Here is a 226,160-nt window from a genome sequence, read left to right as displayed (position 1 = left end):
TTATATTATATTATATATTAATTGAGCTGTTGTTTTCTAAATGAAAACATAAATTTCAGGTCCTGTTCCTTTTTGCTTAGCATTAACTGCTATGTGCCAGCTGAGGTATTTTCTTAATCTGTTCTGAACTGTAGAAATCCTATTGCACTTCAGAACTTGGTCTATATATCACAAGGTATTAAAAGCAATATAAGTATAAATGGCAGTCTTACTTTTCAACTTTGTCTTTTATTTTTGGCAAGATATAGAGGGAACCATAAAATCTAGATTGTGCGTATTGCTCATTGCCAGCATCAGTGTCTCTTCAAATACAACTTTATCATGGAAAGGAGAATAAATACTGTTTTTGACAATAGGAGAACAGAAGCATCACATGTAAGGATTTTATCTGGAACCACACAGCCATTTGAAGAAAAAGAAATCTTCATCCTCATATTCTGAACTACAATAGGAATATTTGACTTCTGTAACTTGATAAGTATCACACAACTTTATATTTCTTTAAAGCAAATATTTCTTGTCAGAATTTTGCCCTGAGCTTTGTACTATCAGAGATCAGGCACTTTTACTAGCTCTGTGCCCATTCAAAGAGTACCATGTGCAAGTTGATGTTTAGTAGCTGCAGAGAGACAATAAGCAATTTTAGCATGCGTTCTAAAAGCTCTTAAAATTGCCTGCATTGATTCACTATATTTGGAAGAGAAGAAATTTGACTGAAAACTGGACGATGTGCTGTGTGATGTGGTTTAGTGCTTGTGGTGGCAATGGTGATGAGGAGACGGTTGGACTAGATGATCTTATAGGTCTTTTCCAACCCTGTGATTCTATAATTCTATGATTCTATGAAATATTTAGGTATAGGATTCTTGAACATAAGTACTGTAAAAAATATATGTTAATGTTGGTATGTGTTTTCTTAAAAATATAAAGTGTTGTGTTTACAGCAATAGAAACTTTACAAGTTTTCATAAAATGTTTTCATAGCAATTAATTTGCATTTTTTCCCTTTCTCTCTTTTGGAGAGGTCTGTGTGTCAGTTCCTTAGAGATCTCAGGATTATTCCTCTTCAGCTACTTTCAGCTGAAAATAATTTTTTTTACATTTACTATTTTAATACATGATGCAAAATCACTGTTATTCTATTGGATTCTTCACTCAATTTATATTGCATTTTCCTTGTCAAGGTTCAAGTAGATTTAATAAAAATATAAAAAGTAATATCACTGGTGTTGGCCCTCTTGATTAAGTCTCCAGGCTTAGTTTACTTAGCACCATCGTTAATTTCAAAGTGTTATTTTTTCACTGCACACCAAATAAAATTTCACGTTATACTAATAATTACTGTAGAACCCTACCTGAAAATTGACTACATAATATGATACCTTTTTTATTAGACAAGGACTCTGTGTACAGACAATATAAAGATATGGGGTGAACTCTGGAAATCTCATAAGTAGTATGGAGATGGGGAAAGAACTAAATTAGACGTAAGGAAAAGCTAGCCTTCACAGTTTTGTTTAAGCAGTGTAGAAGTTCTGGTTCTTTTACTAAAAGAAGAGCCTAGAAATTGCTTCTCCTAAAGATAAAAGAGTTTAAGGCAGAGTCTGAGGTTCTAGCATTTGCTTGCTTCTTTTTCTGCTTCAGGAGGAAGCAAGTGCTTTGGGGCCAGAACAAGTGCAGTTGCCCATTATAGAAGGTAGCCTACCAGGCACTGAATTTCTCCAGTGCTCCCTGGCCTTATTGGCACATGTTTACACTTCCTTTGAAAATATTTTGACAAGGGCAACCAAAGCATGAGTGGTAGCAAGGCAGAGGCTGAGCAGCATTAAGAGCAATAATGAATAAATACAACCAGAGGAAAATGTCTGGAAGCTACTCTAGGGCTGGTCAGTTACATGGTCAGTGTGGGATCAGCTGTATACTAGTTTAGGGAAGGTACTGTTCTTTTAGCATCCTCCACTGCTCAACTAAATCTACCTTGCAGTGTCTAAGATCCAAGATGTACAGAAGTTTTGAATGCATAATATGTCAGCCTGAATATTCTAAGGTATGTTTGTGTGAATAAATCTGTACAGAAGTGTCTGCTACCCAGCAGTCATATTCTAATTTCTAGTTGTTGAAACAATAAAGGGAGAACAAGGGAGCCAGCTCAGAAGTGTCACAGAGCCTCCCCATGAGACTTCTAATAAAGCTGTTCTGACATTTACAAGTGGATCTTCAAATATGAGAAAACTGGAGTTCTTATATCAGTCCAAAGCAAAATAAACATAAAATTGTCAAGCCTTCAGAATGAAACTTCCATAGCATGTACTGCTTTCACCAAGGAAAACAATCCCTAAGGACAAAGGAGCTCTGTCACCAGAAGCATAGAAGAAAAATATTCAATATCTGTTTTATATTGGACAAAATAATACTGCCACAGTATCCAGGATAAGCACCTGTCTGTCAAATATCAGAGTAGGGAACCCATTAAAGATGTAAATTGATAGTGACTGTCAGCCTTGGAAATCTGATATACAGCTTCCATTCTTCTCCTCACCAAGATAAACTAGGAGAAACTGAGTCCTGCTCCTTTCTGTTTGGCAAGAGGCCAGTAGCTGTGACGCTCCAGCTACGTTTGTGTAGCACACCAGACTTCTTTTTTACCCTCGTAGCAGCATTCATGGGAGCAGATGTGAAAAAAAAAGAAAAGCACCAGTTTAGTAAAGTGAAAATAACTAGTGGCAGAGGGTGTATGAGACTTCCAGAAACACAAGGTAGGAAACTTCATTACTCTTGGTGCTGCTAGAAAATCTTTATCCTTTTTTTACCTTTGAAAAGCTAATGTAGGAAGAAACAGTTAGCAACATGACAGTGCATCGTCATGTTTTTCTTGATACGTTAACCAGCCAGAATGTACCTGCAATAGGAGAATATTAATTTAGCATTAATATCTCCTCTTTCACATGAGTAGCAGAATGTCACAAACTGCAGAGAAGATGTGAGATGAAAGAAACAGATGACTTCTTTTTAACGCTAGTTTTTATTATGATGGATTTCATAGAGTCAGAGAATCATTTAGGTTGGAAAATGCTTTCAAAACCAAGTCCAATTGCAGCACTGGTGCTGATTTCAACCAGCCTAGCCAAGTGAAAATAACTAGTCTGCTTCCACACAAAGGCTATGCTTGTGAAATTTCAGTGTACTTTTGCAGATATTGTCTGTGAGCCATATGATCCCAGAAGTAATGTAACTTTTAGAGGCCAAATTTCAGCATTTAAATATATGTAAAGTATTTCCTATTGTTACTCAAAGATATTTGTATTAATTTCCAGTCATTTCAAGATAAAGCTCTGCTTTTGCATTCTCTTTAACGCCATTGGCCTTTTGCAACATTTTTGTGGTCTTGCCTCTTTTACTGTTCCAGTCTTTTTTGTGTTTCTGTATCCCACTTACACAACTTCTGCTTTTGAACTAGACTCACAGCGTACATTTTCCAGTGTCTCTTCTGTTCCTCACATTTTTTTAACCTGTGAGAGTATTTGACAGTGTCCATGTTTATACCTCCTGTTTTTCCCCATAAATAGAATGACAGCCAGTACTGGTAACCTAGTGGGTGGCAATCCTAGCAGGGGGTTCTAAGTAAGTGATTATTAAGATCTCTTGCAACCCAAGCCATCCTATGAGGCTTTAATTAATGTTGCTGAGCTAATGTTGTAACTGGAGTTGGGATAGTTTTAACTTGTCCATCCAATTGACTTCAATCCTACTGAGAGTAATGGGAGTGAGTGGACATTTGACAGAAAAACAAAACAAAACAAAAACATACAAACAACAAAAAAATAATGTTGCCCATGGCATTCTAAAATGAGCATACCAGTGTTTCTCATTAGGGTTTAAACAAACTAACTAGCTAACAAATGGAGGCTAAAATCTAGAATGTAGTAGAAAAAGTGCAGGTGCAAACTTTGTGCATTATAATAATGAAATGACTTTCAATTCAAACCAAGATGGAAATAAGAAAGCATTTAGCTATTTGTCTTTAGAGGATCATATAAATTGCTTGAGGGTTGAGGCTAGTGGTAGCATTTATGTAGGCTTTAAGAATGCAGTGAGACAGTTCAGAACAGAAAAAAAAACAAAGTTTTTTTTTATATATACTAAAAGACCACATAAATTTAAGTTGGAGGAAGCCCTACTACAGCTTATTAGGATTTAAGTGTTTATCTCAGCATCTGATTTATGTCATCCATTATCAGTGATGATGTGTAATGGGAATGGGTCATCAGCTGAGCCAAACTTGTAGCCCAATAGGCTACTTTGCAGCCACTGCCTATTGCTAATCAGCTCAAATGCCAGTAGCTCTCACAAAATGAATCAGACATTTTTGAGTCACTGGAAAAAAACCTGCTATGGTTATTGCTACTGAAGTAGCAGTGGATGCCTGTTCTTTCACAGGAGGCTTCTATTATGCCATATAAAATGCCAAATTATGACCAAAAGAGAGGTAGACAAAGCAAAAGCAGGTAATATTAGGAATATTGTCATTTTAATATCCCTCAAATAAGGATATGATTTGTCTCCCATACATGTTAGTTTCATTTATGAGTTGCTCTTTTTCTTTCTCATACAGTAAAGAAGAGATTGATTGGAACAACTGAAACAGTGAAGAAATGAGAAGAGAGGTAGGAGAAGTCTTAGTATGGCCAACAAAATCTCAGTGTGTCTGAATTAGGTAAACAATAGGGTTCACATGAGTCTTTCCATTTTTCATAGCATGGAAGAGTGGCAGAGGCCTCCGAGGCCAGGAAGAAGGAGGCTCATGAAGCTGTAATTTGCAGCCTGTGTGGTAAGTCTGCACTGGTCCTGACTTCACAGAAGGAGCTGAGAACTTTCCAGGGTTCAACTAAATGCAGTATTTCAGCCTTCTCCTGCTGTTTCCCCTGCAACATGAATTTGATCTTTTTCCGATTACTCCTCCGTTACATTTTAATATTGTGTTTATTGTACCAGGAACCTGTTTGGCCACAGATGTGAAATCAGTAATAAAACAATTAGAAGAGGCATGCTTTCATTTCCTTCACAGTATTAAAGTGAATAGTAGTCTCGTATTTGAGGGTAAAGGCCATGATTTGATATTAAAATGAGGAGAGGCAAAGTAGTTAAATTAAGCACTAGCAGTCACCAGGGAGCCTGACCTCCGCAGTGTTAGATGGAGATCTGTGAGCTAGCTGGCATTACACTCGGTGGGCTCATGTCGCAGAAGAACGTCACAACAAAGCTGTAATCAACCCTACTAAGGCTGAGAAATGTGTATTTTAAAGCACAAGTGTAGTTCAGCATAGTAGAATAATTATTGTGTTTCAAGTGAAAATAAAATCACAGCTGCAGAACTAAGCCTTCAAATCTTTTTGATTGTACAAATTATTATTATTTTTTTTTTGAATGAAAATTGGAAAAATCCTTAGTTAAGACTGATCTAAAAATATTTGGTTTTCCTTCCACATTTAAATAAAGGAATTTATCCTTAAATCCTTTTCTAATGCTCTTTTTTGGCCTGACAGCACTTTTGACTTCCCTCAGGCTTGTTACTTATTTGTAGCAGAGCAAAATCTATCCCTTCCATGTAAAAACATAACATTAGATTGTATTTTTATTGCAGTCAGGAAATACATCTAGTAAGAATGCTTTCATTTTTAAATGTCTGTAATTCTAGAATTATGCTTAAAGAATTTATAATGATCTTCAACTCTAAATGTATAGTATCACACTTATCAGAAGTGTTTATAGCACACTAACTGTTAGCCAACCTTACACAATCATTCACAAACAAGGCTAAATATAGAAAAAAACTTCTGTTGTGAAGCCTGATAAAAGCAGATGTAATAAATTAAGCTTCTATATGAATGCAGTTAACTTTGCCAATTAAAATTGAAACTTAGGGAACCATCACCCTTTGCTCATTCTGCTCATTCTAGCTGCTACAAAATATCTGTTACCAGCAAATCAGGTTGGCCTTGTGTGGAGCCAGATGTTGGACTCCGTAATCCTCGTGGGTTTCTTCCAACCTGGGATGTTCTGTAATTCTATAGTTAGATTTATCCAAATTTTTCAGGTATTACTACGTACTGATTTTGATCTGCTAGTATTTGTAAAACTCTGAAAAAAGGAAGGTGAATAAAACAGAATTTTAAGAGAATACTGCCCTAGTTTCAGATATTTATCATTATCACTCTGAATAATTTAATTTACAAATTTTAAATTGACTTTTTTCAAGACAGCAGTCCTACGAAGGAAACTTGGCTTTTGAACAATGATGAATAAAGAGCTCCACACATTTCCCCATCTGCTTTTGCAATTGTTGAAATAAAAATAACAAAAGAGGAAGAAAATGCTATTTTGTGTAACACTGGCCCTTATAACAAAGGTTTTTGGAGTTACTAAGTTTGATTTCCTTAAACAAAAATCTTCCTCATTGCTGATCACATTCTGCTAGGTCTCTGCTTTTGAGATTGGTCCTAAATAATTGAGAAGATACTTAACATATGCTTAAATAAGGCCTGTGCCTTTATATTATCAGTGTTATAGAATTGGCTGGGCCACGTCCCCCAAAGTCAACTGCTGTCAGCTGGTGTCCTGTGGTGTCAGCCCTAGCATCTTGCTGGCTGAAGAAGAAATGGAGAGACGTGCAGAAAATGTTCTCTGTTTTTGTCCTGCCCCTGTTTGGATTAATAGCTATAAAGATATTAATGTAGGGTTCGTGATTCACAGGGATACATTTAACAAATAGCTACACAACTTCTGAAATAGAAGAGAAATCACATGCTGGCTGTGTAAACTAAATAACCAGCTAAACAAACTGAACATGGTACATCAGTGGCCTCAAAAGTGGCTTTGAGCTGTCATCTTGTCCTTCTGACGCTTTCAGTAATTGCTAGTTGGGTTGAGGTTAGATGATAAGTTTCTTCTCAGAAGTGAGCAACTCTTGGAGTGTACTCCAAAACAAAAATAAAGTTATGTCTTCTGGGCTGAAAGGAACCATCTGTGGTACAGCTAGTAATCTTTGTGATGTTTAGTGAAATTTGTTTTGGCTGGAAACTGCTGAAAGAAGCTGATGCCCCTGGTTCAGAAGGATTCATAAGAAGACGATTCATGATGCCCCTGGTTCATAAGGATTCATAACTCCAAAACTTATTATGATTAAAAGAGATGGCAAAGATGACCAGAAACAGTGTTCATTGGCTGTGATAGAGCTGTTGCTCTGGAGTGTCATTTTTCCTTTTAAAGAAGATAGCTATAAGAAAAATAATAGCAAAGCTATGTAGTTCTCATTGCTTGTGATCTCAGCTGGGTCAGGCCTTGGATAAGTGATGTTGTATTGCTCTTACAGTCATTTATTGGTCTTACAGTCATGCATAGGTACCTTATAAACCCTGTCCTGTGTGGAATGCTGCACGTTAGCATTCAGCAAAACAAATAGGAGTCTTACCATGTTTCCCACGCCTAAGCAGATGAATAACACTCTGAAGTTGGTATGGTCAATCCTGCACCTTTGCAGTCTTCTGAGTGCTGATCTAACTGCTCAAAGCTGCTTTCAAGCACCATCTGTTGTCACATGGTTCTGCATGCCAGATGCTCATAAAAATGTCTTTCTTGGTTGTTTTAGAAACTAAAGAGCGAAAAAGGTATTAGAAGATTTCAAACCAAAAGAACTAAGCATGTAACAAGCACAATGAAATAAAGAAGCATCCTATGCATATTTCTGCTTTTCATAGCCATAGATTGAACACTCCTTTGCATTAAAGTAAGAATTTTTCTCTTTCCATGGAACAATAAAGAAATCTTCAATGACTGATTGATTGGCTTTTAAAATTTGTAATGTGTTGTGTTTTCCAGCAGTGCTTTCCAATGGTTTCTGCACTTGCAGTCATGTAATGACTTGAAAGTTTTGGCTTTTGTTGAAATGATATGTTTTAAAGTTTGATTATGTGAAAGGCTGGAAGGTATAATTCCGCTTTACCTAAAAAAAAAAAGGCACACACAAAAAAAATCTCAAGAATTTGGGCCCCTGAATGTCTGAGAAATTCAGTCGGCCATACAGCATATAATCTATGAAAGATGAATGTATACGTGATAATCAGCCTCCCTGGGCTTTTTGATACATTGGAGAAAAACGTAGAAATTGGGTTGCTGGGAAAGGCATCAGGATATGGATAATGTCAGAAGACAACTTATGTTCTAGTTGCCTACTAAACATTCAGCAGAGCTGATTTTACAATGTTTGTCACTCATAGAGTCTGCTGAAATTGTTCACTTGAATATTAAAGGTTTGGTCTGTGGCCTACAATGTGGGAGAAATAAAGCAGAACTACAGTCACTCAGCCAGAGTCGAATGTTAAGGTGGCAAGTTAGAGAATCTTGAGAGAAGTTTCTTTGAAATACTTATTCAAAACACGAGGAAAAAAGAACAACACAGTAGTCATGACATAGCTCATAGGAAGTAAATTGCAGTTCAGGCATGTGTTGTAAATTCTTCTTGTAGTAATTCTTCAACTTACATGAGTGGTTCTCACATTTATTTATAGCATGTGCACTCTTTCATCATATTCATGAATTTCTTTTCTAAAATAATGAAGACAATAGATTGATCACAGCCTTCTTATATATCCTCTATAACTTCAAGTTGAGAGACAAAGCTTAAGTACTCTTTAGCACATCACTTAAATAGATAATCTGCATATTTATTTCACAAGAACAATGATGAAAGAAAAAAACTGTCAGCCTGATTGTCATCTGCAAAGATGTACTTCAGATATCTCAGCGTGGAAGATGATGGAAATAGACATATTTACATTAGCACCACCTTCAGTCCAAGCGTGAATAATAGGATGCTTTACTGTTGCATACACAATTCTCTGGAGCTAAGTGTATTACTTCAGAATGATACCATTCCTCACAACTGAAAGGAAAAAAAAAAAAAGAAGAAACAAACAGCTTGTGCTGACAAACACTGTCAGTTCTGTGTTCTTTCTTCTTCTCCCTTGAGCACTTTGGTACCATTTAAAAGCCACATTCTTGCATGTTCATGTTTTGTGCAGGAACCATCTGCCAGGGACTCTTAAGAGCTGATTGCCTACAAACACACCTTTCTGCAGACAAACTTCTCTCTCAGCTGTGAAAAAGTCATCTCCACCTACTGACGTTTCTGTCTGTCTGCTCTTCAAAGACCTTTGAAGGAATTACTCAAAAGTGGCATCTTGCTCTATTTCCCAGTGGAAATGTGAATCCTAGAAACACTGAGAAGGTATTTCTAAGCTTAGAACTATAGATCAAATCATCCTGTATTCAGTTTTTGTTTGGGTTGGGGAAGGAGAGAGAGAAATGTATATTTTGCTTTTTAGGATTTCTCAGTCATTCTGTAGATTCACAGTTCCTTAAAACAAGACTTACATCAGAAGGCCTGCCATCAGGAAGTCTACAATCAGAATGTCTACTAAAAATTTTACCTTTAATTACACTTAGAGTGAGTTGTTAATTTGACTCTGGCCTTTCTCAGTTCTAAACTGTTGTGTCTGTTCACTTCTTATCATCGTGTTTTCTATGTTGCAGATACTCAAATATTTTGATATGTCATGTAGAGCGTATATTGTTTTCCAAACCATTTTTCGAGAAATGTCACAGAATTTGTAATGTTACTTCACAACACAACATTAAAGTACTTCATTCTGATTCAATACCTAATGTGTGCTCAACCTCATTCAAGTGGTGCACTTGACTTGGGTAGAATCAGGGTTTGTGAATGATTCTCAAATTCTGAGCAAAACTTGATTTGCAGCCTCACAAAAATTGCTTCTGGTTGCTGTAAAGCAAGTCAATTTTTGAACAGTTTCATAGAGGCAAAGCTGATGTTCAGAATAATTTCAGCATGGGTCAAGTCGAGAAACAAGGGGTTAAGTGCAAGTGGAAGATAGAGCTAGATGATAGGCAGATTTTGCAAAAAGGTAAATTAATAGAGCTATTTTAAAAAAGAAATGTTACTCATCCATATGTAGGATTCATCTGTGTTAAGTCCACTATTACCACTGATCAACAAAATAGGATTTTTGCATATCTTAATGCTTTTCATGAATGTGTACAAAATTCTGTATCTGGCTTCTGATCAAACCAGAAAACTCACCTATGGATCTCTGAAGATTTCTTCTTACGTGAATAAAGCATATAGACCTTAACAAATGCTTTTTGAGCTGCAGTGATTTTGGAAAAATTAGACGTAATTAATGTCCACATAATTCTTTTAGCCTATATATTTTGCAGTTTTTTACCCCATTCCTCTGTTGTTGAATATTACAATCTCCTGTCATCTGAGTGAGAACATTAACAATTCGAATTTTGTTATTTATATTCTGCTATTATTAAATCACAGCATTGAATAAGTTACTGTAGGGACACTGATCCACAGAAGACAGTGCTTCAGAAGAAGATACAACTGCAGAAGGTTCTGCTCCTCTGCAGTGCAGACTGTGGTAAAAATGGACAGCAGTCTATTCTCCACATAAATGTAATTCAGCAGCTTCAGAAAGTTTCAGAAAGCACAGCATTATATCACTAACTGAAGAAGAATTGAAGTTGGGGGGAATTTGGGGAAGAAAAATAATGAAGACTTAAACTCTGAGTACATTTATCTTTTACATGTCAGAAACAGAGTGGGCAAAAATCATTTCTGCATAAGCTTGTACAAATCTTTTCCTGTTCTCTCTTCCTTTCACCCCCCTGCCCCCCCCCCCCAAAAAAAAAAAACAAAAAAAAACCCATACATTTAATTAGTTAAATATTTATTCTGTAATCCTGCTTTGCCACGTCTCTGTTTCTTGAGCATCTTCAAACTACAAACATGAAAATATTTTGAAGTACATGACAAAGAATAACTCTCCAAAGTTTGTATTTAATCATTATTTAAAATCTCATTTGATTTTCGATTTTGTTTCCATGGTTTTTTGTTTTTTTTTTTTTTCCATTTTTTGCACAGAAGATTGTTGGTGGTTGCCATGGAAATTCTAATTGATTCCTTTCTACAGTTTTTCCAGCCTTTGAGAGGGAAACCCTTCTTTGTACCATTTTAATTACAGTTGAGTAAATGATGATACTGCTTTTCAGCACTGTAATGTGGCATCATCTTCAACTCAGTCTTTTTCTTTAAAAGACCAAATTTTTGTTAGGACTAATTCTTACATGTTCCTCCTGACTAACATCTGTGAGGTATGGCCTGTCTTAGCTGTTCACACAGGTAAAGATTGTTTGTTGGTATCTGAGATATCATCATTTTCATCTGTATGTCAACAGTTTCTTCTCCCTGAGCAAAGCAAATATTACTTCTGTTAATCTCTCTTCAGTGTGCTGATGCAAATAAACTTTTACTAACTTGTAGTGTTAATCACCTACCTGTGATGTGCAGCCCTCTGGAAACTCCTGTCTCTCTCAAGACAGCTCTGCAAACTCAAAACTAAACCAGTGCAAGTGTGCAGTGTCACTTCAGATATTTCCCGCCCTGTTCTTGCACCACCACTTGAGGGCCCTTTCCTTCCTTGGTCCCTAAGAAATTGGCATCTGACTCTCCACTGACCAGTTGTCCATGTCTTGACTAAGTTACACATGCTTTGATTGCCTCTAAACTATCAATTCAAATCTATGTTTACTTTTCTTCATCTTCCCATCATCACACTGTGCAGTTCCATTTCACAGAACTGTATGCTCAACTTGCATGTTCTCAATGCTTGAGTCAAATCAGTGTTACTGTTCTAGTGCTACAGCAGCAAAATGGTAGTTTGTAAGCAGACTGTGCAAGGAATTGCATGCATGTTAACTGATGAAGAAAAATTAGGAGTGCATTGTCACTTTCCACGTTGAAAGCAGAAAGCATGAAAAATCTATTATTGTTGCGTACTGAGATTTTGTTGAACTGTCACTCCTTTAGTCTCCTTTTTGTGCTGCTGAAATACATCATGGCCATCAATTTTATGGACTGTTTTATAACAGGGTCTGTTGAAACTTTACCATCATTAGTCACATTATCAATATGTGAAGATAAATCTTTTTAGATTCACAAAAGTTACCAAAGAGCTTTTCCAAATAGAACTTGAACATCTTAAAAATAAATGCTCTGTAATTATCTTGTCTGTTAACTCATCTGCTGTTTTATTTGTAATGTTTTCTCTTGAACTTTTAACAATATGGGGAGGTTGCTGTTTGTTTAAAAACATATTTCTTCAGTGAAATTCTGAGTGGTTTTGAAGGCTTTTTTCCTCTTCTGAATATTCACTTGGAGTACGTTCATTTTGAATAGCCAGAGAGCACTGGCTATTTTAAACTTGAAAGCAGTTCTTAGTTGTGTTATTGCATAACAGTTCACGAATTAAGGAAAAAAGTATTTTTCAGCTTCTCTAAAAAAACAAAATGACAATTGTGTTACTTTTCTGTATTGAAATTGTATGCATAATTTTTTTTTGCCAAGGTATAGCACTGACTCAGAAATTTACCCTTCTGGAAGTGACTTTCTGAAGAGGGAAGTTATGAAGTTGCACTGGATCCTACAAAATTTGGTGCACTGGTCCAGCAGCATAGTCTTAGAGGCAGTGCATCATCCAAGAAATGTTATTTGACTTCACTCTAGGTTTTAGTGCATTTTCCAATAGATCTTATAATCAGCAATCTGTAATCAAGAATCATTTCATCGAGACTTCTTTCCAGGGTGTAAGTGTCTCATTTGTTTGTTTCTAGCTTTTCTTCATGGAGTAAGTCTCATTCTTTGTACTTAATGAGGTGATAGAAGAAGATTCTATTTCTTAATCACACTGAAGGACAAAAATATGAATGAATGTATAGACCGTTTATTCTGCTTGTTCACAGTCTAATAAGAGAAGTGACAGGGTGTAGCAGGCAAATATGGTGAAATCACAGAACCACAGATCTGCTGAGCTTGCTTGTTACTTCTGGAGAGTACCTATCATCACGCCAATCCTTACAGAGTGAGCTACAAAAGCTTCCATGAAGCTGTGTCAAGTTTGAACATATCAAACATATCAGTCAAGTTTGAACATATCCCACTGAGAGGAGTCCAGATCTCTCATTTTTATTCACTCCATCTTTTACTTATAATGCATAGTCTGAAATCTCCCTGAGTCGTGATGGACAGTCCCAGGGTTTTGATATGGAGCAAAGTTTTGTGCTAGTTTGAAAAATAGATTTAGAGATGCACTAACTCTTCCAGTACATGTTTTGATATTTAAGCTTCATGAAAGCAAACTGGAATGATAGCAAATGAGAGATAAAGAAATGAGACTTTTAAAAGTATTTTATATGCATTGGAATATTTATGCAGGCTTGCAGCTGAAGCCAGATCCTTTACTAAATAATAAAATTGTGTCTGAAAAAGTTATCTGCATCTCTAGAATGCTCTTGTTTCAGGAAAAAATCCCTTCAAAATTCAAAGTTGATTTTTGAAAAGAAGTTAGATAATCTGGAATCTTGTCTTAGAATTTTACATGCAACACATAAAAACATTTGTTTGATTATCTCTCTGTGAGGATGTATTGCAATGAGGCAAGAACCAACAAGCAGAGAGAGAACCAGCATGGCTTCACCAGTGGTAAATCCTGGTTGGCCTTTTATGATCAACAGACAAGGGAAGAGCTCCTGACATTATCTATCTGAATTTCAGCAAGGCCTTTTATATGGTATCCCACAACATCTTTTTCTCTAAATTGGAAAGATATGGATTTGGGGGGTGGAATGTTCAGTGGCTGGAGAACTGGCTGCAGGGTCAAGTCCAGGGAGTGGTGGTCAGAGACTCAATGTCTGGATGAAGATTAGTGATGAATGTCAGTGCTGGGACCAATACTCTTCAATGTCTTCAACAGTGATGTTGACAGTGGGGTTGAGTGCACCCTCAGCAAGTTTGCTGATGACACCAAGCTGTGGGATGCGGTCAACACACCAGAGGGGTGGGATGCCATCAAGAGGATCTAGACCAGATTGAGCAGTGGACTCAGGTGAACATCATGAAGTTCAGCGAAATTAAGTGCAAAGTCTTGCACCTTGGTCAAGGCAACATCCACTACCAATACAAGCTGGGGAATTAAAGTATTGAGTTCAACCCTACCAAAAAAGACCTAGGGGAACTGGTGGATCAGAAGATGGATGAATCAGCAATGTGTCGTTGCAGCCCAGAAAGCCACGTGTATCTTGGGCTGCATCAAAATAAGTATACCTAGCTGGTTGAGGGAGTGATCCTGGCCCTCTGTTCTGCACTGGTGAGGCCTCACTTGGAAGTATTGCGTCCAGATACAGAGTCCTCAGTACAGGAGAGACACAGACCTGTTGGAGCACGTCCAGAGGAGGCCACAGTAATGATCCAAGGAATGGAGCATCTCTCCTATGAGGACAGGCTGAAAGAGCTGAAGCTGTTCAATCTGGAGAAGAGTTGACCATAGGAGCTATTCAATATCTAAAGGGGAGCTATAGGAAAGAATGGTACAGACTCTTTATCAGAGTCTGTTCTAATAGAACAAAGCAAAATGGTTTCAAATTTAAAAAGAGTAGGTTTAGATTAGATATAATGAAACAGTCTTTGACTGTGAGAGTGGTGAGGCACTGGAACAGGTTGCCCAGAGAGGTGGTGAATATTCTGTCCCTGGAGACTCTCAAGACAAGGCTGGATTGGGCCCTGGGCAACCTGATTTAGCATTGGCTGTCCTGTTCATTGTAGAGAAGTTGGACTTCTTAAGGTTTCTTTAGCTCTAAGGATTCTATGATTCTGTGGTGTTCCAGACTGTTACAAGACTCTGTATTAGCTGTGTTCAAAGAACATTTTGTGTGAGTAATAGAGTTCCTTCTATAAAAGTAATAGACTTGTAGTCATTACTTTCAACATGAAATGCGTTCCATCACTTTCAAGTGACTTACAGATGACTTCTCATTTTGTCCTGGAACTGCAAGCAAAATGCAGCAGATGACAATAAAAATTAATCATCAATTTATCATAGTACCTCAAAATTGACTAAATTGCCTCAATTGTCTCTCTTGTTAAAAATTTTCATCATTTGAATGGTATGCAAAAATATTCTAAATATATTAGGAGAGACATGGGAAAGAGCTTTAAGAAGAGAAAAAAGGGGAAAGGAAAATGAAGAAGTACTTTGCGTACTACAAGCAGTTACTGAGACACACTGCTAATTCTTGTAGCTCTGCAATGATGATTTTTTATCTTTTTACAATTCTTTTCTTCTCTGTACAATTTCCATACAATCAATGGGTAAAGTTGAAATCAATAAAGAGGGAAAGAAGGTGAAAAAGTAGGATAAAATATCTCGTACTAGTGAAAATGCTCTCTCACTTCATTAGTTAAAAGGCTTTTCAATGACACTTGCAACAAAAATGCATTAAAAGTTGGAGAGGAGGAATTAATCTATACTTAGAGTTTAAGAATGTTTGAAAAACAGTTTGAAAAAGTGGAATATATTGAAAGTAAACATATTCCTGCAGGAGCTCACATGCCACAATATTGTATTACCATATGTGAGACCTCATGTTAAAATGAAAACACAATAAACTGAAGCTGCTTTTCAGCTTTTTTAGTGAAAATTAAAGAAAAAAAAAAAGAGAACTTGTAAAAGTGATGCAATTATAAGGTATTTTGATTATTCAGGTATTAAAAACAACAACAACAACATCAAAAAAGTGCAACAATTTTTAGTCCAACAATGTTCTTTTCAGTTTGTGAAATCAGGCCAAGAAATTCTCACACCTACACATCCTTGTATCAGCATAAATTGCACTGTCCTGAAGAATGGTAAACCAGATAATAAGTAGACTTCCATTTGCATCAGGAATTGTGGTTGTTTTTTTTTCCCCTTTTGATGCTGTAGAACCTTCTGAGAGGGAGATTGCCTATATGACTGAAATACTATGTTTTACTTTTCTTCACTAAGTAGAGCCTACTGTAAAATAATTGAATAAGAACCATTGTTCTTTTCGCAGTGAACTATAAAGACCAAAACTGGAAAAAAAACTGATCTACAAAAGTCATATGAAAGTAATACAAAGAGTTCGCATTTTACCTGTTGGAGTGTGTCCAGAGGGGGGCCACAAAAATGATCCAAGGGATGGAACGCCTCTACTACAAGGACAGGCTGAGAGAGCTGGGGCTGTTCAGCCTGGAAAAGAAGAGGTTCCGTGGTGACCTGGTAGCGGCCTTCCAGTACCTAAAGGGGAGCTACAGGAAAGAGGGGGACAGACTCTTTAGTAGGTTCTGTGGTGATAGTACAAGATAAATGATTTCAAACTTAAAGAGGGTAAATTTGGTTTGGGCGTAAGAAAAATGTCTATTACAGTGAGGGTGATGAGGCACTGGAACAAGTTGCCCAGAGAAATGGTGGATGTCCCATCCCCAGAGACATTCAAATCCAGGCTGTACAGGGCTCTGAGCAATCTGATCTAGCTGTTGATATCTCTGTTCATTGCAGTGGATCTGGCCTTTAAAATCTCTTTCAACTCTGAGGATTCTATGCTTCTATTCTAATTCAGTGTTATGCCTAATTCAACAAATCTATCAAATTAGAATAACAAAAAAAACAAACAAACAAAACAAAACAAAAAAAAAACAAAAAAAAAAAAACAAAAACCCAACCACTTTCTAGCCTAGCATCTATTAGGGAATGGCTGCCTCATATAGCAAAAAGACTGCATTAATTCCTGTTGCTAGAGGCCTCAAATTGTTTCTCAAATTGAAAACATGGAGTGTTTGATAAACATGGAATGTTCATAAACATCAAACAGTGTGTATAATTAAAAAATTATAGTGATTTTAATACATTAAAGAATGTGTGTGGGTAGATAAAATAAAATAAAAAATGTTGTTGAACATTACCCAGTCCTTGGGGCCTTATTTCAAGGGTTCTACCATGATGCTTTGCTACTTTGAGTGTCTCTTTGAGGCCATCAGCTCCTCTGCAGGTGCATTCTGTAGCAGAGCAGGAGAGCATAATGTGCCAGAGAGGAGTCCTGAAATCCAGGAGTGCCCTGGGTGAGGAGCCCTTGTGAAAGCAGGTGAAGAGGTAAGCAGGTGAAGAGGGGCCCTCCCCAAAAGCTCCAGAGAACTCAAGCATCCAGGAAGAGAGTGGGCAAAAAGGACATGATGAGGCAGCTGCCATGGCAGTTGGCACAGGAGAATGGTCAGGGAAAGTGGAAGGTGTCCAGCTTTCACCTCACCTGGGATCAGAAGTGATCAGGCTATGGTGACCACCTACTGAAATGGCCTGGCTGAGGTAGAAACCCAGATTGGTGGAATCACAATGTTTCTAGCCAGGTAAGTGTGCCCAAAGACTTCTTTAGAGGAGAAAAAGAGCCACCAGACCTTTGATTGTGGGTAATTCCAGAATATAGAAGTTCCTCTAGGTTCTGAGGGCAAAGGTGGGTATCACAGGTGCAAATGTGTTATGTTCATTGAACTTTCTGAGCAAGAGGCAAGGTTGTGTGAGGAAATCACCAAGCAGCATACGGTCTGGGAATCTGAGTGAGGAACTGTAGTGTGATATTGTGAACTGACATGAGTTGTCCAACAGCTCTGTCTGAAGTCCTTGTAAGGGGAAGAAGCTAAGCTAGCTTTCAACTCTGAAGAGACGGACTACAAGATAACACCTGTCTCCCTTGCCCCCAAATTGCCCCTAAGCAACTGCAAAGAGGGTCAGGTTGGAAAAGGAGAGGGTGTGAATAACAGTCAAGATCCCAGAAGGGACAACTGCATCCCTTTAGTACTCATACTAAAAGCATTGCCACCAATTAAAGATGGAGAGTGTTAGTAATTGGGGACCTCTCACTGAGAGTCACTGAAGGAGTCATTTTGTGCCCAGGCAGTCTCTCTAGAGGGGTTTGCTACCTACTTGCTACCCACATTTGTGACATCACCAAGTGTCTAGTAAAGCTGGAAGAATACTATCTACATCTGTTCTTTAAAGTCAGATGACAGGAGGCTGCAATGAAGAGACTACAAAATATAAAACAAAATTTTACATCTTGGAAAGATGTTGATGAAACCAAGAACACAGGTAGTGCACTCTACTGTCCTCTTGTTTGGAGACTGAGATCTGGGAAGGAGTGAACAGATCAGGGGAATGAATGGATGATGTCACACAGGATTTAGGTTCTGTAATCTCAGTTGTGCCTTTCAGAAACCATGTATGTTTATGTCACATGAGATGCAATCATCCAGAAGGAGTGAGAGTGCTCTGGGCAGCAAGCAGACTGTACTGAATAGCAGTTTTAAATAAGATTCTGAAGGGGAAAGGTACGTACTTCTGAGTGACAGAGAAGAGATAAGGAACACTTCAGGAAGCAGCAAGGAAAATCCTCAGATGTGTTACAAGGAAATTAGGGAGGGCTACAGCAATAAGGTAATGCAGTTGATAGCCCAGCTGAAGTGCATCTACACCAGTGCATGCACCACTGAATAGAAGCAGAAGCTCGAAACATCACTGCAATTAGAAAACTAAAATCTAATTGCTATCATGGAAACATGGTAGAAAAAATCTTACAACCAGAACACTGCACTAAAGGGTTAGACATTTTTTATAGACAGGATAGGCAGGAAAGGAAGAGTAGGGATGTTGCCTTCTGTGTTAAGAATATGAGAACCTGACCAGATCTCTTTCCTTACTCCATTAAAATATCTCATAGAATCGAAGAATAGCTGGAAAAGATGATAAAGATCATTTCGGTCCAACTGCCTGACATGGGATCAAGAATGAGATCTGCTTCAGATCCCTCTGTTTTCTCTTATTTATATACCTGGCAGCAGTACTTTCCATACTATTCATAGTGTTACCTGGAGCTGCCAGTGAACTCTCCCCTCTCCTATTCCCTGCCTTCCTGATCAGATTAATTAATGCCATAGATTGTTGCTTAGATCTCTTCCAGATTTCTGAAAGACATAGATCTAGGCAGAACCTGAGTCATTTACCCGAGTTGGATACTCAAGATTTTTGACTGGAGTCTAAAAGAAAGAAGATAGGGAGGGGGAATTTAAAACTATATGTAAAATTCACATTGTCTGGAAAGATACTACTGAGACATTAAAAAGCGCCTCAGTTCCTGTACTGATTTTAAAGTTGAATTATGCGACTGGTGAATAGAATCTCTATGACTAAACTCTAGTGATTCAGTGCTCCTCCATTCATTCTGGTGCAAAAATAGTCCTTCACATCAGCTTAAAGTCAGCAGTAAATCTCATGTCTTCAACATATGAGCTACATGGTTGGAAAATTTCTATGACCAGCCTGTATTGTGCATTAGAGAATTGAATTTGGGATTTTTCAGAAGTCAGATATATTGCTTCAATCTAACAAATTAGTAAACTTAGATACAAGGCAGAAATAATTTTGACTTTTATAGGTTGATATAAGTTAAATGCTTTCAATGTTATGTGCATTTAAAAATGTGATAAAATTATGTTTGTGTATGACTAATCTTCACATCTTCTTTCTGAAGAAGAAAGATTCATTGAACTTTTCTTTCATGGTGTAAAAAAAGTCCAGAGGGGTGTGCCTTAGTTTTCCACAGCCAATGCAGAACTGTTTGTGAGTCAAGAACCTCTGTGAAATCACAGCATCATAGAATCACAGAATATTTTAGGTTGGAAGGGATCTTAAAAACTTGTTAGTTGCAACTTACCTGACTTCAGAGGAAAAGACATACAAGTCTGCAGAATTCCATTGGAAGCTAAATCAAGTTTGTGACAAAGAATGGCACCATTATGTCCTCAGTGTTGAATTTCTTGCAGTAACACTTTAAGTAGATAGTGTTTCATGTGATTCATTCCCAGTGAATGGAGATTATCCGCTTCATCCTTCAAAAATAGAAACTCAGGTAGTAGTTGGAGCGTGCTGGCAAGGTGATGAACTCCACATGGCTCAGTTCTTCCAAGGCAATCTGGCAGGTTTGATTATTTATTCTGGTAAACTGGAAAACAAGAAAGTGATAGATTGCCTATATACCTGCAAGGAGGGACTGGATTTGCAAATTGCTGATGGCTTTGGCAAAGGTGTGAATATCCACATGAACCCTAATCAGTCAGCAGTGAGCATAGAAGGGGATGATTTTGACAGAGTTGATAAGTCCATGCAGCACATACCCTATAACTGAATTCTTGCCAATTCCCCACACCTGGAGGCTAAAAATCACCAGTACTGTCAAGTGTTTCAATGAAGAGGCCTGTGTCTCTATTCCTTCTGTGGAGGGATATGTAATGGTCTTGTAACCAGAGGAACCAAAAATCAGCCTGAGTGGCATCAACCATTTTGCCTGGTCTGCTTCAGAGTTTGAGAGTTCTGAGGGCATTTCCCTCTTCCTTGAGCTTTGCATATTAAGCACCATTACACAGGAGGTGGAGCCAGATGGAGAGAGGGATGAAGATCCTGCAGTACAAGAGTCTTTGGTTTCTGAAGAAATCATGCATAACCTGGATACATGTGAGGTGATGGTGGTGGGAGAAGAACTAAATCAAGATCCCTGAATCAGGGACCCCTTCCACTAGATCAGGTAGCCCAAAGCCCCGAAGTATTTGGCCTTGAACACTTCTAGGGATGGAGAAACATTTGTAAGGATGGGGCATCTACACCCTCTTTGAGCAATCAGTTCCAGTCTCTAACCATGCTTGTTGTAAAATAATTATTTCTAGCATCTAACTTCTTTAAGTCTGAAACCTCTTCCCCTTATTCCATCACTACATGCTTTGGAGAACAGCCTTACACCATGTTTTGAATAAATTTTGTTTAAGAACTGAAAGGCTGCAGCAAGGTCTTCCTGTACCCAGCTCTTCTCTTGGCTATGCAAGTCCATCTCTCAGCCTCTTTTCAGTGTTCCACAACTCAGACCATTTTCCTGGCTCTGCCCTGGATACACTCTAGTAAGTCGATGTATTTATTGTACCTGGAGCCCCAGAGCTGCATTAAGTACTTCATATGGGGCCCCATGAAAGTGGAGGACAGGGGAATAACCATCTGCTTTCACTGCTTCTGGAGTTTCTTCTTCTTCATTTCATCATAGAGATAGTTAAAGAATCTTGGTGGTTTCCTGAGTTCATTGACTGGTTTCTTGCTGCTGATGTCCCCCAGAGAACCAGGGTCCATAAGTGTCATGCTTGCTGTAGTTGATGAAGAAAGAGGTACTCATCATCAGCATTCTCATCTTGACCTGTACTACAGGAGGCCTGTAGTGGACACTTACCCATACGTAAGCTCTCAATCTTCCTGTTTTTATTTTTCAGTGACAGCACAATGCAAGGCATATTCACCACTTCTCTTTCCTCACGTATCCTTTCTGAACAGTTTATAGCCATCCATTGCAGTACTCAAGCACTGTGAGCCATCCCACAATTTCTGCATAACAGCAATTATATCACAGTTTTCCAGTTCCACAACAATATTCTGCATGATGCTTTTCTTTTAAAGAAAGATTGTATTCTGTGTTATTTTAGTCACTGGTTTATTTAAGAAGTTGGAAGTAAATAATCAGGTCTATTATTGCATTCCACTTAGATGCAAAGATACCCTTCTGTAGACCACTACACAGTTTTATTTACAGTCATGGAGTCTAGTCAGAGTTTTTGACTAGTGATGACTAGTCAAAAAGGAATAATTTAAGACAAAATGTATACAGAAGAATGTTTACACAAATGGGGAGGGACAGTGGGAGATACAAGAAGCATCTGTATTCACAATGCTCCTTGTGACTGCCATATGATTTAAAGCTTATCATTCTGTGGGCAATAAATAAAACATAGTATTTTCAGTGTAAGATCATACTCTATATGATACGTTGACCCTTTTTTTTTTTTTAAAAAAAGGTACAGAAGTGTAAAAGTTCATTACTGTCAGATCTGCATAAAACAGCCTAAAATCCTGCGCTGCTCTTAGGTTTGGTGATATTCCTCCTGCAGTAAAGCTGTTTTCCTTGTCATTACATAAAAGAGCTTTGTCTTTTTTTCTCCTGCGTTTTGCAGGAATTGCTGTTCTTTTTTAGGTATTTATATTTTATTATGGTGAGAATCGACTGGGCTGTTCTTCCAAGCACATCTTTGGTTACCATTTCAATGCAGTGCTTAGTTTATTCACCAGGGGTCATCAAAGGTCTGGATTTTCTTTGCTCAGTGAGAGGTACTGAATGATGAAATTTCAGTTTTCTTCAGGATGGCATTTGGAAATGTTCCTGTACCCCTCCTACAGCCCTATTACTCAGCTTCAGAATACAAAGCTCTCTAAAGGCTTACTTCAAACATTTAACGCCATTCTGAAATTGTTTCAGCTGTCAGCATAGGAAGAGAATTGCTTTTTTATGCGCTATTCTTTTCCTGAATTTGAACATCCTTTTTATGCTATTTAAAAAAATCTCTCAGCAAATACAGGGGCAGCCAGAGCTATTTGTTTCCTGCAGACTTTTGTAAAAGCACACATGGGGCTAAATAGCAAAACTTGTATGCATTCCAAATCTGGATTTCCTTTGCATTCTGGAGTTTAAAGCAGAAATCAGAATTTTTGGCCCTGTCTACATTGCAGCCTTTGGAAAGGCCAGAACAATGAAGAATAAATCCTTACGAAGCACTTCCAGTACCTATATTTCAGTGCTGGTTAACAATAAAATACAATACAATAAAATACAATACAATAAAATTGCTGCTGCAGATAAAATACAATACAATAAAATTTGAATGAATCTTACTGTCTCTAGACTTAGGTCACAGGTAGTGTGTCAGACATACAGTGTTGACAGACTTGTCAACACTGAAATATCAAATAAATAGTACTCTCCTCTTATCTTCAAAGACTTTTGGATGTGAACTGAAAATCATTTTCTTCTTGATGCTATGCACCTCAGCATCAACCTCCCTAAACCTTGAAACTGCTTGTAGTATAATACAAGTTCATTTAGTGACCACCACTCTTCTATCAGACAGAACACTAAACCTGTGTCACATAGATTAACCTCTTCCCACATAACCTCTAAATTATCTGTAAATTATACCTTCATAACAAGACATCAGCCACTTCCAAGATTGTCTCATTTCTAGAGCATCCAGTTGCATGAGCAGCAAGTAATCATTTTCTGTGGCTATTTATGTTATTACGTATCTAAAGAGGTGCACTTATGTTAAAACTTTTCCTGTAAGGAGAATTTATATATCTTTTGGTGTCCAAAGACAAACTGAGTTCATGATGTGTTGTGTCACTGGCTCATGGGAAAACTGACTGATTCTCCCCCTTGCCCTATTTTCCGACCAAACATTTGTACATATATAATAATCATTTGAAATTGCCCAGTAGAGCTCAAAAATGTCTCAGGGGAGACCTGACCAACACATTTACAGACATCTAAGTCAGAAAAGTAAAATTGTGTTGCCATTACTGGAAGCTTCTAAAACGAGACAACAGGTGCACTTCAAAACTGCATCTAGGAAAAAAAATCCAGTAGTTTCTTACTTGATTTTGTCTTACAACTCTGAGAATATTTACTTGGTAACACTAGGGAGAAAGCTTCTAGTGGTGTTGATACTCCTCTACTTGTGAAGTTATTTACTCTCTGCAAGACTAATAGTCTTGAGATTAGTCTCTGCAAGTATCAATTTTGCAAGCAGGCCTTGCTCTCAGATCAGATAAAAAGCCACTACATACAAATCTTAATTTTTTTTCAATTTTGACTTTTCTGTGAATGGTGCGATCATCTCATGCCACGATGTCTGTGCTTTTCTGTGTTAAAACAAATATATCACAACAAGCCTTGTAGACACAAATTTATTGTGGATGGTGATGGGGTAGGAAAGAAGCAACAAGCTATTGGCTGTTTTACACTAAGCTCAGATCTTAACTTTCCTCTGTATACAAAAAGTTCTTCTAAAGATAGCAAAGAGGTTATAGTTGCCCTACCTGCTGAAGTCTTCAGGGCCAAGTTGAAGAGGTGCTTTGCATAACATTATCTAATGGAAGGTGTTCCTGCCCATCACAGAGGGGTTAGAACTAAATGATCTCTAAGGGCCCTTGCAACCCAAGCCAATCTGTGACTCTATGATTCTAAGTAGACTAAATCAAGATTTGGAGGGTTTTCTTTGGACAAATGTTAAAGAGAGTTTGATTGTAAGGATAAATATAATATTTTTTAAAATAACGAATTCAGTAGACAATTATTCCTGTAAATTGATGGATTATATGGGGAACAGTAGACAACATGGCAAAACAATTGAAGTTTCTCAAAGAACAAGTGAGGTTAAAAAAAAAAAAAGAAGAAAAAAAAAACACCATAGAAAGTAAAATAGTACAGTGCAGTGAGTAGTCAAAACACAACTTCCAATTCACTATCCCTACTGATTCTCATAGAAAAACCCTCTAATGTTTTTATTTCTCTGTTTGTTTTTTAAATTTGTCTGTGTCTTACATGCTTCCTATATGCTTCTCTGTTTCAAATTGTATTTATTTCTAAACAAGTTGAAACGGTGACATCCATTCATATAATTTCTAACTAAGTTGAAAAATTGATGTCTATTCATGTTATGCAATGAGGATCCTTAACTTCAGGTTGAATGTTTCTTCTTGCTTTTTAAAGGAAGAAGAATACTTTTTGTGTACATTTTTCACATCCTTTACTTAACTTGCTATGTATTTCCCCTCAGTAAATACTACACAGTATTGGAATTCTTTCAGCTGGCTGTCAGTACCTTACAAACATGGAACAACATGTTTTCATAGGCATCATATGTCTTCTTCCTTTCCAGGCAACTTTGGATGTAAGATAGTGTTGAATCTTGACAAATCTTGGGTTTTCCTAATGTGTTTAAAAAGCATTTTCTCTGAAAACCAAAAAACATCTAGGCACCTGTCCACTGCTTGAGTTTACTTCCAAGATCTGTCTTGGAATGCATATAGAATTAAAGATCAATTTATTATTATTTTTTTTAATAAGCTGGAATTTAAGATGGCCAATGTAGCTTGTACCTGACTTTGTGCCATTCTCTCCCAAATCTCCTCTGCTATTTATAGTGTACTGCAAAGACATGCAAGTAGTATTTCCTTGCTCCTAAATAGTGCTTCTGTTAGAATCTACTGGAGTTTCCATTAGATAATTTTTTAAATAAATGATTAACTCTGCTGCCTGCAGCATTCCAATGTCTTTTCTTATTTGCATGATAGATGATTGAGTCTAAATTAAAAAAAAAACAAAACTACTCATTGGGAAATTCAAAATATCTTTCCTAATATGCTGATGTTACACTATATACTGTCTGTATTAATTCAGTGAATCCAGCTACAAATCTGAGAAAATAAAATCTGGAAGTTCAATACAAACTCACATGTAAGCTCATTCTGTTTATTTAAAGAGAACCTGTTGGATCTAAATGTGAAGTCTTGACTTTTTTTGAAATGTGATAACATTTCAAAATGCTCTGGGGTAGGACTTTTAGAAATGTGATAGTCTCTCAAATGCTTTCTTCAAATCCAAATGTCAAGGGTGAATGATATTTTGCTTACCACTTCACATTCTGTTATCAATATTGCCAGAATGAAGATCTGGATCAGAAATCAAGATTTCTCTTCATGTCAGCAGCTACCTTTGCTCTGCTGTAAAGAGTTTTCAAGGCCCTACACTCGTGAGAAATTAATGATATTCACGTTCTTCTTGTTGAGCAAGTCTCTTAACTCTTCATTATTCTTAATCTTCACAGTTAGATTTCCTATTTTTTTTAACATTTTATTTCTAAGTTTAATTCCTTGTTAATTCAGATAATGAAATAACATACTCCAGTGTCAAAGTTCTTTTGTGAGGAAACCACTGGTAGATTTTTTTGTTTGTTTATTTGACATTGGACATATGTAGTTTATACATGTTCATTCTTTTCTTGATTAAGGTCTGTCAAGATTTCCCTGCTATGGTTATGAAAGTACGAGCTCACTAATTAAAATTTTCCTGACTTCACAGTCAAAACTTCAGGCTTCCAGAAATATCAGCGATTTGTCACCGATACACAAACATGCTCAGTGTTTGGGTTTGTCTTTGAGTTCTATGATCTCAGTCACACCTTTGAGAAACCAGGCATGTTGATGTCAGCTGAGATGCAACTGACAGGTGGAACAAGAATGTTCTGTGCAGCAAACTGACTGGAGTGAACAGCAGAGCTTTAAGTCAGATTCTACAGGGGGACGTGGTATACTTCTAAGTGAAGAAAACACAGGGAACACCAACACAGAAGCAAGGAAATTTTTCAGAAGTTTCTCAGAGGGATAGGAAGTGCTCTCCCGAGGAGGTAACTCAGTCAATAGCCCAGCTGAATTGCCTCTACATCACTGCATGCACCATGGGATATAAACAGCAGGAGATGAAAACCACAGGGCAATTATAAACCCTTGACCTACAAATTGTACAACTGGAACACTGTACTCAAGGGCATGGGCACTTTTTGCAGCCAAGAAGACCAATGGTATCCTGGGGTGCTCTAAAGAGAGTTTGGCCGGTAGGTTGTAGGTGATGCTGCCCCTCTACTCCGTATTGAAGAGGCCACATTTAGAATACTGAGTCCAGTTCAGGACTCCCCAGTGCAAAAAAGGACAGGGACCTCCCAGAAGGAGTCTAGCAGAGGACCACGAGGATGATAAAGGAACTAGAACTGAGGAAGGGACTAGTATGAGAAAAGGCTGAGCAACTTGGATCTGTTCAGCCTGTGGGAAAGAAAACTGAGAGGGGATCTGATTTAAGTTTATAAACATCCAAAGGGAAGTAAGAGGCCAGTGGATGAGGCCAGGCTCTTCTCAGTGGTGCATAGCAATAGGACAAGGAGTACTGGCCTAAAACTTGAACATAGGAAGTTTCACACAAAAATGCAGAAGAACTTTTTTACAGTAAGAGAGGTAAAGCATGGAAACAAGGTGCCCAAAGAGGCTGTGGAGTTTTCTTCTCTGGAGATATTCAAGGCCCATCTGGAAGCCTACCCATGTGATTGTAGGGTACCTGCTTTAGCAGTGGGGTTGAACTTGATATCTCTTGATGTCTCTTCCAACCACCACAATTCTGTGATTCTATGATTCTGTAAGGGCTATAAGCTTTTTAGAAGGAATAGGAAGGGAATGAGTTGTTGCCCTCTATTTTAAGAAATGTATAGACAGCAAAGAGTTGCCTCTGAGAAACAGACACGATCAAGTTAAGAGATTGTGGATAAAACTTTAGGACCAGAACAATAAAGGACATCTGGTGACTAGAGTCAATTACAAGATACCTGGTCAAGGGGTGGCTATTAACAATGCTGATGATGTCTGGCATGAACTGCAAGAAGTGTCACACTTGCAGGCAATCATCCTAAACTGATGAGGGATTTCAACCATCCAGATGTCTGATGGAAAACAACACATCAGGCTTCAAGCAATCCAGGTGACTCCTGGAGCACACAGAGGAGAACTTCCTGGTCCAGGTATTAGACAAACCAATAAGAGGAGACATGCTACTGGACCGCACCAATGCAGAGAGATCATTAAAAAGGTTAAGACTGTAGTGATGGCCTGGTTGAGTTTGTGATCGTAAGGAATATGGGCCTTGCAAAGACCAAAGTCAGGTCTCAGAACTTCAGAAGAGTGAACTTTAGTCACTTCAGGGAATAAATCTTTGGATGAGAACCGTTTGGAAGTTGTTCTTGGGAACAAAGGAACAGAACAGAGCTGGCAGCTCTTGAAGGACACCTTGCAGGGGCACAAGAGCTTTCAATCTGTCAATACAGGAGATCACGCAGAGGAGCCAGGAAACTAGCATGGATGAGCCTGATGGTCAAGCTGAGGGATAAAAAGTAAATGCACAGGCAGTGGAAGCAAGGATGTGTGGCCTGGTAAGAATACTGGGGTGCTGTCTGGACAGGCAGTGATGGAATCAGGAAAGCCAAGGCACTGATGGAACTCAACATGGCAAGAGATGTAAAAAATAACAAGGAAGGATTCTACAGATTCAGTGGCAGGGGAAGGGTGTACCCACTCTGATAAATGAGATGGGAGAAATGGTTGCAATATACATGGAGTATAATAAGGTACTTAATGAGGCCCCTGCCCATGTCAGAGAGGTTGGAAATCTTTAAAATCTCATCCACTCCCAGCCATTCTATGATTCTATTTTGATGGGATCTGAACAAGATCTGATTTTACATATCAGAAAACCTACCTTCTTCCTAGAGATATAGAGAAACTGCAAAGACATTTTATTTTCACCTCACAATTTAGCTGTCATCTTCAGGTTAGACAATGTCTATCTCTGTAAATGTGGAAAACATCTTGTCAGTGGTGGATTGGTACCTGAATCCACTGACTGAATCAGAGTGCAGTTCTACTGTTTTAACTGTAAAGGTTCTTTCCTAAGGCCCTTATTCTTGCATTTTGATTATGTCAGTGTGTAATGGACCAATAAAAAATATCTTCTAACTTTCCAATTACCCCTTCCCTCCACAGTGCCATAGTTGGTAGGTCAGCACTTTAAGTCACATGATATAACGAGTTAAAGTTCTAGTAATATCATTAAATGTAACAATAATACTTTCCTTTATAACCTGTATAATATTACTTATCTGTTTTCAGAACATGGACAGGAATTTCTTGCAAACTTTTTATCAATATGATTGATCATGTTTATTTATATTCTAAAATGCCAATGCTGGTGTTGAATTATGAGTACATAGTGTCACATATTGTCTTTCAATTGTTCCTCAGAGCTGAACATTCAATGGTTTATCAAAACTGAATAGATTCAGAAGATGAAAGAAGACTTCCTGTGTGCTTCAGGTTGGCTTCATTCTTAGATTTAAGTCACGATTTTCTGAATCTGAAGACCTTTGCAAATAGATGGATACAGAAATAATGTGCTTGAGTGAAGTTTTGAAGGAAATACAAAATATTTTTGTGTTCCCTAGAGTGATGTTCCCTCATCTCCTGACACTCCTCACAGTTCAGCGGATTTGGAAGGGAGTACGCTTTTGAGCTACTGTTTTGTGGACACAGTCCTGGAAGTAAGAAATATTTTCCATGCTATTCATAGTGTTACCTGGAGCTGCCAGTGAACTCTCCCCTTTCCTATTCCCTGCCTTCCTGATCAGATTAATTAATGCCATAGATTGTTGCTTAGATCTCTTCCAGATTTCTGAAAGACGTAGATCTAGGCTGAACCTGAGTCATTTACCTGAGTTGGATACTCAAGATTTTTGACTGGAGTCTAAAAGAAAGAAGATAGGGAGGGGGAATTTAAAACTATATGTAAAATTCACATTGTCTGGAAAGATACTACTGAGACATTAAAAAGCGCCTCAGTTCCTGTACTGATTTTAAAGTTTAATTATGCGACTGGTGAATAGAATCTCTATGACTAAACTCTAGTGATTCAGTGCTCCTCCATTCATTCTGGTGCAAAAATAGTCCTTCACATCAGCTTAAAGTCAGCAGTAAATCTCATGTCTTCAACATATGAGCTACATGGTTGGAAAATCTCTATGACCAGCCTGTATTGTGCATTAGAGAATTGAATTTGGGATTTTTCAGAAGTCAGATATGTCAATCTAACAAATTAGTAAACTTAGATACAAGGCAGATTCCCTCCATGTGTACTGCTCTTCTTAAATCTCTCTTAAGGAGAATTTTGCACAATGAGAAACCCTTATATTTTACAGCTGCGTCTTGAAAACTTTTTATCTTATATTTGGTGAGTGGTAGAAAGATGAAAGATGCCTAGTGCAACTAGCTTTTCTCAGCATTGCTGAAAGACACTTAGCATTACTGTCATACAATGAGCTTAAAAATGGGACTGATTATTAGCTATGAGCTATGTAATTCAGAAAACTTTCTTCTGATGTTTACTTTAGAGGCCTTTTCCAGTGGTCATCATTAGAGAAGAAATAAAAGATAAAGGACATCAATTTAAGAATTTTTTTTTTTTTAATTTATATATGTATATATATACCATATATATATATATAATACATATATATACATATACGTACACATATACATACATACATACATATACATGCATATATATATAGGACCAGTAAAAGGTGACTGCATCTGTGAAGATACTGCTGTTTATCAGAGTTTCTGTGGGGTCCCTCTCTCTCAGTCCAGGCTCTACTGTATTTTCACTGAAGAAACATGAAACTGTGGAATCCTTTTTATCCTCAAGTAATCAACCTTTATAATACAATCATGCAATCAATTCCTCAACTATTCACATTTGAGGTCACCTTATGCTGCCACATGTACTTGCAGCAGGTTTGGTTTCAAAAGTTAAGAATATAGCCTTGGTGTCAGATTTCTAAGCATCTGTAGCATTCTTAGCGTCTCTAGTTGGTTCATTTCCTCTGTGTCGCTCTCCATAGTGTCCTTGAGAAGATTCTCAAAGAAAATTAGTTACATCTTAAGATCTTAAATTTGATCTTAAAGACCAAATTTCATCCAAATATTTTCACGCTAGAATGAGTATTTAAAATCTTGAAATCTGTTCTCCAAAGGAGCAAATCTGTACACACTTTCCAACAGTCACCCTCTGAGTTTGTATGCCTGACTATGACTTGCTAATACTGTTTGACAAGAAAAAAAAAAAAGCTAACTTTAAAAGGTCTTTTAAACCTGAACTATGCTTTTTCTTGCATTGCTCCAATTTATTCCCAAAGAAGAAAACTGATATTTCAGTCAACCAATTCACAACCTTTTGAACGCAAATAAAGAACGTAACACAGTGATGTTAAACACAATAAGTTCATGTCTTTTCCATGTAAGCAGAGAAAAAATTCCAAGAAAAAAAAAAAAAAAAAAAAAAAAAAAAAGAGTAAGCTAGTTCAAAACCAAAGCTATTAAATATTAAGATAGGAAGCCAGCAAACAAAATTAGTATTGTTGAGCAGTGCACGAGACTGAGAAGGTCAGCAAATGCAGAGAAGACCACACCAATTAGATAGACACATAAACAGTTTCAGGAATTGTGGCACTGTTTCTTGCACTCGCATGAGTCAGCAAGGTTATTTGAGCTGGCATAATATTGAATTTTTGAAGAATTTGTATGTTGTCACATCTTGCACAGCTCACATGTTATTATGACTGTTGCTCAGTTATGGCCCTCGTCCACTATTTATTTTTGTTCAAAGCAAAAAAATCCCTTGAATGAGAGAACAAGCAAATGCTTTAAATTCTACTAAAATCATGCTGGTTGCTAATTTCACTTTTCACTTTCAGGATGCTATTGAAGTAACTCAGTGGCCAGTGTTGGTTCAGAGGAACCTTCTGTTCTCATTGTTGTGAGTTTGTAAAGTTGTTTTGTGGAACAAAGATTAACCCTTGAGTTCAAAATGACATGAACAGGCCTTTGCAGGCTTTCCCAAGAATATTTTAAAAGCTCCACAGTAATGGGCAGCTGCTATCCTATTGTAATATAAATGTGATTTATTTTTTTTAGTTTTGGTACCCAATCCTGTGTAATTGCTCAGAAAGACTGTGGAGTCTCCTTCTCTGCAGATACCCAGACCTGTCTGGATGCCTACCTGTGTGACCTGCTACAGGGAACCTGCTTTAGCAGGTGGTTGGAATAGATGATCCCTTTAATCGTGTGATTCTATGATTCCCAAATTTTACTGTCCTATAGGTGTCAATGAGAATTGCTCACACAGTTGTGAATTGCATTGATGTTACTTTGTAGAAGATAAAATATCATGTATACAAATCAAAGGAAGTGACAAAGTATTCAGTACATTCTTGCTACACCCTTTCTCTTATTACTGCAGCACGCCTAACAGTTGCTGCCTTTCTCGTTAGGCTGTAACTTAAAGTCTCTAGAGTGGTTTAACACCATCTGACACCATCTTTGGATGGAACCTCTTTTTCTCCTTGGTTACTTCTATCATTTCTAAAGGGAGGTAACAGCACTGTTTCTCTCTTCGTCCCACAGCTAGGAGGTTGGATGATTAAAATGATCTTTAAAGTCCCTTGCAATTCAAACCTTTCTGTGGTTCCCTGTTCAAAAGCCATCTGGACATGGTCTTAGAATCATAGAATCTTAGAATTGTTCACGTTGGAAAAGAACTTAAAAATCATCAAGTCCAACCACAACCTAACCATACTACCTTAATTCTAGCAACCCACCACTAAATCATGTCCCTGAGCAACACATCCAAGTGGTTTTTAAACACATCCAGGGATGGTGACTCAACCACCTCCCTGGGGAGCCTATTCCAGTGCTTCACAACCCTTTCTGTAAAAAACTTTTTCCTGATATCCAAACTAAACTCACCCTGGTGCAACTTGAGGCCATTTCCTCTCATCCTGTCACCTGTCACCAGTGAGAAGAGACCAACCCCGCTCTCGCTGTGAGCACATTTCAGGTATTTGAAGAGATAAAAAGGTCTTCCCTCAGCCTCCTCTTCCCCAGACTAAACAGCCTCAGTTCCTTCAGTCTCTTCTCATACAGCACATTCTCCAAGCCTTTCACAAGCCTTGTTGACCTTCTTTGGACCTGCTCCAGCACCTCAATGTCCTTTCTGTACTGAGGTGCCCATGTCCAGGACACCACTTCTCTAGAAGTCCTTCTTTGAGCATGAGTTGGAACAAATGACCTCCAGATGTTCCTAAATCATTCTGTGATTCTGTGATTCTGTTTCTTCATGTAAGCTCATTTACTTTCACTGAAGCTTTACTGATATGTTCACCAGCATCACAGTTTCCTTCAGCTTCTAAACTTGTACTAGTGTGAGTTGCTAGTGAAATATGACATCATTATTTTTAGAGCTGCTTGATACTGACTGACCTTGTGTAAAGACAATCTAGAACATAATTGGACAATGTGTCTTGAAAATTTGTCCCAATATACTAAGTGTAGAATCACAAATGGAAATCAACTTTGCTTTTACTCAGACATGGTGCATAACTTGATTCTGCTTCTCAAGCATTTTTCAAGCTACGGTATGAATATATTTTGGGAGGACATAACTTCTAAGCTATGCAGAGAATTCACTTAGAATGTGTCCTCTTGGAGAGGTGTGGTCTGGCATCATTTTTTATCCTGCTGTTTCTGGAATGCCCTTGCACTGTGCTACATTTTGTCATCATACAAAGATGCGCATTTGGAATTCCTAGGTACATTTTCCAGAATTAATTACTGGAGGCTCTAAGGAGATTCACTGAAGCAAAGAACCTCCTGACTCTTGCATTTTAAAATACAATCCTGCAGCAATAGGGCATCACACAGTTATACAGATTAAATGATGTACAAACATTGATACACTTCTAATGCAGTTATTAGCTGCCACTTTTCATCAACTGCTTCATCTCTTTTCCTGAAGTAATAATAGCTTATTATGGGAGATCATGAAATGCAGTTGCAGAGAAATCTTATGTTATCCTAGATGTCTGGGTGGATTATTAACATGGCAACATGTCAGGTTCTCTTTTTCTCTCACTCACTTCAGATAATTAGTTGAAACTCGGCACTCAGTAATACTGCCTTTGTTAAATGCCTGCAGCATGAGGTAAGGCTATAGGATTAAGTCCAACATTTTGTAGAGTAGCAGGGAGCAGCATTCAGAGGGAAAAGACTAGATTACTCACTTTTTCTCTTCTTTTCACCCAAGCACAAGTATATTAAGTTTAGATGAGCTTTTACTGTAACACTTATTAGGATTGACATGATATTCATGCTTGTGCCAGACTCTTTCATACAGATCTTAGCATAATCACTTCTGGCCCATTTCAAGTACAAATGGGCTTGAATTAAGTTTTATGCTATGCTTTTATAGATTTCCATTACCCTGCACTCCAGCAAAAATCTAGAAAAGAGAATGATATTCTTCCTGATTTTGGGGTGAGGTTTTCCCTGTTTCCCATGGAGAGTGAGTTTCACAGAGGATCTCAGTGTATTAAATAACTGTCACAATGCACCAAGGAAGGCTGTGTACCTGGCACTGGCTCTCCAGAAATGTGAGACAAAGAATAAGGAGGAATGAAGGAACTGGGACCACAGAATGCAAAGCTCTCCTTTGTAATAAAATTTGTTAAGTCAGTTCAGTCACAGAAGAGAAGATATACAACCCTGCCTTGACAAAACAATAGTGTCCATGGTAACTTGCTGCAAATGGGTACATATGGTACAGCGCAATTGAGAATCTATTAAGGGCTTAGATCAAGTTGGAACAAGGCTCCCAGGCATTGTGAGCTAATCACTGTGACTAAGACAAAATGAGAAGGAAACAAACAACCACTGGAGGACCATTCAGATTAGAAGCACTTTATATCTTCCAATAAGTACTAATGGTTTGTGTCTTAGACGATGCTTGCAATGGATTGATTGTTGCAAAAACAAAAATATAATTTTCTTAAAGATATTGCAGGGAAGTACAACTCCAAAGTGTAACTTTGCATTCTCCTCTTGTTTTAGGAAAGAACCTTGAGAGTTTTGAAAAGAAAAAGCTTTAATCAACTGCTGTGTGTCCTTCGTGTGTGTCTATACATACATACTACATAGGTATTGTAGGCATACATGTTGGTATATTGTACTAAGAATGTTTATATTCTCAGCCATTTGTCTTGAAGAGGTCATTCTCATGAGACTTCGAATTAACATTTAAAGCTAATTTCAGTTGTTTATAATCAATTACTTTTTCTGCTAGCTTGGAATAATTACAATTCTGCTTCCAACTGAAACCTAGTTATTAGAACTCCTTAGTTCCAGGCTGAATGTTTATCACTCTTTTCAAGTGGTGAACTAGGCTCTAGATCTGTTTCCTCCTTTCTTTCCCTTTGATTTTTTAAAGGAGTGTATGATTACAACACAGTTGTCCTTACAAGAACAGTGATGCCTCCTACATAGTATAGCAAGCCACAGTTTTTACTTTCCACTTACCGTGTTGCAATCTCTCCATGGATTTTAGGAAGAGCAGTCTAACCCTAACCATTATGCTTTGGATTTCAAACAGCACTCCAATGTTAATACTACAATTAGATTAAGCTGGATACAGATTTCATGCTTGCCTTCAGCTGATTCAATTACAGCATCTTTTGAGCAAAGTACATGAAATGTGAGTGATTTTTATTTCTTTTAGGTTAAACACAAACCTCAGTGTAAATTCTGATGCATTATTTTTAGTCTGGGCATACGTACTAGGACATCTTCAGTTATCCTATATATCCCTTCCCTCCCCCGCCCCTTCGGCCTCCCCCCCTTTCATATCCCCCACTCCTCCTTCTCCCCCTCCCTTCCTCCTCCTCCTTTCCTTCCCCTTCCAGCAGAAAGGAGGTAAGTTTACCCTCATTTACAACCAGCAAGCCTAACACTGGCAAGCCCTTTGTCCAAAGAAATATAAAAATCATATTTAGTCATAATTTCAACCAAGGATCTTTTTTTTTCTCAGCTAACAGACTTCACCATGCATATTGACTTGAGCAACAGAACAATAGCCTTGCATGCAGTTATACTTCATTTAGTGAAAGACTTCACAGCTCCATCAGTAAAGCCTGGGAAAGGGATTAGGCCCATCAGTCTTGTCTCAACTTACTCCTGTATGTCCCTTAGTTTAATTGAGGATTTGAAAATAAAATGAAGAATTATGGAATTTAGCTAAAATCATCCAATCTCACCTCCTTCATCCAAGACATGTTTACTCAGGAATATGTATAATATGTATAAGTTGGTTTCTATGAGGAAGTCTTACCAAGCTGTAAAGCCCAACTTCCAGTGCAAATTCTGCATCTAAGAGCTTCTGCAGAGAATCTAAAACCAACTGTAAATTACAGAAGAAGTGTAAACACAATTAAGAGTAACACCAGATTACAGCACTACCCTTTTCCTTCTTGTACCTACTTCAAACAGCATTTACCTTTCTGAGGTAATCTGACTTTATTGCAAGTGGTGGTTCAGGTTTGGTTAGAGTAATTAAAGTCAAAATTACTGATATTTTTCAGATGATATTTCAGCAGCTTCTCTAAAATTAATTTAGTAGTATGGTTTTAATATGGTTTCTATTAAATATGTACCAAGACCAAAAGATCATCATTATATGTAATGCTTTTCTTGACTGCGTTAATGTAGCAACAAAAAAGAAATCTGAAATTCAGGCTTGACATTCTTTCCTTGTCCTCTGGAGAAGGACTGAAAAATATGGGTCTGGCAGAACACAGTTTCAAAAGATCTGAAATTGCTGGGGTAAAAATCCCCACCTGAAAGGATTTTCTTGACTCTTCACTGAGTAAAAATCAAACCAACCATGAGTAAAAGTTTAGTGATATCACAGTACCATCCAACAGTATTCCCTGAAAAATAAGCCATTCCACTGTTACTACTTTAACTAACTTTTGCCAAGGATCATCACTCAGGCAACATTAATTTAATTTGCCTTAAAGTACAAAGTCCCCTCCCTGCAACAGCAGATACCTATGGCAGAACTGTACCTGTGCACTACACAGAGTGGAGGGCTAGCAAGTGAAATAACAATGCTTTCAGTCTTGTCATGATTATAGACATGTCAATCACATTCTAGCAGGTTTTTTTAATGTATTTTTGAGTGTTTGGGTGTTTTGTTTTTGTTTGTTTATTCTTCATTCTTCCTCTTTCTCTTTCTCCTTACTCTTTTCTATTTATTCTTTTTTAAATTATTTTTTATTATTTTTTTTTTCTCCAACAGATTTATGCTGATATTTTCAGAGACTGTTAAGGGAAATGAGAAGGCCAGGTCACCTCTATTTCCCCCAGTTTAATTAATCTCGCTGGTCCCATAGCTGAAATAGCTGAAGTTGGGTGATTTACTTGCATCGTCAAGCCTGCAGGGGCCCACTGATGGGCAGGTTCAAGTACATTTTCTGGAGGAAAGAAAAAATGTATGATACTGAGGAAATAGTTACATTTCCATCTGTCTACAGGTAATGCTTTATTCTGTGTATCTAGTTGCAACCAAGCATGAGGTTTGTATTTTCTAGTTATAACAAAGGTATGTAGGAACTTTTAACTAGACACAGAAAGGCATTCTTTGTTACAGTTCACTGAACTAGTCCATCTCATTTGTGAATCATTAATGATACTGACTGCTGGGTAAATTTACTTTGGCTGTAAATCTATTAACAGCATGGGAAGATGTGGTAGAATGATTTTTCATACCTTCCTTCTAAATGAAAGCATTATATTTTCAGGAAAGAGAGACACAGAGTATAAATTAACCTTTTGGAAGAAGACACACCAATCTTAAAAATCGAGCATTTTTCATTCTATAGGACTATTACCATTCTATTTCCTCTAGCTTTAAATTTCAGTGAGTATATAAAGTCATATATAAACTGCCCACTTTAAGATTGCTGATTATGTGAGAAACTTTTTTATGCTGCTTCTCGAGCAGGCTTATTTACAGTGGTTAACAGATAGGGCTTTAAAATGCTTTTATACAGCAGGTACTTCAAAATGCATTTGATGATATTTTGAGTGATAAAGTGATCGGGGTAGGAAACAGTTAAGATCCTCACGGAGTCAGAATATGAACAAGTATCACAGCATTTTCCTGATTTGCTTGAGGATCATAGTGTAGGAAAACGAATATTGTGTTTTCATATGGAAGTAGTCACTTTAACTTCAGACACAAGACATATTTTAATTAGATGTAATAAGTAAAAAGAAGCTTAGAATATTGTGTTTTTTTGCTTGATTTTTTTCTTAAAATCTAGTTGTATAGCAAATGGAGCTTTATTAAACTACTTTTAATCAGGGTGCTTTAGTTATGAATACAGGAATAGACTCCAGATCTGGCATATGTGCATGGAAGAACTGTAACTAAGTATGAACAATTTCTGTCTCATGACAAATTCTGATGTTTCAAACAGGGTTTTCATTAAAAAGATAGGACTGAAAAAACAAACACCAACACTTCATAGAATAAAAAATACAGCCTACTTGCATTCAGAAATGATGTGCTCTGCAGGAAGTTAGTTGTCATCTAGTTTCTTTACTATTTTGCCATAGGAGAGGCTGCAGGGCATCATGAAAAAATGATCCAGCAAAGGCAATCAATCCGAGAAAAGCACATGGCTTTCAGGTATTTGATGTTACAACACACTGTGTACAGAACTGGTATACCTCTCATTTTATGGGCTGTTTCTACCTAAGAGAAAAACTGAATGGTGAAACACAAATTCAGCGAAACACGGTTCTTCAGGGTAGCTCGCAATATTTTCCAAGCCATGGGACTAGTTTCTTATATTAAACTAAAATGCACCATGAGAATTCCCTGAACAGAGGTCATTTCTGGTAAACTACTCCTAAAATCACACACACACCAGTCAGTGAATGTGGACTTACTAGTTTTGGTTCTGTTCGTAATTGACTCAGAGCCAACCTTGCTAGTAATTCTGTAATAGAATCAACTTTGATCATTACTATCAAAGGGCTTCAAAAACATACTTTTCTCCCCATTCTTAGAAAAGTATTTTCTTTCACTGTCACTGCCACTTCAGTCTTCTTTAAAAATGTAAGTATATTTGCATCACAATAATTTATGAGTTTTTATTTTCTCAGAATTCTAGTCTAATTTAAGGATGTGGTAAGCGAAAATCTCTTCTTCGTAAGCATGCTGGATTTTCAGAATGTGTTTTGGACAGTGTAGACATTAGCATACATTAACTTCAGTCTCTATCTTTTGTCAGCATTTTCTCTACTGCATAGTAAAAAAAAAAAAAAAAAAGAAAGCCTCTCCTCACATCAGATGCTTAGAAACAATTTCTCAATTGTTAGAGTATGTTAGAAACACTGCTGTAGCCAAACAGAAAAGCAGAATTGTGTTTGATAAAGTCAGAAAACTGTGTTAAAAAAGAAAACAATAAAGAAAATATCATTGCACAAAAATGGAATTAAATGTTCCTATTTTATTTGTGCCTCCATAAGGGGTGTAAATGTACAGAGGCATACACTTGTCTCTCTAAATCTCTAGCCCCACTGTAAATACAATTAAATCTAGTCTTAAAACTCTTGTCCAAATATTATTTAAAAAAAATCTCTGAGATACATATATTTTTCCATCTGCTCCTAATTATTCTAATGCACACAAATACTAGTTGTGAAGGACAATGACTAGAGAAGTCTTCTGCATGGCATTTCAAAATAAGTCATTCTAATAATCATGTCATTGAGATATATTTTCAGTTTTATTTTGTACCGTATCCATACATCCTTCTTCTTACCTTTTACATTAAAAAAAAAAAGGGAAAAGGATAAAAATAACTTATGATTACATGGAAAATAACAAATCAGAAATTTTACTGGTACTAACAGAGAAAGAAGCATAATTAATTCTTTTAAAATTTTATTTTTCATGGTATATGACAAATACGACTTTAGAACAAATATCACCTAGATACATAGTATGGCAAATGGACTTCATAGCTGTATATGTAAATATGTATAAATATATAGAAAAATTGATTCCCACTTTCTCTTCTCACCGAAGTGCCTTGTGTAAAAACTATTACACAAGATGCTGCTTTCTGTACAGAAGGACTTTTTTTCTTAAATAAAATCCCATCCAGCTAATTTTAAGTTGTTGACTTTAGCTTTACCTGATCCTAAAAAATGGAAAAACATATAAAAATTTCATACAACAGACAACAGAAAGTGCTATTTGAAAAATTTTGCTATAAAATTACACAAGGAAAAGAGGATAAACAGTTAAAATGTAATTTTTATATTCACATATATTCATAGAAAGTTGAAAATATAATATAATTTGACAGATTGTGTCTGGAATGAAATACTTCAACATTCAGTACTAGTAAACAGCAACACCTATGTGTACGCATGTATAAATAAGTGTATATATATACATTGAGAAGGAGATTCAAATACATGCACTTCCATGCACTCAAACACTCACACAAATACCCGATGTGCTATCTGAATTTTCAGATCCATTATAGACCCATTTCTAATGCAATGAATCTGAAAACAAAGAAATGTATGAAAGAATTATTGTAAATAATTTCATTAGAATATTGTTTAATGTCCACAGTCTAAAATGACTTCATCATTTAGATATGAATCCCTTTTGAAAATTAACACTATCTAGCAACTAGAAAAATAATACAAAAATCACTGAGGCACAAGTATTTGCAGGTAAAGGAACTGGCACTACACTATGTATTTTCACAAGCACCATGTTTTTTTTTTAATAACATGATAAACACAATATCCTACTTCAGTATTCAAAATACGTGAGACAAAATATGGTTTTGTTGTTTTGTTGCTTTTTTTTGTTGTTGTTGATGTTGTTTTCTTTTTTAAAACAGTTGTGCTCTGTAATATACTAATCTTCCAAACTGAGTCCGGCTGGAAAAAGAATAATGAAATGATCATTAAGAATCCCCCTTGTCTATGACACATAAGTAAACATTTTATAGACCAGTAGGCCACAGTTATGTGCTTAATTAGACTGTACAGTTCCTTTTTAAGACTAAGGATCACAGAAAGCTGTACACTTTATGTGCATATATACAAGTTACATATCCATGCGTATGAAAGAATGAATGAATGATTTACAAAACTTTCCTTTTTCATATGTAACTGATTGTATGTGAAAATCACCTTCTTTTTGAATTCTGTTTTCCTGCTTTTCACCCATAACTTGAAAGCCCTCTCTACTGGACAGCTTGTGCAATCAGATACAAAAAGAAATATTTCAGAAGTGTTAATAATCAAGTTGGTGAGTAGCAATGCTTTATGGCACTCAGCCATTGGCAAATTCTGGAAAACCATGTGGTTAGGAGAATCTTGAAGCATTCCTACATATACGAAAGTACGAATTTACATATACATACATCTGTATACACTGGGCCCCAAATATGCTCCTACCGACTTTGAAATAAACAAGTGTAGTCCTACAAGCTTGAAGTGTTCAGCAAGTCTAGTTACTCCTACTGAATCAAATTATGCATATGCAGAGATCACAGAGTAGGCTTTAAGACAGCACACAATTAAAGCTCTACTAAAAAAGTCTGATGATACACTAATGCAAATGAGCTGCCTTTTTTTTTTTCTTTTTTCTTTTTTTTCTATGTATCTTAGAATCATAGAATCATTAAGGTTGGAAAAGATTTCAAAGATCATCTATTCCAGCAGTCAACCCATCACTACTATGCCCACTAAATCTTTAACAGCCTATCCTCACTTTTCTTGAATACCTGCAGGGATCGTAACTCCACCATTTCCTTGGGCCACCTGTTCCAATGCTTTCAGAGAAGAAACGTTACATGATATCCTCCTCTCCTGATGAAACTTCAGGCCATTACCTCTAATTTTATCAGTGGTACTAGGAAGAAGAGATCGGCTCCCACCTCACCACAACCTTCTTTTAAAGAAATGAAAAGAGTAATAAAGTCCCGCTGAGCCTCCTCTTCTTCAGATTGAAGAATTCCAGTTCCCTCAGCTGCTCCTTGTAAAACCTCTGCTCCAAACACTTCACCAGCTTTGTTGCCCAACTTTGTATATGCTCCAGGGCCTCTTGTAGTGAGGGGCCCAAAAGTGAACACAGTATTTGAGCTGTGGCCTCACTGGTCTACTAATACCCCCTGATCCTGTTCTAGTTTTCCGGCCTCTACAACACAATTTTTGTTGTAACAATGATTGTTGTAGCAATCCAGCCTGTCCAGATCCCTTTCTAGGTCATTCTACCCTCAGGCAGATCAATGTTTCCTGTCATCTTGGTGTCATCTGCAATATTAGTGAGGGTACATTCAAATTTGTCCAGATCATCAATAAAGGTATTAGACAGGGTTGGCCACAATACTAACCCCTAGCGAACACTAATAATGACATGTCACCACCTGGATTTACTAAAGTCTAGGAAGATTACATCCACATCTTTTCCCTCATCCAGGAGGCAGGTCACTTGGTCATACAAGTTGATCAGGCTGGTTAAGCAAGATCTGCCTTTCATGAACCCATGCTGGCTGGGCCTCATTCCCTGATTGTCCCACACTTGCTGTGTGATGCACTCAAGATAATCTGCTCCATAACTTTCCTAGTACTGAAATTAGGCTGGGAAGCCTATTGTTCCCCATAATCCTGTACCTGTGTACAGAAGCCTGATGTTATTTAACCCAATGAAAACTACATATGGTAACAAGACGTACTAATGCAAGCTGAAGCAGAGTGACACATCTACTTGTGATATGAGAAACAGAATAAAAAAGGGAAGAATTTAGTAGGGAATTCTCTGTATTTAAGCCACAATTTTACTTGCTGGTTTAAATAATTTATCTATGTGGCTTGTTGATATCTACTTTGCATATATTGAATGAAAATCTCTTACTAAAATATGGAAGCACATACACTTGTATGTAAGAATATAATTTAGGAATACAATCTTCAGAGGATTACCAGTGTTTGTAAATGTCTGACATAAATTCGTCTATGCAATAGAATAGCAAATTAAATAAGGAATTTGACCGAAACTGCATTCAACAACTCTGAAAAGCTTCTCAGGATAAGAAAATTTGTGCATAAATAATTTTTTTTTTTTAAACTGATGAGTTATTTCAGAAGCATAATTACTATCTCGTCAGTGTGTAAGAATCTCTGATTTTTTTTTTCCATCCTATTAAAACAGATTGTAGGAATATTATGATGCACACTTTGCAGAGAGTCCACAAAATAGACGAAATTGGATTAATAATCTTAAAAACTCAGTCTTACATGATATTACAGTTACTCTCAAGCTGTATATCACCACAGTGATGAGATATCTGTACTGCAAAATACTGGTTTTAACACATCTCTTGTGGCTTACACAGGTAATCTGATTTTATAGTACATTGTACAAAATATATGAAACAGAGCCAGCTGTTGAGTGGAAGACACATAACCAACAAGTCCAGTTTTACATTTCTAATAATCAGAGGGAACATAGCAGACTTAAGAGTAGTTCATTTTTTCTTTTTCTTTTTTTTTCTTTTTTTTCCTTTTTTTTTTTTCTGGAAATGCTGTGGATTGCTTTCAAACCTATGAAATTTAAGGAAACGTATTTTGAATTTTCCTATAGAGTACTATAGCACATACAGCAATAAAGCTCTACAACATAGTTAAAATCAAAGTTAGAACATAATATTCTTATCTAGCTGTTGTGCTAATAAAGATTATGTCCATGTGCCTTCTCACGTAGTGCATTTAAATATTCTTAAAACTGCAAAAAAGAACTAGGTCAGAAGAGATGTTGGAGAGATATCAATGGCCACATTGTATGGTTTAAATACAGAGGGATGGGAAAGTCATCTAAACAAGGCCTGTAAGGATCTAGAATCAATGCTCTTTGGCCTCAGAAAGAAGATACACACATGCCTCCAATGGGTAATACCAGGATGTATGTCTAATTCCTCTCCCTTTTTTTGTTGGTGTATTTTTAACTTCAGAAGCACCATATGCAAGCACACTTCCAAAAGTTGTGTATCTTTGAAATGTCTGCATTTCTGGTTTTGCTTTGTTTTTTTTTTTCTTTCTTTCTTTCTTTCCTTTTTTTTTTAAGGAATTTTCTAAAGTGTTCTTCTCAAAGGTTACAGCTATTCAGATTAAGAGGATTATAGCCAACAAACAGTTTTCTTATTCAGTCTTTGAATTCCCTTTGAGAAGTTAAAAAAACCAAAAAAGTAGAGTTGCTGTGCCACAGAAGAAAAGAAAATAAACAATCCTAAGGTTTTGGCAAAATTTTCTTTCTCCAAATGCTTTCCTCAGACGGCTGCCTGATTACAGGATGAATGCTTGGTGATTTTTTTCCTCTCCAGTGTGTATGTTCATCCACCAATATTCATACACAGCATTTTTATGGAGAGAAAAATTTTGTAGAGAAATATCAAAAGGGCAATATGAAATGGGATCAGGTTCTCATTAGAGTTGGATGATTTTAGCCTTCAGTGTAGACAGAAGAAAGCTGAGTGGGACAACGATCCACTGAATTTATTGGTAGGAAACTGCTATCCTCTGGCACGCTGTGGGTCGAATCACCAAAGACACCTGTGGGCCCTGCTGGAAAATCATAAACTGAGAAAATACAGAAATAATTCATTAACTAGGACAACTATATCACAGAGAATACCCTAATACTTAGGCAGAGAACTGGACATTGCTTCTAACCAAATGGACAAACAAAAAAAGCAAGCCAATGTAGGTACAAAATTAATAGTTAGATAATCTACTGCTTACCAAGGGAAGAATTTCAGTTCTATCAAGTCTGAATTAAGCAGACTTTATCGCAACTGACATTCGCCCACTTAATGGATGCTTCAATTGCTACACTTTTTAAAATAAACTTCATGCTTGGTTATTGAGTCTCACCACACTCAGTGAATGATATGTATTGTCAAACTCAATTCTCATAAAGCAGCCCCTTAGTAAAGAAGTTACTAACTTCAGCATATGACAGATGTAAGCAAACGAATAACTGCTTAAAAATTTTCATCTTCTTATACTGTGAGACTCTGCTCTGAAGTGACACGGCTGCATTGGCTGCTCACTGCACTACTTAAGGATAAGATGTAGAAGAGATTTCAAAGCACAGTAACCATTAAGTGAAATCATCCTGTATGGAAAGACAAGAAAAAACAACAGCATCATTCTGATTTTCCACAGAGAGGTAACTTTCTCCTCTCCAGAGCAGCACGTATGCCCATTCAGGCATTTTCAGTTAGGAAGAGACTAAATTATGTGTGAAAAGAAATTTGGAAGGAAATGTGAATAACAGAAAGCAAAATTGAGGGTTTAAGTTATCTCAGGTCCCTGCTGCAACTCTTCTACCAGACCAGAGTGGCTGCACAAATATCACACAAGTCTCAAAGGACTGTATTTCAAAATGAATACACGAGCTAGTGACTCTCTGACTACTAAGGAAGATTATGCCCTTAAGAAACCCTCAGAAGCACAGTTTGCATGCAAGCTAGATGTTGGAGTGATCCATGGCGACTGTCCCAGTGTCCACCACCCCAGAATGGTCTGAAAACCACCTCCTCTTTGCAAAGAGTCAATTCTGTCACGGCTGTTCCCAGACACATTCACGGCTGAAGCAAATCTAAATACAGAAACTGTACACAATCAATTCAGAAAGTCCCCAGCTGACATTTACCTGTAATACCAGAGTGAGCTGAAAAAGTTCGATGAAAGACACCAAGTCCTGCCTGACCCACTGATGCAGGAAATAAACAGTCTTCAAAGGGAGGAACCATACTGCAAGAAACATTGTGTTGTATGTTCTTCTGAGAGTCAGGATAATGTGGAGGGCAGAAAGTTTGAAGCTGTCCATAAAAACCTAGAAGAATGATAAGAAAGTGGTCAGTAAAATACCTGGATAGAGATAATAAATGATAGTACATGTAATGTTGACCATGAAAAATAAATGGAGAAATCCTCACTGCAGTAACACCAGGATTTCAGTTATTTTCCAATGGTAAAGCAGCTTTTATATAATGCTCCCCAAGACTTCCTCCAATTGCTATTAATTCCTAATGCATTTTGTTTCTTAGACTTTCTTGTCTTGTTTTCTGATAGCACTGACTGACTAGATGAGATTTTTCACAAGATTTCTTTAATTCTGCAGTTCTGCTGTCTAAACTGAGAATATCCAGAGCTTGCACTTGGCTACTCCGTGAAGAATTTAAGAAAAGAGTTAATTTAAATTAATAGAAGGTTACTCCAGGAAAGTGTGAACAAAAAAAGAGATTCAGTCTTGATGAAAAATTGAAAAAATGAATCCAATCTTGAGGATCTCCCACTGATGTTCAGACAGCTGGCTGATAGTGGGGATACCTGCGACACTCTGAAAGGCTGCTTGTTAATGATCCATGGGGCCTGCTGTTTGTATGCACAGGATTAGAGTCTCTCTTGCTTTTCAGCAGAATATGACAAAAGGCCTTTGGGTTCTCTGTAAGAGTAGAGAAAGCATCAGGGAGCTATCCCAGAGGATAGATGACTGTAAGTAGAAAGCAGAGAAGATCCTTTTATGGAAGCTTGAATTTGGAATCACAGCCTACTGATGATATTTAAGAGGAATATGTCTAAGTATCTCATGACACCATCAGCCCCTCTGTTCATTACTACTGATGAGAAATGGAGCATCAGCTTTTTAAGAACAAAGACTTAAGAATAAAGTGTACTTTACTTCCACACCCTGACACAAAAAAATCTTCCAACTCATATCCCTTTACAGAGGTATACTATGCTTAGAAACTCACAATGATCACAAAGCAGCTCGCAAACTTCTGCTGGATTGGGGGCCATGACTGCTGTTTGCTAAAGCAGCACTGTGTCTACATACAGATAAGGTAAACCATAGAAAATATGGATGGGAAAGTAAAAAGGTTGCAATATGAAACATGCTGTATCACTTTGTCATCTGAAATCTGGGAAGAAAACCCTCTGGCTCCAATGTGGTGTTAAAAAGAGGCATTCCTTTGCTCTTCACAATGCACACCAGACAACTTGACCAGCAAGCACACACTCTCAGAGTTCAGGTTCTACATTTATACAGTTAAGACATATCTGCATATATATGTACCACATACATATGCAGTACTTTAGCATACATATTCACTCTTTTTCAAGGTCTCATAGATACATGCTAATGTCCCTTTGGGTGTGCTCAGTGGTATTTAGGGTGGTCAAGTGCCCACCTACTTCTTCCCCTTTTTTCACCATCAGCTTCATCACGGAAACCTTTGACAAACTTTCATTCATTTGTCCTGAGTTTGGAATATTTCCATTGCTTATTAGGCCACAGTGAGCCACTTTTAAAAAACAGTGTACAAAGAACCCAAGGAAAATGTCCTTGCATGTTTTGAGGCAAAAGACAAAAGTATTCTACTGTGACTCCAGTACTTCTTGTGGGGCAAAATCATTGAGGCAGAAGGTAGAATATTCTATTATGTTCCCAGGGCAAAATTATTGAGGAAAAACAAGACTAAGTTCACCCACTAAAGCTGAAATGTGAAGTCTTAGAACTATCACTTATGGATTCCTTTTGCTAAACTAATATATTGGTTCTTAAACTAATGTACTAATCCCTGTTGCAAAGCAAACCAACCTATATCAGCTTTATATAATATTACTGATTTTGCCAAATGGGAGGAAGGATGCATGCTTTAGGAATCTTACTACTCAAATTATTTTTCCTTTGAGACTATATTTATGTGGTCTCCTGCAAGGAAGCATAAAAATATTGGCATGTATAACATATGCATGAACTGAGACAAAAAACTCACTATTTCAAGGCATGAGGACAGGACAGGATCATGGACAGGAAAAGACAGCCTGAACGTATGCACAGGAACTCAGAACTTACAGAGAGGTTTAGGTAACAATGTTGAGTGAAATACAGTCCTTGTGTTTTAAGGTGTAGTCTTGAAAGACAGTTCTGGGTACACAATGTGAGAAAAATGTCTAATTTGCACATACATAGCAAGGGTTTAGGCAGAGCAGTTTCATGGAAAAACACAGAAACAATAATACTTCACCTTCACACAAAAGAGGAAAAGAAGAAAAAAAATGAAGAAATAGTAAGAAGAGGGGTTCATCTTCAAAAGCAACCTGCAGATGTGTACAGTAGGCTTGAGGTCACAGGTTCTGCTCGCTTTAGAGAGGCTGAACGCTTGTAGCTTTCATTGTCTTTTGCAGGGGCTGTAGGCACTTGGCAGCGATAGCTCTAAGATGACAGTTTCATTTTTTTTTCTTTTAAAGTTTAACTCGAACAAAACTGAGTCATACTTTGAAGCGTGTTAGGAATTTACAACCTTTTCAATTCTTAAATGTTCAATTCTGACATTTAAGAAGCATTTGAAGCAAAATAAAATAAAATTAAAGAAAAAAAACACAATTGCCATCTAAAAATTGACTTAGAAATTACATAGCTATTAACAGCTTTTGCTTTTAAAATCAATCTTTTTCTCAACCAGCAAAAGGACACACTCTGAAAGTTTACTGTTGAGTCAGACAAGTAACCAGTAACAATTATTTCAATCTGATGGTCTGAGCCAGCTGGCAAGACCCCTCAAGACACATGCTGAAATGTCCTTTCATACTGCTCTGTACTCATTCTCTATTTGTGCCTTTCTCACAGCATCCTGTTCCCGATGCAGAACAATCTGGCAATAACTTTGGCAGAAAAATGACTTACCTTGGGGTTGAGCTATTGTGAGTCACATTCTCTAGGTCTGCACATTCTCTACTCCAGCAAAAGAATATTGTCTAGAAAAGTCTGAGAAGCTTTAACCCATTAGCAATTAACCAACACGGTGCAGAGAGAGCTAGGGAAGTGTATAAAACTCTTTCATTAACTGATAAACCAAGTCCCCATCTATTTTTCTTTAGAATGGGAGAGCACAGAAAAAATCATTTTCTTTTTGGAATTCAGTATCATAAACATCCATCTTACATAATAGACAGTCATAAACAAGAAGAATCAGAAGAGGGAACATCATTTTCCATCAGTCAGTTACTTAGCACTTTTCCAAACGTCTTTCCCCATTTTCTGCAGTGCATCAGGTCACAGTGCAGAGCTCTTTGAACTGCAATCCAGACATGACACAGCAAAATCTAATGATTTTGGGACCTTTTGATTTGGTTCACATGGTACTACGTCCAAATTAATTGCACCACTTGCATGATGCAAGATAACATGAAGCCATGAAAATTTCAGGCCCTAGATCCTAACCATACCTGACCCTTCTTTTGAAGTTACTTGTTAGAGAACTACCTGTAGCAAGAGTTTCCTAAATTTTTACACACTTGTTATAAAACAGAAAAGGGAGATGGACTGGGTGATAAACTTCCAGAAACTGAACATATCTTTTCAAGATTGCAACTCTGAATTGTATTAGTTATGCATTTCTAAATTAATTAAAACATACACATGAACAATGTACACACAAGGTTACATAAGTCACGTTTCTCTGAATGCATACACTATCTCCAGCATCAAAGAAGCCATGACACGGAATACATAATATTTTTTTTACTGGTATGATAACATTATTTCCTGAGGGAAATTAAATACTTCTAAATTTAATGAAATTGCTGAATATTGCAAGAATCTCTTCTAAAAGCAAGAAGCTTTTGTTGTTTATCACATGCAGAGCCTTGTCCTGGATGATGCTGAGCATCTGAAAATCAACAGTATGCAGCCCATCTTAAATTCACTGTTGAAATCCTGGTCCACATAAGTTTGTGATAGAGCACTGATCTCACTGAACTAAGAGGGACAAAGATTTAATTACAGATATGTCACAGGCCATGACTGCCGTGATTATCGTTTTCACACGGTTGGAAGTTTTTGACTGACATCTATTTCTGTCAACAGTCTGCTTGGCATCACAAAGCTCTCTCAGATAATATTTTCTTAAGGAAATAATTACAATTGCCATTGATAAATATACATTGTGAGTGAGTATTCTTTCCAGTTGTCTTTGCCTGAATTGCTTCAAAATGGTATTTCTTTGCAGCTCAATTCTATAGCATTCGCTAGGTTAATTACACAGACATCAAGTAATCATTTGGTAGCATTGGAATGTGAAGAACAAAAGGAAAAAGAATGACAGGGAAGAGCAATACAGACATATCACACATTGTACTGCCAGATGGACATGCAAATTTGGAACGCTAGAAATGTATCTATTTATTTAAATCTGATTATTGTTCATGAAAAAAAATAATTTACTAGTATATCTGCCCCTATAGTTATGCTAGTATAGGTAACTCATATCAGCTAACAATTTTTCAAAGAAATGGCAGCCTCTATTGCATTGAATATTTTGCAATAATTTTTTTTCTTTCTTTCATTATTTTGCCAGCACTGGTCATCCTCTTAATTCACAAACACATGTATGTAGTCTACTACAATAACAATAAAACAAGACTAGCACATTCCTTTTTCCCTTCACTCTCACTCATGAATTCTGCAAAGTACCTTGCGATCCTGCTTCATGGCTACCCCTAGAGAGACTGCTTACATCATGGAAAGCAAATAAATGGAACAAGCCCTTTTTTTTTTCCCCCCAATATATATTTCTTATGATATCTACTGTGATAATTCTCAGGAAGCTTGATCAAAAGGCAGAATCCCAAAGACTATAAAAATGCACCTTGTGTATGTTAAAATTACAAACATATATTTAAACAGTTGAGAGGCAACAGTGTTACTTCTGTCAACATATTTCTGAAATGCGAAGGTTAATTACCATTCAGGCTTTGTACCAGATTAAAAACAAATTGAAAAACAACCTTAATATTGATTTCAGCTGCTGTTAATTTTCTTCATGACTATATAAGTCTGTATTCGACTGATTAAACAGAAAGAAATAAGTTTTGTAGAAAATGTTTACATAGTGCAAGTGGGAACACAACTTTGCGAGACGTGTATGCTAATAAAAGAAATTTACAAAATTGAAAGGGAAAAAAATATTCCACTGCTTGAAAACCTGGTAACACTTCGTGAGAAAAGTCAGGAGTGATAAGAAGCATAACAATATTAAGAAAATTAGAGACAAACACATAATTACTTGCAGTTCTATTTCAATAGCAGCTTTGAAAATTAACCTGAAGCAAAACTCATCACTCCATAGACAGATGCATAAACATTATTTAAAGTATGAATTTCAAGAAATCCTGAAAGCAAGGTCCCAGAAGGCTGTATCTTTCAGATGGAAAGGGCCCTTGAAATGCCAGTGTCAGCACTTGCAACATTTTATTTGAAGCCAAGCAGCACTGACAAGCAACTAACATAAATGATGAAGCTTCTTCCTTACCTTGGATGTGGAGATTATTTGGCTGAAAAGGGTTTGATGCTGACTCATATGTCTTTAGATGCATTCCAACAGGCTGCTGAAGATGAGGAGGCTGTGGAGTCTGTCTCTGCATCACAGAAGGAGGAACTGAAATTCTTTGGGGGCTAATGTGTTGAGGAGAAGAAGTAAGAGCAACAAACCTAGGAATTCAGAAACAGACAAATATATTAAATGCTGTAACTTTAAGGGAAGCATTGAAGATATTTTCTATTTTACTTAGATCACTATAATGCTTAGCAGTTTGCAGATGTAAAATCTTCTAAAAGAACTGTGTACAGCCCAAATATGGAGAAGATATATCCTCAAACCACAGAATCACAGAATAGTTGAGGTTGGAAGGGACATTAGGAGATCCTCTGGTCAATCCCCTCGCTCAAGCTGGGATACATAGAACAAGTTGCCCATGACCATGTCTGTGCCAGTGGTTGGTCTTCAGCACAGTATCAGATCCCTGATATTCAGACAGAACCTCACATATTAAATTTTGTGCCCATTTCCACTTGTCCCAGCACTAGGTACCATTGAAATGAGCCTAGCTCCATCCATCTCTGCTGGAGACCGTTCAGCCTCATCTCCAGGCTGAATGGTCCCAGCTCTCTCAGGCTTGCCTCACAGGAAAGATGCTCTGGTTCCTTCATCATCTTTACACCCATTGTTGGACTTACTCAAGTACATCTATGTCTCTCTTGTATTGAGGAGACCAGAACTGGATGCAAAACTAATGTGGCCTTTCTTGTGCTGAGCAGAGGGAAACAATCACCTCCTTCAAGGCAATGCTTTGCCTAATGAAGCTCAGGATAACATCTGCCTTCTTTGTGGCACAGACATATTGTTAGTTCATGTTCAACTTTGTCTACCAGGTCTCTCAGGTACTTTTCTGTCGAGCTTTCAGGTGATACATCATTAGCTTTGATAACTGTGAAATGAAAACACTGAATTTTTGCTTTGTGTGGAAATCTCATTTTAGCTACTGTAAGTAGGTTTTAAATCATAGTAGTAGAAAAAACCTCATGGGGGAACCTTATTTCTGAGGCACTGCCTGTTGTGCCATAATAAGACTCTGTGCCAGATATCAATAAATAGTTGTCCTTCCTCCCGGGCAGGAATTGGTCTGTTCTGGTGAAGGGACACTGCGAGGAGGTGAACAGCAGGTTCAAGTTTTGAGTTCCAGAAATCCCTGTTCTATGTATGTTGCCTGAAACAATTTGAAAATAATCTGGAGGCAGTATAAAGTCTATGAAGGCAAGTGTTAAAATGCTTCCAGTTGAGATGACATCAAAATGTTGATCTGGACTCAAAGTGCAAACTTACAAGCCTGGCAGTGGAAGAGAAAGGTTCAGTATGAGATTGATGGTGCAGCCACCACACAGGTTCATCATTTCATCTGCTTAGTATACACAGCTCTCTCACTACTGCACTACAAGGAGACACACTACTAAGCATGAGGATTTTATGGACATTGTGTATGTTGTTTTTTTTTTTAAATCTATATGTCCTTTAAATTGCTTATTGAAAAGCATATTACAAATAGGTGACAGTCATTTTTGAAGAGGGAAGGATGTGGTTACAAGAACTGGGGTCTCTACCCCATGTGACCAAACTACCCACTAGACCAATGGGATCAAATCAGTAAACAAAAGCTCAGCAGCCTGGGCTCAGGAATGGCTTGCTGTCACTTTCTGATTCATGAGGTAAAAGCTGGGAAGGCTAATAAAATGTTCATGCAGGACGATGAATGAATACTGACGTGGCATTCCTACTACAGAACAACCACTCTGCTCCCAGAAGTAGGCTGCCAGCTACACTGAGCAAAAGCACTCACCCACTCTTCTCTGTGGCACGTAGGCTCAGTGGTTGCTGATATGAGAGACTGTTGCTTGCAGTTAACACAGCTTGAAAAGATCCTATAGTGTCAGTCTGATCCCTGTTCTTCTAAGACTAGACTTCAGTACACTACATAACATTCTCTTTCTTCTTGTAATAAAGAATATTTCTCCTGTAGAGGTCTAAAGAAGCTGTACATTCATCCTGAGTACAACAGATGACGCAAGTCCAGTAGGAGCGCTATAGAACAGCTTTGGAAAGGGTCATTGTGCAGATAATCACAACTAAATCCAAGACAATTGAAATATTTTAAGCTACAGCTCAGAATCAGTTTGTGTGATTTTGACCTTACCTGAAACCCATTTATTACATTTATTACATTTCTGGTAGATGCATAACTTACATTTGTAGTATAGCAAATGTCAAAATTTTTGTATGATTTACTGCCTATCCAATTTTCTTAGACAACTGAATTTTTAAGTACATTAGTTGCATCTTGGATGGACTTCGTGCTGATTTGCTATTAGCTTTAAAGAATACATAAGCTACTACATAGTTGGAGGAAATGTGTCATCTGAGTCTTTAATGCACCAAATATTTCTTTATTCTACATTACTGATGCAGTGTACACCTAGTATGCACCAGGGAGGAAGAAAACAAAGAATGATGCGTTTCAAAACAATACTAGACAATAATTTTCAGAAAAAGATAACCAAATTTTTGTATTATGCTGAAAGTATCAGGAATGTTTTCAAAGAGTGCCACAGCTAACTGGTCTTCACAAGAAAGGACTGGAGTGAGTATAGCAATCCCACAAAAAGAGTGTTAAATGCTACCACAGATGAAGAACAATGTACAGTAAGTTTTTATTACTGTGGTTATTTGAAAAATCACTGGATGTGATCCTTGGTGTTTTCACAATTTGTTTGCGAAAACTGATTTCTTGAAAATGGTTTTAAGCAGCTGCCAACAACAGGCAAAATGTCCTTTTCAAAACTCAAAGTGATAAAGCACAATTTTAAAATTCTCACATTTGATTTAACACCTAAAAGACCCTCCCAATGACAGTACTCTACTTTGTACAGCAAGACAGGACTCTTTTTCAGTAGACTCTAGTGGTCTTTATAACGATTTATGAATCACTTCATGAATTCCTGGCTTACTCATATGGGTGACTATAGTTATCTACTTCTACTTTCCCTATGCCCAACAAAAGAGAAACTTGGACTTGTCTCAGTCCAGATTTGTTCCCAAACAAACCACAGCGTGTTGCTGAGGGAACTGCAAATTTAATTTTGCTTCTGGAACAATAAGGACTGGTTTGTAACCACTAGGAAATAGACATCAATAATTGTTGCCAAGTGCTGCAGTCCATGTGGTCAAGAACCAGCCAGGTTTGCAGAAGGATACCCTCACTCATGCTTGCTGGATATCAAATCACAGGAGGACTGTTTTGGGAGCTATCAAGTAGCTTCTTCTTTTCCAGTACTTGCTAGGAAAAATGTGTCCTGCCAGGCAATGACCAGATCAGACAGTAAGCAAGATAAATAAAAAAGTTTCTAAATTGTACCTACTTAGATGAGACTAGTTAAAATGATGTATATGTGGGTCACTCCAAAAGTGATGCCTCCTATTTATTTCCATAGAAACTGCAACAGATACAAGAGCACAATAACACTATTTGACAGAGAAAACTTTCAGCTACGAAAGAATTTTTCAGTGCAGTTACCACCGTTACCTATGCATTTTCGGCAGCGATGAACAAAAGCTTGCATGCTGCACTTTTAAAAATCTGCACCAGAGGAGGTGGCCCACACGGAATGTCTTCCCTCACACACTCTGTGTTTTGTCCTCCTATAGAAATCATCCCTTCAGCCCTCTGATGCCCAGTTCAGCAGTGCTAGTTCTTTACTCAGTAAGTATCAAGACACTTGATGTTTCGGGTGAAGAATGCCATGGTAGGATACAAAAGGTATCTCCCTGCCATATTAAACACTGAAAATAAACTTTCCGCTTCCCTTGCCTCTCCACAGCTTCCCCGGATTGTGTATGTAATTTACATTTAGGCCAGCCCTAGTCAGTAAGCGCTAGAGTGAATTTCTTTTTCTGTTTATCCTTGAGCAGTACTGCTAAATAACAAAATCTGTATCTACAATGGCTGCTCCAAAAGTAATGCATCCTATTTTATTATATTAATGTTGGCGGTATGGCAGTAAAGGTTGAACCTTCCCACCAGTATCCTACTCCATTTTGTTGCTGTGTGACAGATAGCAGCAGAAGGCCAGTCTGACAGAATGGTGTGGATGGAGAAAAATTGTGCCACCGAATTCCTCCACATGGTGAAAATTGCACCTACAAACATTCACTGGCACTTGCATGCAGTTTGCATGCAACGATTCCAAACATTCAGTTTCTGAAGACCAAACAGCAGATCTGAGCACAGTGAGGTGGTAAGAGATGCATTTCAGCTGCAGTGGCAGCAACAGCAGGTCACCTCCACTGGTGAAGATTTTTATGAGCGTGGCATGCAGGCTCTTTTTCACTGCTAGTGAAAATGCACAGCTAAAGGTGGCAACTGTTGTAAAAGAGTGTTGTAGCTTTCTCTGTCGAACAGAACTGTGTTCTTTGCATCTGCCATTATTTCCATGGAAATAAGTAGAAGGCATTACTTTCAGAGCAACTTATAGGAACTGAAATACCAAACTATTCTTTGGGCCACAGGAACACAGCATTGTCAGTTTCATATCCCTAATTTGTGTACATTCCTGCTTTTTCTGTGTGTGCTGTTTCAGAGTTATAAAAGAAATGTGAATTTGTCTAAATTTGAGAAAATATTGTTATTCCGTACTACTTTAAATTCTGTATTTCTATTTTCCCACTCAGTAGTTTACAGGGAAAATGGTTAATTTCAATTATCTTGCAGTTTTGAATAAATTCAGCAGGAATTATGACAGCATATGAAACTGCTTAGGCAACAAAAAATTTGCTAAAAATTACACTGAAAAAGAAAAAAGGTAATTGCATTTGTGTATGAATAAGGAAAGAGGAGAAGACAGTTTATCATTAATCTATATTTGACTATTGCACAGGGTCCTAGTAGTGGTATTATTTGAGGTAAGAACTATATAACTATGCTGCACGTTGCTCGATTTTAATTCTCTCTGTTATTTATTTTTCTTTTTTTGCCTGGACTTTACAATGAAAAATAAAGTGTATGATATTTTTGCATATAATCAATTCTTATGATAGCTTTCAATATGCTTCCAAAATGGAAATTAAGTATTACAGCTGAAGACGTTGGTCTTTTATTTCTTCAGATGTCCTTTTTTTTTTTATTATTATTTTTTTTTATTTTTTATTTTTTAATTACACTTAATTGGGTTGCTGCTCTGGAAACTGGTTGATTATATACCTGTTCTTTATTTGTAATTCTCAGTAAACCAACTAACTTGCAGTGACAGTCAAATAAGTATAACACAGGAACGCTTGTAAGGGAACAAGGTGCTCAAGGCCAGGTTGGATGGGGCCCTGGGCAGTGGGAAGGTTGGTGGCCCAGCATGTAGCAGGGGGGTTGGATCTTCCTGATCTGTGAGGTCTCTTTCAATCCAGGCCATTCTATGATTCCATGATTCTATGATTCTATGAAAGCTTTAAAGCACACTGTTAAAAAAACAATAAGTTATGAATGGGTTCTCATAGCTTTGGGGAAATTATTGATTTTTTTAAAATCCTGATTTTTTTTTACCTGCCTATGATAAAACATATTTATCTCCATTGACTTCAAATTGCAACTGATCTTCTCCTTTTCTTTTTTTTTAAAGATAATCTTTTCCTACAACAGAAATAAATGTATTTTGGCCAAAGCAAAGCAAAATTTTTTTTCATATTTTTGTTCAGCATCCTGCATGGCAGCAACTCCAAAGGAAGTTTCTATCCCCAAGGTTACTTAGGGATGTTGACTGCATTTACATCTTTCTTACCAGTCATTAAGTGTCTAAAAATCCTTTTTATGCTGCAAGATCTCTAGCCTTAGGAACACAGAAATTGCTCTATCAGATCAAAGGAGTGGTCCATATAGTCAAAGGAGGGGCAGGAGAAAGAAAGAACTGGCCCCCAAAAAGCATCAGAAGTGTTTTGGTGAGAGGAGTGGAAGAAGATGGAGATAAATAAGAACTTTACCATCTTTCTCATAATTTTCTGTGGCATCATTTTCTGTGGCCAAACTGTATTAGAAAACTGGGTTTCAAAAGGGAAAATAGTGCCTTCAGAAAAGAGAGGAAGCATGGACAGAACGATTCCAAGCTTTGCTAGGTCTGCTCTGGCACAGGATCAGAATTAGACGTGTTGCCACCTCCACTCTTTTATTATCTGCCATTTCTAAGTGTAATTTGCTCACCAGCAAAAAAAGTGATAATGTTTCAGCAGCTAAACCGCTCAAGTGTAGCAAACTTGAAAGAAATTACTGTGCTGATTTCAAAACCACCCTGTTTGCATCACTAACTAAAGACTATCTTCAAGTCAGACCCTTGTATGCCACATACAAAGGGCTTTGTAACATGATGTCCCAACTCCTTGGTTAGAAGCACTCAGAAACTTTTGCTTCTGGCATGGAGCTCCTTACCATATTACAGCAAAGGCATAAAAGGAATATGACCACACACTCAAATAATCAAAAAGAGGCGCTGCCACAGAACTTATAATAGCATTTCAGTAATGCATCACTAAACAGTTAAGCTCAAGTTCTTTTTCCCAGCTTCATGTAGTATCCAGGCATTCAGTCAAGCCAGGTTATGTTGTGCTTCAGGGACATATCACTAGCCCTGGTTTCCAAAAAACATCCGACATGCTCTCACTTCGGCTAATACAAAATATGTATGCAGCTTTTGTGTTTTTCTGTTGTTGTTGTTGTGTGTTTGTTTGTTTTTTTGTGACCATGGAAGTTTACTATTCAAAATTATTAGAAATAATTTCAAGCATTCAGCATCATAAGTTTTGGGGCAATAAGTTGCATATTAAATATTATACATAAAAACAGAATTGGTTTTCTAGCTTTTCAATAGATTATTTTCTTCTTCAGCTTCACTGAATGCCCATGTTTTCTGTTATTACAAAAATCAGTAAAAACCCAAATATATATCTTTCATACATATGACTTAGGGTACTGTAACATTTTGCAGTCTTCATTGAATAGCAGCAATATTTCAAACAAGGGAAGTACTAAAAATCAGAGCTAGCAAACTGCAACAAACAAATGTAAACTTGCATTTTTATTATGCATGTTCTCTTCTTTGGTGAATTAAACAGCTTTTTAGATCCATGCTCTCTAAGTTGCACTCAATACATAGAGCTTTGTACACGGAATAAAAACAGGAAAACAGCAGGACATGTGTCTCTTGTCCTGGTTTGGTTTGGTTTCTCAAATTAGCAAGGCTTAATTCAGTTCACATTCACACTCCCATCACCTTGTGGAGATGGGAAAGAAAAGAAGCCTTCCAATTATTTCTCTATCTTGCAGTCCATGAAGAGTAGAGAAAGTGCTTATTTCTTTCTGACTGTCACTCAAAAGCCCAAGCATGCTGTCCAGAATGGAAGGGGACATATGAATAGCCCCAGAGACACAGGTTATCAAACCAGCTTAGATAGGGTTCAGACTAGTGGATGCAAGCAATTGCAGGTAGTGTGTACATCTCAGTTTATCCTAATTCTGGAATGAGTACAGACACATGCAGCATGTCAGGAACTGCACACCATGAAGGGGGTCAAATCCCTTGTTCAGACACATAAGCCCTGCAGTACTATCAGTGATAAGATGGACCATTAGAGCTCCTTTCTGACTCAAACCATTCTATGATTCCCTGGGGATTCACATGTTTCAAAGCCATTTATGTCATGCATTGTACACTGAAGTTGTTTGTTTGTTCAGCTCACATTTTCACAGCTAGCATTACAACCAGAAAGTAGTGAAAGTGACAGATAACTGCAGGATCTTTATACATGTTAATTGTATTAGATTCAAAATACAGATTCTGTATTAAATTTTATTTTAAACACTCATCTTAATTTACATTATGTGTTCTGTAATGAAATGAAAACTGCTTTAATGAATTTTCCTTAATGAGTTTAGATTGCCATATGTCCTGTTTCTAAAATTGAGATACTGGAATTGTTTTTTAATCCAAAGTAGCTCCACAGAATGAAAAAACTTAAACTGTTTAGAAGAGAGCATGCACAGCTAACCCCTGATAAAGGACTATACAATGCAGGTTTTTTATTATTGTTGTTCTGTAGAGAGCAATAATATTCTGAGATCTGTAACCCATTCAAGACTTTTCTGTGTTAAGTCATGGTGTAAATGTATCCATATCAACTGAAAATGGTGCCAGAAATAAAAATTTATGGTGTTTTTTTTTTTTTTTTTCAATCTTGAAACCTATTCTACCTATTCTCAAACTCCTGTATCAAATCAGAAAGCACAACTGTGTATTTCCTGTTGTTTAACCTATGTATTAAAATGCATACAATTATTTGCCATTGCTTGAGTCAGCACTGCGCAGCACAGTCCTCCCTGAGCCCGGCCTTCAGTTGGCAAAGCATTAATAGTAGCACACTGATGTTCTGGTTACTGCTGAGCAATGCCTGGAGCCACTCTGTGAGTGACAGCTAATGCCTTTATAGTGCAGGGCAGGCAGCATCCAGAATGCAAGCTGTGCCAGCCCACAGTAAGCCTGTGGGCCTTGGGTTAAGACATGCCTGGGCTAATTAGAAGATCACTGTATTTTATCACAGTGTAATGCTAGCTATTGATTAGTCCCTGCCTGTCACCTTGTGCTCTGGTATTTGTCGAAGGAGGATAGCAGACAGAAAACTATATTAAGAAATAAAAGGAGCAAGAGAGCACGAGCACTTCCAGAGTTTGCACACAAAGCTGGATCAAGGGAAAAAGGTCAGTATTGTGTGGCCAGGAGAGAGGAGGAAGGACTGAGTTACTAGCTGATAGTGAAATAGCAATCTCTGACTGATGCATCAACAACTTTCAGTGGCTCCAAAAATAACTAAATTCACTCCTGTCTTCTAAAAATGAGAAGCACTTATGCCTGTTATCAGCTCCCTGAACCATTGTGCTCTTTCATCTTCCTGATATAAAGTGAAGTTACTAATGCTTTCCTCAAAAGAAGTATCAGTAATCAAAATCTAGATAATGCTCTGTGTTTATAATTGGACTCTTTGTGTTCTCCAAATTACTGCAATTTTTATCACACAAGGAAATTAAACACTTTGAAATGTATTTGTAACATACAGTAATTAATCATCTAGAGCACTGAAAAATAGTGAGATTTAAAAAAATGGTTTTAAGTAATCATATAGTATAGGAAGAAGTCATTATTCTATTTGCACTGAAGTGTGATAATGCCACATGCTATACAAATAATTGGAGATACTGATGAAAATAATTTAGAAAATGTCTAAAACATTTTAAGCAATTTTCACATCACTGACATATCTAAAATTATTGAAGCAGCTAAGGGTTTGTACCTAGCCAGCATAAAGTAAGTGCTGACTATAAATCAAGCTCTCAAAACAGTGAATTAAAAATAAAATCTGTTCATTATCTGTTAGTCTTAATAACAGAAAAGATGATAAGTTCCTGCTGGAATAGTCTGTATTAAGAGAATACTGAGAGAAAAGAGAGAAATTTATGACTCTCCTACTGCAAGCAAACTGAAACATGAATCTCAGGATCTCTATTCCAATAGGTGTTACTGGGCTCCTCTGATATTTAAAGTGTTCCAGCCAGTTTGACTTGCTACAAGCAGTGGTGGAAATCAGAAGGAATTTGGAGAAAGACCCTGCAGTGGAGATGGACAGGAATTGCCTTGCATCACTACCAGGCTGGTATAATAATCTCTTTCATCTCTCTTTCCCTGGGTAAACCCATGCCCAGAGCAACTGTTACCCCAGGGGCTACCATCAGCAACTTCCTGAACAGCAACAACTCAATTTCTGGCAGTTCAGAAGGTGGTCCTGACTCAGCCGTAGTGTGGGACAAGCAGAAGGTGGTCTTACCTCTCAGAGTCTGCAACTGAGAGAAGAGATAACTGGGAAGGAGGATGAAGAGAACTACTCTGTACGTTACATCCTGGGGAGGGGTGGCTGCTGGGCAGGGACAAGGACACTGCCCCAGCCGCTGTTCCACTTCCACTTGTCTGCATTCTGGGGAACATGGCCACTGAAACCAAAAGGAGAGAAATAACCTTTATCAGGCAGAGACACAAAAAATAGCTAAATAACCTCTGTTGCTACCAAACAATGCTCTCTCTCATGAAACCAGGAGCAACATAGTTGTATACCTTGTCTTGGGAAATTTGCCTGAATGAGCTGCAATTCTTCTATACTTCAGTAGTGTAGAAGTAGCAAATATATACTAATAAATATTTTTCAGAGCTAGTGAGCAAACCGAAAGCACAGTTTTTAGGTAGTTAAATAATTTTCTATATTTTTCCATCTGTAAATACTCCAGATTTCTTGAAGACCTCAACCCAAACACAGATATTGCTGTTATTGACTATAGATTGCCTAATAAAATATGCAAAAATATGGAACTAACATTAACAATTTCATAATTTTCTATGAGGTTGCTTTTGCATGTATTTGGAATAAGGAAAGTCTCTAACTGATTAAACTAAAAGCATTACAGGACTCCCTCTAAATTCCCTAATGAGTTTACCACAAAAATACTGTAATCTCATTTTCAAAAGTTCTTTAAATTTGGAATTACCAAATCCTTCTGACAATCCAGTTACTCAATTATTTTCACTGACATTTGTGTCAGGCAGTTAATGTCGATATTGAGCAGCAGCCAAATACATGCTCTTTATATATTTTTTAATGAATTCTGAGAAAGGAATCAGATTTAAAAAAAAATTTAGGCTGTTCACAAGAGGAAAATGAGTCACCACTTGTCATATCTTCCAGTCTTTTTATAAAAAGCTTAGTTTACAATACGAAATTATATCTATAAAACTTTCATTATGCTACTGAGCACGTTGGAGTTGATTCAGATCTATTGATAAAATTCTAGAATTTAAACCAGTTCCCAAAGGGTGCTATCACTGCTATCAACGTCTTTCTATAGCTAAAACATTTCTATGGATGCTGCTGTCCTAGCAGAACAAGCATTCTTTTTAAGGACACAATCTTATCTTCAAAAAAAAACCTATTTCTGAGGTCACAATTCTGAATGTTGCTGCCCAAGATCAAGAGTGGAAGGCGACCTCCTTCCCCGACTCTTCAGCTTATTTCTGTAATTCCTCTCTTTCTTACTGAGAGCCAACCGGTGTGATACACTGGGTGCTCACAAAGCTAAAGCAGAGTTAAGGAAAGGTTCAGGAGTATAATTATCCTGCATTTTGATCACAACAAACCTAAGCAACCCAACAGGCTTGGGGAGGAGTGGCTGAAAAGCTGCCTGATGGAAAGGGACCTTGCTGTACTGATGGACAGTCGGCTGAATATGAGGCAGCAGTGTGCCTGGGTGGCCAAGAAGGCCAGTGGCATCCTGGCTTGTATCAGAAATAGTGTGGTAAGCAGGACTAGGGTAGTAATCCTGCCCCTGTACTCTGCACTTGGTGAGGCCTCAGCTTGAGTACTGCCTTCAGTTCTGGGCACCTCAATACAGAAAGGACATTGAGGGGTTGGAGCAGGTCCAAAGAAGGGCAACAAGGCTTGTGAAGGGCTTGGGGAATATGCCGTATGAGGAGTGACTGAAGGAACTGGGGTTGTTTAGTCTGGGGAAGAGGAGGCTGAGGGGAGACCTTTTGCTTTTTTTCAGTATTTGAAATGTGCTTACAGTGAGGGTGGGGCTGGTCTCTTCTCACTGGTGACAGGTGACAGGATGAGGGGAAATGGCCTCAAGTTGCATTAAGGTAAGTTTAGGTTGGATATCAGGAAAAAGTTCTTTACAGAAAGGTTGTTAAGCACTGGAATAGGCTCCCCAGAGAGTTGGTTGAGTCACCATCCCTGAATGTTTAAACTATTTAAAAACAGTTTGGATGTTGGTGCTCAGGGACATGATTTAGTGGAGGGTTGCTAGTGTTAGGGTAGTATGGTTAGGTTGTGGTTGAACTTGGGGATCTTTAAGGTCCTTTCCAACCTGAGCAATGATAAAATTCTATGATTATGCTGTAACCTCCTCGAAGAACAGACCTGAACATGTTTCAGGTGGTGAAGCTGGCAGTCAATGAAAGCCCAGACAGGAAACCACTGTGAATATAAATAACTGACATCGACACCATGGAGCTAATTTAAAGTGTAGAGAAAGTAGGCATGAGTCACATTGGTGGGCTCAGCTGGAGGAATGGAGACTGTTCTACATTGTCTAGAAGATGATTAACAAAACCACCTATGACTGCCCTCTGCTCCATGCCCTACTCTTTGCTAATTCTTACATGGATCACAGCCTCCTAATGCTAACGCAAGTCATAGCTGACATTCGACAGTTGAATATCTCCCAAGCCTTGGAAAGACACAGAGGATGCAGACAACAAGGTGAAGTTTAAAGCAACATGGGATAATTTAATAAGAAAGGGATCTCTCTAAGATAAGAGCAAGGCAGCTTTAGTTGTGTTTTCACTATCCTCATGTACCCCCAAAAATCATTCTGTTCAATCTTCTCACTCAGATTAGTATCAACAGGAATGCAGAGGAGAAAAAACAAATATCCTTTAGAATTTGCCATATTTTGCTCACATGTAGCACAGGAGGAAATACTGAAAAGTAAGCAAGCATTCTGACAGAATAAATAGAGAGAATACTTAATGTAAATCAGTAAATTGCTAAATAAATACTAACTTAGAGTTCCTGTTGTAAACAAAAGCTTTGATAATTTAAATTGCTCCTTGGAAATATAGAAAAACTTGTATTTTTTTAAATGAGAAAATAATTGGCATCTGTAAGAAAATTCAACAGCTTGGTTTTCTAGTACTGTGATATTTTTCTTCAAAACAAATTATTTCAGGGCTGTAATAGAGGAAAAAAGTCTGGAGTGTGAATATTATTCCCTGTCTTAAACAAAGTCCTAAGGTGTGCTTGCACATTTTCAGCCAAGCTTGGCTGCAGTGGTAACATAGGTCCTACAGCTGTACAGGGGATCTGGCAAAAAAATCACCCTGCCAGGCATGGGCAATCATCTGCCATCAGCAAAAGCTGTTTTCTCTGAACTTGAGCAGCCTAAAGCCCAATGCAGTGTTCACCACAGAATCAATAGTACATTTTTGCTGTATTTCCCGGCAATTTCTCTGTATTTGTGTCTGTTTCTGACAGATGGACAGTACATGGCATAAAATAAAAGCTAACTATGGCAGGGGCCAGAGGAGAAGGAACAATGTTTAGGGAAGAAAAAGCATAGATATTGTCTGCAAAAACATACTTTTGCACATGCTATGTTAAATGATCACAGCATGAGAAAGCAGCATTCCTGGGCTCCCACAGAGCCTTGTAATGAAGCCCCGAAGAGCAGCGGCATGAATGATGTTGTGGAAGACTACACAATGCTCACTGACTCTGGCAGGTAGCATACCAGTAACAACATCTCTGTGGGCATGCAGTGAAATGAAATTGCAATGCTGGCAGCTGCTTCCCAGAGGAAATATTACCATGAGACTTTCTAGCAAAGACATGGCATTAGCCCAAGCTACTACCTGAATGTGGTAAATGCCAGCAAAAAGGGAAAGACTGTCAGCCTTTGTCAGTTCACAGACTAATGGCAGTCAATAACCACTGTCAGTGACAGGTCATTTTCCCAGTAGAATAGCTCTTAACACACAGACAGAAAATTCTGGATGCTTTTTAAGAAAGTGCTACTTAACTTGATCACTTTTTGTTGGGAGCTGTGTGTATGGCATGCTTTTCCAGTGCTTCAACTATTAAATGTGTGTTGCTTCTGTGAACACACAGGTTCCCATTAAACATCTGATTTGAATGGTATGAAAATGAAGAAACATTCATGGTCACTACCATTCTCACTGACTCCAATCTTGCTGTAAAAGACACTGAGAGACCTGAACAAGAAAGACACTGAGGCCCTGGAGCGGGTTCAAAGAAGGCCAACAAGGCTGGTGAGGGGTCTGGAGCATAGGCCTTATGAGATGTGGCTGAAGGAGCTGGGATTGTTCAGTCTGGAGAAAAGGAGGCTCTTCTCCAGCAATAAGAGAAACATTACTGCTCTCTGTAACTACCTGAAGTGAGCTGGGGATCAGCCTCTTCTCTCATGTAACTGGTGACAGAAGCACAAGGAATGGCTTCAAGCTGCTCCAGGGGAGATTCAGGCTGGATGTTAGGAAATACTACTTCTCTGGAAGAGTAATCAGGCAGTGGAATGGGCTGCCCAGGGGGGTGGTGAAGTCACTGACCCTGGAAGTATTCAAGGAACATTTGGGTTTTGTGTTGAGGGACATGGTTTATTGAGAACTATTGGTGATCACTGGATGGTTGGACTCTGGATGATCTTGTAGGTCTTCTCCAACCTTGATGTTTCTGTGATTCTGTGATTCTGTAACACCTTACTAGCTAGATCCACATAGAAAAATGTAAAATTAAGTGCACTACTTAACAAAAATGTTTTTTTCTCCTGAGAAATACAAGATAAAATAATCCAGAAAGAGGAAAAGATTCAGATTTAAAAAAAAAATAATAAAAAAAATTGAAGTCTCAATAGAAATATTTTTCTTTAGAATGTAAGAATTTTCCATGAGAATATCTCTGTAGAGACACTGTTTCTATGAGAAGCTAAGTTCACATGCATTAGTGCACAGGAACACAGGAGAGAAAAAGCTAATTGTGAATAAGGTTCCTTAAAAAAACTGACAGAAATGAAGCCTTTAAAAAGATATGGAACCCAAAGCATTTTTTTTTTTTAAATGAAGCCAGAAAACTATGATTTCAGGCAACATTTATAAAAAGAAGAATAATCATCCTATTTCTTTGCAAATTATCAACAATTATATTATTTATTGTGTTGGGTTTATTATTGCAAAAACAGCACTTTGTTTACTTCTACCCCCCAAATATCTTTTCTCTTACCACTACCATGAATTTAGAGAACATACCTATATTGCATTCTATAAAGACAATCTGTTTTACTGTTAGCCATACTTTCATTAACTTTTTGTTCATTTTAAGCAGATCTCATATGTTACCTCACTGTATTAACAGGATTATACTCAGTTCAGATTTCTTCAATGAAGTCACAAAGCCACAAGAGCAGACAAGCATTTCCTCAATCTAAATTTTAAGTAATACATATGTAATCAATAAGACTATTTCATATTTTCATCTAATATATCTGTGTCTTTAGATTCTGTATCTGCACAGAGAAACAGGAATCATTCTAGGCACTGTTGCACTTCAGTAAGTGGAAATAGACTGTTATCTAAATGCCTGTTTTTGTAATCTTATTTCTAATAGTTTGCTAATTTCTAATAGTTTGCTTCTAAACATGTAAATCTCTTAGGAAAGGAGAAAGCCTTCATTTGCTTTAAATATACATGAAGTATGAGAAAAGCAGCCTTAAAGTGAGAGAAGTTTGAAGGCATTGGAAAATGGAAGTTTATTTTGCTTCTATTTGAAAAGTGGCACAAACATATTTCAGCTAATGTGTGCTCTATCAGTTCCTTGTAGAGATGATATGCTTTATTTTTCAGAAAAGTCTCAGTGTTTCTCTTTATGCTTACAAAATAGACCGTTGTTTTCAGAGAAGATGAAAGAGTAACTTCTCTGTGCAAGTACACGTAACCTTCCAGGTGTTTTGCATTTCATGTTTGGGGCATTAATAATGTTGTAATTCCTACTCTATACGCCAGTCCCTTCCTGTTGGACATAACTGACTTTGCTATATAGTATATTATTATGTAGCAACTCTATTGAGTACTTAGTGAAACAATTAATTTCAACTAGATCATGCAGTTGTCACAATGAAGTGACCTGGATTAATTTATATCTGACACAGTGCCCTAAGCCAGTTTAAGTGAAACAATACTAGTATTGCCTCAGTAGTAAGAGTATAAAACTATAAGACATTTGCCAAGTTATAGATAGCTGAGAACACATGTAAGGGAGGTAACAGGTGCCACACAGACTATAATCAGACAAAGGCATTTGAAGTTAACAGATTGCAGATAATATCAACTACTTTATAAATTAGGACTTCATAACTTTAAATCAGAGCTTTAAATTTCCTAATTTTTGTCATATAAGCCTACATAAAAATCAACTAGTAAGTATGTTACGGCAACCTCGACAGAAACGTATGATAGAACTGTTGTGTTTCCAAGGCTGTCAGTAAAATAAACCACTTACTGAGGTAACCACTTCATTTAATGTCATTTTCAGCACTTCATATATCAGTCAGCCAATTCTTTCACATCCTACATCTGGTCCTCAAGTAGTAGTTGGACTGCTAGAAGATGTAATGCATTCTGTCTTAAAGTTAAAACCAGATGTCTTCACAATTACTAGAATACTGCATTAAAATGTTCACATCCTACCCACTGTTTTCTTGAGGTTTGAGGTGTATTTTCCCTCCTTACTTCCCAAATGTTTCAAATACAGCCAAAGCCTGAAAATCTACTGTACATTTAGCCCGTGTGTCAGTTTGATGCATTAATATGCAAATCTCAAATATGTAATCCACACAATAAAAATAGGACTATCACATTTATAGAACAAATACGCTTATTGTTGTACTTATATAATATTAGAGATCATAATGTAGCATTTAAGTTCACTGATGTAGATCTACTAGAAAGTGATGTATGACTCATGAATAATGAAAAGAAAAAAACACTTTTCTTAAATCCAGATGAATTCAGCAGTTCAAGCTGCCTACAAGAAGGCATTTGTAGAAGTGGGCAACCTGATCTTGTGAGTGGAAACTCTGACCACAGCAAAGTGGTTGGAAGTAGATTTCTTTTAGGACCCCTTTAGGACCTATAAAGGAAAAATGTTGTGATAAGTCTTTTCAGGGACAAAACTAGAATTTTTCCCCTTCTCAACAAAAAGAAAGATATGAAAATCTGTTTTATATTGTTTCATATTATGTTGCAGATTCTGTTCCTCTCATAAGATAGACATGAATTTTAGAGTACTCTGTAAAATAATTCTTAATCCCAAGCAAGCAGTAATATAGCTTTTTCTTGTCTTTTCCATACCTGGGTAAATGTCATGAGCAGGACCTGGGGAGTGTCCCAGTACATTATTCACAGCACTGTGTGGTGATGGTGCTGTCTGGAGAGGCTGGATTGTGAGGCAGTCATTCAGGATGTCCTGTCCAAACTCTGAGCTCGATCGCAACTGCAAAACAAGAGATAAGAAACAACAAACCAATATAATACAGATAAATAGTAATGAGGAATAAGGAAATGTTGAGAGGTTAGATAAAGGAATTGAAACTAGGAGAATTCTTTTATTTTAAATTCTGATAAATATCCTTCCATTACAGCACATATTTCTCAAATGGGAGGAAGGGAAATCCGCCTCATGCTTAACAAGACTGTACTCAGGACAAGGGCAACTTGTACAGATTGGACCTTGTACAGATGAACGTATGTGTAGCCTTTTGCAACATGAAAGACAGATGAATGTCCCAGTTCATGGATAATGGAGACTTATCAAATGTCTGTGATCTCTTCTATCAGCAGAATGACACTATTTGAAATACTGACATTTTTCTGCTTGTTTAGCATCCTGTACCAGTTTCAGGAAATGAGGGGCTGAGAGTGAACAGTGAGGCATAAAAGGTGAGTAGGTCTAGAATATAAGCCAGCACATACAGCAAAATCCTAAGAGATGGAAGAGAAATGACAGGAGTTTCTGTCCTATATTCAGATGTGAAGAGACAATGGTAGAAAGGAAGGATTCTAAATGCAGCTGAAAAAGACCCATTACTGTGCTACAAAGTGTTGATACTCATTCAAATGATTCCTGATGACATGCTCCAGTAAAAAACTGTTTCAAGAGAGCAGAGAGTTGGTGTTACACACTCTAAGCACCACGAGTATGGTGACTATAACACAAAGGTTACATTTGCAGACTGTGTATGCTGAAGTTTATCTCTTCTCTTCAAAATCCAGTGATTCATTATTAAACCTGAACATGAATTAACTTTTTGAGATATATTTATTACTCTAGAACATACCTAAATTGTAGAAAAGAAAGAGGAAACAAAAGGAGGTGAGAAAGACTCTGACAAATGCTTTTCATTCATTATCCATATTTACAAGCTGCAATAGGTCCAGATGTTTCTTCCAGAGTAGCATGAATGGTTGTCTGATATTCAGTTACTGTTTATTTTATTTTTAATGCTAATATGAGTAATGTGTTTTTTTTCATGAGAGGAGGTGAATATGAAATAAGTGACAAGTATCTCTAGAATCAAATTCTTATCAATTATATTTTTTTGTATTATATAACTTTAAATTTATATGGAATCTATGATAAAAATAAATACAAAAAAAATCTGAGCTACTAAAAATCAGGATTCTTTCATAAAAAATAAAATTTTATGGATGCTGTCTTAGTAAAGTCGCATGTTTGTGACTTTTTTTTTCTTGATGAGTAAGAAACTAATCAGTTTTGTGTAATTGGATGGCAGTCACTATGGATAAAACAGTGAGCAGAGTAAGGAACTGTGAACAAAATACACACAAGTTACTAACATTACATAACACGAACAGTAAATGAGTGCAAGCCTATTTTGCATTATTAGGAAATTTTTTTTGGACTTGTAAGCTCTTTGACAGTGAGAATGAATCTATCATGTAAGGCTATACAAACATAGATTTTCTGGCTTGCTCAGTAGCCAATATTAATGCTTATGTAAGTCCACTAAAGATAAAGGATCGTCAACAAAAGCACATAAAAACAGTGAAACAAACACTGGAAGACAGCTGTGATCTGACTTTTGAAGATATTTCTAAATCTCTAAAAAGCAGAGATTATTGTTGTTTCATATTTACAACCACAAGAGTTGGAAATACAGATTTTATAAATTTACATGTACAAATATATACACACATGCATGTACTGCACATTAAAATACACAATTTTTAGAAGGAAAATGCATGTACTTAACATACATGTAATGAAATTTCCTGAGCACGAGATGAGTGTTACACTGATTTGTACAAGTACAGAGAAACTGGCACGAAATTACTAAGAAATTACTACTAAGTATCCCCACTGGATAACAATAGTTGCTGGGAATAATTTCACTCTTTTTCACTGCTCAGTATGTATGGGAGTCGCTATTTAGGAGTAACTACTGCTGCATCATCAGAAATGGTAGGCCATCAAAAATGTTCTCAACTTTTCTGCTTAGCAGACTGGCATCAGACATGGGTAAGCTTTGCTGCTTAGCAGGAGTCAGGAAATCACAACTGCTTCCCAAACTACACACAACTTCTGAAAAACTCCATTCCACACACCATGACTGTTTTCTCCAGACACATACAGTAGTCGTGCTGTGCCTGCTGCAAAAGCACATCCACAGGACAGAAGCTACTTGCAAGGTATGACTTGTTTACTAAGCTACAGAATCTGGGAAAACAGCTACAGCCACAGTAAGTTCTCCACTGTTTTCAAGGTCTGTATTTTGCAGTGACCATGCTAAAAAGAATTGGTCATTTGTGGTTTCCAAAGTTTTGCAATAAATTGTGTGGATAAATTCCTTAAACACCACTGCTCATTCCTAATCCCTTTTTTGCCAGCATCCCTTTCAGGAGAAACTGCTGCACTCCACGGTGCTTGATTTATATTTCATTTCGAAAACAGGAAGTAAAGGGATTAAAGTTGAGGATTAAAACACTTACTATTATCTGATTTTTTTTTCTGTCTCATAGTTGCCACGGGCACTGCTCACTGAACCTTAGCCCCTGAATGCACTTCTTTTTGAATTAATGGCATCTTTTAAATTGCCTTTGTCTAAAACAAATAAGGGAAAATACCCTCATGTTTAACTGCTCTAAAAGCAAGAAAATAGATCTACTTCCTCTTCTCTACATTCTTTCCCCTTTGCACTTTTAGCAATGAAATTTGAACTTAGAAATTGAAAAGTTCAATGAAATCTGAAAGATGCAGAAGCTTACTGGACTCATACTGTACGATCTGGACAGAAGCTTTTTGCTTTCCAGAAGGCAGGTGTTCATAGACAGAGCAGTTTCTCCAGATTCATATAGTCACAGAATGAGCAATGTTGTGAGTAACTACATTAGTGCTGTAACAGCCTGCTGAGATTCCAATGATATAACGTTCTAACTCTCGTTCCTTATCAATTATTTAGAAAGAGTAAAGAAAAAAGACTTTATTTCCTGTAAGATTTGCATTAAGCATTGTCTTCCTTGGTTTAGAAAAGTTCAAACATTGAGAAATGATCGGAAATTGAATGAAATGAAATGTATTGCAAAATGAAATAAAAAATATTAGCAAAAGCCAGAAAATACCGATTTTGTTTTCTATTTGCCATTACATTTAAATTCTGTCATAAAATGTTGATCATTCCAAGAACTTACAACAAACTGGTAGCTACTACCAGTTCTAGTAGTACTACTAGTAGTAGTAAAGTGCCGTAAAATCAACACGTACTCACAATGAAAAAAGATGGCTTCTACTCTAAAACAGTGCAAACAATGAACATCATGAAGTAAGCAGAACTGCAAGAATCAAGAACTCTGTATTATTATGCTGGGAGATTGACGTATTTGCTAACTACATTATCTGACCATATGGTGCTATCTCATGAGGTACACCTGGGTCCACTGCTCAAGCCTGTCTAGGTCCCTCTGGATTTAATATTTCCTTTTATAAATATGGGTCCTGCACAATGGCAGGAGAGCAACATCTGCAAGATCATTATTAGCTGTGCAAGGTCACCTCTGTAAAGCACCCCTTTTTTGGATGGCACTACTAGTTAGGCCACTTTGCAAGGCAATTCTGGCAATTGCTTTGGCCAGACGATCCAGGCACTTATTTCCTTACTTCTAATATGTTCCACATAAATGTAGTCTGCTCTACTCCACTAGCCTCTAACATGGACCAAAACTGAAGCAGACACAGCTGAGGTGTAATAGTCTACTTCTTCATCCAAGCAGTACAGCATAGAGTTTTTTCTTTATCGTAATAAGGAAGAGTATTATGAAATTTTCCAGCCATTGCCAGCTGGTCTGTTTTTCAAAGAGTTACAAATGAAAAATGCAAGAAATCATGCATGAAAAGCAGCAGGATTAGAGAAATCCTGTTTGCCTGTTCGCTTCTTCAGTGTGATAACACCTGAAAAGATTTTCTTCCAATCAGATGTCACAGGAGGAAATCTTGTAGAAAGTCTTCTTTGTTGGGAGAGTGCTGTGACAACTCTCCAAAACAAGCTAGCATTACATCACTGACCAATCTGTACAAAAATGGAAGATTATTCGTTAGAAATGGAGTAAGCTTGAAGTGCAAGTCCGCTCTGCATGGATGTCTGTCTCCTGAGTTGTCTTTCAGTGATGTGGTAGCTATACCAAATCCAGGACAATTCATAAAACATCTCCATTGAGGGCAGAAAACTTTCACAAATGTTATTTGGACTACGTTTCTCAAAGTTATTCCTTTGTGCTACTTACTTTCTGGCACAGGCAGCACAAAATTCTAACCTGGAAGAAGTCAGGAAAATATATACAAGAGAAATTGTTGTGTTAGATCAATACTGAGTGAAAAACAAATACATAATTAAAGAGAAAAACTGTATAGTTAGGACTGACAGTGCATGCTTTAGCTGCCGTGCTCTTCTGTAATGGTACTGAAAAACCCAATAGAGACCTAGGATTAATTTACCATACTATGGATCTGCTGAAGTTTTAAGCTATCTGGTCAGCTGGACCCATGCATGCTTTCCCCAGGACCCACTGGAATGAGCTAAGCTGATGCAGGTTAAGCATTCACTATCTCACAGTTTGCCTAACATTATCCAATCTGTAAATAATTTAAGCACACAAACACAGTATGGACATTGTTAAAACTGTCAAATTCTCTAAGGCTGATCAGCTGAAGGGTGACAGCACTTGGTATAAGCTATCTTCAGTTGAAGGTCCAGACTGAGAAGCCCAGAGTGATTGTACATTCCCTTTAGCTGGTCTTGTTTATCTGCACTGCTCAAATTATCTTTTTTTTCTCTTTTCTTCTCCATCCCTCCACTCCCCCACAAAGCTGCAGCTGAACAGTTGTATTCTTACCTATTATCATTTCACTTAATTGAAAAAATCTCTTTTTCTGGAACTACATGCTGATTTAAAGTACTATCACGCATAACAACTGTTGTTCGCTGGTATAATTACAGATAAAACAAAAAATTGTAACTAAAATCATAGACTTTGCACTGTTCAGATGGCAAGACAGATGCTTTCAAACTGATCTTGCTCTTGCCAAACAGGTGTAAGAAATCAAAGCAACTTTTTTTCCATTTTTAAAAATTGTCTGTTTGAAAATGCAGTTATTTGAAGAGAATGGCTTTTAGAAGGCAGCAGACAGTCACAAATGGTCATGATACAATCTACATGAAGTCCACATAGGATCTCCACCTTCAACTGGGACACAAATTAATTATTTGAAAGTGAATTAAACATTTAGTTTTTAAAATAAAGGTTTTTTTTTTTGTTTTTTTTTTTTGTTTTTTTTTTTTTTTTTTTTTTGTAAGATGCTGCAGAATAGCAAAGTGTTTTTCATGGCACACTTGTATGAAAAACATTATGTTAAGAACATTATGTTCCTAACCTTGTGCAAGAACAAGACTTCTGAGAGCCTTCACTCTCAAAATAAACATGCCTTCTTGAAGGGAAGGTATTTGCCTTTCACACTGGTTTTAAGTCACTGCATAGCTAATAGTACGGGTTCTGAATCTTGTTAATGATCATGCTGTATAATTTCACTAGTTTCAGTAAAAATTCTTACTGACTAAAAAAGCTATGGATTCATTTTTTTCAAATACAGCATAGACAATTGACACATTACTTTTTGTTAGCTGAAAACACAAAGTGAGATTTACTGAAAATAAGTTTACTTGTGATGTATTTTTCTAACTACTTAAAGATGTCACTGGATGACTCAAGAAACAAGATCACTCAGAATTTGTTGTGATAGCAAAGCAGAGCTCTACGCTGAGGTGTTACTTAATAAAGCTGTTCCACAAATAAGAACTGCAGCTTGTATCAGAAAAAAAAGATTAATCTTCAATTTAGTGTAGATGCTATTTTTACCAGAAACAGTGATTTTCAGTTATAATCGAAACAAAAAGTATCAATACATGAACAGTTCTCAGATTTTATGAAGTGAGAAAAGAGTTTTTAGCATTTTGTAAGAACAAGAAATAATACAGAGATGAGCTGAAGCAAATACCTGCCTCGCTCATCCTTATATTTTCTTACCCTCTCCTGATTTTATGCATTCAACAAAGCCATCCAAACAACTGTACTATTTTTACTGTATTTTTGAAAGTAGAAATTAATCAGTAATTCCAAAAGATTAATTTTTCTATTAAAAATACTAAATATTTCCACAGGGTCTGAGGAACAAGATATTGCAGCTTTTTCGCTTTTAAGATTCTAATTCAAGAAGAGACTTAGCTGAAAACTATATCTCTCTCCTTTTTGGAAAGAATCTCCTGAAAAGACAAAAATCTTATGTCCTGATAGACCTGAAGATACATGAAAGACACATAAAAGCTGAGCAGCTGTTAGGTAATTATTGATATGAAGGGAAAAGAAAAGGTAAACAGTTAATGAAATCCTTAATTAATATTATCTAGATAAAGATTAGCAAATATATGACGCATTTAAGTGGGCTTTGCTAATTTGTACCAAAATGCTTTCTCAATTAATAATTTAGTTGAACTAAGGAAAAAAAAGAAGGAAAGAAAGATGGTGACAGATGAGAAAATATAGCAGTAGTGGTCTACAAGAAAGTACTCTGATTGGTCTTACCACAGCATATGCACCTCAGCTGTCTATGATGTTTAGCTTGGGATGCATATCCTAAAGAAACAGAGATATAAAGTTGGGAAACAGAATAAGAAAGGAAATTTAAAAAGAAAAGGGTTACAAAAAATAGAATGAGAAACCTAAAAAGGCAGGAAAATACATTAATTGAGGAAGCCTGAAGGTTATTTTAAAAAAGCAATTTAGAAGTATATATTTCTTTCAAATCAAACTTAAGATCCACTCAGACTGCTTTAAGTTATGTACAGTGCTCACTGGTGGGCTAGCATTCTAGAATAACGAAGACTGAATTAGCTGCACAAAATAATCAAGCTTTTCCCTAATTTATTTTGCTTGATGTTGACTTGAAGCATGATATCCCTTGCAAATCTTGTGTTTATTTTTTAAACCTGCCTTTAGAACCAGGGAGAATTTCCATCATTTACATGATACAGTGGGGAACGTGACCACTGAGGATATGGAGAAGGCTAAGGTCCTCAATGCCTTCTTTACATCTGCGTTTAATAGGCAGATCAGTTATTCTCAGGGCACTTTATGCCCTGATCTGGAAGTCTGGGATGGAATGCAGAATACGCCCCCCGTGATTCAGTTGGAGACAAACAGCTCCTCCTCCATCTGGACTGTCACAAGTCCATGGGACCAGATGGGCTTCATCCTAAGCCTCTGAGGGAGCTGGCGGGGGTGGTTGCTGAGCCGCTCGTGCCATCTATCAGCGCTCCTGATTATCTGGAGAGGTCCCAGAGGATTGGAAGCTTGCCGATGTGACTGTCATCTACAAGAAGGGCCACAAAGAGCATCCAGAGAACTACAGGCCTGTCAGCCTGACCTTGGTACCAGGGAAAATTATGAAGCAAATCATCTTGGGTGAGATCACACAGCATGTGCATGGTGTCCAGGAGATCAGGCCCAGCCAGCACAGGTTCATGAAAGGCAGGTCATGCTTGACCAACCTCATCTCCTTCTGTGATTGGTTGACCAGCCTGGTAGATGAGGGAAAGGCTGTTGTTGTAGTCTGTCTAAATTTCAGCAAAGCCTTTGACATGGTCTCTCACAGTATTCTTCTGGGAAAGCTGGCTGCCCACGGCCTGAACTACTCTTCTTTAGGTAAGGAACTGGCTGGAGGGCCGTGCCTTACGAGTAGTGGTTAATGGATCTAAGCCCAGCTGGTGACCTGTTACAAGAGGTGTTCCCCAGGGGTCGATACTGAGGCCCATCTTGTTTAATATCTTTATTGATGACCTAGATGAAGGGATTGAGTGTATCCTCAGTAAGTTTGCAGATGACATCAAGTTGGAAGGTAGTGTCGATCTGCCTGAGGGTAGGGAGGTCCTGCAGAGGGATCTAGATAAGCTGGATCGCTGGGCTGAGGTGAATGGGATGAGATTCAACAAGGCCAAGTGCCAGGTCCTGCACTTTGGCCACAATAATTCCATGCAGTGCTATAGGCTTGGGGATGAGTGGCTGGATGACTGTGAAGAGGAAAGGGACCTGGGGGTGTTGTTCGATGCTTGGCTGAACATGAGCCACAGTGTGCCCAGGTGGTCAAGAGGGCCAACAGCATCCTGGCCTGCATTAGAAATAGTGTGGCCAGCAGGAGCAGGGAGGTGATCATCCCCCTGCACTCAGCACTGGTGAGACTGTACCTTGTGTTGAACTGAACTGCGTTCAGTTTTGGGCCCCTCACTACAAAAAAGACACAGTCCCTGGAATGTGTCCAGAGAAGGGAAATGAAACTGATGAGGGGTCTGGAGCACAAGTCTTATAAGGAGTAGCTGAGGGAGCTGGGATTGTTTAGTCTGGAAAAAAGGAGGCTCAGAGGAGACCTCACTGCACTGTACAACTTCCTGAAGGGAGGCTGTGGTGAGGAGGGGTTTCGCCTCTTCTCCCAGGCAACAAACAGGACCTAAGGAAATGGCCCCAAGTTGTACCAGGGGAAGCTTAGGTTAGACATAAGGAAGAACTTTTTCTCTTAGAGAGTGGTCAGGCACTGGAATGGCTGCCCAGGGAGGTGGTGGAGTCGCCGTCCCTGGCAGTGTTCAAGAGGCGTCTGGATGAGGAACTATGAGATACGGTTTAGAGACTTGTGGTAGCAATGGTAATGGGAGGATGGTAGGACTAGATGATCTTGCAGGTCGTTTCCAACCTTGTGAATCTATGACTGTGATTCTGTGATTCTATGAGCCACAGGTACTCTCAATGAGCCACAGGTACTCTCATTATCTACAGAAATACCTTAATCCTTTTAAAACTCACATGGCCTTTGGCTTCCAGTATATTCTACCGATAACAAGATGTACATGGTAACTATTCAATTAAAAAAAAAAAAAATCTTTTAAGTTTCTTTTTCTTCCAAAGTTGAAAGCAGAAAATTACTAAGAGGACATGTTTTTAAATTGTTTGTAGTCCAGGGCCATGCTGTACATTCACATTCGTAGCAGTATTCCTTTAGCTCTCATTCTGAGTGCTGTCTAGTTTTCTGCCACTGACTGACACTCTTTCACTCTGTTGTAAGAGCTTCTTCGGTCTTCTGCAAGAGAAGATGAACTCCAGACAAAGTCAGCATTTTTTACATTTTTAAAATAAGAAGTACTGCTTTTTAATTCAACAAAATATTTTTAGAGTAGGGACTGAGTATTGTGCACACAGATTACTGGGGTGGGTTGAGAACTGGCTGACAGGTGGAGCTCAGAAGATTGTGATTAGTAGCATAGTCTATTTGAAGGTCTGTAACTAGTGGTGATCCCCAGGGGTTGGTGCTGAGACCGTTCCTGTTCAAATCTTGATCAATGGCCTATATGAAGTGATAGAGTGCACCCTAGCAAGTTTGCTGATTATACAAAGCTGAGAGGAGTGGCTGACACACCAAAAGGCTGTGCTGCCCTTCAACAAGACCTGGATGACTGGAGATAAGGTGGAGACGAATCTGATGAGGTTCTACAAGGGCAAGTGTAGAGTCCTACATCTGGGGAGGAATAACCACGTGCATTAGTACCGGTTAGGAGATGATCTTCTGGAGAAAAGTTCTGTGGAGAAGGACCAGGGTGTCTTGATGGACAATATGCTGGTCATGAGTCAGCAGTGTGCCCTTGGGGCCAAAAAGGCCAGTGGTATCCTGGGGTGTATTAAAAAGGGCATGTCCAGCAGGTCGAGGGAGGTGATCCTCCCACTCTACTCTGCTCTGGTGAGGCCACATCTGGAGTACTGTGTTTAGTTCTGGGCTCCTCAGTTCAAGAAAGCCAGGGGTCTCTTAGAAGGAGTTCAGTGAAGGGCCACAAAGATGATTAGGGGCCTTCAGCATCTTCCTTGCTAGGAAAGGCTGAGAGAACAGTGTTTATTCTGGGGAAGACTGAAAGGGATCTTATCAATGCTTATAAGTATCTAAAGGACGAGTGTCAAGTAGATGGGGCTACAGTCTTTTCAGTGGTGCTGAAAAGAGTGCTGACAAAAGGTAACAAACCCAAACTGGAACAGATGGAAATTTTGTTCCTTTGAGGGTGATAGAGCACTGGGACAAACTGTCCAGAGAGGTTATGAAGTCACCTTCTATGGAAATATCCAAAGCCTACTGGATTGCTTACCTGTTCAACCTACTCTTGGAACCTGTTTCAGCAGGGGGGTAAGGACTTGATCTTGAAAGGTCCATATCAGTGACTACAATTCTGCAATTCTGTGATTATACTTAGAGTGCTTTCCCAGACATTTTAAGCATCTAATCCTGGTATTTATATATATGCATGTCCTCAGGTTTATAAATAATTTTACAAATTACACTCTTTTTTTTCTTAAGTAGAGATGATGTCTCCTTTCATTTAACTTATGTCCTTTAGTAAATGGAAGCTTACTGTACTATCTACTGAAATGCACAAGTTAAATGTATTTGTGCCGGAATCTTCTCAGGGTATATGATTTCATACCACTAGCGGGAGAAACTCACTGATGAATAAACTCAGTGCGTGGCTAGAAATCACAGTTTGGGAAAAGAAGGGAAACAGCAGCTGCCTTACAAGAGTTGCAGAAAAGACATTTTTGCCTTACATGGAAAGTTATAAACATGTCCTGCTTAAAATAATGCAAAGATATATATTGATCTGTATCACACTGCATCATTTGGTCAGGTCTTAAGAGAACAAGGAAAGGGTCGAAGCTTTGAAGACAGATTGAGAAAATCTGGGCTATAAACTACGTAACTGGAGTTTTGTACAGCAAGCAGCTGTCTCTTCTGTTGTGAACATACTTTATCCTGCTATTTTAAGACTATGCAACATCAAAGACACATTTTCACAGAGTCTTGGAGAGCCAACAACGTAAAACACCAAAATAATGTCACCTAGTGTGTTGGGGGAGGTTATAAGCAGGATTAAAAAGCACTCAGGCACAATATATTAAATGAATCCATGACTAACGAGGTGTGACAGCAAAGGGTTTCCTTCTTTTCAACAGAATAGATCCCAGGGTTGGAACTATTATTTCACAGTGCCTTTATCACGTTGGAATTTTTATGGTTATTTTTGATGAATTCACATTTTTTAAAGACTCTTCTGACACTAAGCCAATTTTCACTTTTAATTAAAATCATAAATAATCTTAATTCTGCCTAAAAAGGTTTATTGTTCCTTACTTTTTTTATTATTATTACTGCCAGAAAATATTCTAAATGCCTAAGTATGATATGAGTTAGTAATTATAAGTTCTCAATGGTTCAGTAACTGCACCTTGTAAACATTATACATGGCAAACTTTATTCACACTTCAAGTATCTGGCTTGATTGACGCCATGTAGTTTATTCTTTGGGTTTTTTTGTTTTCTTTTTGTAGGTTTGGCTCATTTGCCTTTCCATATATTAACGTATCTCAGGTGACCAATGGCAGAGATACACACTTATCAAAGAGGGCTGTAAAAATAAGCAATTTTAAGGCTAAAATGTGACCACAGAGATCGAAGCAAGGAGTAGAAAGGTCCAGACTTAATCTGTTTGGCACAAAAAGAGAATGGTAAATTAACAAAAACACATAGCGATTGAAACATTAGAAGGAAAATTCCACAAAATGTTGAAAACAGACACCATCAAAGGCAGGAGATAACATACTATTTTACTTTCAGTTAAAATAACAATATAATGAGGATTTGGGGATCCTGGTGGATGAAAAGCTTGACGTGAACCAGAAGTGTGTGCTTGCAAATCAAAAGGCCAAAGGTATCCTGGGATGCATCAGGAGTGATCAGCAAGGAGGGGGAGGAGATCCTCTCTCTTTATTCTCCCCTTGTAAGACCCTATCTGCAATACTGTGTCCAGGTCTGGGGTCCTCAGCTGTGGACTTGTTGGAAAGGGTCCAGAGAGGGCCACAGAGATAATCAGGGGGCTGGAACATCTCTCCTACAAAGGATGAGGGAGCTGGACTTGCCCAGTCTGAAGAAAAGAAGGCTCCAGAGAGACCTCATTGCAGCCTTCAAGTACTTAAAGAGAGCTCATAGAAAGTTGGAAAGTCCTTTATAAATTGTCTGATAGGACAAAAGGGAATGGTTTTAAACTAAAAGAGGGGAGATTTAGGTTAGATGTTAGGGTAGTTATGTGCTGGAAGAGGTTGCCCAGAGAAGCTGTGTATGTTCCATTCCTGGAATGGAATCAAGGAGGTGATCAAGGCCAGGCTGGATGAGGCCCTGGGCAGCCTGATCTGATGGGTGCCAATCCTATCCACTAAAAAGTGATTGAAAGTAGATGATCTTTATGGTGTCTTCCAACTCAACCCATTCTATGATCATTTGTATTCAGGCCCATTATGACAATTTTATTTCACACAAATTTCTTACAATGCAGTCTTGCTTGTCACTTACTTTATCTGCCTGTGAAATCTGTAACAGCCAGTGGCTGGACAGCTGTGCTGTCCTCCTGGGAACGGCAGGGCAGTGCTCAAAGACCAGCTTCAGCAGTCCTGCCTGTAGTCAGCACACACATGAACAAGTGCATGGTTACCCAGTCTCCAATTTAAGAGTGGGCACTCCTAAGTTCAGAGGCCTCTAATTGTTAATACTACAGGACAGTTCCTCACAAGCTGATATTAAGATCTCTACTGCCAGGTCTTGCTTTTGGTCAGAACAAACAATTTAATCAAAATTTACTACTCAGATTTGCATGCTGCAGCTTTTAAGACTATCCTCTTCCTTTTCCTATGTTGTGCAAAATAACACATTTTGCTACTCACCATGAAAAGCTGTACATTAAGTTTAAAATTTTTAAATGAGAACTCCTTTTATATAGGGTAATATCTCAAAGATTTATCTATTTCTATACCAATTCACACAAGTTACATTGTTATCAGGATGACAGAATTATAGAACCATAGAATTATGGAATTATTAAGGTTGGAAAAGATCCCTAAGATGGGAATCACTGTCACCCTCCTTATGGTAAGGGTGACAGAGTACTGAAAGAGGTTGCACAGAGAGGTTATGGAGTCTCCTCCTACACATACTTTAAAGACCCATCCGGACACCTACCTGTGTGACATATTATAGAGTAAAAGCTTTAGGAGGGAGATTGGACTCGATTTTCTCTTGAGGTCCCTTCCAAACCCTGCAATTTAGTGATTCTGTGATCATCCAGTCCAGCCCAACTGTCCACCTATCACCAATATTGCCCATTAAGCCACGTCTCTAAGTACTTTATCTACCCTCTCCCTGAACACATCCAGGGACAGTGACTTCTAACCACTGTTTCTGAGAAGAAATTCTTCCTAATATCCAATTACTTTCCTTTAAAATGAGAGCTTATATTTCTTTTCCGCCGTGATCTAAACTAGTGAAATAATGCCAGTGATTAATGTAACATTAAAAAAAAAATGCTCAGAAAAAATCCACATCATTCCCTTAGGTCAGAGCTCAGCTCTTCAAAGACACACTTCTGCATACAAATAACTGTTGACTCAGAGCTGACATTCAAAGGGATCTAGTGTTGTGAAATGTCTTGTTATTTGGACATGTCTTTACAGCTTGAATCACACACTGCCCATCCATCCTGAAAATCCATCTTTCCATTTGAGATGGGCTTGGATTTCATAACATTATATAGTAATCAGATGTCACAACAATAACAACAAAAAATTCTCTTCTCAAAAATCACTTTAAATTTTGCTCATTATGTAGGTTTACTAATAAATCATCATATCAGCAAATAAAGAGTACTAAAGAAGACAGCCTCATAAAGTCAAACAAAAAATTACGATCTATATAAGAGTGATAATTTTATTACCTTCCATTAATGGTTTTTCTCATCAACAGTGTGAAATCAGTGAAGGCACTTAATATGAATTACACATCTAATATTAGAATATTGACTTCTCCATATAATATTTGTACCTGCTAACACAATAGAAAATTTACCTTTTTCCTAACTTGCTGGTCTTTGGAAGAATGTGCTTTCACATGTTTTCTCAGGGAGCTTGGATCTGTGTATCGTTTAGTACATCCTGGAATCTGACATGCATAAGGTTTCTAAGTCAAAAAAAAAAAAAAAAAAAAGGTATAAACAAGCAGGCGTTAAATTGCGGATTATTTTAACTCATGATAATCCCTTTTGAGCCTGCAAATCACATTACTACAAAACAAAATGTTGTGCGTTATTAGAAGCTCAAGGCTCAGAAATTTATTAGAAAGGGAAAGGAGGAAAGTAAGTTTAATATGGAAGAAAAACCAAAGGAAAAGCATTCACTATGGCATCTTTCATTATTACCTTTTTTTTTTTTTATTATTTTTTTGAATCAGTACAATGAATATTGTTAGGTATACTCACAATTCTTCCACCCTCAGAGCAATCTTTGACTTAATCAGTAATTACATTCTTTAGTGTATCAGGTAAAGAAATTGCAGTAAAGGCCCAGATAGACTGTTTAGGATTATAGAAGAATCCGCTTCAGAAAAAAAGAACAAGAAAAAGTGTTAGCTTACTATATTACATAGAGAGCAAGAAAAAACCAGTGTTTTTTTGCAGTGCAAACACTGAATAATAAATAAAGTATTAAAAATACATGTTTTATTGTGAAGTATAAGACAAGGACCTTAGGCTCATTTTTTCTAATAACACTAGTTCAGATTGATGCCAGTTCTATAATACCTTCACAGTTTTCTAAAAAGACATAAAGCCCAAATAATCTAAATCACTAGATTAACGAACATCTTAACAACTCCCTCCTTCTGCCTGTTTTAACCTGTCTTCTCTAAAGAATTGCTGGACCCACAAAAAAGAGTACTGGATGAGCAGAATATACTGAATGTTAAAACTAGCTATTTCACAATTCAGCCATTTTGTAAAGCATTTTTGAGAGCACGCTTGTGCAATTGATCAACACATCAACCATACTATCAACTTTCCAAAAACTATCATTTAAGATTTGTGACAGCCTGTTTATTTGAAATGGCATTGTTCTCATTCTTCTGGACTTCTGCCCATTGGAAACTGCTTGTCACTGATGAAACCTGATCTTTTTTTTGTTGTGAAACAAAAGATTTATTAAACAAATCTTGGCTGTGAATCAAATTCACAAGCAACAATTTATGGTATGAAAATTTTAGATTCAGAAAATTCTTCCTCTGTTGTCTTTCTGGTGTGCTCCAGCCTCTAACATTCAATGGAGTTTTTGTCAGAGTTATTTATACCAGTTATTATCACAGATGGTGTCTTTCAATACTGACCTCAGGTTTCCTACATCTCACTTATGAGGGAGGAAGCCATTCCCTCTTCCTTCAATAAAGCCCATGGAGGTTTTTTAATCAACTTGAAAAGCCCTAGCAGGACTTTCTCCTATCTCTATGGCTATTAGCTACCTGCTACCACCAAGCTAGCAGAAAAGAGCACAGAGTCTAATGCACAGGCATCTACAATGCTATTTCCACTTCCTTACAGTGTCCAGGTGTGTCCTCTGGTGCTTGGCACGGTCGCTGGAGTTGCTGAAGGCCTTCTGGCAGCTGGGGTGCTGACAAAGATATGGCTTTTCACCTGTGTGACTCCTTAAGTGAATCTTGAGATTTTCTAGCCTGGAAAAGGCCTTCTTGCAGCCTTCAAACTAGAAAAGACAAAGACAAATGGTTGGAAGGAAAGGCAAACACAACAAACTGTAACAGCAAACACTGAACAGAAAAGGGACTGGACTTGCAAGGATCTCTAGTCTGCTATGGCTGGACACCTCTGTGGAAGGGAGGAAAGCCTGGCATTGCAGCTGAGTTGAAACCACTGAGAACATAAGAGTGTATTTATCTCCCTAGCATATGGTTGAATTAGGAAACAACATTGTACTACTAATTTACAAAGTGCCAATGAGGCCCAAAGTCACCAGTCAGCTCAGATCTCAACACCACCTAGCCTCTCTGGAAGGATCGTCACTGTGCCCAGAGCTAGCCACCATTATCTCAGCTCAGGCATTGGCTGAACAGAGGCATCTGTCAGTATCACCTAACATACACATCAACAACAAAACCCAGAAAGGAAAATGTCAGTCTCCTCTGCCTTATTGATGCTGTTGAGAGAAGTGAAGAAAGAAGTAATAAATCTCTGTGTAATCACCTTACACCTATTTGCTTGAACAGAGATCATCAACCTCAGTGGTATTATAATGACTTCTGAAATATTTCTTTACATTTCTGCTGTAAGTATTTGTATGAGGTATAAAAATAATGAGTTAATCACTAGAGCCCATAAAATTGATATCTAATCCCTATGGGTAACCAATAATCATGTGGCAGTATTTCTACACTTAATCAAGTTCTACATCTGTGGAGAAACCTAAGCTTATGTGACCAAAAAAAACCCAAAACAGTTCTTCAGCTGTCATGCTCCCATAGTAAACTTCATCCTTAAGAATACTAAAAACCATCTGTTCTGTTTGAAATCAGTAATTTTGTATAGACTTCATTTCAATTGGACTTAAATAGTTATGATTGTTACAAATTAAGTTTTTACAATTCTACTAAATAAGATCAATTCCACCAGTTTCAACTGTTGCACATTCTACTGAGCAATGTCTAAGTCTAGTTTGAAGTTTTTGGATGCCTGTAAGAATAGTAATTCATTAACGCAAAATTTCTCCTGTTCCTTTTACTCATACTTGAAAAGAAACAGGCTATTTTTCACTTATTCTTTTCTAGAATAATGTATACATACCTTTTATTATGCTTTATTCAGTGCATGTATGTTTTCAAAAGCATAGGTAGAAAAAGACTGCCATAATTCTGATCACAATTGCCATTACTGTTAATTACTGTTAATAATTTGTAAGACCCTCAAAAAAAGTCAATAAAACCCAAGATATATATTAATACTTTTATTTTGGGAAAAATACTCTTAGAAAATATTCTAAAATCAGTACAAAAGAAACTACATAGCCATACTTTACAACTGCCAGTTAATCCATGGCTCACCCACATCTGCCCATGACTAATTGCACATAACCATATAGATGTATTTTCTTTTAAAAAAATGCAGTTTTGGGTTTTTTTCTTTTTGCACTGATAATTACTCTGGTCCCCTTTCAACTACCTCTGATTAACACTGGATATGAAGTAGAGAATCGGTATTTCAGTAAAGATACTTTTTCCAGTGCTAGACATTCAGGTAAGATCACTTTTCTACATCTAACCCTCATTTTTTTCTCACTTTTCCAGTCATTAGATTTTAGAGAGGGTTTTCATTACAGTTGGTAATATTAAATTCCCAATCAGACACACTGTTAGCCAGGCTGAATTTTATATTGTGTAAATATAAGTTTCATGTTTTGTTCCTGCTTTTATTGCTTTTCATTTGTCTGTTTTACAGTACACCTTTTGTATTGCAATCGTTCCGCAAAGTCCACCATGTCATCATGCTAGTTTTCTGCACTGTCCTTCTTCCATTCCAGACTGCAGAAGCAAAAGCTTGATAATGCTTGCTCCCTCTAAGTGATGCAGGAGAAAAAACAGAAAGTGTCCTTGTAACAGAAATGCAACTCTGTAAATGTGAAGAACTACCGCCTGCTCCTTGTGGTTCACTGAGTCTTTGGGAACAGACTGAGAAAATCTAACGTACCTGAAAGTGCTGAAAGATGCAAATGGTATGAGACTGCCTGCTTGAAGACAGTACAGAATGTTGTCTTGGCCTTGTGCAGATATTCTGGTTTCACTTGGATCCCATTTGCAACAGCAAGTGTTTGAGTCTGGTTTGACTAGCTGCTTGACTTACTTTCTAGAGTAATATTAATGAGCTGACCATATTCATGGCAAACAAAAAATTTAAATCCTAATCTTTGGAGAAAGTGATCTGAATGAAATGAATAAGCCCTTTCTGAATGCTGTCATATGAGGATACGTGCATGCAAATGGAGAGAATTGCATCCCTGAAAACTACAGAGGAACAAGTAATCTGCAACACAAGACCAGAAAACAAATCTTTGAATTGCTCCATAATCTTGCAGAGCTTTAAAATTACTTATCAGCAGAAAAAGGACAAAATGAATTACTAGCGTTTTATGTAAATTTTTCAATTAATTTTGAATATTTTGATAAGCTAACCTGGAAGGTTCTGTGTCAGCACCAAGGCAGATGGTCTGACAAGGACAAAGTATCTTTCCCCAGATTTGTGTTCATTACAAGATCAAATGTAGAAGCTGTTCTTTATATGGCTTCCAAACAAGAACAATGCATTTCGAACATTAATAATAGTCTTTTAAAAAGCATTTCCCTTCCTCAACAGCATTAGCAGGGTGCTACTTTACAAGAGATGTGAGGGCTTTTAAAAAATTGAGAGTAAGACCTCACATAAAAACCTTTTAAATAGCTTTTTATTCACCAAGACTCTCCTGACCGGCAATCTTGTGAATGACACATAATTAGTGTCAGACTTCATTCAAAATGATGACATCAGGTGCTCACCAACAAGGACATTGAAGGCTGCAGCTGAGATTTAAAAAGCTCAGGTTCATTTAATGCTTTCAACCCTTACGGTAGTTAAATGGGGAAGAACACTGCATCCAGAGTAGCACTACATTATAATGCAACCATTTCTATCTGAATGGAGTACATTTTGTGACATGGTGATTACCTAGCTGCATGTCCAAGTCTGTATTTTACTCGAGACATGTGAAGGCTGGGATTAATTTCTACTTTAACAGTTAACACTATGAAATGTTAGTGTCTTGGAAATTTTTGTTCCAGTAAACAATGACAGACTATGTTTATATGTATTGCATAGATTATAAACACTATTATAGCTTATTGCATAGTAAGTTGATGCTTGTTTGCCCAGCTAGTCAATTAGTATTTGGTCCAAAGCTTGCTGAAGTCAGTTGGTTCCACTGCAGGTATTCTCTTTAGGTATTTCAGGCAAATTCCACTACAGTTTTAAGATCTTGCATGTTGTAAGCATAACTGTAAACAAAAATACAATTTCAGACCATGAGTAAGCCTGAAGTGTATTGTTTTTTTTATCTTTGTGCTTACTGTAAGCTAAAAGGCTTACTATACTTAATAGATTACAAGGAAGTGTGTATTCTATATATTGCTCATATGTAAAGAGATTCTGTCCAAGGAACAGATCTTTTTTGAGTGTGTATGTGTGAATAGGCAAGTAATAAACTGTATCTTCATCTGATTTCTGTTTTCTCATACATCTGTCGAGTTAGGTATATTTTAAGGAAGAAAAGCTACATACTGCAGCTGTAAGTGAAAAATGCAATTAAATAAATAGAAAAAAAGAAGTAAACAAAAAGGAGTAACAATAAAAACCAATTTAAATATGCTTTTCAGGGAGGTCACTATTCACGGAGAACACCAGCATGTCAGTTCTGATGGGACAGAACTAGTGGATTAAAGATGTCACCAAACTTCAGTAAAGGTGGAAGAGGCAAACATGTAGCCCAGAGACAATACTCTCTTCTCAGACAGCTCTCATTACAGATTGCTCTTTATGTGTTCTTGATCAATGTAGCATGCCAAATATTTCAGAGATCTTCACTCTTCAACTTAAATGAAGCAATGAACACTGAATATTCTTTATCCTCTGAAATAAAGGCGTCAGAGACTCAATTACCATGGAAATGTGTCTCTTTAGTATTTGCATTAGTTTTAGTGAACATGGACACTCCAGCATTAGAAGCTACTGTTACTGTACTCTACTGTTACTGTAGAGTAGGTAAATATTTTTATATGCCCCTTTAAAATGAACTATTACTGAACACATCAGTTGGTACAGACTCAAAAGCCACATGGAATAGAAAAAATTAGAGAAAGAACAAAAAAATTGGAAACTCTTCCACTGCTTTCTTTTGGAAGACAGCGATCCTGATGTTTTCTGGTCTTTCCACTTTCTTTCTCTTCTTCTCTATTCTTTTCTAAAATATCTTTTTTGATCTTCTAAAAACTGAGGTCACCATCTACACTCGAGGCTTTCTGAACACAAGGTTGATATCATGCGAAAACTGTTCACTATTCAAGTGGCAACTAAATTATACTTGTTCTACTTGCTAAACCTCGTAGAATTCATCTGGAGCTGAATGCTTCTTTCTGCAGGTTAACTCAAAAAAAAAAAAAAAAAAAAACAACCCCAAATATCCCTTCATCAAGCCACTAAAAAAAAAAAAGAAAAAAAAAAAGAACAAAAAAGGAAAAAAAGCCCTGCAAGTATTTTAAGAAACATATGCCAAAATAATAGATTTTCAGACGCAGAGTTGAGTGAATATAAATCACATTCTCATAGGAAAGACTTATCTAGGAGCATTTTGCTGTTGTGAATCTTACAAAGACCAACATTTTGATTTCTGTTTCACTAGAAGTAAAAAAGAAAGGAGTAAAAGATCAGGAATCCTTTGAAACCATACCTAAGTGGAAAAGAAACAAGAGTCTAGGTGATATTTTTTCATCCAGTTCTCTGCCCAATTTCAGATTAGATTCATTCAATTTTAAATTAAAAAAAAAAAAAAAAAAAAGTTAACAGAAACAGCCATGCATAGGAACAGGAATATTCCTTTCAGCTCTATCCTATCCCACTGTATCCCATCCCTTTGCATCCACAAATGCACAAATTGGCAACTAAAGCTTCAAACAAGCAAGCATGCAAACTGTCTTACAAATACCATCAAAGTGTTATTTTTACAGTTGTTTAAAAACATATAGCTCAGTTGCTATTATTTACTGATAGGAAAATGGTAAAGACAGGAAAGCAATAAGATTATCTTTGAGATACATGAAACTACTGGTAAATATGTAAGTGGTAAATATGTGGTACATAACTCACAGCTGACATTGTAAAAGCTCTTAGCACAGCTGTTTACATACCTATGAAAGGGGTTCCTTCTAGCCCAAACTACATGAGTAAAAGGCCAGATGCCAGTTGGTATTTAGTCTATTAGTAAATTCCACTATTTACAGAGCCCAAATGTATTTTCCTATGGATTTTTTTTAAATTTCAAAAAGCCATGTAGATCAGTGACAGAAGCAAAATAAGCACTGAGATGTCCATTTGACCTTTCACAGGTACAGCATTTGGCTAAAGAAAAGACAGTAGAATACAGTAGAACATGTCTATAAACACAAGAAATTATGGACTTAAGAGAAGTTGACCTGGAAAGAAAAATGCTTGAATGACTCAGTTTTGACAAACTGACACTCATGTTAATTGAGGGTCCCGGTCAGAGAGTTTTTATTAAAGCAAAAGTATAAGGCATAATGTAGTTGGTTGCTTGTTTATGTAAGGTGATGTTTCACTTAAAGTGCCTGAGATAGAAAGCATAATGAGACACCTCAAAGAGAAAGAAATACAATTGGCCAAGCCTTGACTTGAATTTAAAGGTTCAAGGGTAGTTTGAAAAATACACTAAATAACATCTTGAAAAAGGCAAAACTCTTAAGTTTAAGCTCTGTCTTATAGAGATGTATGGCAACTTAATTTTTCATTTCAAGAACCAAGAAAAATTATTATGCAAAAACAATATAATTTTTCACGAATTTCATATGTTGGAATTCATTCAACACTCTTCTGTGGGAGGTAATATATTTTGAACTTCTTTTCAGATATTAGAATAGAAGTTCAAGCTGCTTAATCTATGTAGTTTTCATTACAATAAGTTCATAATGGCAAAAGGACAGAAGCAAGAAACATTCATGAAAGCAGGAAAACATTACTGAGTAATAACTGTAAATATTTTTGAAGTTAGTTTTACTTATTTCTTTACATTACAAGTAATTTACAAAAGCACATCTGTGAAACAATTGATCTCAATTGATCTCAAAAACAATTTGGAAAAAAAAAAAGCAAAACAGGAAGGCAAAACTAAGGATTTTTTTTTTATGTTTAACACTGTATTTTGACAAAAAGAGTATGTTTTCATTAATAATTTAAGGAAATGCATTATCATAGCATTGAACCCAAGGAAGAGAATTCCCAATCTTCTTCAGCTCGTTTCTTTAGACCTATGAGAGAAAACCTAACAACATCCTTTACACTGGATGCAAGTCCTCTGTTTTTGTTAGAGGAATTTCTTCTTTTTGTCAGCTGACTTATGTAGGTATTTTATCAGGAAACAGGAAAAGGAACTGAGCTGCAGTCTCAGCCACATAGTATTAAGGCAAAGTATCACTATGCAGTTACAACATTTCATTACATACAAGACAGTACCCTTGCATTACTAAAGCTGGGGTCTTGAGGGAAAAAGTTCTCCTTCAAACTATTTGTTCATACACACACACAGAAAAATAAACAAATTAGATCCAAAAAGATTGATTGCTGAATAAAACGGAAGACATTACACTGATATTCTCAAAACCATTTCCTTTAGATTGAGAATATATCCAAACTACAGCACAGTAATCTCAGGTTTAATCAAATGAAAGGTACAGTTTGCTTTTTTCTTTCAAGACACTTAGCATTTTCCTTTTAATAACATTTTAAATGTCACAGTATCAGTGAAACCCTCCAATATATTTTATTATTTTTCCCATTGCTTTTTTTCTGAATTCGGAAGAGAAAATTCGCTGCCTGTGACAGGAATCTTTTTATTGCTGTCAGAGACCTCTTAACTGCATTTCCTAATACATAAATAAAGTATTCACCAAAAATACAGGCTCATAAACAGCAGCAACATTTCTCACTGACTCCAAAATGGGATATCACAATGTCAGATTTTAAAGCAGATTAATTGATGCTCAATTGAAAGGTGTTTAGATTAATATATGCACGGCTACTGAAAAATTACAAAACAGAAAATTCAGTGTAAGTTGCTATTCAGCAAAAATGCAAGCAACTGATAATAAATTAAACAAAAGGTCTTAACCTTACATACGAGCATATTACTGTCAGCCCACAGTTCAGTCATACTAACCAGGCCTCAGTTCTGCATGCTTCGAATATGCATCATTTTCACTCAAGTCAGTGGGTATTTGGGATATGAAAGGAATGAAGAATTAGTTTTCTAATCCTTAGGCCACAATCCATGATAATTATAGTGCCTCAACAAAGTATTGCTAGCTGAATAGCTTCGCAGCACCTTTCAGGGCATTAACAGTGGGACTGTGCAGATTTACTCTAAGTATCATGTAAAATCATAGCTTTCTCCTTTGCTGAGCAGAGGTGAAAAAGAGCACATACTCAGCTCTCTTTTCATGGCAAAGCAAAGGAGAATATTCACCTCATGTTTTGAGAGAGAGATACAAGAAAAGACTGATGGAATACAAGACAAAACTGCCTGCATTGTAATCAGTGGGAGTCCATCACAATTACAAACAGGCAGAGGATGTTTCTTTTCTACTCAAAAAGTAATCCGTATGCAAATTTCCAACATAAAAAATGCAATCCCTGCTCAGTAAATGTTTTCTATTCTTGGCTGCTTAGCACCCTCAGCTTTTTCCAATTAGGCCCTATTTTTTTTTGTCAAAAAAAAAAAAAAAAAAAAAAAAAAAGGAAGAAAAGGAAGAAAAAAGAAAGACAAAAAAAGAAAGAAGTTCTAAAGAAAGGATTAAGCTCTGTATCTTATAAAGGAGAAAGAACATAAATTAGGAATTCTTTCTGGATCTGGACTGTGCATTCTTTAATCTTCCACCCTGCTGGGAAGTTTAATAAGAATAAGGACAGAAAGAAGCTTTTTTGCTTCCTTTGATTTGTTCAGTTGAAAACATGCTTTTGACTATCTGGAACTAAATCCCAAAATTCATGACAACTCAGACAATACTCCCACATGTTATAAGCCAAAGAGTTAAAAACAGAGCTGGGAAAGCTTACAGAGACCCACCTGGTGAGCAAGCTCTCCAGATTCAGGAGGGCAAGATATAGGGCCATACAGATGTCAGTAAGTCGGCCAAGACTGTGAGAAGATGGTGACAATAATTTAGGTGATGGCAATGCAGTTCAGTACTGTGGTGTGGCCTCAGAAGGGAAATAAGTTTTAAAATGACAAATAGGTCTGATTAATTGGAAAAAATAATTTGGAAAAGAGAGAAGGGAAAGAGAGAGTAAAATCTTCTCTTGCCTGGCACTGAACTCTTTTATTTATTTATGTCTAATAGAGTATAATTAAAGGATGGCAGAAGAATAAACAGTGAAAACTGAAAATATGAATTTAAAAAATATCTACACTAAGAAAGAGAAGGCAAAACTACCTTTGTGGGTATGCTGCAGGTCACTATGTTCAATCACTGAGCAAATCTGAGCTTCTGAGCTTCTCTGCTTATTTTGAGCTCTGAGGCTTTTAGTTTAGAGCTACTGCATCTAAATAAGATGAAACAGTTTCTTTCCTGACTGCTAAGCTGTATAATAGGAATGTGCCTGAGTTACATGAAAGGAGCATTTTCTGGTGTGAGTAATGAGATGGGTTGTTCACTCAGTTTCTCGCAGCACTGACAAATCTGTGTGCCATCTTGCAAATATGTAAATCAATTTTCCTAAGCCGAATACTTATATAATTTTGTTGGATGTTAGGAAATTGTGGTGAGGCACTGGAACAGGTGGCCCAGGAATGTGATGGAGTCACTGTTTCTGCAGGTGTTCAAGAATCGTGGAGATATGTCAGTGAGGGGCATGGTTAATGGGCATGGTGGGGATGGGTTGGGATTGGACTTGATGATCTTAGAGGTCTTTTCCAACTTTAATGATTCTATGAGTTAGCAATCTATGAGGAAACCAATGGAAGAGAATAGATCAGAGGTTAAGTACCACTTACCAAGAATGAGCTGAAGTCTAATGATTATGACTTGAATTGAAAGTGGAAATTAAGAAACTTTCTGAAATAAAAGAAAATAGTAAAAGGAGAAAACTAGAAGCAAAACTAAGCACCTTCCTTTTAGGATAAAGAACCGCCTTGCCTCTAAGTGCAAGTCAGTTTGCAACATATTCTGTAGTTATCCCACATCAGTGAAAAGGAAAATTCTAGAAGTTACTATCCTCTTTTCATGTATGTGCAAAGAACAAACAGATACTAATGGGAAAAAAAAAAAAAAAAAAAAAAAAAAAAAGAGGGATTCAGTTCCTCCTGTCCTTTCTCCACATTAACATCAGAAAAGACATATGAGGGAATCAGCACGGCCTTCCATTCAATGGCAGCAAAGCTCACTTCCTAACTTAAGAACAGTTTGTTACTACATCATCATAAACAACTCAGTTTATGTGCTTGAGACTTATCTCTTACAGTCATTCCTCACAGCTGATGGAAAATTTTGGTGTCACCAGAAATCACACTGCAAAGACAAACAGAGCTCTATTTTAGGCTAGGCCTGTTCAGAGAGGGGCTGTGAGGTCAGGTTAGGCCATGGTGACAACCAGGCCAAATGGTAGTAGTTGCACTCAGGGTGTCACCAGTAAGTTGGGACCAGTGTCTGGGTTAACACCACCATCAAAAATCTGGTAGTATAAATATTACAGCTGGACATTAGATCAGACAAAGGCAGGACCAACCAAATCAACAAATGTGTCTGGATATCAGGAGAAGGATCAAGAGTTAATAGCAAAGGCTGACCATGCAGTACAGAATCCAAAGGACCACGGAAGGCATACATCAGGACAACACCCAGCAAAGCTGCTGGCACACCTGGCCACACCTATGGTTAGGTCACATCCTTTTTTTACTACAGAACTTAGCAGCAAAAGACAATGGCCACCAACGTCTGCTCTGACTCACCACCAGGATTGTTATTCTTCCTGCCACAAGGACTGTGCTAAAAGATTTAAGTTCCCCTTTCAAAAAAGGTAATAGAACATAAAATTCATGTGGATCCTCCTGAAAAGCTGCACTTCTTTAGGTCACAGATAGGAACATTTAATCCCATTTAAGCAAATAATCTTTGTGACAAAAGGGCTACGATAGGACCCTGAGAGATTAATGCCAAAAAGCTCCCTTGTGGTGAGGCAAAAAATCTCTGCAAAAAATTAATAGAGGAAAAGTTGATGACTATGGCAACAGAGATTGTTTAGAGGTGTGCTGAACACTGTTCCTTAGGCTCTAGAGAAGAGGCATGGCAGTGATGCAGAAACAGAATTATTAAGTTGTTTGGGTATAAATATCCATCACTGCGTCATGCAATGCACTTCTTCCACTTGAATATATAAGTAGATAAATCTCTTACACATCTTACATGAGTGGTTCTCACTATGCAAGCAGGGTTTAAACTAGGTTAAATCAAATGATCAATGGTAAGAAAAACTACATAGAGAAATAAAGCAATAGGCACAGAGTGTTAGTGGAGTTGACACAAGCCCTGATGAATATATGAATTTTTAACATATCAAGCATCAAATTGCAATTTTGGAGGAAAGCCTTGAAAGATCTACAGAATTTACAGGAGCAACATACTTTGGGGATGAAGTACAAGACTGCGATGAGAGAAGCCAGTCTGGAGCATATAAGGCAGGGTGGAAGAAAGAGGTGCATAAAGTAGGAACAGGAGATTGCTAGGCAGGGCATATGACTAAAATTAAGGAAGTATGCCCATTCCTCAAGGTAAGCGTATGTTCAGTGAGTGAATTACAAGACATTATTTTTGTGTTGTGTCTGACACTACAATTGGTTGTGAGACACCTACAGAGTATTTTAGATAATAACTGATTGATGATTGTACCAAATTTTTACTGCTCATGGGCGTCACCAGAAAGAACAAATACTCAAGTATCTGCAGTTTCAGATGCTCAAGCAGAGGATGAACTGTGCAAATTTATGATGGAAACAATGAGAAGCTTTGAATTTCACCAAAGCAGAATAAAGGATTACTTGGTAAGTAACTATCTTTAGAACATATCAACAGAACATGAAGGGGTTTCTTCCATTTCTCCTTAGTGGACATTGCACTCTTCCGAGTATGAATTCCCCCTTCGCAACTTAGCATTTACCTAATCCATTTTATATTGTTAAAATATTCAATAGTCCTTGAAATGAACTCTTTCCCAGTGAAATAATTTTGTGAAGAAGATGCAACAGATATTAGAGCTATTTTTGCACTGCTAGCTAAAAACATTGTGCTTTATTTTCTATTGTAATGGCCTATGCCATTGAAACAAAGTCAGATGATATAAATACAGATAATCACATGACACAGATGAACATCAGGTAAAGCTAATATGAGCTAGTAGAAACAGAAGACTAAATCTGATTTTAAATCTGGATTTATGTCCACCTTCTAATCAAGTGCAGTGCTCAAAGTTAATGTAGATGTGCACCACACAAACAGTTGAAAATATAGAAGAATGCTACTCTACCATAATGTACCTATCTGCTTCAAAATAACTGTTTGCACTGTTATCCATAGAATCACAGAATCACAAGGTTGGAAAGGAATTACAAGATCATCTAGTGCAATTGTCCTCCCATCACAGGGAATAGCTATAGCTACCACAAGCTACTAAACCATGCTTCATCCAGACACCTCTTGAACACTGCCAGGGACAGCGACTACAGCACCTCCCTGGGCAGGCCGTTCCAGTGCCTGTCCACCCTCTGAGAGAAAAAGTTATGAAAGAGATGAGCATCTGGTTGCACAGATGTCCCAGTACAAGGTAAGATGTGTATTATACTTCAAGGTATACTGATAAATCCCACATGCATTTATTAGTCATAGGCTTGTAAGCAGGCATAATTATCTTCATGTAATATTATCTTCTCTGTTAAGAGTGAGATGGAAGGGAGTCCTATGGAGGTGGTGGAGTTGCCATCCCTGGAAGTGTTCAAGAAACATTTAGACGTTGTACCGAGGGGCAAGGTTTAGTGGGAAATACTAGTGATAGGTGGACGGTTCAACTGGATGATCTCAGAGGTCTTTTCCAACCTTGGTGATTCTATGATTCTTAAAATGAAGAACAAGCTAGCACTGTTCCATAGAGCTGTACAACTCTAACTAATGTCAAGGGGTGATCTTCTCAGGATAGATCCTGCTGTACTCAACATTACTGACTCTGGCGACATCAGTAGCACCATGAGAAACATCAGTGATGTTTAGTTGTATTTTGTCCTTTGCTTCCTATGAACCAATAAACTATTAAAATAGAGTGGTTTTTCTTTGAAGATCACTTAGGTTTCAGTCTTTAGAGCTGACTGAAGGAGCACTCAGTTGCAGTTCTCAGTGTAGCAGATAAGCAAGTATTATTTCCCATAAAAAACTGACCACTTGCAGAAAAAAGATTTCTTTCTTTCAAAGTTAGTCATAACAGGAATCAGAACCCAGAAAGAATAAGTATGATGTTAATGATAATATTGCTTGTTAAGAAGACTGTGATATAGATTCTATTTTGGCAGTATTTGCTCAGAAGAAAGCCCCACATCTAATCATCTTTGCTGTCTCCGCTAGTAGTGACCTTTTGTTGCTTCTTAACAACACATACGGTGCTTCCCAAACCATCATGTATTACAAGGAACTGAGGATGAGGGTACTTCTATAGTGATTACACTCTTTTATGAACACTACCAGACATTAAACACTCTCCACTAAGTGTATGACAACTGTTACTCTGTTACTCACCTGATCTTTATTACACGCTTTTTCCTGTCATCTGAAAATCTGTGAAAAACCTGAATAAGTCTTCTGCATTTAGCGAATTCAATATACATTCATGCACAGAGTTACCTGAAACATTACAAGCCACCGTTGTCCAGAGAGGTCCAAAGGCCTCTTATGAAGATTCCTCTTTAATTTCTGCTTCAATTTACAGTATGAACATTGCTTGAAAGGCTTAATTATTTTCTTCAGTGTCCTGATGTCCCACCAAACCAAACTGAATTGATGGAAATACAGTTCATACAGTGCTTTTGTATCAATACAGAAGCTGATGGCAACATTCCACCCCTTTTGCTGAATGGTGTAATTGGCCTTCCAGAGAGGATTTGGGATTTTAACACATCCTCTGTTTGGCTGAGCTAACCAATTATTCTGCAGTTGCTATCAAGGCTGCAGACTTCTCCTCATCAGGGTCATTAAGCTTGTCAAAACCAATTTGTCACCACAACTGCTGACCCTCATTGCCTCTGACAGCAGCACAAGTGTCAAACTAAACAGGCCCTTGCATTACAAGAAAGCAAATGAGTGATCAGAACCCACCAAGCGTCTTGACAGTACGCTTCAGTTATGCCTTCTGACCCCATGAAAGGTGAAAGCAATACTAGCTAAACAACATGGGGTCACAAAATGATACTGCTAATCATTTTGCAAAATAAGTTAAAAGAGCTTCAAATAACTAAAGTGAATGAAGACTTGAAGGATGTATGTGGCCTGTGATGATGGGAATACAACTTAGCACTGTTTTCTTTTTTTCTTTTTAATTAAAAAGAGATAATGAAAATCACTTCTTATGATACTAAATTCTACGAAGAAATTATCAGTAGATCTAGACTGCATTTCTTGGAAAGCTGCTCAGAAACAGTAGTCAGCACTGAAGCATTCTGAGCCCAATCCTGTAGATCAAGGCTACACATTCCTCTGCATAGTCTCAGCACCTAAGTGATATGCGAATCAGGCCTGTGTCAGGTTCTTCATCTGACGTGATACCACCCACAAAGTATTTAGTATTCACCTGCAATAGGGTAAAATCTGTCTCTAAAGCACCTATGCAGACATAGAATTTGCATCACTGAAGGTATTAGTGATGCAAGGTGTCTCATAATTCTCTCATAATGCAGTAAATCCCTTCTAATTATATTTAGAACTTAATTATTATGACAACAAATTCTTCACAATCTAATTTTAAATCACCCTTCCACTGTTGCAAGTACATTCAGTTCAATAGGGTAACTTTCAGGTCATACTGATGCAGAGCTAGCGCCATGTCTTGAGTTGGCATAGGGAATTTTAAAGGAAAACAAAGTTGCAAAAATGGAAAGTTTTGCAGAGAACACTTTTTTCTCAGCACCTTCATGAACAATCAAGGCATCATCTGAAGGGCCATGGAAAGGCCTTTGTCTTAAATCATCTGACAGTTCCAACTTGTTTGAATTACCATGACTTGCAGCTCAACATATTAAACAATTTTTGCAGCACACTCACTCTTGAATGCTGCCTTACATTACAAGGAAATTTCTGCAAATAGAGGGAACAAGAGGTACATGGTATCTCTGCCCAAAAGCCTTCAAATGCCATCATTTTTTCTCCTTAATTTCGGTAAAGTGGAATTTTTCTAAGCTTTTGCATAGACACACAGACTCACTGAATCACAGGGGTTGAAAAGGACGTCTGAAAATCACCCTGTCTAAGATCCCTTCTAATGCACATTCCCTAGAGTTTAATCTTTAATCAAATCAGGCAGATGCAATGGACCTCAGCAAAGAGGATCCAATTTGAAGAGAAAATTTATTTATTTATTTATTTATTTATCTATGTGAATTACATGTATTTAAACAAGACTTAATAGTTTATCATCAATACAGTGGCTCGAGCATTAGAGTTAAATTTAAGGCATGTGATCTAAAGAAGGAAAAGAAGCAAAGAAGAAAGAAATAGAAGGTAGTGCTGCATAGAATCTCAGGATTTTGTGGAGTTCTAATGATATTACTCAGTATTCAAAGTCTGGTGATAATGACATTCTTTCACCTCCTTTCAGCGAGATATACTGCTAAAATCCTGGTAAATTCAAAATTAAAGTTAACCCTTTATTTGAAACTAAGACTTGAATGTGAATCTTAAGTTGCTTTCTGGCCTTTATCATTCCTTCTCTGGGCACATAAGGAAGCAGCCACAATTAAGAAGAAAAAAATAAAGTTCAAAAAGCCACATTGTTACTTTGAGCTTGCTTTTAATTTACATTTGGGAAAGGGGCTTACAAAATGGCTATTCCATTCACTGGCAGAAAAAAAAAAATAATTGCAGTGTTGATTGTAGTATGAATAAGTGGGGAACAGCCGACTACTACAAATTACCAAAAACTATGCACATTCTCTGACTAGCATTTTTTGCTAAAAGTTTTTTTGTTAAAAATAGTCATGGTGAATCAACATTGATGGGGTAGATGGAAAGAAAGAGGAGAGAAAGAAATGAATGTGGCAGTCTTCATATTCCCTAATATTAATCAGTTTTACAGGGAGACCGTCACTCATCATTTAGAACAGACTCAACCATTTCTTGTTATTTATCCATTTATTTCCGGGAGCAGAATTGACAGTGAGAGTTGCTATATACAGAGAAAGGGGATGGATTTTTTTTTCTTTTGATTTGTTTAATGGTTAGCATCTGTAGGCAGATAGAAAAACCACTGCTCTTGCAATGTACAACAATATTTGTTAGAACTAATATGTTTGGATGATGCCTGTGAATATCCAAAACCAATATTTCTAATTTATATGAAGCTTGAATTCTGAATTTTTTAGAAGTGCCAACTGGTAACCAAAAGCAGATGAAACAAAAATGCAAAAATGAGCTTCTCTGCAAACGTTGCAAGTCAGGAAAGCAGATACCTTAAGCTTCAGAAAGCATTATTTTTAAGGATTCACACAGAAATAAATACAAAAAGATAGCAATATATGCTGTTCTTATTCTTTACAAAATAAAGACTATTTCCATTTTCCTACCATACTAATCTTGGCTTACTTTACTTCAACAACAGGTGTCAAGGTTTTAAAGCCACAAAAGAGAGAAAAGGATGTATATCATCATGCAAAATAAATAATATATGCATAAATCCCAAAACAAACAAAAAAAATACATTTAGTTTCAATTAAGGTGATTACAGATGCACAATAGGCCATACTTATGCCAACAATCCTCAGAAATCTTAATATCTTAACTCCTCTAATGTGTTCTGTATATCTAACAGTTCCAGGATCCAACAGTAAAGAAACAGAGTCCTTCAGATTACTGTGGCAATTCTACACAGAAGTGGAGGACCCAGAACTCCTGGAGGCAAAGACAGAGAAGGATAGCATCAAGGAAAATACTGTACCTTTTTGCTTTTCAAAATAATTGTTTTTTCCTATAACTAGACTTATAAAGACTCAAGGTCAAGTTATCATTATCTAATTAGCATTCTACAATGTAGAAACACTCCTGTTTTCTATTGGTGTATGGATAAAGATCATTTTGAAGTTCTAGACAGACTCTTGTAAATCCATGCCATTAATTGGTATATTGATCTGGCTACCACAGGAAATTCATGCTTTCTAAGTGTCAAAATGGACAGAAGTTGACTAAAACTCTGGAGTTACAGAAAGCAGTGAAATACAGCTACACATAATGACTAGTAGTTAGGTGTTAAAATATTATTTCTGGTCAACCTGACATCACTTTTATACATTCAGGTAATTCAACATATTTTAGAACTGAAACATATTTATAAAACACTTACTTCAAAGGGACATGACTACCCAGCAAAAACAAACTTTTATCTTGATAGTCCTGAATATTCATGCTGTGCATATGAGAGTATAAATATCACTAAGTGATAAAATAGTTTGTGTACCCAGTGAGAATCATATCAAAAAAATTCAAAGACCCAAAGAAAGCTTAGAATCAGTGTGCTTATATCAACTAGGTTTTGAGTTACTGCTGTTCTCTTTCATGCAAAGAATCTTCCCAGTGGGAAACTAAGATATTAAAATTGACTTATAAAAGAAACATCGTTTTGTAATCATTGCATCAAAGTATAAATATCTACACAACTGCAGAAACAGAGAATAAAACCTTAAAAACATGTAAGACGTACTATGTGGTATTCTATTTTACAAAATACCTCTGAGACTGTAATGGGCTCTGGCATAGTGCTATTCTATGAGCAGAACAAAACAGATACATTTAGAAGCTATGCTGCACCTAGACTAGGTATATTAAAAAAAATGCATCCAGATCTGTGTGTGTTTTCTGAAATTATTAAATGAATTAATAGTGACCTGCACTGAATAAGGGTTTAAGAAATGCCATTAAAAAGACATTTTGCACTTTCAAAAGTACAAGCACAAACAATTCACCTATAACTTGAATCAAACATTTATTCTGACAGCTAAATTTGTCTTGTGATTTTAGTGTTCAAATGTTCTGGTTTGATATGTAGATGAATTCAGCAGCACAAGGCTGCTGATGTGTACTGCTGCCAGACAATGGTATCCCCAACTTTAACTGTTCAGTGCTATCTAATGGCTGGCTAATTGCTCCTCCAACATGGTATGTCCCAGAGTTCGGATTAGCTCAGGGTTCTTTCCTAATTTGTTACTCCTTATACTACGTGCCAAGGAATACAAATTCCTTCTCCGGTATTCTGTAGCAGTATTTTTGTATAATTTGTCAGTTGACAACAATCTCAGTGGAGTTGTTTTAAGCAAACAACTTAGTCAGCGGAGCTATTCAGATGTTCACTGAATGGCTTGGGTTGAAGTGACCTAAAAGTCCATCTAGTTCCAACCTCTACTCTGGTCAGGGCAGAGCCGTTAGATAGTGCTTTACAGCTGCAAATTTTGAAGACTTGACAGCAAATGTTTGAACGCCAATATTGCACATAGCGAAGTGAGCTATTGCAGAGCATACTTATCAGTTGCTATATATAAACATATATATGGTTGCTATATATAAAAAACTTGAAAACTCCCACCCAATTTCTTATAGATACTTAATGCCTGTTTTCCCTTAGACAGAAACATCCAGGAATTTTGGAAAGCAGGTTTTCAGCATTTAAGTTGAACACCAATAAGAGTGATTCTAAACTACAGTTTAGGAGATTGGTCTGCTGACAGGAGATACTAGTTTCAAGTTATACATCTACAAGGCAGTGGAAGAAGTGACATGTTTGCTATCCAGACCATAGTGAAGCAGCATTATCTGTAGTGTTCAGGTTCAGTCTCAGGCCCAGTAACCACAGCCCACTGATCTTTGCTGTTTCAACACTGTTGTACCAATAATTCTACTGTCTTTCCAGTTGTGTCTAAGAGTATCCATATCTCATTATTCCTTTCTGCTTTAACTGCAGGACATCTGAAAGTGTTCTTGATAGTGATTAAGATTTATCAGACCACTACTGCCCATGGAAACTATGTAATTTTTCCCACGTTTTGTTTTTGATAGTTTTAGCCCTACCTTCTCTTGCTGTCTTGTTCAGTGATTGAATTACCTCAATTTTGGTTTTCTTTAATTTTAAACTCAAAGAAAAGGCTGTTAAGGTAACATGAGAACCTTTGTAATTCTGGCTTCCAAAAAAAGGTTAAACACAACCATTGCTTTGGCACTTAATTTCAGAGTGGAAACAAACAAAGAAATATTATCACCAAGTGGTTCATTGTGATAAGGTATGACAGAGAAGCAGATCTGCTACAGCAATTTGAATCAGAGTTAGGGCTTCCTGGTATCTGTTTTATCTACCTGTTACAGAAGACAAAACTATAGCTTTTTAAAGCTTTCAGTACATATATTAGAACAATACATTTTTCTTCTCTTATTCAATTTTTTTTTTAAAATTTAAAATATTATGTAGTGACTTAAAAATTGCAGTGACATTAAATATTAACTGATAATCATGATTTAAATATCAAATCTGAGAACTGAAGCAAAATTTTTGTTTTTGTTGTCATTTATAGCTTAAGACTTGGATGACAGACTAAATCATTTGAGTTAGTACAATGAAAATAAGGTACACACCCCTCCAAATCCCCATTTTTGTCATTTGTTTTCTTACAAGTGGGCTATACTGCAAACTAATAATGAAAAATTACATTTTCATATTTTTGTTATCACCAAGTTGTTCTCCAACAAGCAACTTGAGTTGAAATTGTGATTCTAGGCAGTATGATTAATTCATTCTCTGTAAAGGTTGTTTTCCACATGCAACTTTAAAATATTTTTTCTGTAAAAGAATAAGATGCCTTTTGACAAGATTACAACATTAAAAAAAAAAAATTGAAGATCTTATTTTATAACTGTGGTTGCCATTTCATTTGAAAATACATGCCCTAACCTCCTTGTTAGATTGTTTGAAAGCATAAAAATATTGAGTTTAATTACAAGTTATAAATAGATCTGGAAAAAACAAATATCCCTTGTGAATAAAGTTATTTAGAAATAATCTAAAAAAAAATGGGAACACTAATTTATAGTGTGTTCTTCAACCGATAAATATAACCAATCAAGTAGTAGGATAAATGCTGTGATGTCCTGTTAACCTGTTTGACTGAATGTAACACTACTACTTGCAGCCAAGGGCAAAAGTTCTCCTCTCTTGACCCCATTCAGAAGTCCATTTTAATATGGACAGTGATCTGTGCTGATAATAGTTCATATCAATACAAAATTTGGTTACCTTCCTAAATTTGCTCAGAAGCAACATATTCTCTTTTGTTTTCTTTTTTTTCTTTTTACTTTTTTTTTTTTTTCCCTTCCCCTCCCCTCCCGCTGGCATAGCTTACATTAGGATTTCAACTGAGTTGCTGCTTTTTTCCAAGCAGAGCTGTATTTCTGTTACTATTGCCAATTGTTAAGTGTTGGTGTATTTTTGAGAAAGGTAAAGCAAACATTAAAGAAACTTCTTCTCCAATTAACACCAAAGCAAAGACCTTGTCAAAGAACAAGATAAGTTAGTTCCAAGGCCATCACCCACTGGTTCAGATCACTCTTGATTTTAAAAACTCTCTTGGCTTATTAGATGTATGAACATATGCTTTGTATTCTGATAAGATATACCAATTGTTAATCCTAAACTTGGATATTATAAATGGAACAATCCAAAAGCTTATTTCTGATACTAAAACCTATTTAAAATATTGTTTTAACTTCTTTAGAAAAAAGTTGGAGAAAAATTTGACTTACTACTTATTTTTTGCTTTGCTATCAGCACATCATGTCCTTTCTTATGATAGAAAGAATTGGGATGAACGCTGGGAGCCTTCAAAGGGAAAAAGCAGATGCCTGTGAATAAGAGGGGACAACAGCTCATAAGCTAATAAAGAGGAAGACCGTGACTATAAACTGGAACTGCAGCTGGCTGATAACACGAGCATTTTCCCCACCTTTGCAGACAGAGACCACCATAAGGCAGGAAATCTCCTCCCCAGGCTACTCTGGGTGCTTGCAGCCATATAAACAATATTTTAAGTGGGGAAAAAAAAAGGGAAAAAAAATAAGCTTTATAATTTAGACGCTGCACGTTTTCCACATGAGCGTGTACAGTCTTTATATTGCTGAAAACATTATACAGTGAGTCTCTCACATGACTGTTTACGGCATCCATTAAAGCTAAACCACCCTGGAAACAAATCCATCCACAATTCTCTATAGGTTTTAGGCATCCTTTTTTTGCGTGAGGAGAATGAAGAGCTGGAGGAGTTTCCCAGCATCATTACAAACTTTAACAGGGAAAAATAGAGCACAAGAAGATGCCCATGATTAATCCCTATTTGTTTCACTACATGGTGATGCTGCTAAACATGCACTGGCAGCTGAAGACACACTTGTTACTAGTTCCACTTTTGAAGACACTAACACAAAGAGAATGGAAGTACTAATACTCCTGCTCCTTGCTGTAAGTGCTGTATTCAGTTATTTAGCTGTTTTACTGCTTGGAGATATTTCTTTTCTCACCACGGATGGGCAAAATGTTTTCCAAAACCAGAATCTGTTAAGGACTTAGTACAAGAACATAGGATATAAAGTCAGTGGAAGGGTACAGAAATGCAATGCAGGGCAGCTCAGCATGAGCCAAATCATTACAAGGAGTGAGATTTTTTTTGTTTGTTTGTTTTTTAAGCACATTAAGCATGCCATGAATTACTCTAGCATTACTTAAAATTACATCACTGCTTTTACTTTTTTTTTTTTTTTTCCCCCCCATCTTTGCAGTGACTTACGTCAATAGCATTAGAACCACAGGACATAGAATTCTTGATAAATGCACACTAATAGTTCCTATTTTGAAACTACTGAAATGACAAGATAAAAAGCTAATACTCCAACACAGTATCAGAATAATAGTTAAACACAGTCACAAAGAGAGAAATTCCCAGATAATTATTATTAGTTAGATGTAAAAGATACATGTGAGTAACTGAAGGTTCAAAATTGTAAGTAGCATTATTCATAAAACACAGACTAAGAACCCAGAGTGAAGGTGAAATCCTCAAATATTTTAGAACATTCAAGAATACAGAAAAACTGCAAGCTCATCTGCTGCTAGGGGTTCCTTAAAATGTTTAAGTTTCATGTTCAGCTAAGCTGATTTTTGAATTCATACTAATTTTGTTTCTTCTTTTGCACACAGATCATCTATTATGTGCAGACAAATAACTCACAGCATCAGAAAAAAAATGTCCTCTGTATTTTAAATGTTCAGCAAGCTATATTTCATCAAGTTGCAGTTTACTGCGACCATCTTAGTTTACTTCACATTTTGAACACCAATTACCAGTAAAATAATTTGAATCAAATAGAAATAAAACCAAAAATAGTTAGCATAACAAAACATTTCAGAAATTTATTAAACATACAGATATGCTGAGTGAGAGGCATACATTCCAATCAAATGGAAAAGAAATATTTAAGAAATCTATAGGATGACCCAGACTTCTCTAGACCATCTTTTCTTTTCTGGCATCTCCTAGGAACTTTGTAAATCTAAGACTATGCAAGCAAAACCTCAATGCATGGAGCTGGTATGAAGTGCGGCTATCCTACTCCTCAAGAACACAGAATCATAGAACATTGCATTGGAAGGGACCTCTGAAGGTCATCTAGTCCAACTCCTCTGCAGTGAAAATGGACATTCACAGCTCGACTACATTGCTCAGAGCCGCATCCAGCCTTATCTTAACATCCACCACTTCTCTGGGCAATCTGATCCAATATTTCACAATCCCTATCATTAAAACAAAACAAAACAAAACAAACATTACATCTAAACTAAATCTCCTCTCTTTGGGTTTGAAATAATTTCCCCTTGTTCTATCAAAACCGAAACTGTCCCCATCTTTCTTGTAGAGCCCCCTTTACTGAAAGGCTGCCATCAGGTCACCTTGGAGCCTCCTCTTCTCCAGATGAACAGCCCCAGCTCTTTCAGCTTGTTCTCATAGAATAGGTGTTCCATCCCTTGGATCATCTTTGTTACCTCCTCTGGACACACTCCAAGAGGTCCATGTCTCTCCTGTACTGAGGACTGAACATCTTTATGCAGTACTCCAGATGAGCCCTCACCAGTGCAGAGCACAGGCGGAGAATCACCTCCTCAATGTGCTGGTCACACTTCTTTTGCTTGCAGCCCTATCCCAGGATATGGTTGGCTTTCTAGGCTGTGAGGACACATTGCTGGCTCATGTCCAGCTTCCTATCCACCAGTACCCCAAGTCCTTTTCAGCAAGGCTATGCTCAATCCTTTCATCCCCCAGATTGTAATGGTAATGCAGTTGCCTCGACCCAGGTGCAAGATCTTCCATTTGAATTTGTTGAACTTCACGAGGTTCACCTGGGCCCATGGTTCAAGCCTGTCTAGGTTCCTCTGAACAGTATCCTATCCCTTGAGTATGTCAACTGCACTACACATCTTGGTGTCATACACAAATGTGCAGAGGTTGCAGAAGTCGTAACTTAGCAGTTTAAAACACAATACTTTTTTTACCTCTAGCATACATTGTGCACATATACATTGGGATACATATACAGAAATCTCATTCAAACAGTGGTTTAATTCTCATCTCAGCCATCAGTTAAAATTAGGATCAATTATTTTAAGAGCATGTGATATATGTTTTATTTTGACCAGAGATCATAACGCAATTTGTATTTGATATTAAAAAAAAAAAAAAAAAAAAAATAGAAGAGCTCTGTAAAAGACTTGTGTTTGTATTTCTTAGCTCAAGAAAAAGTATTTCTTAATCCATGTTGTTAATTGAATCTATTGGAAATGGCCTCATGGAAAGTACCATTGACCATATCTCCTAAATCAGCACAGACTGTCTAGTTCTGTTATTCTTCTGTTTCTTGCTTACGTTCCTGAAGAATTTCATTCTCACTTCTTCGTAACCACCTTCCAGCAAATTAGCTAATTAAATACCACAGTGGTGACAGTGAATTTCAATGAGTTTTAAGTGATTACTCTATGGAGTCTTGCCAGTCTTCTAACTCAGACAAAAGACAAGTTCTGTGATGTTCAGCTGAAGCAAGTTCATAGTGTTTCTGCATAAGTTATTTATGACCAGCAAAAAATGAGTAAGTATCATACTTGGTGCTGTACAAACAGGGCAGCTAGCTGCCCCTGCAAGTACTTGCAAAAAGCAAATAAGCAATAAGAGGGAAAGGATGATATACTGAACAAAAAATGCCACTGTTGTAAAAATGTCAGTCTCACCGTTTTCATTTTATGAAAAAGATTCAATGAGGTAATAAGCTGAGAGAAACAAAAATAAAGGAATCAGGTGAAAATTGTAAAGGAACAACAAAGGAGGTAAGGAATAGAAGATAAAAAAATATATATATTTGATTTGTACAGGGCACAGAAAACAGGAAAAATTCCCTGTGAAATTTTTCTCTTTTTAGCGGTTTCTTAAGACAGAAAGGGGGTAGGAGAAGAAAAACTCTCAATTTTTTAGAAAAACTCTCACTCTCAATTTTTTATGCCCCAGGAACAAACACCCCTGTGCATATTCATGAAGCTAAAAGAAAAACAAAACAAAAACAAAGCCAAAACCAAAAACTAACAACTAAGGAAAATTATTTAATTATTCAAGTTTCTAATAAATTGATAATTTTCCAAAGAATCAGTGTTGAAGTTCTATTTATGTTATTATACTATAAAAGCATGACACCTATACATTCTACATAGCATTGGCATTGCAATATGTATGACTAGGGAATAATCATGACTTTTTGGTCAAAAAGTACGCATAAACCTTTCATGACGTCAAATTTTAACATTTTTGACTAAGAACTAGGTACAGGTAATTTTGAGCTGAACAAATGTGACCTTAATTATTAATTTTTTTTTATTTGCAACACAACTAAACAATATGCCTTGCATGTTGTTTTTTCTTTTTTTTCTTGGAAAGGAAATTCAACTTTGAATGGTTATGAGGAATAATACATAAGGAATTACAGGATGAATTTTGTTACATGCTTTGTTCAAGAGCATTTTGTCATTCAGATTTTATTTCACAGCTGCAATTACCATTTAAAGAGAGTTCCCATGCTCCAGAACAGACCAAGTTAGTACTCTTAATAACATTCCTTACATAAAACATCCACTCTTCTTTACTGTGATATTCCTCCTTTTAAAGCCAGCTTGCTAAGTTGCAGTTTTTTTCTTCTATAATTTTGCACATCAAAGAAGTGAGTTTATTAACAGCGTGCTGTCCAAAATATACAAGTGCTAACAAAGGAAAAATCACACATGCTTTCATAATTCACAGTAATGTTTTCTCTGTAAATTTTCCAAAATTGTTTTTCAGGATGTTTTGGATAAACCTGATATAAAGGCAAGTGTTACTGTTATATGTGAGTACTGAGTTCTTTGAGGAAAAAGAGATAGCCTTGCTTCACATTAGTAGGGATAGATAGACTTCTTGAAAGGCTAAATATGTCCAGCTTCTGCAGCATTCTCAACAAAAAAAGGGAGAAACTTACAGTATATTTCCTATGTCATTAGTATGATAATACAAGGTGCTCATTCATCATGGATGCTACTTCATTTAACAATCATCAGAGTGAAATTAAGAGAAAATGAAAGTCAGCATTTTTACCTTTGGCATATTTATAGAACTCTAGCAGAAAAAGAGAGGATCAATATAAATCTAACTTAGGGCGCATACAGCTGAATGGAGGAATGTCTTTCATGGATGGAAAAAAATCAGCAATACAGGTCCAGGTTTCGTACATGGACACTGTGATCTTACAGAATTAGCCCTGGAATACTCACAAGAACAGACTTGGTATCTAATCATTCTCAAAATACCATGTGTGAGAACAGCTTTCCATTTGGTATCCACCAAGGTTCAGCTTTTTAAACATTTCAGGAAGTTTGTTTCAGTGTCCTGCTGTTCTAAATCACTGATAGTGGGCTAATTAAAAAAAACAAAAAACATGAATCTTTATTTTAACTCCAATAGAACTGGCTTACTAAAAAAAACAAAGAAAAGTAAATAAAAGTTATTCTGAATTGTTCTCTGTGCGTTCATACTACTTTACAGAATAACACACTATAATTCCTCTGTTTTGTTGCAGAGCTATTATATTTAGTTGCTAATGCAGAGAAAGAAAAGAACATAACATTCCAAAATGCAATCTTTCCCATAATTTATTCTGACTCTAACAGCATGTGGTAAGATTACCCTGCATTTTAATACAGCTGTGTAAGTAACAAAGTAAAAGTGTCTGCTATTGTATATGGATGGATTTAAAAAAAAAAAAAAAAAAAAGTGAAATGTTTAAACTCTTGCACGTTCACAGGTTCTTCAACACCAATGGGTCAGTTGCATTCTTCTGTTATGTCTCTGTGGACCTTCCACTGATTATATAAAACTGGTTCAGAAAATAATAATCAGCAATCACTGAATTTCAAGAGAGACTGGTAGATACTATAGGTGTAAGTTTGAAGTACTGCATGCATGAGGTTTGGATTTGTAATACCTTTGATAAACCAAGAATCTCTTGAGTTGCCACCTAAAGCAAAGCTAGGAAAGCCTAAATCCAAGTACTAGTGTACCTTAATGTCATTAGTCAAAATGAATGGCTTTTCATTCTCTCCTATACTGAGGATGCCCTTTGTTCCTTTGTTTGTGTTTTTACTATCTATACAGTTTAAAAAGAAAGGCATAATTCAGCTTAATTTTGTTCATTTTACAGATGTACAAACCAGCATTTTGCTCATCATAAAAAAAGACAAGAGAAAAAGTGAGAGAAAAATTCCGAAAGAACACTGGAAAGGCTAGGTTTAAAATATTAAGTTGTTTTGAAATTTTAAGATTTACAAATAAGTCAGATTGTGCTGAAAAGAAGTATTTTAATTAAGAGTAAAGTATATAGTATAAAGGAAGAGAGCAATACAACAAATTTAGATAGTCCATCTTTGTGATAAATATCAGCTACCATTTAGTTACCTAGAATTAGAATTTGTACAATTTTATGAACATAGAATCACAGAATGGCTAGGGCTGGAAGAGATATCAAAGATCATCTACTTCTAGATCCTTGTCATGAGCAGGGTTACCACTCAGGCTGCCAATGGTCCCACCAGGATGGCCTTGGACGCCTCCAGGGATGGGGCATTCACAGCTTCTCTGGGCAGACTGTGCCAGGGCCTCACCACTCTGAGTCAATATTTCTCCATAACATCAAACCTGAATTTCTCCTCTTTGTCTTACCACTATCAGACAGCATAAGAAGTTGGTCTCCCTGCTGTTTATAAGCACCCTTCAAGTATCAGAAGGCTACAATGAGGTCTCCCCACAGAGGTCTCCCCACAGCCTTCTCTTCTCTGAGCTAAACAAATCTTTCTTCACAAGGTGTTTCCTTGATCATCCTCGTGACTCTCCATGAGAAAAAAGCTCAGCATTTTTCCTGCTCTGGAGGCCCCAGGCCTAGACACAGTACTCCAGATGAGGCCTCATAAGTGCAGAGCAAAGGGAGACAATCACCTCTCTTTCTCTGCTGGCCACCCGTCTTTTGATGCAGCACAGGATGTTGCTGGCCTTCCAGACTGCAGCTGCCAACTGTTGGCTCATGCCAAGTTTTTCATCCACCAGGACCCTCAGGTCCTTCTCCACAAGGCTACTTTCAATGAATTTTTCTCCCAGCTTGTACATATATATGAGATTGCCGTGACCTAAGTGCAACACCTTGCACTTGGGCCTTGCTGAACTTCATGAAGAGCATCCGATCCCAAGATGAACCCCTGAGGAACACCTTCATGACCGGTCTCATGACCTGGACATAAAAACATTGACCACAGTCCTCTGTCTGTGACTGTCCGAATAATTTTTTATCCACTGAATAGTCCACCATTAAAATTCTTATCTCTTCAAGGATGTGCTGTGGGACAATGTTAAAGGCCTTGCACCAGTCCAAATCGGTGACACCAGTTCCCTTCCTTTGTCTACCAATACAATTACTCCATCGCAGAAAGTGATCTGACTGGTCAGGCATTATCTATCCTCAGTGAAGCTGGCTGTCTCAGACTACTTCATCTCACATGTGCCTTAACATACCTTTCAGGATAATCTTCACAGGCACAGAGTGGGGTTCACTGGCCTGCAGTTCCCTGGGTCATCCCTGTTCTCTTTCTTAAAAATGTGATGTTTCCCTTCTTCTGTTCATCAGGACTTCTCCTGAGAGCCATGACTTTTCAAATATGATGGAGAGTGCCTTGGCAATCACATCAGCCTGTTCTTTCAAGACATTGGGACATATGTCATCCATCGTCATAAACTTACATGCATTCAGTCTCATGAGGCAGTTTCTGACTTGCTCTTCTCTTACAGTGGGAGACTCTGCTCTCCCAGCCCCCAGCCACAGTTTCATGGACGTGAGAAACATGGGAAACCTTGTTAGCAAAGACTGATACAAAGAATTTGTTGAGCACCACAGCATTTTCCATGTCTGTTGAAGTCTTCCTCCTCCCTCATAGAGAGGGTATACACCCCTTGATCTGTTTATTCTAAAGAAAGTACCTGGAGAATCTCTTAATATTTTTCACATCCTTTGCCATACTCAGTTCCATCTGTGCTGTGGCTTTCCTGATCCCATTACAGCATGCCTGAACAGCATTCATGTACTCTTTCTAGGCCACATGTCCCTGCTTCCTCTGCCTGTAAATGTCCCTCTTTTCCCCTGGTCTGACCTGCCAGTCCTTCCTCATTCAGCCATACTCTTTCCTGCCTCTTCTCCTTGATTTCCCATGCTGGAAGAGAGAGAGTTCTTGTGTCCTTAGAACAGCCTAAAATTCACTCTCCTGAAGTTCTGAGTCCTGCTCTTTGCCAGGCCCATATTCCTCAAGATCACAAACTCAACCAGGACATGGTTACTGCATCCCAGACTGATTCTGATACTGACACTGATGTATCAGTAGAATGCTTTTGTACACAATGGCCCTCATTCACCAATATGTTTCACGCAGATTATTATTTTTTACTTCCTCTTAGCAGCTGAAGCATTGCTTCATTTGTTTATTGTGCCTGTCTCTCCTATATGCCCAGCACTTTCTTTGTCTCCCGCTCCTTTACAGGACCTGTTCCTTTCCAGTGGTGGAGTAAATGTCAACCCATGCTATGACAAGGTTTCAGTGAGGCGGACATACTGGGCGGACAGGGCAGCTCCACTGAATGAGTATCCTAGAAATGCCTTCCCTTCACAGGGCTCCTCTTTTATACAGTCACTAACTTTCACATGAGCTACAGCAACTTTGGTACACTTCTGGACAGAAGCTGTCATCCCTGAATTTTCTGTCTGGGCGGAAATTGCAATAGAGAAGCTTTTCTTCTACTGAAGAGGAAAAACAGAAATAATAAGTTGAGAAACAGTGATGATCAGAAGTTCAATCTACTCTCAGGTTCGTGAAAATTCTCTTTGTAAATATATACCAGACCTATCCTTTCTCCTATGTTTTGACTGTAAATATCTTAAAATTATTTTCTTTGTGTACTGATGGACAGTTGGCTGAATATGAGCCAGCAGTGTGCCCAGGTGGCCAAGGAGGCCAATGGCATCCTGGCTTGTGTCAGGAATGGTGTGGACTAGGGTAGTAATCCTGCCTCTGTTCTCTGCACTTGGTGACGCCTCACCTTGAGTACTGTGTTCAGTTTTGGGCACCTCAATACAGAAGGACATTGAGGTGCTAGAGCAGGTCCAAAGAAGGGCAATAAGGCTTGTGAAAGGCTTGGAGAATGTGCCCTATGAGGAGTGACTAAAGGAAGTGGGGCTGTTTAGTCTGGGAAAGAGGAGGCGGAAGGGAGACCTTATTGCTCTCTTCAAGGTGATTGCAGTGAGAGCGGTGTTGATCTTTTCGAAATCTCTAGTGACAGGTGACAGACAAGAAGAAATAAACTCAAGTTGCGCTAGGAGAGGTTTAGGTTGGATATCAGGAAAAAGTTCTTTACAGAAAGGTTAAGCAATGAAATAGGCTCCCCAGGGAGATGACTGAGTCACCATCCCTTGGTGTGATTAAAAACCAGATCCTCAGGGACATGATTTAGTGGGTTCTTAAGAATTAGGGTTCTTAAGAATTAGGGTAGTATGGCTAGGTTGCGGTTGGACTTGATGTTCTTGAAAGTCTTTTCCAACCTGAGCAATTCTCTTATTCTATGAATTTGGTTATGTTTAGTCTATAGACCTTTACTGGTGTAACAAGCCTGGACAATCGTGAATTGAACTAGTCACTTCCTTTATGGAGCACTCCAATGATGTTTTAAGGTCTATGTATTTGTTGCAATCTACGAGTGTTCATTGGTAAAGTATTTCAAGGCATTTTTATCCTCATACAAACACTGTTGGCTCTTCTAAAGTTTGCTTCCCAAATGTAAATTTTAGCTTATGTAGATGAAGTTTTTACTTTGTCAGCTAAAATTTTGCTTCTTGAGTAATGCCAAATATTTGCTTGAATAAACAATTCCAAAATAGCATCTTGTAACATTTTTAAGTTCTTTCCAGGTCTGTTCTTTCAGTCTCCTTTCTCACTACGAAGAATTATCATGCTCTGACTTACAAAGAATATTTTCTCAAAGGCCTCTGTTGCTATAGCTTGTGCTATATTCATTGCAATACATTTCTTACTGACATTAGATTTTCTTAATAGTCCTCCTCCTGGAAAAGAAGGTTCGGTCTTCAGGAAGAGAAGAAGAATGTATTGACCCTTTTCAATAACATTTGATGTATTCAGAGAATTTGTTTCTGCTTTGCTCTCTTCTCTTCTTCAGTGTGTTCCTTAGCTAAAACCAGCCCAGCTTTTAACATTGTCTAGGTCAAATTTTCTAAATCTGATCTTTTATGCTGATCTTCCTGGACTACAGATGTGAGCTTTTTCAATTAGTCCATATTTACTTGAATAGCAGTGCCAAACTGAAAACATTATCTCTAGTCCAAGAACAAAATAAGTATGGCAACTTCTGTCTTACACACAGTACTTCTACCTGTACATCCCTGAAATTCTCATTTGCATCAGAACAACACTCTTTAACAATATTCAGCTTGAAGATCATTACTGTACTTTAATTTTTTCCCCAAAACATGTTACATGGCCAAATGTCAGCAGCCCCTTATAAGAGGCCTAAATACAACCCCCCCACTATGTCTTACTGTTTAAAAGATATGCAAGATTTGTATTCTGACCCTAGTCCTTCAAGATGCAGATTCACCCACTTTTATCTGCAAACTGAATAACATGTGTCAGACAGCTACACTATCTGCTTGAATAGACATGATCTGTCTGAAACTCTACTCAAGATAGATCCCTCTGTCTGACATGAATCACTTGGGTTTGCTGACATGGTAACTGGCAGGATTACTCAGCTTGTTTGCCAGTCAGCCTTCATTAGTTCTATGATTACATTTCTCCGATGCTGATAGTATGCATCACATGCAGACATCAAAAGCTTTCATAAAGAACAGTCACAGCATCTATGAACTCATACATGCTCAAAAGTGGTAATGAGCTTGGAAAAAAAAACAATTGCTCTTTACAGCGAAGCTGTGCCTTTAATAATAGAGCAGACATATTCAAACAAGGATGATGTCATGCGTATGTCTTTGCTCATTTGAGAAAAAACAATTTCTTCAGTTGTCTGACTGCAGTCCATATTTACACACACTGACTCACAGATTAAGGAATGTGTGGAGGGAGGAATCATTTGAATCATGCAGCTTAACTCGGCACCATACACACAGCTACTACTCCCTGTATTTTCCTGAAGTCTCAGCTCAGTTGTATTTACATGTTTGTAGTGATAACTTCTACTGCCCCCTTGTCTGTCTCGTCTACACACATTATTCATGCCAACAGGATTTTTTCCTACCTTAACATCTAACACCTGAGTAAATAAAGTGTGACCAAGTATGTGAGTCAAGTTGTCTAACCCTATTTCCACCTGGTGTCAAAGTACACATATCCAGTGCCAGATTACTAACATATTTTTGGACCTAAAAAAATTTCTGGGAATGTCTTTTCAGTTTAAGAAAGCAGCTTTTAAATGAAAAACTCAAATGCTGCTTTCAAAAGTTTAAAGATCCTGGAAATATTAACACTATGTACTGAAGTTACTTACTAGAAAACAGCAAAAGGTAACTTGATTGGCCAATTAAGATTTGTATATTAAATATGTCCATATTTATTTTCTCTGACAGTGTCTTACGGTGGTATGCAAAACTGGAATGGATGTTTCTAGCCATGTCTCAAGCATAACAGAATATGATGAGATACAGTTTTAAACCTGCCTTTATGCATGTAGAGTTTCCTTTTTCTGTTTGCATTTTAATTTACACTAAAGCTTCAAAAGCACAGACTGTAAGTGCTCAAATGAAATTTGAACGCTCATCTTTCTCAGTTTTGTTTCTTGCTGGTCAAGTGCAGATGCCACAAGCAATCTCTTCCTTACACAAAGAGTGTCTGCACCTCTGTCCAGCTGTGACACTGCAAGTGTCAGAATTGACTGCAAGGTCTTAATCCCCAATTTATAGACTGCAATCCCTGTGTAAAGTAACATCTTGTCACTAACTACTTTATGATTTTGGTATTAAAAAATTTTGGCATTATACAATTGATCCTGCCACCTTTCACATATTATATTTTGTGAATCAAGCCATGAGAAGCAAAATAACATTAAACCTGTGGTTGATTGCTGAGGAGCTCCTCCTATCATTTATGGCAAACAGATTACCGTTGTAAAGAGCATATAACGATTCAATGAGATAAGGATCCATGTACTCTGCAAACCCAAATAGGACTTTCTGCATCCACATGCATACAATTCAGGAGACAACTCAACTCCTATGTTAGCATGAGAATATATATCTGTGAAGTGCAAATAAATGTTTACTTTTACATAAATAAAGATCGAGAGACACATATATTAAGCAACAGAACCTCAAAAATATTACAAAGTTAATTGATCAAATAACCAGGCAGTAGACTTCTAAAAAAATTAATTAATTAATTAATTACAAAGAACAAAAGCCAGGTTCAAATATAAAATTTCTCAAAAGTGAACGAAAAGGCCCTGTGGAAATTAAAATCATAGTAGACCCCAAATTAAGAAACAGCAGTTGCAGAACTTCAGAAACTACAGAACTTCAAAATGATCTTATCGAGCTAGCCCATGTGTAAATGAATACATGAAATGCTAATCAAATCAGCTTAGAGAATGGATAGGATTTCAAGAAAATTCATTAAAAGATAAATTAATATTTAATAACAGAAATAATGCCGCCCATAGGCCACACCAGCTGTCTTGCTGCTGCCTGTGCCTGAGCAAGTTGGTAGTGGCAGTGTTGCGGTGGACGTGCTGGGCTAAAAGGTCCCCAGGCGCTGCCACATCCTCTGATTACAGTCTTGCCACTTCTGTATGCAGCAGCCCTTCCAGCAACACAGAGCAGCGCTGCCTTCCCTGAAGTAAATCCGCTGCTCAAATTATCCAACTTCTATTTTGTTCCCCTCTCTGTTCCCCTGACTGTTAAGGACAAAGATATGTCCAGTCTTTCTGAAACAGTGGAAAATTTCCAGAGCTACCTCACTAAGTACAGTGCATCCCTCTCATACTCCTCTTCAGACCACACCTTCCAGCAGGAGCCTGCACACAGCCTCCAAATCTAAGAATGGCAAAATTTTGACTGATTAAGTAGCTGGATAAATCTGTTCTTTATGTAGCAGGTTCTAAAATACAGGCTCACTATGTCAGATACATTTGCCTTAAAGCAAACTTTAAACAGGAGAGTGGGGTAGGCTATTTAAGCTGTCCCTTATGTTGTGTTTCAGCCTCGCATGCATGGCATCAGCCTGCACTGCAGGTTTTGGACACTGCTGCTGTAACTTATGTTTCAATCAAGGTGGTCAGGAACATCACAGAAAAAATGTCAGACAATCTGCCAACCAGCAAAACCCGTACTTTTCATTAGAATAGGCAGCTCTGAGTAAATGCTACCATCTTTTTTTTCTTTTTTTTTTTTTCCCCTCATTGTGCGCACACTGTTTTCATATCTTCATGTAGAATTTTTCCATTTTCAGTTTGAAACTGTTTACAATTAAATTAATGAGTATATAAGAGGGAAGTCTAGAAGAAATGCTTAAAGGTTAGTGCAACATACATTTTGATCTACTGAATATGCAAAGTTCTGTCTAAGTTTTAGATGCAGCTATTTGGCATCTAATCCATCCATGCATCTAATCCACCGTGTTCTGATATAGATTATAATGGTTTTTGATCTGAATTGTGTTTATTATATATACTTCTGGTTTTTAAGCAACATTCCTGAATAATACCTCATAATGGTTAAACCGTGTAAACTCTGCCATTTGAACCACAAAATGAGCAGAGTAATCATAGCTGCTGTGCTACTGTAGGCTGTGCCTGTCAGACATGACTAAGAAGCCAGCTGTGGCCTGGAATGTCAATAGGAGGGATCAAATAGTAGACAGCCAGCCCCCATCCTTGAGTTAAGTACAGGCCCTTGCCCCAACATAGGTGTGGACCAAAACACCAGCTTAACCACAGACTATATTTGGCAAAGACATGAATGTCAGAAATACACTCCAGCCAGATCTCTGTGCTCAAATCCAGTTTCCTTGTTCTGCCGCTTTTATGGTGCCCAGACTGGAAGTACTTTTTCTGCTTGTGAAAACTTCTGCTAAGGAAAAGCAAATACAAGATTCTGCTAGCTTGGCAATATTGTAAAGACTTAATGGATTGCAAAACAGAATGAATAACAGATGTTATATAAATCAAAATAACAAACTGAAAATGCAAGCATGCAGCATGTTTGCAAGACACTGCCGTATACTACCTGAAAAGAACACCACCAAAATACACTTAGAAATACACTTATGGACTAATTCCACATAAAAAAGGAATGCACTGCAGCATGTCACCATTGTATCAGAGCTCTTTTCAATCTGTCAAATAAACTTGAACCTACAAATTTCACTGCTGTTTGCCTTTATGTTGATACAGCCAGAATACAACTAAGAAACACAAATAAGAATGTCTGCGCTTCTTTGCTACTGTTTGTAGGTTATGTTCTCAGATGGTAACTACTCTGTGGATCTCTGGATAACTAGCAGCCAGACTTGACCAAACAATTCCCTGATTAGCCTGTCATTTTACCTGTTGATAAAAAATGCATGAAATAAGATCTTTATTAGTACTTCGTTTTCTTTAAGGGGTTAAAATGAGGGAAATAGATTTAGTTGAAGGAGACGAAGTTTTCCAGCTCTAAGCAAAGAGATAACCAAGTTAAGCTTTACGAAAGAAATCAGCACTTAAGTATTCTTCAAAGGAACAGCAAAATACAGTCAGAACATTACAGTGTGAGCTTGCAGCATTATGGTGCAGCCCTCAGTTTAAGCACTGACTCTCTACTTACAATTATGAGGTTCTGTCCATACTTAAAAACTCCCACACAAAGCTGTGTTAAATCACTCTCTCCTCACTAAATGAAACATTGAAGAATACTGCCATTCACAATTTGTCTTGTCTCTTGAGGTTTTTGATGACTACCCTATTGTTCAAAGTCATTACAATCTCATCACCAGATGGCAGATGGTCACATATTAACACCACCACATAGAGACACGGAAACACTGGATGAATTGATTGAGGTCTCAGTGGTGGACGACAAAGCTCGTGAAAATTTGTGATACATCATTTACAGCTAAGATTTGCAGCAAGCAATACTTCTATTGTTGAAGAAATTGCTTTTATGGTCATGTTAGCTAGTCTTGAGTGCTGTTAGGGACATAGATCAGAGCTTTCTCTCTCTTCATGAAATACTGTGCCATTCAAACAATATTTCTTCAAGTATTTCAAAGTCACCTACAATTACTAAGGATATGAATACCTGAAAGAAATTAATTAGTCTCAGCAAAAAAAGAATTATTCACTCTTTGAATAATTTTTATCTTTAATCTATTTTACTTGCAATGACCATATGCCATAAAGATTGTATGATATATTATTGTATTTAATACATTAAAAAATAAAATTTCAAATCTTCTGTAGCACTTCTTTTCCTTAGAAGAAATAGCCATTATCTGAATCTGAACAGTTAGTCAGCAGCAACAAGGTCAAAATCTCTTCAATCCTAAATAAAATATTATTTGATGCCGAACAAATCTCTTAGTATTAAATCCAACCAAGGACATAAATACCTTAACAAAGAATTTCAGCAGTTAGTTTTGGATCTTTCATGCTGCGTACAATGAACAGTGAGAAGAGTGTCAAAGCAGCATCTGCCACTACATTCTCTGTCAGATCCTTCACAGAATCATAGAATCATTGAGGTTGGAAAAGATGCTTATGATCAAGTCCAACCATCAACCCAGCACTATCAAGTCCAGCACCAGACTGTCCCTAAATGACATCTCTTAAATACTGGTAAGGAGAGTGACTCCCACTATTTAGTTCCAGCCTTTCCAGTGTCTAATCACCTTTTCTGTGAAAAAATTCTTCCTTATGTCCAATCTAAATCTCTCTTGGTGCACCTTGAAGCTGTTTCCTCACATCCTATCACTTGCCACCTGAGTAGAGAGACCTACATCATCCTTGCTGCAATCTCTTTTCAGGTAGTTGTAGAGACAAGCAAGTTCTGTCAGCATTCTCTTCTTCAGACTCAACAACCCAGGTTCCATTAGCTACTTCTCCTATGTCTTGTTTTTTTAGTCTTTACACCAGCTTTGTAACTCTTCTCTGAATGCATTCCAGCAAGTCAAGATTCTTCTTGTACTAAAGAACCCTAAACAGAACACAGTTGTCAACAGTTTATGGGCTGGTTTGGCCTGGATCCATGACTGTGGGGGTGGGGGAACCAATGGACCCTGGGAAAGGGAAAAGGGGAAAAAGAGGAAAAGGGTAGAGAGATGGGCCTGAAAACAAAACAGCAGCAATGATCTGAGGATAAACGAACTAATTTACTAAATAAGATATGCAAGATATCACAAGCAAGATATATTGTGCGAGATATCACAATATAATAGTATAACATAATTAGAATTGAAGCTAATGAATCAAATAAAATGAGAGAGTGTCCAAAAACTGAAGGCCTTGCTCTAATGTTGAGACGAGGTGATCTAGCCAGGCCAAGCAGAAAAGAAAGAAGGGAGGGTCAAGTGATCTGCAAATGGTTTTATCTTTCCCTCTGAATGGAAAACAGAAACAGAAATAATGCAAAGTCCTCTGGGGTATGTAGTTTCTATTCTTCCTCTCTTCTGAAATCCAGGTACCCGGAAATACCCATGATCCACAAAACTGAAACATTAACTCACTTCCCTAATGCTGCTGGCTATACTGCTCATGATACAAGCCAGGGTATTATTGGCCTTCACAGCCACCTGAGCCCTGAGATATTACTGTTATTCTCCAAAAATGTGAGGTTGGTTGAGACCTCAAAAAACACAAACAGAAAAAAAATCTGTTTTCTGGACTTGACTAGGGGTTAAGAATGAAAACAGGCCGAGCTACTCAGTTTCTTCAATAACAAATATGTAACTAGAAATGCAGTTTCAAAGTGATGAAATCAAATGCTTATGGACCAGTTCAAAGAAAGATAGTGGTTTACCAAAGGTTTTCAAGATTTTGATCCCAGATGGGGATAGGCTTTCTTTTAATACGCCTGGGCCTATTAAATCTGAAATTCTTCCTGTAAAAGTCAATTATTTGCTTTCTGATAATGCTCTATGTCACTAAATAAATGCTTCATGGCTGCATTGATGGGTGACACATCATTTCTGACCCACAAGGTAAAGCAGATTTCCACCTTTTCCTCCAATTCCAGTGCCTAAAGTAAGGCTTAGGAGTTAACTCCCCAGTTATTTAATACCAATTTAACAGGCTGAAGATAAACCCAATATTGTGAGGGCAGTATTATCACTGCATTATGGTTGAAGCTGAGCTATCAAAAATGTCAGATGACACTAAAAAATATGTGAAGATGGAAGTCTTCTAAAGCTGTTCAAAATTATACTCATCTCCCCAAATGCAGAAAGGAAGCAGTAACTGATTGCAGCACCTATTTAGCTAAAAAGAACCACCTATTTAGCTAAAAAGAACCGTCCTGTATAGGACGGAAAAGCATATTCTTTACTTCAAAATTTTTATCCCAAGCATTCATGTTTCAGTTTGATCACTGTAGGTTTATTTCCCTTTTCAAACAAATGTTTCATCCAATCTCACTTTCAAATTTACATCTACTTTAACTTAATGAGTACTTAAAGACAGATTTTATTTTCCCCTGCATCTCAGACAGGAAAGACAATTTAAGTTGGAAAGGTTCTTGTACAACAAGCCAAAATAAGTCCTTTGTGACTCATTGCAGTTATTGATCCCTTTTGTGTACTAGAAAGGATATGGGACTGTCAAGCTCCTCCTTTGAGGAGATGGTTGTTTACCTAATTCTGTAGAAACTCGTGCCTTTTAATGAGGCAAGCCCCCATTCAGTTGTCACTAGGATGTAAAAAAAAAACTGGTCAGTATGGGTTGCATGTTCCCATTGTGTTCTACTCTACAGTGTGATTCTGAATTAAAGAACCAAGCTCTGTGACAAGCTGTAAAGACTATTATGTTACCGCATTCCCTAGATCAGCCCTTGTTGCAGTGCTCAGAAAAACACAAATGACAGCCCAAGCCTCCCAGTGCTTTAAATCTTTTGATCTAATTAGTATGAAACAACTTTTATGCATTGGCAGCAGCAGCAAATTAACCATGGTTACATCACACTGGATGTAAACAAGAAACAAGAAAAGATACAGAGAAAATCTGTGCCTGCGTATCTTTATTCCAGCTTGGATTGGAACTTTGTTGGAAGACAAAGGGTCTAGAATTCAAAAGCACATGTAAAGGGCTCCTTTCCTTTTAGTTATTCAGGCTCTCTATGCAAACACTGAAACTTCAGTAGCAAGATTAAACAGTCACAAAAGTCTGAATACCTCTATTGGCAGTGTAAAAGCAGCATCTCACAGACTGTTATTTTTGTACTGGGCTCACAGAAAAATACATCAATAGGTGACCTTGAAAAGCTACAAGTTTGTGGCTGCCAGCATCCCTCAACCCACATTTGTCAGAAAATGTTAGCAAGGCATTGCAGGAAGCTTAGAGTGTCTTGACCAATGACTGTTTTAGGATCAGATGAATCGTCCCTTTGAAAATGTCTGTATCTGTCTGAGTATCTCCCTTCAGCAAATTTGGAGAGCCTGGACAACTCACTCGAGACAGATAAATATTACCCTGCAGTGCCAGAATTACAACAGTGCAAGAACAAATGCAAATACCTTTATGACACAGTTCACATCCTCACAGTATCTTCCTTAAGCATTCCTGTAAGACAAGAGCCCTGGGTACTAACAACTACAGATCTCATATTATGCAGTTCTTATTCAGAACACCTTTTGAGGAGGACTATTATTGTAAGTGTATTTGGAGTTTGTCTAATACAATACAAATATATTCAAATTTGAAATGGTCTACAAAATTAAACAAAGTAATAGAAAAGTCTAATGTGGTAGAAGAACCTGTGTATTAATTTCAAATCACAATGAGAAAAAACATTATACTCCACTGAAGTTTAGCACCTGCTGAACCTCTCTCTCACTCTTAAAAATGTAATATGATTTTGGTAATCTAAACTTTAAGAAAAGAAAAAAAACATGACCATGGTGTTTTTTTTTTTTTTTTTTTTTTTTTTTTTTTTTTTTTTTCTCCCCAGTTGGTTTAAATGCATTGTAGGCAGACGAAGATACACAGATAAATATATCTTTTGTAACAGCTGAGTGGCCCCTCTGAGAAACTGAAACTAGTACAGATACAGCTCACTTCCAAGAAAATGGAATAGAAATCAGGCTTCCAGGATTTTACAACCCAACCATTGTTCACAAATGCTGTTATTTCAGTTATTCACAGACTGGTGCATTTCTGCATGCACTTGGGAAAAGAATAAGTTCTGCCCCACTTTACAGTGAAATACTTGTCTTTCTTTTAAGATCATCTCATCAGGAGTTTGATAGAACAACACCAGAGAACTGAGCCTCACAGCTTACTAGTTGACTGTGAAACCTGGTCTGCATTTCAGTGGAGCTGACCATGCTGTGCTGAGCCTGGTGGCGTGGAAGCCTTGCTGATGCTCAGTTCCCTGACTACAGCATCGCAGCAACTGGAGGGCTGTGATACTCAAGAACTTCAAGAAGTGCTCTAGACTTTCTAAATCCAAAAGTGAGGCTTAATAAATTCTGGAGATAAAACCATAGATCTTAATGTAATTATGACAGAGATTGTTTTCTTTTGAGGTGATCAACAGACAGTCATCTTCCAATTTTGACATTCCAAAAATATTATTCCCTGACTGGCTCTCTCGAAGTTCAAAAGGGAATTGCACAGCTCATTACCAAGCAGCAACGACTACTTTCAATGACAGTCATGGAAACCCCTAATTTCGTGAGTCAGTGGAAGTTTGTAACTAAGTAAACAGTTAACAAAACTGGAAAAAAAATGTTACAGAAGAGATAGCCTCTGATGAAAAATGCAATGTCCAGTCATTCACTCATGTCTCATATGAACCATGTATTTACAAAAGAAATAATGACAGAAGGTAAAACCAATGAGACCGTATTAAAATGTGTTTTTGGGTAACTTCATCAGTTAAGAGCCTAGTACTGAATAGTCTTAAAATATATATATATATATATTTTATATTATATATAAATAATATATATATATAATATAAATATATTTATATTATATATAAATATAATATAAAAGCCATAAATTGCATAAAATTAAAGGGCACGTTTTTATTGGAAAGCAAGCCTCCTTTTGTTTGAAATAGTGCATTTTCCTATTCTCTGAGCTAATGCTTTTACTGTTATGATGAACCACTGTTTTTCTGTATCTTCAGTCTTGGCTTTGAGGACCAGATACTGCATTTAACTTCAGAAAGAAAAAAAAAAAAAAAGATTCATTTTAATGGTTGGTATAACTCAGGAAAATTTCCTGACAAGTACTGTTGTCGGTAAGAACTAACCTTTGTATGTGTATCCTTAGATACAGCACAGTAAAAGATACAGCACTTTTTTCTAGGGCGGGATGACCATTCCTGAAACTGCTGAAGTGATTAAGAAGAGGACATCTTAATCACAGTGTGACAATTAAAGTTGTCTGTGAAGATAGGAGCATCTGGAAAAAACATATCATTAATAAAGCATGCCTAGCGAGCCTGCAGGTAGGGATACGAGACCTATCCTTAAATGATCAACTGCAGGCTGGAGACTATATCAGGGTAATGGCCTAGTGGGAAAAAAGTATATGTAAGATGTCATGAAAATCCTAGTGTGTGCTAGTATTGTGGAAGTCCACCTAGCACCCAAACTCACATAAATTAATTAATATAAATTAAATTAAATATAAATAAATTAAATATTAATTAAATTAAATAAATGTAATAAATTAATCTCATCCAGGTGTGTCAGCTTCGCTTACTGCATACTGGGTAACTAATCCATCTTTCAGACAACACTATCTGTTGTTATGTTGTGAAATATTAGGATCTTTTTCCTCACTAAGTGAAGAAATTCACCATTTTTTTAATGAAAAAAAAAAATCCTTATGGAAAACAGAAATCCCACTATACATAGAAAGGCAGAAATTGAGAGTCTAAAATACTATGTTTTTTAGAAGATTGCTTATATTCTGATCACTGGTAGTTTTTATTGTTTTTCTTATACCGACTCCATATGCTCAAATTAGCTTCCTTTAAGAGGAAATGCCAAGAAGGCCATAACTTCCTGACACTTCTATCAGTTTGTGAAACTCCTCCATCTGATCAAGTGAAGACCACATTGGTTTCCCACGAGGGCTTGAAGGAAACTTCAGTTTCTTTCAAAAGGTCCTGCCTTGTCAAGGCAGGATCAAGACACATTCATTTTTTCCTTTCAACTCTGCTTAAAATTTCGTCTAAATTTAGTAGAAAGTTTTAAAATCCCCAATAGAAAACATACTAAAGAACTGAATGCTGCTTATCAGTATTTTCTACAGCCACGCACTACAGCCTAGCTTGACCAGTTGCCATAGTTTTTTTTCCTGGTGATCAGAGGGAAAGAGCTCCAGAGGAGGTCCTAACTAGCCTCAAACGAGATGTGGAATGAGGTGAAGAGCAGAAGTGAACTAAGATCTGTTGAGATAGGCTTCAGCAGAAGACAGAGCATAAAAAACAGAAGTTTAGACAGTTTAGACAAAAGTTTACACAATATGCTAGATGCTACATTACTACAATGATAGTTTTTACTGCCAGAAGAAAGGTACTTTGTGCAGAAATTCATGCATAGCCTCAAAAATCACTGTTGATTTCTGGTGCCCAGCTTGAGCAATCTCAAATGATCCTCATTTCTAGGAATCAAGAGAACAATCCCGTGATACTCAAGCTTCTCAAAGAGCCCCTACTGTAAAGTCAAGAGAGCTCAAGCCACTAGGCGTTGTCTTTCCCACTCCACTGACAGAAGACTAGAACAACAGCTCAGGCTCTGCTCAAGCATACACCAACAAAATGCAGCTCCCCAGTCAGTCAGCCACCTAGATTAGGAGCTACGAAGTGTCCTAAGACACAACCTTTCCAGCCTGAAATCCTGGGAAATAAAGTGCTGGAGAATAGCATGACAGGCTGAGTCCATCAGTCTTAACGTCATACCACTGTTTCTTGGTATGAAGAATGGTATTAACTCTTCAAACTCTGGCATTTGTATGTTTATCATAAGATGATTAATTATCTTTTTTCTTTTTCTTTTTCTTTTTTTTTTTCCCCAGCCAGAAGTGCTGCTATTCAAGCATTCATGGTATTAATGACACTGCAACTGCTTTCATAATCACTGGTGAATATGTTTGGAGAATGCCTTTTGTGAATAATTTTGGAGATAAGTTGTTCCACCCCACACAGACATATATAACAAGTTTGATGATGATTTTTAACACGTTCATCTGGCTTCCACCAGTTTTTTTAAATTTCTATTCTAGCTGTCATTATTTACTTAGCAAAAGAAAATCCTGCAGACTAGATAGCTTTCTTTTTTTTTTTTCTTGTCAGAAAGTTTTTAAAATGGCATGAATAATTACAAGCATTCCTCTCATTATTGATTTCATTGCCCATAGAAGTGCTGAGGAACACATGAACTGTCTTCCCAAAGAACAAGGATTACCTGCTGCTTGCCTCATTTCTGGGCACTGCCAAAGGGATATGACTGAATTAACCACTTGTAACCACTTTAACTCTTAAGGATTTCCCTTCCTGACCTCACTGTGTACATCTCATCTTTTCAAATAAAACCACTCCAGGTTTATGATGACTTTTGGTAATGGCAACGGGATTTTAAGCTTTTGCTGAAAGTTTCAATTTCACAATTAATTATCTTTTTTTCCCTCTCACTTTGGATTGGCTACTACAACAGAATAACAATCGACTCTGTAAGAGGGCAGCCTGGAAGACTCTTCTATACTGTTAGAGATTTCTGTCTGTTTTTACATAGACAGTCCAGGCTTACTCCTATAAGTGAAGAATAGTAGTGTGGGAACGATATCGCCCCAGAATCCCATTTATGTCTTGAAACAAAATTGTTCTGAAGTAAGAATTAGGCAAAAACAGTTATAAAACAGCACAGTAATAACAACTTTTCAAGAATTATTCCATAGCAGCTAAGCAAAATAGCCAGTGGAATGACTGAGAAATCAATCTAACAAAGATGGACACCATGTTGTGTCTGTATTCCTGCACCCTAGCATAGCTGAAGACAGGGTCATTTGAGTCAGAAGCTCCTATAGTAGTTTCCAAGCCAATGAGCATTCAGGGCCTGTACCAAGCGGGGATAGTGGTACAATAGTAGAAAGGTAAGATAAAATGTGGTTGAATGGCTAAATATTTATCAGTAATACTGGTGTCTGCTCCAATAGCTATTTGAAGTAAAACTTTTGGAAGACAAACACAACTGTGCTGAGTGTTGAGGATGAATGCACCAAGATGCAAGGATACAGCTGCACTTGTGGCTTCCAGCCAGAAGACAAGCCAGAACGAGACTAATGTCATCCTATCTCCAGAACAGAAAGGAAAACAAAATAGAGAAAACAACACAGACCAAGTAGAAAAGATGTCATTAGGCTAGAACAGACTGCTCTTCTTGAGCCTGAACAAATTCTTCAATGCCACAGGACTGCAGATGTACAAATAACTTGAAAACAATTGTTTTTCCTTCACAGCTTATTGACACTGACTCAACAAACACTTCAGCATATGCTTAAATCACGTGCCTCATTCAGGGCTGTCTCCCTGAATCTGAAGCACTGAAACATACTTAACTATCTGCATGGGAGTGAGCACGCAATTATTTCCATGGCTTTCTTTCTGATTTTCTGTAGGCCAACAAAAAGCCAACAGTGCAATGGAAACACCTTCATTCCCTTATGGACTCTTCTGATGAGCAGTAGTTATACTTTGTCTCTCTGCTAAACACAGAAAAGATAGTCCTTAGTATTTCCCTAAGATATATGAATGAAATCCAGCAAAAGAGTTTTATTTCCTTAGAGAAGAGAATATCTAGGGTAAATTTGGGTGTTTTGATATGTATAATTATATAGAAAAGTGAAAAGGAGTAATAAGGACCAATTCACCAGAAAACCTAGGATAAAAACATGACACTGCATTAAGTAAGATACATTAACAGTAATTAACTGTCCTTCTAAATAAATAAGTAGTGAGTAATGTAAATGATCAGTGGCAGTGTTTCTTTCAAGTTTAGGCTCCAGTCTGCCCCTTCTCGCATTATATTTATCATCTCTTTTATGCAGCGATAGAGAGGAAGTATCAAGCAAGTGGCTACTCTGCAGTGTAGAATATTAAATAGATCAGTTACAGAGATCATCTTGCTCTTCGTTTTTTTTAAATTATTCTTTTGGGTTCAAGTATATAATTAATTTTAATCTCTGTCTCCTCACAGCTTTTGATGTCTCAAGCAATGAGCCCTCGGAATTTACCCTCTCAAACATGTATCAAGACCTAATAGTTTACAAGAAAGCATTCAGTTATCTTCAAGAATAAGCTTGAAAAGTCTTAAATGTTAAATCACTTGCTCATTAGTAAGAGATTGGGATACTTTAAAGAGAAATGCCTTCATTACCATGAAGAGTTACCTTAATTTCTTCTTTGCAAAATTAAAAAAATATAAAGGATCTATTTTTGTGCTGCACAATATTTATAAAAAAGTAAATTTGGATAGACAAAGTTCTAACAGAGGGCCTGGAGCAACTGAGTCAGGAGATAATCTGCTTGCTCAGCAACTGACATCAACAGCTATGTTTCTGTGCTTACCAATAGCTGAAGTGCACTTGTGCAGCAATGTGCAAATTATGAACATTTTCTTTTTTTAATCAAAATGTTCCCTCTGTAAATAATAGTGAAAGTTACAATTTAAGCCTACACGTAAGTAGAGTATCAATGATTTGTGCAATACTATTAACTGGACTAAACATGAGTTACACAAAAGAAGTAAAAGTAATTTTATTACTAGTGTCTTATATATTATCAGGTAAGTTTGGAAAATATCCAACAGGGAGATAGTTTTCTAATTCTGTGATTGTGTAAACCAAAATATGGTTTGCATATGATACATTGCAAATCATTTTTGTATATATAGAATCATTAAGTCATAGAATTGCTCATGTTGGAAAAGACTTTAAAGATCATCAAGTCCAACTGAAAGCTAACCATACTACCCTAACTCTAATAACCCTCTGCTAAATCGTGTCCCTGAGCTCCACATCCAAATGGTTTTCAAACACATCCAGGGGTGGTGACTCAACCAGTTCCCTGGGGAGACTATTCCAGTGCTTAACAACCTTTCTGTAAAGAACTTTTTCCTGATATCCAATCTAAACTTATCTTAATGAAAGTTGAGGCCATTTCCCCTCATCCTTTCACCTGTCACCAGTGAGAAGAGACCAGCACCACTCTCACTGCAAGCACATTTCAGATATTGAAAGAGAACAATATGGTCTCCCCTTAGCCTCCTTTTCCTTAGACTAAACAGCCCCAGTTCCTTCATTTTCTCCTTGTTGGGCATATTCTCCAAGCCCTTCACAAGCCTTTTTGCTCTTCTTTGGACCTGCTCAATGTCCTTTCTGTATTGAGGTGCCCAAAACTGAACACAGTACTCAAGATGAAGCCTCACCACTGCAGAGTACAGGGGCAGGATTACTACCCTAGTCCTGCTCACCATACCATTCCTGATACAAGCCAGGATGTCACTGGCCTTCTTGGCCACCTGGGCATTTTTCCCCGGTGATATGATATTGGTAAACTATTCAAAGACCATTCTAAAAGTAACTGATGGCCCCACCATAGGGGGATGGAATACTGAACATGTTGCTCACCAATGTAAATGAACTGATTGGTGACATCAGGATTGGAGGCTGTCTAGGCTTTAGTGACCATGCTATGATTGAGCTCATGCTCTGAAGGGATATGAGAGAGGTAACGTGTTAGGAAGCTGCAGCTTAGGAAAGCTAAATTCCAGCTCTCTGGGGAGTTAGTCAACAAAACACACTGGGAAACTGTCCTCATGGGCAAGGCTGCAGAGCAAAGCTGGCAGATCTTTAAAGAGGCTTTCCACATGCTAGAAGGGCTCTCCATTCCCAAGTGTATCAAGTGGAGAAAGGAAGGCAAGAGACCAGTATGGCTGAACTGGGACCTGCTGCTCAAACTGAAGAGCAAGAAGAAAATGGACAGGCAGTGGAAACAGGGGACAGGTACTGTGGAATGAGCATAAGGAAGCTGCTAGGCAGTGTAGGGGTGGGGTCAGGAAAGCTAAGGCCCAGCTTGAACTGAACCTGGCAAGACATGCCAGAAAAAACAAGAAAGGTACAGGAGAACAAGAAAGGTACAAGAACAACAAGGCTTCTACAGGTACCTCAACCAGAAAAGGAAAGCAAGTCAAGGAGGGTGTATCCCCCTAGTGAGTCACAAATGCAGGCTATTAGTAACAGACAATGAGAAGGATGAGCTACTTAACAACTTTTTTGCTTGCTCTTCCCTGATAACTGCTCACCATACAGCCCTCAAACTTTTCATTTGGTAGGAGGGCATCAGGGAGGCAGTATCCCTCCCACTGTAAGTAGAAATCACATTTGTGACCACCTGAGGAACCTGAACATCTACATGTCTATTGGGCCTCATGAGATGCATCCCAGAGCGCCAAGGGAATTGGCTAATGTAGCTACAAAGCCACTCTCTAAGTTATCTGAAAAGTCATGGCAATCAATCACAGTCATAGCTATCAAGTGAAGTCCCTGGTGACTGGAAAAAAGGAAACATCATACCCATTTTTAAAAATGGTAAAAAGGATGCCCCCAGGAACTCCTGACCTGTCACTCTCATCTCTGTGCATAGGAGGAACAGATCCTCCTGGAAGCTATGCTAAGGCACATGGAAGGCAGGGAGGTGATATGGGAGAACCAGCATGGCTTCATCAAGGGCAAATCCTGCTTGACCAACCTTGTGGCTTTTTATGATGGCATCCCTACATCTCTGGACAAGAGAAGAGCCACTGATGTCATCTATCTCAACTTCAGTAAGGCCTTTGACACGGTATCCCACAACACCTTTTTTCCAAATTGGAAAGATACAGACCTGATGGATGGACTGTTTGATGGATGAAGAACCGGCTGTTCTCTGAACAGCCAGAGAACACTCTCTGATTGAGTCCAGAGAGTGGTAGTCAATGGCTCTGTCTGGATGGAGACTGGTGATGAGTGGTGCTCCCCTGGGGTCGGTTCTGGGGCTGATTTATATAATATCTTCATCAATGACACAGATAGTGGGGTTGAGTGCACCCTCATCACGTTTACCAATGGCAACAAGCAGAGGGTGACAAGGGTGACAGAGGGACGGGATGCCATCTAGAGGGACCTAGACAGGCTTGAGTAGTGGGCCCAGGAGAATCCCATGAAGTTCAACAAATTCAAATGAAAGATCTTGCACCTGGGTTGAGGGAACTGCATTACCAATACAAGCTGGGGGATGAAAGGATTGAGCATAGCCCTGCTGGTGGATAGGAAGCTGGATATCAGCCAGCAATGTGTCCTCGCAGCCCAGAAAGTCAACCATATCTTGGGCTAGGGCTGCAGCAAAAGAAGCATGGCCAGCACGTTGAGGGAGGTGATCCTGCCCCTTTGCACTGGAGAGGGCTCACCTGGAGTACTGCATCCAGATATGAAGTCATCAATACAGGGGAGACATGGACTTGTTAGAGAGTGGCTAGAGGAGGTCCACAAAAATGATCCAAGGGTTGGAACAACTCTCCTACAAGGATAGGCTAAGAGAACTGGAGCTGTTCAGCCTGGAGAAGAGAAGGCTGCAATGTGACCTGGTCTTTCAGTATCTAAAATGGAGCTACGGGGAAGAAAGGGATGCACTCTTCAGCAGAGTCTGTAGTGATAGAATGAGGGGAAATGGTTTCAAGCTCAAAGAGAGCAGATTTAGGTTAGATATAAGGAAAAAAATGTTTTACTGTAAGGGTGATGAGGCACTGTATTTTTGTCTAGTGATGTGGTGGATGCCCCATTCCTGGAGATTTTCAAGGTGAGGCTGGATAAGGCCCTGAGCAATTTGATTGAGCTGTGGATGGCCTGTCCATTGAAGGGGAGCTGGATTAGATAGCCTTCAGATGTCCCTTCCAACTCTAAGATTTCTATGATTCCATGACTATGGTTCTTTGGTTCTATGATTCTGTAAATGAAAAGTTAATTTTAAGCATCAGCCGTTACTACTTTCTTGTTCTAGGAAAATATTCTGGGTAAATAAATGAACAGAAGTTGTTTTGAATATATATTTATAGCTCAGAAATGATACAAATTAAGCCTAAATGTCCGCAGATCTAAACAAATAACACCATCTGAATCCTGCTCTCTTCCTGTACCAGCCAGAAGGAACTGGTAACTGTTTTGCAAGCTATAAGCAGCTCTGGATGGGAGATGTAGCTTGGAGGACTTTGAGGGGAGATCCAGCTTTCAGAGCATCCTGTCTTCTTACCAAGTTTTAAAGGAGAAAGGGAATAGAACTGTTGCTCTTACCTTTAAATATTTGTTTTTCATTCACTATGCCTAATTTTTTTTCTGAGATTACAGTTATGCTGGCCCTTTAAACAAAGCAGACACTAAAAGAGGAAAGTTATGCTCTTCCCATACAGAAGCACACCCTACATAGAGGTCAGGGACAAACTAGCCTGAAGACTTATTCACCTTTTTCGGGATGACTGTACTAATAATATTTAATTAAGAAGTATATATATATATACTTCAACTGCAAGCAGACCTTTGACATATTGATTAGTTATTAACATGACTTTCTCATTCAATGATGTAATGCTTTTAGCAGCAAGATACTTTTACACAAACAAAACAGTGACTTCAGTTGAGAAGAGTCTGGAAAAACTGGAAATTTCAGCACAGAGTCCAAAGACTGCAAAGGAAGTTCATCATCCATGCAGGGTTAGCATCACAAAGATTAAAAAAAAAAAAAAAGTCTCTGGAATATATATTGGCATTATCTTTTTGCAGGATTGATGTGGCAGAAATCTGTACTGGTAGTCCAAGCCAGAATCTCACCTCTATGGAATGAATGGTTAAATGCTGATTTGTAAGATTGAGCTGCTCTGCACAATTATCAGCTACCTTCTGATCTTCTGCTGGTATATTGTCAGATAGTTGTATTCTTACTTATATTTAATGAATACTTTAGTATGTAATAATGTTAAGGCTCTCCTTTCTTACGCTGCAAGTACTTGCTATCACACACAAGCAAAGAAACTGAAGATAAGCAATTACAGAACACTTCGGCATTCAGTTTAAATACTTGTAAGTATCCGAAATATTGCTAAGGTTTATATATTATATATGAATCCTTTAATACTGCATACGTCAATAAATTTGTAAATATCAGGTATCTGAACTTTAACTTCTTTCAGGTGTGTTTGAATAGACAGAAGTGAAGACTACAGTAAGACTTACACAGAATAATAGGCAACTCCTAGATTTTAAGGAGTAATGTGATCATCATCTGCCTCTTGTCTGACATCCTGAAAAATGCATTCTACAACCAGTAATTTCTTGGGTGTAGGAAATTAAGACTTCTTTCTATGTAAATTGTGTGTAGTCTGCTAATTTATGATTTAACTAACAAGGTTGTTTGAAAAAGTCATTGTATTTCGTTGTTGATATTGGAAATTAAAGGAGAAAGTTAATATAAATAATCATTTACATAGAACATTTCCAAATTAATTTGTTTTAGAAAATAAATGATAAATTCAACTTAAAATAAACAAACAAAAAAGTAGAATTTCTCATGACATATATTCTGTAATGTATTTGCTATCTAATATTGACTTACAGCATTGGATGTGTGCCACAACAAAGATGTGAAAGTGTCAAAGCTCACTTTCTCACAGCATTGCATGTTGATGTAACTTCTGCCATCAATGAAGGTTGGCACTAAAAAACATAGCTGGCCTTGCATAAGGTACACAAATAAGGTAGTTTGGGGTTCTGCTTTTACAATCAAGGAGAACAAAAAAAGGAAGAGATCTGTATGCCTAGACTCTGCTCAGAGATACCCACTGTACAGAATAAGTTTGAAATGCACCAATACAAGTCAACTTACTGGGACAAATGTATTCCTGGTGCTTGCAGATGTAAACATTATAGAAACTCTGTGAAAATCAGTTGGCAAGAAACAGCATTACAAGATGAATACTTAAACACATTTCAGGAAAGGTGCTTAATATACATTACATACATCCCTGGGAACAGAAGAGGACTGACACAGTGAATAGTGAAACCATAAAGCCAAGTAAAGAGAATTACCAACTGCATTGATTCAACAATTCAACAGTGTAGGCAGGTCACAGTGGCAAGACCTCTACAGAAACTGAATGGATGTGACTTAAGAGGATGATAAGGCAAAGAAAAACATGACTCCCTGTTCCCTTTGAGCTAAATCCCATTTTCTCTTACAGTACAGCACCAGTGCGATACAAGAAGAATGAACATCAAAGTAGAGTTATGACTATGAGAATCATTTTTAGCCCTTCCGTTCAGAAATTTGTAATCATAGATCATAGAATGTCTTTGGTTGCAAGCGACCTTGAAGCTCATGAGTTCCAACTGCCTACCATGGGCTGGTTGCCACTAGATCAGGCTGCCCTTCCAACCTGGCCTTAAACACCTCCTGGGACAGGGTAATTGCTTGCTTCTGAGTTAGTGACGAGTCTTACTATATGTCCCACACACCTGTTTTGCTAAGAATCTTTCTCCAGGAAATACAAAAACAATACATGATCTTCCATTTTCTGCCAACAAGCCAAATAAATAGGCAAAACATCCATCAATGAATTATATTTACTCAATATATGTGACTTTGCAACACAGGCAGTTAAAATGTATAGAAGAACAATACATTATTACAGTATTACAGTTTTAGTTGGAAATAGAATGATTACTTAAAAAAGGTTTGATATTAAAATATTTTGTCCAATTCATCGGTAAATAAGGAAGGCCACTGTGTATACATAAAGATCTATCAAGAGACAACACAGTACACATGAGTTAAAGATTTGTATACCTTTCTGCACTGACATCATACATACTAAACACAAACCATGTGATTAAATGAACTGAGTGTAATCTATTACAAAGTAAGCATGGAAACAACTGGAAAAAGTACCTGATGTTACACTGCACATAATTTGAATTAATTTGCATGGTAAGCACTGAGCCAAATTTTTCCATTGAAATGCTGTTTACCATAAATGATTTAAATAGTGTGGTACCCTTAATGTAAATTTAACTACTCAAGCCAACAACATCATATCAGAGCCATGTACCAATCCAATATTGTCTAGCCATAAAAGAAGTCAATGCGTTTATTGGAAGCTTTTAAAGTCTGGTTCCACAACAGCAAAAAACTGAAGAGTAAATTACATGACCTGAAGAAAAAGTTCCGTGTAGCCCTTAGCAACAGTACCTTGGCTTCTTTGTCACTCACTTAAGCAGGCCTTGGTAGAGGTGAAGAATACTATAACCAAACATTACAGGAAGGTTTTTTTTATGTGTTTGTTTTATTACAGTTGTCAGTTTGACACTGTTCAAGATCCCTCTTAGAGTGGGAAATCTTCAGCTACGGCAACAGGTCGATCTTTTCATGTAGTTCATGAAATGAAAAAGGTGGTTGTGAAGTTAGTTCATCAGTTAGTTGTTTTATTATCATGACAGTAAACATTTTCACATACGAAAGTGAAAAAATAATTTTTAAAAATTGCGTAACCTGGGAAATAGGTTACATGAAATGTCACCAGATGGCACTGTAACATAGTCTTCAATTTTTTCTTTTATGTTTATGATAATGCTTTTAGTCTAAAAGAATATATAACCAATTTTTTTGTTGATCTTTTAATTGTGAGGCTGTGTGCAGAGGAAGGCGTTGCAGACCGTAGCCTCGTTACTGTCTGGGGAACAAAGTCTCCCTCAGAGAATTAAGCAGCAGCAAAGAGACAGACTGTGTGACTCCTGAGTGCAGGCTTTCTTCTGCCTACAGATCATTCAATGTAGCTGTGGTTGTGAGAATTCCCTTAGCCTACTGAGGAACAAAAACCTATTTCCAAGTCTTTCCAGAGGGAATACTACTGTTTTTCAGAGACGCAATCTTGACAAGGTTGAGGAAACACATCAATGCAACTGTAATATCATTGATTCTTATCTATACAAATACTTCAAAATAAGTACACATAGCCTATCCTTCCAGCTGTCTCTCTGGAGAAGCAGTATTCCTTTCATTCTGAATACAAAATTCTAAGTGATAGAGAAGTTATGTGCTGGAAATTAATTTACTTTTACTCAATGTTTGTAGCAGTGTATGAAGGTATACAGTAAACCTTACTATAAGTTTACTATAAGTCATGAAGTGGTGCTGCCATTCAATGCATGAGCAATAATGTACTTGAAATTTTTAAAATGGATTCTGAAAATACTTTATCCAGTTCCTTGCATCACTTGCAGACTTTGTCCTAAATTATTCTGTGTATACGTATGGATAATTACAAACTAAATATGTTCAGTCAGATGGTACAATATTTCTGAAAATTCAGAATTTTTGTTAAGCAACGTTCATTCCTGTTTTAACATCTCATAACCCTGAATCAGAAGCACTGAAGATGAAAATATCAGTGAAATCCTACTCAAGTACAGTCAGCTACTTGTGCCTTGCATTTCAACATCTTTGCTTTGTGGACTTCTCAGATCTGCAGATCACATTTGGAAAACTATTTAAATCCAAGCAACTGTATGCAGCAACGAAGATAATGTCCCTATGTGCAAGAGAAAAGAGGAATACACCTAAACCAGTAATCATATTGGCTGTATTTGTGTTCTTTTGTAGTCCTGCAAAGACTGTATGCTCTCATTTTGTTAGCAAGTATCACAATTGACACCTTGTGAAATTGCAGCAAAGTAATTATTTTCTTGCGTAGTTGGCTGCCAGGTGCAAACTGCAATTTAAAAATTGAATTAGTTGTCAGCACCAAATGATTAACATACTATACAGAGTTTTCAGTGTTTTCCACAACACATTATATAATAAATAAAATTAAGATGCCGCACAGTCTGTTCTTCAAGTAAAAAGAACAAGAAGATTAAAAAATGAAATACTAAATAAGTAGAAAGTTGTAACTTCTGATAAATCTGGCCCCTACAAAGACAAGCCTTCAATCACTAGTCTCCTGAAAAGCATCACATAAAACAGTAGGTTATCCCTCTGATGGAAGGTTATTCTACATGCTCCAGATTTATTACAGAAATTCTAAATCTCCTGACAATCATAGAATCATAGAATCACAAGGTTGGAAACGACCTATAAGATCGTCTAGTCCAACCATCTCCTCATCACCACTGCCACCACTAGTACTAAACCATATCACGCAGCATGTCATCCAGACACCTCTTGAACACTGCCAGGGATGGCGACTCAATCGCCTCCCTGGGCAGCCATTCCAGTGCCTGACCACTCTCTGAGAGAAGAAGTTCTTCCTTATGTCCAACCTAAACCTCTTCTGATACAACTTGTAGCCATTGCCCCGTGTCCTGTTCGTTGCCTGGGAGAAGAGGCCAAATCCCTCTTCAACACAACCTCCCTTCAGGAAGTTGTACAGTGCAATGAGGTCTCCCCTGAGCCTCCTCTTCTCCAGACTGAACAATCCCAGCTCCCTCAGCTGCTCCTCATAAGACTTGTGCTCCAGACCCCTCACCAGCTCTGTTGCCCTTCTCTGGACACGCTCCAGGACCTCAACATCTTTCCTGTAGTGAGGAGCCCAAAACTGAGCACAGTACTCGAGGTGTGGCTTCACCAGTGCTGAGTAGAGAGGGATGATCACCTCCCTGCTCCTGCTGGCCACACTATTTCTAATGCAGGCCAGGATGCCGCTGGCCCTCTTGGCCACCTGAGCACTTGGTCTTGTACCCACAACATGTTGGTGTATACAGCACACTGAGAATGCACAAACCTACACAAACAGTCTGGGGAAATGGATAATGCATACATCCATTGAAGTCCCATCTCTACCCTTTAACTAGGCACATAGGAGATTGCAAACCACTGTAGTAAAGCATGATTCTTAAACATCCCAACAACTTGAGGACAATATAGAAGTTAGACAGAAAACTTAGAATGTATTAAGATCTTTTATCTATCCCAGCCAGGCAATCAATTACAAAATGTCACATGGCAAAGTCCCTTTTTAAATTAAGAACAGACCAGCCTCGATGACATGACCAATATATAGCTGGCCACAGCTGTGCTATGATAAATTAATATTCCAGGATGTGAAAAGGAAGGCTACGTAGCCAAAAGAGTATCCTGGAACAAAAGGATACAGGCCCTAGGATACAGCACTGAGGATACAGCTTCTTGTTACCACTCAGTCCTGATCCTTTTTCAGCCAGCACCAGTATCCATCCTCCCTTGGACAGCAATCAGTAGCTCAGACTGTTCTGCTCAAGTTATTGTTTTTTAAACATTTGCTTATGGCCTGTATGGGTATCCATTCCAGCACAGATCCAAATTTATAGCACAGTTAACTCTGATTGGTGGTCTCAGCCACAGGGCACTGAATGTTCTTGATACAAATTTTGAAACACTGCACTTCTTGGCCTATTTTGATCTTGGCAGTGATTAATTCTGATCATGCCTTTGACTTCTACCTGGAAAGACTTTTCATACTAAACTGTCTGTCTGCTGCCTCTGGGAACTTTCCAGACATTTCAAGTATTTTAATTTTAGAGACAATATTATAATTGAATCTTATTTCTTATTGAAAAAAAAATGCAGTTTTCTATCAGCTCCTCTGAATTTAAGAGCACCTAAGTTAATTCTGCTTAAATCTAAATAATCTGCAAGACTACAAAAAAAAAAAAAAAAAACAATAAAGTTTGCTGATGTATCTACTCAGCAGTGCATGAAAAAATATTGTTTCTTGCTGAATTCTACTTTCCTCTGTATTCTGACATCCTTTATTAGAGCCACCAGATGTTTGTGTAGATAAGTACTCCTGCAAAAAGTCTTTGAAGTGCAAAATAAAGTCAGTTATTATAGTATAGAAGCACACAGCAGTCTGATCTACGAGATACGCAGATGTCACTTTGGTAAAACACAGAGTTTAAAAGGAAGCAGAGATCACTAGAACAGGGAACTGCCTCTCACTGGAAACGGAATTCATATATGGAACACATCATCCAGCTGCAGAAAGATCTAAGACTTTGAAGCAATGATGCATTGAATTATACGTGTCCTGACATAGTTATAGTATGGTTGTTTTCAACCAATGGTACCCTGGAGAGAAGAGCATCACCTGCTTATGCCTTTCATTAAGAAGCAAACTTTAACCTGATGGGTAGACATTGTTACCATTCTCTATAGTGCTTGGAACTATTTCTGATACTTCACTGTTCCTAATGGGCAAGCAACTGTCACTAACAAGTGCTTTTGAGGGTACACATCTTGCTATCCTTACACAACTTTTCAGGAGGGGTAGAAACACAGAATCACGAAGACTAGAAAAAGCATTTGAGATAAAGTCCAGTCATCAACCTGACCTACACATTCCCATCACTCCTTTTCATTTCCAAAGTGTTTAAAATAGCTTAAAATCTCCAAATGCTTAAATTGCCCTGTCTTGCCTGGGCTAAAAACCATCCCTTATGGCCCATCCTTCAAGCTGCTCTATCCTGTTGCATATCACAAGCAGCAGCTGACTGGAGCTGAGGAGGACCATCTTTCCACAGTACCTTGCTGCAAAGAACTGAGCATTTCTCAGTGTGCATCTCTAACTTATCTAACTAGATTCCTGTCATGATTTTATGATTTTTGGTCATCAATATTCCACACCATAACATCATGTAATGCATTGGGGGTGGGGGTTTGATATCTGCCGAATGTTCGTCCATCGGAGAAGAACTACATTTCCCCAGGAGACTTTGCGGTCAGCAAGGGGATATAACTCCAAGCAAGGTCACCTGATCCTTCTTCTTCGCCTGCTCTTCGCTGTCTGCGCTTCGCTATCTGCGCTTCGCCGCCTGCGCTTCGCCATCTGCGCTTCGCCATCTGCACTTCGCCGTCTGTACTTCAGTCACTCAACTGGACTGCACTTCTCACCCCAGCATTGTGGTGAGGTCTATACAATTCAAACAGACTCTCTCTCTCTCATTGTATTTTACTAATACTATATTTAGTAAAATCATTTGTTCCACCTCAGATCAGTGCTGTTGTTTTCAAGTATTTTGGGGTCCCCTGCTTCCCCTTTCCCAGAGGCGCGGATCCACAGATCCCTCCGCCCTGCTGGTCACGGAACTGGGCCGGACCAGCCCATAAACTGTTGACAATTCCTGTTTGTGAGTCAGAGCAGTTCAGTTTGAGAGCTGCCATAATTAAGCTGACATGCCATTCAGTGATCTTATTCACAGACAACAATTACTGCAAAATCAGAAGAATGATTCAAACAAAGGAAAAGGTACAAAAGTTTTCCTTGAGCAAGATGAATGCACTTTACACTTTACATAATGTAATAAATTGCTTCATCGGCTATGTCTCTTTAATCACAAAAAAAAGTAGTTTGTACATGGACAGAACATCTGGCAACAGAATCAAGCAAACAAATTGCCCTCAAAGAGAGCAATTAAGTCAGTTAACTGATTGCAAATACCTCCCTTTACATTTCTTTCCACAGACATAATAAAATACAGACATACCTTTGGAAAACGTCAGCAATCACTACTGCCTCAGCATCAGCTGTGTTTCACAGTTACTATTGGTGAGGAAAAGCCACTTAACTTGTGCTGCATTCATTCCTAGTAATGGTCTCCTGCCCAATGTGAGAAGTCAGTTTTGTTGTCTGTTTGAGAGGTCATCAGTCTTTGATACAGAGATACAGAGGTATCTCTTTCTACTTACAATTCAACACAGAGTGCATTTTAAAAGATTACCATATAATGGATTTGTACAGCAATACTAGGAAAGCTTTCATAGTTAAGAAATGATGTTTTGTATTATTGATAGTATGTTTAAGAAAAAATAAAAAATAAGAGAATTTGGTTTAATTTCTTAATAAATTATTAAGAAGTATTTATTATGAAAAAAGAAAGATTTTGTCAAGCAGAACAATCATTTTTATTATAAAAGTCAAACTAGAGGAAAGCATTTTCTGTTCTGTTATTTTGGCATTATTTAAAATGTACAGCTGCAGTTGCCAACTGGAATTTCAATGCAAGTTTAGCAAGTGAGATTCTTGTTCACAGTTCTAGTACAATCAGCTTTGGTTATTCATACAGGATATGGAGATACTTGAGACTTGGTTTCTGTTCTAATATTTATTAATTATCCAAGTTTCCCAAAAGAAATCTGTTATTTCTGTGAAACAATTAGTGTCTGAAAACTGTATTACTTTTCAGTACACCTCTAGCAATCTAATTAATGTTCTGTCATCCATATGATAGGTGATACAATTATTAAAACTCAGAAAAGTCTGCTTTTCTCCAAATGTGGATATTCTGAAATATCACCACTTAAACCAAACGGCATCCACACTAAGGCTGTTGTATTTTTATTACCACAAACCAAGAAGACCATATACTTGTCCAGTAGCCAAGTCTGAGGAAGAAGATATAACTAGCTTGCTTTACAAAACAGTTATTTCATAGCAAAGAAATTTGAGCTTTCCTAAAAGTTAATTCTCAAATTTCAGTACATCCATCTATACACATCTTGTGAAGCAAATCAAAACAGAACAGATTTTAAACAACTTTTAAACTAAGAATGTGATTTGCAATTTTCTCATGAGTCTAACGCAAGTATTTGTATGGAAAGACAAGGAGAACAAGCTTCATATTTCTTTGGAGGGATCCTCCATGATATAGGTGTTGTGCTATATATTACATACACTTTCATTGTTCTTAGCATGCATCTCATTATTATTTTTTTTTTGGGGGGGAGGGGGGGGTAATAAAATACATCTGACCTCTTGAATACTGTTCATAAGTTGTTCCAAATGCTAGTGACATTTCCTCAGGAAGTCATATTACAAGGATGTCAAGTATTCCACTGTGAACTCAAAATATTCAAAGCAAATATGTAAATAAATACTACATGCTGTGTCTGGTCCTTACCAGGGACAGATGTGCTACAACTTTTCCAAAACCTGTGTGTCTTTTCTACACAGGTTGAAAACTTCATGACTTTAAATGCGCAACTTTAAGTAGCACATTTAAATAATGCGCTTCATACACACTGTTTTTTTAAGTGGAGACTGGGATGAGGGTGTCATGGCTGTGACTCAATGTTTTGTCAGGTCATGACCTTGATAAACTTAATTTACTACACATTTATAAAATAGACAACTAATTTTCTGGGAGTCAACTCAAAACATTGTTCTTTGTAAAGATTTTAATCAACTTAAAAAGCCTGTTAATAAATTAGACCCACAATTCATTAAATGAAATTACATTTGTTTTCAGCTTTTAACTTTAAAAGGAAAGCATCCAATTTCTGGAAAGCCCATTGAAGAGGCAAGCAGAATCCTGAGTGAGTTAATACAAGGAACCACAAGAGTATCTCAAAAGCCGGAAGACATCGAGCTATTTACTTCAATGTACTTTTACCATCCAGAGAGATTTTTAGTAAGTAATTTTTTCTTTTTTTAGAAAAATTTTTTTCAATAATAGTGAAAACTCTTGGAATACATAGTACCATATGTTAAATATATATCCAAACTAGTCAGATTCTAAACCATCAAAAAACATTTATTGTGTCTTTCCCAGTAGTTATTCTACATGTAAAATGGAGTAATTAAATTCATGACTTTTTTTTTGAAAACTTAGTATAGATGACCATGGTTGTTGATCTGGCTCATTCCACTAGTTCATTTAAGCTTGATCACTTACTCTATCTGTATAGTCTTACACAGAAAGAGTTAAGCTGATTCTGCCTAAAATCTGATGTTGCTGATGCAACCTTGAATAGATCCAAATGCCACAAATCCATAGCTGGTGTTGTGGACTGCTCCCACCTCTGCTCCCATCACAGTGAGATATCTTTAGTGTAAGCAAATAATGCTAGTTGACTTAAACCTAATTTTAAAGTTTGAAAATTGAAAACTAATTGGAAAACAATTCCAAATTCGAAGTAAGGTAAGCATACAGCAAAAATTGCCAAAACTGGTATATTATCATAACCAAGAATGACATAATGCCTGCCAGCTTGATTTTCTTCTGTACCCATTTCCTTTCTCCTCTTTCCCAGAAAAACACTGCAGCAGCAAGAAACTCCTCATCCAGGTGCCTAAGACACACCACAGCATCTGTTTCCAGTCTCTGCCACCAGCATTTTCTGTAACAGAAATATTCTCTCTCTGTACTCTGCCAGACACCTTCCCTATACTCACATCTAACCCTTAATTCCCCCACTACATCTAAAAGAGAACATGCATCTGCCTCACCCTACTGCAACCCTGCTCTGTATGCTCTAAGACGTTACAAGTTGCATGTTATCTGTTATATTGAAGAATCTTGAGTGAAGAAGCAGTATATCAAGATCAGGATGGAGAGAAACAGAACCTTGTAGGTCTTCTCATTTTCTGGAAGTATAAACAGAGTGCAGTTTAGCCTCACTCTCCCTCCTTCATAAAGGCATTTTTTCCTGGAGCAACTTCCCATAATCATTCACCCTTGTTAAATCTTGCTTTCATCTTTTGTTGCTCATCAAAAGATCCTAACATCTTGAGCTGAAATTGTGTCAGAACTTTACAATCATAGAAATCTCCAATGGCTGGAAGAACAAGGTTCTTCTTCCTAGAAACAATCAAGGATTCTCTTCATTCAATTTGCTTCAGCCTGTGTCTCCCTCTGCTTCAGAAACTATTGAGGTATTCAGAAACTATTGTTTCCTTGCTGACTGGATACCATTTCAGCCTGAGGTAGTGAAGAATCTGTCACCATACAATGTAAGCAATAACTACAGTAACACTGAGCATTATCTTCTCTGCAAGAACCTATGGTGACAGAGTCGGGTACTCATTTCATCTTAGATCATGCAAAAAAAAGGATCCTGCAAAATCTACCCAGGTGAAGTCTAAGAATCTGTCATGCAATGTCCCTTTCTGCTAGCCTCTAAATCTTGCAAAAACTACCTTCAACATATGACCACTATGTATCTGGCACACATGAGCATGAAACAAATTAAAAAATGAACTCTGAAGTTTTCCATCGGTTCAGGTATGAAGGGTGAAGATGCAGTTTCGAAGAGGTCTTAATCAAGAATCAATTTTTCAAGATGTGTGATGATACAGTCTCAGGACTTGAGATTACTGTTGCATTCATTGGCCTTTCTGTAGATCTTAGCAATCAGAATCAGAAACAGCAGGCTTCTGCCATCAGAGGAAACATTACCTCTCACAAAAACAAAACAGATAAATTTTAAAAACCTAACTACAATTATAACACATTGACAATCTTGCAGATAGTTCACTCTTAATTGGAACCAAGCTCTCTATTGACTCACTGAAATGCCATGTGCTCAGTGCATGCTCCACAAATACTGATCTAACTGAGTTTAACACTCTAAGTTTAAATGATAACATGCTTGTAGATTTTCAATCATTGCTTAGACTGTTATTTCAATTACAATGATTTTTATAGCACTCGCTTAATCTATATGTCTCTTTCTTTGACAAGTTATTCCAAAATGGGCCTGTTCCACTGCTGAAGAAGGAAAACCAGTGCCACAGCTTAGCAGCTTATACCCTTAACAAGTACCATGGATTCAGATCATGTTTGCCCAGACAGTCAAAAGGCAGGTCTTGGCCAGTCAGCCAGAGATCAACAGCCTTGTTTTACAACAGTGGCTTGTTCCAAAAAAGTACTCTTGATAATCTCAGCAGCTTCAACAAAAATATTTCTTAATTCAGTGTATATTCAGTGTGTATATAAGCCCACTTCTCTAAACAAAGCAGACTTCTTCTACCAACTTCTCTAACAGATTACCATCAACTCCTCTAAACAAGGTTCGACAAGTGTGTCTGATCACTTGAAACTGTAAGATCACAGAAGTGAGACTCTGTCATACCAATTATGTAAAGCCATTGGAAAGAAATCCATGCATTTTTGCAAGCAGGCAAAGCAGGCTTTTCACAGAACAAAAGGAGCCTTGTCTTTTTCCATTATGTGATAAAACCTAATTAGAATCAATGATTTTTTACTGTTGGCCCAGATATGCTTGTTCACATAACTGTAACTTCTTAAAACAGAAATCAAAACACTACTAGTAAAATACATCCACCAATATGACAGACCTTGAAGAAAAATACTGTCATTGCATGATGCTTACCTCTGATCGTTCTTGGAGGCAACTCTGCAAATATTGAACAGTAAACAATATAGAAAAGAGTGAAAGCAATTTAGTTTTGTTTGAATATGTTTATAGAAATAAACAAAGAGCACTCATAAAGGCATATTGTCATCTCTTTCTTGAGCTTGTTCGGCTCATGACCAATAGAAAACATTCAAAGAGGGGAAAAAGACCTGGAAAGTAATTATTTATTACCACTCTTCATATCAGGCACTCATAACATTTCAACATTTCTTGCAGAAACAGCTTTTGAAAAGGAATTTTTATTACGGTTACATCTCTTGAAATGATTTACTTGTGATGTTGAACTTTGTAATGATGCTTGTTAGTTCTCCACAGCTGAATGCTCATGGAGTAAAGTCGCTATATATCTTAAAAGAGTGGTAGGAAAGTACCAAATGTAACTCAAAACTGTCTTCAAGAGACAAGAGAAATAAGCATTCGGAGAAGATAAAGATGATATAAAAAACAACTGCCATATGGCTCTTCCAATATTTAGCAATCTCAGATGTACTTAGCAGAGCTGACTGAGTCCCTTGGCAGCTCTAGACAAAATAGTCATGGAACTTCACCAGCTCCTCTTCCCAAATTTCCCTCTGTTAGCTCAGTAACCTGCAGACTCAGTTTATTCCCTTACAATAACTACCTGCAGAAAGACTTTCCAGTTTCAAAGCAGGACTGCTCAGAAAAATATCTTCAGCAACTATTTAAGCACTGTAAACACAAGATCAACAGCAATTACGGAACTGTAAAAAAGGACTCCACTGCACTGGCTGAATTGGTAACGCACTTGTCCAAGAAGCTTCCCTGTATGGAGAGTCCACTATGACTACACTCCAGACAGTGCTTAATCCTTACATCATCCAAGTCCTTTGGAAATCTACCCTGCAATTTATCTGTACCTTCAAAAACACACAAGCTTTCAGTATCTCCACAATGCCACCTCAGCTAATCAAGACAAATGCAATGAAAGAGAATTCAAGCTGATTCTTGTATTCCTTACATTCTTCAGGCTATTCTGGCTGAGGATTTAGATGTACATATAAAAAATGCATTCAAGATTTGTCACTGAAATTAATGGTATCACTGAGGAATCATTCCTGGCTGCTGGGTTCTTCTTGAAAGAACCTCACTGAAGTCTGGAAGACAACTGCTATGCAATTGAAAGGCTGGGTGACCTGGGTCTGTTCAACTTTGAGAAAAAAAGACTAATTAATTAATGTTAATAAATATCTTACATGTGTGAGTCAAAGAGACATGGCCAACCTCTTTTCAGTGGTCTGTGGGAACAGAACAAGGGGAAATGGTCATAAACTAGAGCATAGGAAGTTCCACACCAATATGCGGAGGGTCTTCTTCACAGTGAGTGTGACGGAGCACTGGAACAGGTTACCCGGTAGGTTATGGATTCTCCTTCTCTGGAGATATTCAAGACCCACCTGGATGCCTGCCTATGCAGCCTGCTGTACGAGGCATGCTTTGCAGGGGTTTGGAGTCTCTGGAGGCCCCTTCCAAAACTTACAGTTCTGTGATTCTGTAATTTGGTGTAATGCACTCTATAAAAACGCACAGAACCAAACCTTCTGCTTGATCTCTTTACATATTGTCACTTACATCCTCCTAAGTAGGAGTAAAAACATATTAAACAAAACATGAGTGTTGCTGTAAATCAAGAATACCTTAGTACCTCTAAACACTTCAGCATATATCTGCATTTTTCTCACAAGGTATTTAAAAAGTGCAAACAGATGCACAAACAAGTATTTTACCATCTCCTACTTATTCACTACAAATAATCCAACAACTATTCTATAATGCACGATTCTCAACATTCAAAAGCTCATATTTTCATGTAAGCCATTAGATTTCGATGCCTGGAAAGTTCTCCATAGCATGTTAGAAGTATTAATTAAACCTATAATCCTCAGGAAATCAGTGTCAAGCACCTGAACAAAAACTGTTAGTGTGTTTACCACTGCTTTAAATCCACACTTCCTTTCTAAAGTAGTAATACAGTAATGCACAGCACAATCATTATAACTGGTTGTCTTGTCTGTCCTTCTCACTTCCTTTCCTCTATATACATTTTTTAATAGAATCACGTTTTCCATGAATGGCTTCTGTTTGTTTCTGTTGCGACTATATAACAACTTGTGTTTCCTGTTCTCCCATCAGATACCATTAGGTCTTTCTATCAGCAAATGGAAAACTTCACAATTTATTTACTCTCTTTCTGACAAGTTCAGCCACCAACCAACCAGAGATGTCTGAAAATGTAGAATAGAAGTTATGCAAAAGAATGTTACGGCTTTGTGAGTCACCCAATTTCTTCATTACTTCACACAAACCTGATCTAAAACCACATCCCTGGCATTGTCAGTCAGTTTTGATTTCAGATAATTTTCTCTTTCTTCAGTGTTCTTTCACTGTTTCTGCTCTCATTCTTCATACTGCTGTCTCTTCTCACTCATCTGCTGATGTCTTTCTCTGAGGTTTTTTCCTATGTGCTACTGCCTTAAAAAACTGTTTTATGGTTTTCTGATAAGTACTTTTTCTCCCTGTCTGTCTTCTCATAAATCTGACAAGGATCACCTGAGGAAGAATTGAAGTTAATGGTCCATTACATCCCAAGAAAAAAAGAAGCAATATATTGGATATTTTTTTAAAAAATTCTGAGAGTAGAGAACCTGAATTCAAGCTCTCATGTACGACATTTCCTCTGCCTCACCCTTTAAATTTAAGAGTTAAGTCTGAGATGATAGCTCCTCTCTAAAGACTGGCACTTTAAAATTTAAAAAATTAAAGAAAAAAATTCCTCTAAGTTTATAAGCAAACCTTTAGAATAAGTCAGAAATCATAAGAATGGAATTGTCAGTGAGACAAACACAAAATCAGACTCTTTGCTCCAACTTACATTTCAGAACTTTACAGCATTTCATAGCGACTACTTTTTTTTTTTTTTTTTTTTTTTTCCAAGTAAGTTACGATCGGCAATTATTCCTAGAAAAAATATATTCATTGTTTCCTTAGGTTGTGCTAAGGACTGGGAACAGCATTGCTGAGAGCACTTTCTGTTGGCACCAAATGCGCTCTTAGTGAGGTAAGTTAATTGTCATCTAAAACGCAGCCTGTGTGTAAAGCCAGCAAGGAATCTGAATTAGAGAGTTAACTGATGATTCACTGGAGTCCAAACATCAGCTGATTGGTAGAGTTTCCTGGCTATGTTATCACCTTCCATTATGTATGCAGGAAACTAGCTTGTAGCATCTCTAAATAAAGCAGACAGAACAGCAGATCTTTGGGGGTTGAATGCTCAGTACTAGAAGATCTGAGCAGAGAACTTATCCTATGTCATTTTTCCTACTGTATTCAGCACAACAGAGCTTAGAGTCTGGTTTTTTTTTTTTTGTTTTTTTTTTTTTTGTTAGTAATGACACAAGCTATTGCCCTATAAAATACACGAAATACACAGGTTAAGGAGGAATAACATGATGCAATAGTATTTGGGACAAATTATATCATTTATTCTGCACTACTTTTTTCCTGTGCGTGATCCATGCAGTTCCAGAGACTGACAATAATTTAAGCTTCAAATTTTGAAGTTTACCATCTCATTTCTGCAGTCCACAAGGTTTTTAAATTAAGAAAAAAAAAAAGTCAAACATTATCTGTCAGTACACATCAATTTAAAGAATACCTTCATTTTCTAGATGGAAAGATGGAGCAGACCTTTATTCATAGACATTACCTAAAAATAACCCACATTAGCATTACCTATGAGAAGCAGAATTACAACTTCTGAGCATTCTTGTAAGTAATAGTCTTTTAAGGGTAAGAGAGGCAGAATTCAGACTTACTGTGCATTTGTTCGGCTTCTCTCCTGAGTGAACTCTCATGTGAATCAGCAGTTTATACCTTGCATTGAATGGCTTGAGCCTTCTTGGACAGCCTGCCCAGAAGCACGTGAAGTCTTCTCCCTTCCTCTGGTCTATATGAATCTTCTCAATGTGTCGCACAAGTTCTTCTTGCTGATCATATAGCATGTTGCAATCAATCCAACGACAACCATGTTTGCCATTAAAATTATTCAGGTCTCCATCTTCTTCGAGCTGTGGGTCTGAAGCAGAAGGAGGCATTTGCAGAGGGTGCACATGACCAGGGAGACTTTGAGGAAGCTGGTGCTGGTGAGCATGGTACGGTGGTGGTGGCCCTTGTGGAGTAGGTGGCAGCAGTGGGGGTGGAGGAGGCATATCAATAGTGTGACCTGAGAAGTCATCCAATTGTTCATTTTTCAGGGCATCCACTGCTTGGCTGTCCATGGGAAACATGCCCTGTTGGACCACCATGTTAGTCATCATGTCTGTCTGCAGGCTAACTTGCTCGAGCTGCTGCATTCGCTGGTACTCACCAGCTCCATTCTCAACAAACTCTGGGAAGGCAATGTTGCAATTAGCCATGAGAAGTCCCTTCTGGTAAGCTGGGACAGAGCAGTTTTGGGGTATACAGCTGCCTCTCACTCCCAGAAAATGCCCATAGACCTCAGGCTGTGGGGAAACATTAGCTGGTGAAGTCCTGGAGCTGTTGATATAGGCCACTAAAGAAGTAGGGGATGTACGAATGATTGTATTGAAGTCAATCCCAATGCCATCAGACAGAGGAGACAGAGAGAGTGCTTTCTTTTTGGAGGGGGCAGCTTGAGACTGGGGGAAGGAATGACAAGCACTAAGATTAGGGGAGTGGCTATTTTCCATGCCAAGTAGGTTGGATGGTAATGGGCTAGATATCCAGTTACTGGATACAGATGGTGCAGGTTGAATATTTAGTAAGTCCGCCAGCACACTGCCATTTTGTAAACTTTGATCAAGTGGAAGAGAATGAAGTATCCCATACACATGTGACCACTCTTGCTTAACAGTCAAAGTCAAGTAACTTTCTGACAAGCTTGATGTTGTAGAGTCCAGAGACTTATGTGACAACTGTGACCTGCAACAAAGGCATAATAAACTAAGTAAGCAGTTAGACACTTAAACAATACAAATTTAATGTGTATGTACTGCTGTGGAGTAGTTCTTCCATCTTCATACACACTTAAAACTAAAGAAAAGCAATGTATAAATTCTTCCTAACTTCTGTTACTCACATTTTTGCATTCTTCATTAATGTACAAGCAGGTATACACAGTCAGTGTATACGTAAAAAGACACTTAGTAATTGAACTTTAACTAAATTTTTTTTAAAACCTTCATATAACTGTAAATGGGTTTTAGCTTCTGAAGCCAAAGCATTGTGCTCCTGCCTTGTATGAAGCTCACTGACTTGACATGACCGTCTATTATTTTTGCTAGCAAAGAAAGGGAAGAAAACTGAATAAAGAATAAATGTTTAACCTTTATGACTTTGCCAATTGTAATTCATAGAAATATTATTCAATACAGAAATAGCTCAGGATTGTACAGATTATATCTAACTATAGAAAACAAACAAAATACGTCAATAACGTAGAAGAACTAGCTGAAGGGGTTTATTTAATTTTATTTTGTGATGTGTTTCCTTTCAAGTCAGTAGTCAGTTTTTTTCTCACAAAAGTTTAATCTTACTGTTATTGTTGGCCTGTCACAGAAAGACTAAGAAATTCGCTTATGCTGCAACTCTCCAACAGGTTTAAAAAAAAAAAAAAAAAAAAAAGCAGCACTTTCTCTTATCATACATAGATTTCAGGTCAAATTAACTTCTCAAATGACAGCTAGTAAGTTGTAATGGGTACTGTAAATACCAGATATTAAAAATATTTCTTAAATTTCTAAGTAAACAATATATTGAATATTTACATGCAGAAATCCAAAGATAGTCATGCAGACAAGGAATAATGTATTCTTATTTACAAAGGTAAGATACTACAGTCAGTTACTTATAATGTTTTTTACATAATAATTTTATTACCACAGATTTGCAACTCATAGAACAAAAACTATGAACCATGAAGAAAACAATCAGAAACAGATATCAATTCTTTCTTGATAAGTAGAAATAAGTCCCATCTCTTTCTTCCTACATACAGAGTTACAACAAGCACATTTACAGAAAAATTCTACATACTTCACTATCTTCGTACTAGGTAAGCAAATTTTGAGTTCACTCAGGATAAGTAATATTGCTGTTGCTTCTGAGTTCTACACAATTTTCTTACAGACTCTGCTTCAGGGGATAAGGCTCCACAAGACAAGGATCCATGAGACACTTCCGTTAAGGGTCATAGTTGCATATTATGTCTGCACCACAACTCTGTCTGAATTAACTGCAGTTTTAATGGAGATATGTGAAACCACCTAACTTTAGAATTACTGGTAGGTGAAGCCAGGGATCAACATCAGTCAACACAACAGATCACAAACAGAGGAGTTACCTCCTCCAGCCAATTCTCCTTATAATTTTAGTTTGCTATAATATCATATGGTATAGAATATTCCTTTGGGCCCACTGAGCTAGAAACAGTTCATCCTCATTTTGCCAGCCCAAATCTACCCCAGCCACTTGTATTCTAGCAGCCCAGTCCATCTGCTGGTTGTTCTGATGTTCTTCAGTAGCATTCTTGGGTATATGCGCATCTAGTGACATACCTTCACAACCACATTCTCCATCTGGGCAGCAATATCTTTCTGCAGTGCCGCAGGCCAGATGGGTTTAGCTCTGTACTGCCAGTTGTTCTACTTCCATTGCTATAAACATCACTGCAGGCCATCTCCCACTATACGTGAGTCAGTGTGGAGGTAGAACATTGTCTGCTTTTCACATTCAGCAATATCTAAATCCAGCTGGTTGGCCTTCACTTCAGCAAATTGTCTCAATTCACCTTCTCTGTCAGCATTTTCTGCTGTTTGTCACATAGGACATCAGATAGCAGCCTTCCACCTCCAGTGTTTTCTTATGATATGGCAGGCTCATCAGTGAACAAGGCATATTGCTTCTCACTCTGGCAATTCACACACTACACACAATGGGGCCTCTTCAGCATGCATTATCTCCTCCTCTAAAGATATTCTGAAATCTTTGCCTTTGGGTTATTCCATGATTACTTCTGAGATTCCTGGGTGACTGGGGTTTCCTACTAAAACTTGAGTTGTCAGATCAGCGTGGCTTATTTACTCCACAAAGCATCAGCTGCATGATGTGTGGAGGGGACCCTCCCTTTGAAAATCCAATGCAGCACAAGCAGTCAGAGTACCAAGAGCAGTTATGCTTCAGTACCAAGCACTTCCAAAGCAGATCAGAACCCTTCAGATGCTGCCAGTATCTCAGTTGACTGTAGAGGACTTCAGATCCTCTATATACCCAACCCCAAAACACTAGAGGATGACCCTGAGGGATGACCCTGAGCTTCCACTGCTGCTTTCTACAGGAGCTCTAAGAGGGGCATTCTCTCTAACTGCAGTGTAGATCACTTTTTTCTTTTTCACATCTTGGCTGCCCAGACTGGCTCAGGGGCTGCTGCATGAACTATCTCCTGTTTAATTTGTTTAAAGGCTTGCTGTTGCTTAGATGTTCATGTGAAATTCTTCCACATCACTTAATAGAAAGGGCTTACAATCAGACTGTAATCTGGAATATGATTTCTCCAAAAATCCACAATCCGTAAGAGAGGTTGTGCTTCATTTTTTCTAGATGGGAGAGACATATCTGCTATCTTATAGATCACATCCAAAGAGATCTGATGACATTCAACATAACTGACTCCTCTGAAAAGGTGTGTCAGAAACTCAAAAAAGATGAAGATTTTATCACTTCTGGTGTATATACAAAAATCTGATTAATTGTAGTTAACAATAGTTTAGCAAACTTTCCCTTCTTGTGCCTATCAGGAAAAATCAAGGCAAGTCATTTTGTCTTGAGTAAATTCAATCCACAATCTGTTTTGGATTGAATTTCCAGAGCACAGGTCATGATGCATCCTGAAAAGTACAATGCAGAGAAGGCTCTCAGCCTGTAACACATTATGAAGTTAGTTTAAACAACCAGCTTAGGCAAATGCAGTTTAATGCTAAAACATTTTTTTTTTTTTTAAGTGTTTACACAATCTGTAAATTAAAATCTAACTTAAAAACTTGTTTTGCCCCAAATTGAGGGGAAAATTGCTGAAATAGACATTCTTTGTATGACAAACTGATTTTATAAAGTCTTCATTGATAAATCATTAAAAGAGACTCTAGAAACACTAGAACCTGAATTCTGCCAGAGTTTCAACTTCAGTTCACCCTTAGTAAATGTTTCTTTAAAATAAAAACGTATAACTCAGTGTTGACATAGTACACATAGCCATACATTCATGTAAATATAACAAACTCTACAGGCACACTGAGAACTTCGGAGTATTAAGTAGGTAATATACTCTAATGATATTTACATTCTATTATTTCTACTCTGACATAGAGGCATGTTTCTGGAGCTGTCATTTTTTATTAGCTTAGCAGTGAGTGGTTTTCCCTGACATGTTTATAAAGGAAGCACAATTCATTTTCTAAATTGTCCCAGAGGACTCAGTTTTCACTACTAAAGAGACAGAAATAGAGCAGATCAGAATATCTCAAACTAGAAGAGACCCGCAAGGATCATCCAGTCCAACATGTCCCAGAATATTACAGATTGTAGCAAGATTTTCTTCCAGTTATATAATAACAGTTTTAATTATTTCAAGATCATTCCTCAGCTTTCAATAAAGTGATATAGTAAAATGTAAATATATATATATATATTATATATATATATATATATAATATATTTATATATATATATTATATTTATATATATATATAGGGTTTAGACAATAAGAGATCTTTTGTGAACAAGAACTGCTATATTTTAGATTCAGGAGGCAACTATTGGTCAAGTCACATCTACAGAACTGGCTGCGTAGTTTCTGACATAACACTCGGGATTATTTTTTCACTGTATTTTTAACTAAAGTATAGGGACGAGCTTACTGTAGCTGTATGGAAGCCAACTAAACAATGAGTGTTTTCCCTTCACTCATGTTTGCCTGTTGTATCCATAGCTATAATCTCAAAATTCATTGGAGTATATGGAACATATGCTGTCAACTGCTCGTGCAGTGCAGATAGGGAACTGATACAATTAAGTTAATGATCGAAACGATTTGAAAGCAAATGTGGTTGATGAGAGAAGAAAAGTGTTATTGGGGCATTAAAAGTTATTTTATCAGACATTATTGTCACTTGGTCAGCATCAGCATAACACTCTTAATGTTATGGTAAGCTTAAAATATGTAACTGCCCATAAGATGTGCTTCTACTTTCTCCTTAACATTTTCAGTCTCCAGCTTTTTTTTTTTTTTTTTTTTTTTTTTTTTCTGTACAAAAATATGCTTAGGTGATTATAAAAGTCTTCATCTCAGAAAAAAGCCCTATCAAGCACAGAATAGTTCTAGCCACATTTCCTCCTTGACATGAATTATCCAAGCCACTGTGATTACGGATTTATTTAGTTTAATTAAACTTGCCATGGCATAACAGAGCTACATTTATGTCATTGTATCAGAAAGGCTACCATTTAAATGATAGGAAAATAATAATTAAAAAAAATAAAAAAGCAACTCTTCTTTAAGTACTGAAAAGAAAAAAGTTAACTCAGGACCTTGTATCTGATGGAGGAATAATCAGGCTGGAAACATCCATAGACCTCTGTAAGCGAGGGCTGATCTGGTTGCATGCTGTTGAAACTCGACTAGTAGGAGGCAAAACAGGTCCCAGCTGCTGAACTGTCATGGGACTGCTGTTGATTACTAGATTGCTGCAGCTGCTTTTTCCAATGGACTTGCATTGGGATCCATAACAAAGACCTCCTAAAAGCAAAAAAGGCATGTTAATATTCATCTACCATGAGCACATGATGAAGTCACAGAACTCAAAGTGTCTGTACAACAGGAATAATGACTGGAACTGAGTATCTTCAGAGGAGAATGAAACAGATGATCAACACAAGGATTTTGCAAACTTCTCCAAACACAAAAAGCAATCCTCCCAATAAGATTTGATGAATGATGCACATTTAAAACATGTTAAAGTACATGAACAAAAAATTAGATATCATTGATACCCACCAGAAAAAAAAACACCACAGAAACACTCTGGGAGCAAGATCTGCTCTCAACTGAAGGACTGCCAAATAGTAACAGACCTTTCTCCATGGAATGAGAACAAAAGGAGGTTGCAGGAAAACAACCTTGTATTGTGCAGAACCTCACAGCTCCAAGAAACTGAAAATCATTCCATCACTCCTACCACTATCAAAAAAGGAAGGGGACTATGGGCATGCATGCAAATTGCTACCCCTGTGGTAAGTCTGGCGTGGCAAAACGCACATACTGCACAATGTTCCTGGCAGAAGAGAGCTACAGCTGCAACCCCACATTCCACAGAGGCATGGAGATAGGACTTAGAGCTGAATCAGAAAGGTATCCTGCATTTCCATTAGAAGACCACAATCTGCTCTCAGACACTGCTGCCATGACTCAAAATTGGTGGCTACACATTAGCATGGGATGATTATATAGGAGTAGCTGGCAAGTGGGACACAACTGCTAAACGCTCTGTGTACTATGTGATCTGACTTAATTCCCCTGAATTAAAACGCATAAAAATGGGAAAGTTAAAATTTAGGACATGATACGATACTGGATAGATATTGGAAATAAATTGAAATTAGATAATTATTTCCATCATATTTGAAATATTTGGAAGTTAATAATTGGATAATTCTCATTTCTAGAAGCTTCTCTGTGTTCAGACTACTACCTAGAGCAGGATAGCTGTACAACTCACTCATTTTTCACAAGTGTTTTCAGATTGCTTGAGAACTCCATGAAGATGTGCATTAAGACATTCATAGCCCTCCTCATCCAAGGAGATGGGTTTATCTTAAAATTCTATTATTCACCATAGCAATTTCAGGTGATGGTTTCTATTTTTAAAAAGGAAAACAAGACCTGTTTTGGAGGTCTTTATTTTCTCATTTTCTTCTTCTCTTTGACAAACCACTGATTTCTCACAAGTATGTAAGGAGTACATACATGATCCTCAGACCAAACTGTCTATTAAAGATGTTAGAAGTTCATCATATTATATATACACATATATTATATAACACATTATATACTGCCCAAATGTACTTCTTGGGATGACATATGTCAGCACCTTTTAATAAACACAACTTGCTCACTGCTACTACTCAGAAACATAAGTTAAGAATGTTGCATCTAGGTGAAAAATTAAGCATAAGGAATGACAGCAACATTTAGGAACCTAAATTGAAATTTAATTAGAAGGACTGGATGCTTGCAAGGGAAAACATTCACGCAGAATTCCTTGTGCTGTATTTAACTTCATTTGGGGTATCAGAAAAGCAGCTTTTAATCTGTGGAATTATTCTGTGTTTTCGACAAAGATGTTCAATTAAATCAAAAGAATAAGAGAAGGCAGTTTATTTTCTTTTCTGTGCAGTAATTTGCATTTTGAACTCATTACAGCTGAATCAGTGCTACACAGTAATAGTTTCCACAATGTTAGAGGGTGCTAAAAGGAAACCAGCTGCAAAATTAAGAAAAAAAGCATAAGCTGACCCTAGTAATAATATGAATGCTTCCTCATATTATTTTAGCATGACATGTTCACATCACAAAATACACAATGCTATACACCTATGTATGTGTGCACATTATGTAGTTATTATGAGTTAGCTGTTTTTAAGAAAGGTATTGTCACTGTCTAGAGACAAAGATCTCCTGCATCAAAGCATATGTAAGGCAGTGAAGCTTGCTAGAATAATATAGAAAACTGCACCTGCAGCTCAAAAGGCCAACCGTAGCCTGGGTTGCATCAAGAGAAGCATAACTGGGAGGTTGAAGGAGGCAATTCCGCTCCTCTGCTCTCATGAGACCCTACCTGAGGTACTGCATCCAGTTCAGGGGTCCCCAAAACAATGACATGGAGCTGTTGGAGAATGTCCAGAGGAGGGCTGCAAAGATGATGGAGGGCTGGAGCACCTCCCCTACAAGGACAGGCTAAAAGAGATGGGGCAGACTGGAAAAGAAAAGGCTCCAGGGGAAACTTTATAACAGCCTTTCAGTACTTGAAATGAGGCCTTCAGGAAAGCTGGGGAGGGACATATCATAAGAGAATGCAGCAACAGAATGAGGGGAATTGGCTTTAAGCTGAAAGAAGAATTTCTTAGGAGGAAATACCTTACTGTGAGGGTGGTGAGACACTGGGACAGGTTGCCCAGTGACACTGGGAATGCCTCTTCCCTGAAAGCATTCAAGGCCAGGCTGGATGGGGTTTTGAGCAACCTGGTCTAATGGAAGGCAGAGGGGTTGGAACTAGATGATCTTAAAGGTCTGTTCCAATGCACACTATTCTATGATTCTATGAAAATTTAATTGCTTTTGACACTGAAACACAGTTGGGAAGCTTGTAGGGTTTACTGCTTAGGTAAGATAGCAAACTACTATTTAACTTGAGTAAAGATGTTCTGATTCTTCCCTAGATGACAACCTAATGCCCTTCACACAAAAGCCACTTTCTACAGGTTTTTATAGTAACTGTAACACCTAGTTTATCATATTCAGGAAATGAAAAGTCTATGGTCTCTGTACTTGTCTGATTTTCATTTGGGGACTGGTTACCTAGTCCATCCAAATGACAATCTGTAACCACAAAATTAGGTCATTAATTATACATGATTAAACATGAATTTCTTGGAATGTAAATATTAGAAAAAAAACCCTCAAAAAAAAAAAAAAAAAAAATCAGAAAAGGCAGTAATGCCAATCCAGTACTGTTATAATGGTATCCTCAATACATCCCAGTTTTCCTTGCAGTTTTGCTCTTATTATCGGCGTATAACCAGCCCTTTCAGCGATGCTCAGGATGAAAGCCAAAGATAGTCTGCTTAGCTGTCACTGAAATGGAAAAAATGAGAAACAGAGTACTTTAGATTTTATTTCTGGATGATAGACAGAACTAATATAGAACTCTGGTCCTAATAAACATTTGCCAAAGCATTTTTCTGGTCCAGAAGCACAATGAAAAGTCTTCATTTTTTATGTCATTGATAAACATTTGTTTTTATGGGGGAAAAAAGTGACCATTCATAAAATTAAAGGGAAAAAAAAAGAGGGAGAATCAAGAAAGATCCTATTATCAGTTCCCACCATTCAGATACCGTAAAGTGAAAGATTACTGCTAACAAAGTCGTAACATTTTATCAACAATTTTAGAGGTGTATATGTGCTACAAGATCACCATCAATATCTCATCTGTGCCCCGTAGGTCATCAAGCAATACTAATTTGATGAGACACGCAGACAATCACAGGTGTGTTGAGTTAAGCCAGGGCACAAGACACGAAGCTCATGCTGGCTTTGATCCAGCTGCAGGAGTACAGACCACATCTGAATCAGCACAAAGTTCAACGGGAGCAGTGTGAACACTTGAGATGGTCAGTATAAGGTAAGCTGTCATAAAATGTGCTCAAAAGTTTTGAATAGTTTTGACTAGGAAGAATGATTTGGTCCTGGATCATCTTTGGCATTACATACACGTAATGCTAGAGGATCCCCCAGACCTGAAGCCTGAAAAGTCTGGGTCAGTGGAAGGACAACTAGGAATTCCTTAACATTTTGAATTCACACAAGTGGAGATGAATGGGAAAATCTCCAGAGAACACTGGAAGGTTTCGAGTGACACTGGAGATTCTGAGAAAAACACATGAAAAGAATATTGCAAAAATGAGCAAAATAACTAGTTTCTTTTCTTATACACAAAGATTTAAATCAGGAGGTAGCTTAATAAAGGCAACACTATTATAAAACAGAATAGGAGGAGGAATCAAGCCCAGGCTGTATGACAGAAAGAACTGCAGATGATTAGCACATCATATATTCCAAAAAAACCATATTACACATAAATAAAAAACACTGTTTATCAATAACTAACAGTAATAGGTAACAAGTACAAACAGTAAAAATATTTTATGGAAATAGTTTAATCAATTCATTTCCTCATTCCTTGGTTTGCTTGTTTTCCTTATTTATTCTCTGTAGTTGGTTAATAGGTAAGCTTCACTCATCCTTGACATGCAAAAATATTTCCCCACAAAACTTCTGAAGAATGTTCAAGGAATGCAGAAAAATATGATTAGTTTAATTTGGGTACACTGATTTTCATCTTAATTCATGTTGCTGTCATACTTTTTGGAGACAGAATCCAAAATGAAGTTTCCGTGTAAACACAGAATAATATTGATTGAAAAACAGCTTCTTCACCTACTTTTCCAAGCCAAGAGTAGCAACTCACTAATTCTGTCAAGTAAGTCATATTGTACGATGAAACTGCTTCATCTAACCTTTGTAATTGTAAACTATGCTTCCTGTCTATAAATGATAATGCAATAAAAACATTCATCAGCAAAAAAGGCACAGCCAGCAGTCAAATGGAGGCGATTCTCCCCCTCTCCTCTGCTTTCAGAGTCAATCTGGAGTACAGCATACTGTTTTGCGTCCCCAGCACAAAAAAAAAGAAAAAAAACAAACAAACAAAAAAAAAAACCCAAAACCTGTTAGAGTGGGTCCAGAGGAGCCATGACGATCATAATAGGGCTGAGGCACCTCTCCTGCCAGGATATGCTGAGGGAGTTGGAGAGAAGAGCAGGAAGGCTCTTGGAAGACATTATTGTGGCCTTTCATATATATATAAGAGTCTTATAGGAAAGATGGAAAAGACTTTTTTCCAGGACCCACAGTGACAGGACAAGGAGCAATAGTTTTTATTTGAGAAAGAGAGTACATTTAGACTGCATATAAGGAATGAAGGTAGCAAGACACTGACATAAGTTGCCCAGAAATGTTGCAGAAGCTCCATATCTGGATGCATTCAAAGCTGTATTGCAGGAGGCTTTGAACAGCCTGATCTAGTGACAGATCACCCTGTCCATTGCAGGGAAGCTGGAACAGGATGATCTTTAAGAGTCCCTTGAGCCTTGTAGGTGAGCCACATAAAAGTCCATCAAAATTGAGTTTGAACAACTTTTATGTGGAAAACAATCTGCAAATCATCACAGTACAAGGAAATTACTAAAGCCTTCTTAAAAAACAAACAAAGAACATCTCTATGTTTTTAACCTAACCTCCTGGATTTGATCTTAGCTGACAACTCACTCAAAACTTAGAACTAGCAATGCTTTGTTAATAAGAAATTTCATCTAAAACTTCAGGTAGTGGACACTCCGAACAGTGAGGTAGAAAGACCATTATTCTCACTGGTATTAGCAATTCCCAGGTGTGTAACTGTTTGCAGATGCTTAATCTTCACAATCAAGAAAAATAATCTGGAGGAAATACACTGAACAGAATTATATGGTTACACTGTATTATGAGAAAATAATACGCATGCACTGTGAAAGCTTTCCATGCTTTGAACCTTGTAGTTTCTTTACTATCACAGCATGCTTTGTAAGTTAGCTTGTATTCATTTCCAATGTTATTTGCCATTCATTGTATGAAGTAATCAACCGTGTACTTTCATAAACTCTATTGTGAGACAAAAAGAGACTGACAAAGCACAATTAAAAACAATGTCTCCCTTCAAGTGGAACCAGGGTAAAAAATTATCCAGAACTGACCAGTGAAAACAATACCTTGCAGGTAATTAACTCAGCTGGTTTAAAGCAGACAGCAATGAGATCACCTATGGAACAATTTAACCATGGAATTTAATCGAATGAAAACATTGGTCTCTTAATAGCTAAACTGAGAATATATTATGAAACTGTTACCTTCAGGAAAGTTTCAGGTGAAAATGCATACTATAAAAAAGATTTTTCAAATAAAGACTTCTATAAGATCACATAATAAGTGGAATCAGTTTTATTTATAAAGAGGAAAGCCTCCCATTTATTAAAAAAAATCTATCTTGAAAGCTGTTTTGTTTTCCTCTTTTGCATAAAATGTAGGAAGTTATCATTTAACTACTACATAAACTAGTAAATGTTTAACTGGATTAAAATATAAATGTTCTAGTTGTAAAGGGTAACTCCTTACTTGTTTTAAGTAGATTATTCTGTCCTATCTGTTTTCCTTAAAGTATTCCCTATTTTCATATGGTCCTGCTTTTGTCAGTGTTAAGACTGCATATGCTCTTCTACAAAAGAAAACATACTGCTCTACACCTTTGGTCTATGATACTATTTCTGTGTGGTGTACATTACTCATATTAGCTTTAGTAAGTTTCTACCTACTAAACTTAGTCTGATCTTAATTTAATCTGCCTTTCTGAAAAAAAAAAATATATAGTGAATTGCAATGGAATCAGAGATAGCGACATTTATTTTCAGTCCCACTGGGAAAATGCTCTTTGGATCTAACCTAAAAGAACACAGACCATAAGTCTACGTCTGTATATGCATGAAAGCACATACTGTTGGCTTCTTTTTCAAACGAATTGTAAGTGGCACTATTGAAGGGGCAAAAAAAAAATACTATTGTTAAAACTTCCTGATACATTACGTATGGTATGACTCCAGATAAAATCTGTAGATAAATACTTTGCCCATTAGGCAGTATTGCACTTAACTGAAAAATAAAGCTGACTGATTTCAACAGTGGTTTTGGAAAACTTCATTGCTGTCAGGTGATATCAGTGAAGAATTATCATGTACTAATGAATCACCACGAAGACACTACAAAGCAGGATTAGGCAATCATTACCTGGATGAAACGCTTTTGGAAAGAATTAATTTACTTTCAACTTCTGTAAAATCTGCACTAAATTAGAAGGGAAATATATCTCCCTATTGAAGATCAGTCAACTAAGAAAACACCTCAGGAAAACAATTCTCCAGATCCTGTAACAGTTTATCTCCCACAAAAACTTCCTTCTTATGCTTCATCCTTCAGTAAAATGTTGTGCATTATTTCTTCCTATCAGAAATACATACTTACCATTTTTTTTCATTACATTCCTGAAATTCTTCCCCTAATTTTAACTAAATTATTCTCAAATGAGGTATCTTCTATTATCTCCACATCCTTAGTGTTTTAGAAAATGGTAGGTATGAGCTGTGCTGTCAGTAACCATGGCATGCACAGAGCACTACTGAAAAGACTTCTGAAGGAATGCATCATAGCAACAATCCCCTATCTTTGACATGTCTTTTGACTTCTTGCCACTATGTTCATCAGGCTATGCTTAGCATCCAAACATTGCCTTGCAAAGAGACAACCTTGTATGGATCATGGATAAAGTCAGGAACAGAGTTAGCATCCATCCTTTCTCTAGGTCCCAGGAGAAGAGATGATCTTTCCTCTCTTCTGCCACTGAGACACTGAGATGCTAGCTCCATCCAGCACAGCACCAAGGGTAAGGGGACACACTCTGCTGATTAAGATTTCCTTAACTCCAGTGAATTATCATAGTCTAGCTCTAGGAAAACCTGCTACCAGCTGCACAGAAGTCCTTACCAGAGGATGGCCCTTCCTGACTCTATCATGGGCCAGTTCTCACTCTTGGAACCATTACACGTAAGTGCCATTTCATCCCATGATCCAACATATCTTTTCAGGAAAAAAAGAAAAACAACCAACCATGCAATAAAGGCTCTGTCAAAAATTAAAGTGCAATCTTTAATTTTTCTAATTCTTTCTAGCTCTTTACAGATGGCCTAAGTTATTTAACACTGCTTCTCAGGAAAGCAAGAGAGAATTCTCTTCAAGAGAATGAAGCACACAAGCAGGAGGGGAAAAAAAAAGTACCAACCAGCTGAACAGTGATTCTAAATAAGAACAGGTGGCAAATGTTAGCACAGAAAGCAAGAACTGCAGAAACAGGCTATTTGAGTACCCAAGTAGGAATGCAAGTGACTTGCAATAACATTCAATTTGCTTTTGTTTCCTAGATTAAGTCAATTGTTCAAGGATAACTAAAGCATACTTTTAAAAATTGCCTTGTCCCTGAGTTTCTGAGCAGTAAAAAGAAGAAATTTTCTATCTTTTCTTGTATTAAAAACAAGATACTGTTTAATGTTGTTTCTCTTAAACAATAATGAGACAACTTTATCCTAGTTGTCAGTTTAACTAGGCAGAAATAACAAGCCCACATAACGTATGTATTCTAAGAAGCTTTGTACTCAGCTAATTAGTTTAACTATTGCTTTCACGGTTCATTTAAAAGTTTCACGCTTCATTAAGTAACAATGCATTTTACAACCTCAGAAAAACCTGTAAGTAAAAATACAATTGTCTTTTCAAGGAATAATCTTATTAACTGATATATGCATTTCAAGCATGTCTATCAGACATCATCAAAATCTAAATTTCTGCAATCGCAGTATCTCAAAGCATTATGAGAATCTCCACACAAAACAGGAAACTTTTCTGGCTCAAAAAAAAAAAAAAAAAAACTTGGAAAGAAAAAAATACAATCTTTTTGACACATGTTAATTGAATCATTTTAAAACTTAATACACTGACCTCTGGTTGTTCCAACTTCATGACAATCAATTCAAACACAAAGTGATTGTTGTAATTTTTATTTTTTAAAGTCTGCAAGTTAGAAATTCAGAAAGACATGTAAATAAAGCATAAAGAGATTATTCTCTATTATAAAGGTGTGCCTATTTATGTGGAATACACATTTTCTCAATTCAGAATATATGAAATTATAGTAAATTATTCCTTTAGAATCCACTTGCATGATTTCCATGACTTCTCTGGAAATTTCCTCTACTGTCTTGTTCTATGAAATGGATGATCAATAAAGGCATACAGCAATAATGAAATGACAGCAGTTGTGACATTTTAGATTTCTTAAAAGCTGAAACGTTATTAGATCATGACACAAACAAAGCCTTTCACTTGTCCTTCCACACTTCCCCCTTCGAGTCAATGAGAGCAAGCCCTGGGAAAAATTACGCCAACAGCCACAAATACTTAAAATTGGTGTTGTCACTACATGTTTCCACTCTTCTCAAAGCCTTCAATATTCTTCTTCTAATTTTATTATTTAATCAACACAAGTGGCAATTAATTGAAATTTCCCAGGTCCTTTGTTTTTGTGTCCAAAAATAAAAGATTAAAAAAATAATTCATTCTTCCTAGTCAAAGTAAGTCCATCTACCTTTCATAAAGCCAGGGCAGTAACAGGGAGGATTAAAGTCACTCTAATGGCTCAGGTTCTGTAAAGACAACTCCATCCCATGCCTTGAGCTGTCATTTTTGTCAGAACTGATTTCCAGAGAATTATATCTTAATCACAGGTTTGTAAAAAGGATGCTGCTGTGTTAGGATGGTTTGGCATCCCAAGCTGGCTACTGAATAAGGTCTGATGTGAAGACACAGGAAACCATACTGGCAAACCAACACACTGGTGAGTAGATGGGCTTGTAAGCACTGGAAAGAATTGTTCACAGACAAAGGGATATAAAAAAAGAAAATGTGCTTTTTGCACTGAGTACCTTTGTTATAGGCCACAAAAACACACAAATATCTTGATGGAGACTGAACTCTTTTTTATAAGCTCACAATCCCAGCTGTACATCTCTCCTCCACACTTCTACAAAATGAAGTGATACTTATATTCACATTACCTTGATGGAGAGAATGTGCTGTACAGGTAAGAGTAAAAATGCTCTCGAAAATGATGTAATTTTTTTGAAGACTTAATCCTGTTGACTTTCACTGAAATTAAATTCCCAAGTACAAAAGTCTTTATTTATAAACAAAACCTCACTATATAAGCTGCTTCAATCATTTTTCAAACTCCCATCACACAGAACTTCAGTTATTTTTCTTCATAGAATTTAATGCCTGTTTCCCTAGTATTCTGGTGTGGTTTTCACTGAAAAAAAGATTTGAAGTGCCTTGTGTTAATATGAATAGTATATAAATACATATATATAGTTATAAATCACACCTCTTACAGGCAGCTGTAGTTTTTCACTATTCTTGGTACACACACTCAGCTTTACTCTTTGTTGAGCTTCATTTAACAACAACAAATACATTTGCTTTTAAGTAGTTGTGAGATAGATTGCAAGCTGAAGACACAAAATAAAGCCACTTCCATAACACTGCAGAAAAGTAAACTATGCCAATGGAAAAGAGTCAATAACTAGAGAAATAGCTATAACATTTTTTTCTGATATGACTGATTCTCAAGCAACATTAAATAACCAAGTCTGCAAGCAGATATGAATGAATATTGGCAGCCTGTGATGGCAGAATTTTCAGTGCCTAGATGTGGATGGCAGATGTCTACCCTCTCACTCCCTTTCCTTAACAGCACAGGGCCAGAAAGCAGCATGGAAAAGAGATAACAGTTTAAAAAAGAAAGGAAAAGATATGCACAGAAACAAAACAAAAAAAAAGTGGATTTATTCAATACTGTCCATCAGAAGGCAGATATCCAGCCTCTTCCTGGCAAGGAAAGCCGCAATACCCGTAGCAGTCACTCAGTAAGACAAATGCCATCAACATGAACGCTCCTGCATCCTCCCTCATTTTCTCAGGTTTTACTGTTGAGAATGACAATATGTGGCATGAATACCCCTCTCATCAGTTTGAGCTGGTTGTCTGGCTGTGTCTCCTCTCAGCTTCTTGTCCATGCTCACACCATTTCTGGGGGGCAAGAAATTGGAGAAGTAGCCTTGACATTGCAAGCACTAATCAGAAAGAGTCAAAACATTGGTATGTTATCAACACAGTCTAGCCACACATACAAAATACAGCACTGTATGAGAATGCTATGAGGAAAATTAAATCCATCCTGGCCAAGTCCTGTACACTTGAATAAACCGAAGAGATGTCAGAGGACTACTATGGGAGGGGCAAAAGCATGGGAAACCAGAGGAACAGGCTGGGGAGAGAAAGCATTGCCAAGAGAGTGTCTGGAGTTCAGATATCACTCCAGACTTCAAATTTACTTGTGAATAAATCACTTAAGTCAATGTTAAAAAAGGAATGTTTTCCCTTAGTGATTTTATTTTAAAATGTGTGAGGAAAAAAAGGAACATTAAACACTGGACAGGTATTAAAAATCCAATTATCTAACCAAATAACAGTCACAACATTTCTTAGGTTTTTCATATTGCATTTTAAGAAATGCAAGTCATTAGTTTAGAAAGAAGGGATGCTGTATAATTTCAGGAAACAGCAAGAACAACAAATGGAAGTACTTGAAAATAGTGATAGCACAAGGTGTAATGATTTTAAAGTGAAAGAGGGAAGACTTAGATTTGACATTAGGAATAAATTCCTTACTCAGAGGGTAGTGAGGAACTCGAACAAGTTGCCAAAAGAAACTTTGGATGCTCCATTTCTGTAGGCTCCTATGGCCAGGTAGGATAGGACCCAGGTCAGCCTGATCTGAACCGTGTCCATGACAAGGGGTTGGAACTGAATGGTCTACAATATCCCATCCAATCCAAGACATTCTCTGGTTCCATGATTCTGTATTTTTCTTTCTCTCTGAATAATCACAGAGTCACAGAATCGCAAGGTTGGAAACGACCTGCAAGATCATCTAGTCCAACCACCCTCCCATTCCTATTAGCACCACAAGCACTAAACCATATCTCGTAGCTCCTCATCCAGGCGCCTCTTGAATAATACTTTAAAAGTAAATGTCTTTTAAAGCACCATTACTGAAAGGTTTTTGGTTTATTTTTTTTTTAAAACCAGCAGGTGCTTTAAAAAGGATATTTCTCCCTGATAAACCCTAGCAAGGTGGAATCCTTAGGCTTAATCAACTGCAAACTGATATAAGGGTTGCAGGCAGCTCACAGGAGATTCTATTTCTTATGCATTCCCTTTCCAGATATTATATTGACTAAATTGCTACTTCTTTCCCTTCCTTCATCAGGTGAATGTATAGGAAGAGTTTCTTGCCCTAGATGCTTTGAAACAGAGTGACAGGAGTGACTCTCTGCATGAAGAGAAACATAGGGTGGTATGAAAACGTGTGAGATAAATTTCTCATTCCCCAGGAATGAGTAGGGCCTCTACGACAACCTGTTGCTCTCTGGGCTGTTCCAGGAGCACTTCACCTCCACTCCAAGGACATGGAGATAAGCAGTAAGGCAACAATCTGTCCTAACCAATTTTCAAAGAGCCAAAAGCTAGGACAGTAACTATCTCACAGATACACAGTGAATCTTCCAAGAGAAGAGTAAGCCAGCAAGCAAAAAAAACTTCAAACAGCTGCTCAAAGACCCTGCAATGAATCATGGAATCATTAAGATTGGAAGAGACCTCTGAGATCATTAAATTCAACCATCATCACCATGCCCACTAACCATGTCTCTCAGTGCCACATCTTCACTGTTCTTGAAGACCTCAAGGGATGGTGACTCTCCCACCTCTCTGAGCAGCCTATTTGAGAGCCTCATCACTCTGAGTGGAAGAATTTCCTAACATCCAACTTGAATCTCCCACAGTGCAACTCAAAGCCATTATCTAATGTTATAGATATTAATGTTATATCATTGTTATCTGGCAGAAGAGGCCAACCTCCACTTCACTATATTCTCCTTCTTCAGGTCACTGTCAAGAGCAATGAAGTGTCCCCTGAGCCTTCTCTTCATCAGACTAAATACTCCCTGTTTCCTGAGCTGCTCCTTATAAGACTTGCATTTCAGATCCTTTTCACCTTAACTATCCTTCTCTGGGCATGCTCCAAGGCTTCAGTATCTTTCCTGTAGCGAGGAGCCTGAATATCATATTTTAGTCCTTGCTTTTGGTTTTGTGGTGGCCAAACTGATGCAGCAATATCTTAGGCTTCCTATTATTTTTCTAAATGCAACAGAAGTCTCATAAAACTATATGCAAGTTTAAGTTGTTTTGATGTTCTGTTATGCTTTCCCAAAAACAGCATGCATAAAAACACCTTTGCCATCCATCTCTGTACAATTAAGAAATGTACAGTTAGAACAGTAGCATGGTTAGGATGGTATTTTACAAGTTGATAGAAAGATTATCATAGTGGACAGAGACAGTCAAAAATGAAGTACTCAGCCATATCCTAGGCTCACAGTGGAAAACTCCAAAAGGAGAGATCTCCAGAAAGGGACCCTTCTCCAGTGGCGGTCAACCCTTAAATGGGGACTAGGAGAGGTGCAGCCAGGCTCCACCATTTTCAGTCACCCAGGTGAATTGCCTTCACCTGTGCTCCCATGGCTGACTCAGTCCTTGCCTCAGGTGATCAATTAGTGGTTCACGCTCAGTGACTCAACAGTTCTCATACAAGCTTGTAGCAGAATTCTGCCAGGTACGTATGCCAACTAGATATTTTTCCTTTTGGTAGCTCCTCCTGATTGTCCTTGGGATCAGAAAAGAAATCTAATCACTGAGACTGTCCTGTCTAACCTGCAAGATAACTCCTTAGTCTCCCAGGTGAACAGGCAGGAAGCATATATCCTGAGACTGTGACTCTCAGCTTCAAATGGCTTAGCAACAATTAGAGATATTCCAAAGTCAACAAACACTGGAAAAAAAAAAGTCAACAATGTCAACAAACAAAAGGTGGTTAGATCCTTTTACAATTTCTCCTATCATGAGAAGATAGGAGATATTGAAACAAAGAAATCCTCACATAGGACTCAGGCATCCAATTTAAAAGAATTATTTTAATGACCTGAGGGTAAAGATCTATTCAAATAGCTGAATTTGACAACTAACGAACATATAGTTCAGTATGAGATTAAGGAATTCATGACAAAAGGAATCATGTGGAAAGAATCTGCTCATGATTTCTTCTCGTGTTTTGCAATATTTATTTATTTATTTTTAATCCAAAAGCCTATTGGTTCTTTCTGGTTTAACAGTGTTACACATTCTCCTAATCTCCCCAGAAATCAAGAGTTCATTTTTCTCAGGCTTGAACCACCCAAAACGATAAAAGAAAAATTGTAGAAGGAAAATTTTAAAGTGATTTTTTGTTCATTTTCAGTGTTTCCACATCCAATACCTTATGTACAGCATTACAAAAGCAGACTAACTCAAAGAGTATTTCTAATCAAGAATTTGAATGAACTTTTTCTTGTACTGTCAGAGATCTCTCAATTCTATTTATAAATCAAAACTGTGAAATAAAATATAATTGCTGAAAACATTTGTTGAAAAAAATTCATATCACATTTAATATACTGTTTACTGCAGTAAAACATTAGGTTATAAAATACCTTCTTCCTAAAAATGTGTACACATTTTCATATACAACTTTTTCTCCATGTTTCTGCTGAGTTACTCACCATACATGGAAGATACTAGAGCAAAGCTCTCTGTGCATACAGTGGCACTTGATATTTATCAACATTTCAAACCATAGAACCATCTATAAGAAGTCCCTGTGTATACTTTCTTCTCACTGTCAAACTCAGAGTGACTGGTGAAGGTACCAGGAAGACCCTGCTTGTCCTCTCCCCAAAACATCAACCATGCTGTCTGAAACACTAGAATCACTTGGTATTTCTCTTCCCTTACCTGCCAACAGCAGGTGTAAGAAAGGTAACTTAAGAAGGAGCTTGACATGGAGAGACACATGTGTGAGCTGATGAGTCTGGACTCACTAAGGACATATAGCCATGCAGCACACTACATGCCTGTAAGAACTGACTCACTGTGGACAAGACACTGGTGGACCAAATGGGCTCCTTAGCAATCCTATGCTTCCAAAAGAGTTTTTTTATGTGGTTCTAGTTCTTGCAGGCAAACATTAGCATTGTTCTGGCAATTCTTAAGAGTGACAAAGTATTCGCAGCAAACCATCTACAGACAATGGACAAAAAAAAGAACTCTGAAAAAAAAAAAAAAGAAAAAAAAGAAAAAAAAGCACAAAAAAAAAACACACACAAAAAAAACTTAGAGATGCAGATCTGCTCATGGTGAGCTCATTCCTAATTTATTTATGTGAAAACTCAAAAGTTGGTATTCACAAAACCTTTGTATGGTAGTTAACAATCAACTTATCAATACACATTTAAAAACCACAAATAGCTTTACACAGCTTTATATGGTGCCAGCAATAGCAAAGCAGTCTACAGTATTTGTATATTTAACTACATATGAACAAATTATGCAACCGGGTAATCTTTGTACAGTGCTCTAGCGTATAAAAATATTTCTTATTACAAGGGTTGCTCATGTTCCTCAACATTAGAAGAATGAAATCTAAGTGTTTTAGCTGCTCCCTCTACTGCAGATTTGCAAGAACCTAGCTCAAAGTGATCACTGGAGTCTATAATTTTGTACCTAGAAAAACTTGATCAATCTAGCACCTACTTAGAGCAGTTCTCAGTGGCACCTGAGAACAAACTTATTTCACGTCTATACTGCTGTCCCTGCCCTTGTGTGTAAAGTGAAATTTCCAAAAGTGATAAAGTTTCATTTCATTTCCTTACCCTACTCCCAGACCTCAGGATCATTCTGAGTGATAGAACTGCTGAGTGTCTCTGGAAATGCCATTTAAAAAATGGGTCTAAGCAGCAAATTCAAACTCACTGTCATGTGTTTTTAAGCTTCACTTTCCTGAGGAGCTTTTGTGAGAACACCAGAAACAACAGAAATTCAATGATTTCTAGATGCATTACAATCCCTTCCACTGTAAGTGGTAAATAATTTCTTTTAACGCTGAATTGGTCGTGCTTTTTGCAACCAATATTTACAAGGAATAAACCAAGTAAATGTTGTTGTCTTTTCTTTTTTTCTCTCTTAAGGTAAAGGTTCTACACTGAGTTCTATTGCCTTTTCGCCTTCTAAGATAGTATCATCCTTGTCTTCTGATAGCTACAGATGCTTTGGAGTGTAGTAAGCTGGGTCTGTGCATTTTGTTTCCACTGGTCTGCCTTGCCCTTTAATGTACAAAGTTGTAAGACTGTAAAAATTTGTATATCAAAGCAACAACAATAAGATGCAACATATAGTACTAAACTAACACATCTATATAGTTTTCAGTGTCAAACCGATGAAAAACAAACAGTGCAGCAAAACTGGTCATGTGGTGTTTGGTCTAGAGAAAGCCAGAGAAGTACAGACAGTACAGAAAACAAAGTAATAAAAACTGCATCTTCCTGGTGCAATCTGTGAGCCCTGAGATACAATCCCTCACAGGTCTCTCCCTGAGGAAGAGCATTTCTGCAAAACTGCTATAGTAATCCAAATGTCATTTACACAGACTTGGTCCCTAGTAGTCCCCCTTGCTGGTAGCAGGGCAATCAGCAGCATATTCTCTTTGTCCCGTTGGTAGAATTATTTTGCAGGTGAGTAAACTCAGGGCACATATACCTCATTCTCCCTCCCTCTACATGAGCCCATTCATACACCACTAGCTCTGATATTCAAATGAATTTCAACCAGTTTTGGTCTTATTAGAAGTAAACGGTAAAGTAATAAAAGACACTGCATGGAAAAAACAAACAAACAAACAAACAAGCAAACATTAGCTTCTTGTGCAAGAAAAGGACTTTAATTAGACAACGCGCATGTTGTTACATCTGCAATGTATCTGTCTTTCTGTAGTCTTTGATATTACTAGAAGTAAATGGTAAAGTAGTAAAAGACTGCATAGAAAAACAAACAAACAAACATTATCTTCTTGTGCAAGAAAAGCACTTCAATTAGACAACATATGTTGTTACATCTGCACTGTATCTGTGTCTTTCTGTAGCTGTATGTAAACTTTGTATTTTTAACTTCAGAACAATGCTGCTTTTTGTGAGTGCTGTCACAGTAGTCCTTCATCACCCATCTAAAGAAACTGCAGACTGAGGGAGAATTTGAACAATGGTTTTGAAAGTCCAAAAAACAAAGGTAGCAATGACAGAGAAATACCAGAGTACAGTGAGGACAGGAGAAGATAGACTGGAAGGGAAAAATAAAAACAAAAAAACAACAACAAAAAAAACAACTATGAATGGGAGATTAAAAACTGCCCTCTGTCTCATTTGATTTCACTACATCTGTTAAGGGCCACTTCCCCAGAAAAGCTTATGACTTATACAGCCAGTTTGTGGGAAGCAATGAGCATTAGTCTGTGTCTTTACAGAGTCACTCTCCCTGCCACAGGCACTGACTCTGAGGTGACACACCTCACTCTTGCCTGGAATTCACCCTGCACACATAACAACAAACAAAGAATCGTGTTCTCAGAGTTTGAATGGGACTCAGCAGCATCTGGAAAATGTTTATTAACATACACAGTCCAGGTATATTTCAGACGAAAAGAAATAAAGTGAAGGCATTAGGCAGATGATTGAGAGGTATGGCCATAGGCACAGCACAACTTTTACAGAACTTCTGTAATTTTCAGCTAACAGCAGCAGATTGAAGAAGATAAAGTATTAACAATGACAGTGAGTCTCTTGGAGAGGAATAGATACTAAGAAAACAGTTGGACTGGGAAACCAGTCACGGCATAATGTGGTACTGCAATGCAAACAAAACAAAACAAACAAACAACAACAACAAAACAATAAAATAGCTGTGTGTTTTTCACTTCTTCAATTTTATCACTCAAACAGCGGGAATCAGTGGATTCTATTTTTCCAGCCACAAGTTAGATAGCTACACTGTTTGATTCACTTGTACTTACGAATGAAGTAGGTTTGTGTCTTGTGTTTTGAATTTGTGTTGAGTAACTGTGTCCACATACATTTAAGATCTGTGCATACATGGCACATAATAATAATATGTCCTCTGCGCAGAAGAGGCATAGCTCTGTTGAAGAGTTACCAAAGGGGCACCACAAAAATGTTCTAAGGGATGGAACACCTCTCCTATGAGGAAAGAGCTGGGGCTGTTCAGACTGAAGAAGAGAAGGCCCCGGGTTGAACTGATAGCAGCCTTTCACTATCTAAAGGGGAATATGGGAGCTGCAGAAAAATACAGGGTAAGATTCTTCAGCAGGGACCCTGTGGTGATAGGACACAGGGAAATAGTTTCAAGCTTAAAGAGTATTGATTTATGTTAGGTATAAGGAAGAAACATTTCTTCCTTTATTGTGTTGAAGCACTGGAACAGGTTGCTCAGACATGTGGTGGATGCTTCATCACTGAAGACTTTCAAGGTCAGGCTGGACAAAGCTCTGAGGAGCCTGATTGAGTTGTGGATTCACTCCCCTGTGTTCATTGCAGGGGAGCTGGACTAGAAGACCTGTAAAGGTCCCTTCCAACTCTGTGGACTCTATGATTCTATGATAATACTATAAACATAAGAATATTGATCAGAAAAGTGGATGTGAAAGGTTATTAGGAAAATATAACTCTAAATCCTACCATAGTGTATTAGGAGAACAATTCAATTTCCTTAATGAAGTGACTGGAATACTGGATTGCATCGTTTGCAAAAAATCATTTAAATACAATTGACTGAAAAAATCAATGCTGACTTTTTTTTTCAACAACTCAAAATAATATTTATGAAACGTTTGCAGTTGCCGGTCTTCAACACCTCAATATTTCACTTTTGAAGAGATTGTTTTTCCTGTTCTAAAGCAATCAGGGGCTTTCTAGAACTTTAGAGAGAAGACATGAAAAAAAAAAATTCTGTAAGCTCTTTTTCTCTTATCCTTTAAAGCTACTCTTATTCTTTAGTAAGTGATTCCTCTTTGGCAGCTTATACACAGACTTAATTAACTTTCTTTCAACATTATATACACTACAGTAATTTAAAAAAAAAAAAGTATCCTAAGAAGAATATCATGTTATGAAATATAACAGGAATCAAAGAATAGTAAAACTCTAAAATTTCTAACAAAAATTTCTCCTATGCTCACTACACTTCACAGAAATACTCTGCACAGATGTATTTTTCCAGATTCTATAGAAGTTTAGCATTTTCTAATAAAACTTCTGTGACTTCTCTCCAAAGGTAAAACAAGCTGTTACAACACCCTTGAATTCTAAACTTCAGCTTCACTTTTTGACAGAAGGAAGTTGTTACCATCTAGTGGAAATGTCCTTCTGGCTGCACAGACCCTTTCACCTTTTTATAGAAGTTAATTGAGGAGCTCTCTGGAATAGAGAAGAATCCAAGGCTGGAGTCAGAGATCGTTTACAGAATATTTTCTGTTAAAAGAAGACACAACCTCTCACTGGTAGACACAAACATGTAAAAAGATCTTCCCAGTTCATATTTTTGGGTATCTCTCAGCTAGTGCTGGAGCTGATCTTTCCACTTGCAAGGTTTTGTGCAGATTCACCAGCACCAAACAGCTACTCTCTTCTGTGCAATACAATTTCTTAGTAATGTAGTTATCTGCAACTGCAGCCATCTTCTGCAGAATGCACACAGGATTATTTATTTCCTTCTTCTGAGAGAAAGACCTGTGCATTATGCTTTGAGCTTGATGGCTGAGAATAAAAGTCTATTTTTACCCTCACAAATGTCAGCATATAACTGGAAAATTTACAAGTCAAAAGATATTCTTCCTAATTTACAGAATATTAATATTAAAATCTATAAAAACAGCTTCAGTACACGTGCAGGTTCAGAAATCTGAATGCATACTTACAGCCAGTACAATTGAACAAGGACTTGGTAAAAGCTATAATCAAGAACCATGTTTGTAACCGACATACATCTATAGATGAATTACTACTGAATTAAAATTCAGTTCTAGTTTCTTTTAATATACTGATAATTTCATCTTTTGTGGTCCATGCTACGATCCTTTTCTCTCATTAGCACTTCAATTTACAGAGATTTCCACAGTACAGTATTTTGCAAGTAAGAGGGACCTGAATCTGTCACTACAATACTTTCCATATCAACTAACAGTTATTTCTGTCAGAGGCAAAATTTAAAAACAAGAACTATTTAAACATTTTATCATACTCAAGTCATCATTGGAATTGGTGCGTTTCACCTGTTTATTTTCCCACAAGTGAAATAGAGAAAGTTCTTTCAAGCCCCAGGCTTTAGTTTCTCCACCTCAGAGAATTACAACTTACTATAATTCTTCTTCACATGTGGCAGTTTTCCATCAGCAGTGTTTGACGTAACTTGCAAGGGTTGAGCGGCAGGAAGGTATGACAATTGCAGAGGAAATTTAAGAGGACAAGACAGGGTTATCTGAGGCACAACATGGCGTGCACAAGCATGCTGGTTTCTAGAATGGCTTTGTGGCAGAGTAGACATGAAGAGAAACAGACAGAACTAGGGACATGCTAGGGACAATAGGACTTCTCCACCCTCCTGGTGGGGAAAGGTAGCCCTTGCTCACAAGTAGAGAGGGAGCTGTGTGAAATGGGCATGGGTAGAATGTTTTCAAATTGCTGATTAAGCCCATAATCTGTTTTATTTGTTTTTCAGATATTTACTGGAGCAGATGAAAAGCTGTTCCACCTTTCAAACTACTGGTAAGCTTAGCATTCCATTAAGGCATCTTAATTAATTTCCGCACAGAACTTGCCATGTGATCACTGAAAGTTTCAAAGCCCTCATCCACTTCCATGTTTAGCAAGAAAATTATTTTTCTTTTGTGAGAAAAGAATTCAAAACAACCATAGGAAAAAATGGAAAAGAAAAAAAAAAAGATACTGGTCCTAAACAGGATTCCAGGCAAAGTCAGCAGTTTGACTATTAACTGCACGGAACAATTTTATAAAACAAATGCTGCCCACCATCATTCAAGATAACAGTTCAAAAACTGAGTGTTTCACAGAGCTGTGAATACCATCTAGTTAGTGTGATCACAGATGAAAGAACAGATATGAGTAGGCACATTTGTGGAAACACGGTTTCTTTATTCTCATTACCTCTCCTGCATTTCTAAAATGTATCCTGTGATAAAAAAAGTCTTTCATATTGACTACTTTGCTCCTTATCTCACATTCAGATCCAAACAAATGTGGTTATATATCAACTAATTTCACTGGAACCAATCAGGATGCAAGAAACAATATTCCCATCACATGAATACCATTATTTTCTATGAGAGCCACTCATGGCTCAGGGTGGAAATTGTCACATTCCCTTATGAGCACAAATGATGCGTTCAAAAGCAAATAGTTTTCATATGGAAATTGGAAGAGTAACCAGATTTGGCAGCAACAAGAAAATCAGATGAGAAAGTATCTGCAAGATGCAAAAGCTCCCAGTGCCATAAGAAGCCAATACTGAAATGTATTTTAGATTATGGAGGACAACAAGAAGTCTTGGTACAGATAGGTAGACAAAAAAAACCTCACAGCTCCAGGACAGGTGAAGAAGCAGGCAGCAGCACTAATCTTCCCACTACTCAAGAGTCAGCTAGGAGGTATGCACAGGATAACAAAAGTAGTCTTCCAGCAGGCCTTCAGGTCCTAACATTAACAGCAATTCTTTTAAATTACGAAAGATATTTCAGACATTCTTCCTTCTTCAAAAGCAAACAGCTTTTCAAAAGCCTTACAGCTAAAACCTTAAACAACCGTATAAGCAGTCTTCTCTTATTGTCACAAGTATCACAACAGTAAGAAAAAACAGTATGGACTGTTTAGAAGATACAATTCACTGATTAAATGACAGCAACGTTGGGTCAGTAGATTAAAAAAACCCAAACGTTTAATTTGAGAGTACTGATTAATGACAGACCAACTACATAATAAGAGTTAGCTGGAATTTGAAAGCCAAATGCAGACTTATAAACAGATGTTCAAATAGCAGTATGTAATAAATGTAAGTTTAATCTAGATCAAATATTGCTGCTGCTGAACTCTTGACTTATCCTTTGAAATAAGCCATTGAAAACACTTGAGAAGGATTGAATGAGAATACTACAATGTGTTTTATATAATTAAGCTATACTTAGTTGCCAAAGTAAACTTCACATTGATAATGTCTGCAAAGTTGATGACCATCTGTCATGTTATACTGGTGTTTGAATAAAGCATGAGTCATAAATCCAGGCAAATATTAAAAGCTATTGTGGGTTTTCTCAAGTGCCTGATAGTATTTTCTTTCCATGTTTAAGTAAAAATGACTAAATGATACACAGAGATCTGTGTATCTGTGATTTTTTTTTATTTTTTTATTTTTCCAAACCCATCAGTGGTTCAGCCACTTGGTTTTGGATATTTCCAAGCCATGATAAATGGCTTCATGATAAATTTCTTTTCATTCCAGAGCCTTTCCAGTCAAGACCAAGTTGCAAAGGACTGAAAAGGACTGGGCAGTGGACACACAAGCTCCTGTACTTGTTGCAAGCAAGGAGTCCATGTGAGACCCTGTGGGAGTTATGCACACATGTTTTGATTGCTCTTTTTACTCTCACATTCCTCTTTTTAATAAGTTAATTCCAGTTGTTGCCCTAATTTTTTAAATGGCTTTATTTAAGAAACTTACCTTAAGTTTTGGCATATCTATGTTATAATGGCCAGCCAGCATTCTCCATTAATTGATATTAACAGTTGTTACCTGTTAACAACCAGGGAAGTGAATCAGACATTGCATGGAGATGACAGTTCTGAAACCTTGTTGGGACTATTCAGAAGAGCTATATACCACAAAGGTACAACAGACTCGGAAAATTCTGTCAAATTCAATCATTTACTTTGTTACTATTATCTTGAACTAGTTAAAAAGTGCCAAAGAACATTTGGGAAGAAAAGTGAATTTAAAGCCTGCCATTTACAATTTGCAAGCTTGTCAGTGTTCTTTTGTCACATTGCTGGTTTTTATCTACTGTTAAATATTTCAGGGAGGAAGTTTTAGTTTTGCATATTAATTCTGTGCAACCAGATTGTGTATAGAACTGTTCCCAAATACAATACAGGAATCATCCTTTTTTTTTTTTTTTTTTTTTTTTTTTTTTTTTTTTTTTCCTAAAAGCAGAAAAGACTTTTCTGCAGATGAAACAATACTAGTTACATTGCACTATTGTAACTACACTCTAGAAATAGCACTATCCCACTACTGTGTATTGGAGATCCTAAAACAGTTTCATCTGCCTGGAGTAAAGTTTGGTATCTCTTTAATGATCTAAATCCACAGAATCATAGAATTATAGAATAGCTTGGGTTGGAAAGGATCTCAAAGATCATCTAGTTCCAACTCTAAGGATTCTATGATTCTAAAACCAAAAAACAAAAATGGCTTCTATATATAAGCAATGTATTTGTGTTGGAAAACTACACTATATTATAAAAATATACACATGCCATTGCTCAAGTTTTGCCAACATGTGAAATTTTGAGCAATCATGCTGGTACACATGCAGCTTGAATGTCATTTGCATGCAAACAGCAGTACATTTGCAGAGCAACATTTTAATCTGAGACCTAGCTCATTTCAGAAAATTTCTTTGCAGTGGTTTAGGGATACTTCTGGACAGAGGATGACAAAATGCTCAAAAAACCAGGACTACATCAATGAACCCTGTGGCAAGTTCAAGTGACCAATCAAAGAAGCAAGCAACTTTCATTATTTCAGAAGCTTTCAGTAACTGACTAATCGGTCTAATTTCTCCTGAAGGTCAGCCTCTAGAAATGTCATGTATAAAAATGTACAGCAGGCATGTCCAACCTGCAGCCCAGCACAGCTCATCCTGTGGCTGCCCTTTGCCCTGTGCCACTATGATGGTTGCTCCACACTACTGAATGGCCCAGCCCACTCCAGGCACACACTTGTCTCTCAGCAACAACATAACATTGGTGGGCTATAAAGATTGTTTCAGCTGAAAACAGGACATAGAGAGGGTGCAGATGCATTGTTAACTCCACCCCTTGCACCTGCCACACATCCTCAGTCGCATTAAAACCTGCAAGTATTATACATTATGTGCAATTATGCTGAGTAAAGCGCAGTGATTGCTGATAATACTATTTCAACTTACTTATGCTGTCTCACAAGAGAACAGAACTCAAAAAAACCAAAAATCTTGGATGAAGGAAGGGTGTTCAATGAAAGATGAACACATGAGTACTTTCTTTTGTGTTAAACAATATGGCTCTATGCTTAATTTGTAAGGAAACGGCATCAGTTTTCAAAGGTCATAACTTGAAAAGACATCATATGGCAAAACATGCTGCCCAATTGGAAGAATTTCATGAAATGCTTTTTAAAGTCAAAATAGTGAAACCAGAAAAAGTCTGTCACCTCAAAAAAATTTTTTAAAACTCAAAAGAACTCATTTACAAATATGAGTAGTAAATTTGATTGCAAAAACGCAATGTATTGTTACATTATTAAGCAATGCATGGGAAGTGTCGGAGATATTATTTGTTCTGATTAAGAAAAAAATAATGAATTTTTTGAAAACCAGTTTGATTCACCAGACTATAGACAGACGAACTGAAGAAATGGGAAAAACTGTCAAAAGAAGTTTGGAGAGGAAAGCTGCTAATTTTGAATTTTGTGCTTTGGTGATAGATGAAAGTACTGATGCTACAGATGTGGCTCAACTAGTCACTTTTACTGGAGATACTGCTAACAAATATAGCATCACTGAAGAAATGGCTTTTCGGTGCCATTAAAAGACATAACTAAATCTCTTGATTTGTACGAAGCAGTAAAAACTACAATAAAGTGATTTTCTTTAACTTCTGTCAACATATCTGGTACAGCTATTGATGGCATTGTGGCAAGGGTTGGTAAGAAAGAATGACTTATAAAATTAATGGAAGACAATGCTATTGCTTCAGGCAGCTCACATTTGATTAAACATCACTGCATTGCGCATCATGAAATTTATGTGCAAAAGCTTTAAACATTGATAATGTCATGTAAATTGTCACCAAAGCTGTAAATTTCATAAAGTAAAATTAACAGAACCATTACGAATTCCAGGAGTTCCTTAAAAGTATAGATGTTGATTATAAGGACATAATTTACTTTTCTGAAGTAAGGTGGCTAAGTTGGGGTAGAATGCTAAAAATATTTTATGAATGAAATCAAGTCATTTATAGAATCAAAAGTAAAAATTGTGTCAGAACATAAAGATGAAAAGCACTTTTGGTGTATTTGACCAGTCATTTAAGAGTGAAACAAGTGTCTTCAAGATGAAAATCAACTTATGTACGCTATGTTTCAGATCATAACAGTGTTCAAAATCAAACTTAAATTATAGCAGGCTCAAGTTATGACAAATAATTTTATGCATCCTGATACACTGTCTAAACACAGTCCTGTGAACACCAAAGATACGCAGCTTCTCTTTCCAGTTTCAAGATTGTAAGAAAAAATCTTTTTTTTGCTATATTTGCAACTTCATTTTTAGTCAGCATAAATATATAACCTGCAAATTTTCAAATGAAATGTAAAGAATTGCAATCATATCATGTCTCTTTACTAGACTTTTATAAAACCTATCTCACAGAGAAAAATATCCTTCGCTTCACAATCATGCCTTATTCATGTCATCGCGTTTTTTTGGCACTACATACATTCATGAACAAGTACTTTCAAGAATGAAGCACAAGAAGAGTAAAATTTCATCAAAAATCTATAGGAACACCTTGAAAACTCACTAAGAAATGCAATTGCTTCTATTGAACCAGATTGATACATAAGTTTCACAAATACAAGTTGAAATATCACACTTTTTTTTTGTTTGTTTGTTTTTGATCTTTTCTTATATTCTACTAAAAATATATTTTAAAATCAGATCAGTTTTGTTACTTATACACATTAACACTATTATATATTTTATATGCAACCTGACACAATTCCTTTTCACTTGATGCAGACTGGACAAGTCAAAAGGTTGGACATTCATGATGTACAGCCTTGTTATACCGCAAGTAGGATAATCAACTGCAACAATGTACACTATGTAAAATATGCCTTTGGAAGGAACTTACTGCAGTGCTGTCATTCGTTCCTTTAAATCTGAATGATGCACATCCACAACAGAAAAACAGTCAGTAAATTAGACCAGATTAGAGCCCTGTGTGGATGAGCAAGAAACTCATGGATAAACTAAAAGGAAAGAAGGCCCACAAAATGTGGAAAATGGGAAATTTTCCCATTTTCCACATTTCCAGGAAAATCTGCCTGGGAAGAACACAGGAATATTGCCAAGGTCTGCATGAATGCAGTGAGGAAGGCTAAGGCCCTCTTGAGCAAAGGAGGTAAAGGATAACAAAAAAGGCTTTTTTAAGTATGTCAGCAGTAGAAGACTAGGGAAAATATGGGTCCCCTACTAAATGACATGTGCCTTGATAACAGGGCATGCTGAGAAAGTGGAAATTCTGAATTCCTTCTTTTCTTTATTCTTTAATGCTAACACTAGCCCTCAGGAATGACAGATCCTGGAGGTAAGAGAGAGTCTGAGGAAAGAAAGATTTCCCATTGGTCAAAGATCTGGTAAGAGAGTGTCTAGCTAAAATCAATTCACATAAATCCATGGGCCCCAATGGAATATACACACAAGCGCTGAGAGAACTGGCAGAGGTGATTGGTGAACAACTCTCTACTATCTTTGAAAGGTCTTGGTGAACAGGAGAGGTGCCTAAAGACTGGAAGATAGCCAATGTCAATCTAGTCATCAAAGAGAGCAAGAAGTAGGATCCAGAAAACTACAAGCCAGTCTCACCTCCATTCCTGGAAAGGTGATGGAACTTGTTCTGAGTACTCTCTCCAAGCAATTGGAAGAGAAAAAATTTTATCAGGAATAGCCAACATGGATTCACCAAGGGGAAATCATGCTTGACCAACCTGGTAGCCTTCTACGTTGTCATCACGAGCTGTGTAGATGAGGTGGAGCAGTGGATATTGTCTACTTCAGAGAAGCATTTGATACTGTCTCCCACAACATCCTTGTTATGAAACTTAGAAAGTATGGGATAGATAAGTAGACAGTGAAGTGGATTGAGAACTGGCTGACTGGCAGAGATTAGAGGGTTGTTCAGCCTGGGGAAAAGAAGACTGAGGAGGGATCTAATTAATGTTTTCAAATATCTAATGGGAGGTGAGAGGAAAATGGATGAGGTCTGGCTCTTCTTGGTGGTGCACAGCAATAGGACAAGGAAGAATGGCCTAAAAATTGAACATAGGAAGTTTTGTTACTAAGATGTGGAAGAACTTCCGTATGGTAAGGGGGACAGAGCACCAGAAGAGGTTGCCCAGAAAGGCTGTGAAGTCTTCTTCTATGGAGATATTCAGTCTCCTTCCATGGAGATATTCAAGATCTGTCTGGATGCCTACCTGTGTGCCCTCTTGTGGGTACCTGCTTTAGAAGGGGTGCTAGACTCAATCTCTTGAGGTCCATTCCAACACCTGCATACCCTCTGTGTGATGATTAGTGAAATTAGCAAAGCACTAGCTAATGCCTTAACTGTTCATTGCTGCTTCTACTTGAATAAACAATAAAATTTATGATAATGATTGAATGGAAAAAATATTCACCACAAAACAAGGTGCTTTCTACAAAAATTTCTCCTTTTCATCATCTTGTTATAAAGGCTTTTTTTTTTTTTTTTTTTTTTTTTTGAATCAAAATAGAGCAATAGCAAAAACATATCATGTTTTTTTTTAGCTTATTAATGTAGGTCACTCTGAAAGTAACACCTCCTATTTATTTCCAGGGAAATTACAATAGATACAAAGATTATTTCATAGAGAAAGTACTCAGCTACAAAACATGTTTTTCCACACAATCACCACCATTAGCATCGCATCTGCACCAGCAGAGGTGACCCAGTGTTTCACCCCCCACCACTTCCCTGTGCTCACATTCACCATTGGTCTCCATGAACTGATGAATGCCACTGGGTGCAATTTTTTTTTCGACATGGAGGAATCAATTACACACCTTTGCTTCATATGCACTTCCAAGTCAGATGTTGTTCTGTCACACTACCCCTCTGCTGCCATCTGTCACAAGGCAGTAAAATGTAACCAAATGTTAGTGGGAAGGTTCAATCTCTACTGCCATAGTGCCCATGTTTGCCTCTGACATTATGGGCCAACATAATCGCCTTTATTCCACTGTCTGAGGAAAGCAGCTTGAAACATTAAAAAAATAAAAATAAAATAAAGAAAACTTTATCAACTGTACTACATCTGAAGAACTGGCCATAAACAACACCATCAAACTGAGATTTTTATTACAAGAGCAAGTTCTATTTCAACTGCTTACGGCTGCAAATGGAGAATATTGTTTGAATGCATGTCTCAGCTGGATCCTGTCTGTCACTGAGCAACCACACCCTCCACCATGAATCCAAACAGAGAAGAAAGACAAGGGGGGAGACTGAGAACGGGGATGAGGGGGGGCAGGGCATGGAGCTGAAATGGCATACCAAAGACCAAGAAGGTTCAGCAGAAGAGACCATAATAAAATTCTGGCATTCTGATGCGAATGCGAAGTTTTCACTGAATCGCAGAATCATACGGTCATGAAAGTTGGAAAAGACCTCCAAGATCATCCAGTCCAACTGTCCAACCTGCACACCTCCAGTGACAGTGACTCTACCAGCTCCTTTGACAGCCTGTTTCAGCACCTGACCACTCTTTCAGAGAAGAAATTCTTTCCTAAAATCCAACCTGAATCTCCCCTGGTGCAACTTGAGGCCACTCCCTCTAGCCCTATTGCTAGTTACAGAGGCCAATACCCACCTCACTACAATCCTTTCAGATCAGGTCTCTCTTGAGCCTCCTCTTCTTAAGTGTAAACAATCCTATTTGCTCCAAGGCTGTAGCGTTTCCTGGAGTTGTTGAGGCCAAAGTGCAGGACTTTGCACTTTGTCTTATTGAACTTCATCCTACTGACCTTAGCTCATCTATCCAGCCTGTCCAGATTCCTAGGTTACATTCAGATTAATTTAGATAATCAATAAAGATATAAAATATGGCTAGCCTCAGTACTGACCCCTGGGAAACATGAGGCTCACGACAAACAGCTGAGTGAACTGGGATTGTTTAGTCTTGGAGAAGAGGACACTCATGTCAGACCTTACAGCTCGTTACAACTACCTGAAAGAATGATCTATCTGAAAGAAGATTGTAGCAAGGTGGGCACTGGCTTCTCTCAAGTAACTAGTGATGAGAGGCAATGGCCTTAATTTGCACCAGGCAAGTTCAGGTTACATATTACAAAAAAATGAATCTCAGAAAGGGTGGTATAGGAATGGGCTACCTAGAGAGATGGGTATTGCATTTTGGTCACAACAACCCCAGGCAATCCTACAGGCTTGGGGAGGAGTGGCTAGAAAGCTGCCTGATGGAAAGGGACCTTGATGTACTGATGAACAGTTGGCTGAATATGAGCCAGCAGCGTGCTCAAGAAAGCTAGTGGCATCCTGGCTTGTATCAGGAATGGTGTGGTGAGCAGGACTAGGGAAGTTATCCTGCCCCTGTGCTTGGCACTGCTGAGGCCTCACCTTGAGTACAGTGTTCGGCTTTGGGCACCTCAGTATAAAGAGGACAGTGAGGTGCTGGAGCAAGTCCGAAGAAGGGCAACTAGGCTTGTGAAGGGCTTAGAGAATATGCTCTACAAGCAGAGACTGAAGGAACTGGGGCTGAGGGGAGACCTTATTGCCCTCTTTCAATATCTGAAAGGTGCTTACAGTGAGAGCAGGTTGGTCTCTTCTCACTGGTGACATGTGATAGGATGAGGGCAAATGGCCTCAACTTGCATTAAGGTGAGTTTAGGTTGGATATCAGGAAAAACGTCTTTACAGAAAGGGTTGTTAAGCACTGGAAAAAGCTCCCCAGGGAGGTGGTTGAGTCACTATCCATTGCTGTGTTTGAAAACCGTTTGGATGTGATGCTCAGGGACATGATTTAGTGGAGGGTTGTTAGAGCTGGTAGTATGGTTAGGCTGTGGTTGGATTTGATGATCTTTAAGGTCTTTTCCAACCTGAGCTATTCTATGATTCTATGACTCTCTGGTGTAGTAACTATCCCTGGCAGTTTTCAAGAAGAGGGTAGATGTAGCTCTGAGAGGTACTGTTTAGTAGTATAGTGGTGATGAATCAATAGTTGGACAATATGATTTAGTATTCTAACCTTAATGATTTTGTGATTCTGTGAAAAAATGATCAACTCTCTTACAATTTACAATGCAGGCCATGCTCCATTAATTCAAGTACAAGGTTAAATACAATGCTTGTAAATATCTCAGTGGCCTGAAATGAAATTTGCCTTGGAAGTGTAGGTGGCAGAGAAATGCAGACACAGAAATAACATGCTAATGCCATTTATAATCCAGGTAGAAACAGATCAGATACATCTCAATCTAGTCTACTGTGCAAGCTAAGTTCAAACTTATCAAAAAATTTAAGCATACACCTTAAAAAAAATCATTCTAGTTTCCCAACCTCCACTGAACCTCAAGGCAGAAATTGTTACCAAAGTCAGTTGTAGAAACCTCATTCATAAGTATGCCATCTCACAGATACTCATAGAAAAATTACATCATTACAATTTTTACATCTGCGTGAGAATCCTTGTTTATCAAGTATAGAATAGATCAGAATATCATCTTCTCTTCTAATTGTTTGCTGGGAGCAAGGGGGTAGGAAAAAATAGCTAAAACAAAGCAAGTAGTCTGTATATATACGCTTCCTGTTCACTGGCATCGAAGAGGCCTGCAGCAATAGGAACCAAATGAAGGAACACATTACTATGGTGAAGATCACATTATATCACTGCTAAAGAAGCATCTTGTTCAAGAGAACATTGTGGAAATATGGAATAAAAACCACCAAATCCCTCTGAAAAAGTCAGTATTTGCACTCATCTATGGGTAACTATACATTGAACTACCATTTGAACCCCCGCTTTTCCACATAAAGACACAAATATCCTGTTTTCTTTCTCTGTAGTTACACATGCAGCCCTGAAATGAATTTTGTATTTGACACCTCAAATGCAAATCTCACTGTGTAAATGTAAAGCAACTTACAAAATATTTGCTGCTGATAAAAAAACAGAGGCATAACAATACTTACAATCCCACAAAAATATTCAGACCTTACTTTATGCTGGGGGAGAGGTGGGCTTAATGCATCTTTCAAGAATTTTCAGTTACAAAACTCCTAGGATGTTTGTATTTCAACTGGATTTTGATTCTAAATTTTCCCTATAAAATATGGCTGAAATATGTAACTCTCTATACAGACATTTTTAGTGCCATCTCCTGGTTGTAAGAAAAAACTGAAAAATCATATATTAAATCATACATAAAGCTTGCCCGTGCTTTCCTTGCTGCATGTGGCAAAACTCTTTGGATGCTATTGACAAGAGTAAGATGTCATGGTGAAAACAGATGTCATAAAGTTGTTGATAAATACAGCTCATCACCTTGTGCTGGCTTTCCCCAATCTGCAAGAGTAATATTTTGTCTATGGAAATTATAATACATGAGCTACATTTGAGTGTACTCTTTCAATATATTGCTGTATTTTAGATAGCTAGTATCAATTTTAAAACATAATGTCCAAGCACACAAAGCACAGAATAAAAATAAAAAGCTGAGTATAAAGTGACCTCTTAATGCAGATTTGTTAAGTGTTGGCAAAATGCCTAATACTCTTGAGGGATTTTACCGTTTCTGGGTATATCAGATCTTTCTGGTGTCAAGCCTAATACTCTCCAGGGAATTTTTGTAAGTTGCCTTGGGCCTTTATAACAGCCCCAATATACATGTTGGTATCACTAGTTATTTACATTTTGTTGAATATTTTGTCATCAAAACAAAGTCTTGAACACTTATAATAAAAACTCTAGAAGTACACAGCCAGTTCACTGTAAATTACTGCCTTCTATTCTTAATTTTCAAGAGTTTTCTGAACATCATTTATTTTCAGGAGTTGACACATGACTGAAACGTTAGATGGAAAAATAAAATAAATTAAGCTGAAACAATCACTCCAAAGGAATGTCTTGCAACAGGCATCCACCAATTTTTACATTAAATAGACCTTTTGTATATGCTATAAAAGGCGTGACAAAACCCAAAGAGACCTTCCTCAAATCTAACTAGGATTGCAGGCCTAGATTACAATCTCTTCATCCAATGCTTAGAACTAATTCTAGAATTAAGCTCAGAGAGTCCCATGTTCTCATCTACCCCATTGGAAAGTCTTGAACAGGACAGAGAAATCCATCAAGACCCTTCCCTGTTTGATCAAGAACGAATGTTATCAACAATTGTCAGAGCTGTAATTAATGACTTCTTTGCCTTGATGGGTTGTACGCTCCTTTTCAAACATGTCAAGTCCACTGAAGCATATGCAGGCTGGAAAATCTGTCAAATTGGATATAATTAAGATCATTATCACTTAATCACTTTGCTGTACCTAAACGTTGTCAATAAGTAGGCTTAAAAACTGCTGAAAATTGATTTTTTAAATACAACTTAAAAAGAAAATAAGACCTGAATCAAGCTTTCTTTGCAAGGAACTGCACAGAATGCTGATGAACAACTTGTTTTCAGGCTGTGCCAAGTGACACATAAAAACAACAGTACTACAGAGCAAAATAAGTGTGTAAAAAAGATTTAAAATGAGACTCAAGCTGCTTACTGATTAACACTTCTGCACATAACAGACTTCACAGACCTGGGTAGTTATTGTCCAGAAGTGAAACAAGGCTCTTTTAGACAATGGAGACAAATGATCCTTTCTAATCAGGTTTAACAGTTCTCACACAGCCTACCAGCATTAGAGGTGCTGTTCCTTCCAATGCCTATGAAAAAAGATAAAAAGACCCTCCCTATCCATCCCCCTACTCCCCTCAAAAAATCTTCCTAGTTATAATACAGCCTCGAACACGTACTCACATGTTGAGCAGTTTTAATAGAGCAACCAGAATGGAACAAAACATGAGCTTAGTTTCCAAGTCTTGGACTCCCTTCATATGCTGTATCATCTGCTGCTAGAGACAACAGGGTAAGCAAGAAGATGGCTACAGCTCTCTTGACTAAGAGCTGCTCACAATTTCTAGAAAGTCTTGCAAAATATACTAGCTCAAACCACAAACAGATAAGTAAAGAAGACCAAAAGCCTTCCCCCTTCCTGTGTCCATCTGGTGCATCTCTGCTGTGGTACAAGCACAATGGCTGGAAGTGCAGCAGCTACACCACCTCCACAAACAGCACCTCAATAGCAATCACTGCAAAAACTTTCCATTGGACAAATTTGAGCTGCTTGAAGACTATAATATATTATCTAACATTACAGGAAAATCTGCTTTAAGCTTTAAATGAACTTCCATAAATACATAAATATGATCGCAGTGATTCAGACCAACTCCCCAACTCCTCCAGCAGGACCCTACCCTCCACTGTCCCCAACTAGACAATGATGAGGGAAACAGCCCAGGTGTCCTCCACTACCTAAACTACCAGAATTATGTTTATTTTTAATACCTCTTGATGGACTTCAGGAAAATATGTTTGCATTCATATAGTAAGAGAGGGATACAGGTGTTGAACATGTTGGCCATCAGGAAAACACATGATGTCTTCTGAAATATTAGGGATTTTTATTACCATGTTAGTCACAATAGTCCTCAGGATGTGTCTGAACATCATCCAGCTCACATTCAAAAAAATATTATCTGTACAAATGAGTGAATAAGAAAAGCAGTAAGAACAGCTTATTTAGAGAAGATAAGCTAAGCAGTACATCTTCAAATACATAATGTGGCCTGGGTATCGCTACAGTTGTAATTTGAACCATTCTAAGATAAGAATTTCTTTTAAAATTTACCATAGTAATAGAACATTCTGTAGAAAGCTGGATTTCTTAAATTACATTATTTTTTCAGTACAAGACATTTATCAAAAGATCTTCTGCACTGAAAAAGAGAAGCTGAAGACCAATGTTATCACCTACTGGACTTCTATCTTCCTCTGCTGTTCTCACCTCTTTCTGCTTATTTTTCCCTGATGTCTTTACCAACTCTGTCACCCGAGCAGCTTCTGTCAATAAAGATTTGCTTTGAAAGTCTGAGCAAATCTAATAAGTGTGAAACTGAATATTCACAAAAAGTGAATACACATATCAAATGAAATTAGAGACTGTAGATCTCCAGTGTCAATTATGTTTAATGTTATGCCTGAATTTTGCACCAAATTTCTGTGTCAAAATATCCCCTTTGGGAACATACACCAGTGTCTATTAAGACTTGCTTTTTTTCTTCATATAATAATAATGTATATTAGGTTCTTGTAATGCAAAAAAGTGTAACATTTTTTCCTAATGTGATTTGAGGTGGCGCCCTGTCTAAAAATCGTTGTCTGTCAAAGCTTTCAATCACTATAAAAGATAGTTCTCATGCAAATAAAAAATTCTCAGCCTGTTGCTGAGGGCATGTTGTGTTTACTGTAGATTATTATTGTCCTCTTAGTGCATACAATACCATCTCCTGTCCCAATAAACAAACAAATATATAAATAAATATCCACAGAAAACAAGGCACACGGTTGGACTGCTCTAAAATATTCTGTTCTTTCCTTCTTCTCTGTTGTGGTGCTGTTTATCCATTACTGAAAGAGAATAGGGAAGCTTAGAATTTTCTAAAACCACTAAGTCAGTCTGTTGTGTATCTTGCTGCTTTTACTATCCCATATGTTTTAAAGAAAAAAAAGAGAAAAAATAATTTAAAAAACCCTCACACTTCTGAATTGTGCAAGCTTCTTTAAATCATCTTGAGACAATTGTAAGAGGAAAATCATTGACTTCTTCAGAAAAAGCTTTATTTTTTGTTTAAATAAAATGCCTATTGGAAGACATTCCCTCTATGTAACAGTCACTAGAAAGTGACAAAATATGGAAGAACTGCACAGGCACTTGTTAGAGAAACAGTTTTACAAGATTGATGGACTAATTTACAAGGTTGAAACAGCATATCAGGGATCAAAGACTCAAAAATTAACTGGATGTGACTACGTGGATGAATCTTTTTTCTTCCATAGTGGATATACTTCTTCAACATTGTAAGCAGTATTGTTAATAATTATGATTAATCCCAATCAATAGAAACATAGAATCTTAAGTCCACAGTATCTGAAGCTCATAGTATCTTCTTCCATAGTAACTATTTACATTTTATAGAATTTCTGCTATTCTATAAATTCTCAAAAATAAAATCACAACATATTCTCTCATTTACAAGTGTAATATTTTAACATCCATTTGATGAAGGGGAACAGGGTACAGTTAAGGTCTATGCAGATCTCCTGTGTCGTCTGACTACAGAAGAAAAATACAGAATATGCTTTTGGAAGACAAGTATATCATCAGTCATTCTCTTTGTCTCCTTATCTCTTTTCCAGTGTTCCTCTCTTGCATTACAATTGTCACTACCTCTTGTCTTTTCAGTCACATATTTATTACAAGCAAACAGTGTTTACGTAGCAGTGTTAATTACAAACTTCCCCAGTGCCAGGCCTTCTGCTGGAATCTCTCTATTCACTATCCCACAAAACAGCAGACTGATTTAAATGTGTGACAGGAGAGTGGGCCAAGGAAGAAGGGTGGAAATGACAACTGTCAGGAACACCGTGGTTACACATAGTAGACCGAAATTCCCAAATACCAAAGACAATAAACTAGGTGATACACTCTTTGCCATGTGATGATCCCCGCAAAGTATACAGCTGGTGGAGTAACTGTTACATTAGGCTATTTTAGAAATACAAGACACAGATCCATGCTGTGATAAGTTTAAAAAATCACCTTGAACTGAGCTAGAATTAGGCTCTATCTGCAGACTGAGAAAAGTTCCTCTAAAGCTCATAGAGTAAAGAATCCACTTCCTCTCACTGCCAACAGCAGAAACTTGAAGCCAAATGATGTGAGGAATAGAGGAATACCCACCACTGCCACCACCACAGCAAGCACCAGTCAGAGGTCCTCCAAGGAATATATATATGCATTACGATTGGTCCGACTCAGCAGAACACTCAAGCGGGCAGTTAACTTTCAAGTCATTCTAAAATACTGATGGTTTCAAGTTTGTATGCCATGCTGAAGTGGATGGACTTAATGAATTTTAATGCAAACAAAGTGAAGAAGGAAAATAAAAAGAAGCAATCCACTTGGAATAAAAGAAGAAATGTCTCCTTTTCTGCATTTGCACTCAAATGAAAATCAAAACTTCTTTTGGTGTTTCAAAATATTTAATTATTTTCCATCCATGAAATCCTAATGTCTAATTGCATTAAGTTCTCAAAGTAAGATATTCTAATTCCTCAAAAGTAGCATCTCAATTTCCAGCAAAGCCAGAATCAATAATTTCTGAAACCTTAAAGTTCTCTTTAATCTTTACTGACCCAGGAGCAGACAGGAAAGTAATTCCAGATAGACATGTAATTCTCTGATGTAAAAGCACTTACCCACTGAGGAACAGGCTACAAATCTTGTGAGAGCTATGTTTCATTATTTTCTATAGCATACACAGTGGTTCCAAAAGACAAACTGCAAATGTGTGGTTAAGACATGCTCCAAAATGCTTTACAGCTTGCCTTGTCTAAGTACACGAAAGAACTATGACTACACTGCTGCTATCATGAGTAAGCAGTTGTTAGTCATGGAAGGAAAGCTGTGTTCATGTATCCAAGACAGAATATTTCTGACAGTACTCACAAAATTCTGTCTCTATAGAGCACAAAGTGACTATTTGGATCTGTTGAGTTACATTAGAAAAGCAAAGACTATGCTGTTTATAAAGAAACACAGGACAGCTTAGGGTGTATGAGCAACTGCTGTCAATTACAATGTTCCTAGCCACAATCAAGTGATGAATTACCTTAGTGAAAAATAGTAGAACATTCTGCTTCAATATCTCTTCTGTTGCAGTAAAAGAATGCTAAAGAAGAGACAGGATTTCATCAATTAAAATCAGTATAATCTAGATATATATAGTACTGCAGAAGAAATGTCATTACCTGTGCATAGGGAAAATATGTTTCCAAATTCCTGTTGTTTTGTCAGCAAAAACTGTGGGCCTGGACTTCCCATTTGTAATCACTTGTCTCCTGGGGACTTAAAGCAGGAAGGTGAATTGTACTATTAATGATGAGGCTCTGAGGACCTACCCCTCCTGAAAGAGGTTCTCTTTGAATGTACATCGGCGAACATGTTTCCAATATCTGGGCTTGGGCTGCTGCTACCTGAAGATGGGTAGGGCATTTCTGCATGAACTTGGATAAGTGGGATCTCCTGCCACTGAACAACACAGGTACATGAGGAATAACCTTGGTCAGTTGGCTCATACTGCATGACCTCCTGTTCATTTATAAGCAGTTAATGTAAACAAAGAGTATTTTTACAGACCCATAGCTATGACTGATATCAATCCAGAGTTAGCAAGTAATCCCTCATAAATGTCTGTTAAAAAAAAAATCATAAAAAAAAAAAAAAAAAAAAAAGATGTAGTAAATAACACCAAATAAAAGAGAGGTCTGCTTGGAGCTCGTAACTCTGTGACGTCACTGGCTACAAGCAACAAAGTACAAGTGTTACAGGGCCAGTTAAGGAGAAAGAACAAAGCTAAGCAAAGGCTCACAACTTCAACACAAAGAGAACCTGCCTCTTCAAAAGCTGAAGACTGCAATAAGGTCAGCTACCTTCACATTAGCTAAACCAGCCATGAAATGAAGTGAATACTAAGCAAGTGAAAGAATGCAGCCAGCACTGAAAAGACTCCCTTACAGACTGTGGTCACTACGATGAACAGGCTATCTCCTCTTTTCCTGTCACCTCTTTGGTCTGTTAATTAAAATGGTGTTGCAAAGCAAACACAGCAGGGCAGCATTATGTAGATGTAGACAAAAAAGGAAAGAGATGCCAGTTCACATTTTAAAGAATGTACACACAAGAAAATTGAGAGGGAAAAGCAAAACCACAGAAATGTCCCTGGCCCTTCCAGCTCTGGTGGGTATTCAAAAACATAACTGCTGTTCCTGCAAAGGCGGATTTCCATTGTAAATCTGCAGATATGCTCTAACTTAGATGCCATCATTCAGCTGCAAATTTTCAAGAATATCTTCCAATTTATGCCAGTAAGTTTGCAACTCTGATTTTCCACTAAGACACTTTTCTTTATTTTACTTTTCCCATTACTTCATTCTTAGAAGACAAAACTGTAAAGGGTTTAAGTGATCTTCTCAGCCATGAATTAACAAACAGCAGCATCAAAGAATCATAGAATCAGCAAGGTTGGAAAAGACCTCCAAGATCTAGTCCAACCATCCACCTACCACCAATATTTCCCTATAATCCATGTCTTTTAGTACAACATCTGAGCATTTCTTGAACACCTCAACTAGATCTAAACATTTCCTGGCCTCAAAAAGATCTGTAGAAAAAAAGCTGCATCAGTGAAATCATTAGGCTAATATGTCACATAGATTGGGTAATATCACCCTAATTCAGATTAATAGTACATGCCCAACTTTAGTCACTGGGTTCATATGTTTAACATTAATGTACGTGTTCTAGTAGTTTGTTGAATCATGGATACAGTGCCTAGTTAACTTGGGTAGATACACAAATTAAGTTGATAGGAATAAAACTGAGGTTCATCTTCAATTATGGTTTTCATTCACGTATACATTATGGTTTGAACTCAGTGTTACAACTTCTGTGCAGCAAATAACTGATCTGTAACTTTTATCTTCAGCACATGAGATTTTCAGCATTGAAGCCAGAAAAGTTATGACCAGTTATTCACGACTGAAGTTTGTGTGAAGTTTCATATTAAACTCTTCCCATGCACTGCCAAAAAAAAAAAAAAAAAAAAAAAAAAAAAAGCATAACACCAAACATGCCTTTTGCAAAACAGCATTCATAGCACATCTCCAGAATAGAGTAGAAGTCATCTAAGCAACTGTAGAGATACATACACATGGACAGATACTCACACACACATACACTACAGGTTAAACTCATCAGCAATGAAAGACCTATGTATATTACATTCAAAGGCAAAAGTACCACCCTGACTGACATTTTTTAAGAAGAGATACCCTATTGACATTGAAATGGTCATAAAATATGTATTCTATATATTATCTTTCTTCGTTATATTTGTTTGTCCATAATAAAACTCATGTAGTACACAAATTATATGCAGTATTATTAATTTTCATGCCTAGCTGAAGCACATATCACTCTTTTCAATTCAACTAAGGACAGGCAGAGCTGGATGTTCTGAAATTCTCAGTTTGTTTTAAAGGCAGAATGTACCATGCCCTAACACAGGTGAGTAGCTCCTTAGAAAAGGACACACAAAGGCAGCAGTTTCATTGGCAAAGCAATATAGCATGGCACTATAAATGGGGCTACAAAAAATGAACATTCTTGTCAATAATCCCTGCCTGCAAAAAGTACTAATATAATCAAAGAAATACATGACAAATGCATCAGCTTTATTAGGTAGAAGTGCCTTTGGTTTAATCAACAGAAGTTCACACAGTTTACACAGACCTGCCAGCTCAGGTAAAATCCAGGTCAAAGCTGGTTGATCTCCCTGCTGTTCTCCTCTGTACTCTATTTTACAATGATGAAGACAGTTCTGTCTTTGCCTTGCTTTTATCATTGTCTACTGCTGTTTTTCTACATTTGGAGAAAAGATTTCTGGGCCTCTAATTTCTTTCCTCAAGCCGCTAAGATATATTTTGAACCAAATGCTCTGCAAGTACACACAAGTGCATTCAGTTTGTTCCTTTGGATGAAAGCAGAAACAAGTTATTTCTCTAGAATTGATTTTCATTTTCCTGATTCTACAATGAAGAAGTATAACATTATTTTAATGTGCAAAGTATTAATACATCTTGAAGAGAGTTACCTCCCCCATCTTTTCAAATGAGTACTTCGCAGTAATGACAGTATTATTTGGTCACAAATGCCCTTTCATTGATTTCATTTGTTTCATACCAGCTTCCATTAAAATGCCATTCTCATATCAAAGCCAGCGGGGCCCAACTGATTCTAACCAAAACATTGAATATATCTAGAGGCGCATTAAAGCATTTGTAACAAACTAAAAACCAGTAGTTATGCTAGTTATGTTCTAAAAGTCTATCTGACCTTCACACCATAAATAGCTCCTGATTAGAGCGACTTACATGACAATTTGAAATGCTGAATAAGACTGAAACTTACAATACAAGAATACCAAAGAATATTACACTTTTGCGAGATGAATTATATTGCTGTACCAAAGAAACACAAGCACTTGCTACCTTTCAGTGAGATATTTCCCTCCATCCGTGAGACAGTGCAGTGCTCTGTCTAACTCATAGTGATGTCAAAGGAAATATAATTAGGTTGATTGCTTCTGAGGTCTCCTTTTTTTAAGCTGACCTTACTCAAAGCTTTATTAATGTACCTCTATCAATAACAACATGACAACAAAATTACACAACAATGATTTATAAATTCACTTTCAGAAAATCATGCAGTAAAATTTAAAGTCAGACTGAACCTCTGGAAAATGTGATTAGTAATCCTTCAAAAAGCAAAACAAAGAATTCACAAACCTGTGCCAGCAGCACGGTATGCCACACTGTCTGCTGCTCCAGTGCAGTTTAGAAAGAGTTGGCTTACCACTTCACCCACTGAAGTAGGAGGCAAACACCCTTCAGCTCCAGTAAGACCTGAGTCAGACTGCTCCAGAGGCCAGTTGAAGGAGATGGAATGAATCTAGCTCAGGATACATGCAGTTATGTGACATTTATCAGGGCACTTTGCGCATTAGGTAGCAAGCACCATCCCTAAACAAAGAAGGCTGAAGGACCCTAACTTCAGCTCCACAGCAGTTGCCATGCACTGTGGGAGCAGACGTGGTCACCTCTCTTTGTACTCCTGGACTGTGTGCTGCAGGACTGTGCACACATCCTCAGCCCATCATGAACAAAGACAGCCTCTTCCCCACCCACCTGCCCCATCTCAGCACCAGTCCAGGGGAAAGCATCAATGCCTCACTAACAGTCCTACAGAAACAGAGGCTCCTGTTGTTGCTGTGCCCTGCAGCTGTGTGCAACAAGCATGCACCCAGGCAGAGGTACCAGCCCCTGGCTTAATAACTAATTTTTGGAAAAGTGCGTGCACACCAAATGAAGTACTGGTATGATGACTGCTGCACAGGTGCTGCATAGGCACCTGGCTATAGCTCACAATCAAAACAACTGCAGTGATGGGTTTTCCTTTTCCTTCCCAAGGGAAGGAGTTTCAGCTGGAAACAAAAAAAAAAGAATTGAACAGAGTTCTGGAAATTAAGGTTGGGACAACATGCAGATTAGGAATAACAGCTGCAGTAAAGGAAGATAACGTAGCTTCAAAACTTAAACTACAAATAAGCCTTCCACTCAATTTACACAGAATCTTTCTGACCCTCTATGCTACCTGCCATCTCAGAAAACATGCACTGCTATAGTAGGTGCCTCACAGAGTATCTATCGTTTTGGCAGCTCATGTTCTTTTCACAACACCTGTACTTTTGGACTACCATGAGGGGCTGATTTCCAAACCACAGTACCCTGATGATACTTCACTTTTGTTAAATGCGGGTGGTCAGCCAGGGAAAGCAAGGGGAGGGATGAACAGCCTGAGGGTTTTCTGGTTCTCTAAGATTAGCAGGAAGCCTTCTTGATAGAGCATCAATGAGCCAGGCATAAAAAAGCCAGAGGAAGTTCTCTGCAGCACAGTAAGATGACCAGCCTCCAAACATGACTGAGTTTCTCAGCACTAGCATAATAAAATATACTAATTACTTATTGCTTGCATCACTGTAATTCCTGGGAAGATTAGTCACAGTAAGGAATGCCTTTGTGCAAGGAGCTGTACAAACACAGCACAGAACGTAGCCACCGCTAGTTGCTGTGACTATCACCAGGAGGGCAGTCGCTATCAGGATGATGTATGTCCTCGTACAAGTGGGACCCAGCACTTTTACCACCCCACTAGAAAAACTTTCTCAGGTCTTTACGATGGTGATTAGAACCTCCTCAACCTTTTCTCCTTTAGAACTGAGGGCAGCAAGGCAGAACTATTGCAAGTGGCTGCTGCAGCACAACAGCATGAACTTCCCAAGGAGTGGCGTTACTCTCATTAGGATGAGCTACAGAGTTCAGGGAGCTGGTGGAGAAAGCCAACACAACCTGACGGCAGCGAGCACCCGTCCGAGGCATGCTTTGCGAAGTGCCGCTGACAGCTGCAGCACCCTCACACATTGTGGCTTCTGTGAAACCCGACTCTTGCGCCTTGTACTCACGCCGCTGCCCCGCTCTCGTTGCCCATCATGACTTTGGACCCTCCAGGAGCGCGGCCGCAAATGCTGACACTGCAGCATCAGCAGCAGAGAAGGTGCGAGTGCAAGCAGGACCCGGCACGGCACCGGCAGCGTCCCCGTGGGAGGCAGAGCCACAGGGCCAGAGCCACCTGCCCCGGTGTCCCGCTGCCACCACCACGCGCTTCTGCGGGCAGATGTCCCAGGAGACGGCCACCACCACCCGTACAACTCCCACACACCTCGCAGCTGAAACTTCAGCAGCTTCAAGCCGGGCGAAAAGCTTCCCCCGCGGACTCGGGAGAGGAGAGCACAGCTGAAAGCCGTGAATGTCGTGGCTGTGATACCGGGGAGGCTGAGCTGCCCGGCCGCAGTGCTGCCCCTTGCTGTGCCGTGCCAGGCTGACGGCCGGCCCAGGGCCAGCTACCGCGGGGACCGGGCACCGGGACCACGCCTCGCCCCCCGCCTCGCCTCGCCCCGCCCCGCTGCGCCGCTCACGCTGCTGCCGCGCAGCCGGTGGCAGTCGCGCCGTCCTCCGGCGGTTACCTATCTCCGGCGGTTACCTATCTCCGCTTATTCACTCGCGGCGCGACCCGCCTGCAGGGAGGGTGTGTGTCCCGTCCTGCCAGACGACGCTGCGCCCTCCTCTCGCGGCTGCAAGCTGGCCAGCGTGGTGAGTAACGGCCAGCTAACCTCACCACAGGCTCGTTTGTTTGGCTTTTTCTCCCCCGCAACTCCTCTCTCCCCCCTCCCTGCTGTGACGCGGGGGACCGGAGCTGCCGACTCACCCTCTCCCGACGTCGGAGGAGCCGAGCTCCCCCTACCCTTCCCCAGGGACTGAAGGCAGACGGGACCGGACGGAAAAGGGCGCGGAGCGGTCGCGCACTCCTCGCCACGCTCACCTCTCGCCTCCCCGCCGGCAGCGCGGAACCCGTCCGGGCCATGCCGTCATGTGCCCGCCGGCCCTGCCGTTAACCCTTGCCGCGGCTGCGTGGCGGTGGCACTTCTAGGGCTGAAGGGGCACTGCAGGGGATGAGAGCATTGGAGGGTGGCACGGGGAGATCCGTGGGACTGCATGGGGATTTAAAGGACTACACGGGACTATATGGATCTTTAAGGGGCGGGGGGAGGCTGCTGGGAAGCTGTTGTGGGGTGCAGGAGTGGCCAGTGTAGCGAGGGGGAGGCGAGGAGAGGGGACAGCGCCTCTGGAGTGGGGAAGAGGATCAGGGGGTTAGATGCTTGATGATGCTTTCCTGGGCGATTTTCAGAAATGTGGTGTGAAGGCAGAGGTTCTTGTAAACACCAGAGGTCGGATTAGCAACAGAATAAGGAAAAACTGATTGGAAGATACTGAGTCAAATCTGCTGCCTCGGTCTGCTCTCTCAGGAAGACCTCGCTCATGCAGACCCTGGTACTGGCCCCAGGAAGCATCTTTCACAGGTGGAGAGAGTAGGTCACAAATCAGAACTTCTGGTGTTGTCATGGATCATTTTTCTTTAATTGCTGTAAGTGGGTAACTGGGATTGTAAGTGGAGATAAGCAGCTGGAGAGCCAGGCTCAGAGATTACCTGATGACTCCCATGTCCGGGCTTTGTGGATGGGATGCTCACTAGCAGAGGTGTCCCAGAGCAAGATACCTCCTGCATGTGTGGCACCAAGAGAGTGTAGCAGCCTTACACCTTCTAAGCAAAGCAAGCCCAGAAACTAGGCTAGGTATTAACCTACTTCTCTAAATCCCAGCAAGTGGAACTGTTGCTGCCCTGATCACATCTTCCAAGGAGAAGGGGAATCTGCTCTTCTGCCAGCTTGTCTGCAAGAGCTGTAAGCTGCAGGCATGGGGATGGTTTGTCAGGGTGCATCGAGTCATTGAGCACCCAAGGCCAGCCTTAAGATCATTAGCTCTTCTGAGTTAAATATCTTGCTGTTTACTCACATTACATCAAATCCACATGACTCAAGTTGGTAAGAAGACCACAGTATATGTTTTTTACAAAACCAGAATACAAGGAAATGTTGAGGCTTCAGGTTTTTTTTTCATATGGTGATACTGTTTTGCAGTCTCTTTGCTTCTAAGTGCACAGATGCTTAGGCAGCGATAGAGTTATGTCTAAATAAAATAAATACATGTAACATATACAGATTATCATAAAAGAAAAGTATTTGTAAGTAGTGCCTGACTTTTAAGAGCGTATTAAAAGCACTAATAAATGAGGAAGGGGTCTTTATCAAGTGAAAATGGCTGATTTATTTGTGAGCCAAGTAAATTAAAACATCCCATTTTGTTCTCACAGTACTCTAGAGCCCAGAACTTGTCATGCAATTACATTCTAGCTGGATCCCATCACTGAAAATCTCAGGGGTTAGCCCTGAACTGGTATTGAACTGACTGTAATGATACTAGTAGACTCACATTGCAAATGATCAACATAGGTTTATCCAACAACAACAACAAAAATAGTAATTATTAAAAGATGTCTGCAAAATGTGTATTTCAGTTCAAAATTACTAAAACAGCTAAATTGCTCTATTTCAAACTCTGAGGACATTGTTAGAAAGCAAACTCAACACCCATAAAAAATCTATCCATTTTTGAGTCATTTTTATCTGTAGGAGGTAAATTGTCAATTCTTCAGTGAAAAAATTTGATGGATCCTAGCTGCGTACTACTTTTTGAAACACATATTCTAAAATACAAGGAGTATGCAGCCATTACATGCAGAAAGAGGGAGTTTTTGCTGTTGTCATTGAAGACCACTGAGAAGTATGCTGAGCAGGGAACAAGAATGGCAGTGAAGATCTCACAATACCAAAACTAACACTGGACACTGCGGTTCAAATCTTCCTTAGTTTTTATAGAGTTGAAGATGTTTTCATATGCACCCATATTCATTCCATACAGGAAATGTCCTTCTTGAAGATTGAAAGGTTTGTGCATTATTCTGTCAGAAAACTTCTGCGTTTTATTACATCAAATGAACTTGTTTCCATTTTTTCTCCTCTCTAGCTCAATCCCTGTATCCAATGGAGATAATGAATTCAGAAGGTGAATTCAGAATTCAGATACTTGAGAGTTCACATCAGTATTCCCTGCAAACTCATGCTATCACCCAGCCAAGACCAAACTGGTTTTTACTGAGGTAATGAAAATTGTTCTTTTGTCACTTTAGTCGAAAGTGAAATTTTCATAGTTCAGTAAAATCTTTGAGATACTCCTTGAGGAAATGTAAAGTTGCATGCTACATAAAATTATACCGAACCTATAATTTAAGCTTTCAGTTTACAAATTGCTAAATGCAGAAGCATTTTTACAAAGATTTTTTGTGAAAAGGATGTGCTCTCTTCTAATTTTTATCTGACTCCTGCTCTGCTTCCATAGGCTAGCAGACACAGTCACCAGCTGCTCCAATACTCTCACTTTAGATCCTGATTCTGGTTGCATAATGCCATTGGGTTTGTAGTCCAAAAAGAGTGTTATCATCAGGCATCGTGGAAAAAGACAACTGCTCATACAAATCTCTCTTTTTTTCCTCAGAAAAGACCATCTTGCTGGGTGAGCCCTGAAGAGATTTAAAAGAATGAGAAGGGCTTGTTTCCTTTTCGTGCCTCAGACATACTGACTAGAGTGGACACAAGGTTGAGCATACAATTTTTCAGACACAGCAGATATGAAGAAACTTTTTCAAGGTGTTTTGCAGCAACTGTTAGGTCATTTCCAAATTGTTTCTTGAATTATACGTGTGTCACATACATCTGGGATGAACATTGAACATATTCCAATATCATGCAATTGTGTTTCCCTTATCTGTAAAAGCAAGTGTTGTATGTTCTCCACCTCAGCTTAGAATGGCTCCCTGGAGAAAGGAGAGACAACTGTCTGCCATCTTTTCTGCTTCAGCATTCTTGGGGCTGTGTTACACATCACATGTCTTGTGGAGATGCTCAGCGGATCTCCTTTGCCCAGGGAGGTGGTGGAGTCTCCTTCTTTGGAGATGTTCAAAACCTGCCTGGATGCCTACCTGTGCGACCTGGTGTAGGGAACCTGCTTTGGCAGGGGGTTGGTCTCAATGATCTCTGGAGGTCCCTTCCAACCCCTATGATTCTGTGATTCTGTGACAGGAAGATCGGAGTTTGTGGGAGTGGGCCCTGTGGCCTGGTCTTTTTTCTTCATCTTGCTAATGATGAGTTAACAAGACAAGGTCACATTTATCCAAGCCTTCTGAGAGGAGGGCTGTCTAATGCTATCATGACAAAAGAGAGACACTGAGCTTTTTTTACTATGTAATTCTGATTCCTATTTTTATATCCTGATTTCATTAATACTTCTGTGATGGGTTTTACCTGTTATAAAGCAGACAAGGCAACGTATTTATCCTCCTCTTGGCTATACATTTAACACTATGCGGAACACATGGCTAACATTTCCAAAGTCACTAGCAGCATCTGGAGATCCTAACATTCATTTCCTCCATTGCAACTCCAGCATCTGACACTACCCTGCAATGTGAAATGATGTACAGAGTCAATCATTAGACTGGCATTTAAAAATTCCCTAGCGTGGTAAATAGAGTAAAAGGGAATAAGTATTGAAAAATACATGCATTCTGTTTACATCCTTGGAGAATCAGAGTTTGACAAATTCTGCAAGACTAATACAGGCTAAACTTGAGCTGGTAAACAGAATTCATTTAAGTAAAATGTGGATCTATTATATATAATATAAACCCACACAGAACTGTTCCAGAAGAATGCAGCCACTTTGTGTAATAGCATGAGATACAGTGTAACTGTTTAAGGCCCAAAATAAAGATGAACTGCAGATGAACTCCAAGTTCTACTGTGCCCCTCAAGAAGCTGGAAATGAGACTAATGAGTGGAGTACATTTCCGAAGACATAAAAATTTGGTCAAGGAGAAATCTTAGCATGAGCACTGCAGTTCAGCTAATACAGTTTGCTATCAACAGTTAACCAACGCTTTTCACTAGATATAGCTGAAGAGAGCTTAAGGACCGCTTTTGCCTGGGAATCTCAGTCTCTGTGCCAAAACAGAATTGGAAATCAAATTGAATTTGATGTAGAACAATGAAATATACAGGTAATTATAAGATATCAAGCATACTTAATTTCCATTCATAGACTATAAGGGATCAGGAGTTGGCATGACGTCCATTCCTTTCCCTACTCTCTGTTGATGACGGTCACTGGTATAAATAGTATTACAGGTAAGACATTAATTGAGGGTGAAGTAAGATGCAAAGATGGAAATTTCCACAGTCCACTCAGAAACCTTAGAAGAAATGGAACTTCTGTTTATCTACAGTAAGATCTTCTGATATTAATAATGACTTCTTCCGTAGGCCTCAGCAATTTCAGATTGAACAGATGACAAATGCAACATTGAAACTCGCTTTTCTTGTTTGTGAAACTAAGCATTTTATTAATCACTTCTGTGGCATGTACATACCTCTGCAGTGTTTATTGTACTCATTTCTGTGCCTCTACATTTCAGCACTGATTTTTAATGTTAAATTGTATTTTCTAAGTCAGAACAGAAACCTGTATCAATGCAGTTATTTTACATCATGGTAGTTAGCTTTCATCATCGTATTTCCACTCAAGAAGTGATGTAGTTCAGAAAATACTGTGATCAATCTTTTGATCTTTGTGTACTACCAGTGGTGAGTACACAAAGACTTTTGGCAACCTTTTCTAGTGCATCACCACCCTCTGTGTGAAAAACTTCCTCCTAACATCTAACCTAAGCCTTCCCCTAGTTTAAAACCATTTCCCCTTCTCTTATCACTATCCACCCTCGTAAACAGATGTCCCCCCTCCTGTTTATATGCTCCTTTCAAATACTGGAAGACCACAGTGAAGTCTCCCTGAAGCCTTCTCTTTTCCTAGCTAAACAAGCCCAGTTCCCTCAACCTTTCCTCATAGGAGAGGTGCTCCAGCACTGATCATCTTAGTGGCCCTCCTCCAGACCCGTTCCAAGAGTGCTACATCCTTCTAGTGCTGGAGACCCCAGGCCTGGGCGCAGTACTGCAGATGTGGCCTCACAGGAGCTGAGTAGAGGGGGACAATCACCTCCCTCTCCCTGCTGGCCACCCCTTTTTTAATGCAGCCCAGATACAGTTGGCCTTCCAGTCAGCAAGTGCACACTGCTGGCTCATGTCCAGCTTCTCATTTACTTGGACCCCCAAGTCCTTCTCCACAGGGCTGCTCTCAAGGAGATCTTTCCTCAGTCTGTATAAATATCTGGGATTGCCCTGACCCAAGTGCAGCACCCTGCACTTGGCCTTACTGAATCTCATTAGTTTCTCATGGTCTGACTTCTCCAGCCTATCCAGGTCCCTCTGGATGGCTTCCCTTCCCTCCAGTGTATCGACTGCACCACTCAGCTTGGTGTCATCTGCAACTTGCTGAGGGTGCACTTGATGCACATCGTCTGTGTCACTGATGAAGATGTTGAAGAGCATCAGTTCTAAGACCAACTCCCGAGGGACACCACTTGTGACCAGCCTCCACCCTGTCATAGAACCATTGATAACAACCCACTACCTCAACAATTCTGTATTTTTTCCAGTCCCAGACACCCGTGACTTGACCATGGTTCAGATAACTTGCAATACAGCAAATATTGCAGGTAAGATCATACTGCATTAGTTTGATATTTCTACATTGATGTTTTGGCTATGGGCCTAAAAGGCCATGGTGGGAAGTACTTCATAAAACTGCAGGTAACAGCACTGAACCAAAAGTTCATGCAGTGTATATGAAAATGTATCTGTCACTTCAGCTTTTGAATGTTCCCTGTTTTGTTTTACTTATTATTTTTTATACTGCATCAAATCCTGCACTCTGATAGGCACATCACATACTTCTGTGATCCTGATAACACCAACCCATAAGCATAACTGGTTTAGACACATTTCTGTGCATTTTCTCTAAATTGCTAAAAATACATTATCATCTTTGTGCTACGCTGATTTTTTCTGTCCTTAATTTATTCTCCTAAGGACTCTTAGAACTCCCTTTTAAAATATGCTCATTAAAAGCATAAGTTGCTAATTTGCAGTGTTCTCTTAGCTGGAGGTGTCTGCCCTTCTACAAAAACCTCTGGCACTCATGGTTTAAGATGGAACTTAGCTTGGAAAAATGACACTGTCAGAAACATTGTAAATAATATAAGCATTAGAAAAACAAGTTCTGCAAACTTGAACTTTAGGAAAAAAAATCTTCCAATGGTTTCCAGAAAAATGCTGTGATATTTAGTTATTTCACAAACAAATTCAAAGTTCTTTCTTGTACAGCTGAAGCTAGATACTTACTGTTGGGCTATGTGCAAAATGTAATAAGTGCGAGAACAGTTGTTGTTGTGTTTTGTTTTCTTTTGTTTCTGTCAGCTCTGAAAACACATTATGTTACACAGCACAGAGATGCATAATTTTTTTGGGGAAAAACTTGTCCATAGGGTAACAGTGAAATTAAATGCTAACACTTTTTAGTAATCACTAAGTGTCGTCTGCTTCTCACCCATCAGCATTCAAGAGCTTTGGCACAAGCTCTATTTTAATTTCAAGAAAAGCTGCCATATTTCTTCTCATATATATCCAGCTATACACACAAGTAATCACACCAACGTAACATGGGCCTACATCTACTAAAGTAGAACACTATTGCATGTTTGCAACAACTGGCAGTACTTACAAACATCTCTGTTGCATTGCTCTTATGCTTTTTTTTTTCCCAAGAATTTTCATTGCACAGCATGTTACTGTTACAAGAAAACCTTTCTGAGGCCTGCAGAAGTAATTGAAGTAGGCTGGATTTCAGTAGAAATATTTTAAATTATTTGAAACTAAGGAAATGCTAAATGTTTAGCTAAATTAGATCTATGATTTTCTGTGTCTCACAAGATAGAAATGCTAGGAAAGAATTCAAATACAAAGAGAGGCAACTTAGCTGGAAAACAGTGAATTGAAGGGCCTTCCTTAAGCTTATGATTTTTCAGAGAATGTGCATTTGTGCATGTGCACAAGTCGAAATCTGACCTCTCTGATATATGCTCATTAACTTTCTTTTCAATGATTACATTCATAGGTATTTTTGAAAGTTATAGCGGCTTGAAGAGGGAAAGCTGCTATATCCCTCCTCAGTTTACTCTCACTTTTGTCAGGTTAGATTTGAGATGCATTGGTAGAATATGTCTGCTCAGTTATTACTGACCTACAGGCACTGGTATTGTTGAGAAGGAAGGGAAGTTAAAAAAAAAAAAAAAAAAAGGGCACCCAAACATGAGAATTTGAGGGGCATCCTCCTCCTTCCTTTCTTTCATTGCTCTCCCATGGAACAACTGTGATTCACTTCCTAAAACTGAGTATCTGGGGAATGGATTGCAAAGAGATAAAATGTGGTCAGGATAGAGAGGAGGAATCTAAGCTTCCTCCACTTTGCAGACAACCTTGATACATGCTGACACAGGTCCAATTCACTGGAAGTATGGTGTTGCATCCTTTAACTCAGGTCTTACTGGAACTTCTGAAAACATGTACTTTCAAAGGCCATACCACCTCAGGGCTTAATGGAATGAAATTTTACTCTGATTTAGATGAGATATTTTGGAGGTTGATCAACTATTAAAGTTCAGTGGGAAATCTCATAGAATTACAGGTGAGACTAATAAATTAACACGAAAAGAAACAGCCATCTCTGTCTTCGGTTTTCATGTTGAAGTCACATACCCAAAAACCATTTTTGTCACCCGACATAACACTATGTTATGTCTTATATTTCTGTGATTAGCCAGCTTGGGACAGAACGGCTCTTGTAACATAGATTCACTCTGAGATTAAACTGCTTCTACACACCCATTGTGGACAATGGAATCAGAATCATCAAGGTTGGAAAAGACCTCCAATTGAAGAGAGTGGTAAGGTCACCTCGAGTCTCCTCTTCTCGAGACTAAGCAATCCCAGTTCTCTCAGCTGCTCCTAATAAGGTTTGTGCTTCAGACCCCTCACCAGATTTGTTGCCCTTCTCTAGACATGCTCCAGGGCCTCAGTGTCTTTCTTAGGGGCCCAAAACTGAACATAGTACTTGAGGTGAGCATAGTACTTGGTGAGCTCACCAGTGCTGAATACAAAGGGATGAGCACTTTCCTGTTCCTGCTGGACACTATTTCTGATACAAGCCAGGGCACCACTGGCCTTCTTGGCCACTAGGACACACTGCTGGGTTATGCTCAGCTGAGCATCAATTGCCTCAGGTCTATTTCTTCCACACAGTCTTCCAGCCACTCTGCTTCAAGGCTGTATTGTTTCCTAGAGGTTGCTGTTACCAAAGCACAGAACCTGACACCTGGTTTTGTTGAACTTCATCAAACTGTCTTCAGCACAGCAATCCAGCCTGCCCAGTTCCCCCTGTAGGACCTTCCTATCCCCAGGCAGATTGATGCTTCCTCCCAACTTGATGTCATCTGCAAGCTTACTGAGGGTGCAGTCAGTGCTCTTGTCCAAGTCATCAATAAAGATACTGAACAGGACAAGCTCCACTACTGGCCTCCAGGGACAGGGCATCCACAACTTCTCTGGGCTGCCTGTTCCTCACCACTCACTCTGTAAAGACTTTCCCTCTGACATCCAACCTAAATCTTCCCTCCCTCAACTTAAAACCAATTCCTCTTGTCCTGCTGTTATCTACCCTTTCAAAGAGTTGATTCCCCTCCTGTTTGTAGGCTCCCTTTAGGTACTGAAAGGCTGCAATGAGGTCACCCCACAGCCTTCTTTTCTCCAGGCTGAACAAGCCCAGCTCCCTCAGCCTGTCTTTGAAGGGGAGGTGCTCCAGCCCACTGATCATCTTTGTGGCTCTGTTCTGGGTCCTCTTCAACAGCTCCCTGTCTTTCTTGTACTGAAAGAAGGTACTCCGATTGTCGCAGAATCATAGAATCATAGAGTTGCTCAGGTTGGAAAAGACCTTTAAGATCATCAAGCCTGATCCCCCAATTGTCCCACAGCAAATCTCCGTCACATGTAATCTCCATCAAGGTGATCTGCTCCATAACTTTACCTGATACTAAGGTCAGGCAGACAGGCATGTAGTTCCTTGGATCCTCCTTTCGACTCTACTTTTTGTTGGGGTCACACTGGCAAGCCTCCAATCCTCTGGGACCTCTGCAGTTGACCAAGAATGATGACAGGTGGTAGAAAGTGGCTTGGCAATTACCTCTGCCAACTCCTTCAGCACTCTTGGGTGGATCTCTTCTGGCCCTATGGCCTTGTGATAGTCCAGGTGGAGTAGTAGGTCTCAAACTGTTTCCATGTGAATCATAGGGGATTTATTCTGTTCCCTCTCCAAGACGTCTAAGTCAGGGGTTAGAATATCCCAAGGATAACTGGTTTGGCTTTTAATGACAGATGTAAAGAAGACATTGGGAACTTCCATCTTTTCCTTACCCTCAGTGGTCACATTCCCTACCACATTCAGTAAAGGATGGAGATTCTCCTTAGCTTTGCTCTTAATATATTTGTGAAAAAGTTTTTTGTTCTCTTTTACCCTGATGACCACCTTGACTTCAAGCTGGGCTTTTGACTTTCTAATTTTCTCCTTGCACATCCTAACAACCTCTGTACTCACCTTCAGTTGCCCACCCCTTCTTTCACAGGAGGTAGAATCTCATTTTCTCCTACAGTCTCAGGAAAAGCTTCCTGTTTATCCATGCCAGTCTTCTTCACTGCCTGCTGTCTCATCTTACAGCACAGGACAACCTGCTCCTGTGTCTTTAAGACTTCCTTTTAGAGGAGAAGCCAGCCTTCCTGGACCCCTTTACTCATCAGGACTGAATCGCAAGGGACCCTCCTGATGAGTACCTGAACAATTCAAAGTCTGCCCTTGGGAAGTCTAAGATAGCAGTTTTGCTGGCCCCTTTTCTAACTTCACCAAGAATGGAGAACTCATTCATGGTCACTCTTTGCATGGTCTTTCATTGCACACAGCTGTGCAAGACAGCTCTCAACTTCCTCATCTCCCACCAGTCCTTCTTTGTTTGTGAACAGCAGGTCTAGCGGGGCACCTCCCTGGTAGGCTCTCTTATCAGGTGTGTGAGGAAGTTAGCTTCTACACACTCAAGAAAACTCTCAGACTGATTCTTCTACTACGTATTTTATTTCCAACATGTGTCAGGGAAATTGAAGTCCTCCATGAGAGCAAGGGCTGGTAATTGCTCAATTTCTGCCAGCTGCTTGTAGAACACCTCATCTGTCTCTTCATCCTGGGTAAGCCAGGATGTAAGCCTTGTTGGCACTCCCCTGATCCTTCCCATAGAGATTCAACCTTTCCAGCCCCAAGCTCAACATGACAACAGTCTCTATCATAGAGAGCCATGCCACCACCCTTCCTTCCTTGCTTATCCCTTCTGAAGAATTTATAGCCATTCATTGCAGCACTCCAGTCATGGGAGTTATTCCACTATGTTTCTACAATAGCAACTAAGTCATAGTTTGCCTACTGCATGATGGCTTCCAGCTCCTACTGTTTGTTGCCTGCACTGTGTGCGCTGGTGTAGATGCACTTCAATTCCTTGCCTCCATGAGGCCTTAAGCAAGCTGTGAGCCTGTTTTGCATCATTTAGTACAAATTTTAAGAAGAGTGATACGGAATACAGAAAGAGGCCAGAACTGCACTTTTTTCTTAAACCTTATTTCGTTAGAATAGAAACACTATTCAAAAAATAATGGCATAAGAAAAGAAGCACCAGAATTCTCTTCATCTATTGCACTCCAACACTGCTCCAGATAAACACTTCAACAACCACCTCAAAAATAATTTATTAGATATTATCACATTTCTGCTAAGTGTAGGCTAATTTTTCATTTATCTGTTTGTGAAAATTCAGGCTTATGTTCAATCTCAACGCTGAAATTGTTTATTCAAAGGTAATATTTACAGTTTTCCAACCTCTTTATCACCAAAAAATAAAAAATCTTTTTTTTTTTTAAAAAAAAATGTTGCTAGGTTCATAGAAAATGTCATCTTTGAAACTGCTGAACAGCTTAAGGTAGGAGAAAATAAAATTTTCAAGATTCTGTGAGTTTTATTCTAACTTACAGGGCAGGATATATTTTTCAAAAAGCATAACCACTGTTTTTTGTGTTTGTTTGTATGGTTGTTTATTTTTGGTTTTTGTTTCCAGACTCAGAGAAACTAAGTCAAAACACAATATTTGTTAATGTCGTGCTTTCACATTTACATGGAGTCTGTCTATGAAAAACAGACATTATTTGTCAATGAGCAAGAAGGAATGAAATATAAATTCTGCTTATAGATGAAGAACCTCCAGCCTGTGCTCTGCACCAGTGCGGTGCTCTTGCGTAACAGCTGTGCAGTTGTCTCAGAAGCAGGTTTGCAGTGACCTCTGGAGGACAGACTTGAGACAGGGTCTTTTCACATTCCAGACTTCTGGGAATTCATAATTGTATTGAACTCAGATGTAGGTTCTCCAGCTTAATCATGGTGCAGGTCCTCTGCCTACCCATACCAGGGTAAGAAACTTCTGACCTTCAGTCTTTGATGCCCCAAGGGCTACAATAGCAATGTGACAGACCTCCCCCTGATTCCTGGAGCCTTTGGAAATTCAGATTTTACTACACTAGGAATTCTGAAGAATATTTTCTATGAAATGTTTGTTTTGATTTGCTTTTTGCTAGCTTTCAAGTTTCACAGAATGCAGAGATGCCCTGGTAACCAGGTTCTGGAAGAGCCAGCAGTTTGGAAAGAGTGGAAAAAGGATTGGTCCCAGGGGAACAGTTGTTACTGAGAGAAACAGTACCACACAACATTCAATTCAATATGTCTATTGGGAGTATTTCACTAGCAGCTGTGTTGCAAAATAGAGACATTTTGCGCAGGATGAAGAGCACTTTGAACTCTGGCCTCTTGAGAGCTATTATCAGTGTGACAGTGATACCTATTCCTTCACATTAAAGTCAGTGGTGTAAATGCAAAAATGAAAGTATTTTGTTAGATAATTACAGGCCCAGTTTCTAAACCAAAGAGAAAATAATTAAAGAATATATATATATTATTAGGAAAATCTTGGCTAGTTGAGAATTTGTGATCCTAATTGATCCAGAAAAGCTGCAGTAAATTATTATTATTCTGTGTTGCAGTACAGTCTGAGTACTCGGCTGGGTGCGGACTTCTCCCTGATGCCACTGTGAGACATCCCTCAATTATTTTCCAGTGGTGTTGGAAGTCTGGAAATGTCCCAGTCATCTGGAAGCTGGCTAATATCATTCCAGTTTTGAAGAAGGGCAAGAAGGAAGACCCATGTAATTACAGGCCACTGAGTCTCGCTTCTGATAAAAGTATGGAGCAAACTGTGCTGGGAGATACTGAAAAACGACTGAAAGACAGTGCACTTTTAGTCACAGCCAACATGGAATCATGAGAAAAAAGGTTCTATTTAACTAAGGTAATTTCCTTTTATGACAAGGTCAGCCATCTAGTTGACCAAAATTGATGTTACCTTTTTTGGATTTCAGTAAAGTTTTGATAATTTTTCTCAGATACCCTGCTGGGCAAAATGTCCAGTATGCAGCTAGGTAAAAATATCATGCGGTTGGTGAGCAATTGGCTCATGGGTCAGGCCCAAGGGATTACAATAAATGGTAACTAGAGGTGTTCAGCAGGGCTCCATTCTGCAGCAGCACGGACTCAGAAGTGAATGATCCAAATTGCTTATGACAGGTGCTATCATCCCTTATATACATTTGCAAGTTTTCTCCTTTAACATTGCCACCCACCTTTACATGTCAACAAAACATTCCACAAGCACTCCTTAACCACACATACAGGTGCATATCCAGTCAGAGTCATGAGTTGTTTCTAGCCACGTGCTCTTCCTCCAATCAGGATCATTATCACAGGGCATCATCATGCAGCTTACTTGACTTAGTTTTTCTCTTCTTCTGAAGGTGTCCTTGGTTCTCAGCCTTGCTTTCTCATGCTGTTTCATCTTGCTCCACAGCTTCTGCTCAAAATAGTTTTGTATTCCCACACCATTCTAGGGCCATTTCTCTTTAATGTTTTCATAAATGACTTGGGTGTAGGACTACAAGGTGTTTTGAGTAAGTTTGCAAACCATACTAAACTGGGAGGAGCTGCTGATTCTGTTGAATGTGGAGCAGCCTTGCAGAGAGATCTATACAAATCAGAGAGCTAGGCGATCACCAATTGCATGAAGTCTAACAACTGTGAGTGCTGGATTCTGCATCTGGCAAGGGATGGTCCTGGCTATACATACAAACTGGGTGATGAGACACTGGAGACTTTGCTGAAAGGAGGCTGTGGATCATGGTCAAAAGCAAGTTGAACGTGAGGCAGCAGCGTGCCTGTGCTGTCAGGGAGGCCAACCATTTCCAGGAGTGCGTCAAGCATGGGGTTGCCAGTTGGTTGAGGAAAGTGGTTGTCCTACTGTACATTTTAAGTACTGTGTGCAGAAGATTCTGCTTTGAAAGAGAGGCATGTGCAGAAGCTCTTGAGTGTTGGAGGCCTATCCAGTTCTATTGGCTTGAGCAGTAACAGAATCATACAATCAGAATAACCAGAGTGGGAACAACCTTCAAGATCACCTAGTGCAACTGTCCACCTACCACCAATACAACCCCACTAAACTATGTCCCTTAGTACAGCATCTGAATATTCCTTTTATGCTTCCAGAAATGCTGACCCCACCACTTCCCTGGGCAGTCCATTCCAGCATCTGACTAGCCTTTCAGATCAGAATTTTTTCCTAATATCCAACCTGAACCCCCCCCCCCCCGGCAAAACATGAGGCCATTCCCTCTAGTCCTATTACCAGTTACATGGGAGAAGAGGCTGATCCTCACTTTGCCTTAATCTCCTTTCAGGTAGTTGTGAAGAGCAGTAATGTCTCCCCTGAACCTTCACTTCTCCCAGCTAAACAATTGCAGTTCCCCTAGCTGCACTTCATAAGGCTTGTGCTCCAGACACCTCATCAGCTTCACTGCTCTTTGCTGGAAATGCTTCAGGGCCTTATTGTCTTTCATGTAGTGAGGAGTACAAGACTGAACACAATACACCAGAGCTGAGTACGGAGGACTGATCGCTTTCCTGCTACAACACTATTTCTCTATTTTCACTATTTTCACTAAAATAACACTATTTTCCTGCTGGCAACACTATTTCTGATACAAGCCAGGATGCCATTGGCATTCTTGGCTATGTAGGAATACAGCTGGCTTATGCTTAGTTGGGTGTCAGTCAACAGTCTCAGATCTGTTTCTTCCACACAATCTTTCAGCCATTCTGCCCCAAACCTGTAGCGCTGCCTGGGGTTTTTGTGGCCCAAAGCGCAAGACCCAGCACTTGGTCTTGTTGAACTTCGTATTGTTGGCTTCAGCCCAGCAAGTCAGCCTGTCCAGTTTCATTTGTAGGGCCTTTCCACAGCCAGGCAGATGGACATTTCCTCCCAACACGGTATCACTTGCAAGCTTACTGAGTGCTCAGCATATACCTTATCCACTGTGCCAGCAGACGAGCTGCCCAGTGATTTCCTTGCACCCTCTGCTCCCACAGAGGGACTCACCTTGTCTCTCACAATGATTTTTGGTGCTTTTTGTCACATAAGCAGATACTGCTCCCCTCATATCACTGAATTGTAGGGGTTGGAAGGGACTTCCAGAGATCATTGAGTCCAACACCCCTGCCAAAGCAGTTTTCCTACACCAGGTCACACAAGTAGGTGTCCAGGTGGGTCTTGAATATCTCCAGAGGAGACTCCACCACCTCCCTGGGCAGCCTGTTCCAGTGCTCCATCACCCTCACCGTAAAGAAGTTCTTGCGCACATTTATATGGAACTTCCTATGCTGCAGTTTCTGGCTGTTTCCCCTTGTCCTGTCTCCTGCAGTGTTTACAGCTCTGGTAGAGACTAAGCAATCAGATCCTCACTTCTAGGACAACAGTTATCTCTTTTGACGCAGAGCAGGCAACTGAGAGCAGGGCAGAGTGGTTAACTTTCCTCACTAAGTCAGATGAGGCATCATGCATGGGGATGGATAAAGAGGGCTCTTTCCCAGTCCACAGAGCATGCTTTTGGACCTCACCACAGCAGGTAGCTGACCAGAGGAGAATTAATTACTGGTGCCTCCAGAACTCGTTACCTCAGAATACTTCTATCTGGGCAGCCTTTATGCCACTTTTCCCTGGGGACACTTTATTGTTTTGTTGGGAAAGTTTTGCTCAAATGAGTTTGTTCAATTATCTTTAGCCCCAAAACAGAGGAGAGTCTTCAGCTTTTTTTGTTCAAATAAAGGCAGACCCTACTGTGGACATTTTCCCGGTAGGATCTCTCACAGTATCAGACTTCGCAGTGCCCTTTTATCCTAACTTCCTACTGTTATTGTCCCTCTTTCTTTTGTCACTGGCAGAAGTTCTTGGAGGTTACAGAGTTCCACATCTGCCTAATACACATTTCCCCTTGTATGCCACCTATTAAGCCTGCACAGGAGCCCGCCCACCAAAGGTGAAGCGGGGAAATCCAAGCTCAGCCCTCCAGCCTGCCAGTGGCAACTCTGTGCAAGTAGTTCCTGCTATCCTCATGTGGTGTGGAATGGATATAGTGTACATTTGGTCTCCATACTTTACCTCCCATAGGTCCTGACTTTAACCTTGAGCCAACTTGCTTGCCGGCTTTTCCCACAGGTGCTAGACACTTGGACATATGATATGGAAGAGACACTCTGGTCTACCCTACTTGCACTGTGGATTGTACTGAGAAATAAAGCAAGCTTTACTAGAATTAGTATTCAGGTGAATCTACCTACCAGAAGGTTATCAACACTGTAGCTAAATTATTGGAAGGTTATCAGCACTGTCTAGACAGAAGCAGAAAGAACATCATCATCAAAAGGAGATACTACCAAGAAGGTGAACTCCTTGGTTGGGTCACACTAAGTAAGGTCAGCACTGGCTGCACAAAGTTCTTTTTTGTCTATTTCTCTGGCCTATTAATGTCCCTCAGCATAGCAGCCCAACCTATTTTTTATCAGCCAAACCCCTTTGTTTTGTGTTATCGATTTTGTATTACTAATGGAGACGTTAAACAGGACTGCGTCATCTAGCCTGTTCTTGAACGCCTCCACAGATGGGACGTTCAGACTTCTCTGGGCAACCTGTTCCAGCACTTCACCACCCTGTGAATGAAAAAATTTCTTCTAATATCCAATCTTAATCTCTCCTCTTTTAATTTAAAACTTTCCCCCTTGTCCTATAACTGTCTTTCTATGTATAAAGTCAGTCTTTCTCCTGTTTATAAGATCCCTTAAGGTACTGGAAAGCTACAATGAGGTCATCCTGGAGCCTTCTTTTTAGCAGACAGAAGAAGCCCAGCTCCCTCAGTGTTTCACCATAGGAGAGATTCTCCTGCCCTCTCATCACTGTTGTGGCCTCCTCTGGGCCCACTCCAACAGCTCTGTCTTTTCAGTGCTGCAGGTTTCAGGTCTGGATGCAGGTTGGAGCCATCTAGATGAACTTAATTCAGATCATTCACAACCTTCTTTTATTCATTTTCATTCACTCTAGATTTTCAAAGATGTTGAAATAACATCATAGTCAAATTATCTGAAATTTGTATTTGCTTACCTTTTAAAAAACATCTACAGCACAGCAACCAAACATTTTGCAAGAATATTGCTTTAAAAATTGGATTTAAAGGACAGCAAATATAATTCTCTATTTGTAAAATCTTCATGCACATATCTAGTCTTTGTTTAACCTAAGTGACAAAATAGACTAGTTCTGCCACTGAAACGCAAAAAACCTTGCATCAAAAGGATTGTAAGATGTAAATCTCAAGCAGTCAGGAAATGCCCTAATTGTAGTTACATGAGTGGCCTGATTCCATTTGCTGGGAGTGTCCACAGAATAAGGAAAAGCAGCACATCTTCAATGTGATTGAAAGCATAAACATACCAGGCCCTCACCCCCTGCCTATAGACCTCTTTCAAGCCCTGCACTCTCCAGCAGGAGAGTTAGTGTGGAAGCAGCCCAGCATGACAAATCTATTGTGTTTTTCTGTGCACTGTGTGAAGTGATCCACAATAAAGAACTTTGATAAATACGCAAAACTTGACACTTTCAGCTTTTCTGTCCTGTCTTTTCACAAGCTTTGTAGATATTCTGAGAATTGACATAAAAGTGTATTATCATTTACTCAGTGTTTAAAGTCACAGCATACCTCTGGCTTTTCAGTCCCATTAAATGTGCCACCTCTAAAGATAAATAGATTATAGTTTTGGATAAACTTCATAAATTCACTTTTTTACTGTCTACTTTCAAAATTGACAGTGTGCAAAACAGCACAGTTATAAAAAGTTGCTGTTTCCAGACCTATGCATAACTTCAGTGCAGTGGTTTGTAATAATAATCTGCCCCCATGCTACTTCCTGTTCCCAGAACTGAGAGTCTAGCATGGGTGAACCCTTCCAGTTTTCTTCAGTTCTCATGCCTTTTCCTATTTGCATAGCTTGTTTGCATGCCAGTGCAGAAGAGCAGAATTAGCCAAAACTAAGTAATATTGGAAATATCAGCTTCATGTGAGTTCCATTCTCAGCATTTTTCAGAAGAATTTTAAAACCATCTTATTTGCTCCTTGTATTGCCAAACAGTAATGGAGGACTACTTTTCAATGCCAGCAGGAGGCAATGACAAAGCTATATAAAAAAAGCATATAACATCACTGGACTGTCTGCTGCAGAACAAAGCAGGGAGAGCTGGGCAGTATTCCTTATGTTATGCTGTGTACTAGTCTGGAGGTCTGACAAAGACCCCATGGCTGACAGGAGGTTGTGTAGTTTCCCTCCTGCCCAAAGCCAAGACCAGCATGTTATTTCTCCCTCCACTTTGGTGGAAGCAGTCACAATTCTTTTGGAACAATTTCACTGATGTGGGAGAAAGAGGAGGCAGACAGAAATATGGCAAAAATCGTCAAAAACAAAACAAAACAAAACAAAAAAAGGAGAAGAAAAGAAGGGCAGATCTTTTTCCAGCATACTCAGTCTTGCTGTCTTTTCCAACATCAAAATTTCTGTCTCTTTTTAGTTATAGTACACAACATCAAACTGTTTGGTGGTACAGCTGGCAAAAGTTACAAAGGAGAAAAACGAAACATTATTTACTGCAGAGTAGAGTAGAGCTGAGATCAACTTATCTTTCCCTAGGCACTTCTGTATTTATCTGCTCCCAGACTGTTTTAACGCAAGCACATTTCAGGGTCCCTACTAAGTGAACTTTACTAGGTGAATACATCACACAAACACTCTTGGATTGTTTTAAGATACTGTAATGTATCGAAGCACAGACTTATCATATGACTGCCCCAGGACAGTTCCTTCATGGTCAGAGGACTTAAGTACAAGCACTTGCCCAGAGACGTCCTGCAAATAGGGCAACTCTGATTGATTCTCAGCCTGTCTTCTTTAAGGACTTGCAGAGCAAGGCTCAGCTGATTGCAGGCCGCTCTGGTAGAGCAGAAGAGATGAATGCATGAAGCCACAATAGGAATGATCTTTGCTAGCTCTGCAATGCAAAAACAAAACATCTTTACAAAGGCCAGTGAGTTAGGGTCATTCTTTCTTCCAAAAAGCATGCATAACACACACTAAACAAACACAAAAAGGGCCTATTTGAATATGTGACAGAGAGTACAGTCTAGTTAACTAGGTACCAGGAGAGGCATCAGAATGTGTGGTCATTGTGGCAGCAGGGTCTTATTGAGAAGGAGAACTGCTCTGGTGAGCGAAAAATGCTTCTATTTCTACACTGGATATTCAGTAAACAACTAATCATCATTTTAGAAATGATGGTAGATGTCTTTCTTAGATCACCATTCTGCTCGGTTATTATCTGTCCATTATGAAAAGGACTGAAGCTCATCATATGCACTCAGTGCTTACATGTTCTTAATACTCTGCTTTTAATTCATAGCGTGTATGCAGTCATTGCTGATAGAAAATCTAAAATCCAGTGTCTGGACATTAAAGCTAGACAATTTGCTTGATTCTCTCTACTTGACGTTGTTTTTTTCCCTGAGATATTGTCATGATGTCCATCTCCTTATGCTGTACATCATCTTTATTCATATTTTGTTTTCCTCTACAGTCTTACTGCCACACCTTTTAACTTCATCAGATAATGCCACAGAACCCAGTTTGCACATAAACAGAAATGTTTCCCTTACTTAACAGCAAATAATTCCTTTTCAGTCATTACACTGAGCGTTATGCTGACACCATCTCTCCAATTCAGAATAAATCGGAGTTTCCTCCCTTCTGCTCATAATTCCTCTGATGCGCACCCAAATGATTACACTCTGCATATGCAGAGGTCCAGTTATTCCATTTGTACTTAGACAAAAATCTCCATCTAAACAACTTCAATGAGGATTGAGATGCTGTTTCTTGCCTCTCTGTCTTGCATTTCACCATGTTGTGCTGACGTCTGCCTTTAGGTATTTAGGTCCTGGTGCCTTTAGTTCCTCATGGATGAAAAACTTAACATGAGCCAGCAGAGCTCTTACAGCTCAAAAAGCAAATGGTATCCAGGACTTCATCAGAAGAGGAGTGGCCAGCACAGAGAGGGGAGCTATTGTTCCTCTCTACTCTGCCCTTGTGAGGTCCATCTGGAGTACTGTGTCCAGGTCTGGAGCCCCAAGTACAAGACAGAAAGCAGAGAAAGTTGGAGGAGGATCCAGGTCCAGAGGAGAGCCACAAAAATGATCAGTGGGCTGGAGCACCTCCCCTTCAAAGACAGGCTGAGGGAGCTGGGCTTGTTCAGCCTGGAGAAAAGAAGGCTGTGGGGTGACCTCATTGCAGCCTTTCAGTACCTAAAGGGAGCCTACAAACAGGAGGGGAATCAACCCTTTGAAAGGGTAGATAACAGCAGGACAAGGGGAATTGGTTTTAAGTTGAGGGAGGGAAGATTTAGGTTGGATGTCAGAGGGAAAGTCTTTACAGAGTGAGTGGTGAGGAACAGTCTGCCCAGAGAAATTGCGGACGTCCTGTCCCTGGAGGTGTTCAAGGTCAGATTGGATGGGGCCCTGGGCAGCCTGGTCTAGTTATTAAATGTTGAGGTTGGCAGCTCTGCATGTGGCAAGGAAGGCTTGGAGATTATGATCCTTGAGGTCCCTGCCAACCTGAGCCATTCTGTGATTTTGTGATTCTATCTTGCTCTTATGTGGGACTCCACAGGTTAATGCCATTGACCATCTGATGTCTCAGTGCTGCCCAGACCAAAAAGACTCTAGATGAGTGAGGGCATAATGCATAAGAGATCTGCATTAAGACAAACCCCATCATAAGATTCAGTGCCAAGATGTAGCCTAGCTCCAAGACACAAACTCAGGCACCAGTGTTATCATACTACTCTATAATTGGCATCAAGTAGCTGTGATCTTGTATCAGCGCTTGCTGTGTGAGCCAGCAATGGGTGGTAATTCCTCCACTCAGCAACTACTACAGACAGCACTGAAACTTTCTAAGCATAAAGGATAAGCTCAACTTTTTTGGAGAAAAAAAAGTCATTGTTGATATTTGATTGGTAACAGTCTCAAAAAATGAAAAGTTGATATTCTTAGTGGTACTCAGATAGCAGGAGCAGCTCCTACCTATGAGCTTATTAGAAAGAAAGTTATTTATGCAACCTCAACTGCAAGTATATATATATATATATATATTTTTTTTTTTTTTTTCCATGTAGCTGATAAACATTGATGAGTTATTCAAATAGTAATAGCATGTGAATTGTAAAGAACATTACTTACACAAAAAAATTTGTGAAACAAAATGTCTTGCAAGGTAGGGTAGAGGCCAACATAGATGAAGCAAAACTCCGCAGATGATTTTTTTTTTTTTTTTTTTTTTTTTTTTTTTTTTTTTTTTACAGCTACCCAAAGAACTCTGCTTCACTGATATATTTTCTAAAGATGGAAGTTACTACAAATTAGAGCCCAGCATGTTTATGGTGAAAAATGGCTTTCGCTGTTGGAATGGTTTCACTTGAGAGTCACTGGCAAGAATGTAGGACCAGATAAGCCTCATCCTACATGTATAATCAATGAATATTAAGATGCTATAATTACAAAATAAATAGGAGAGTTAGACAAAGCAGATTATAATAACAAAAAGAGAATAGATAGAAAGCTTACCCATGTCCTGGGCTCACTTATAAAACTCCAGCAGAGTGGATCTCCAGAAAAGATCCTTTCCCACTGGTAGCCAGCTCTTAAGTGGATCTAGGAGAGGTGGAGCCAGGCTCTGCCCCTTCCAGCAGCGCAGGTGAATTGCCTTCACCTGTGCTCCCATGGCTGGCTCATTGTTCACTTCAGGTGATCAGTCAGAGGTTCAAGCCACGATTCGGCAGTTCCCATACACTACAGGAAACAGAACAACAAATATGATCATAGAATAATATAATCATCTCAGTTGGAAAGATCTTTTAAGGATAAACTTGTACAAGTCCTTGTGATGAACAGGGATATCTACACCTTGATCACATTACTCAGAGCCCCATACAGCCTGATCTTGAACGTGTCCAGGGATGGGTCATCTACCTCCTCTCTCAACTACTTGTTACAGTGCCCTCCCGTCTGCACTCCTAACCGGCACAGCTCAAGTGCCAATTTGTTGCTGTGCAACAACTGTCTATACCGTGACACGCGACTGCCCCATGAACCTGTGACTCGTTAAATACCACCCAGAACCACCCTCTGCAACTACCACCCACCTTAGCCCAAAATCCCACCCACACTGAGTACCGCCCACACCTGTCCCTTCTTCCATAGGAGGTAGATTTGCTTTTTCTCTTGGAGCACCCTGTTTATCCAAGCCAGCCTTCTTCCTCACCGGCTCATCTTGTGGCACAGCCTGCTCCTATGTTTTTAAGACTTCCTTTTAGAGGAGAAGCCAGCCTTCCTGGACCCCTTTACTTATCAGGACTGAATCGCAAGGGACCCTCCTGATCAGTACCTGAACAATTCAAAATCTGAGAAATTGAGAAGTCCAAGGTAGCAGTTTTGCTGGCCCCTTTCCTAACGTCACCAAGAATGAAGAACTCATTCATGTCACTCTGTGCAAGACAGCTCTCAACCTCCACATCTCCCACCAGTCCTTCTTTGTTTGTGAACAGCATGTCTAGTGGGACACCTCCTTGGTAGGCTCTCTTACCACCAGTTTTTGCTTACAACTGTACATTCAGGATCACTGGAGATTTTTTAAGCAATGATTTAGATTGTAACAGTGTCAGTAATAAGAGACAGCAATAACCAGAAAAGGGAAGTGGACAAAATGATTTAATAAGCTTCTTTCTACCACTGTTTTCTCTTATGCTGTGAACTTCCTGTTTCCACCTTGCACTTTGCCTTCTTGAATCTCATAAGGTTCCAATGGGCTTACTCCTCAAGACTGTCCATGTTTCTCTGGATGGCATCCCTTTCTTCTATTGTAACAATGGCACAACTGAGCATAGTATTATCTGCAATCTTGCCGAGGGCGCATTTCATCACATTGCCTGTGTCGCTGATAAAGATCTTAGAGGCCTGGTCCCAAAGCAGATGCCTGAGAGACATCGGTCATGACAACCTCCACTTAGAGCTGTTGATCACAACTCTCTGTCTAAGACCATCCATCCAATTCTTTAACCAACAAATAGTCCACCCCTCAAATACTTATCTCTCCTACCAAGAGATAAGGATGTGGCATGGGATCATGTCAAAGGCCTTGCACAAGTCTGGGTAGATTATACCAGTTGCCCTTCCTTCATCCACAGGTGCTGACATTCTGTTGTAGAGGGCCACCAGGTTGATGAGGTACACTCTGCCCTTGGCAAAACTATGCTGGCTGTCTTGTTTCACCTCCTCTTCTATTAAGTGCCTTTACATAGCATCAAGGAGGGTCTGTTCTCAGGAACAGACATGAAGCTCACTGCCCTGTAGTTCCCCAGATATTCCTTTCTCCCTTTCTTCAAAGTGGAAGTAATGTTTTCCTTCTTCCATTTACTGGGGACTTTGCCTGAAAGCCATGACTTTTTCAATATGATGGAGAGTGTCTTGAAAACCACATAACTCAGCTCATTCAGGACCTTGGTATTTACACTAAAACTTATATACATTCAGTCTCAAATATTAATTTCATTTGGACAAGCTGTTAAAAATTGTATTCTGCTTTTGTGTTAAATGAACATATTTTAATTCTGGGTGTGCAGGGAATTTGGGATAACCTACATAAACAGATTAATAAACATTATTTACTACCTCAGTTTTTACTCTTATTCAGTGAGTAGAAGCCAGATTTTGGGTTCACGTATGTGTATTCATTACACTCAAAACACTGAGATTGTAGCAAGTATCAGGATGAATCTCCAGGAAAACAAACACAAAAAAAAATTGGTCGTGTAATGAAGAATATGGAGAAAGATTAGGTGCTCAATGACTTCTTTAACTCAGTCTTCACTGGAAAGAGCTCTACCTGCAGAAAACAATGGAGGAGGTAAATCCACCCGCTACAAATGAAGATCGGGTTTGAGATGAGTTTAAGAACCTGAAGGTGCACAAGTCCATGGGACCCAACAAGGTCCATCCCCAAGTTCTGAGGGAAGTGGCAGATGAAGTTGCCAAGTGGCTATCTATCATATTTGAAAGATCACGGCAGTCTGCTGAAGTTCTCACCGGCTGGAAAAGGGGAAACATAACCCCCCTTTTCAAGAAGGGAAAAAAGATCCGTGTTGCCTACATCTCTGTAGGCAATATGGACAGTGGCATCAAGTGTACACTCACACAACACCAACCTGAGTGGTACAGTTGATATGTCAGATGGAAGGGATGCTATCCAAAGAAACATAGACAGTCTTGAGAGGTGAGCCTCTGCCAACCTCATGAAGTTTAACATGGCCACATGCAAGGTCCTGCTCCTGTGCTGGGGCAATCCCAAGCACAGATACAGGTTGGGTGGAGAATGGGTGGAGAGCAGTCCTTAGGAGAAGGATTTGTGAGTGTCAATTGACGAAACATTCAACATCATCTGGCAATGTGCGCTCGCAACCCAGAAAGCCAATCATATCCTGGCTTGCATTAAGAGAAGTGTGACCAGCAGGTCGAGGAAGATGGTTCTACCCCTCTCCTCTGCTCTAGTGAGGTCCCACCTGGAGTACTGCGTCTAGTCCTGGAGCACCCAAGGCAATAAGGACATGGAGCTGTTGGAGGAGGTCCAGAGGAGGGTCACAAAGATGATCAGAGGGCTGGAGCACTTGCCCTACCAGGACAGGCTGAGAGAGATGGGCTCTTTAGCCTGAAGGAGAGAGGGCTCCGAGGAGACATTTCAGCGGCCTCACAGTACTGGAAGGGAGCCTACAGGAAAGCTGGGGAGAGACTTTTGATAAGAGCGTGTAGTGACAGGACAAGGCAAAATGGTTTTAAACTGGAAGAGCGTCGATTTAGACTAGACACCAGGAAGGAATTCTTGATGATGAGGTGGTGAGACACTTGGACAGGTTGCCCAGTGAGCTTGTGGCTGCCTTCTCCCTGGAAGCATTCAAGGCCAGGCTGGATGGGGCTTTGAGCAACCTGGTTTAGAGTGAGTTGTCCCTGCCTATAGCAGGTACTTTTAGGTTGGAAAAATACCTTCGAGATCCTCACGTTCAATGTTCAGCCTGACCTTATGAGTCCCATCACTTCATTACAAACAGCCAGAATTGCAGCCCTGGAACAAGGAGAAGATAAATATCATTTTTACTTGCTTTCTGTTCCCTCTGTTCAAGGAGTAGTAACAGACATTGAGCACTAAGTCACTGGCCAGCTACGTGAACAGCAATGCTTTTCTTCCCTCAAACCAGCTGTAATTTAGCAGAGCTGTCCCCTCATCCTCCCAGTGACCTAGACCAGACATTTGCAACACGATCAAAAACAGGATGCACTTGCTTCTCCTCAGCATTTACATCTCAGGAATTTAAACTTATGAGGCAATCACTTCTGCATTAGAGAATGGTCATTTTTTTATTATATGGAAAGCATTTCATGATTTTCATCTGGCATTTATAATAGCTGAAATAATTTGTATTTAAAGGAAGGGCTAAATATTTGCAAAGTAGTTTCTTCCAAAACAGGTAATCGCCTTAAAATAATGAGATAGACTTTAAAGAGCCCTTGCTGGTCTTATATTCACCATGCTAGAATTTTATCTTAATGGAAACATCAGAAGAATCTGCATGGGATTTCTGATATTTTTTTATATTGCAAGTCAGCTAAAACTCCTTCCTGCATGATACATGAAAGAAGCAGTAAAGATCCAGATAAACATATTCTAGAAGAGGATCCATAAGTAGAAAACTTATTCTCCAAAATTTGTTGTTTCTGTGCTGAAAATACCAGCACTTAAGGCCTGTAGCTAGTGTTGTTCTCCAGAAGTCAGTACTATTACCATTCTTGTTCAGCATCTTTGTCAGTGATATGAATGAGGAGATAAAATGCACTCATAGTAAGTTTGTTGATTATATGAAGCTGGAAAGAGTGACTGACACAACAGAAAGCTGTACCACTGGTTAGTGAGACTTGGATAGGCTGGAGAGTTGGGTGCAGAGGAACCTTTTGAGGTTTAACAAGGGCAAGTGGAGAACCCTACAGCTGAGGAGGAATAACTGCACACATCAGTACAGGCTAGAGGCTGACCTGCTGGAAAGGAACACCGCAGATAAGAACCATGGTGTCTCGATGAACAACATGTTGTGGTGGCCAAGGACAGTGGTATCCTGGACTGTATTAAAAAGAGTGTGTCCAGCAGACTGAGGGAGGTAATTCTCCTCTTCTACTCTACCCTGGTAAGTCCACATCTAGGGTACTGTGTCTTATTCTGGGCTCCCCATTTCAAGAAACTTGAAGTCCCATTGTGGTCCACAGAGATACTTAGGGGTCATGAACCTCGCTCTTCTAAGGAAAGACTGAGAGATCTGCGACTATTAACCTTGAGAAGAGGAGACTGAGAGGAAATCATTTCAGGGTTTACAAATACCTAAAGGATGAGTGGCACGGTTTTCTGTATGGTATTCTACGTCAAAACTATGCTGGAAGCAATGAATGACAGAACATTCAAGCATTCTGATAAATATTTATCAGAAGCCACCTGGTTAGTCAACACTCAGGGATCAGCCAATCAAGATGGCCCTGCCCAATCCAGCCTGTTATGTGCTATGATGTCAACAGTTCACAGGCTGGTTTGTCCTGGTCTTGTCACTAGTGGGGCAAGGGGACCCACAGACTCATGCCCCAGGGAAAGGGGGATAAAGGGAAAAGGGGGAAAGGGTACGGAGACAGGACTAAAAATGAAACAGAGACAATGATCTGAGGAGAAACAAGCTGATTTACTAAATAAGATATCGGAATGCAAGATAGCACAATATAATACAATATAATACAGTTGAAGCTAATTAATCAAATAAAATGAGAGTGTCCAAAAACTGAAGGCCTTACTCTAATGCTGAAGGTGAGACGTCTAGCTGGGATGAGCAGAAAGACAAAAGAGAGGAACGTCTTGTGATCTGCAAAGTTTTATCTTTCCCTCTGAACAGGAAATGGAAACAGAACAACTCAAAGTCCTCAGAGGTATGTAGTATGTAGTTCTTCTCTTTGGAGACCAGGTACCTGGAACTACTGATAATCCATGGACCCGAAGGATTAACTATTTAACTCCCAGTGCAATACATGATGTTTTGATGTGGAATACTGATAACAAAAAATCATAAAACCATGATGTATAGAAGGGGATAAAGTCCCTGTAGAACATATGAAGAATCACAGAATCACAGAATCACAGAATTGTAGGGGTTGAAAGGGACCTCCAGAGATCATCGAGACCAACCCCCCTGCCAAAGCAGGTTCCCTACAGCAGGTCGCACAGGTAGGCATCCAGGCAGGTCTTGAACATCTCCAGAGAAGGAGACTCCACCACCTCCCTGGGCAGCCTGTTCCAGTGCTCTGTCACCTCACTGTAAAGAAGTTCTTGCGCATGTTTGTGCGGAACTTCCTATACTGCAGTTTCCAGCCGTTTCCCCTTGTCCTGTCTCCACTCACCACTGAAAAGAGTCTGGCCTCGCCATTCTGCCCCCCACACCTCAGATATTTATAGACCTGGATCAGGTCCCCTCTCAGTCTTCTTTTCTCAAGGCTGAACAGACCCAGTTCACTCAGCCTTTCCTCATAGGAGAGATGCTCCAGGCCCTTCACCATCTTCGTGGCCCTCCACTGGACTCTTTCCAAGAGATCCCTGTCTTTTTTGTACTGGGGAGCCCAGAACTGGACGCAGTACTCCAGATGAGGTCTTACCAGGGCAGAGTAGAGGGGGAGGATCACCTCCCTCGACCTGCTGGCCACGCTCTTTTTAATGCACCCCAGTAAGCCATTGACCTTTTTGGCCACAAGGGCACACTGCTGGCTCATGGCCAACCTGTCATCCAAAGAATGCACTAGGGAAAACAGTTTGGGTTATCCTGGTCTTGAGCAAAGGCAAGCCCACCCATGGGACTGCTTTGGTCAAGGATCTGGATTTACTTGGTGAGTAATGCAAAAAATTTGACACATTATGTGTGCACCTCAAGGGGGCTCAATGCTGGGAGAGAACAGTCAGAAGTATACATGTATATATATATATATATATATATATATATATATATATAT

The 226,160-nt window shown here is 38.2% G+C and overlaps 1 protein-coding gene and 2 long non-coding RNA genes across 4 annotated transcripts; 2 read left to right on the top strand and 1 right to left on the bottom strand.

The window, feature by feature from the left end:
- The first annotated feature begins 4,610 nt into the window (after positions 1-4,610).
- On the top strand, positions 4,611-9,582 carry LOC122182299. The gene is made up of 3 exons (XR_006179759.1): positions 4,611-4,664; positions 4,756-4,828; positions 9,078-9,582. It is a non-coding gene; the product is annotated as an uncharacterized LOC122182299 (long non-coding RNA).
- A 34,294-nt stretch (positions 9,583-43,876) lies between these two features.
- GLIS3 (GLIS family zinc finger 3) lies at positions 43,877-198,268 on the bottom strand. Of its 2 annotated transcripts, XM_042875341.1 has the most exons (10): positions 198,215-198,268; positions 154,856-155,063; positions 149,068-150,193; positions 83,587-83,748; positions 82,070-82,180; positions 67,879-68,020; positions 60,740-60,902; positions 50,813-50,991; positions 45,145-45,327; positions 43,877-44,066 (listed from the first exon to the last, which is right to left on the bottom strand). In XM_042875341.1, the coding sequence occupies exons 2-10, from the start codon at positions 154,984-154,986 to the stop codon at positions 43,930-43,932; spliced, it is 2,334 nt and encodes a 777-aa protein (XP_042731275.1). In that variant the 5' UTR covers positions 154,987-155,063; positions 198,215-198,268; the 3' UTR covers positions 43,877-43,929. The 2 variants fall into 2 exon arrangements, with proteins under 2 accessions (XP_042731275.1, XP_042731274.1); XM_042875340.1 differs by lacking the exon at positions 198,215-198,268 and having other exon boundaries at positions 43,877-44,048; positions 154,856-155,007.
- On the top strand, positions 198,007-201,454 carry LOC122182232. The gene is made up of 3 exons (XR_006179752.1): positions 198,007-198,099; positions 200,431-200,563; positions 200,959-201,454. It is a non-coding gene; the product is annotated as an uncharacterized LOC122182232 (long non-coding RNA).
- Positions 201,455-226,160: the final 24,706 nt, after the last annotated feature.

The sequence above is a fragment of the Lagopus leucura genome, unplaced genomic scaffold (assembly GCF_019238085.1).
Source record: "Lagopus leucura isolate 7727_CA_CO unplaced genomic scaffold, USGS_WTPT01 Super-Scaffold_100014, whole genome shotgun sequence".
NCBI classification, from domain to species: Eukaryota; Metazoa; Chordata; class Aves; order Galliformes; family Phasianidae; genus Lagopus; species Lagopus leucura.
This window is presented reverse-complemented; position numbering and strand designations above follow the sequence as displayed.

What these genes read in the sequence shown, in the direction of transcription:
- GLIS3 (XM_042875341.1), bottom strand. Translation starts at nt 154,986, where the DNA reads ATGACAGTTCAGCAGCTGGGACCTGTTTTGCCTCCTACTAGTCGAGTT. An exon ending in ACCAGCAAGTTAGGAAAAAG is followed by an intron (nt 68,021 to 82,069) that starts GTAAATTTTCTA and finishes CTTGTTTTGCAG; the next exon opens with TTGCGATCGAGCTCAGAGTT. An exon ending in TCAGTTGCAGACTCTGAGAG is followed by an intron (nt 50,992 to 60,739) that starts GTAAGACCACCT and finishes CTGAATTCCTAG; the next exon opens with GTTTGTTGCTCTTACTTCTT.